At 38.2% G+C, this 288,358-nt stretch overlaps 1 protein-coding gene and 2 pseudogenes across 1 annotated transcript; 2 read left to right on the plus strand and 1 right to left on the minus strand.

Annotated features, from left to right (window-relative positions):
- Positions 1-8,666: 8,666 nt before the first annotated feature.
- On the minus strand, positions 8,667-154,363 carry GHR (growth hormone receptor; the record flags this gene model as incomplete). Its single annotated transcript, NM_001302931.1, is given in 10 exon segments — positions 8,667-8,679; positions 8,681-9,619; positions 9,998-10,067; positions 14,063-14,153; positions 16,184-16,349; positions 25,623-25,801; positions 30,332-30,504; positions 36,525-36,654; positions 86,990-87,055; positions 154,294-154,363. Coding segments are annotated over 10 exon segments (1,897 nt in total), but the record flags the coding sequence as incomplete, so codon positions are not given.
- Positions 154,364-236,013: 81,650 nt separating this feature from the next.
- LOC141580195 (uncharacterized) lies at positions 236,014-237,418 on the plus strand (annotated as a pseudogene).
- A 1,001-nt stretch (positions 237,419-238,419) lies between these two features.
- Positions 238,420-239,522, plus strand: LOC104651052 (SERPINE1 mRNA-binding protein 1 pseudogene; annotated as a pseudogene).
- The last annotated feature ends 48,836 nt before the right edge of the window (positions 239,523-288,358 follow it).

Consider the following 288,358-nt stretch of genomic DNA (forward strand, 5'->3'; position numbering starts at 1 on the left):
AGAATGCCCCAAGTAGTTTTCTACTTGGACATGGGGTGGCTAGGTTTTCCTTGCCATCATTCTTCCAAGCAAGCAATATATTCCATCATACACTCATCATTTCTTAACATTTTCCCATCTTTGACAAAGTTAGCTAAGCAAGCACAGCTTTATTTTGGTGAACTATTTCTTGGAGGATTTGGGATCCGCACCTGCAGACTACACACAGGGAAAGCAGATCAATAACATAATCACAACAGCAATCATAGATTCTCCAAGTGTTTTCACCCACATCACTGGATTGAGGGCTGCCAATCCATCATCAACTCCCTCAAGCATCTTGGATTCTGAATCAAAGTTAGATGTGCTTCGAGAAGGTTGAAAAACTTATTCTTTTAATTTTCTCATATCCAGTGACATGTTTCCAGCATGCTCTTCCTGGTGACGTTTTATTCTCTCTCAATTATGTTCAGTCTCATTACAGTTTTAGAGTTAATAAAATCAATCTGTAACTCTCACACCACCAAAAGATATGCTGGGGGGGGGGTGTTTAACACAGCTCTGAATCTAAAGAGCTTTTATTCCTCATAAACTCCAATGAATAAGAATTAGGGCTTGATGCTCTATTATATTTTCTTTCCCAGACTTATCGGTTTTAGGGCCATAGATATTTTCCAAAGTTCTTTTTATTCAGCTCTTATCATCGGCCATACCATTTTTGGTCGTGGTCCTATTAATCCTCCATTTACATCTACTGGGGGATCTAACCAAGTCATGGGCCACAACAAAGGAGGGAAAGAAATATATGCCCAACATGTGAAATTTCCTTTTACTTCTGCCCCCTTTCAGGAATTCTCACTGCAATGGCAATAACCGTCATCATACTCATAGTAATAGGCTGTCCTGCTTTCTTCAGGTTTTCCTCAGCCATCTGTAAAAGATCGAAATGTCTGGATGATACTCACATCAGTTGCTGATTTAGACCTGGAGAAACACGAACAAATCCTCTATCCCATATTACTACATTACCCTTTTCCAATTCCTTGTGAGTGGATCTTGCCCCCAGATTAATTGCCTTGCAGTTGCTTCCTTGGATTGTTCATTCAGGTGTTGTTTAGTCACTGTTAATTGTCCTCTTGGTAAACTCATAAAACTTAAGTTAATCTTGCTAAATTTAGTTGTATTTGTGGAGTTCTATATTCAATATCTCCTTCCACAACTAAAACAAGCTCCCGGAAAAAACGTGTCCCCTTTATTTTGAGTAAAGGAGCCTATGCACCAGTTTCTGTGAGCTATTCTATGGTAATATTAATTAGAGGTTGAATATTAGCATTTATATTAGCCTAATTGAATTAGCTAATTGAATTGAATTAGCTAATTTATTAGCTAATTGAATATTAGCCTCATCAATCCACCAGGACTTAAATTGAAAAAATTGAGAGAGAGATAAACAAGCTCAGGTTAAAGTATCTAAATCTCCAGGAATCAACTGAACCTGCCAGGCTTCTAAATCTCCCTTTTTTCTTGCTGGAATTCCCTGCCTGAATGGAACTGGTTATCACAGTTCTAGGAGTACACACAGCAATAGAAACAGCAAGTTTCACCTGCACGGTAGCTTCCAGTTTCTTTAATGGAGAAGTATCAGGAGCATCTGGCCATCCCTCAACAAGATACTGAGGTGGGGCTGATGGGTACACCTTTTCCTCATTTCATTTTTTCCTCATTTTCATCTTTTGCTCTGTAATTTTTCTGCATACTTCATCATACTCCCTTTCCTCTCCTGAATCTTCTTCCTCAATGTCTGTCTCTAAGGCAAAACATACTAAAGGCCAAACAAACCACACCAAATAAGCCTCGTGTTTGCTTGATCTCTGTCCCGTGTTACCATAATACTACCTACCGAGCTTTTCCAGCTCACTCTGGGAGATTTCTTTCAAGAGTTCTCAGGCTAATTCTGAGCTCCCCAACTTTCCCTGGGATATTTTTTCAAGAGTTCTCAGGCTACTTCTGGGCTCCCTCTAACTCACCTGGGAGAGTCTTTCAAAAATTCCTGGGCTCCTTCTGAGATCCCCCAAATTGCCCTGGGGATTTTTAAAAGAGTAGTCCGGATACCTTCAGCTTAGCATCTCCTTTCTCCATCACTCAGAGCCCCTATGTCTGGGTGCTACTTACCAAGACCAGGTTGGCCATAGAGACCCCCCACCCAGGCAGTGCTGAAGGCACTGAGAAGCAGACACCTAGATAGAAGAGCAAATTGAGTCTATCTGCAGAGCTAACAGCCCTCCGAGCTGACAGCCTCAGGGGCTGACAGCATTCTGGGCTGAAGGCCTGGAACAGACTCTGACCCACAGATTTTTCTCTCTAAACAGGTGATTATTATTAACAAACAGATGTTCTGTATTTTCTCGTAACACAAAAATATGCCAAGTAGGCAGCTGATGCCTGCTTACCACTGATTAGAGACAACCTAAAAAGTATTCTTCATGAGGGAGCCACGGGAGCAGGGTCAGATGTCTGTGCTTAAAAAATGGGATCTAATTAAACTCCAGAGCTTCTGCACAGCAAAAGAAACAGTGATTAGGGTGAACCTGCAACCAACAGAATGGGAAAAAATTTTTGCAATCTACCCATCTGACAAAGGACTTATATCCAAAATCTATAAAGAACTAAAACAGATTTACAAGAAAAAAGCAAACAAATCCATTCAAAAGTGGGCAAAGGATATGAACAGACACTTTTCAAAATAAGCCATTTACAAGGCCAACAAACATATAAAAAGATGCTCATCATCACTGGTCATTAGAGAAATACAAATCAAAACTACATTGATATACCATCTCAGGCCAGTTAGAATGGTGATCATTAAAAAATCTGGAGACAACAGATGCTGAAGAGGATGTGGAGAAATAGGAACACTTGTACACTGTTTGTGGGAGTATAAATTAGTTCAACCGTTGTGGAAGACAGTGTGGTAATTCTTCAAAGACCTAGAAATAGAAATTCCATTTGACCCAGCAATCCCATTACTGGATATATATCCAAAAAATTATACATCATTCTATTATAAGGACACATGCACATGTATGTTCATTGTGGCACTGTTTACAACAGGAAAGACTTGGAACCAACCCAAATGCCCATTGATGATAGACTGGACAGGGAAAATGTTGCACATATACACCGTAGAATACTATGCAGCCATAAAAAACGATGAGTTTGTGTCCTTTGTAGGGACATGGATAAGCCTGGAAACCATCATTCTCAGCAAACTGACACAGGAACAGAGAATCAAGTACTGCATGTTCTCACTCATAGGCAGGTGCTGAACAATGAGAACACATGGACATGGAGGGGAGCATCACACACTGTGGTCTGTGGTAGGGGGGACTAGAGGAGGGACAGAGGGGTAGGGAGTTGGGGAGGGATAGCATGGAGAGAAATGCCAGATATAGGTGATGGGGATGGAGGCAGCAAACCACATTGCCATGTATGTACCTATGCAACGATCCTGCATGTTATTTACATGTACCCCAGAACCTAAAATGCAATAAAAAATACATATATTAAAAATTGTTTTAATCAGTGTATGATATTTATATATTGTCCTGCTGCTTTAGAATGTCCCAAGTAGTTTCCTACTGGTGGGTGGTGGCTAAGTTTTCCTTACCATCGTTCTTCCTAGAAAACAATGTATTCCATCATACACTCAGCATTTCTCAGCAATTATACAGTCAGCACTTCTCAACATAGACCCTCCTCTCCAGAACTGGTTGTTAGACATTTACTACCTGGTTATGTTTATCAGAGAAGAATCTTTCATCTTTGGCAGGTGATTCTTTGAATTCTACCAAAGTGTTCAAAGAATTATTATTATCAAAGATTATTCAAGATTATTTTTGAATAATAGTTATTACAAAACAATTAACTTTCCCTTTTCTTCACACTGTGAATAGGATCCAAAGCTTTTCCCCCATCCAGTAATGTTATAAGTTGCATTGTTTGGGAACTCTGGACTAGTCAACTTGCGTTTTCATCCTGGCTTCATTACTCACTAGTTTATTAATTTTGGGAAATTCTCTTAGGTTTTATGAGCCTTGTTTTTTTCCCCAATAAGACTTAAGAATAATATCTGACAAGCCTACAAGACAGATAATTCTTAAGTTTAAATGAAATAAGACATTTGAAAGTTCTTTATAAAGTCAGAATCCTATGCAAGTTATTTTTATTATACAGTACCATTAAAGGAAAGGTAATAATAAAAATCTTTATAATTTGAATTTTTGACTACAGTACCATTGTCAAAGCCCAAGCGAGTACAGTTTCTTCACAAATTATTTTATGCTTGTTGAAAATGCTGCTAACATCTCTTAATGCCCACAGAACAATTCTGAAGAGATTCTTTTTTAAAAAGATATCAACAGGAAATTGATTTCTATGTATTTCTACAAAAACTGCTTCCTGGGACTATTGTGAAAAAAATCTAGTATATGTGAAGTTTTTTTTTTTTTTTTTTTTTTTTTTTTCTACCTTAAGCAGCATTAGGAGCAAGTTATTTTTGTTCAGATAATAACAGATAAGTATTATTCTGTAATTTCACAGCAACATATGCTCCTCCTATGAGAAGTGATATAAGCATTTCTTAGTGTTATAAGGTCAGATTTCATATAAAAATGGGTGTCCTAATTAAGATTCAAAATTTGTTAATATTGGTACAATCCATATGTCAGTCATTCTTTGGGCTGAAAAAAAGAAAAAGTTAATTTTTTTTTTTTTTTTTTTTTGAGATGGAGTCTTGCTCTGTAGCCAGGCTGGAGTGCAGTGGCCCAATCTCGGCTAACTGCAACTTCCGCCTCCTGGGTTCAAGCGATTCTTCTGCCTCAGCCTCCCAAGTAGCTGGGACCACAGTTGCTTGCCACCATGCCCAGCTAATTTTTGTATTTTTATTAGAGACGGGGTTTCACCAAGTTGGCCAGGATGGTCCTGACCTCTTGACCTAGTGATCTGCCCACCTTGGCCACCCAGAGTGCTGGGATTACAGGCGTTAGCCACCACACCAGGCCTAAAGTTAAATCTTATTTCAGCTAGCATATAAAAAGTCACTGTCATAGAGAAGATAATGAATGCTCTAAGACATCCATACTTTATAAAAAGTGTCATACCTGAGATGAATTGAAAATCATCTGTGGTTATTTTAATCATGCAGCTCCTTTGCATTTAACTTTTAGGAAGTTTTATTGTGACTAAAAATTTAATGACATCATATAAAAGGTTTTGTTCAAATTCATGTTCATCTGAAATTTAATATAACTTTATTTTGTGGCAACTGTGTTACTCTTCTTAGTTTTTCCCCAAGTGTTAATAATATAATACTGGGTATTCTTTCACTATTTCTCATTATTAATGAGAAAATAATATATTAAATTTAAATGGATTTCTTTAAACTGTAGAAGCTTTAAAATGTCACTATGACTCTCCCAAAAGGGAGTGTAGTATGAGGTGTTTTCTAAATTTACTCAACCACAAAATATTGATTCAAGGACATTTTAGAGAGAGGCATTCCCCAGAGTACATACTGGCAAATCTATTCTCGTCGTTTGCTAGGTGAGCTACCAAAGTAGTATGATAAACACCATTAAGCATGGTTCAGAAGCAATGATCACTGATTGGATGGTTTTCAATACTTCATTAATCTTCTGAAATAGAATTGTGTCATTTCAATCCATGGAAGTAGTCAGGCTTTCTTTTCCCTTTACTCCTCATACCTTAAAGCATCTCATATAAAGAAGCCCTGAGGCTTCACTCCATGGTTCTTGTAGGTAATGGCTGCTCACAGGGCAGAAGGCAGCAGGTGAAGACATTTTTTTTTTTTTAATGTCACCCTTGAGTATTATAAAAAGTGGTGGCACTTTGCATTTAACTTGCTGAAGCAATACATCATTGTTTAGTAGGTTTATCAATGTCATCACTCGATTCCTACAACTCAGAATCTAGTGCCTACTAAGAAGCCTAGGGTTCAGTAGCTACCTCACCTTCAGCTTGCTTCCTGCTGTAGGAATTTATGCTTCATGGTTCCCTCAAGCTCTTACACAACCTACCTAATCGGCCTTCCTCCCAAGCCTGACCTATTAGCTGATTCCCATGATAACAAGCAGCTAGTCCAATAAACTGACTTGGGCCAATGGGTGAATGGCAGAGGGAGAGCTGCTTTCCTTCTTTTCAGACAACATGCTCAAGCTGAAAATGTAAAGATAATGCTCACATATCTCTCTCCCTCATCCCACACCTGTGTCATTGATTTTCTATGATGCATCAGACACATGGCTCTATGAACCTTTGTACATGGGGAATCACAGCCTAAGGGGAGGGCCAAGCCAGCAGGATATTTCTGAGTTGGGCCTTGTCTCCTCAAAAAAAGAGGGGTAGGGAGGTACGTCTCCCTCTCTACATCCCAGCACATAAAAATCTCCATAACCAATGCTGATGTATTTGATCCAATGTTGCTAATTTCTCCTTACATTGAGAATTCACAATATACAGTTTGGTTTACATAATCTTTATGTTGGTATTTGATAACAGAAGCACATTATCAGGAATCCAAGAAAATACATTTATTAAACTTTGAAGGAAAAAATCCACAGACATAAAGAGAGTTAAATATAAACTGCCAGACAGAACTAGTCATACTAGTGAATAATGGCTTGTGTGGCCACCAAAGTAATGACATTCTGAGACTGATTGAGGTATTTAGCTATTTTTGGCTACAGAAATGTTGTCAGTCTGTTGTGAAATAGTAAGATAGTCTCCCAAACACACAACTTTGAATTGAATTAGGTTCTACACTGATGATACTTTATAGGAAACTAAATTATTCAGCTCTTGGAGAAAACCATAGCAGCAAAGTAGCAGAAAATCTATTAAACAACTATTACAAATAACATGTTGAAATTTAAACACTCAATTCTAGCTTTTCATAGTCCTTCCTGCAGGAAAGAGGGAATTTAAAATTATCAGCATTAAGCTTGCTTCCTAAAAAAAGGTCTGAGATAAATGGGAAATACTATTTAAGTTAAAGCTAATTTCAAAGTTTTTAAGCTTTTTTAAAAATGAGAAATATTCTTCATTGAGATGAGATTCTTCTTTTTCATAAACCTTTTCAGGAGCTATCCCAATGCTCTTAAGAATGATGTTAGGATATGAAGGGATTGCAAAATAATTTGTAAATTACTCAGGCCCCTTCTTTTTCTTCTGAATGCCTGCTTTGAGGCCAATCCACTCAAAGAGGAAGTAAAAAAAGATGAAACTTATTCTTTCGCTATTTTAAATACATGCTATAAAAAGTTTAGTGAGAAAGAGAGTTTCTTTTACTGGTTTAAATAATTTTGCGTTATCTGTGGGAACTGAAAACCTTGTTTCTTCTGTCTATGATCTGTTCATTACCATGAAAAATGAATATGTGTCTGGTTATAGGCCATGAAACAAAAACCTATTTCTTGAACTCTGTGTTTCATTACCCAAACTGATCTGCTTCAATTTACAAAATGATTCTTGTACCTTATTCCCTTCCTAGACAATTATGTAACAAAACCAAGTTGGGTGTGAACAAATTCTGCTGCAGAGGATATGGATCTTATCTCTCACCATCTGCACGCACTAAAAAACTCATTCTACATGCAACCACAGCACTTAGGCATCTTGTTAAGTATGAACCAATTATGGTTTCTACTTCTCTTCGGATGTATTTTTTTTGGCATGAACCAAGATTTGGTGAAGAAAGGTTTTCTTTTTTTGCTTTTACTTCTTTTGGTGCACAGTAAGTTGATCTGTGCAAACACTTTAAAGTTTTCCAAATTAACAAATATTTGTTTAAAAATTCAGACAAAACAATTATGTTCTAATAATGCAAAATTTTACAATCATTTTAGAATTAGTTAAGGAGTCTGGGGAGGTATAAAAGAGCTTTGTAAAAAACTAGTTTGTTTTTCTTTAGGTGCACTGGCCAAAACATTAAACCAGCTTTGGACTATAGTTGCTATACTCCTTAGAGGGGTCACACAAACTGCAGTTCACAGTGTGTAGTGTAATATAAAATAGCCATGCTTGAAGTTAAATTATTAAAAATACATTTATCAATTTTATGTTAAAATAAATGTTTTACATATCCAAACTATTTTTGCCTTCTTGCTTATAGTTTTAATTTCTCACTTATAGTTTTAATTTAATTTTTAAATAAAAAAGCGTTTTATTTAAAAAACAACAAAAAAATTAGCCTGTTCTATGGTTTGCATTCAATTTTCCTGAACTGCAAAAGCCACCTGATTTTTTTGCTTTTTCAAAAAGCGTGATTTACTATACATTAAAACCATAGCAATTCAATGCTTAGTATCACAAAATTAACACCCACAATAATAAGACAATCAATCACTGCTACTAAACAGTCTGACACAATTCTTTAAAATATTTACAGTGTACAATAGGAATATCTATCTGATTAAGCATTTTTCTTATTTTTTTTTATCATATTTCAACATTTTGGGAAAAGGCATTTAGAATCCACACCCCACGCTGTCACCCCCACAAAAAGGTTTAAACATTGTTTTGGTTTAAGTGTTCATGCCCCAGCCAATCCTTTGTCATTAAATATGTAGCTCTTGGGAAATCAAAGAAAGTCTTAAGGCATGATTTTGTTTAGTTGGTCTGTGCTCACATAGCCACACGATGAGAGAAACTCTTTGTCAGGCAAGGGCAAGGCAGTCGCATTGAGTATGAGGCCCTGTGGGGACTGTACTATATGAATGGAGGTATAATCTGGGACAGGCATCTCAGAACCTGGAACGTGTTCTGCTGTCCCAGGCCTCCTGGCAGTAGTGGTAAGGCTCTCTGTGGTGATATAAATGTCCTCTTGGTTAAAGCTTGGCTCTGTGTGTGATTCAACCTTGATGTGAGGAGTCACAGGGATGCACTTTTTGGCATCTGCCTCGCAGAAGTAGGCATTGTCCATAATGAAGTTTGCTTGGCAGAGTGAGACCACTTCTGGATGCATGTCCCACTGGGACATCCCTGCCTTATTCTTTTGGCCCGGTGAAAGGACCACACTCCCTGCTGGTGTAATGTCGCTCACCTGGGCATAAAAGTCAATGTTTGCCAGTGAACTTGGATTGCTTAGCTGAATATGGGCAGCTTGATGAGTTGACTCGGCCCCATCAGTAAGAAGTGGTTGCGGTTTGTTTTTCTCTGCTTGGATAACACTGGGCTGATGAATAGCAGGGCAAGCATCATGATAAGGTGAGTTATTTTGATTCTTCTGGTCAAGGCACAAGAGATCTGCTTCCCCTTTTAACCTCTGTGGCTGAACAACCTCTGAGGTACCATCATTTATGTCATTGGCATTGAAATCAGTCTCCAGCATGTCAGGTTCATAACAGCTGGTACGTCCAGAGTCGCCGTCCTTCACCCCTAGGTTACTACGTGATTTCTCATGGTCACTGCTTAGAAGTCTGTCTGTGTCTAATCCCTCAGTCTTTTCATCTGGGTCCTCAATATCTAGCTCAATAAATTCAACCCAAGAGTCATCACTGTGGAATTCAGGTTTATAGCTATCATGAATGGCTAAGATTGTGTTCACCTCCTCTAATTTTCCTTCCTAGAAAATAGAAAGAAAATGAAGATCTATGAAAAGAAACTCATAATAATTAAATGACTTAGCAAGTAATGTTCAGAGATATGGTTACAATAAAAACAACAGTAACAAAAACATATAAACAAAACAAATTATTATATATAAAATTTAAATACATATGACATTTTCTTATTTTTATGAGATATAATATTTAAAAAAATCTTCTCCAGATGAGATACAAGAAAATTGAATGTGATATATATATGTGATATGTATATATGTGATATATATATATATATATGATATGACATATATATATGATACAGAAAACCTTCAACATATAACAGCATTCTCCAGGTGTTAATTAGTACTATCTACAATTCAGATAAAATTATGAATTACCTTGAGGAGATCTGGATCAATTCCTTTAATCTTTGGAACTGGAACTGGGGGCAGAATCAGCATTTTAATCCTTGAAAACAAATAAAATTTTGGTTTTGACATCTTAAAGCTACATATTCTCACTTATAGCAAAAGATAGAAATAAAATATTGGCAATACTTTTAAGTATTCCAAGTATTCTTGTACTTTATATAATTGGAATATGAGAAACAGAAGGAAATATTAGACAGTAAATTAGGAAGAAAAATTATAGAAGGAAAGAAAATAGCAATAATTAAAAAACCCCAAAAGTCCTCATCTGACATCTATTAAAAGAAAATGTGGTTTTCCCACAATCTTTTTGTTCTTAATGCTTTCTATTGACAGTCAGATTTAGTATTTGAAAGTAAGAAATTTAATTTCATCTGAAGCTGATTTCCATGTCAGCTATAAGGAGGGCAATTCTAGTGTACATCTCATCAGTAATTTGTACAGAAAAAAAGAAAGAAAAAAGAGTCATGGAGCCAAGATTTTTGTACCCTTAAAAAAGGGTAGACTTGGGTAGGCCAGCCATATAGTTCATATTAATTGTGAAATTATCTAAGATGATCTTATTAACCAGGGTGTTACAGCAGAACTCATTTCAGGTTGGACAGACTAAATTTGAACTATCTTTAACTATTCAGTATGGGTTTATATATACTATCCTAGGATACATTTACATTTTTGGTTCCAAATCTTTACATTATTTTTTGGTCATGAAACTGAATAAATCATTTATCTATTTTGAACAATTAATAGTGTAACTGGAGTTTACTGTGTTTTTAATTGTTTTTTGACTTTTTGAAACAGGGTCTTACTTTATTGCCCAGGCTGGAGTCCAGTGATACAATAAAAATTCACTGCAGCTTCAAAGCTCTGGGCCAAGTGATCTTCCTGTGTCAGCCTCCTAGGTAGGTAGGACTGCAGGGTGTGCTAATTTTTATTGTTTTACTTTTTGTAATGGAGTCTTGCTCAAGTCATTGCCCAAGCTGTCTGGAACTCCTGGCCTCAGGGCAGTCCTCCCGCCCCATCCTCCCAACGTGCTAGATTTATATGCTATAAGCCACTGTATTTGGCCTGGAGTTTATTTTTTTTTTAAATCAAATTGTAGCACTGGAAAAAGGCTCAGAGATTATCTATTCCAAAGAATTCATTTAACTTTTTAAAAAACTCCTAAGTATTCATTCAGAGATGACACTGTTACAGAGAGATGATAACCTGATTTTGGATATCAGTTGCTATTCCACTCAGTGTGAGTGGTCAGTCTAGTCCATTCCATAAGGAATACATTCTCTGAATATTTCCACTTGCCATTTTATCTAATCCAAGGAATAAGCAAAATTCCGTTTTATAAATTGCATTAAGCAGTGGGGCAAGTGTTAAAGCAAATTGTTACCGATGAATTACAGATACAGAAATAAGCAGTACAAATTATTTATAATAACTACCATCATTTTTTAGTGCTCCTGATAAATCAGACACTGTGGGATATACTTTGCACTAAACTATGGGTCACTAAATTAAGGCCTGTGGGCCAATCTGGACTGTCACCTATCTGTGTAGATAAAGTTTTATGAGAACACAAGCATGTTCATTCATTTACATATTGTCTATGACCACTTTCACGCCACAGTGGCAGAGTTGAGTAGTTGTGACAGAGATTGTATGACTTGAAAACCCTAAAAATGTACTCTGACTCTAGAAAACAAGTTTGTGACCCCTGCACTAAACATTTCACTTAATCCTTATGACTCCCAGGGAGGCAGATGATATATCTGTGCAAAAACTTAGAAAATCAAGGAACATGTTCCAAGCATGCACTCATAGTCTGCATAGTTGGGGCTCAAACCCAGAGAACCTGACTCCAAAATCCAGGTTCTTTGCATTGTGCTGTTTTTTTTTTTTTTTAAATTCTCCATCTCTAAATCTATGTTTCAAATTCTCAAAAACATAAACAGATGGAACATAACTCTAATTACAGGAAGCAAAGCTTTCCAAATGGCTGATGTTGGACTTTGTGCTTCTCCTTTTTGAATAGGATGATGCATTCAGGCATGTGTTATTGCTTTTCTAGGGGCTGTAGTGAGCTTATGTCACAGTGGCAGACCATAAATCTAAGGGGCTCAAGCAGGTCATGCAGATAAATGAAGCAGGCCAGTTGCAAAGTCATCAGGAGTAATGAGGATGGTGGCAAATTGAAGAATGTGTGCCCATCCCAAATAGGACAGCTGGGTGTCCGCTGCAGTATATGCTGCCTTATCCAGTTTCACTACATCTTTCATTTTTTAAAAGATAATTCCCAAATCTGGATTTTTGTGTGAAATTCTCTATTTTACAAACACTTTGTAGGAAAATCTTCACTCTAAAATAAAAACTAATTAAAATAAAATAACAAAATATCAATCTGTAGGCCAAGTTTGGTTTTTGGCTTGGAAGTTCTGTTTTAGGCTGATTAAGTTATTTCTTTCCTCAACTGGTAGCAGCTCAAAGGCTGGGTGGGTTGTATGGTAGGAATCAGTATAATAATAACCTGTCTTGAAACTATGTTTGTGATTTTGTATCAAATACACATAAAATTATAATTTTTGCTAGAGTTAACTCTTAATTAACTGGATTAAACCGGGGTGAAGTGGCTTGGATAATGAATTGTGGACTCACAAGATTTCAACGGCAACCGGTAGGACCTGAAGCCACTTTCTAGCCCTAGAGTTCTAGACAAGATCTCTTCTTGGAAGTACCATTTTAACTGCTGGAACTACATGTTCTGTCCATACTTGCTGACAAATATTTGCTATTATTTCCTACTTTTAGTAGAACATGCAAATTTAGACAATGATAAGGGTTTTTATGGGCAAATGAAAGAAAAAAGTTAATTCTTTCCTACAGAGAATTCAATTTAGTGCAGGAAATTCGGGAGAATAAAGATTTCAAATCGATTGTAGAATTTGGTGATTTTGACTAAACATTATAGTTACAAATTTCATTATTTATAAAAATCACTCTATTAGAAGTAATATGTTTTCTTGGAAATCCTACTTTTTGAGATGATTTTTTTTCCCTAATATTGTTAGCTAATATAACTAAACAACATAACAAATTAACTTGGCCTTCACAATGGCTAGAAATTCACAGCTAATATTAAGAGCTAATTACTTTATGTACCTCGTGAGTTTATCTACTGAAGTTATATATAAATTATCCCACTAAATATACAGATTAATGAACTAAATTAATCAGCAGAATAATTTTGCTTTGTGGTTGGCATTACTTAAATATACAAATTACTTAAAATTCTAAAAATACATTTATTTATTTTCCTGAAACAATAGAAAATTGTGTTGTGATTTATGATAGCTGCTTTTTTGTAAAACAGAAATGTTGCCAGAAAGTTAGATGCAAAATGGAATTCTGCAGAATGAATTGTACTTTCCCATTAGTTTATATTATAAAATTGGACATGAAACTCTACTGAAAATAACCCTTTCTGCATTCAGTTAGACTTTTACACTCTAGCATCCCAAGAATTCTTCTTCTTAATAAAATTCTATTTTGAAGTTTACAAATGCTGTACTATGTCACAAAACAAATTAAAACCTTTTAAAATAAATTCACAACAGAGTGAGACTCCATCTCAAGGGGAAAAAAAATTGACTCTATATAAGGTCAGCATCAGACTCAGCCAAAGGCTCAGTGATATTCTGAAGTCCTGGAATGAATGGGTCAACTTGTTGAGGACTTGAGGGGAAGAGGTAGCTATTGGATAAAGAGGTACACATCACAAGGTATGCATAGTCAGTAGCCTAAGCATCTTAATGTTCTGTACAAGTCTCCAGATAGAATCTAAACTTCCAAGTTGTCTATGATAAATACAACAAATTGAGTTTCATATAAATGGTAAATATATAACTAGAGATAAAAGTTTACTAGGTTAATTAAAATTTCCACTCGTAATTTACAAAAGAAAATATCAAATAATAAAGAGAAACACACATGGAAATCTAAACAACTGGCAAAAACTACCAGAGAACACTACTTCATACCTACCTTTGCTGTTTAGAAAATAAAAATACAAATAGCATCACTGTTAGCCCAGATATTCCAAAGATAATAATTAAGAGCCATGGATAGTAGAAATCTGAAACACACAAGAATATTTCACTCTTAGAATTATGAATAGTTGAAGCACAGTTTACATTTCCCTTTCCCTTTTCACAAAAAATTCCTAATTTGTATTCCTAATAAAGTCAGTGATTTCTTTGGATAACCACTGAAACAGAATGCAAAAACTTAGTTTTATTCTGTTCTAAGACCATCTCTACTTTTCAAATCTCTTCATATTAAAAAAATACACTTCAAAAGAAAGAAACAGCATATAGTTCAAAATCAACACGTGTTTTATGAAAACAAACAATCTGCTTTAAGCATATTATGTGTCAAGGGAGTATCAAAAACGTTTCAGCTCCTGGTAAAAGGTGTTGTTTATTAACACACTACATAAATAATGTCCACTTGGTTTATATATTTTTTCTAAGTGTGGTGATTTTCTTAGCCTCCGGACTGAAGATTTATCAAAAAGATGAAGGCAGAGTTTTCATTTATAAATCATGACAGAAATTTCTTAGACACAAAGAACATATATTTTACAGCTATAAATATACATTTATATTAATAAATTAAATTATTAAAATATGATAAATATATCTCATGTATATTATATACATACAATTGATAGATCACTACTGAGGCTCCCATCTTCAGGTTTTGGTATACTTTATATCAGACTTGGGGGCCTGTTTGTAAAACTTCTATTTGATTACTTAAGAGTGAGTATCTCTCAGCTACTTTGCAGTTGCAGTACTCTTACCACAGAGGCAGAGGTTAACTACTTTTTCATAAAAATGAGAGATGGAATTTACTTTAATATTGCGTTTTAAAAAGTAGGCCTTTATGCTGAAATACCTTTTCTTATTTAATAAGTTATTAAAATCTCCTAGGGAGATGTTATAAGCATTTTAAAGAATTGGTGGAGGAGAAAATATCATTCTTTGTCTTGTAGTATCTATAATTTTCTGTCAGTGACATATTCATGAAAATAACATAAAGTTAGAGCTTTTTTTTGGTTAATAACAGAAGGAAAAGCTAGTTTAAAAAATATATGTTAAGTGAATTAAATGCCACTACACTTAGCTTAAGAGTGTATAGCAATTGTACTTTTAAGACCAGAATTTCATTAAATCAAATAGTTTGGAAACAAGAAGTTATTTAACTAGAGTTTAGAGAAAATGATGCTATAGAAATTTTCATCTTAGTGGTATTTAGTATCATGAGATTCTACTTGTATAGTAAATGCAGAAATATAAATTTATTTTCTATGTAACTTATGGTTGTTTGGTTAACAAACATACAGCCCTGTAATCTTTCTGTTTTCAATGAAGATGGAAGACAGCCAATTCCGATTTGAGAGTGATAATACTCTGTAATTTCTGCTCATTGTTAATCAGTTTTATTTATTTCTGTATCTAAAAGTTTTAATCCTTTTATTCTAAATTCATAAGTCCCATTTTAAAAAACGTTAATCATTGTTGTTGTTCTCCTTCACAGGGTTTTCAGATGTTCCATGTCTTCTTTGAGTATCACTAGCACACTACTTATTAGGCATTCCTCTAGGTAAAATCCACACTCCACTTTCTAAAACTGTATGCACCTGCTGTTGACTACCTATGCTGAGTCAATATTAGGTTTCCTCTTAGATGCCACATATCTATTTATTCATATAGATACACACTTTCTTCCCTAACCATTAGAACAGCTTTTTCCTGATTATAAATTCAAAACAAACTTACTATAGAAAATTTTAGAAATATAAAAACATATAAAGAAAAGAATAACTGAATTCTACTATCCAGAGATTGCCACCATATTCCTGTCTCTGAACTTCCACCTGTCCCAGGACTTTTCCTGAATGAAAAATTTGGAAACTAAATCTTCCTTCTGCTTTTGCAATGAACAATATCTGTTACAGATAGTGAGCTCAAGGTCTCTCACCCTGATACCTGATGCTAGTATATTTTGATTTAAACAACATGCTACCAGTGCAGGGATGAATCAACTGCTATATTGACAAAAGCCAAGTTAGTTGCTATTTTAGTCTTGTATTTCTTTTACCTTCTTCACATGTAAACTGGCTCATCTGAGGAAGTTTTACGTACAGCACCTCGCTGAACTCGCCATAATTTTCAGATTTTCGTTGTCTGGATCTCACACGCACTTCATATTCCTTATCCACTCTCAATGAGTACAGTGGAACTGATGTTGACAATATAGGGTCCATCTTTCAAGACAAAATATAAAGGCATATTGGCTAAAGAGTCAACAGCTCCATGCAATAAACACTACAGAATGGGTTTTTATAAAGTAGGTAATGTTTTAAAATGCACTGTGAGTGTTTGCTATTTAAAGATAGATTGAGGTAAATAATTATGTAAAGAATTATTTTTTAAAATGGATAATAGTTCACAAATTTAGTTTGGTATAAACCCAAAGATATGATAGACTTGCCTAAAGAAATGCAGCTATAACTGTGCATTAGTCTTCTAGATATTTAATAAGATTAAAGCATATTAGAATTATGCTGAACGGTAGAACTATAAAGAAAACTACAGATACATTGCTTACATATCTGGGATATGACACTTTTGTATGAAGGGTGATATAAAAACAGAAAAAACAAACATGTTTCCACACCAAAATAAATTGTAGCCATAGCAAGTTGTATATCAGTGTTCAGTGGAAATTCTGGGTGGTCACTCATATAATCACAGAATTGGAAAAGGTCCTAGACAAATCATAATTGCCTTTAGTGAACTTTCAAATAGTTTTATTAAAAACAACTACATACCTAATCTGCTTGTTCTGGAAGGCTTAAAGCCACCACAAAATACTTTGCTATTTAAAACCTGCAAAGAAAAGTCACTGGAGTCCTTTGCTAAGAAACATCTAGTTCTCACAACGCTTCAAGTCAGTATATTCCTTTACTTTCTCAGGGAAGGTTACAGTGAGACTGTTAGACTTTAATACATATTGCTATCAAAGAGGTAGACTCAACTAGTATTTTCCTCCAAGTCAAATACTCAAAGCAGATATTCAAGGTGTTTTCATACATCTTTTTTGGTAGAACACCTTGTTCCTGTTTATAGAAAACTTGAAACACTCATTTTTTCAACAGCATGGATTTTCACTTAAATAAAAGTCTCATAATTTGTTTTATTAAGTCAGCAGCTGGGCCTTCAGCTTCTAAAACAAGTTTTTCTTTTACCTCAATTAGCTTCTACTCACAAAGTACCTTTTTTGCCCCATGTCTATATGACAGGGTTTGTTTGTATTTTTTTATAGGAGCCTCTGAAAATACGGGATATTTGCATGCCTAAAATGCTTTCTTTAAAGTAGGATACTGAATACTGAGCTTATTTTATTATTTTGCATAAGGTATTTTTTAAAGCCTATATTTGCATCCTCAAAGCCCTTATTTCTCTGTTATTGTCACCAATACAATTTCTTAAATGATTTTACGAATAATAGAATAAAAAAAGGGCCCTCAGTGATGCAAGTGTGGTCCTCTCTCCATATTCCCTCAACCCTCCACAACAGCCAAACCAAACTCAGATTTCGAGTAGCTCCTACCCACTTGGCTCCTATCATACCTAAACCTGTCATCTCCCTGTGTGGAGCGCCTGTTTCTCATCCAAGTCTAAGTGTGAGTATTGAGCTGATATTCTGTCTTTGCTGGTACTTTTCCCCACTGTACTCTGCCAAATAATATACTTCTTCCATTATTAATTATATTTCACTGTGCAAATTTAGTTACACAAAGCTTTCTATGTTACATTGTAAATTTTCCAAGAGAACTCATTATTTTTCCTCCAAAGCCCAGCACAATATCCAGTATCCAGTGGGTGCTTAAGGTATGGCACAGATATCATGAATAATTCCGTGTCACTCATTAAGTCTTTTTAAAAAAATTGTAAGTTATTGGTTTACTAGATAAATAGTTGTAACAACTACATGGTCATGCAAAATGTATTTAATAAAAAGGGTGGCTGGGCGCAGTGGCTTACGCCTGTTATCCCAAAACTTTGGGAGGCCGAGGTTGGTGGATCAACTGAGGTCAGGAGTTCCAGACCAGCCTGGCCAACATGGTAAAACCCCATCTCTACTAAAAATACAAAAATTAGCTGTATTAGCTGGATGTGGTGGTGTGTGCCTGTAATTCCAGCTACTCAGGAGTCCTAGGCATATAATCGCTTGAACTCTGGAGGTGGAGGTTGCAGTAAGCTGAGATTGGGTCACTGCATGCCAGCCTGGGGACAGAGCAAGACCTGCCTCAACAAACAAACAAACAAACAAAAAAGGCCCAGTGCTAAAAGTTCATATTGCCAAATGGTAACATGAATTCCTGATACAAGCACTACACACCAGGTTCTCTCCCTTTACTTATAAACCTTTTTTCTGCTTATGATGCCTGTGCTTCATAACCAATTATATTGTTTGTTTCTTCAAGAGATAAATTAATTATTACAGATAAGTCCCTGGTCTTTGTCCAAGACCTTTGCAAACTACCAAACTTATAAGTATCATGAATAAAAGGTATAAAGAAAAAGTTCACTGACTTCTTTGGAGTACCTAATGAGATTTAGCAGCGGTGCCATGAAAAGGGCAATGAAGCCATGTTGGGATACAGCTCTGAACAGTTAACAAAGTTACATGCTCACAAGTACTTGGCACAGCGTGGGAGTTTCAAAGTGTTGCCTCAGTGAGATAACTATATGCCATGGGCTTTTAGAGGTGAAATGATGGTAACTGAATCGATGAATGTTAACATTTGGATTTATATCTGTTTTTTTTTTTTTGGTTGTTTCACTATTTTGTTTTAGGACTACTTTAAACTTAAAAATTAGAGAATCCTAAAGATTTTGGTTTAGTTGGGTTATACCTATCACTATTTACTATATTAGAAATTGAAATGAAAAAATTTTAAATCCTATTTTTTAAAATAAAAATAATGAATTGATTTTATGTTAAAATAAATGATACATTTTCATAAAAATTATTGTGGTTTCCCAAACAACAAAAATTAGAGTGAGAAAAGTGACACTGTTTTACATTTTTACAAATCTCTTTAATGTCCGACTTGAAGATGGCTGTATTTTTTTAACTACTTCTGAATTAAATCTATTACAGTGTGCTGTTTTGGTTGAAGTAAATGAATAAAACCTGGCCTCAGACAGATAAATAGTGGGGGAAAGGAGGAATATTTTAATAAACTTTTTACATAATTGTGAACATTTCTGTTTAACAATACACTAAAACTCAAATGATAGTTTCTTAAAGGTTAGTGGAAATATGAAATCTGAAACTCTACCAATGAACTTTTTGTACTTTGTTAAATTAAAATTAACCATTCCTCACAAATAGACCTATCTTGCAAGAGCTGCTAAAGGGAGTTCTTTAGCTGAAAGCAAAGTGGGCTAACTAGTAACATAAAAACATGTGAAAGTATAAAACTCACTGGTAAAAGTAAGTACATAGTCAAATTTGGAGTAGTCTAATATTTTCATGGTAATATGTAAATCACTTTTGATTTAGAATGAAGGTTAAAAGATACAATTATTAAAAATAATACTGGTACAATAATTTGTTAAGAAATGTGCAATATAAAAAGATATAAGTGTGACATTGAAAATTTAGAATCTGTGTGTTGGGGGTATGTGAGGTAAAAGTGTGGAGATTTTTTATGCAAGAAAGTTAAATTGTTATCAGGTTAAAACAGCCTATTATAGCCACATGTACACACAGAAACCTAGAAATACATTTAATAAAGGAGGTGAAATAGCTTTATAAGTAGAACTATAAAACACTGATGAAAGAAATGATAGGTAATGCAAATGGAAAAACATTCCATGCTTATGAATTAGAAGAATCAATATTGTTAAGATGACCTTAATGTCCAAAATAATCTACATATTCAATGTAATACTTATCAAATTATCAATGTAATTTTTCATAGAATTAGAAAAAAAATTGTAAAATTCATATGGAAGCAAAAAAGAGGCCAAATAGTCAAAGCAATCCTAGCTAAAAAGAATAAAGCCAGAGGCATCACATTACCTGACTTTAAATTATACTACAAAGCTACAGGAACCAAAACAATATGGTACTGGTTAAAAAAAAAAAGATACAAAGATCGATGGAACAGAATAGAAAACCCCAGAATAAAGCCTCATACCTACAACCAACTAATCTTTGACAAAGTTGACAAAAACAAGAAATGCGGAAAAGACTGTTTAATAAATAGTGCTGGATAACTGGCCAGTTATATGCAGAAGATTGAAACTGGACCCTTTCCTTTCAGCATGTACACAAATCAACTGAAGATAGATTAAACACTTAAATGCAAAACCTGACTTCCACCAAGACGGCTGAATAGGAACAGTTCCGGAGCACAGTTCCCACTGAGAGTGACACATAAGGAAAGTGATCTCTGCATTTCCAACTGTGGTACCAGGATCATCTCGATGGGACTGGTTGGAGAGTGGCTGTTGCCCAAGGAGGGCAAACTGAGGTAGGGTGGAGTGTTGCCTCACCCAGGAAGTGCAAGGGAACAGAGAACTCCCCCTCCTACCAAGGGAGGCCATCGGGGACTTTTCCAGACATTCTGGCACTCCAGCTCAGATACTGTGCTTTTTCCATAATCTTTACGGCCCACAGACCAAGAGGTTCCTGCCTGTGGCAACAACACCAGTGCTGTGGGTTTCTAGCACAAAAGTGTGTGGTCATTTGAGCCAGTGTCATGGGTTTCCAGCACAAAACTGGGGGGCCGTTTTAGCAGGCACTTGGAGCATCTGCAAGACAGAACCACCCATTCCCCCTGAAAAAAGGGAGGCTGAAGGCAGGGAGCCAAGTGATCTGGCTCAGTGGGTCCCACCCCCACAAAGACGCTTTATATTCCTTTGGGTATACATCCAAAAATGGGATTGCTGGGTCAAATGGCAGTTCTGTTTTAAGTTCGCTGAGAAGTTGCCAAACTACCTTCCACAGTGACTGAACTAATTTACATTATTATCAACAGTGTATAAGTGTTTCCTTTTCTCTGCAACCTCACCAGTATCTGTAATTTTTGGACTTTTTAGTAATAGCCATTCTGATTGCTGTGATGCAGTATCTCATTGTGGTTTTGATATGCCTTTCTCTAATTATCAGTAATGCTTGCTATTTTTTCATATGCTTGTTGGTCACATGTTTGTGTTCTTTTGAAAAGTGTCTCTTTATGTCTTTTGTCCACTTTTGAATGGGGTTTGTTTTTGGCTTGTTGATTTATTTAAGTTCCTTATAGATAATGGATATTAGACCTTTGTCAGATATATAGTTTGCAAATATTTTCAGCCATTCTATAGATTGTCTGTTTTTTCAGTTATTTCTTTTTCTGTGCAGAATCTCTTTAGTTTACTTAGATCTCGTATGTCAACTTTTGTTTTTGTTGTAATTGCTTTTGGTATCACCACAAAATGATGAAACACATCCAAAATTGGAAAGGAAGAAGGTAAATTTTCCTTGGTGGCAGATGACATGATTTTATATATAGAAAACCATAAAGACATCAACAAAAAACTGCTAGAACAGAGAAACAAATTCAGTAAAGCTGCAGGATACAAAGTCAACATACCAAAATCAGTGATGTTTGTATACACTAATGAGGAACAATCTGAGAAAGAAATTTTAAAAAAACCTTTCACAATAGCTATAAAAATAAAAATAAAATAAAATACCTAGAAATAAATTTAAACAAGTAGGTGAAATATCTGTACACTAAAAACTGTAAACCACGAAGACAACGTAAATAAATGAACAGAGAGCCATGTTCACGGATTAGAAGAATTAATATTGTTCAAATGTCCCTGCTACCTAAAGTGATCTGCAAATTCAATGCAATCCTTATCAAAAGTCCAATGTCATTTTTCACAGAAATAGAAAAAGCAATTGTAAAATTTGTATGCAATCACAATAGACTACGAATAGCCAAAGCAATCTTGAACAAACAGAACAGGGCTGGAATTATCACTCTACTGACCTCAAAACATACTACAAAGCTATAGTAATCAAAAGATCATGGTACTGGCATAGAAACCATTGTAAAAGAATAAAGGACTCAGAAATAAGTGCACACATTTACAGTAAATTGATTTATTACAAATGTGCTAAGAATACAAAATAATGGAAGGACTATGTCTTTAAATGCTGTTGGGAAAATTAGATATCTACATGCAGAAGAATGAAATTATACTCTTATTTTACACCATATACAAAAATAAAGTCAAAATTGATAAAGACTTAAATGTAAAACTTGAAGCTGTACAACTACTGGAAGAAAATATAGGAAAAAAGCTCTATGACATTGGTTTGGGAAATGATATTTTGGATATGACTCCACTGGGCACAGACAACAAAAGTGTAAATAGATAAACAGGATTGCATGAAAAGCATAGCCAAGGAAACAATCAACAGAGTAAACAGACGATCTATGGAATGGGAGACAATATTTACATACATCCAATAAGAGGTTAATATCTGAAATATATAAGGAACTAAATCAAACAATTCAATAGCCCATTTTTTAATTGGGTTATTTATTCAAGAAAATAAATAACCCAATTAAAAAATGGGCAACGGACTTGAATAGAAAAAAAGAAGATACAGAAATGACCAACAGGTATATGAAAAATGGTTGACATCTTTGATCATCAGTGAAATGTAAATTTAAACTACAATGAGATATCAGCTCACAGAAGGTATAGAGTGCACAAAATCGTTATAATGGTTAGTTCCAAAAAAGAGAACAGATAACAAGTGTTGGTGAGAATGTGGACAAAAGGGAACCCTTTCACACTATTAGTGGGAGTGTCCATTAATATACCCTTTATGGAAAATAATATGAAGCTTCCTCAAAAAATTAAAAATAGAACTACCATATTATCCATTATATTATTACTAAGTATATATCCAAGGAAAATGTAATCAATATGTTGAAGAAATATCTGGACTCCCATGTTCATTACTTGTAACAGCCAATATATAGAATCAACTTACATTCCATTAATGGGTAAGTGGATAAAGAAAATATAATATATATACACAATGGAATGCTATCAGCCTTTCAAAAACGAAAGATATCATGTAATTTGTGACAATATGGATGAAACTGGAGGATATGATATTAAGGAAAATGATTCAGACACAGAAAAAACAAATACCACATAATCTCACTTATACGCAGAATCTAAAAAAGTTGAACTCAAAAATATAGAGTTGAATGGTGGTTATCAGGGTGGTGGGTAGTAGGGTGGAAGGCTGAGAAGATATTGATGAGAGAATTACAATTTTCAGTTAGGAAGAATGCATTTAAGAGATCTACTGTATGAAATGGTTAATGCCTAGGTATAGTTAATGACTATGTATTGTATTTTGAAAATCTCTAAATGAATAGATTTTAAGTATTCTCAACACACAAAAAATGCTATGTGTGGTAATGTATATGTTACTTAGTGTGATAGAACCATTCTACAATGTATCCATATTTCAAAAAAAGTTGTACACAATAAACATACAAAATATTTTTTGATCATTAAAAAAATTCACCATTCTATCTAGTACTTTGAATGGATCATTTCCTCACACATGATTTGCTTATATCATATATTAGTCATTTGGGAAATATTGGTTAGCTGACTTGTAGCTTTTCTAAATGTTCATACATTTTATTATACAATATAATTTAAAAGTCACTTTCACTAATATCACCATCAATCTCTTCAAGAAAAGTCTTCAAATATTAAAACACTATTAAGCTCACGATTGCAGATACAAATTTTCCAAAAAGGCAAAATGAATTGCCTTGAAAAGTCAAAATTTTTCACGGAAAAAAATACTGTCAGTTGTTTCTTTTGAAGGGACAAGTTCGCTTCATTCTTTTTTGAGAAATGTTTGCCAATTCAAATATGAATAACGATCTGCCAGTTTATCAGTTGTTATTCCAAGTAAAAATGGTGCTCCAAGTAATAAAAGCAACTAGTTCAGCTAACAACTCAGTCATTTAAACGTTTTTCTTCAAGACCTCGGTATGTAGCAGACATGCTTAATGTGTAATTTCCACACCTCACACAGAATATTGATAAGCTATGTACTCAGAGATCGAGGTTTAGTAAAATTAACAATTTTTACAGCTTCATCAATAACTTCATATGTGAAACTGGCTTTTCCCTCCTTCTTTACTGTAAGTGCATGATGATGGAGAATACAATGACTATTAGTAAAATTTGATACTACTGCCCTGCTTCATGCGGCAGCAATGTTTCCCTATTGCTTTTGTGCCGTAAAGTTAAACTTCAACATAGTGAATAAAATAACATTTTAGCGTATTGTGAAAACAGTACTGAACTCCCCAAAAGGATCTCAGGGACCCTCAGGGGTCTGTGGTTCCCACTTTGAGAACTGTTACCTTAGGTATTTAGCACAGTGCCTTCTGCATAGTAGTTATTTCAGTACCTGTTGCTGAATAATGTTTGATTGTAACTTGGATTTAGACAGTCTTATTTGACTTAGCATCCAATCAGGCATTTTATTTGTACCAAGTTACATAACAGATATCTAAATTAAAATGATTCAGAAAATAGAGCCTCAAAACCCAGTATTGTAACTATTTAAAGTTCCTCCAAACTTAACTTTCTGCTAGACAGAATTGGCATCTTTTTCAGTGGTTCACTGAATGGACAGGGCTGGTGTCTCAAAATTCTGGGAGTGATCTGTGCCAGGCTGCTGGCCATCACCTGATGAGTGGCCAGAAACTGCTTGGCTTGGCTGTGGATGTGGCTGTGGTTAAGACCGCAGGTTTAGAATTAGTTGTATTGGGAGCAGCACAATACTCTGTTTTTCCTCTTGTTATGTGCCATGTGAAATCTGTCAAAGTGCTGAGTTCCATATGCTTGGTAAGAAGGCGTGGAGTTCAGAATTCAACCAGTACCATGCTCTCTAACTGCCTACATCAGAATCTCAGCTTGATTATTCTCCGAGGTATGTAACAAAACATCCTTCTGAAACCGCTAAAAAACAAATGCCCTCCCTCTGTTTTCCTGTAGACATATATGAATTTATTTTAATGGGAGTCTTCTGAGCAGCAGTAACTAAAATCATGGGAAACTATTTGGCCATAGTCTACTGTTGACTTTGATCACAAACTTTCCCATTTTTAGCCACATCCCCAAAGACAGCTAAGTGGTCAGTCTATAATTTTACTTTAAGTTAAAATGGCACAGCAAGAATGAGTGGAGAAATAGTTTTCTTTCCCTTCCACAGGCTTCCATGTATACATAAACATATCCTGTCTTACAGAATTTCAAGATAATATTTTACTGGTTAAATCATGTTTTCTCAAGTAAGAAATTATGAAGCATACAGCATGGGCTTGTGGTATTAGGTCAAAGGAAAGTCTAATGATAAATGAGATAGAGGGTGCTGAAATAGAAAAGTCAAAGTGTAAGGTGTAGTGACATCTTACCATTTTCCACTGAGTTTCATTTACTTCTTTGTATTGAAGTTCATACTCTAGAACCATCCATCCTTTCTGAATATCTGCATTGGATGGTGCTTCCCATCTCACTTGGATGTCTGCATGAACCCCAGTTAAACTGATGTTCAGTAAAGTCCAGTTGAGGGCAATGGGTGGATCTGGTTGCACTGTGCAATTCAACAGAGCATTAGTACACAGACAGACACAAGTCAGTATTCATGGAAGGCATTCTTCTCAAAAGAACAAATTACTTTCTACATTTTTAATCATTCATACTCTTATTTCTTCCAATATTTTTCTTATTATAACTCTCACTTTGTAAGAGAGTAACTTTTTTTACTCAAGAATGGCCTTTTAACTTTTAAATAAGCCCTTAAACAATTCCTTTTGGAGTCAAAAATCTAATCACCATTTTCAAGATCTGCCATATTTTATATTTCTTTTTGTTCTGATCTCATAAATGCATTGGGATTCTGGCAAAGGAATTAATTTTCACCTGAAACTGAAAAGACAGTTAGAAAGACCTACAGAATTTAGACATGGGGCTGCTTTGGAACTGGGGGTAGAGAAATCTTTTTTCTTTCAATCATGTATGGCCTGGAGGCAGAGACCTTGTTTTACTCATTTCTGTGTTGCCACTCATACAATCTTCCTGCACTCTCTGCTAATGCTCCCTAGCTTTGTGGTCTTCCTAGCCACATGTGATACTTTCCTCTGACGTAAGAAGGAAGAAGGCATTATGTTACTCTCTCTTTTTTTTTTTTATGTTACTCTCTTAAATGGTGATGAGTCAGTGTTTGCTGTCTTTTTTCTGAACTGTTACGTGTACAACTTAAAACATTGTTTTTCTCAGGTTCTATTGATATACTCTACATACTCAGGAAAATTTGCTGCATTCTGCTTATTACAACCTCAAAGACCACAATTTCGCAGAGGCCGATGAAGAAAAATGTAGATTCCAAAGCTAGAAACTATATTTAAATTTATATTCTAGATAGTTCCCAGTAAATTATTTCTAGTTGGATCTCATTACCGAGGGTTTTGAAAATTACTTGCAGATACAGAGAAAAATTTACTTTCTTTTTTTTGCCATATATAGAAGGTCACTTAGAGTGTTGCAAAGTGTGCATCACTAGGGTTGACTGGAGATAAGTCTACAGATATACACTGTGAGGAGCTCTTACTGGCTGTCACATCTGGTGGCCAAAGGGGGAAGCTCTTGTGTGCACCAACAGTGAAAACAGACCTTACGCCTTATGGTGGAGGAGTATGCTGTTACTCATCGTGGGGTCAACACCAATTTTTTAAAAACAGGGAGAGTCAAAATTTGATGAATCATGACTACATTTTGAAAATTAAATTGGAAGGATATGCAAAATGGTCAAACTACATATGGCAATATAATGGCAGTAATTCCTCACCCTTCTGGATTTGTTGGGGATTTAGGAATCCTGAAAACAAAAGCTTAACCCTTTAAAGTGACCAAACTATAGAAATGTTTTTAAAGGAAGATTTTCTATAACTTATTACTTATGCTGCATTTGAAAAATAGAGGATATACGACAAGTTCTGGTACCATCATTACAGGCATAATAATGGCCTCTCCTTTACCATTACACATACATCCACATGCTGTATTGACAACTCCTGTGAAATATTTTAAAAATATCTGAAACTTAATATATCCCCAAACAAACCCTTGCTCTTCCTCTCCAAAACCTGCTCTCCTTTCCTCTTTCCCATCGCTGTTAATGAGGACTCAATTCCTATAGTTGCTCAGGATAAAAACAATGAACTCGTCCTTGGCTCATCTTCTCCTCATTAATCCTTTTCCGTCAGCTGTACTTTCAAGATACAACAGAATCCAACCACGTCTCACCACCTGCACCTCTATAACCTGGTCCTAGCCATTCACTTTTTTCACTCTTCTCGCTGCATTTGTCTCTCCACTATTCTTTGGTCTTTGTTCCCTCCAGTCTGTTCTCCGGGTAATCCTCAAGCAAAGTGACACAGTGATTACTAACACCTACATTAGATCACATCACTCGTCACCTAAAACCCTGCGAAGGCTTCCTACCTCACTCCAAGAGAAAACCAAAGTCATTACAATGGTTGTGTGGATTTGACTGTCCTGTCTGTGGAATTTGATCTCATGCCAGTCTCCTCGCTCACTCTGTGCCCACTCCACCACCTGCCTGCTGTTCCTTGAGTGAGGAAAGGCATGCTCCTACTTTGGGATCTTTCCCCTGGCTGTGCCCCCTTGCTAAAATGCTGTTCCCTGAGACACACACTTAATTATTCTCTCCAACTCTTCTTTATTCAGATGCCACTGACTCAGGGATGCCAATGCTGAAAACCCCATTTAACACTGCAACCTCTCCAACACTCCTATCCTCCTTTCCTGCATTTCTTCATAGCATTGTTGCTTTCTATCCTCACTGAGGTTAAATCCCACCAGAGAAGAAAGTTCCTATCCCCATCATAGAGAACACTGATTGGCCTGAGGGAAGAACATAATAAATATTTGCTGAATGAATTGAATGAATGAAAAATGTCTAACATAGTACTTTAAGTCCAGAGAACAACTCTATGAGGTAGTACCATGTATATATAGTAGACGAGGAAGCTGAGGCTTATAATGATTGACATCTTTCTCAAGATCTGCTATGGATACCTTAGTTCTTTGTTCTCTTTCATTCTCAGCACCTGCCCCCAAAACAACTGTGCTAATTGTAACTGCCTGTCATCTTTTTCCTTGATCATCTCAATCTTTTAACCTCTTTTACCTCTAGTCCATCCCACGACAATCTATGTTCCACATTGCAACAAGATTATTTGCTCCGAGGCATTAATAATGCAACAAGTGGCACTGCATAGTCTCAAGAGTAAGAGCACGGGATGCTGGAGGTTCAAATCTCAGCTCTACCTACTAGCTGTTTGACTTGAACGAGTCCTTCAACTGCTCTGCACCTCGATTTTGTTATCTGTAAAGTACAGATTGCAAAAGATGTTTTTATACCTGACATGTGGTAAGACTTCTGTGACAATTAGCTATTACTATCCTCAAGTCATTTACCTGTTTAAACATCCTCAAAGGGACCTCGTGACAGTTAAGTCCAAATTCCTTTTTGGGGCACAAAAGACTACTGATGATTTCTCCAGCTGACTAGGAGGACTTCCTAACTGCTCCCGAGTCCTTGAACATGTGCTGTTTGTTACTGTTGGAACTCAGTAGTTACTGAAAAGCACAGTCCACTGTGGTACCTGACAACACTCACTCATGCTTTTGACCACTGTGGGTCACCACTTTTTTAAAAATAGGGAGAGTCCAATTCGTGTTCAGCGATAACTAAATGGTCACCATCTCTGTACAGTCCTTCCTCATCCTTCAGGTCTAGTCAATCATTCATGCATCTGGCTGCCACATTTGCAGCTCTGCATTCCACACATTTCCAGGCTAACACCTACTATTACACTAAACTCTAATTATTTGTGAACATGCCTGACTCTCCTCCTCGACTGTATCATACTTATTCCTTAACCACCACTACCAGAACAGTGCCTGACACATGACAGGTGCTCAGTGAAAGTCAGCCAGGTAAATGAGTAGGACAGGCTATTGGCAGAGAACAGGGCTAGAATAAGGGTTTTAAAAGAGTATTCTTGCCACTATCCCATTCTGCTATCTCATCTAGTTTCAGCTCCACAGCCATACCCACTGATGTAAGGACACATACTAAATTGCCTTTCCAAAGCAATCTGGTTACCTTTACAGCTTGATACAGTTTTCTTAATTTTCTCCCTTAAAGTCAGGTTATTAGATTTTATTTGTTTCTATCTGTAACTTATAGCCACATACTCTTGCATGTCTCTTCCAGTCTGCTGATGCCTAGAAAACCACATAAAAGAACAACACATTTGGGAGAAGCAACAAGGAATTCCTATAAGCAACAAATGAGCTTTTATGGATAGATTTTGAGGCACCAATTTCAGCTACACAAAGTCCTTCTTGAATTCTTTCGATTTTGCTATTGATACTATTACGGTATAAACATGAACATTCTAATTACAGTTGTTTGTTTTGCTTTGTTTTGTTTCCACCTTGTGTCCATATGGGGCAAAGGAGCCTCTCTTTGGATCTTTCACTTAGTTCACTGAGCTGATTGTCTCCAGTATTTGTTCTGAGATCTTATAAACATGTCTTTAAAGCGACTGTGGCTGCTTTGCAAATGTTAACACTCCAGAATGATTGTGCTTTGTGATAAAGCAAATCTAGACTTTGATTATAGCAATGGTAGAGGTCAAAGGCCAACATATTTCAGTGAATCTGAATATAATCATCCTATCAAATAATTAGGAAATAAGAAATCCTAAAAATACATTAAGTTCACCCTTTGCAGTACTAGATAAAAACACAACCCAGCTTCAAAGATATCCTAAAGGAAAACACTCCACAAGGTTCCTATTCTTTTCTCAACAACATTTACTGCCAGGCTGCTTTATGTTAAAGTCAACTTAAGCTCCCCTGCCCTTTACCTCTTGTTCACCAGCTGATCCCATCTCCTGTAAAATAGATCTCCATGTATCTATAGAACACGGTTACCACGTCTTCCTGTTTGATCATACTTGGACATTGCAGGCTTCCCCATCTGTTTAGTCTAAAACTATGGCAGATGAAACACAAACCTGTGATTTACCTATTTGGTCAACAGAGAAACACTTTTCATCCACTGTACCACCATTGCTAGTTAGCTTGATACAGTAAGGTATCCAGATGGAGGTAAACGATGAATTAAAATAACAGCTGTTTTCCCCAGCAGAAACATAATCAGGACATTCTTTCCATTCTTGAGTCCCTTCTTGAGTGTTCCTAAAAGGGAGAGTTAAAAAGATTAATTGTTCCAAAAATCATGCTTAAGTCAAAGTAAGTTGCTTGATAGTCTGATGCAATAAATTGGAACACAAGTATTTTGTGAAGAGGTATTTTAGCAACACCATTCACGAGACGTATCACATTGGTGGACAATATCATCAGTGTCTAAAGATGGTTATGAGGCCATTTGGTACTTTTGCCTATGGAGAAAGCTTTTGTTTATTGAATGCATATGCTATGCCTGCTCATAAATTGATTCCTATGGTAGGTACTTTATTATCCCTGTTCTATAGATGAAGGTTCTGAGACTTAGGGAGATTTAAAAAATGTTCATTAAAACAGTACAGAGAGTCACCCCACAAACTAGAGAATCCCAGAGAACACTGAAGGTTTAGACCTGGCCGTTTCCCCAATCTATGGTAGAAGAAACTGAGGAGATTAACTGATGTGTGCTCCAGGCAGAGTGATGCATTATATCCAGCATCAACACTGTGCAGATATAAAGATAAGTAAGATTTGGTTCCTTAATTTCAGGCTAAAAGAAGACTTAGAAATTCCCATCTGAGTAGTTTTTTGGGTCTCTCATATTCATTCCATTGATATTTAATGAGAATTGATTATGTTTAGAACATGATGCCAGACACTATGGGGGATTCATAGATGTTTAAGGAATTCCTCCTGCCTCAGAAGGAAGGAGTAAAAAATGGTTTTACAAAGTAATATGGGTAAGTGCTCATTAGTAGTGCTCTTTAGGTCCCTTAAAAGTTCAAAAGAGGGAATGATTGCTCTGGCTCTTCATGGAAGGCTTCAAGGTGGAGGTGTGTCTTAAGCATTCTTGAAGGATGGGTAAAAGTTTAATAGATGGCAATACGGCAAGGAAGGGAGGAAACAGAGAGGTTAAAGGGATTAAGGTAAGGAAGTATGGTCATGACTGTGCTCTGGGGAGCAAGAGGCAATGGAATAACAGGAAAATTTTCTTAAATTAGAATTGCTACTTGGGTGAGGTAATTCATTATTCCCCTATCATTCAGTAGCCTATTAGTTGAGAAGATAATTTATGAGTCAAGGGACATAAAACCATGGAATCTGTGGTTGTGGAAGATGAGGTAGGAATGGCCCTGTGCAGGCAGAGGCACCAGTGGCTCGCAGGCCAGACTGCGGAGGTTTGGGACCATCCCTCTGTGGGATGGGTGCTGGGCAGCCGTGGACAACGAGGACACAGCAGGATGTGGGGAAGGCAGGGCCTGGAAGGAAGGGATGCAAAGCTGGGAGAAGATGCATATTTCCTTCTTATAGCTATTTCTCAGGCTGGTCTGCTTGGTACTAGAAAAAAACTTGTGTAGTATAAGGGGGTCCTTGAGACAGCTGCTCCTCAGCTGTTGGAAGGAAACTGGGATTAAAATGGCAGTGACTCCAGGGTCTCAGGCAGTGAAATGCTGCTTTGGTTGAGATTCTTAAAAGTTGTATATGCTGGCTGGGCACAGTGGCTCACGTCTGTAATCCTAGAACTTTGGGAGGCTGAGGCAGGTGGATCATGAGGTTAGGAGTTTGAGACCAGTTTGGCCAACATGATGAAACCCCATCTCTACTAAAAACACAAAAATTAGCTGGGTGTGGTGGTGTGTGCCTGTAATTCCAGCTACCCAGTGAGCTGAGGCAGGAGAATTGCTTGAACCCAGGAGGCGGAGGTTGCAGTGAGCCAAGATCGCACCACTGCATTTCAGCCTGGGCAACAGAGCAAGACTCGGTCTAAAAAAAAAAAGTTACATATGCTTGAATGAGAGATAGATTCACCTGTGATGCAAAAAGTAAGTGAGCAAAGGGCAGAAGAAAAGATAAGGTATGTATGTGTGTGTATGTATGTGTGTCTACATTTAGAGTCAGAAGAAAAATATTTAAAAAATTAGGACTAGGTAGGTGGTTCATTGAATTATAGTATGCTTAATTTGATATTTAATTTCAAACTAAATAAGAGTGCATTAAAGAGAGTAGTTGTAAGAAGATTACCCAGAAACTGAGGCTTTCACACAATAGAGGGGATATCAAATGAATTTAGCATAAGTGATAGTAAAAAAGTTAGAAAACTAAAAGTATTAAAATATTCCACCACACTGCTATGTGTGTACCTATGCAACAATCTTCATGTTCTTCACATGTACCCCCAAACCTAAAATGCAATAATAATAAAAAAAAGTTATTCCAAAGATGTAGATAGTGCTTAGTAGGTTTGGATTTCTAAAAGGAGATTAGCTCTTTTATGTTTCACAAAATTTCTCAACAGTGGCATGTCGGTACCTTGGTACCCATTAGGACTGTGTAAAAAACTCTGTTTAGATTATCCCAAATCCATGAACTCCACAGGACAAACAAAGTGTTTATTATAAGCATGATGGATCAGGAACAGCTAGTTCAAAACACAACTTCCAACCTCTTTGTTCATGAACCAATATTGAATTTTGTTTTACAAAATATTTAAAACTTATATTTTAAACTCTTAAATGTAGACAAGAACCCAGATGAGCTCATAAAACAGATACTGTGTCTCCTGTCTTCACTGGGTTGAATGTCTCTACAGATGACCAAAATCAATTTATGGAAGCTACCCTCTGCTTACTTCCAAAAGTTAAGTGGTTTAGGTTTGCTCCCAGACCATCTTGTGAAATGGAAGGAGTAATAACCATAGAAAGAGACTATTATTAAAAATAAGATTAAAGAGCAGACTAAATTTCATTTAGTTTTTCATCTAAAGACAAACAATTGGAAAAGAAATAATAAAAATAAAACATCATTTATGTTTTAAGAGCAGCTGTTTTTATGACAGAAAGCTCATGTGTTTTTGGCTTTAAATTTAACTCTTTTGCTTAAGAAAAATAAAAGTAATAGTGCCCTTTATCCTTACTAATTTTCCACACAGTCTTGCATAGAAAATGAAATTTCTCTTAAGACCAGGGTGATTTTTGAAGGGGGTTGAATGGGTATGGAAGAGGTGGGGAATATAGCCTTAAGGACTGAGTGTTCACATGCCCACTTTCTTTAAAAACACAGCATTTACATGCAAGGAACTGAGAGCAGAGCAGCTCCAACATGCTTCCCAGAGCCTCCTTTTGCCATGCCTGTGATTTGCATTCATCCTGAGTGCCCTGCAAGCTCAGAGGCTGAATTTGGTACTGTTGCCATCACAGGATGGCAGACTATTTAGGGTCAGCTGCCCTAACATGTGGAGCCTGCCTCTTCTGCCAGCTACCTAGCAAGGGGCAGAGCCAGGAAAAACACCCATCTGCCTGTAGGGCTGTGCCTGAACTGTCCTGTTGACAGTCTGATGTGTTCACATTCCGTTGTGCTTTAGATACTCAGGCCAGTAAACTGAAACAACTGCACCGCCCTTCTCTGCTCCTTTCTGCCTTCACTGACTCTGGTTTTGGATAAAATCATCTCACAGTTTTATTTCTGTGTCAGGATGCGAGGCATATTTCTCTAGTTTCAGGAGTTGCCTAGCAACTGAGTTCTAAATAACAATGACAAGAGTCAGAAAGTGCATTTGTATTGTCCTCTTTGTGAAGTGGGCAATGAGAAGTCAAATTTATTTGTACACTCATTAGTCTATTCCAGTCCTGATCCTCCTAATCTCTCAGTTCTACCCTTCTCAGACAAACTGGGCTGTGGGCTTATGGTAGTTTGGCTAAGATATTCAAAATAGTTATATTTTATAGAAAAAAAACACAAAAATCTAATTTTGTAAGTTTCAGTTGGCACTTAATCACGAGGTAGTACTTATTCCCCTGGGACTCCAAACACTACCAGTGCAAAAACTAAGACATCCTTCTGAACATGTCTGACATTTTCCCTCTACCCAGTCACACCTTCAGCAGCTTCCTTGCTAGTATAGATCCTGGGTTTGAACCAGGGATGCTTAAATGACTGGGATGTACATAAGATGCTGATAGATAATTATATATCCCTGAATGATGAGGACAAGGGACATATGTTTATGAAATCTTCATTCCTTTGGATTTCTCTTTTTGCTGATTTCAAATTTGGTAAAAGAGGTAGGAAAAAATTATTTTCATAAAGTGGACCCAGTTTAAGAGGTTATTCTGCTACTTTTCTCTACAGGTTGGCTAATTGTGCTCATACAAATTGAGCTGGCTTTCTGAGATAAAGCATGAAAATTGCACCAAGTCTCCTTCTCTCTTTTTATTTACAAATAACAGAATGAATTCTACACATTTAAAAAGTGTTATCAAACATACTAGCTTCATGTCTGAATGTACTTATAGAGATCAACTTTGTTTCCTGGTCCCACTCTCTCTGTGGTGTCAGCCTTAAGGAAACATATAGTATACTTGGTGCCCAAACACTTCATCTTCACTTCACTTCATCTAAGAGACCTCTCTTACCCGGAAAGGTGAGGAAGGTCCTCAAAGTATTTTTTATCTCCAAATTAAGCTGCAGCTCTGTATTAAAATGGCAATATACCAATAATTATACTAATTATAATAATTTATAGGTATAAATGGTCTTATACCACTTATAGTCATCTTTATAGTCCAGGAACTGGAATTATACATCATAATTATTTAAAATTATCACTATAGTACCAATAATAAGAATACCAGCTACCATTTACTGAGTACTTATTATGTGTTAAGTACTGTGCTAAGTATTTTTCATGAGTTATCTAAGACAATCCTCACAAGAAGCCATGAGGCAAGTCCATTATCTCCTTTTTGCAATTAAGGAGGCTTAGTTGTTCACAAACTGGTTAATTTCTCAAATATTCCTTGGTGAGAAAGTGCAGAACTACACTGAAGGGCAGGTTTGTTGGCTCTGAGCTCATATCCCTGAGTGCTGGCTGCATCTTCCTTCCCTTTCCCAGCTCCGCTGTGGGATAGACATCATCCTCTGACTAACGAACAACTTGAGCCAAGGATAAAGGGTCCTCACTAACCCTGCATCTTGGCTTAGGTCTTCTCTGAGTTGGGTGGAAAAGAAGAGATAATGAAGAGTTTAAGCCTAAAATGTAAAAAAAGTAAAAATATACAGAATAAGAGTAAACAAAAATGAAAATAATACCAGGTGAAGGGGAAGAAATAAACAACTTGGGTGGTACCTATATTGAGAGGTCTTTGTTTCATCCTTCCTCTGCTATTTTAGAGGGCCATTGGTAAAAAAAAAAGGTACTATAGTCTTTTATTAAATATATTTAAGAGACATAGTGCATTATCTGCCTAGAAACCAAGTTGCATCTTTAAAACATACATCTTTTCAAAAAACACATATAGTTTTCCACCACAAATAAAGTAAAATTCAAAGCCTTGCCCTTGCCTATGAGCTTTGGCATAGTTTGTCCCTAAGTAACTCTCTGATTCTTTCCCATATCACGATCCTCACTTTCAATCTTGTGCCTTCAGTGCTAGCCTTTATCTTCCCTCAAATATGCCAAGACTGCCTCAGGGACTTTGTACACAATTTCCTCTGCCTGGATAGCCTTTCCCCCAGATATTCATGTGGCTGGTCCCATTTCATTTATGTCTCTGGTCTAGGGCACCACAAAAGAGAGGTCTCCTAGGACCACCCATTTCAGTATCACTCAAGCTTCTTACACACACTCTCATCCACATGCATATGCCCATGTGTATCCATACACACTCTCACCCACATACACACACTCCCACACACTGCTGATATGCTGCTTTCTGGCTTTATTTTTCTTAATAACCTATATTACTAGCTGACATTTTATTCAATTTTTATTGTCTGTCTCCCTGTGTTGGAAGGAAATCTCCCTGAGACTAGATTTTGTCTTTTTGTAATCACTCTTATATCTCCAGTGACTAAAATAGTACTTAGCATATAGGATGGTCTTGATTAATATTTTTTTCAATAAATGAGTGAATGATACTCATTAATTACATAAATCACAACAAATCACTTCCATTCCTACACTACATGTGACTCAATGTACTTTAGTAGGTACATCCATAGAGAGGAAAATCAGAAAGGCATGAAGGCAGCACCTCCTAGTATAGAACAGCTGTATGGGTCCTGGACTCTTTAAACCATGATGAACTGCGTCTGTCCAGCGGCATGAAAAAGTCTCTAGCTCAGGTGAACGGCACTTCGTGAATTTAGGCTCCTTAGAAGAATCTGCAGAATGAAAAGAAAAGGCAAGGCATGAAATCATGTGGGTTATATATGATCCTAATGAGACACATATTTAAAGTGTGTAAAGAAAACACTGGGATGAAGCCAGCATATTCTGTGTCTAGGAGGTGATGTTGATGTCTTCCAGAAAAGTTTTTTTCCTGGGTCATAGTTTTAGAGCCTGTTGCTTGCCAATGTCAGCCCTTGATCTTGGAGACAAACCATTTTGTCTTTTATTTCAAGCATTTCTTAGGGCCTGTTTAAGAAACCAGAGCTAGCAATAAGGATGTGGATACAGGTAGTTCATCTGGAAGATTTCTGGAACTAGGGATGAGGGAATGGGGAGAGTGGGAAGGAAAGGGAGAACAACTAATTTGTGTGTGTTACTGAGCTAGTTATCACAGTGGCTAATGGGGTCCGATCCCACTGAGGCTCCTCTGAGAAGCTGTGTAGAATATACACCACCATTGTTGTGCAGAAAGATGAGAGGTTAGGACATTTACCTGCCACTCCCAATACCCACTGGTTGAAGTGTGCCTCAGCGATGTTCACCCCCATGCAATTCTAGGCTGTACCTGCACACGAGCTGAGGGTCTTTGCTGAGGCAGGCACCTGAACACTCAGGTACACAGTGGCAAGATGCATAGTGGCAAATGGACACCATAGATGATTGTGCTGACATCAGGTAAACATGGGAGATGTAGTGTAGGAACCATAGCATTCACTACAGGGCCATTTTTCTTTTCATGATTTTTGATCCCTGTCTTCCCTCATTCACAGCCTTATGTATATCCTTCCTTTGAATTACTTGCTTTCAATCAAAAGAATATGGCAGCATGGAGAGATGTCAGTTCTATGATTAGGTTATAAAAGACTGAGACTTCTTTCTAACTAGCAGACTGACCCTCTTGCTGACTTTGATGAAATAAGCTGCTGTGTGGTGAGAATCATACAGTACAGAACTAAGGGTGGCCTCTGGCCAACACCCAGCAAGAAGCAGAGGCCCTTAGTATACAAACCCTTGAGGAACTGAATCTTGCCAACAGCCATGTAAATGAGCATGGGAGCCAATCCTTCCCTATCCAGCCTTCAGATGAGACCACAGCTCTAGCTGACACTTTGATTGCAGTCTTATGGGAGAGACTGAAGCACGGGACAGAGCTGGTGGCTTAACTTGGAAAAACGTTAGAAGTAATTAACTTTACTAAACATTTGAATGCTATTAACATAGAATCAATGAATCTGATATATCAGAACTTGAAAGCAGTGCCCAAGAATGACATAAGCCACTTTTCTTAGTAAATGGAATATATCACAGTGAGTGTGAGAAAGTGGGTAACACCTTTTTTGGAGACAAAAAGAACTATCTATTGTGGTTGGCTGCTTAGTTCCTCCTTAATTACCTCTTGTCTCATCTAGCACCATTGTGCCACTGTGGCTGAAGCATTCCTAAAGTCCAACTCCTTAGTGTCATCTTAAGGCTTTCTGAGAGGAACTGCCATAATCTTAAAATGAGCACCTTTTTCACTATGTCTAAAAATCCTATTAGAATCTTACATTTTTGTTTCACTACGAAGACAAAAAATGACTACCATAGACTCTCAGGTCTTCTCTGATAAGTCAGGAACAGAAAATCATTTCTGAACTAGTAATATTTCTTGCTTTCTTATGATTTTTAAAGGTTAAACCTAAAGACAGTGTAATTCAACATCCATTTATAGCACCTCTGAAAGAAATTTTGCAATTAAGGGAGCCTATCTTTGTCCCTAAAAGAATTATTACTAAGGGCAATGAGTTAAGTTGGAATACTCATTTCTGTTAGTGATAATGCTGATGAAATATTAGCATTAATGCTGCTTGGCACTCAAAAATCTAGGCAACAGATTTGGGATTCATATTCATTTCTTCTTTGGAGACTTAATTTTGAAAATAAGGATTTTGATTTGTAGTGGTATCTTTAGTTATTATTACTATGTCCTATCATGTTATGTACTACATCATGTTGAACACTTTGCACATATGATCTCATTTAATACTGACCACTTTAGAAGGTGGGTCTTATTTCAATGTAGATATAGGTGAAACTAGAAGGGAGACAAGTGAGTTTCCCACCTTTACAAAGGTAGCAAAGATGGGATTAAAACATAGGTCCATGTGATTTCAAGCTAAGCTCTTCGCACTAGCAAAAAATAGTAGCTATTTTGTTCCCCAATCTCTCTTTCTTCTCAAAAAATTCCCACAAGAGAAATGATGAGCTCACATGTTCCCTTAATTAACACTCAGAAATTAGTAGCCTGGCATGTCCCAAAGGCAAAAATTCCCAACTGTAACTGCACACTGGAATCAAGGGAGGAGCTTAAAAAGTACGGATGCCTTGGTCTGCTCCCAGAGATTTGAATCAACCTGGGATGCAGGCTGGGTACTGTGATTTTTTTAAAAGTTCCCCAGGTGCTTGCAAAGCATAGCCCATGTTGAGAACCACTACTGTAGGTAAATAAAGTTAGATGTAAGACTGAGGAGGCGGCTTTCCATATTATTTGATTCCATGATCAATTCCAGCAGAGATATGTATCAGGAGTGAACATGTGGTGTGAACTCCCAAGAGTCTAGTTCAGGAGGCTGTGGGGAGGATATGATGAATATTGTCACTTTAGAAGAGTACAATGATGTTTTATAGTGAATGCTTGAAGAGCTAAGATATTTTAACTATGTGTGCAAAGTAGTACATCCAACTGATACGTTTGCCTAAACTGATAGACTATAAACTGGCAATAAGAATTAATTAATTAAGAAGTTGTGGCCTGGATCATCATGGCAGATAGGAGGCAGGACTAGATTGCAGCTCTGGACAGAGCAGCATGTGGAGGCTTGCATTGTTAATTTAAGCTCTGAATTGACTGTAAGACCAAATCAACAATCCTGGGAGGACCCACAGACACTCTCAAGGAAGTGGACTGCTCCTGTAGGACCTGGGAGACACCCCAAATACTGTGAGTGCCCCAACTGTGGAAGTGGGAAAGAGACCCTCCTCTGCTGAACACATACCCCCACTGGAGAAACTGAAGGTGTGTTTGTGGGAGAAGTTTCTGATCTTACCTGAAGCAGAGTCAGTTTAGAGAGCTGAGCAAAATACAGAAGTAGAAGCAGCAGAAAGGCCCTAGGAGCTCGCTGGGTCCCCAAGAAGCCCACTCTGGTGTGGTACCATGGGGATCGATAGAGAAGGTGGCAAGAGAAGCAGGGTGTAAAACTCCACATGGAGAAGAAAATCTCTAGCTGAACTTTGTAACAATTTGAATGGGGCAGGAAGCCTCCTGGCTAGAACTTGGGGGAGGGCACAAAGCTAGTGTGCAGATTCCACAAGTAGGGGAAGAACCAAGCCCTTTCTTTTTCAGCTGGGAGGCAGGTAGCCTGGGGCAAGTTTCAAATCCATCTTGCCCACTACCTGGAAATAGACTTGGGGCTGTCATGTGGGGCATGGTGGGAGTGAGACTGGCCCTTTGGTTTGCTTGGGAGGTGGGTGAGGACTGTGACTTCTGGCTTTCTCCCACTTACCTGACAACCTTCATGACTCAGCAGAGGCAGATATAATCCTCCTAGGTATGTAGCTCCAGTGACCTGGGAATCCCACCCCCATTCCCTACAGCAGCCCCAGCAAGACCCGCCCAAGAAAAGTCTGAGCTCAACCACACCTAGCCCTGCCCACACCTGATGGTCCTTCTCTATCTACCTGGTAGATGAAGACAAAGAGTATATAATCTTGAGAGTTATAAAGCCCCACCCACCACCTGTTCCTCTCCATACTACCACAGCTGATGCTATCTGCAAAGTGCCACCTCTTGGCAGGAGGCCAACCAGCACAAAATGGAGCATTAAACCACCAAAGCTAAAGTCCTTTGCACTCCACCCCCCACCATCCCACTGGAACAGGCACTGGTATCCATGGCTGAGAGACCTGTAGGTGGTTCACATCACAGGACTCTGTGCAGACAAACTCCAGTACCAGCCAAGAGCTAGGTAGACTCACTGGGTGCCTAGACCCAGAAAAGAGACAACAATCACAGCAGTTCAGCTCAAAGGAAGCTATATCTATAGGAAAAGGGGAAGAGTACTACATCAAGGGAGCACCCTGTGGGAAAAGAATCTGAACAACAGCATTCAACCCTAGACCTTCCCTCTGACAGTGGCTACCCAAATGAGAAGCAACCAGGAAACCAACCCTGGTAATATGACAAAACAAGGCTCTTTAACATTCACCCCCAAATCACATTAATCCACTAGCAATAGACTCGAACAAACAAACAAAAAAATCCCTGATTTACCTGAAAAAAAATTCAGGAGGTTAGTTATTAAGCTAATCAGGGAGGCATCAGAGAAAGGTGAAACCCAATGCAAGGAAATCCAAAAAAATAATATAAGAAGTGAAAGGAGAGAGGCTGGGCGCGGTGGCTCAAGCCTGTAATCCCAGCACTTTGGGAGGCCGAGGCGGGTGGATCACGAGGTCGAGAGATCGAGACCATCCTGGTCAACACGGTGAAACTCCGTCTCTACTAAAAATACAAAAAATTAGGTGGGCATGGTGGCACGTGCCTGTAATCCCAGCTACTCAGGAGGCTGAGGAAGGAGAATTGCCTGAACCCAGGAGGCGGAGGTTGCGGTGAGCTGAGATCGCGCCATTGCACTCCAGCCTGAGTAACAAGAGTGAAACTCTGTCTCAAAAAAAAAAAAAAAAAAAAAAAAAAAGAAGTGAAAGGAGAAATATCCAAAAAAAAAAAAAAGATAGCTAAAAAAATCCCCACAAAAATTCAGAAAACTTTGTACACATTTAAAGAAATGTGAAATGCTCTGGAAAGTCTCAGTAATAGACTTGAACAAATAGAAGAATGAAATTCAGAGATTGAAGACAAGGTCTTCAAATTAATGCAATCCAACACAGACAAAGAACAAAGAATAAGAAAATATGAACAAAGACTCCAAAAAGGCTCGGACTGTTAAATGACCAAACATAAGAATAATTGGTGTTCCTAGGCCGGGCGCAGTGGCTCAAGCCTGTAATCCCAGCACTTTGGGAGGCCGAGGCGGGTGGATCACGAGGTCAAGAGATCGAGACCATCCTGGTCAACATGGTGAAACCCCGTCTCTACTAAAAATACAAAAAATTAGCTGGGCATAGTGGCGCGTGCCTGTAATCCCAGCTACTCAGGAGGCTGAGGCAGGAGAATTGCCTGAACCCAGGAGGCGGAGGTTGCAGTGAGCTGAGATCGTGCCATTGCACTCCAGTCTGGGTAACAAAAGTGAAACTCCATCTCGAAAAAAAAAAAAAAAAAATTCCTGAGGAAGAAGAGAATCCAAAAGCTTGGAAAACATATATTTGGGAAAATAATCGAGGAAAACTTCCCCGGCCTTGCTACAGACCTAGGCATCCAAATATAAGAAGTACAAGGAACACCTGAGCAATTCATTGCAAAAAGATCATTGCCTGGACACGTTGTTATCAGGCTACCAAAAGTTAAGATGAAGATAAGAATCCTAAGAGCTGTGAGATAGAACCATGAGATACCTTATAAAGAAAAACCTGTCAGATTAACAGCAGATTTTGGTTGGGTGCGGTGGCTCATGCCTGTAATCACAGCACTTTGGGAGGCTGAGATGCGTGGATCATGAGGTCAAGAGATTGAGACCATCCCAGTCAACGTGGTGAAACCCCATCTCTCCTAAAAATACAAAAATGAGGTGGATATGGTGGCAAGTGCCTGTAGTCCCAGCCATTTGGGAGGCTGAGGCAGAAGAACTGCTTGAACCAGGAAGCGGAGGTTGTAGTGAGCTGAGATCACACCATTGCACTCCAGCCTGGGCAGCAAGAGTGAAACTCCATCTCAAAAAAAAAAAAAAAAAAAAAAAAAAAAAATTAACAGCACAGTTCTCAGCAGAAACACTACAAGCTAGAAGGGACTGGGGCCCTATCTTCAGCCTCCTTAATCAAAACAAGTATCAGTCAAGAATTTTGTATCCAGTGAAACTAAGCATCATATATGAATTAAAGATACAGTTGTTTTCAGACAAACAAATGCTGAGAGAATTTGCCATTACCAAGCCATCATGAAAAGAAATGCTAAAAGGAGCCTAAATCTGGAATCAAATCCTGGAAACACATCAAAACAGAACCTCTTTAAAGCATAAATCACACAGGACCTATAAAACAAAAATACAAGTTAAAAACAAACAACAACAACAACAACAACAAAAAAAACAAAGTACACAGGCAGCAAAGAGCATGATGAATGCAACGGTACCTCACATTTCAATACTAACATTGAATGTAAATGGCCTAAATCCTCCACTTAAAAGATACAGAACAGCTGAATGGATTAAAAACTCACCAACTATCTGCTGTCTTCAGGAGACTCATCTAACACAAAAGAACTCACATAAACTTAAAGTAAAGGGGTGGAAAGGCATTTCATACAAATGGACACCAAAAGTAAGCAAGGGTATTCTTATATCAGACAAACTTTAAAGCAACAGCAGTTAAAAGAGAAAAAGAGGGACATTATATGATGGTAAAAGGTGTTGTCCAATAGGAAAATATCATAATTGTAAACATATATGCACCTAATGCTGGAGCACCCAAAGTTATAAAACAATTACTAATAGACTTAAGAAATGAGATAAATGGCAACGTAATAATAGTGGGAGACTTCAACACTTCGCTGTCAGCACTAGACAGGTCATCAAAACAGAAAGTCAACAACAACAAAAAATCAGTGCATTTAAACTATATCCTGGAACAAATGAACTTAACAGATATATACAAAACATTTCATCCAACAACCATAGAATATACTTTCTTTTCAATAGTGCATGAAACTCTCCAAGATAGACCATGTTATAGGCCATAAAACAAGCATCAACAAATTTAAGAAAATTGAAATTATATCAAGCACTCTCTCAGACCATAAAACTGGAAATCAACTCTAAAAGGGACCTTCAAAACCAGGCAAATACATGGAAATTAAATAACTTGCTCTTGAATAAGCATTGGTCAAAAAAAGGAACTCAAGATGGAATTTAAAAAATTCTTCAGACTGAATGACAATAATGACACAACCTACCAAAACCTCTGGGATACAGCAAAGGTGGTACTAAGAGGAAAATTCATAGCTGGAAATGCCTACATCAAAAAGACTGAAAGAGCACAAATTGACATCCTAAGGTCACACCTTAAGGAACTAAAGAAACAATCCAAACCCAAACCCAGCAGAAGAAAAGAAATAGCCAAGATCACAACAGAACTAAAGGAAATTGAAACAAAAAAATACAAAAGATAAATGAAACAAAAAGCTGATTCATTGAAAAGATGAATAAAATTGATAGACCATTAGTAAGATTAACCAAGAAAAGAAGAGATGAAATCCAAATAACCTCACTAAGAAATGAAACAGAAGATATTACAACTGACATACTGAAATACAAAGAATTATTCAAGGCCATTATGAATGCCTTTATGCACATAAACTAGAAAACCTAGAAGAGATGGATAAATTTTTGGAAAAATACAACCCTCCTACCTTAAATCACCATTTCTCTTTGACATAATACTGGTAGTCCTAGCCAGAGCAATCAGACAGGAGAAAGAAATAAAGGGCATTCAAATTTGTAAATAGGAAGTCAAACTGTCACTGTTTGCTGCTGATATGATCGTTTACCTTGAAAACCCTAAAGACTCCTCCAGAAAGCTCCTAGAACTGATAAAAAAAAAATTCAGCAAAGTTTCTGGATACAAGATTAATGTGCACAAATCAGTGGCTCTTCTATACACCTACAGTGGCTACACAGATAATCAAATCAAGAACTCAACCTCTTTTACAATTGCTGCAACAAATAAACAAACAAACAAAACTTAGGAATATACCTAACAAAAGAGTTGAAAGACCTTGACAAGGAAAACTACAAAACACTACTGATATAAATCATAGATGATACAAACAAATGGAAACACATCCCATGCTCATAGATGGGTAGAATCAATATTGTGAAAATGACCATACTGTCAAAAGCAATCTACAAATTCAATGCAACTCCATCAAAATACCACTGTCATTCTTTTCAGAATTAGGAAAAAAAAAAATCTAAAATTCATATGGAACCAAAAAGGGTCCACATAGTCAAAGCAAGACTAAGCAAAAAGAACAAATCTAGAGTAATCACACTACCTGATTTCAAACTATAGTATAAGGCCATACTCACCAAAACAGCATGGCACTGGTATAAAAATGGGCACATAGATGAGCAATGAAACAGAATAGAGAATCTGGAAATAAATTCAAATACATACAGCCAACTGATCTTCAACAAAGCAAACAAAAATATAAAGTGGCAAAAGGACACCCTTTTCAACAAATGGTGCTGGAATAATTAGCTAGTCACATGTAGGAGAATTAAACTGGATCCTCATCTCACCATATACAATAATCAACTCAAGATGGATTAAGAACTTAAACCTAAGACTTGAAACTATAAAAATTCTATAAGATAACGTTGAAAAACCCTTCTAGACATTTACCAAGAACCCAAATGCAAATGCAAGAAAAACAAAGATAAATAGCTGGGACCTAATTAAATAAAGAACTTTCTATGGCAAAAGGAACAGTCAGCAGAATAAACAAATAACCCACAGAGTGGGAGAAAATCTTCACAATCTATACATCTGACAAAAAACTAATATTTGGAATCTACAACAAAAACAAATCAGTGAAAAAACAAACAATTCCTTTAAAAAGTGGACTAAAGACATGACTAGACAAGTCTCAAAAGAAAATATACAAATGGCCAAAAAAAAAAAAAAAAAAAGAAAAAATGCCAACATCACTAATGATCAGTGAAATGCAAATCAAAACCACAATGCGACACCACCTTACTCCTGCAAGAATGGCCATAATCAAAAAATCAAAAAACAGTAGATCAACATCTGCATGGCGTGCGTACAGTGATCAGGGACTGCTTCTACATTGCTGGTGGGAATGTAAACTAGTATAGCCCCTATGGAAAACAGTGTGGAAATTCCTAAAAGAACTGCAAGTAGAACTACTATTTGATTCAGCAATCATACTATTAGGTATCTACCCAGAGGAAAAGAAGTTATTATTCAAAAAGATACTTGCACATGCATGTTTATAGCAGCACAATTCACAACTGCAAAACTGTAGAACCAACCCAAATGCCCATCAACTGAGTGGATAAAGAAACTGTGATATATTTATATGCACAATGCAATACTACTCAGCCATAAAAAGGAACGAATTAATGGCATTTGCAGTGACCTGGGTGAGATTGGAGACTATTATTCTAAATGAAGTAACTCAGGAATGGAAAAGCAAACATTGTATGTTCTCACTGATATGTGGGAGCTAAGCTATGAGGACACAAAGGCATAAGAATGATACAATAGATTTTGGGGACTTGAGGAGAAGGGTGGGAGGGCGGCAAGGGATAAAAGACTATAAATATAGTGCAGTGTATACTGCTTGGGTGATGGGTGCACCAAATTCTCACAAATCACTGCTAAAGAACTTATTCATGTAAACAAATACCACCTGTACCCCAATAACTTATGGAAAAAAAGTTGTTATGCTGGTACTGCTCCTGAAATTGTGGTTTAGAAAGCTTGAAAATAATTTTACTAAATTCAAGTTTTTAAAACTAAATGAAACTTGATTCTAAGTCTAAACCTACATTTGACAGTGTCAGAGGGAGCTTGGAGGCATTGCTGGCTGCCACATATCATCTTAACATGACTGTGACTGTTTTGCTCTTCAGATGGGCTAAGCAGGTTAATGTTGGCTTCCTCCTTCACCATCTAGTAGCTTTCCACTTGAAGGAAAATTATCTTCTCAGATAGTATATAGAGGTAGGATCTCAAGCAGCTCTTATATACAGAAATATTAATTTGCTTTATTCTCTGTTCTCTCACTGGAGACTCCTTTTTATGCACAACGCAGAACAAAGCAGAAATAACAACCAAATGCAAGCACATACAATTTCCCAAAGCTGGCTTGGGGTTTGGGACTAAGAAAGGAGGAAGAAGAGCAACTGAAGAGTGAGGGGAAATTTGGAAGGAGGGGAGTCTTTGAAGATAAAGGACAGTCTTCTTCAGAGAGCTCCAGGTAGGGGAGCGAAAGGCACTCAGAAGCTATCTGTCCTTAAATGGAGGACTGCCACTGCACCATGTCCTGTGGACCAGGCACTGTCCACAGTCTCTGACACTTTATCTTATTCTTGAACAGAGGGTAGGGGACTTAGCTATTTTTCATGGTATGGGGGCTTGAAGAGAAAACCATGCCCTCTGACCAAAGTGTAACTAAATATTACCAGTTGACAATTTCTTTTCAAGTAGGGGTGGCAGTAGACAAACATAGAAAAGGAAGAAACAAAACAAAACAATAGTTGTTAGTGTGATTAAGAAAATCCAGAGCTTTGAGAGGCCGAGTCATATCACTTGAGGCTGTGAGTTTGAGATCAGACTGGGCAAGAAAACAAGACCTCCATTTCTAGAAAAATTTTAAAAATTAGTGGGTGTAGTGGTATGCGCCTGTAGTCCTAGCTACTCAGGAGGCTGAGGCAGGAGAACTGCTTGAACCCAGGAGTTTGAAGTTAAAGTAAACTGTGATCACACCACTGCACTCCAGCCTGGGTGAAAGAGCAAGACTCCATCTCAAAAAACAAAAATGAATAAAAGAAAACTCACCAAATTAAACATGTGCAAAGAGATACTGAAGAAAATAATTTTTATAGAATAGGCAAATGATCTTCAAACATGACTTTAATCCTAAATGAAAAAAGAAATTATAAGACCAAACCAGAGTATGTGGTTATATGGACATTAAAAATGGGAAGGGAAATATTGTAATGTAAGAAAAGCCCACGGCATCAAGACTTTTGGCCCATTACGGTGGATTTGGGTTCTGCTAAGCAATCGGCATATGCAGTCAAACAAGGGTCAGTTTTAGAAGAGAATAGTTACCGCATGCTCACTCACCCTGATCTGGATAAAGAATGGCTATTATTAAACATAAGCCAAAGTGAGGAAATACTTATTGGCAACTGAAATCACTTTCATATGTTCTGAGGATTGCATAAGCGTGTTGGCCAGGCCAACTGTGGTGAAACTGCAATGTTCCTTTCATAAATAATAAACAAGAGATGGTGATTGCAGCAGAGCTAGTCTACTTCTGGGACTATGCCTGCACAGGCTTTGGGTAAAATTTTAAGGTGACTGGCCTAAATGTATCAGTTATTTAAAAACAGCTTTTGTATTTAGCTTTTATATATCGTTAAGACAATGTGACAGAATGAAACATGAATGATCTTCAAAGGTTTGATGAGCAAATAAGATGAGAATATGTAATTCTTTTATGAGTGAAATAAGTTACTGCATTCAACATCATTACTTTTCCAAGTCTCCTTCTTACACAGGAACAGAATAATATGACAGCAACTATAACTATTTCGGGGTCTCTGTCCTACACATTTTATATGTAATATAAAACATGTTTAAAAATGAAGTAGGTACTATTATTCTCACTACTGAATAGATGAGGACACTGAGGCACAGAGAAGTAACATAATTGGCCCAAAGTCACTTGGTTATTAAGTGGTTCAGTCTTGATTCCAGCATTCCAACTCAACAGCTGTGCTTCAGAATTCGTTTTTTGTTTTTTTTGAGACAGAGTCTCTCTGTCACCAGGCTGGAGTGCATGGCGCAATCTTGGCTCATTGCAACCTCTGCCTCCCAGGTTCAAGTGATTCTCTTGCCTCAGCCTTCTGAGTAGCAGGGACTACAGGCGTGTGCCACCACACCCAGCTAAATTTTGTATTTTTAGTGAGACAGGGGCTTTCACCATGTTGCCCAGGATGGTCTCGATCTCTTGACCTTGTGATCTGCCTGCCTTGACCTCCCAAAGTGCTAGGATTACAGGCGTGAGCCACTGCAGCCAGCCCAGAGTTTGTATTCTTAATGACTATATATATATTATATGGGGTATTAATATATTAAATATATTAAGTATATATATGTTTTAATATATACTATATGTTACATAGAATATAACATACTTATATATAGCATATAATATACTTATGTATAACGTATGATTATATACTTAATATATTACTAATTAATACATTGTTTATATATTATATTTATATATTGTTAATATAAATTAAAAACAATATATATTAACACATAGATTATATCATTAATATAAGTATATACTTACATATTTAAACTTTAAATATATATTTAAACATATTTTTAAATGTTTAAAAATGTTTTCACATATTTATTTATATGATGCATACACACATGTACATGTAAAATAAAATATCTCAAAATTACTAACTTACTGCCTGCATTGAATTCTGATTTCAATTTATAGCTTATGCTGCTTGTGACCCTATAAATTGATTTACTAATAGGTCACTACTTTTAGTTTGAGAAACATTGTCCATGAAGCTAATCTTGCCTTTATGAAAGTTGAAAATTAGTAAGATTGGTGGTCTATAATTCCCGCAAAGAAAGGCAAGAATGTTTCCTTTGTCTGGCAAAGATTATGAGATGCTCAACAGAACTGTATTTTCTAGCTAACTAAAAGTTACTCCTGAAATTATGTTTCCTAAAATAAATTTTAAGATTCTCTGAATGATTAATGAAATCTGTTAAACATTATTTAACCTTTTTTAAGGCTGCATGGGGATCAGGGATTATCCTGCTGAATTATGATTTACCTATGTGCAAGGCTGCCGAGAGAGGCTGGCATTTTATCTCTATACTAAGTAGATTCACCACTGTGATGGTGATATTCATACTCTCACTGCAGCTTAGTATGATTCACACATAATTCATTTCTGGGAATGACATCATTTATTAAAAACAATAATTCTTTATTTTGAGAGAGAGTTGCCATGACAATTGATAGAAGCTACCAGGGAGTTACTCTTGATAATATTGGGTAGAGGCTGATAGTGCTGACTTTGGTGCCAGACTTGTGAGTTCGAATCCTACCTCCATCACTTACAATCTGTAATCTTGGGCAAATTACTTAACTTCTTCAGTTTCCTTACCTGTAAAACTGGGATAATAATGGTATGTCACAGGGTTAGTGTAAAGATTAAGCGAGTAAATCTATGTAACGTTCTTAGAACAGTGCCTGGTATAGAGTAAGCATTATATAAATGCTCAATGCTGTTATTTACATCCTCACAATCAGTTGTGATTTGTTAACTGTTGTTACCTAAGAAGAGCAAATGATGAACATTGCTAATTTGGAATTTCATCCTGTAACTAGAAGTTCATTGGTAATAGTTGAAACAATAAGTATATTGGTTCTAGATGAAACATCCAAAGTATAGGCATCCAATCTTTTGGCTTTCCTGGGTCACACTGGAAGAAGAGAATTGTCTTGAGCAACACCTAAAATATACTAACACTAGCAATAGCTGATGAGCAAATGGCTAAAAAAAAAAAAAACTCATAATATTTTAAGAAAGTTTACAAGTTTGTCTTGGGCGGCATGGAAAGCTGTCCTGGCAGACCTGCAGCCTGCTGGTTGTGGGTTGAACAAGCTTGGTGTAGGTGTGATACTGTGGCAGCTATTTCCCTCGCTGTTGAGAGGTGATTTTCTGTGGTTGTATACTAAATAGTCATAGCTATCAAAGCCTGAGTTCTAGATAACTAGGAGAAGTTGCTATATTATTACATTTTAGAGTTAAAATTAACACTATTTGTTAGTTTTCTGCTTGGTGTACATGGTGATACTGTGAACAAGCTTGGGAGGTGGTGATACTGTGGCAGCTATTTCCCTCACTGTTCAGAGGTGATTTTTCTGTGATTGTATACTAGACAGTCATAGATATAGAAGCCTGAGTTCTAGATAACTAGGAGATGTTGCTATATTATTACATGTTAGAGTTAAAATTAACACTATTTGTTAGTTTTCTGTCTCAATGATATGTCTAATGCTGTTGAATTGAACCTAGTATTGTTGCAAAATATGCTATGCAATGCTAGGCATTGCTTAATATTCAGTGATACTGGGTTCAATTCAACAGCATTATTACATAGCGTATTATGCAATGATAATGGGTTCAATTCAACAGCTTTAGACATATCATTGAGGCCGAAAACTCATAAATAAATATGGGAATTTTTTTGTCCTTTTTAAAACTGTTGGTTTAAAACATCTTTTATCTGATGTAAGAATAGCTCTCCCTCTTCCTCTTTGTTTTCCATTTGCATGGTAAATCTTTCTCCAACCCTACTTTGAGCCTAACATGTGGAATGGGTCTCTTGAAGACAGAAGATGGGTAATTCTTTTTTTTTTTTTTTAATCCAATTTGCCATTCTGTGCCTCTTAAGTCAGACATTTAAACCATTTATTTTTGAGGTTGATACTAATATTAATATTGATACTAAGGTTTTGATCTTATCATGAAGTTGTTAGCTGGTTGCTTTGAGAAGCTTTTAGAAGGCTGGCACTTCTAATTTTTGTAATTATTTTCATGCAGGTAGAATGTTTTTTTCTTTCTTTCTCTATGTTATCAGTACTTTTAAAAACTTTTCCTTTTCATTTATCTTCCTCCCTAGGGAGTATTTCTTTACATGGCTACTTAATAGGGTCTGTGGACTATATAGTTAAGTGTGTTTTTTGTGGTAGTAGGTGTCCTTTTTTAATTTACATGTTTAGAATTCCCTTAAGGATCTCTTGTAAGGCTGGCTAATGGTAACAGATTCCCTTAGTGCTTACTTGTCTGAAAAGGATTTTATTTCTCCTTTGCTTATGAAGCTTAGTTTAGTGGGATATGAAATTCTTGGTAAGAATTTATTGTCTTTAAGAATGCTAAAAATAGGCCCCAATCTCTCTGGCCTGTAAGGTTTCTGCTGAGAAGTCTACTGTTAGCTTGATGGGATTCCCTTTGTATATGATCTGGCCGTTTTTTGTTTTTTTTTTTTCTCTCTAGCTGCTTCTAAGATTTTTTTTTTTTTTGTTAACATTGACCTTGGACAGTCTAGTCACTATATGCCTTGGTGATTTTGTTTTGTACAGCATCTTGCAGGTGTTCTCTGGATTTCTTATATCTGGATGACTACTTGTCTAACAAAATTGGGAAAATTTTCTTCAATTATTTCCTTATATATGTTTTCTAGGTTGTTTACTTTTTCTCCTTCTTTCTCAGGAATGCCGATAACTCATAGGTTTGATCACTTTACATAATTCCATATGTCTTGGAGATTGTTCATTTAAGTTTTTTCCCTTTATTTTTGTCTGACTGGGCTAGTTTGAAAGTCTGGTCTTCAAGTTTTGAAATTCTTTCTTCTGCTTGGCTCAGTTTATTAATAAAGTTTTCAATTGTATTTTGAAATTCCTTAAGTGTGTCTTTCATTTCCAGATGCTACGATTGATTTCTTCTTAGGATATTTATCTCTACTTTCATTTCCTGGATTTCTTTAGAAATTTCTTTATGTTGATTTTCAACCTTGTCTTGGATCTCATTTAGCTTCCTTGCAATCCATGCTTTGAATGTTTTACTGGTCATTTCTGAGTTTCCATTTTTGTTAGAGACCATTGCTGGAGAATGAGTGTGATACTTTGATGGTGTCATTAAGATTTTTCATGATGTCAGAATTCTTGTGTTGTTTCCTTCTCATCTGAAGAGGCTGGCACTTCTAATTTTCATAATTATTTTCATGCAGGTAGTTTTTTTTCTTTCTCTATATTATTGGTGCTTTTAAAAACTTTCTTTTTCCCTCCTCCTTAGGGAGTGAGTGTTTCTTTAGAGAATGCTGGGTATTTTCAGCATCCTTTACTTCTATTGCCCTAAGCACTTTTGGCTACAGGTTTTATATTGGGCTGTGCAGTTTGAACTACAATCTAGCAGATGATGCTTATGGGTAAGAGGCAGCTGCAGCCAATATAATCAATGATATTAGCTGGGTATATAACTGATCAGTTTTGACCAGTAAAAGATGTTTTACTCGTAGAAGCTCCTTGTTGCCTCAAATTCATGAAGTGCACAGTGGTCTGAGTTCCTTGCTCAGGCTAGTCAGGGAGGCAGGGGTCAAGATGGATGGAGTGGGACTGGGCAGGTCCACCTACAGATCCTCTGATGGCACACACAAGCACCATCTCTGAGGGAGTGTCCAGTATGCAGTCAACCAGAGGTGGGAAACCTCCTCAGCCTCAAGTTCTCTGCATTGGATGAAGGGCAGTGGGGTCTAAACTCCTAATCCAAGAGAGTGGGCATTCCAGATGCCTGCAGATCTACCTGGGTGTGGAGTGGAGAGGGCTCTTGGCATCAGGATCTCGGCACAGGAAGGGTTGGGAGGCTCAGGTTACTGCTTCAAGTGAGTGGGTGCTTTGAATGCCTGGAGAACTTTCTGCATATAGCGGAGCAGAAAGAGCCCTCTTGCACCAGGATGTCTGCAGGAAGAGTTGGGTGATTCTGGCTGTTGAACCAGGCAAGCAGGTGCTTTGAATGCCTGGAGATCTCCCTGGGCATGAAGTGAAAGGCCTCCCTGCAGCAGGATCTATGCAAAGGAAAGGTGCAGTGGCTCAGGTTGCTGATCCAGGTGAGGAGGTTCTGAATACCTGGTGATCTGCATGGTCATGAAATGAGATCATGGTGCCCACTCTCTTCTGACTTGTAGGGTTTCTGCAGAGAGATCCACTGTTATTCTGATGGGCTTCCCTTTGTGGGTAACCGGACTCTCCTCTCTGGCTGCCTTTAACATTTTTTCCTTCATTTCAACTTTGGTGAATCTGATGATTATGTGTCTTGGGGTTGCTCTTCTTGAGGAGTATCTTTGTGGTGTTTTCTGAATTTCCTGAATTTGAATGTTGGCCTGTCTTGCTAGGTTGAGGAAGTTCTCCTGGATAATATCCTTAAGAGTATTTTCCAACTTGGTTTCATTCTCCCTATCACTTTCAGGTAAACCAATCGTAGGTTTGGTCTTTTCGCATAGTCCCATGTTTCTTGGAGGCTTTGTTCTTCCTTTTCATTCTTTTTTCACTAATCTTCTCTTCACGGTTTGTCTCATTGAGTTGATCTTTAATCTGTGATATCCTTTCTTTCGTTTGATCGATTTGGCTATTGATACTTACGTATGCTTCACAAAGTTCTCATGTTGTGTTTTTCAGCTCCATCAGGTCATTTATGTTCTTCTCTAAACTGGTTATTTGATGTTGGTGACCTTTGGATGGGGTTTCTGAGTAGACCTCCTTTTTGTTGATATTGATGCTATTCCTTTCTATTTGTTACTTTTCCTTCTAACAGTCAGGCACCTCTGCTGCAGGTCTGCTGGAGTTTGCTGGAGGTCCACTCCAGACCCTCTTTGCCTGGGTATCACCAGCGGAGGCTGTACAACAGCAAAGATTGCTGATTATTCCTTCATCTGGAAGCTTTGTCCCAGAAGTGCACCTGCCAGTTGCCAGCTAGAGCTCTCCTCTATGATGTGTCTGTTGTCACCTGCTGGGAGGTGTGTCTCAGCCAGGACACACTTGAGGAGGCAGTATGACCCTTAGCAGAGCTTGGAGGCTGTGCTAGGAGATCTGTTTCTCTCTTCAGAGCCAGCTGGCAGGGACATTTAAGTTTGCTGAAGCAGTGCCCGCAGCTGCCCCTTCCCCCAGGTGTTCTGTCCCAGGGAGATGGGGGTTTTATCTACAAGCCCCTGATTGGGGCTGCTGCCTTTCTTTCAGAGATGCCCTGCCCAGAGAAGCAGAATCTAGAGAGACAGTCTGGCTACAGTGGCTTCACTGAGCTGCGAAGGCTCTACCCCTTGGAAATTCCCCTTTGTTTACACTATGAGGGGAAAGCCACCTACTCAAGCCTCAGCAATGGTGGATGTGCCTCTCCCCACCAAGCTCAAGCATCCCAGGTCAACTTCAGACTGCTGTGCTGGCGTAAGAATTTCAAGCCAGAGGATCTTAGCCAGAGGATCTGGGCTCTGTGGGGGTGGGATCCACTGAGCTAGACCACTTGACTCCATGTTCTTATTCCCCTTTCCAGGAGAATGAACAGTTCTGTCTCGCTGGCATTCCAGGCACCACTGGGATATGAAAAAACAACTCCTGTAGCTAGCTCCTTGACTGCCCAAATGGCTGCCCATTTTTTGTGCTTGATACCCAGGGCCCTGGTATCATAGGCACACGAGGGAGTCTCCTGGTCTGTGTTGTAAAGACCATGGGAAAAGCATAGTATCTGGGCTGGAGTGTATTGTTCCTCACGATGCAGTCCCTCAAGGCTTCCCTTGGCTATGGGAAGAAGTTCCCTGATCCCTTTCGCTTCCTGTGTGAGGTGACATCCTACTCTGCTTTGGCTTGCCCTCTGCAGGCTGCATTTGCTGTGTAATCAGTCTCACTCGTATGAGCTGGGTACCTCAGTTGGAAATGCAGAAATCACCCATCTTCTGCATTGATCTTGCTTGGAGCTGCAGACCGGAGTTGTTCCTATTCAGCCTTCTTGCCAGCCTTCCCGGTTAGGCCTATATTTTAATAGCGTTATTGGCTTTCTTCTTGTTTTTGAGTAGATTGATTTCCTTGCATTTTTGGAATATTAACCCCTTATCTAACATATGATTTGCAAATATTTTCTCTTAGTCTGTAGGTTGTCTCTTCACCCTATTAGTTGTTTCATCTGCTGTGCAGACTTTTTTAGTCTGATGCAATGCCATTTGTCTATTTTTGCTTTTGTTGTCTGTGCTTTTGGGGTCATATCCATGAAACTGCTACCCAGACTAATATCACGGAGCTTTTCCTCTATATTTTCTTCTGGTAGTTTTATAGTTTCAGGGCTTATGTTTAAGTCTTTAATCCATTTTGAGTTGATTCTTGTATAAGGGATGAGATAAGGGTCTAATTTCATTCTTCAGCATGTGGATATCCAGTTTTCTCAGCACCGTTTATCGAAGACACTGTCTTTCTCCATTGTGTGTTCTTGGTACCTTTGTTGAAAATCAATTGATCATAGAGGTGTGAGTTTATTTCTGGGCTCACTACTCTTTTTCAGTGGTTGATAGGTCTGTTTTTATGCCAGCAGTATGCTATTTTGAATATTGTAGCTTTGTAATATATTTTGAATTCTGATAATGTGATGCTTCCAGCATTGTTCTTTTTGGTCAAGATTGCTTTGGCTATTCAGTAACTTTTGTGGTCCCATATTAATTTTATGATTTTTCTTTTACTTCTATAAAAATGACATTGGAATTTTGATAGGATTGCACTGAATCTACAGATTGCTTTGGGTAATATAAATATCTTAACAATATTAATTCTTCCAATCCATGAACATTTATCTTTTCATTTATTTTTATCAACTTCAGTTTCTTTCACCAACATTTCATAGTTTCAGTAAACAGATATTTTCCTTCCTTGGTTAAATTTACTTCTAAGTATTTTATTTTTTTGATGCTTCAAAAAATGGGATTGTTTTCTAAATTTCTTTTTCAGATAGTTTGATGTTAGTTGGGCATTTGATTTTTAAAAGTTCCCCAGTGATTTTAATGTGTAGCATTTGATGGTTAATTTGGGAACCACTGACTTACATCATTTTTTCCCTTCAGAGCTTAGAAGACATCCTGCTTGCTACCAATAGAGCCCTGTGTCTGGTTCTCACATGTCAAGTTTTTAGCCAGGAATGGTAGGAAAAAGTAAATGTGGGGCATTCCAATCCAAGCCTGAAAGTATAGTGATGCTTTGCCAACATCAAATTTCTGTCACTAAAAAAATCTGAAGCCAATGAAATCTAAGGGGAGCCTTCTATTGCCAGAAGAAACCAACTGAGAAATGAAACTGTTTTCTATCTTGTGATTTTGTTGAGGCTGTTTATTCCCATTGATGATAATATAGTCTTGCATGTAATTTCATTTCTGAGGCTTGAAGTTTCAAATACAACAAAATAGGGTCTTTTGTGATGAGCACATTAAGGCTTTTTAGTTTTAGAGTTTAGAGATGCAGCTAACCTTCATTCATTCTTCAATTATTTCAACAAATAGTCATTGAACACCTACTGATGTGCGGGCTTCCGCTTAACAGCACCGCTTGCTAAAACAGTATATTCAGTCCAAGGATCATAGCACACAGAACAGAATATTTTATATAAAGGGGCTGGGCCAGTTTCCTGAGAATGAGAATCATTTCAGTCACTGTTTCTTAATAATTTTTGATGCATGTACATTCTCTGGCTTGGTGGAATTACTACCAACACATTTAAAATTCCTAAGTCTATGTTCAGATTTTAAAAATGTTTCATATACAAATAGTCCCTGACTCATCATAGTTTGACTCTGGATTTTTTGACTTTATGATGAGTTAATCAGGGTATCAAATGCATTTTTAAATTTTGATATTTATGATTTCTGATTTTTTAAAATTTACAACCAGCTTATTGGGATGTAACCTCATAAGCTGAGGAGCATTGGCATGCAATATACCTCTATTTTTATAAAGAGAATAACCAAGATGATAAATACAAGGATAAATATGGTCTACAAGCACAAAGCATCCAAAATGCAAGAACAGAGAACACTTTTCTGTTAATATTTATAAATATACATATTGCTCAGAACATAGCTTGTCATTCTCTTATGTATATGTTTTTAATTTTTATTTTTTTTCAGGTGTGTATTAGTGCAGTAAGACAGCTGTGTCACACTTCCACTTTTCTAAACTAAGGGTTCTCAACCACGCGTGAGTTTCCCAGCAGACATTTGGCAATGACTGGAGACATTTTTGGTTCTCAAAGGGTGAAAATGGCATCTAGTGGGTTGAGGACAGGGATGCAGTGAAACACATTACAATGCACAGGATGGCAGCCACAACAAAGAATGATCTAGTCCAAAATGCCAATAGTGCCCTATTCCAAACAAATAATTAAAATCACTAAATTACAGAACAATTCTTCAAAATTTAAATATGTACCCAGAGTAAAATAAACTAACACAAAAATTGAAAGCCCCAGTATCTCCTACCCTCTTGCCTGTCTAAACTTTCTTTTTCTGTCCAACAAAGAAAAACGTGTTGCATTTTTAAGTTCTTTAGATATTTTTTGAGATGATCACATCAGGTATTCCCTGTTTCAATTAATCAGCAAGTGGAATTTGTGTGTAAGGCACTCTTTAGGTGCAGTGAGAATTACAAAAATGACATGTCACGTGGATCTACCTCAAAGAGCTATAATCCAGTAGAGGAAATAACTCATTTACATAAGCATATAGAGAAGTAGGCAACAATAAAAGGCAGTTAAAGATAATAATTGCTTCAGAATATCAGAGAAAGTAGTGATTAATGAGAACCAGGAGTCCAAGGGAGAGACAAAGTCATCATGGAGGAGTAAGAATAGGGTCATCAACTCAACCCAGTTTGCTGGAAATAGAAAGACACTGAGGATGATCACCAACCACATACCACAAGGAAAAGATCTGTACACAAACGCTGGTTTATTTCCCCCACACCTACTGGCTCAGAATGTGCATTTTAATAAGTCCCAAGCTATCTGGTATGGACATTAAAGCTTGAAATGCATTTATTTGGGCACCTGACTGCTAGCTAAGGCCTCCTTCTAATTGGACCAGTGATTTTCAACTCTGGCTGTGCTGTACAGTATAATCACTTGGGGATCTTTAACAAAATACCTTCCACAGGTCTAATTTAATTTGAGTGGGGTGATGCCTGGGCATTGGTATTTTTCAAAATGCCCCAGGTGATTCTAATGTGCAGCCAACATTGAGGACCACTTAATTAGAACAATGAGCTTCTATGTTATATTAGTACAATGAATTCCTTAAACGAAAAACATTGAAAGGCCTATCAGCTACTGAGTTCTGTGAAAAACAAACCAAATAAGGATTAGCGAGGCAAAGCAACATGCATTGAATCCCCAGGGGCATCTGGGCCAACCTCCATATAAGAGGATGTTGAGTGTGTCTGTGTTAGCTCTCAGGAGATGACGATGAGGCAGAAAACAAACACCATTCTTGTGGGTGATCTTCCTGGGCCTACGAGGGAAGTTTGACCTTAAATTCCACTTCTGCATAGCAGAAACATGTTCACGGCTGTGTTACATTGGTAGTGGTGGGGTGTACAGCTGCCTTAATTGTGGTAGTCATGGAAGTCAGTGTTAGATTCTTTAACGTAGGTCCTAAGAGCAGAGCCAACTCCAAGCTCCAGAATGGCCCTGTGTCAGTTCAAACAGCACAACAGCCACGATTGCCTTTCTGGGAAACTTACGACTTTTCACCAGAGCACATCATTAATACCAACTCTGACACCATTCTCCTTGGGAAATTTCCTTATTCCTCACAGTTCTTGATTCATGTGCTTTTTCTGGGCTTTTTGTTCGAGAGATCTGTGATTTAGAGAGACACACTTTCATGTGAACAAGCATCATCTGGGGATCTTGTTAAAATGCAGACTCAGTAAGTGTGAACTGAAATATTGCACTTTTGATAAGTTCACAGATGTTGTTGATGCTGCTCTGGGGACCACATTCTGAGCAATAAAAGCTTAGATCTGTGCTGTCCAATATGGTACCCATGAATCTGTCATAGCTATTGAGCACTTGAAATGTGGCTAGTGTGACTGAGAACTTAATTTTAAATTTTATTCAATTTTAATTAATGTAAACTCAAATTTAAAAATAAAAGCAGTGAAAAATATTTTTTTCTAAATGCAAGATTAATAATTTTGATAGGGCTACATTTCACTTTAATTGCTGAAAATTTAGCAACCCAGTTGAGATATGCTGGAAAGTGAAAATGCACACCCAAATTCTGAAGATTTGTTAGGAGAAAATAATGTAAGAGACAGCTCATTAATAATGAATGCTTTTATTAGCTTCACTACATGTCAAAATGATAATAGTTTGGATATATTGGGTTAAATACATTAAAATTAATTCACCCTCTTTTTAAATGTGACTACTAAAATTTTTAAAATGGCATATGTAGCTTGCATTATATTTGAAAGTGACAGTTAAGATGGTAGAACTTATTTAAAAGGAAAACATTTATATAAAAATGAAGAATTCATAAAATGTATTGCATCAGGCTTCAAAATAGAAGATGAAACTGTTGCTGAATTGGCAAATTGTGTATCATGGTGATATGGTTTGGCTGTGTCCCCATACAAGTCTCATCTTGAATTGTACCTCCCATAATCCCCACATGTTGTGTGAGAGACCTGGTGGGAGGTAACTGAATCATGAGGGCAGGTTTTTCTCGTGCTGTTTTCATGATAGTGAATAAGTCTCATGAGATCTGACGGTTTTATAAAAGACAGTTCCCCTGCACATGCTTCCTTGTCTGCTGCCAGGTAAGACGTGTCTTTGCTTTGCTCTTCCTTTGCCTTCAACCATGATTGTGAGGAAACCCAGCCATGTGGAAATGTGAATCCATTAAACCTCTTTTTCTTTATAAGTTACGCAGTCTTGGGTTTGTCCTTATGGCAGAGTGAGAATGGAGTAATACACGTGGTATAGTGCTAACATGGTCTACCTTCCTGAGAAATTCAGACTTTTCATCTAGTTCATGGATACTCAAGGGCCCCTCAGGAGGAAATTCGACCTAACCTTCTTGAGCAGAGTTTCTAATATTCAAAAACCTTCCTAACCTATTTCCTTTGAAACATACCCATCCTGCTTTCTAATCTCAGAGCTTTAGTAGGCAGAGGTAGTATGCAGTAGTAGAAAGAGCACAGTCTTTGAAGCTAGCTGGATTTCAGTTTGAGTCCCAGCTATGCAACTTACTAGTAATGTTACAAAAGTTACCTAAGCTCCAGTTTTCCCCTGTGTAAAAAGAGAGCAAAATACCTGTCTTATACAGTTGCTGAAAAATAAACTAAATTATTATAGAATACTTAGAGTACTTGGCACTTGATTAGTCTTCAATAAAGAAGCAACACCATTATTATGCTACTCTAGTGGGTTAATAGATCCCCAAGCCTTCATTTGTTGACTTCCAAGAACATTTTGAAACTTAGAAAGGACTTACATATTGCAATGCCTTAGCCTAGAAATATGCCTCAAAATTCAAATCTAAAGCACCAGATTAGACAACTCTCTTCATAACCTACCAAAATGGAAGCTACTTTTTAATCCACTCTTAAATGTAAAACAAATTTAGGTCAGAAGTAATGGACTCCGTAAGCTTTATGGTAGGATTCCTCAACTTCTGTACTACTGGTATTTTGGATCAGATTGTTTGTTGTTGTGGAACGCTATCCCATGCATTAGCATATGCTTATCATCATTCCTGCTCTCTATCTGCTAGATACCAGTAGCACTCCTCTCTTTTCCATGTGACAAGTAAAATAAATGTCTCTAGGCATTGCCAAATGTCTCCTGGGGGGCAAAAATCATCCTTGATGAGAACCACTATAATATGAGAATTATCATTCACTTTATAAAGCTCAATTGCAGATACTTTTATTACATTTGTATTGGATAATTTTTACGGTATATAAGCAAAAATAAAAATGGATAAAAGTTCTTTTTAACCATGATTGATTGAGTTCCTACTTTGTGCTAAATTTTTGCCACTTTCTTTCTCATTCCATCTTCATAACTCTTCTGTATGGTATGTTGTATATAGTCTTATAATCCTCATTTTACAGAGAAGGAAACTTAACATCAGGAAAGATACTTTTAAGCCAAAACACAAAGGTAATAAGTAGCAAAGCTGGGATGTGAAGCCAGATTTTTCCCACTTCAAAGTTTTCTTCCCATAGGTAGCACTGCCCACTGCCTCTTTTAGTTTTATTAGATTTTCTCTTTATGATAAGGTTGCTTTTTTGGCAGTAGGCTCAGAGACTTATTGGCTTCTATGAGTTGTTAAATAGCTAGTATTGATTAGAGTCCTGAGTTGATTTGAGATGGTTTTGTACTTTCTCTTTTACCCTAATTTATATAAACAAACAGAAAAGCATCTTTATTATCAAAACTATATGAATTCCCTTAACAGCAATGCAAGATCCCCTCATAAAAATGAGAAACTAATGATAGTTTCTGACTGTGAAAAATTTCAGTCTGGTTGGGAATATAAGATTTATACATATGAAATAATCTGAAAATAAAACATTTTAGGACCAGCTACTCAGTAGACTGAGGTGGGAGGATCACTTGAGCTTAGGATTTTGAGGCCAGCCTGGCCAACGGGCAAGACCTCACTATAAAAGCAAGAAAAAGGAACATTTTAGCATATACTGGAGTAGCTATATAAAACTTCATAAGAAAAGGGAAAGACCAACATGTTACTGTAGGCTTAGGGTACTTCATAGAGAAGTTATAATAGGAAACAGAATAATAAAATATGGATAGAGTTTAGGAAGTTGATTATAACAGGTATTATATTTCTAAATTCCCATTATGAGTGAAGAGAAGAGGTTAGGTGCATATTGGCAAGTATCTACTTATCCACTAGTGGACAATATCCCATTGGACAACTCTCAAGAATAGAAGGAATAAAATCATGGTTCACATTTTCCTCTCTCTCTTTCCAGTCAGGATCTGTGCTTACTTCTAATCATCACCAAAGAATAGATAGCCACGTAGAAGAACTAGAGAAGCCATATTCATTTCTGGCATTAAAAAGGACTCTGAAAACATCACTTTGGCAGAGAAAATAATTTATATGTAGTCACAGACTCTTAGGGCTGCAAGAGACCTTAACAGTCATCTGGACCTACCATTTCATTTTAGAAATGACGAAAATGATGCCTCCGAAAGATGAATAAATTGCCTATGCTCACATTATTGGTAAGAATCCATGCTGTGTTTTGCTGCCCCCATGAAGTAAAAATCATGGTCTCTAAACTGAGATGATCTCGTAATGATTACTCTTATGCATTTACTTCATATCCACCAACTGCTATGCCCTTACCCAGCTTCCAAATGTAATGTTTATAGAAAATGAACCAAGGTTGATCCTGAGCACCAGATTCGATGATAAAATATTAACACCATGTTCAGGGTTACAGTGATAAGAAAGACAGGTCCCTGACTAGGCGTTTTGTAAACTTATAAGAAACCCAAAACCAGAATCATTTTGAGTACTGATATTCAACTACATGATAGACTCAAAATTCCATGTATAATCAATATATTTTATTACACTAGATGGCAGCAAATAGGTAGCTAGATATATAGTCAGTTAATCAGGAAATGGAAAACAAAATGAAACTACACACAGATTGGTTCTAAATTTGCCTGAATAAAGTAAGTGTCCACTTGCCTACTCCCAAACATTCTTGAAGTCATGATTGCATATATTTTTAAAATCAAGCTTCCTCCTCACACCTAGTAGGGTGCCAAATAAGGCTGTGAACTACTTCAATTTTGAATTGTATAACTGCTGACTCCTCGCCAGGTAGGGCAATACAATATGTATTTTCAAGATTTTTCTCTTGTCATCAGAGGCAGCATAATAATAGAAAATGGGGGATGGACAGGAGTGCAAAGATATGTTCTAGAGGAGATGTTGCAGGATATGACATCAGGATTCACAGGACAGAAAGGAACATTAACAAAAGCTGGCTGCAAATATTGGCAAACAGGTATTTGAAATTAAATAAAAATAGAGGCTACAGTTCACTGTCTTCAAAATGGACCATGCAAAACAATCCATTGGGTAATGAGAAGATACTAAAATGTTTATTTGTATGTGTTGTTTATCTAAAATAGAAAAGAAATGAAGGTTTTCGAGAATTGAACATGTTAAGAGTCACATAAAGCCTTCGCTCAGCCTATGTCTGAGTCACATGTTGCATTTGTCAGAGAGGAATTTTACAGGAGTGGGAGGGCTACAGTTCAGAGGGGTTGTTTGTAGTATCTTTAGTTACCTCTACATGTAACACGTTAGAGCATTTTTTTGCAGGTTCTGTATGACTTATTTTGGGGATAAATAGATTATACTGACTTACTATTGATTTAGCTAATAACTGTGTGACAAATAAGTGACTTAAAAAATTCATGTAAAGAAATTTCATAGTAGAAGTAAAACTAATTATGCAAGCCCAAATCAATAATAAGAAAATGGCTGAGCTAATACTTTTCTTAATCCTAGAATAAGCTTCCATGAACTCTAACCAAATCTGATAAGTTGTCTTCCAAAATAGGAAATTATCCCAAAGACTATTTGAAATAAAGATCTACTCCTACTGCTATTAAGAATAAACCTTTAACATGGTATATATTGCGCTTTTTTAAGAAATGAGACAGACAGCCACTAATGCCAATTTTATATTTTAAACCAAATGTATATATATATTTATGTTTTATAATGAAAAGAATATATTAGAATGTTGTACATATATGTAACACACATATGTAAACACATGTATCATGTGTGTTCAAAAATTACTAATAGGATGTGGAATACAAATTTTAGTGACTTTATGACTGAGCATAACCCTCTCATAGATGAATGAATAAAATAAGGCAAGAGGCTTAGAGACTGCCAATGTCACCACAGAGCATTGATATCCAAATTCTTATTATTCAAACACTTTTCGTTTCATTCTACTTCGCTTCCACATCTTCCTCAGGTTTATCTAATTAGGTAACATTTAGGTACACAAATTCAAGGCAGAGACCTGGGCTCCTTATTCTCTTATAACTCTCCAAGTTCGTTCATCCTTAAATAATTGCTCTTTAGAAGCACAAAGGTGTGAAAAATATTAAAGAAACAGCATCTACCCATCAAAGGAAATGCAACTGTATGGAAAGGAAGGGCCTAAATATTAGAGCAGAAAGATAATACAGGATAAGCTAAGCACTTATTCTTATGGAGAAATCTTTTTGGATCAACACCCATAAAGCAGGAGAATTTCTAAAGATGTATTCACTATTTTGGACTATATAGGAGAATGAGAAATGGCTTAAAAATGAGAGGTATGGAGAAGATAGTCTGGCATTCTGGAGAAGACAGAAGGGGATAAGGGAATGAGAGAAAACCCCTCTCAGATGATGAGTTTCATGGCCCTGATAATTTTCTTATATGTTGGCTCCCTTTTCCTTATAGAGCCTTGCCAAGAGACTGCAATCAATAGTCTGCACAAACTAGGCTGCAATCAATAGTCTGCACAAACTCTGCCAGAGTACATATGTGCTCTTCCTACAGGCCAGTGCTTGCAAAATGTGGTCTTGGGAGTCTGGTCCACCTGCAGCAGAAACACTGGGGTAGCTTGTTTAACATCAAGCCCCTGAGCTCAGTAGGGCACCTCAGGCCTACTGAGTCAAACTCTGGGAGGAGCTTAGGAATCTCCATTTTTGCCCCCTAGTTGATTTATATTTCTTTGGATCTCAACTCTCAGGCAGAATGTGCTGTCTGGCAAATGGAAAAGGAGAAAAGACAAGATCAGAGGCTCTCTTATTGGCCTAAGGTAATCAGAGGCTCACATTTGGAAGACAGTATTACATTCATGTTATAAGATTTGGTGAGATGTAAGGCAACTTCTGGCTTATAAAGGAAATTAAACAACAGAACTAGATAAATTTAAGGAGAGATTACAAATCTTCATCTTGAAAAGAAGGATAACTCATTTTGGGTCTTTTGGGACATGGATTTGCCTACCTGGGGGCACGGCATTAGTACAGAATCAGTTACTATATGAAACTATGTTCCAGAAACACAGACATTTAATGCTCGAGAAAACCACAGGAGACAGTTAATGTTAGTCCCATTTTATAGATGGGGTATGTAAGACTTTCTGCTCTAATATTTGGGCCCTTCGTTTCCACACAGTTGCATTTTCTTTGATGGGTAGATGCTGTTTCTTTAATATTTTTCCACACCTTTGTGCTTCTAATAGAGCAATTAGATAAGGAGGAAGGCACTTGGAGAGTTGTAAGAGGATAAAGAGCCCAGGTCTCTGCCTTGGATTTGTGTAAAACATCTTACCTACATTCATTCACTTAGTAAGAGACAATGATGGAATTTGAATCAGCATTCTGAAATTTACAACCTGTGCATTTTCACCTGCCTTGTCCTACTACCTGTCTGGTTCTAAAATTTAGGGTACCATATTGTTAAATGGACGAAGGAAAAAGTAAAAGAACAGAGGAGATAGGAAAAAAGAGTAAATAGCTAATGTATCTGGCAAAAAAGGAAATATGCAGGATTCACTTGGAGCATTTGATAGAACTATGATAACTCTTACAACAATGGGGAGAAAAGGAATCTTTTTAAACTTACGACTTCATACCCTTGAAGCTGTAGGCCAACAAACAGGAAATATTCACTTGATTTGGACTAGAACACAGAGTCCTCATCTTAGAAGAAATTTTATAGGATCATCAACAGCGACAAGCAGTCAGGTCAGCTGTTGAATTTCACATTTCCCATGGACAGAGAAGGCTTAATATCGCCCTAGAGCGATGGTTTACCACTGATTCAAGAAGCAATATCTTTCAATTAGGAGCCACAGATGCCACTTCCTATATCAACCAAGATTTTCTAAGTGGTCCCTTACCATTCTGTAATTATTAATGTGACTTTATTTGTGGGCTCAGACAGGTCTTAGTACAGGAGTTAAGTGTGGTTGTTATGCACTATGCCAATATAGCTGAATTACATTTGTTACCATGTCCATAATGCAATTTCACAAGCTCAATAAGAATTTATCTCCTTTGATTCATATTAGTGCTTTTTGATCAATGACTAGGGCCTGGATGAACAAACCTGGGGCTTAGAACAAGATAGGAATGGTAGAAAGATCTGAGGTTAACCTGGGAAGTGCAACTGACTGGAGGATCAGGGACTCCCCCCACCATCCAGCACTCTGGTTCAGATACTGTGCTTTTCCCATGCTCTCTGCAACCCATAGACCAGGAGATCCCCTCTGGGCTGAAAAGCGCTGGAAGTTACCAACACAGATCTGAGTGGTAGCTCTGGCAGATGCAGCAGGTTGTTGGCAAAGCTCTGGGCAAACGTTTTGACTAGCACCAAGAGCACCTGCAAGACAGAGCTACCCGCTCCCCAGAAAGAGGGGGAGCTGAAAGCAGGGAGACAAGTGATATGGCTGGGCAGGTCCCACCCCCACAAAGACCAGCAAACTGAAGCCCTCTTGCTTGAGAATTTCACAGTTAGCACATCAGTTCAAGCTCAACCTGGGATGATCGAGCTCAGTGGAGGGAAGAGCGTCTGCCATTGTTGAGGTGGGTTTAAATCTACCTGTGTAAACAAAAGCCAGAGGAAGCTTACACAGCAGCTGGACTGAGTCTGTGGCAGCCCGGCAGTGCCTCTGCAGGCAGAGAAGGGACAGACTGCCTCCTCCAGCAGCTCCCTGACCCTTGTATAACCAAAAAGATGCCTCATACAGGAAAGCTCTGGCTGTCACCTGGCAGGTACCCTTCTGGGAGAAGCTACTAGACGAAAGATCAGGCAGCAGTACTTGCTGATCTGCAATCCCCATGGGTGACTCCCAGGCAAACAAGGTCAAGAGTGGACCTTCAGCAGTCCTACAGCAGAGGGACCTGTTAGAAGGAAAACTAAAAAACAGAAATAGCTTCAACATCGACAGAAAGGATGTCCACTCAGAGACTCCATCCAAAATCACCAACTTCAAAGATCAAAGGTAGATAAATCCATGAAGATGGGAAGAAACCAGCACAAAAAGGATGAAGTCATCAAAGACTGGAATGCCTCTCCTCCTCCAAGGGATCACAACTTCTCACCAGCAAGGGAACAAAACAGGATGGTGAATGAGTTTGACAAATTGACAGAAGCAGGCTTCAGAAAGTGGGTAATAAACTTCTCTGAAATAAAGAAACATGTTCTTATCCAATGCAAAGAAACTAAAAACCTCGAAAAAAGGTTAGACACAATGCTAACTGGAATAACCAGTTTAGGGAAGAATATAAATGACTTGATGGAGTTGAAAAACAGCACAAGAACTTCACAAAGCACACAAGTTTCAATAGTTGAATCAATCAAGGAGAAGAAAGGATATCAGAGATTGAAGATCAACTCAATGAAATAAAATGAGAAGGCAAGATTAAAGAGAAAAGAGTGAAAAGGAATGAACAAAATCTTCAAAAAATGTGGGACTATGTGAAAAGACCTAATCTATGTTTGATAAGTGTACCTGAATGTGACAGGAAGAATGAATCCAAGCTGGAAAAAACTCTTCAGGATATTATCCAGGAGAATTTCCCCAACCTAGCAAGGGAGGGCAACATCCAAATCCAGGACATACAGAGAACACTACAAAGGTACTCCTCAAGAAGAGCAACCCCAAGGCACATCATCATCAAATTCACAAGGGTTGAAATGAAGGAGAAAATGCTAAGGGAAGCCAGAGAGAAAGGTCCGGTTACCCACAAAGGGAAGCCCATTAGACTTACAGCAGATCTCTTGGCAGAAACCCTAAAAGCTAGAAAAGAGTGGGGACAAATATTCAACATCCTTAAAGAAAAGAACTTTCATCCCAGAATTTCATATCTAGCCAAACTAAGCTTCCTAAGTGAAGGAGAAATAAAATCCTTTACGAACAAGAAATTGCTGGGAGATTTCATCACCATCAGGCCTGCCTTACAAGAGCTTCTGAAGGAAACACTAAACATAAAAAGGAACAACCAGAATTAGCCACTGCAAAAACTTACAAAATGGTAAAGACCAATGACACAATGAAGAAACTCATCAACTAACGGGCAAAGCAACCAACCAGTAACAAAATGGCAGGATGAAATTCACACATAACAATGTTAACGTTAAATATAAGTGGCCTATGCTCCAATCAAAAGATATAGACTGAAAACTGGATAAAAATTCAAGACCCATCAGTGTACTGTATTCAGCAGACTCACCTCACATGCAAAGACACACATAGACTCAAAATAAAGGGATGCAAGAAGATTTAGCAAGCTAATGGAGAGAAAAAAAAAAGCAGGGGTTGCAATCCTAGTCTCTGATAAAATGGACTTTAAACCAACAAAGATCAAGAGACAAAGAAGGGCATTATATAATGGTAACAGGATCAATGCAACAAGAAGAGCTAACTATCCTAAATATATATGCACCCAATACAAGAGCACCCAGACACATAACACAAGTTCTTAATGACCTAGAAAGAGACATAGACTCCCACACAATAATAGCGGGAGACTTTAATCCTCCACTGTCAATATTAGACAGATCAACGAGACAGAAAATCAACAAGGATATCCAGAACTTGAGCACAGATCTGGACCAAGCAGACCTAACAGACATTTACAGAACTCTCCACCCCAAATCCACAGAATATACATTCTTCTCAACACCCATTGCAGCTACTCTAAAATCGACCACATCATTGGAAGTAAATCACCCTCAGCAAATGCAAGGGAATAGAAATCGTAACAAACAGTCTCTTAGACCACAGTGCAATCAAATTAAAACTCAGGATTAAGAAACTCACCCCAAACTGCCCGACTACATAGAAACTGAACAACCTGCTCCTGAATGATGACTGGATAAACAATGAAATGAAGACAGAAATAAAGATGCTCTCGGAAACCAATGAGAATGAAGAAAAAATGTATCAGAATCTCTGGAACATATTTAAAGCAGTATCTAGAAGGAAACATAGCAATAAATGCCCACATAAGACACAAGGAAAGGTCTAAAATTGACACCCTGTCATCAAAATTGAAAGAGTTAGAGGCACAAGATCAGAAAACTTCAAAAGCTAGCAGAAGACAAGAAACTAAGATCTGAGCAGAACTGAAGGAGATAGAGACACAAAAACCCTTCAAAAAATCAAAGAATCCAGGAAGTGGTTTTTTGAAAAGATCAACAAAATATACAAACTGCTAGCCAGACTCATAAAAGAGAAAAGAGAGAAGAATCAAATAGATGCAATTAAAAATGATAAAGGGGATATCATTACCAATTCCACAGAAATACAAATTACCATCAGAGATTACTACAAACAACTGTATGCACACAAACCAGTAAACCTGGAAGAAATGGATAAATCCCTGGACACTTACACGCTCCCAAGACTAAACTAGGAAGACGTTGAATCCCTGAATAGACCAATAGCAAGGTATGAAGTTGAGGCAGCAATTAATAGCCTACCAACCAAAAAAAGCCCAGGTCCAGATGGGTTTACAGCCGAATTCTACCAGATGTAAAAAGAGGAGCTGGTACAATTCCTTTTGAAACTATTCCAAACAATACAAAAAGAGGGAATCCTTCCTAACTCATTTTATGAGACCAATATCATTGTGATACCAAAACCTGCAGAGACACAATTAAAAAACAAAACTTCAGGCCAATATCCATGGTGAACATAGATGCAAAAATCTTCAATAAAAAACTGGCAAACCAATGGCAATAGCACATCAAAAAGCTTATCCATCAAGTAGGCTTCATCCTGGGGATGCAAGGCTGGTTCAGCATACACAAGTCTATAAATGTAATCCACCACATAAAAAGAAACAGAGACAAAAACCCCACAATTTTCTCAATAGATGCAGAGAAGGCCTTTGACAAAATTCAACAGCACTTTATGCTAAAAACTCTCAATAAACTAGGTATCAATGGAACGTATCTCAAAATAATAAAAGCTACTTATGACAAACCCACAGCCAATATCATACTGAATGGGCAAAAACTGGAAGCATTCCCTTTGAAAACTGGCACTACACAAGGATGCCCTCTCTCACCATTCCTATTCAATACAGTATTGGAAGTTCTAGCCAGAGCAATCAGGCAAAAGAAACAAATAATGGGTATTCAATTAGGAAAGAAGGAAGTCAAATTGTCTCTATTTGCAGATAACTTGACTGTATATTTAGAAGACCCCATCATCTCAGCCCAAAATCTCCTGAAGATGATAAGCAACTTCAGCAAATCTCAGGATACAAAATCAATGTGCAGAACTCACAAGCATTCCTATACACCAATAACAGACAAACAGAGAGCCAAATCATGAGCGAACTCCCATTCCTAATTGCTACAAAGAGAATAAAATACCTAGTATACAACTAACAAAGGATGTGAAGGACCTCTTCAAAGAAAACTACAAACCACTGATCAAGTAAATAAGAGACTACACAAACAAACGGAAAAACATTCCATGCTCATGGTTAGGAAGTATCAATATCATGAAAATGGCCATACTGCCCAAAGTAATTTATAGATTCAATGCTATCACCATCAAGCTACCTATGACCCTCTTCACAGAACTGGAAAAACCCACCTTAAACTTCATATGGAACCGACAGAGAGCCCACATAGCCAAGTCAATTGTAAGCAAAAAGAACAAAGCTGGAGGCATCATGCCACCTGACTTCAAACTATACTACAAGGCTACAGTAATCAAAACAGGAAGGTACTGGTACCAAAACAGAGATATAGACCAATGGAACAGAACAGAGGCCTCAGAAGTAACACCACCATCTACAACCATCAAATCTTTGACAAATCTGATAAAAACAAGCAGTGGGGAAAGGATTCCACGTTTAATAAATGGTATTGGAAGAACCAGCTAGCCATGTGCAGAAAGCTGAAATTGGACCCCTTTCTGACACCTTACACTAAAATTAATTCCAGATGGATTAAAGATTTAAACATAAGACCTAACACCATGAAAACCCTAAAAGAATAGCTAGGCAAAACCATTCAGGACACAGGCATAGGGAAGGACTTCATGACTAAAACACCAAAAGCAATGGCAATAAAAGCCAAAATACACAAATGGGATCTAATTAAACTTAAGAATTTCTGCACAGCAAAAGAAACAATCATCCAAATGAACTGGCAACCAACAGAATGGGAAAAAGTTTTTGCAATCTATTCATCTGACGAAAGGCTAATATCCAGAATCCACAAAGAACTAAAGTTGATTTACAAGAAAAAAAATAAACAAACCCATTCAAAAGTAGGCAAAAGACATGAACAGACACTTTTCAGAAGAGGACATTTATGAGGCCAACAAACACATGAAAAATGCTCATCAGCATTGGTCATTAGAGAAATGCAAATCAAAACCACATTGAGATACCATCTCATGCCAGTTAGAATGGCAATCATTAAAAAATCTGGAGACAACAGATGCTGGAGAGGATGTGGAGAAATAGGAACGCTTTTATACTATTCGTGAGAGTGTAAATTAGTTCAACCATTGTGAAAGACCGTGTGGTGATTCCTCAATGATCTAGAAATAGAAATTCCATTTGACCCAGCAATCCCATTACTGGGTATATACCAAAAGGATTATAAATCTTTCTATTATTAAGACACATGCACATGTATGTTCATTGAGGCACTGTTTACAATAACAAAGACCCAGAACCAACCTAAATGCCCATCACTGATAGACTGGACAAAGAAAATGTGGCACATATACACCAAGGAATACTATGCAGCCATAAAAAAGGATGAGCTCATGTCCTTTGTAGGAACATGGATGAATCTGGAAACCATCATTCTCAGCAAACTGACACAAGAACAGAAAACCAATCACCACATGTTATCACTCATAAGCAGGTGTTGAACAATGAGAACACCTGGGCAAAGGGAGATGAACATCACACACTAGGGTTTGTTGGGGGACAGGGGGCTAGTGGAGGGACAGTGAAGCATGGGGAGGTTGGGGAGGGATAACATTTGGAGAAATGGCTGATGTAGGTGATGGGGGGATGGAGACAGTAAACCACCATGGCATGTGTGTACCTGTGCAACAATCCTGCAAGATCTGCCCATGTACTCTAGAACTTAAAGTACAATTAAAAAAAAAAAAAGAAGAAAGATCTGAGGTTTTGGGGTCAAGACACCCCGAGTTTGAATCCTTGCTTATTTGATTCTAGAAAACCAATATATTATCTTGTAGCCTGAGATTCCTCAAATTCAGTGAAATGGGGATGACAAGAGTAACCTTACCAAATTATTAAAAGATAATCTCCAAAATGTGCCTGCTTAACAAATGTTTAATATGTCTCATTCAGGAAATTTTGCTACTATTATCCACACACTAAAGTTGATTATAATGCATTTACGATGATAAAAAGAGGTAATGTTTATTGGGCACTGTGATCTGTCAGGCCCTGTTCTGACATCCTTTTGTATATGGTCTTGTTCAATTCTCCTAACAACAGTATGACATGGGGGCTGATAGTAATCCTTTTGCAAAGATGAGAAAACTTTGTCCCTGAGATGGATAGCACCACACCCAGGATGTCCCACCTGAAAGCTCACACTGCTGCCCATTATTCTAGAAGATTTCTACATCAGGAGGATGTAAAAAGGCACTGTAGCACAGTAGTACAGAGCAAGGATGCTTGAATCAGGATGTCTGGATTTGAATCAAGATCTACATTCAGCTGTGTGTGTTTTCAGCAAGTTATTTCTCTTCCTTGTGCCTGTCTCTTTATCTGTTAAAGAGGGTTAACAGTACCTCATTCAGAGGCTTGTTACAGCACTATTAAGGATTTAAAATTAAGTGCTTAGAAGTAAAGTGCTTAGTTTACTTGGTAAACACAATATAAAGACTATCATGACAATATTTTCATGTGGTAAATTTGATAATGGTGTCACAACACTGGAACTGCAAACAGTCTGTATTTTCTTGATCCTTTCAATGACAACAAAACTTCCTTACAATTTTGCATCGAATAGTAACTTTGCTAATGTTTCATGAACTAAATAAAACATCTTGGTTTCTTCTTAACACAGTAGCCAATTTTAGCTTCTGTGTGAATTGAACCGCACTAAAAGCCACTTTAGGTCAATGAAATCATAGGATAAGAAAAAGAGAAGAAATAAACACATGGTCTTTAAAATTAAGCATTCATTTGACTTCTAGCCATACTATCAGTAAGTGTCAACTCCACCACATGAAAATTGTAATTTTAAAAATCCACACTGTAGCAGTTTTATCAGTTTTATTTTTCAAGGCCCAAATCTTGAGTTTAGGATATAGAAGTTTGAAAGTTCAGAATTCCCTATAGTTGTCTAAACTATATGTGATACAAAATCTAGTACTTTCATTCTATCTATTTGGTATAAGGAGTAAGATGTATGCAATATATTATTTAATTCTTGCAGCAGATAATTTATCAGATTACACTTTTAAACATTCCTCTGGTACCACAAATCTTGGTTTATGATGTTGAATTTGAAATCTGTGGAGCAGCGTATCAATAAAACAGCATCTATACCTTTCCCCTTTTGCATGATCTTAAACTAAAAATAAATACAATTGAATTATGTTCCCAAGTATTTTAAGATATAGCTCATTTATAGAATTTAAAATAGCATTTTTTTTTTGTTTTGTATTTTTTTGGCTAATTTTTTTTAAAGCCAAGAGTTTAATTTGTGAGTGAGGTGAATATACTATTGGATTTAGAACATTATAAAAATACTCATATTGGGATATAACACTGAAAAAGATAGCATAAGTATCACCAAATAAAACCAGCTTTCCCTTTTAATAAAAAAACTACCATTCATCTTCTAGATTAATACTGCCAGTCTGGAAAACTGTTAAAGACACAGGTACTGAGCAGATGCAATAGGGGCAGTAGTGGAAATGGAGAAGCAGAGAAAGGAGAGAATGAAAACAGGTTAGTGTGTCTCTTTAAGAAGTATGTCCTCTCCCATTTCTCATTGTTTCAGTATACTATGGTCTGGGTGAGAGAAGCCTGTCTCTTGGCCCATATCTGCCTATTCATGTAGGGCCACTGGACTGCTCCTCTCAAACCCCACTAATAGAGGGCTACCATGCACCAAAGCTTGTTTCATTCTCAATGCTGCAAGGGCCATTCATTTATTTTTTAGCTCAGCTTTGGGAATCTAGAGGTTCCCTCAACCTTTTGGAATTTACAAGACACTGGAAAGGCAATAAATAAGGATTAGAGACATGGTTAGGTGGAGTCTGAAGGTAACTTAGGATCAAACAATTAAAAAATACATAGACGCTTTGCCTCTCAGATGAGAACAAAGTACATCTTGGAGGAACACATGTGCAATGTGGCTTCTTTGGCATCTAATCCTGAGTAGCTCCAGACTTGTCAACATTCCTGAAAGTCTCCCAGAATCATGAGTGGGGTCCTTAATGCCCAAGCAGAAATCTTTTTTTTTTCTAGGATGAAGACATCAGGCAAATCCCATTACTATTATCTCTTTCTCCTATTCAACAGCTCCACTATTTTTCTAGCAAAGTTCTCATGGATTCATATAATAAGCCCAGCTTATCCTAAAATGAAGACCTATAAATTTTCAGACTTTAAAATCACCTTGGAGTTGGTAGCTATAAGCTGACAATGCCTACTTAAATGCATGAATTACAACGCTTAAAAAAGTGCTCAAGACAAATGTTGTGTTACCTACTTATTTGGGCAGCAACAACTATAACAATCATGTGCTTCATAGACAAAGACTTTCATTTGCTATATGTTATCATTGCATTCACTCATCTAAAAGATTTTATTTCAACCATGAGTTTTACTTGATGTGATTACAAAGTAATAAAACTGATAATTTTAATTATTATGCTAGCAGTTTTACACATATATGTTACTGTAAAAGTAAGTACATTGGGAAGTTTTAAATAAATTCCAATGATGTTACTACTACTTAAATGATTTTTAAACCCTTTTTTTGGAATTATCTTTAGAGTTAAATTAATTAGTGACCACATAACAAAATGAGCCTTATTACTTTTTAGTTCCAGCCAACCTAATTTAATACAGTGAAAGTTTTGGAGAAATAAATTCATTATCCAGAACTGGTTGGTACTGGCATTTTCCTGTCCTTGCTTGCAAATCGCCCAGGCAACTGCAGATAATTGAAATAGTGAATACAATGCAACCATTTCAGTATCACTGCTGCTTTCTGTAATATTACTCAGTAAATTTATGTGCCCTCTTATGTGACTTTGAGTAACATCATGGTGTAAGAAAAATGGAGACAAGAGCCCTCAGTAGATTGTTAAGTACTTAAGATCCACAGCCATATCTTTTTTCTTTCTGATAAACCCCCTCACTCATAACCCTTCCCTGGGTCATTTAAGATAAATGTATTCTTATAAGTGCTCAATCAATATTCTCATTTCACTAGATGGTTGAAAGTTAAAACCTACTATTTTTTTCTTTCTACTGAAGTCTATATTTCTTTTTTTAAATTTTTTATTGTACTTTAGTTTCTGGGGTACATGTGCAGATCATGCAAGATTGTTGCATAGGTACATTCATGGCAAGGTGGTTTGCTGCCTCCATCCCCCATCACCTATACCTGACATTTCTCCCCATGTTATCCATTTCCACCCTCCCTCCTATTGTCCCTCCGCTAGCCCCCGCCAATGGACCCCAGTATGCGATGCTCCCCTCTCTGTGTCCACTTGTTCTCATTGTTCTGAAATCTACATTTCTTAAAGGAAAGAAAGAGCTCTTAAAGGAAAGAGCTCTGGTTTCTCATCTGGATGCCTGGCTCACCATGCAAGTAAACAAGATTTTAAGAAAATTTTCAGTATTCTCAACCTGTCACTAGTTTATAAGAACTAGTTATTTGTTATAGGTAGTGGTGATGACCAAGGCTGTTCAAATAGACGGAGGTGATTACGGGCTCAAAGTGGAGGAGAGAAATCAGCATTTGTGAAATTTGTCATACAGATTTTACTAGAAGGACATTCTCATTCTGCAGCCCGAGCAAGGCTGGACTTGCTTTCTTTTGGTAATTTGGGAAATCTTGGTCTTTTATGACTTCTTGTCCTTCTAATCGTCTTCCAATCCTTCTGAACTCAGTTTCCATCTTTCCATCAGCTGCCTGAAAAGGTTGCTTCTTTTATCCTCAGGTTCTGTTCATCTGAAAACATATGATTTCTTTTCCCAATTGTTTCTATTTAGCAGTCTGCCTCCTTGGGTATCTTTTTGAAGTACTTTTCCCTCTCAATCTTTTGGTTTTTCCAAGAGGAGCCAGAGATATCTCTTTGGTCCTGTCAATAACTAATCACTAATCAATTAGGCACCCACTCTTACAAAAACCTCAACAAGCAGAGGTTTGCAGGGCAGGAAAGAATTGCTGTCTGTATAGCCCTCTATTTTTCTGGTTTGTCAGCTTCTCACATTGAGGCTGACTATGTTCTACAAGGTTATTTACTCATGGATTAACCAAGATTATTCAGTTAAAAACTAAGTTTTTGGGAAGTCATCCAAGAGAAATTTTACTTAATCCAAAATATTTGCCCCAGCTGGTCTTTCACAGGAAAAGCAGAGTAGGTGGGGTAGAATGTAGAGAGAGATGGGGAGTAGGGGTAGTGAGGGCAGGATGAGCTCATGTAGGAAATACTCCCTTCCCTTCCTTAGGCATCATGGGGCTCCAGATCTAGTTCACCCAGCCAGCCACAGTTCACCAGCAGCATGAATCAAACAGGCTGCCCTGGGCTAGCCTGAACACCTAACCACTAATTAATGTATTATTTATTGCTGTGGTTAAAATTGATCATCAAAGCCTTCTTATTCCTTAACTTCTAAAGCAAAAATAAATTTTAAGTTAGACACTCTAGGGCTCGTACATATGTACAAGAACCCCTACCAATACAACAGTCTGTAATTATTGACAAATGACTCATCCAGGCAGTAAGTGTTCTAAAGTTTAGAGAAAATCGCTTTGGAATGAGTTTAGTGCAGTAAGGAGTGAAGGTGCCTTCTGAAAAAGTAGAAGTTTGTTTTAACGGCATAGCTTTTAGCTATGTATACCGTCTCTTCTTTTTTTCTACCTAAGGAGAGTCTATCAGGGGAAGGAGAAAGGATAGGAAACAACATTTTACCAAGTGCCAAGCAATGTGTACATTTTATCTAATCATGCCTAAGGGCAGCCCTGAGTGAAGACTCTGAAGCAATTAATTATACCACCTCTCTTTTGGGTGCCTGCCTTTCCTGTCTTGGTGCCATGGGACTGGCACTAGTAATTTGGAGTATGGTGAGCCTCTCAGCCCTCACTACTTCTCCACTAGTAAAGGGATAAGCTAAGCTATCTGTTGCCCAGACTAAGGTGCTGATAGCAGAATATAAAAGCAAGGATTCCCAAATGAGGGTTTTTCAGGCTAAAAAATTAAGTTTTGCATGTGCTCATTGAAGTTGGACTGGATAAAGAAAATGTGGTACATATACACCATGAAAAGCAATGCAGCCACAAAATAGAATAAAATTATATCCTTTGCAGCAACATGGATGCATGTGGAAGCCATCATTATAAATGAATTAACACAGGAATAGAAAACCAAATACCATATGTTTTTACTTATAAGCAGGAGCTAAACACTAGATAAACATGGACATAAAGATGGCAATAGTAGACACTGCAGATTGCTAGATTGAGGAAGGTGGGAGGGGGATATCAGCTGAAAAACATCAATTAAGATGCTCAATAACTAGGGTGATGGGATTATTCATACACCAAACCTCAGAGACATGCAATTTACCCACGTAACAAACCTGCATGTGTACCCCCTAAATCTAAAAAACAGTTGGAAAAAAAGAATTAATTGCTTTTCTGTTTAGAATTGTTTTGGCATACTTTTTTCTTAGAGAGCCAGAGAGTAAATATTTTAGGTTTGTGGACCTATGCTCTGTGTCTTAGCTACTCAACTCTGCTATTGTAGCCTCAAAGTAGCCACAATGTGAAACAAACAGGCATCGCTGTGGTCCAATAAAACTTTATTTACAAAAACAAGCTTCTGGTCTGAGGGCTAGTTTGCCAACCCTTGGTTTAAATATTTGTTGACCTAAAGAAAAAACCACAGAGGTAGCTTACTTTGTACCAGATACTGTGAATTATATGCAAATACATTTCCTATAAATCATATCATACTTTTAAAAGCCCTTTGAAAGTTATATAACATTTTTCCTAAGTAATAAATTCTTTCTTTAGCAAATAATCACTTCCTGTTATTTTTGGCTGAAATATGTATATCTGCATATTACATGTATTTGCCATGAGGCACACAATCACTTGAACTACTAATGGTAAACAACTTGAACTCTTTATTAAAGCCATAAATCTTTTTGTAAACATGATGTATGGTCTGCTTTCTCAGTGTGTAGGTTAAGTTGTATTCAAGTCTGGTTACACCTAAATAATACATTCAAGATATTTTTCCAGTTCATAAATGCATATATTTGAAAAACCTGTTCCCTACCAGGAGGAGCCAGTGTGAACATAGGGCCTTTCTGGACTTCAGGTTACTACTATTAAATAGTAGTTCAAGTCCTTTCCTGGTGAGAGGCACCTGTATGCAGAAGCTAGGCTCTCTTAGGAGCAGTGATTAGAGTTGGTTTTGAAGCTGTGGAAGTAAGCAGCAAATCAGCGGGCTGCAAGCTAGAAGAACTCAAAGGTCACAACCAACTGTTGGATGCTTTAACTTTCAAGAGTTACTAAAAAGTGTCCCCCACCCACTGGAGTCACTCATGGTGAAAGAATGTTTGTCTTGGATTTTCCCCTTAAAAAATGTGTGTTATGCTTTGGCAGAGAAACCGTGCTAGGAGTTAGTATATTGAGTATATACAAGCATAATGAAAATTTTTAAAAGATGCTTAATCATCCCTCTTAGGCTTTACAATTTTTTTTTACTCACTTCTAAGATTAAAGTTTTTACAGACCTATGCCCACAAACAGATTTCTAACTATTTTCTTATTGTTTGCATTCCAAAAAAAATAGAAGACCTTGATATATGTTTACAACCAGAAGGAACCTGTATTTCAAAGGTTTCATTAACAGTGCCTAAGCCTATGCACAGATAAGAACAGGTCTCTTGTAAACTAAGTGGTAAATATCTACTGACCACTTATCATTGCTCAGAAAATTGCTTAAAGCTGAAGGAGGAAAAAAAAGTTAAGACCCAATATTTATCTTACAAAAAATTCTTATTTCACAGCAATTTCATGTGAAAGCAAAGCAGTATATAATACAGCACTAACATGTATGAAACTAATGGCAGTCATTATCTGAGTGTTTCAGGCTGGAAAAAAGTCACTGCAAAGTCCATATTTTGAGATAAGTAAAGACAGCTGTTTGAATTATTAATATAGTTGTATGCTTTATTAATATTTTGCTTACCTAGGGACAGATACAACTCACTGCACCAGCAATATCTTCTTCCCTCTCTTGGGCTGTTAAGAGACTTAAGCTATTTTCTGTGTACCTCTATTTCATCTTGCCTAAAGTGCATAATTTTCCCTGCCTTCCTCTTATTTCAGAAAACAAGAAGGAGGGATAAATACTAACCCTATGATGCTTGGTATTATCTGGAGATTAGTGCTTATGTGAGTCAGGAAAGGCTGAACACTAGGTTGCGCACAAGACAGAGCCAACATAAATGCTGTTTCCTTAAAAGGGATTGCAAGAATCTATGTTTACTTAGTAAATTGTTTATTGAATAGTTTATAAACAAGTAGACAGTCAAGAATTTATAATGTCAGCTTCCATGTCAGAATCCAATGTCAATGCTGCTCTCTATTGCTTGTCCAAAGCTCAAGGTTTTTTGGTAACAAATAAAGGCTGTACATTCACTCTACGACACCATCCCTGCCAGGGCATATTTCCCTTATGTTGTGCTTATTGTAGCTGCATTATCAGCTAATGAGTTCTTGATGTTGAAAATATCTGATAAAAAAGAATGAAAGTAGAGAGAGAGGGCCTTGTACCTTCTATGGAGGCAGTGGTGGGCCACAGGGAGGAGTAGGACTATTTAGGATTCCCTTGGTAGTTGAACTAACAGTAGGATACCGTGGTGATACCATGGATATGTACTGCAACATTATCCAAGACCAACCCATGACACTAGGTTCCTGGCCTGAAGGAAAGGTTCTGTGGAAGGCTTTTGGGAAAGGTCTATTATTTATACTTAGCAATAGACAAAATAAAATTCTCCTCCTATATGTTTTTATTGCTCTCCTTTCATAAATGACTGCTGAACGGCATGGAGGAAACTCCATTGTAGCCAAAGAATACTTAAGATACTGGCAAGGGCCTGGCTTCTATTTGTTTTTCGCACTTTGTGTGTGTGTATGTGTGTGTGTGTAAAATTCAATAACCATCCATAAAATACTCAGCATTTATCAGGTATGTAGCAGGTACTGTAGGATACAATGATGTATAAGATATAGTTCCTATTTTTAGAGATAGTTCAATTTATTAAGGGGGATATGCAAAAAGCACTACATTTGGTTGACCCAAATGACATAATGGTTTTAGTGTCCAATATAGAGTCGACATGGGGAATTTCATATGATTCATTTTATTGTAATATACATTACAATAAAATAAGAGCTATGAGAGAATACAATAAATACCATGTAAGCTTACTATAGGGCCAGATACTATTCTAACTACTTTAAACATATCAACACTATAATTCTCACAACAATCTTATGAGGTACGTACAATTAGCATCTTTATTTTAGAGACTGAAAAAAAAAGACAGAGATCTTATCTAAATTTCATAATTTAGATAAGATCACATAGAAAATAAGCAGTAGACTGGGACTTAAACTAAAGCTTACTCCAGAGGCTGAGTACTTAAACGGCGGTGCTACACTCTCTCTCCTTGTGTGAGAGGAATAAAACTGCTACAGAGATTCTAAAGCAGAAGTATGCGTTCTCTTGGGGGAGCTAGGCAAAGCTTTGTGGATAAAGTTATATTTGAAATACGGTATATAGGACAAAGTCTATAAAGGACTGTTTCAGACTGAAAGGAAAGAAGAGGAAATTACTGGCGAAAGGATCAATGGAAATGGATATAATAAAGCGAGAATGCAGGGAATATAAACATGGGGGTATGCAGGAGACAAGGGAGATAAGGCTGGAAAAGTGCATAAGATCAATGCTGTAGAATTTTCTGAATGCCAGGGAGATAAATTTTTTCATCATTTAAAAAACAGTTTGGAGCTACTATAGATGGTTGGGCAGATGGTTCACTGAATCAGAGGTAGGCAGGAAGAATTAATCAAGGACAGAGTATGGTGGCTTGGGATAGGGAAAGTAGGAGGTAAGAAGAAAAATTAGGAAGCTAGGACAAGAGTCCAGCTAAGAATGTATAAGGACCCGGACAAGTAAGATGAAGTTTACTATATTAAATTTTTGTCCTGTAAAAGTTTTTTATTCAAGTTAATGTAACTCACAATTAGTTGAATGTTTGTGAACTTCTAGCATTCAAGCAATTCATTTGCTGTGCCCATCTAATATGATAATATTTTGGAATCCTTTCAAAACTTGCCTCTGACCGCAGCCATTAATATTCATGTTCAAATGCTTGTTTTCCTGAAAGCTTAGACTAATTTGTGCTTCAAAAGGCAGTCAATAAAACTTGCTTCAGTTGAATATTCATTTTATTTTGTAAATATGTATAGTAAAATGCTATCAATCACAAAATTAACACTTTTATAGGAATACATGACAAATTCAGTGAAAGGCAATGACTTTTTAAAATAGAGGAAAAATCTTCCTCAGAAAGATGTGCAATCATCTTTTTTTTTTTTAATCTATCTGTGTTTTGAAAAGTCTTATATATTTGGCCCAAATACTCATCAAGTCCTCTGCCAATAAACAATCATGACAGAGAAATACAATTCTTAAAAAAAACACAAAGAACGTGCAACCACAGCACCCCAGCTGAGGTGCCTGTCTTATTTGGGAGTCCTAAACATGTTTCGTTTTTCTCTAGGAAATTGAAACTCTTCTTATCCATCTCCCCAGAAACAAAAAGAAATTTTCTTTGTAGTAAAATTATAGCATTACTTCCTTAAAATATAAAAAGTTATCTGCATATCTCTTTAAACTGTAAACTCCCTCAACATTCTTCTTATCCTAAGTATGTGTTTTTCCTCAAATTTACCCTGGGCTGACCTTTGCATAAGTGGAATATGCTGCTACCCACGTATGTGAACTGAAAGGTCCTTCTGGGGTTACTAACCAAAAATAGGTCTTTTTTTCCCCCAGAAAATGTTTCTTAAGAATCTAATCTGTGAAAGGCATGTTAGCATGTGGTCACTTACACAAATATGTACAATTCACATGGATTAAGACCTTTTGTCAGCACAGCAAAGCTCTAAGGGCTTAGCAAACAGGACAGATAATTTTTGGTGAGCAAGAGAAGAAAGAGGTTACAGCAAGAGGTTATTCCTTAGCTGGTGCGTAGCATGGGTTAATTTTAGTTGGTCTGGTTTGACCATATGTGTCTCTTCAAAGCTACTGATGCTTGGCCAATGCTGTTTAACTAAAGATAAATGAGGTTCTGTAGTAATGGATCTATGAGTTGGCTCATAACAAAATGCATTGGCCTGTCAACATTGATTAATAATATAATTGGATTTATGATTTGCACCTAGTTTTGGTGGAATCTGAGGGCTGTGATGTCCGATGGTTAAGACTGGCCACATAGCAAGACTGTGTCTACATGACCAGCTCACTAAAGGAGACTTCACCATAGGTTGACTTTGGGCTTCCTGGTACTGAGGTGCTTGGGGAACACACAATAGTGGTTCCAGACCTGGAGACAAAGTGTGATCTGTAGGATCCAGTAATGCCAAGACAAAAAGCCCTGTGCTTAAAATATTGCGATCTGGGTGAACACATATCCCCCTTCTACTATTGCTATACTGTATCTTTTGCCTGCAATAAAGCTGTCTTGTTAGTATAAACCATTTGATCCCTATAAGTCTTTTCAGCAATGGAACATGCAAAGTAACAATGTGTATACACAGGTGAGGATATTTCAGCCTCTATAAATGGCTCCAGCTGACATGAGCCTCCATGGTAACAAAGAATGCTGCTGGGAACTGCTAAGTGTGAAGGATGAGTAACCAAGGAGCTATCATGGATACTTTTATTTTATTCATTTGTTTGTAATATCATTTATTACTTAACTACAGTCAAAGTACCATTTTAGGGTCAATGAATTATATACAACTATGAATAAAACACAGTTGTTCATATTTTAAATAGGGAGACAAGAGATATATGCAAATAACTGGACTCCAGAGCAGAATTTTATATATGCCTTAAGATGGGTGTTAGGACTGAACTATACCCTCCCTGAGATTCATATTGAAGACCTAACCCCCAGTACCTCAGAATGCGACTGTATTTAAAAAGAAAGTCTTTAAAAAAGTAACTAAGTAAAATGAGATTATTAGGGTGAATCTTAATCCAATATGACTAGTGTCCTTACAGGAAGAGAGGATTAGGATATAGACAAATACAGAGGGAAGACTGAGTGAAAACACAGGGAGAAGACAGCTAGCTACAAGGAGAGAGGCTCAGGAAAAACCAACATTGCCAACACCTTGGTCTCCGACTTCTAGCCTCCAGAACTCTCAGAAAATAAATTTATGTTGTTTCTGGACTACTTTGCTGTGGTAGTTCTTATAGACTAACACAAGTGATATGAAATATCATACCTTTCTCATAGACCACCATGGAGAAGGGAGTGACTGCTTCAGGCCATGAGTATCAGGTTTTGACTGAAACTTAAAGGTGGGCAGGACTGATTTATATTTTCAGAATGCAGGGTGGGTGGGAAGAAGATAGATTTGATGACATGAGCTGTTTATCAGAAGAGGGAAGATACAGTGTGCCCGAGGAATGGTAAGTAGCTTAAACTTACAAGCTGGGGTGGGTGTTCAGGGTCTTGGGAAAGGTTTGAAGTGTAATGCTTAGGTAGTAGGGAGAGCACTAAAGATATTTACTTAGAACATAAGAAAATTGTTGTTGGCTGGGGAAGATGTATGCAAGGAAGGAGAGATGGGGCAGGGGGTGGAAGGAGAGATGGGGCAGAGGGTGGAAGGAGAGATGGGGCAGGGGGTGGAAGGAGAGAGGAGGGAGACAGCTGCTAAGTGGTCACTGCAGTAGGCCAAGTATAATAAACTAAAGGTGGCCTGGAGAGGGCAGAGGCATTTTTTTTGTGTGTTTGGTCAGTTCTGGACAGGGTTTGTCCTGACAGGATTTTTATTTGATTTTTCTTATATGGGGTTTTGTTTTGAATCTGAGAACTTAGAAAAGTACACGTAGGAAATGTGTAAGTTATAATTGCGTATTCTCAGAACATTTCATGTTAAACACTAACTTTTCATGTGAAATTATCTTTTTAGGGAGAATGTGAGCTGCTTGATGTCTCCCTCAGAGAGTACACAGCAGACTGTTAAATATTTGTGAAATGGTAACAATGTACACAGTGACAGAGTAAGGTTATATGAGCACTTGGGTCTGTGACATCTGGATGTGATGTTTGTGATATGTTCAAGCATGTATACTATGACAGGTGTCCTCTGTTACAGACACATCCATTGATACAGGTTACTTTAGCCAATTATTCCTGGGACAGAGAGTAGGTGACTTTTGAAAAGTAACAGCTGGAAGGATAGGGGAAGTCAGTGTCTATGTGATTTACCACATATGAATGATAATTAGCTAGTCATCTTACTTATCACGAAGACAGGAAATCAACATGTGCCAAATGACTGGGTTGTTCAACACATCCTCCATACCTAGAGGTTCTATCTCAACAAGGCACAATGTTCACGCTTCTTTAGACCCTGTGACCTAATAAAGGAAGTGACTCAGAGAAATTCTATTTCCACTTTAGGGGACAGTGGAGGGCAAAGTATTATGTTTGTGTCTGGAGGAGGGTTTCAATGTGAAGCATGTACCATTGGTAACACATTTTTAACTGTTTCCTTCTCATTTCCTTACAGAATATAAAACAGAACACTCTTCTGTTGAATGAAGGAAGGCTTTGGAATATACTGGCTGAGATAATCCAAACACAACCAAACAGCCACTTCTTTTACAACCCTTGTGTTAATTAGAGAGCAGCTTAACATGACAGATGCTTCTTAAATAGGAGGGCTATAAAGGATTGTGGTCTGGCACAACTGACAATTGAATGGCAGTTGTTAAAAACAGTACCAACCCTTCTTCTTTTTGGTCATCTCCAAGGAAATAATGTTTAAATTTCACATTAGAAATTTATTCTGCAATTTAGTCATAAAATTCAAATTATGATTTCACGACACCAGAATTACCAACAAGAATAGTAGTATCTTAACTGAATTAGGTACACTGTCTTCCCTTCCCTTATTGCATAATCTGGACTCTAGTATATACTTCCACAGATGAAAAATAACCATCCCCAAAATATAACTAACCAAGTACCTACTCCTTGTTTAATTTTTTAAAGGATATGTAAGGGATTTAGAAGAAACATAAAATTTAGGCTTTGCCTTAAAGTTCAATAGAATTAATTCATTCATGAAGCCCATGCAATCTGGCGAGTTGTATATGCAGGGCTAACACACACACTAAAATGTCAGGAGGTAAATGCTGTCGTGTAGTAAAGCACAAAGTTCAACGGAAGCAGAGAAGGCAGAAAATTGTTCAGGCCTAGAGAATTTAGAGAAGCTTCCTCACAGAGTTGATGTTGGGGCTTGGTCTTGTGGTTCAGAAGATTGTCAAAAGACTGGGGGAAAAGTGTAAAGTCACTTTAAGGGAAGAGACACCTTACAGGAAGGCATAATTTTGAAGCTTAAGGCAATTTGGTTGGAGAGACGAGTTTAACTTTCTACCAGTGTAATCATTAGGTAAATACTTCAAGATAATAATGATAATAATTTTAAAAAGAATTTGTAAAAGAGGCAGTTTCCTAAATTCAATAAATAATTGTTGATCCATGATGTATCATTTCCTCTTTTTTCCTCCTTCATTAATTTGATCTTACTTAACCTCCAAGCATAATCAAAAATAGAAAAAAGCAGCCTTGCAGAGAAGTTGTATTAGTTTGTTTTCATCACTATAAAACATACCTGAGGCTGGGTATAAAGAAAAGTGATTTAAGCGGCTCATAGTTCTGCAGGCTGTATTAGCATCTGCTTCTGGTGAAGGCCTCAGGAAGCCTACAATCACCGTGAAGGGGTAGCAGGTGTCTCACAGGGTGAGACTGGGAGTAAGAGATTGAAGGGGGAGGTGCCGCACACGTTTAAACAACCAGATCTCATGAGAACTCACTCACTGTGGTGAGGACAGCCCAGAGAGGATGGTGCTAAACCATTCATGAGGAATCTGCTCACATAACCCAAATATCTCCTCCCAGGCTCTACCTTCAACACTGGGGAACACATGAGATTTGGAAGGGATGTACATCCAAACTGTATCAGAAGTTAAAAACCAAATCTTTAAAAAACGTTTTGTTTGCCTATAAAATTTCAATTCATTCACCATTCCAGTTACTAATAACCCAAATAAGATAGAGAAAAGGTAGTAGCTTAATTACACTAAAACATGGAAAATATCATTGAAGGAAGAAAAAGGACTGAAATTCTTACTTGTCTTTAGGCCTGGATTAACACTTAGCAGACTCTGGGATACTCTGCTAAGGACAGCTGCTGTGGCTGAAACAGAAAGAGAAGAAAACCATTAGTTATCCCTGTCAAAACAATCTGATGTGGCCCTGTGTAAACTAAAAATAAAATCCTAAGTTCCCTCCACCAACTGAATGGACCCTTCCTTGGCCAAGGAGGCCCCAGAGAAACTTGCAAATCTGGGTTCCTGGCCACAAAGAGAAGGGAGGTCAGATATGCCTCCCCTTTGGAGTTTAGGCACAAGTGACCAGCCTTAATGTTAAAACAGAGATCATAAGATTGACCAGATAGACTTTTTGGGCAGTAAGATACCAATTATAAACTAGACCTTAGGCTATGCAAGGCAAGGGTTAAGTCATACCTGTAGGCCGTAAAGCTTGCTAAACAGGTCATTTTGTGGCTGACTCTGATATAGCATCTTTATTTTAATTTAAATATTTCTTTATGCTAACTCTAAGCTTTTGTGCAAAGTTTTGTTCCTTTAACCAAATGCAGATTAAAGAATCTCTGAACCAAACTGACCTGCAAGTCCCCACTTGAAGACATCCTGCTTTTTCAGGCCAAACCAATGTATACTTTCCATGTACTGATTTATGTCTTTGCCTGTAACTCCTGCCTCCCTGAAACATACAAAACTAAACTGGAATCTGATCTAGAACAATTCCCACCACCATCAGAGATCCTTGCTACAAATCGGAGAGCACTTTAAAGGTTTCATTACTTCCTTCTGTAAGTTGAGCACTAAAATAAAACTTTCAATCAAGTTTCAATAAGTTTATATAAGTGACAACTATGTATTACTTGAGAAAGTTTTGATAGTTCAAAGGAAGAATAAAATTAAGTTAAAATAATAACAGAGAGTGAAAGTAAACTTCCGTAGGTGATAGGTTTATGGCATACATGCAGTAATAATTTCATGGATGTAAACATATCTCCAAATTCATGAAGCTGTACACATTAAATATTCACAGATTTTTGTATGCCAACCATGCCTCCATAAAGTGGTTTTAAAAATATGTTAATCATGGGATAGCACATAAACATATGTGTTATTCTGGTCAAAATTACATAGGAAGTTTGTCTCAATTTTCAACCTGAATCTGAGAAAACTAATGGATGACAGTTTCTAGGCCTAACATCAGCAGTAAAGTTGACAAATTTTTCCATGATGGCAGAACTGGAATGTGGAGGTCAGTTATGAGACCCTAAGGAGAATGCAGAGCCAAAGCTCAGGCCTGGAAACATGTGGGGAGCCCTGGCCAGCCTTGAATCTTCACAAACCAGCATTTAATTTTTCTAGTGAACAGACGTCTGGTAACTTCGCCTTTATTGTGCATTTGGTGACATTTTCACAAAGCAGAAAGTCTTAGCTAACACTCCTGACAATATGTAATGAATCAAGACATAAAAGGAACAAATTGTACCCTCATGGAAAGACCACAGATTTGTGCTAGTGCTGAGAGGGTGCTGGTTAAAAAGTAAATCACAATGAACAAAACTATGCTGGCTTAACAAATGGAAGTGTCATTCTCAGTCATCAATTCTAATTAGTGTCAGAGCCATGTACCTAATGTCTAGAGGTGCTAGCAGTAAGGGAAGACAGTAAGCAGAGAATCATATCCAACAGTAACAAAAAATAATGAAACCATCATGAACTGTGGTCTTGGTTATGATCTGCAAAGATTTCATTTATTAACTATTCCCAATAAATCAACAAATAGGTGCTTTTAAATGTTGGGTTACAAAATAAACTAGCTGCAGCCCCTGGTGTCAGTGAGCTCACATTTTTCTGGGCAGGGATCTGTAAAGAAGAAGTGGTCAAGCACTGGAGGAGCAATGGAATACCTACTAACAAATCTGGACAAACTTCCTGGGGAATGTGACTCCTTGAGACAGGTGCTAAATTGAGGATAAAGGGTAATGTAGAGGGAAAGAAAGGGCAGTTGGGGTCAAGGAAACAAAGGTGCAGAAGGTACAAAGGTGCAGAAGACACAGCCTGGGCATGTAAAGAGCTGTGATCTGTTGGGAGTGCATGGATGGAGCTGGGGATGTGCTGAATTAGGGAAGAAGCAGGAGCACATCAGGGAGAACCTTGACAAAGAACTTAATTTTGATTCTGAAAATACTGGGGAACTACTAATTTGCTATGCTTTGACGTGGAGTGCCTCATAGTGGCCTTACCAAGACTAGAACTAACTGCAGTTGAACTTTCCCTACTTACATCCAACCTTATACTCAACTTCCCAACAGAAGCACACAGCTGGGCCTTGGCTAATCTGTCTTTAAAAAGGGGATAGTAAGGAACTGGCAAGATGGCCAAATAGGAAAAGTTCCAGTCTGTCGCTCCCAGCGAGATCAACACAGAAGGCGGGTGATCTCTGTATTTCCATTTGAATCTGGGAAAAAAGAACAAAGCAGGAGGTATCACATTAGCTGACTTCAAACTATTCTACAAGGCTACAGTAACAAAAACAGGATGGTACTGGTACAAAAACAGATATATAGACCAATGGAACAGAACACAGTCCTCAGAAATAACACCACACTTCTACCACCACCTGATCTTTGACAAACCTGATGAAAACAAGCAATGGGGAAAGGATTCCCTACTTAATAAATAGTGTTGGGAAAACTGGCTAGCCGTACGCAGAAAACTGAAACAGAACCCCTTCCTTACACCTTATATAATAATTAACTCAAGACAGATTAAAGTCTTACACATAAGACCTAAAACCTTTAAAACCCTAGAAGTAAACCAGACAATGCATTCAGGACATAGGCATAGGCAAGAACTTCATGACTGAAACAACAAAAGCAATGGCAGCAAAAGCCAGAATTGACAAATGGGATCTAATTAAACTAAAGAGCTTCTGCATGTCAAAAGAACCTTTCATCAGAGTGAACAGGCAACCTACAGAATCGGAGAAAATCTTTGCAATCTATCCATCTGACAAAGGGCTAATATCAACACTCTACAAGGAACTTAAACAAATTTAAACAATCCCATCAAAAAGTGAGCAAAGGATATGAACAAACACTTCTCAAAAGAAGACATTTATGCAGCCAATAAATATATGAAAAATGCTCATCACTGGTCATTAGAGAAATACAAACTACAATACAAAACTACATTGAGATACCATCTCATGCCAGTTAGAATAATGATCATGAAAAACTCAGGAAACAACAGATGCTAGTGAGGTTGTGGAGAAATAGGAACACTTTTACACTGTTGATGGGAATGTAGATTAGTTCCACCATTGTGACGATTCCTCAAGGATCTAGAACCAGAAATTCCAATTGACTCATCAATCCTGTTACTGGATATATACCCAAAGAATTATTCATCATACTATTATAAAGACACACACGCATGCAGCACTATTCAAAATAGCAAAGACTTGGAACCAACCCAAATGCCCATCAATGATAGACTGGATAAAGAAAATGTGGCACATATACACCATGTAATACTATGCAGCCATAAAGAAGGATGAGTTCATGTTCATGTCCTTTCCAGAGACATAGATGAAGCTAGAAACCATCATTCTCAGCAAACTAACATAGGAAGAGAAAACCAAACATCGGATGTTCTCACTCATAAGTAGGAGTTGAACAGTGAGAATACATGTACACAGGGAAGGGAACATCACACACTGGGGCCTATTAGAGGGTGGGGTACTAGGGGAGGGATAGAATTAGATAAATCTAATGTAGATGATGGGTTGATGAGTGCAGCAAACCACCATGGCACATGCGTACCTCTGTAACAAATCTGCACGTTCTGCCCATGTATCCCAGAACTTGAAGTATATATTTTAAAAAAAAGCTTAAAAGAATAGGGACGGTAAAGTATCTATCTATCTATCTATCTATCTATCTATCTATCTATCTATCTACCTACCTACCTATCTATCTATCTATCATCTATCTATCTATCTATCTATCTATCTATCTATCTATCTATCTATAAGGTTTAAATCAGTTAGTACATTCAAATCATTAAGTTTACAATACAATTTGTGATTAGTAAATGTTATACGTGCTTTATCATTGTTACTGTTTTTGTCACTGTTATTATTGCTAGCCACCACCTTGAAAGCAGGGGCCTGCATTTTCCTATGGAGAACCTGACAATGTTTCAAGTTCTTTGTACACTTAGGGTTTTGCTGATATGAAAACGGGATGCTGTGATAAATCCAGCAAGACTATTCAGGCCATCCCTGTGCAGGCTGTATGTAGGTAGTGGGTTTTATTCTCTAAGGGTGTTTTGCAAAGTGGTATCAGTAGAGTAGGGGATGGAAATCTACTTATGTCAGTGATTCAGCCTGAGACTAAATGATGCCAATCCCAGTGTGTTATTAAGGGAGCAAGAGTAGGAAAATCAATGTTCTGGTAAGAATCACAATTCACCAGTTGTGTAGCAATGGCATTTAGAACCACCCCTGAACAGACAGTGCAAACACAAGTAAACATAATACCATATACAGCAACAATTCTATACAATTACAGGAGGTAATGCTTATAAAGGGCCTCACACAGCATCTGGCATGAAATAAGCGTTGGATAATGTTAGCAATTGTTATTACTGTTAGCTGTGGTTATGATAATGATAATGATCATGGTGATGTTGTAATGGTCATGGAATTTTAATTTAAAGACTTCCTCTGAGAGCTTTTTCTTTCTCCCTCAGGCAGCTCTAGTTGCCCTCCACCCAGCAGCCCTTGTTAAAATCACATATTTGCCTGTGACCAGTGGTACCCAATAATTTCCTTGGGAGGGTATTGCAGCTTTCTTCTTTGTAACCTCCATAATAAGCACATGGTATGGTACTTAGTAGAATAATAAAGTTTGCTAAATAAATAAGGCAAGCAAAAATGAATTACAAATCCTTTAAACTTTGGTTTTTGGGATAAAAGGGAATCAAATAAAAATAGTTGATTCTCTTACTGAAGTCTATTTATCCTTGACCATATTCCAGAAATTTTCTCTGCCCGGATCTCAACCTCTAAAGCTCTTTCCAGATCCACCTTTGCCTTTCTGTGCTTCCTTTCCGCCAAACTATGATTACTATTACCAAAGAGTATTCAGTTTAGAGTCCTTATCTCCCTCCAATCTGCCCTTGCAATAAGGATCAAGTTCAAGTTCATTGTTTGACCACACTGATGCCATGCTGTACACCATCTTGCTGCTTCTGGAGAGGCTAAGTACATTTTATGTAGTTTCTCATTTTACCTTCAGAACAACCTCCTGAAATGGATTATGTTTTGCGGATGAAGGATCTGAGGCTCAGAGAAGTTAAGTAACTTGTTTAAGGGTACCAAACAATCACATGGTAGAGCCCAAATGTGACCTGGAGCCAGATTCTGACCCCATCCCACCCCACTGTTTCCCAAACTTGCCTGATCTTCAAGATCTCTGAGGCATTTATTAAACATACCAAGTCCAGGGCTCTGGCCCAGAGTGATGAGTCTGAAACTGTAGGTCCCTGGTCACTCTACATTTTGGAAAGGCCCTGGGAATGTGTATGCTTACCTTGCCCTTCCACGCCCCTCCCTGCCAGGTGATTCTTATGACAAGACACAAAATATGTTTAGGAAATGTTTTGCTATACTTTGTTGCTCTGGTCAGAGTCACCATATTCTCTGCAGGGCTCTGCCTCTAGGGCTCCTCACTATGTGCCACAGTTGGTACTCATGGGGAGGTACTTGCTAAAGTACATACTGATTTGATTTATCTCAATGTCACAAGCATTCTGCAAATTTATATTGATGAAGCCAGGTTGCTGAGGTTTTGGGCAGTAATACCCTTCAGGGATCAATTCTCAAAGAACCACGTTAGCAACCAGGTCCTCTCCTTTTGCTCTGTGGTTGGATATCGCTAAGTGGGTCATCAGGCTGCAATCCTCTTTTTGGTCATGGCTATCCCTCAGCATACCAAGTCCACCAGGTCTGAGTTCAGTGACAGTTCTAAGCTGGAATTTCCTTTCTTTTGTGGCTCAGTGAATTAATTGAATTCCCATCCATAGTTTCTCCTGAACCAAAGTATATTATCTCATACATGTTGTGACTCTTGGCAGCTCTAAAGAAGCCTGTGTAATCTAAACAGGAAATCTCTGAGCCTTTCCAATAGACAGTATTACCTCCTCACATCTCCATGAGTGAGTGGATTTCTTTTATACTTGAACAGTAAATCATACAGCATATAACATGAGCTAGAGAATTTAAACAAATAAAACAGGAACTGTGAAATGGTGCTGGTTGTTTCAAACACTTTTTAATGCTTTACGGAAAACTAATGGATAACAAATTTGAAAGAGAAACCAGTGTCATTAAAAAAAGCACATGTTTAAATAAGTCATCAGCCACATTTTGCTATAAATGTATTTTGAGAGTAGCAGGGCTTCAAGGTAACAAGAATCAATGTGCAATGATAAAGACTTTCTTTTCTCACAGATCCTATCTGTGGCTTAGAGGGACGAATGTAGAGGTTTCCTAATAACTTCAAGCTTTACATATTTATTTCCTGCCTAGCAGTGCTCTGCTTGGTGAGTTTTTCATAAACATCCTCCTGACATAAGCTTATGCATATGCTGAGATGTCTGCTTCCAATTACAGACAGATACTAGAGTCCAGCTTTTCAAATGTATCTCCCAGCATGATAAGGCCAGTTAAAGGTGCAGTAGTGACGTGCAGGGAATACATTGGTGGTGGTGTTTATACACAGAGTACTGAGAGGAGCAGTTAATATGAATGCTGGCTCTCAGCTGCCTGTGTCTTCCTTCTGCAAAGCTTCCTAGTAATTCCTCCAACTTTTCTTTCCTACTGTTAAAAGAGCAGTGAAACGTCTTGCCCAGCTAGCCACCCCAAAAGCTACTTTTCATTACAGAGAACAGCAGAGGTGTCAACACCAGGCCATAATCACTAAGAGAGTCTTCTAATGCCATGTGATAACAGGGGCACAGATTAATCAGCAGTGCTAAAAGGAATAAACAGAATCACAGTTCGGCACTGGGCCAAGATTAATCTTGGTAGGCCAGCCAGGAGCATATGGCTGTGATTGAAAGGATATTCAAAGAGACTATTAGAAGATTAGATGGAGATATAAGGGAGAATGACAGAAGTGTCTATCTCTTCCCTTACAATGTTATCATAGATACTTTTAAGATCTGTGAATTCACTCATTCAAAACAATAGTAAGGATGATTTAATTAAGTCTGGAGCTCAGATGGTGACTCATAGGTGGTGTGCTGGAGCCACCTTCTATTCCCAATTCTATGTTCAGTTGCATCACGTTATCAACTTGAAATCAGCCACAGTGGGAATATTTACACGACAAAAATTGGCAAGTCCTACAAATAAAGACTTCCAACCTTCTAATCCTGTGCAAAACCACCCACCTTTCAAGGTCAATCTGAGTGTCTTCTTTATGTAGCACTTTTTCTTTCTCCCAGTTGGAATCAATCTCTGAATTCTTTGTGCTTCTACAACACTGATTTCATTTTTAATATCTGGACAGTGGCACTTAATATTCCATGTCTGATATGTTAGTTATCTAACTGTACAATGAATAATAAGCTTGAAGTCTGAGGATAAGGATCATGGTTCACGCTCCTTTTGATCCATCACAGCATTAGCATAGTTCCTTAAATATAGAGAGCACTCAATACATATTTGTAAAATTACTAAATATTTTACTTTCAAAAAATGTTGTAAGAGATTATGATTTTACTTATATTATTACTTTGAATTTACCATATATTTTGTGGTCTCCGAAGTCTCAATTTGCACAAAAGAATATTCTAAAGTACATCATCAGATCCTATAACAAGTGTTCTTCTAGAACCATGAATACTCAAATTTGAGGCAAAGTCAACATATTTTAACTAGGTTTATAATATCTAGTCTCTTGCTAGTGTTTGATAAAGGAAAAATAGTAAAAATAAGATTAATTTCTTCCACTCCCTGTCACCGGCATGAATCGTTTGTCTGGTTTTGCATGCAGTAGCATGTTTGTCTTTTGATACTGACACATGGTACTCATTGCTTGGTACCTGTTTACTAGGCTGATACTGGTAGTAGCGGTGCTTAAGTCCTAGGAATTCGTTGCTTTGGCAAATTCACAGATCTTCTTGTTCAGACCAAGTAGCATTCAGCATGTTGGAGGTGTCCTAAGAAAGCATATACTTTGGTAGAGATTTTAAGGTATATTTTTCCATCTATGGGCAAAGGCATCTTTCATAAACAGGTTGGTCTGGGCTCCTGCCTCTCTGCCTCTCGTTTCCAAGCTCACGCTTCAATTTCCATCCAACATTTCTTGAATACATTTCATTCTCTTGGAATTAGGTATTTGAGAGCTAAAAAAAGTTATCCTGAATTAGGGTTGCTGTATGTGAGTACTTACAATGTGCCAGGCACTGTCCTAATTGCTGCGGATTCAATGGTGAAAAGAGCAGATGAAATTCTGCATTCCTAGACTTGGGGATTCAATGGTGAAAAGAACAGATGGAATTCCCTTCCTGGTTCCAGTGTGTATGGGGACAAACACATAAGCAAACAAACATGTATTATAATGTTTTAATGAATGTTTGTATTAAACACAGCTGGGAAGATGTGGGGAGGGTGGCTCTTATAGATCAGAAAGTATGGTAATGAGCTGCACAGATGTTTTGTGGAAGAACATTCCAGGCAAAATGAAGCAAGAATATAGGTCTTGAAATGGGTGTGAGAAGTATAAAGGAGGTGTATGTGGCAGGAAGAGAGAGAGTGAGGGAAGAAGAGAAGGATTTGAGGTTGTAGAGGTGCAAGAGGTCAGGAGTTGCAGGGTCTTGCAGCCAGGAATGAGCTTACAAACTGCTCACCATGTCAGATTCCACGAAATAGACCCCAGTGAGCTGGAATTGCTATTGCTTTTCTCCTAATGATGTATCTTTCCCACTTCAATCCTTTATTGTCATAGTCAGGAATTGGGAGGTCTTGGGGATGGGTCCTGAGGCTATGTGGTATATGGCTTTAATTCACTAATTACTTTTATTCCATGGTACTTGGTCTGAGTTACAGGTACAGACCAGAGGACATATGTTTTTTCAAGACATATTATTGAGCACCTATTATGTGCAAGGTACTTTACTAGGCACTGGGATATGGTGGTGAACAGATCCAGGGTTCATTTCTCTCTATTCTCCTAAATGGATCCTTTGCCCCAGACCAATGTGTCTGCTCACCATCTGGCCCATTCCTGATATTACGTCTTTGTCTACCTTATACCATTCTCCTTGCTTTCTCCAGAATGGGGAGAAGATCAGAGGCAATTCCCATCTATAAAGCAGAAATAGTATTTCAAAAGATGAAATAATATATGTGAAGTACCGAGCAGAATGCCTGGCATGCAGTAAGGTAAGTGCTTCTCATAATGATTGCCTGTGAATTAATGATATTTATTATATATGTCACTCATTGGATAGTTAATTATGTCTTATGCTGTATCTTGCATTGATTGCTTTGCATATGTTTAGTAGTTGCTCCCTTAATTAGATTGTAAATCTGTTGAAAGTAGCAACCTCATTTTATCTCTTCCAACTCTCAGCAGACTCTCAATAAATATCTGTAATATGTTGACTATCTGACCTTTTATTCTAACAAACTCTTTTTAAATTAATAACAAGAAGTCTTAGCAGAAACATGCATATATTTTACTGATTTATCTGTCGCATTTGTATGTAGTAAAATAGAGAACTGTGATGCAGCTCCCCTCACATACATGACTCAAACATTTTAGATTCACTTTCTAAAGGCCAATATTGGAAAGGAATTGTTGACATTATCTTTTGGCCAACATGGAAGTGGTTCCAGAAACTATTTTTCAGTAGAAAATAGAAGCTCTACTAGAAAGTGAATGATGGTGGATAAGGTGACAGTCTATCTAGACATGTCCTTGGGCAGTAGGGTACCTATCTGATGCTTAGTTTTCTGAACTTTGCCCTTTTTTGTTATGCCTCCTGTAGTTCTTGGCTCTATTGAGAATTATTCTTTATGGGTATTAAACTTTAAATCTAAATGTAACTTTAGTTAGAATTTAAAAAATGGACAGTTAAATGAGAGTCAAAACTGTAATCAAATCACACGACATTATTTAAAGTGGAAAATTATACCAGGTATGAAAAAAAATAGTTTTATGACATTTTTCTGGCAGGAATATGTTTAAACTGAAAAGTAGCCATATATATAATATAATATAATATAATATAATATTATATATATATATGTTTTTTCATGGCTATAGGGCAGGCAAATCCTTAAAGCCTAGAATATAAATTTTGTTTCCATGTTTGAATTCTAGTTACTGTGATGACAATATCACATAAAGAAAAAAGTCAAAAGCCTTATTGATAATCCATACATGGCCGCTCCACTGGGCACAGATGCCTTGCACAGTGTGTCTCTGTGTCAGCCTGAAGGGGTACCCTGCCCCATAGGCTTTTTGGCAAAGAGAGACACTGTATGGCTTTAAGTATTCCCTGATCGAATGTGGGAAAAGAAGCAGTTAGCCAAGTTCTGAACACAGTATTTATTGTGCTGACGCCAGGAGTCGGGGGGAAATGGGGAGGAACAGAACTACCACACAATTTCCGCTTTGCTCCTCTACTTTCTGGTGGATGTAAATTAAGAAGGTTGACAAAGATACCTTTGGGTAGATAAGGCAAGGAAGATCCAGGGCTTCAAGTACATAATTCGAGTTTATAATTTATGTTGTGTGTGTGCGTGTGTGCGTGTGTGTGTGTGTGTGTGTGTGTGTGTGTATAAAATGAACTTTCTAGCAGCAGCTGTTGCCACTGAAGAGCAACCAAAATAGTGTGTGACCATCAGCATTACAAATGAGTTTGGTTTGCTATTACCCGTAAATTAGAAAATCTAGTCCTTTTTTTTTTTTAAGGCAATGAGCATGTACAAAAAGGGGATCTATAGAAGCCAGAAATGGTTGGGCCACCAACACCATTTCAAGCAATAATCCCAACAAGACATTTCTCTTTCTAAAGAACACCACCAAAAAAAGAATTAAAAACTTACTTGGAAAGCATACTCTATTTTTGGCTTCTTAGGGGTTGTGTGCCCAGAAATTTCCTTTCTATTCCTGGAAATTTTAAGTTCCTGTCTGAACGGCTGTCTCTACTTCCTAATTTCTGAATCTACTTTGGTTTTACTTCTAATTCTTCCGTTCCACTAAACCTGTTCTTGTCAAATTCAATAGTCCCTTCTCATTTTTTATATTACTTAACTTCTCAGATGCATTTGACCCAGCACATTACTGTCTTTTAAAAATACGCTCTTTGGTTTAGCTTCCAGGATGCCTGATCCACTCGGTGTCCCTTCTAGGTCACTGACTGTTCTTTCTTGGTCTCCTTTATTAGCTTCTCTTCCTCTGCCTGACCCATAAATATTGTCCTGTCACAATTTTCCAACTTTTTTTTTTCCTGCAAAAGGAATCTCATCAAGTCTCATGGCTTTAAATATCACCTATATGTTGATGCATCCAAATGTCTATCTTCAGTCTGAGAAGCCTCTCTATTGAACTTCAGACTCTACTCAGCCTCTTCGGCATCTTCACTTGGTCTCCAATAGGTGTCTCAATTCTAACACAGAACTCTTGAGTGATGTCAGAAAAAATCTGTTCTTTCTAAATTCTTCTCTGTTTCTGAAAATTGTTTCACCATCTACTCAGATACTTAAGCCAAAAACTTTTAAGTCATCTGTGTCACTTCACTTTCTCTAACTCCTACCAACTCATTTAACCATCCACGAGTTCTTTCAGTTCCATCTCAGTCCATTCACTTCTCTCCATCTCCTTTGCTGTTATTACAGTCCACGAACCCAGCACCGTTTTCCTGAGCAATCAAATAGTTTCCTAACTGGTCTTCCTACTTCCACCTTTGCCTTCCTTCAATTAACTAAAAAATTAACCTTTTTAAGGCATAAATAAGATCATGCTACTTCACTAGCTAAAATTCTCTAGTGGCTTCCCATGTAATCAGAGTAAAGTCCAAATGTCCAAATTCCTTATCATGGCCACCAAGATCCCCATGTGGTAAATATGATCACAGATCATTTGTATGATCTTTCCTAACAGGAAAATGTGACCCAAGCACATGTGATGCAAGCAAGCAGCATAACAGTGTGAGAGGATACTATGACTTCTGAAAAATTCTAGAAGTCACATTAAAATGTGGACTATTTGTAATACTTATTTCCAATCATTAGAATCTATCTAAACCTTCTCAGAATTTACATTGTTTTTCCTCTGTGAACATTTTCTTACAATAGATTGGCATATGTGGGTATATTTTAGAAATATTAAAATGTATAGGCATATAATTTTCTTTATAACTCAACTAATTATATATATATATATATATTTTTTTTTTTTTTCCAAATTTCTACTGCTTGGATGCAGGCTTAGAAAGAAACCTCCCTTTTCTCTTGAGCTTAACCATATTATGTGCTGACTATTCATAACCAGACACATATATAAAGGTAAGGGTATGATATATCCATACTGCTTGAAAATATCTCCTTTAAATCTATTTCTTGATGATGAAAAATATTGTGATGAAGAGCTGATTATACACAATCATTTGTCAAATACATTTATAGTGAGCATTTCCTAAATGCTTAGCTCTTTACGTACTAGGTTAGGACTAAGGAAAAATAGTTTAATACATGATTCCTGAGCTTAGAAGTTACAATCTAGTCAGGAAACAAAACTAACAACAGAACAGATTTCACCAGAGGCTCCTAAGAGCTAAAATGTTTAGAACTAGCTGATGCCCAAGAGTGATACATTTCAGCTCAAAGTTTCAGTAATTAATAACATGAAGAAATGAAAGTATAGCTCATTTTGTAAAACCAGGAAAAAAAAATCCTTATTTTTTCTTTAGCAGTTTTTTTTTTCTTTGCTGTAGAGTTTATAAAACTTCAAGGGTATATCTGTCAGGCCTCCATGTGCAAGCCTTGACCCAGAAAGTCTGAAGTCCCGCCTGCCTTAGCTGATCGCCCCCCCCCCCCCACACCCCGCCTGTGTTCACCATTATCCCTGATAACCCAGCAGAGCTTCCCCTGGACATTAAGCTTCTCTCCCCACTCTGCCATCTTAACTGTTATAATGATAATGTGAATACTACTCATCCCACCCTGCCATCTTAACTGTTCTTGTTCCGTGAATATCCCTCCGCCCCACCCTACCATCTTAACCACTCTTATGCCTTACCCCACCTGCCATTGTAACTGAACTTACGGTAATGTACACTTCTTGCCCCTATCCCCACCACTGTAACTGATCTTACTCTGTAACTTTCCACTGCCCACCCCAAACCTATAAAACCAACTCCTATCTCATCACCCTTCCGTGATACCCTTTTTGGCCTCAGGTCACCTGCACCCAGGTGCATAAACAGCCATGTTGTTCACACAAAGCCTGTTTGGAATATCTCTTCATTAATTTCGTTTAATATTTGGTACTATTGGATGTGAATAACAATATCCTTGTTAATTGCTCATGTTTAAATTTAGTGGGAGGCAGGTATGTATTTTTTGCATATCACCAAGGTGCAAAAAATGCCACATTATTGTACTTCTCTAAAATGATTTAAGTCTGACTGTGAGCCTGTCCAACTTTTACCAGGTTAGTGGGATATTCAATTTCAGCCATCACTAAGGCTCTATTTCCTACTACTGGGTCAAGGAGGGTCCTTGGAGATCTTACATAGAGGGAAAACATTAAAAAAAGCCTTTATAGTCTTTCTCTTTCTTCTCCTTGGGTCTTAATTCTCCTTAACAACAAAGACGCTTTTTTTTTTTTTTGAAGCTAATTTTTGTATTTTTAGTAGAGACAGGTTTTCACCATGTTGGACAGGATGGTCTCGATCTCTTGACCTCATGATCCACCCGCCTCAGCCACCCAAAGGGCCGGGAACAGGCGTGAGCCACCGTTACAGGTGGCCAATGGGTGGCCAATGCTCAATACTTTTCCACAATTTGTAAACAAACCTAGGAAGAAAAATCCCGTCCTACACTTTCAAACTCCCTAGAGCCAACAGTGTAAAAAGATTTGGCAGGAACAAAATGCAAACTAGTACATCAACAAATACTCCAGGCACATTTGAAATGTTAAATTGCTAATGTTAACCTTCCATTCTTACTAAATTACTCAGAAGTGTTGAAGCAGCAGTAATTTTCTTTAGTCATTATTTTCTTGGAATTGTAACCTAGAGTAGAGCAGTAATCTGTGCTCCATGAAAAAAAAAAAAAGTCCCCTATGGTCTATAAAGCTTCCTACTCAAAGTAGTGTGGTCTGTGGGCCAGGGGCATCAGCATCCCCTGGAAGCTGGTTAGAAATGCAGGATGGCAGGCCCCACCTCTGACCTTCAGAATCTGAATCTGCAAGGTCCCCAGGTGATTCATGTGTGCCTTAAAGTTTGAGAAGCACTTCCCTAGGTGGTTTTTCTCCTTTTTCCTTTTCTACTTCTCAAACACAAGGCATAATCTTAGCATTTCTCATGGACCGGGAGAAACAACTAGATGAATAATAAAAGTTAAAAATTTTAAAAAGACTTCTTTCTATTCTCTAACATTTGGGTGAAAACAGTGTCACAACATCTGGAATTAAGAAATAAATAGACTTCCAATGGGAAGAAACTTCACATTTTATTTCTGGAGGGAACAAAGCATAGTTATGCTCTGGTTCTAAATTTATGCTTCTAATTTTACTAAATTGTGGATGGAGGGACTTCTGAGCTGGGATTACTAAGCTGTAATTTGAGAAATGAAAGTCAACATTTGGTTAAGGTCCCAAACACAGTTTACAGAATGCTTACTATAGACAGCAAGAAAATGTTCTTTGAGCCAGGGTTCAATTAGTTTTTAACAGTCAATAGACTTGTGAAAATTCTATTTGGCCAATAAAATCTGCATTTGACTCAGTCATTTAGATAGTAATGCCAGTTTATTTTCCAACTGGATGATCCTTTCTCCTAATGTCCCCTTAGTAGGACAAGAATCAGGAATGTTTGCCTGTTACAAATACCCCAGTTCTTCCCTATTCCCCATTCCTAATGGAGATTAATCAGAGAAAAAAAAAGGATTAGCTTAACATTTTGTATTATTTTCACATTTCATGACATTTAGGAATGTCATTCACACATTCATTTATTTGTTCCCACTTTGTCTATTTGCTAATAACTTTTTAAGTCTCCTTTATGTCTTTAACATAATGTCAAAGTCAAATCCCTGAAATAATTTACATGTGAATTTTCCTGTGTTTGAAATAATGCTCTCAAACTATGCAGCTTTCCACAGCGATGCTTGGTATAGAGGATTGCCAGGGGCAAGACTTAATTTGTCCCTTTCTTAAGAACATTTGTCAAGTAGCCATTACGTTTACAATTAGTCATCAAACATACATTAACCAATTTAAGAAGCAAGGGTTGTAAGAAGTAGAGTATAAGATAAAGCACAGTGTTTAAGTAAATTACAGCTTAACTGGAGAGCTCAGATAGAAACACACACAGAAACAACAGCAGCAAGGATAACTTGGAATTAACCAAGTATTACTAGAGGACCCAACACATTGTCTGGTGAGTCATTACAAATTAGGTCAGTGATGTGGCTGGGATTGCTGAAAGTTGGAACAGCTTAGGAAGGCTATATGGATAAAAAAGACCTTGAAGTGGTCCCTGGAGGATGGCTAGGTAGGTATTAGAGGAAGAGAAATACCAAGAGAGTCCAGTCAGAAATAATACTATGCATTTATGTAGACACTGAAATGTCTCTATTTGAAATAATTATAAAAACAAACTCTCCTCTGGAAGAGCAATTTGGAACAATTCCTGGCATTTTATGAGTAAGTGAGGTTTGATGTGCGGGAGTTCTACATCCCAAATTTCTGCAGATAGAAGGGGAGATTCAGGGGCTATGCTGCATGCTTGGTAGGCTGAAGGTTTCTAACCAGAGGCCATTAGGGTTAAGGCCTTGGTGTCAGATTGAAATTTCTCCTGGAAGACACAGTTCTCATTCTGAGAGCAAGTGCAATTCTAAAATGGAAAAGGTGAATTTTAGACAAAAGTGTTTCTCCAAATAAACACTGAAGTGAAAATTTGAGATGGCAGCCTATCAAAAATATACCATGTCCTTTCTCTTTGTTTATACTCTTTGTTTCTGAGAATACAGATACTAAAGGAAAGAAATGACAAATAATTATACAAACTATAAAAATCAGTATCTATATTATTACTGATGATCTATGAGTCAAGGGGCTACCCATTTGTGATTTGAGATTGTGTCTCAACCCATATCCTAGTTTGATCTATTAAAAAAAAACCAGTTGAATTCTAGAAGCCAGTGGTAACTAACTACTGAACTGTTTCAAAACAGTAACTGATTTACTATTCAGCCAGGTTTTCTTCCTAAAACTTAATTATGTATATAAAAATGGATTTTCAAATAAATGGTAAACTTATAAAATCATATCCCAAAGTTATCTACAGCTAATTTCTGCATCAGAATACTTTCATCTGCCATAGATTTGCTTTAGGTTGAAGTTCAGAACTCTGTATTATGTGAATAGTAATTCTAAACTGTCATGTAAAGCCTCCATCTCCTTCTATAACTCAGACGAATGTCAGAAAGGCCAAACTTGCATAGAGTGGAATACTGTTTATTCATTCAACAGGTATTTGTTGGATGTGCCCACATACTCTTATCCTAAGTACCGTGTATCAGATACTTAGGATACAGGTATCACATATCAGATACAGGGATAAATATTATGCTGGATACAGACATAGCTCTCACCTTCCAAAATCATATAGTCTGATAGGAGACAAAGACATACACCACACATGGATCTAACATTTCACAATCTTATAGTCTGATTGGAGACAAACACATGTAGTATATAGTATGACCTTTAACACTTTCTGTGACATACAAGATGTAGATAGCACAGGACTAAAAATGGTTGAGAGTCCAATGATGAGTTGGGAAAGACTTTGTGATGATCATGGCAATATCTTGAAGATGATGGAATTGGTACCTGCAGCAATGACCTTATGTAACTACATTCCCTTTATCATTTAGGTTCCAGCTGAAATGCCGTTTCTTTCCTGACAGCTTTATCTAAAATAAAACCTTCGTCTAATTCTCTGTCAGGGAATCCCTTCATTTACTTTTGACACTGTCATATGATTTGTAAGCATGTACTTGTCTATTGATTGAACAGACTATACACAAACTCTAAGAATACAGAAACAATGTGTGTTTTGTTCTCTAACATAGAGTTCTCAGCACAGGACTTGGCCCATGGGAAGGAGACAATAAATACATGTTGAATTAATCTTAGTTGAAGCAAACAGTATGAACAAAGAGATAGTGGGGGGAAGCAAGAGTAATTTAGAAAAGAGCAAATATTTCAAATGAATTGAAATACAGGGTAAAGTGCAATGGTAATTAAGGTTTGAAAAAGTGGTTAGGACTAGACTGTGGAAGTCTCTGAACTCCAGGCTAAGGAAATTTGGACTTAAAATTTAGATCTAATAACCATATTTTTCCAACCATACATTTAGACACATTACACTCATGGGCCAGTGGAGCTATCCATAAAAGGACCGTCTCAGCAAACCTGGGATGTAAGATCACATATCTAAAGGCAAGGAAAAACTGTTGAAATTTCCTTGATAGGGGAATTTATATAATAGTTGGGACACAGAAAAATAAATCTAATAGTGAAGGGCCTTCATCAATGCATTTCTTCATCTGGAAGATAAGACAGTATTTTCAAATTCTTCCAGCACAACCCATCACTCCCAGAAGGTTTCAGTGGCAAATGTGGCAGCAAAGAAAATACATCTCTCAAGCCTCCGATGGCAGAGTATAACTAGTCTATGCTCTCAGCTGCTATGTTCTGAAATCCAGCCAGCCAGTGACTTTGCATGACAAGGACACCAAGGCAGGCCCATTCCATGGGGGATGACGGCAGATTCCTCTTTCAAGTAACTTTGGTTTGAAGATTCCCTATCAGCCTTGCTAAAACTTTCTTGGTACTGCACTGATGTTTAAGACTTTCCCTCTTGCCCTACCTCTTTCCTTTCTTCCCTCCTTCTCTCTTTCCTTTTTCGCATTCCTTCTTTCCCTTTTTTCCTCCATCACTGGGATTAGACTTGTACTGTAGTCTAACATCTCCCAGCCTCCTCCAGCTCCCCCTCCATTTTCCTTCATAGGCATTTCCCTAAATAATCTCACACATCTAATTTCCCAGTGAATCTCTTGCAGGGATGCATCTCAGAAAATCTAGGCTAACATGGCAGCCAAACCATGTATTCTCCAAATCACAACATCTTGAGAAAAATAAATAATGTTACCTAGTCAGCCACTAGCTGGCTGCTGGACGGACCCAAAAGCATTGTCTGTGAGCTTAGCAATCACTTAGCTTTGTTTCTTCTCAGAGTGAAGTACATGTACTGGGTAAAGAGGCTGGCAAGCTTTGCAATAAAAAGAGAGTCTCAAGGACTTAGAGGGGTTCACACCAAATTAGTTCATTGCCAGTGGTATGTTTGCCAAGGAGGAGCCAACAGCTACAAGAAGACAGCTAGTCTTGGCACCCAGGACATTTTCTCTTACTTTTCATGTTGCCCTTGAACATGCTATCCTTACATTCCTCTATACTCTTGTAATATCTGGCTGATCTTATTCCTTGAGAAATTTCCTTTCCCTTCTAGGACACATGAATAAAAAGAAGAGTAACTCCTATCACACACTTATAAAATTGTGCTTCATGTCTTTCTAGAACTTTCCTGAGAGTCTTAGCTGTCAAGAGCCTTTCACGCCTCCTGATTTACTACTTAAAACCATGTTTACATTTTAGTGACAGTCACTAAGTTCGATTCATCCTCTAAGGTTTTTCATAGTCACTGGACCATTATTTTACCCTCTTGAATATTGTACCATATGACAGGACACAGATGGTAAGGTTGTTTTTAAATTATAGAAAAGGATTTTGAGATTTCAAAGGATATCTTTTTTCAAGATTAATATTGAGAAAGCAAAAATTGACCCAGTTCACAATAAAACAGAAATGAGTCTGACTAATTCTGTGCTTCTTTCCTACTTTGCTAATTTATTACCCTCTTTGAACCTGTGATCTAGAACTGGTTGTGTCTATGAAATCAATGAGGACCCTTCATCCTTTATCTTTGGCCCTTCTAAGAAGTTCCTGCAGGCAGACACCACTGGTTGGCTATTCAACAGCTAGGAACAAAAGTATCCTACCACGGGCTAGATCCGGGTTACTCTAGGCCAGTTAGGGTAGCTCATTCACCTTTCCATATGCTTACCCACCTTTCCATATGCTCACCCTTCCAACATTCTTTGCAACTGGAGGTAGCATGTGACAGAGTTCTAGCTAAAGATAGTTAAGTGAGAGTTATCTGAGGCCTTCTGGAAAACCTTTAGATGCCTTACAAGATTGGAAAGTAGAAAGGAAGAGCTAGCTCATGAACACCACTTTCTCTCCCATATTCCTACCTTGATTGTATATGCACTGTCTGAAGTTTCAGCTGCCATGAGGCCATCATGCAGTGATAATCATGAAGCCAAACAGCTGACTGGGGTTGGATCATAAATCTAAGGGGTTTGAGATCTTGTTGATATCCTTAAGCTGCCTAATCAAACCTGAGATCACTTACTTCTAAATTAATTTTTAGGTAAATATTAAATGTCCATATAGCTTGAGTTACTGTTAATAGGATATTTTACTATTTGCACTAAAAAGAATTTCTAACTGATAAAGACCTTTATCCCTATCCCTGCATTTTGAATCCTTTTCCTTCCTAGGCTTTCCTTGGAATACATCTGGCTTTTTTTGTGTGTGTGACTATTTACTTCTCAGTTTTATCCTGTACTATGTAAATTCCTCTTCCCTTTTTTAAACAAATGCTTGTTCGGTTCTCATCATTGGTAGGTCAGTCCTAGATTCACAATCATCTCTTAGAAACTTAACTATCTAATTTATTAAGATTTCTGGAAAACAATATCTTGGTGGGAAATATGACTAAAAGTTAATGCCAAGTGGGTCCTCATTGTACATAAACTCAAGACTAAGTCTCCAATAATTTGATTTTTATTTTACCATTTTAGTCACTTGTTTCAGGATCTGCCAATATGCGGCATCAAAAATAACAGAAAGCTTTCAGTGGGCCATTCTTGTTCAAAGACATTGACTAGGATACTTTATGAATAGCTATGGTTAAGATAATTCCTCATTTCAGATCTAGGCATACTTAGGAACGTAAAGATATCAATGTTTGCCAGGGACAGCTCCAAGCAAATAAACCAAATCCATGAAACATTACCCCCAAGGGTCATAGATGTCTCAATAAAAATGCAGTATTTTACTTCTTTGAGGAGGGTTACTCTTTTTTTTTTTTTTTTTTTTTTTTTTTTTTTGAGACAGAGTCTCGCTCTGTTGCCAGGCACCAGGCTGGAGTGCAGTGGTGCAATCTCGGCTCATAGCAACCCCCGCCTCCAGGGTTTAAGCAATTCTGCCTCAGCCTCCTGAGTAGCTGGGACTACAGGCACGCACCTGCACGCCCAGCTAATTTTTGCATTTTTTAGTAGAGACAGGGTTTCACCATGTTAGCAGGATGGTCTCGATCTCTTGACCTCATCATCTTCCCACCTCGGCCTCCCAAAGTGCTGGGATTATAGGTGTGAGCCACCGTGCCCGGCTGAGAGGGTTACCCTTTCTAAGGGTATCTAGATTCTTGACAACTACTGGTGTCCCTTCTTCCTGCAAAAAGGCAGAATTTTCAAAACTTGGAAACCATTTTTATTCCACAATGTATATTTTTAGAAGTATGTTGAATGAAGGGAGGTATGATGGACCTTGTGAGGCTTTGCCCCAACCTCCTTCAAGGAAGAAAGTGTTTGCTGCCTGAAAATCTTAGCCCTTTCAAGGATTGCCTCTTTAAGCCAAGGTCACATTCCTTAGCTTATATCTGAATGATGATGATGTGGAATACAAAGGCCTGGTGACATCAGCCAAGGTGAGAGTGGGAGGTTAGTTGGCAACTTGAAGGAACATTCTAGATCCAGAGCTCCTTGTGGGCTCAGCTGGGGCTCTTCTCCACAGGTGTTGATCCTTAATAAACATCCTGCCCCTAAACTCCATCTCAGAGTTTACTTCCTGTCAACGTCAAACTGCAAAAGCAGGTATATTGTGATCACATAAATGCAGATTAAAAAATAATCTCTAAGTATAGCTATTTCCTTAACTCAGTATTTGCTAAATCATTTGACAAGTTATACAACAAATTCACTAAGGTTTTCTCTCCCCTTTCTCTTCTTTCAGCACAGTACAGGATATTCTGTAGACTGCATGAGGTAAAAGACAGCACTTCTACAGTTAGAAAACGGTGAAAGGAAAGTGAATTTGATTTGAAGAGATATATGCCACCATCTGACATGGAAAATGGTCATTTATAGAACAGGTTTCTGGTTACTCCCTATTTGTTGCCCCAAACTCATTTTCCACTCTCCTCTTCCCTGCTCTGTGCCCCAGGAAGCTGGCCATTACAGACCACATCACCCAGAGCCCTTTTGTCTTCATTGGGTTCAGCCACTGGCACCTATCCCTTCCATGCTTCTCCCTGTTTCCTGAAAAGACTGTGGTTTCCCATCATGGCACCAGTCATATTGCTTCTCTCCCACTGCTCAGTGTCACATCTGGGACCTAAGACACTGTGCCTTTTCAGGCCTGGGAGCTAGTACCCTTTTCCTAGCTCTGGGTTCTTCACCATCTTTGGTTGGTTTCCTTAACTATACAACCCTCTTGTATGTAGACATTATTGCGCTCTTCCTGGTTATGTCCTTTCTGCATATGCCATCCTTTTCTTACCTGAACCCAGAGGAAAAGTTTATTTTTTAATTATATAATACTGATTGATAGTTAAAATAAATAACTCAAGATCTGCCAGAAAAAATAGAGTACAGTGAATTTCTAGGCATGTATATTTTGATGGAAACACAAAATCAAACCCTTTGCTTTCTATACTTGAGCAGTAGAAGTAAAGACAGAATTTGGGTTTCAGCAAGAGACATAAGAAAAAAATGAAGACTATGTGGTAGCATGCCTCATTTAATAAAAATCTCACTTTCTTTACATAATATAACTTTTCTCTGAAATTTATTTTTTGGTTAGTTTGATTTGAGGGTTCAAAATATAAAGACTGAGCATTTTATATTTGAAATACTATATTATTAACCAGTGGCTTTCAATCTTCTTTGACAGCAATCCACAAAAAGAAATATATTTTACATTTTGACCAGTATGCATGTCACTTATGCCTTTGTGTGTCACTAAATGACACTTATCTTTATGATGGATGATATAATCTACTGCCCTAAAAAGTACAATATACACTATACTTTCATTCCTTGCTATTACATTTAAAAAATAACTAGTTAGGGGTCACTAAATAAATTCCATGGCAATATGATGGTTACTACTTGAAATGTAGAAAACACTGCTGAACAATTAACTTTTTACTAGGAAAAAAAAAATCTAAATCCATGACACAAAAATGGATTCCCCATCTTTTTTTATTTTTAAATTACTTACGTACGTGTGGTCTAGTGTAGATGACAACAAAAGTATCAACTAAAATTTGTGGTGTTTGATTGTTAAAGAAGAATTTTCACATTTACTCATATAATTTAATAGCATAATAACCTGGTCAGATAGATAAGGCTCTACTTTTCATTCCTGGATGAGAAAACTGGGGCTGAGAGAGATGAAGTGATTTGCTCCTCCTCACACTGCTAGACAATGCAGACTTTGGTCTTTTGAATGAATTCCTGGCTCTTTTGACTGTTCTAGGTTGCTGAGTAAGTAGTTAGAATCAGCCAAATCATAACTGACAAAGCAGATAACTTCAGTTGTATAAACTGACAAAGCAGATAACTTCAGTTGTATGGTAATACGTAAAGGTACTTGCCTCTTCACTTTGCCAGGAAATCTTGAAGGTAGATTGAGGTGTTGAATGTTTTCAAACTCAGAATTCTCAGGCAAAAGTTATTAGTAAGTTCTGACCAACATCAAACTTCTGATATTCTCATTTTAATACCTGTACTGTGACTCTATCTGTTATTAGTTTGATACTGGAATGACCCTCTTCTTTCTTTTTGTCTTCCCAAATCCCAGCCCCTTCTTTTGCTCTTCTTTTTTTTGAGACAGAGTCTCACTCTTGCTGCCGAGGCTGGAGTGCAATGACACAATTTTGGCTCACTGCAACCTTGGCCTCCCAGGTTCAAGTGATTCTCCTGCCTCAGCCTCCTGAGTAGCTGCGATTACAGGCATGCACCACCACACCTGGCCAATTTTTGTATTTTTAGTAGAGACAGGGTTTCTCCATGTTGGTTAAGTTAGTCTCGAACTCTTGACCTCAGGTGATCTGCCAGCCTCAGCCTCCCAAAGTGCTGGGATAATAGGTGTGAGCCACTGCACCCAGCCCCCAGCCCCTTCTTCTATACCCATATCAAGTTCCTTCTCCTCCAGGGAGCCTTCTTGACCACTCTTGTCTACCCTGCCCCCTTTCAATTTTCTAAATTTTACCATTGTTTATATACCACCATAACATTTAGCAACTGATTATGTTGCCGTGTTATTTGCTATTATTTTGTGTTAGTTTTTTACTCCTAATTACACAATAAGCTCTGTCAGAATAAGGGTAGCAAAGCCGTTTCCCTATCCCTTAGCACCGTTTGGAATACCTAGCTAATGTTTAAGAAATTGGTTAATTCACACCAAAAATCCCACCCTGGGCACATCACTTTATAATCAGGAAGGAAACCCAACTCCTAACTTTACCTTCTTAGAAGTTAAAGGGTTAGGACCACACATATGGCACCTCGACTTTTATAGCTCCCTGAGGGACTTGTTTCTTATATTATTATGTTTTCACACTGCTACAAAGAAACTACCTCAGACTGGGTAACTTATAAAGGAAAGAGGTTTAATTGACTCACTGTTCCACATGGCTGGGGAGGCCCAAGGAAACTTACAATCATGGTTGAAGGGGAAGAGGAAGCAAGGCACATCTTACATGGTAGCAGGAGAGAGGGAAAGTGAGTGAAGGGGGAACTGCTAACACTTTTAAAACCATCAGCTCTGTTCATAACTCACTCACTAAACCATACCCATGATCCAATCATCTCCCACCAAGTCCCTCCTTCAACATGTAGGGATTACAATTCGAGATGAGATTTGAGTGGGGACACAGCCAGACCACAGCACCCCCAATTCACCTAGCTCTTGGAGGAGATAGAGCTCAGCATTCGAAAGTATCTCTGGACCACAGAGAACAAGGTGGCAATTTTAAACAGGTGTACGAGCACTTCCTACTCCAATTCCCTCAGGCTCAGTACAGAGTGAACAGGCAATATTGGCCAGCTCCTAGTTTCTCTCTGGTAGGGGTTTTACTGCAAACTTTCCCTGCTGCTGACCAAGGATTAAAGCTCTATCTAGTCTAAAACTGGGAGCCTGGTTTTGATGTGGTTTGTTTGGCCCCACCAAGCCTCATGTTGAAATTTCATCCTCAGTGTGGGAAGTGGACCTTTTGGGAGGTGTCTGGGTTATAAGGAGGATCCCTCATTTAAGGCTTGGTGCCCTTGTCTGGCAGTGGGTGAGTTCTAAGTCTTAGTTTCTATAAGAGAACTGATTGTTGAAAAGAGCCTGGCACCTTCTCCTCTTTCTTTCTTGCCTTCTCTCTCGCCATGTGAACTCTACATGCCAGCTCCACTTAACCTTCCAGCATTAGTGGAAGCAGCCTGAAACCCTCACTGGAAGCAGATGCTAGCACCATGCTTCCTGTGTAGTCTGCAGAACCATGAACCAAATAAACTTTTCTTCTTTATAAATTAGCCAGCAACAGATATTTCTTACAGCATTACGAAGTGGACTAAGAGCCAGTGGGGCAGGTAATTAGTAAGACCTCTGGGAGCCTGAAAGGATATGTGGGCACTAGTGTATGGGCACTTCCTGTGCCTTCTCCCCCAGCTCAATCCAATGATAAAATCAGGCATCTAATCTCTCCTGTACCTAGAAGTAGTTTGTCCATACATTGAGCACCCCAACTTAAACAGCTCCCACCTGAAAGATTGGCCTTAAATCACCTAGCTCTGGGAGCTAAAGGGGTCTGGCATTTATGAGTCCCCAAGACCACAAGGAATGAAGAAGTGGTTTTAAATAGGCTCAACTGCACTACCAGCAGCTAGTTTCCCAAACTCAGTACAGAGTGAGCAAGCAAAAAAATCCAGCTCTCAGTTTCTCCCTGGATGGAGTTAGACTACATATATAATATTCTGACTTCATCAGCTGCTGCCCATGGATGAAGCTATAAATTAGCCTGCATCAGGGAGCTAGAGCAGGCAATCAGTAGACCTCTGGGAGTCTAAACAGGCATGAGGGCATTTCCTCCAGCTCTTCACTCCAGAAACATAACCAAGTTTCCAGCTAATTCACATATCCAGGACAGCTAATGAGACATGCCATTTGTTAGGCCTCTAGGGGTGAGAGAGCAAAGTAAAGGTTTAAAGAGTGCATTGTCTTACTTAAGTAGAGCCTACGCATTTGCCACAGATCCTCTCCCCGGCTTACTGCAGAGTGAGTGAGGTATAAAGTCCAGCTCCCAGCTTATCCCTGCTGAGAGAGGAAGATGGACCACTCATCTAGAGCCCCAACATTTCTAGCTCCTTCTTGAGGGGCAAGTTTCTGTCTTGGGCACTAACTTGAGACTTGGGACACCCTAATCTACTGAGGGCCACTAAGAACAAAACTGGTCGTTTGAATAAGTGCAAAAGTTTAAGCGGCACTTCAAATCTGTGATCAAGTTGATAGGTGAGGTACCTCTGCTACACAAAGCCAATCTGACAAGACTGGGACAGATGGCTATTTTATATAATTTAAAGAAAACACTAGATAATCAAGGAAAATAAAGAAATAGGAAAATATGTTTCAAACGAAAGAATAAGATAAATCCCTATAAATTGATCCTAAGGAAATGGTGGTAAGTGATTTGACCAATGGAGAATTAAAAATAAGAGCCATAAAAAGGCTCACTGAGTTTATAAGAGCAATGCACGAACAGAGTGAGATTTCAACAAAAAGATAGAAAATATTACAAAGTACCAAACAGAAATCATAGAAACAAATAACACAATAAATAGACTAAAAAACAATAGAGGGGTGTGATATTATTTTGTCCACAGTTCCTGGCTCATAACTCCCTTAGCTCTTATTACGGTTTTTTTTTTTATTATAATGCTGGAGTGCTTTAGACATTAGAAGCAGGCCTCAGAAAACAGAATCTCTCTCTCTGACCTTCTCTTACCCTCTATTCACCTGTTACTTTTTTTCCATAAGGCAGGCAATAGAAACTAAAAATACACTTAAGTCTTTCCCTGCCTCTGGCCATAAAGAAATTCTCTGACCTACTTTGTCTGATTGTAGGTCATAATATTCTCATTTCAAAAAAGGTCCTGCCGTATTCCCTGGAGGAAAGAATGCTGCAGAGAGAGACTAAGAAGAATCTGAGCAGACAGGTCTTTCTGGGTTTTCCATTCAGTCTGGTAGCACTAGCTAATATCCTTTTTGTCCAATTACTTTTCCACATGATTGTTAATGATGTCTATCCAATGACAGTCTCCATAAAAGGCCAAAGAGTATGGGGTTTAGAGAGCTTCTAGGTAGGTATACATGTGAAAGCTTACAGGAAGATGAAGAAGAACTGATCTACATGTCGGAAGAATTGTGCACCCCAACTCCACAAGAACAGAAGCTCCTGTACACATCATGACCCTTCCTGACCTTACCCTAGGCATCTCTTCTTCTGGCTGTTTATTTGTATCTCTTAAAATATACTTTGTAATAAACTCGTATTTTCAGGTTCCATGAGCCACTCTAGCAAATTAATTGAACCTGAGAAGAGGGTTGTGAGAATGCCACTTTATAGCCAGTGAGTAAGAAGTACAGGCAAAATAACCTGCGGTTTGCGATTGGCATTGGAAATTGGTTGGGGAAGACAGTCTTGGGGACTGAGCCCCCAGTCTGCAGGATGTCTCAGTAGAAGTGATGGAATTGAATTAGATGACACCAGACTGGTGTCTACTGCAGAACTGACTGCTTACTTGTTGTGTGGAGGAAACCAACTTTTCCCCAAACACACATTTTGTCACAGAAGGCTTTGTTATTGATTATTGTTGAAGTGTGAGAGCAGAGAAAAACTGTTTGCTTGTTTTTACTCAGAGGGATTCAAGAGAAGACTGAATCAAGCAGAAGAAAAGATGAGCTAACTCAAAAACAGATTATTGAAGGTTATCTAGTCAGAAAAGCAAAAAGAAAAAAGAATGAAAAGAAGTAAAGCCAGCTTAAGGAAATTGTGGAATACCATCAAGTGAACCAATATACATATTATGGAATATACAAAAGAAGAGAGAGAGAAAATCATTCAAAAAATAAAGTCTGCAGGAGGCTGAGGCAGGAGAATTGCCTGAACCCAGGAGGCGGAGGTTGCAGTGAGCCGAGATCGCGCCATTGCACTCCAGCCTGGGTAACAAGAGCGAAACTCCGTCTCAAAAAAATAATAATAATAATAATAAATGAAAAATAAAAAATAAAAAAATAAAGCCTGAAAATTTCCAGTCCTTGGAAGAAAATAAACATCCAGATCCAGGAAGCCCAAAGGACACCAAACAAGATGAATCCAAAGAGACCCACACCGGAACACATAATTGTTAAAAGTTAAAGACAAAGAGAATTTTGAAAGCAGCAAGAGAAAGTGACTTGCTATTTGCAATGAAATCTCTGTAGTATGATCAGACATTGCTTCTGCAGAAACTTTGCAGGCCTGAAGGGAGATGGATGATATATTCCAAGTGCTGAAAAAAGAAAAAACCCACCAAACTCAACAACCAAGACAGCTATATCCAGCAATCCTGTCCTTCAAAAATAAAGACTAAAGAATCTCTCAGACAAACAAAAGCTGAGAGAGTTTATCACCTCTAGATGTGCTTATAAGAAATGCCAAAGATAGCTCTTCAAATTGAAACAAAACATCAGAGTAGGGAACGCACTTGTAAAAAATAACATAGAATACTATGTTACTATAATAGTGGTAGGTAAATATGTTCATTCTACTATAAAAATTAATAGACACAAGTATTAAAATAAGCATAACTCATTTATGTTAATAGATACATAATATAAACAGATGTAAATAGGGATGTTAATAGCATATAATGAGGAAGAAGAGGTTAAAGCAGAGAGTTCATATATACATACACATACATATATATGTGTATATATATATGTGTGTATATATATATGTGTGTGTGTGTGTGTGTGTGTTTGTGTGTGTGTGTGTGTGTGTATTATTGCACTTTAGGTTCTGGGGTACCTGTGCAAAACGTGCAGGACTATTGCATAGGTAGATACATGGTAATGTGGTTTGCTGCCTCCATCACCCGTCACCTCTATCTTGCATTTCTCCCCCTGCTATCCCTCCCCAACCTCCCTACCACCACTCCCTGCTGTGCTTCCCCTATTCCCCCCCAACAGACCCCATTGTGTGGTACTCCCCTCCCTGTGTCCATGTGTTCTCATTGTTTGACATCTGCCTATGAGTGAGAACATGTGGTGTTTGATTTTCTGTTCTTGTGTCAGTTTGCTGAGAATGATGGTTTCCAGATTCATCCATGTCACTACAAAGGACACGAACTCATTGTTTTTTATGGCTGCACGGTATTCCATGGTGTATATGTGCCATATTTTCCCTGTCCAGTCTTTCAGTGATGGGCATTTGGGTTGGTTCCAGGTCTTTGCTATTGTAAACAGTGCTATAATGAGCATATGTGTGCATATGTCTTTATAACAGAATGATTTATAATCCTTTGGATATATACCCAGTAATGGGATTGCCGGGTCAAATGAAATTTCTATTTCTAGGTCCTTGAAGAATCGCCACACTGTCTTCCACAATGGTTGAACTAATTTACACTCCCACCAACAGTGTAAAAGTGTTCCTATTTCTCTACATCCTCTTCAGCATCTGTTGTCTCCAGATTATTAATGATCGCCATTCTAACTGGCATGAGATGGTATCTCAATGTGGTTTTGATTTGCATTTCTCTAATGACCAGTGATGATGAGCACTTTATCATCTGTTTGTTGGCCTCATAAATGTCTTCTTTGAAAAGTGTCTGTTCATGTTCTTTGCCCACTTTTGAAGGGTTTGTTTGTTTTTTTTCTTGTAAATCTGTTTTAGTTCTTTGTAGATTCTGGATATTAGCTCTGTGTCAGATGGGTAGATTGCAAATTTTTTTTCCCATTCTGTTGGTTGCTGGTTTACTCTAATGATTGTTTCTTTTACTGTACAGAAGCTCTGGAGTTTAATTAGATCCCATTTGTCTATCTGGGCTTTTGTTGCCAATGCTTTTGGTGTTTTAGTCATGAAGTCCTTGCCTATGCCTATGTCCTGAATGGTTTTGCCTAGGTTTTCTTCTAGGATTTTTATGGTGTCAGGTCTTGTGTTTAAGTCTTTAATCCATCTGGAGTTAATTTTAGTGTAAGGCATCAGGAAGGGGTCCAGTTTCTGCTTTCTGCACATGGCTAGCCAGTTTTCCCAACTACATTTATTAAACATGGAATCCTTTCCTCATTGCTTGTTTTTGTCCGGTTTGTCAAAGATCAGATGGTTGTAGATTTGTGGTGTTGCTTCCCAGGCCTCTGTTCTGCTCCATTGGTCTATATCTCTGTTTTGGTACCAGTACCATGCTATTTTGATTACTGTATCCTTGCAGTATAGCTTGAAGTCAGGTAGCATGATGCCTCCAGCTTTGTTCTTTTTACTTAGGATTGTCTTGGCTATGCAGGCTCTCTTTTGGTTCCATATGAAGTTTAAGGAAGTTTTTTCCAGTTCTGTTAAGAGGGTCATAGGTAGCTTGCTTGGGATAGCATTGAATCTATATATTACTTTGGGCAGTATGGCCATTTTCCCAATATTAATTCTTCCTAACCAACAGCATGGAATGTTTTCCACCTGTTTGTGTCCTCTCTGATTTCCTTGAACAGTGGTTTGTAGTTCTCCTTGAAGAGGTCCTTCACATCCTTTGTTAGTCGTATTCCTAGGGATTTTATTCTCTTTGTAGCAATTGTGAATGGCAGTTCATTCTTGATTTGGCTCTCTGTTTGTCTGTTATTGGTGTATAGGAATGCTTGTGATTTCTGCACATTGATTTTGTATCCTAAGACTTTGCTGAAGTTGCTTATCTGTTTCAGGAGATTTTGGGCTGAGACGATAGGCTCTCCTAAATATACAATCATGTTGTCTGCAAATAGAGACAATTTGACTTCCTCCTTTCCTAATCAAATACCCTTTATTTCTTTTCTTTTCTTTTCTTTTCTTTTTTTTTTTTTCTTTTTTTTGCCTGATTGCTCTGGCTAGAACTTCCAATACTATATTGAATAGGTGTGGTGAGAGAGGGCATCCTTGTCTAGTGCCAGATTTCAAAGGGAATGCTTCCAGTTTTTGCCCATTCAGTAAGATATTGGCTGTGGGTTTTTCATAATAGCTTTTATTATTTTGAGATATGTTCCATTGATACCTAGTTTATTGAGAGTTTTTAGCATAAAGTGCTGTTGAATTTTGTCAAAGGCCTTCTCTGAATCTATTGAGAAAATCGTGTGGTTTTTGTCTTTGTTTCTGTTTATGTGGTGGATTATGTTTATAGACTTGTGTATGCTGAACCAGCCTTGCATCCCCAGGATGAAGCCTACTTGATGGATAAGCTTTTTGATGTGCTGTTGCCATTGGTTTGCCAGTTTTTTATTTAAGATTTTTTGCATCTATGTTCATCATGGATATTGGCCTGAAGTTTTCTTTTTTTGTTGAGTCTCTGCCAGGTTTTGGTATCAGGATGATGTTGGTCTCATAAAATGATTTTGGAAGGATTCTCTCTTTTTGGACCATTTGGAATAGGTTCAGAAGGAGTGGTACCAACTCCTCTTTGTATGTCTGGTAGAATTCGGCTGTGACCCTATCTGGACCTGGGCTTTTTTTGGTTGGTAGGCTATTAATTGCTGCCTCAACTTCAGCCCTTGTTAATGATCTATTCAGAGTTTTGACTTTTTCCTGGTTTAGGGAGGGTGCAAGTGTCCAGGAATGTATCCATTTCTTCCAGGTTTACTGGTTTGTGTGCATAGAGTTGTTTGTAGTAATCTCTGATGGTAGTTTGTATTTCTGTGGAATCGATGGTGATATCCCCTTTATTGAAGCAGAGAGTTCTTATAAGCAAAGGAAGCTCACTATCAGCATGAATTGGACAGTTACAACTCTAAAATATTTTATGTAAGCCCCTTGGTGACAACAAAGAAAAAAATATATAGAAGTTACTTGGCCGGGCTCACGCCTGTAATCCCAGCATTTTGGGTGGCCGAGGCAGGCAGATCACGAGGTTAGGAGATACAGAAAATTAGCTGGGTGTGGTGGCATGTCCCAGCTACTTAAGAGACTGAGGCAGGAGAATTACTGGAACCTGGGAGGCAGAGGTTGCAGTGAGCTGAGATCGCATCACTGTACTCCAGCCTGGGCCACAGAGAGAGACTCTGTCTCAAAAAAAAAAAAAAAAAAGTTATACAAAAGAAGAAATAAAAACTTATCAATATAAAAAAAAACCCAGAAAACACCAAAGAAGAGAGCAAGAGAAAAAAGGAATTAAAAACAAATAGAAAACAGTTGACAAAATGGCATTAATAAATCTGTCCCTTTTGATAATTACTTAAATTGTAAAAGGACTCAACTCCTCAATAGAAGGATACAGAATGGCTGGATGGATAAGGAACAAAGATCCAACTGTATGTTTTCCACGAGAAACACACTTTAGATCTGAGTACGCACATAAACTAAAAGGAAAGTAATGGAAAAAGATATTCCATGCAAATGGTAGCAACCTCCACCACCCATTTTCATGGGAGATGTGGAAATGTAGTTTAAATGGTACAAAGTAGCAGTTATGAAGGATGAATAAGTCCGGGGATCTAATGTACAACATGAAGACTATCATTAATAATATTGTATTGTATACCGGAAAGTTGTTAATAGAGTAGATTTCTGGAGCTCTTGCCACACACATAAATACGAAAGATAACTATGTAGGAGATGGATTTGTTAATTTGTTTAACTCTAGTAATTACAAAAAACATTATGTTGTATACCTTATATATATGCAGGAAAAAATAAAACAATAATTTAAAAAGTACAGTTTCTTAAAGTATTTTGTTTTTGTTTTTGTTTTTGTTTTTTTGAGACAAGAGTCTCACTCTGTCACCAGGCACTAGGCTGGAGTGCAGTGGCACAATCTCGGCTCACTGCAACCTCTGCCTCCTGGGTTCAAGCAATTCTCTTGCCTCAGCCTCCCAAGTAGCTGGGACTACAGGCGCACGCCGCCACGCCCAGCTAATTTTTAGTATTTTTAGTAGAGACGGGATTTCACCATGTTGGCCAGGATGGTCTCGATCTCTTGACCTTGTGATCCGCCCGCCTCGGCCTCCCAAAGTGCTGGGATTACAGGCTTGAGCCACCGCGCCCGGCTATTAAAGTATTAAGAGAAAAAAGAAATTGGTTAATTGTTAATAAATGCCAGATTTATTTTTATATTATCAGTTGGTTTCCCTCCCTCCTTCTTTTTATGTTTCTAAAGTTCTCAGACCAGAGAAAGTTTTTGAATTACAAATCCCATTATAAACAACCCTTGATACAAAGTAAGTTTTCATTAAATGTTTATGAGATGAATTGAAAAGTTCAATGAAAGATAAGGAAGATAAAAACCAGCACAACTGAAATAGCAGGTCCTTTAGTAATTGACATCAAAGGACAATCATATTCTATATCTTTAATATAACATAAAATTATAATAAATCATATTATAGCTTAGCAATTAATGTTAATCCTGTCAAGGATAAGAGAAAGCAGATAACTAGTGGCAAAATTCCATTTGCATAAATGCTTTAATAAGAATTTGGAAAATAACAAACTTACGATGTGCTTTGAACTGCATTTTCTTACTTCGGACCATTGCTTCAGAACCACTTTAAAAATATAACTATTTTGGGTCAGGGTCTCTAAAATCCTTTTGGAAACACTATCCTTAAAATAATGGAGTGAGATTCTTTTAAATACCTGGGTAACAGTCCTCATGAACAGATTAAAATGAAATAAATAAAGGCAAAAAAGTTATACTAGTAATTATGTAAATCACAGTTTAAGACATCTGATTATTCATTGTGTGTTAAGCACAATAGACTTATAGATTTGGGAAACAGAAAGGAGAAGACAACAAAAGAGACAGTATTTTAGTCCTCAAAAAAGCATTCTTTTCTGAGGTTACAATAAAATGTAAGAATAGATTTCGCCCGTAATCCCAGCAATTTGGGAGGCCAAGGTGGGCGGATCATCTGAGGTCAGGATTTCAAAACCAGTCTGACCAATACGATGAAACTCCGGCTCTACTAAAAATACAAAAATTAGCTGGGTGTGGTGTTATGCGCCTCTAAACCCAGCTACTCAGGAGGCTGAGGCAGGAGAATCACTTGAGCCTGGGAGGCAGAGGTTGTAGTGAGCCAAGATCGCACCATTGCACTCCAGACAGGTCAACAAGAGCAAAACTCCATCTCAAAAAGAAAGAAAGAAAGAAAAAAGAATAGATTTCAATTTCTAGACACAGAATGGTAAAAGTTTGACAATCTAAAACTATGTGAATATAAAAACAATTTCTTCAGCGACTGAGTTACAAGTCAGCAAATATTGGGCTAGAGCATAGCATGGCATTAAACTCCACTCTTTAGGTTAGGACTTCCTTAATTCTGAATCATTTCAGAGACTTTATTCACAGCCTGGGGTAAGCTATAGGCCAGGCGTCACACCCTAGGGGCTAAAGGCAGAGTTGATATTCATCTGTTGTCACCGGTACAGCTGCTGATTGTGATCACTCTGGTGTCCTGCGTAGATCCTGTTCAATGAAGGATTTCTTGTTGCAGATGCTGCAGGTGCTCCAGGCCAACAGCTTTCATTTCTCATGCCTTTGATGGATTGCCTCAGTGGCAGAGGATTGCCTTGCTCAAGAGCAAGACTCTTCCCACATTCAATGAGTGATGCATGTCAGAGAAGAATGGCCTGGCCATCTCGATCCAATAGGAAACAATTATAAAGGAGCATTCCAGCTCCGGAGCTCTTCATGGAGCCATTTGAGGCTGATACCGGCCTGTTTTGCAGCTCAGCTTCTCTCTCTGCCCATTTTTGCTTCCGTTCTCTCTCTTCTACAAATATTGATCCTAGTGGCACCCCTTAATAAATGTCCTACATGTGAATCTCCATCTCCAGGGTCTACTTTCCTAGAAGTTCCCACTGTGCCATAGGTTTTTAAACACTAAAAATACTTCCATGCTAGCTGGTAAAAAGCTAATGACCCATGCCTCTAGGTGCCTCACTTACCAAAATCCCTCCCCAACTCCTTCCCTGGGACTTTCTGCACCTTTCCATGATCCCATAACTAAAAGAGTGATGTCTAGCCTAACAGAGATATGCTCCTGTTATGGTGCACAAGTCTGGTTCCTTCTAACTGTTTGGCGCCCATGCAATAACCGTTATTTAATGTTTTAAACATGACCTTGGTATACTGAAGCAAAGTGAGTAGCAAAAATGGCTGAAGTACCCTGGAAAGGGACTGTGAAAAAGTAGAGAATGTTTGCCCCACCCAAAAGGGGCAGCAGCTACTTAAGTCTAGCCAACTGCTCAAAGAGTGCAGGCCAGGATTGTTCCAATAGCTAAAAAAAAGCAGGACACAAAAGTTTGTTGTTGTTAAACTCTCCAAATTAAAAAAAATAACCAATTGAACTTTATAAAAATGTGGTGTGGGCCAAACCACATACCTATGAGCTAGATTTGGCTCACAGGAATCAGTTCCTGACCTCTGTGATAAGATCTCTCTGGTCTACATGGCCCTAGGAGGCCAATTCCAGAAGGAAATTTGGAAGCTTGCTGTCTTAAAGTTTCTGCCTAATCTGACATCTGTGGAAATGTGGAACCACCTGCAATTTATGCACCCAATCAGAAGACCAGGCTAGGGTCAAGAAGTTGAACTTAAAACTAATCTCAAATAGTCACTTCTTCCAATAAGGTATTAATCAAACTTACACTAAAGCTATTGATCTAGAAAATAGCTTCATCCATGGCTCCTAGCAAAATGGTCATGTAAAGAGCTCAATATTTCAACTTTATAATTTTTTTCTAACTACAAAATGGATAACCCAAAGCTTTGAAATGGTGCCAGATAATATGACCTTAAATGAAGTAGAGCTCCCCTGAGAAGCTCCAGCCTGTAGATGCTTTTCATATTTTATATTCATATTTGCATCCTCCATTGACATCTATTTAACTTTTTCCTTTAAAAATGTTTTCAAGCAACTTGTCCTTTTCAAAAAGAATGGTTTTAAAAGCCTTTGGCTGTGTGTATTACAAATTTGCAACCCAATTCAAAGAAATACATTTCTTAAAGAAAATAAGACAAAGAAAATTCCAGAACTATAAGCAGAAGAAGGGTCTGGTAAATTTAAGATGCAAACATAAAGAGAATTCCAGGGGCTCATAGCCATTTATGCACACTAAATTAACTTTAAAACTGAAAAGCAGTGGGCAGTAGCTTAGGTGATAAAAGATTAATTCTCTTGGCTGAAGGTATGTTGCTTTTCAATTTACCTTTAGGAATGGAACAGAATAAATATGAAGACTACTGTTTTGGCAGTGAGAAAACATTCCTTTTAAGAACATGTTAAGGACAAGCCCTGAAGGACCGCAGTGTTGAAATAGGAGACAAGGGGAAAACCTCAAGTCCTACCCAGCAGCCTGTGCACTAACATGGGAAATTTTACCCATTATTCCCAGGAAATGGAGTAGTGCCCAGAGGTGTTTTCTTAATTCTTTCAAAAACACAAATCCCTGCTCATTTTAAGTTCTTGCTATTACTGAAAGGAAAAATTGGAAACTCCTTAGCATGGCATAAAATGCCCTCAACAACCTGGTCTTGAATCTCGTCTTTCTCCATTCTTATTTCTAATTCCTATCTGCCTACTACCTAGGTACCCAAGAAGTCACCTGAACAATACTTACACACATTAGGCTCTTCCACATTCCTACACTTTGTCTGCCTGCTTCCTTTACCAGGAAGGTCCCCTCTCTCATTTTTCCCCTCCCACCTCACTGCTACCTGATCAGTCTTCTCTTGGCATCATTAAAGACCCAACTTCTTATTTGGTCATCATTAAAGACCTGATTCAAGTCATCTTTCTTTCTTCCTTTCTTCAGTATTCTCTGACTCATTTCTGATCTATAAAAATTTCTCCTTCATTTCTGCATATTAACTATTTTATGCTTGAATCCCTCCAAGAAAAATGTTACCCAGATCATCTTGAAATACTCAGTATACCCTTCCCAACACCCAGCAGTGGTGGAGTTCTCAGTGACTCTGTCACTGAATTTCTTACTTAGTAGTGAATATGGCAGAAGAGAGCTGGAAGTCATTTCAATGTCTCTTGACACTACCACTCTGCTCTCAGTACCTCCCAGCCTCCTGGATGCATGAAGTTGTACCATCCAGTACTGACAAATGAGGCCGACTGTCAGTCATAGATACTAGGATCTGATTATAAGCAAGCCATTTAGCACAACTCACTGTTTCTTCAGGCTAATAGTTTTCCTGGCTACTGAAAGAGACTTGGAAGCAATACTGTAGGACTTAGTAAGTCTTTCCTGGACACTGGCACTGGAACCATGGATGCCAGTCTTGGCACCTTTCAGAACAAAAGCCGAGAAGTATTTCTAGGCTGTTCTTATCTAGTAGTGTACTAGATCTAGCGCTTGCCAACTTAATGGGTTTTTGAATTTTCAGAAATTCCATAAGCCAATTATTAACATGGCCTTTATTAAACATAAAATTATGTCAACTTAAAATTAAATTATATTAAAAACAAATGTGATAAAACACTCAAAATCTATCACTTCATAACTATTTTATTATTTCATAATTATCTATGTTCTTGAGGTTATTTATGTCTCTTATCATGTATCTGCATGGTTAAAATACTACATACCAGTGGGCTACTATGCCTCTCTTCCAAACTCCATTTTCAATACATTAGTAACTTAAAGTTGGTCATGCTGGGAGCATTTACACCAGGGAAACTAGCAAAATACTACAAGTCAGAGCCTCCCTTCAACCCAGCACTGTTAAACATTTATAAGCACACCACTGAAAACAGTACTTCTCAATCAGCCTAGAGTAAATACAATCTGCACCCTGGTCACCACCCAGCCATTCCTAACCATCCTCCAGTATGTCCTGTAGTGATATCACTGGCCTGCCCTATGGGTCTTACAGGTTGAAGTAGAACAGATTACTAGCAGAGTAGGCTGTGATGCTTACAGGATACCCTCTCAACGAGGCTTCCGAGCCGAGCGTGAAGGACTATTTTGCTCAAGACTGATCTTTTCTTGGAAGCTGGCATCCAAGAAAAAGGAACTGGCTTCCTGACAAGTGCTCTGGAAGAGTTCTAACCCAATCCTTAAGACAATCAATTCCATTCAACCTGAAGGCTTGGACCCAGTCTCTCAATCATACCAGGAGAGCTGATAATACCTGCAGCCACAAACACTGAACTGGCAAGATGAGGCTGGCATCAAAGTTCCAACATAACATATTTTTATTGTATCCTGGCTCGCAGTGCCACCAGGGGAGGGGCCAATGCTGCACCAACTAGGTAACTTACAAATCCCACAGTCGAAGGGCTCTGGTGCTCCAGGACTGTTCATGTGCTGCACTAGAATGTATAAAGGCAGAGCAGTTGCACATCTGCTTCTGCCGCTGTTTTCACGGGTTTCCTCAATGACTGCTAATCCAGCAGTCATTTGGCTACTGTCCTTTTTTGTAAAACATTTTCAAAGCAATTTATACATATTTCATTTTATTTACTTGCCTTTGTTTTTTTCTTTCTCCTTCCCATTTCATCCATTCAACACATTATGAAGCACCTACTCTGTGCTGTATACTGTGGTATGTTCTGCACACAGTGATGAAAAAGGCAGACCTGGTGAGCTGTGGCCAATAAGTTGTTGTTACAGAGAATTAATTTTAATTGGAACAGATACAAAAAATAACTGCCATTCACAGATTCTTCTTCATACCTTCACCTGCATATGCCAAAAGGCATATTTCTATATATACCTCTAGAACTTTCTCCTAATTGGTCTCTCAGACTTTATATTTTTTCGCTTTTGATTTATTTTAGAAACTGAAGTGAGAGTCCTTCCTTAATTGGAAATGGTTACTCCACTTTTCAAGAACAATTATCCCTCAGTTGCTGCTTCAATCAAATGAAAACATATTAAGGCAATGAGGTGCAGTACCACGTCAGGCGGATCTCCTTACTGTGCTCAGGACATCACTCACTCACTCCACAGCTGCATCTTTATTACAGCCGATCTCTCACATAAAACACCCGCCTCTCCAGCAATCCACTTCCTTTCCCTCCTAATCTCCACTTAAGAGCCATTTCATTAATGAAATCTGATACAGTGACCCTGCTTGGTCTGCACCACTCCAGGTACTCAAGTAGTCCCTCTCCACTGGATCAAGTGTCTTCTTTTCTCACTTACTCATTCATCCCCACTGGCAATTGGATACACGACAAACCATATTAACAAATGCACAATGAAATATATTAAGAAAAATAAATCAGAACAAAGGAAAAACAAGACTTGAGAAATAAGATAATGGCAGGGAAAACCTTACATAGAAATAACAACATCAGGCCTTGAAGAATTTATAATAATTTGGATTGTTAGTTCCTGTCTTCCTGGTGGCCAAGGCAGACCAGAAAGCATAGTTGTAAAATGTATAGTGGCCATAAGATACAAACACACCTAATTCTGAGGAGAAATATAGTTTTTACTGTAGCATTGAGTATTTCTCCCACAGATTTTACCCAAGGATTATTATAAAATGAAACAGTGTATTCTACATCATTGTTAAACTTATAATAAAACATTTCATAGGGCTACTTCTTATAAAGTGCAAATCAGCAGAGACAATTCTCTAAGGTGAGTAATAAAAGACTAAGCAAAACCAAGTGGTTAATAAACACACACCAGCCTTTGTCTAAATTCATATATTTTTAATATTATTGTAGGAGGCACTGTTAAGCTAGAATTTAGCATCATCTGTTAGTATTTATGTTGGGCCTTAGAGCGTAAGTTTTCGGATGTTAGGTACTGTGTTATGAATATGTATTATACTGGTGAGTTCACAAAGTCAAACTATTATTATGATAATATTAAAGTCTCTTTCACACTCATTCTTTGTCTCTCACTCATTATTTGTCTCTTTCACACTCATTCTTCATGGGCATACCTTGGAGTTTTCCAGAGCATATAAGACGTGATGACGCTCTGACAGCTAATGTGTTGTTTTAAAATTTTCTTAGTTTTAATTTCTAAGACAGTGAGTATCAATAACAAAACCCCACATAAACAAAAGCTCTTGGGTGTCTTTAATAATTTGTAAGAATATTTAAGGGACCCACAAGACAAAACCAAAGTCTCAGAACTGCTGTTCTCTGTAGGTTACCACGTAGGTATAGAAAAGTGTTTTACATGTTATAACGCTTGTGTTCTAAGGACTTGTTTTTACTGAAGTGTGCATTCTAAAGAGAGTCCACAGTTGGCACTGCTATATCAATGGCTAGGAAGAAAAAGTCAGCTTTAAACATAGCACTAGTAATGACATTATTTTAATAATATATCCAATATTGTAATCTTCACATTTTAAGAAAGATGTAAGGAAAGCATGAAGAAAAAATGTCCAAAAAAGTGATAGGAAGGGTTGGGATTATTTAAATCAAAACTGTTTTCCAAACTAAGGACTGCATCCACCTGTGTTGAAGTGAGAGTGGCGATGAAGGGTAGGGTTATTTAGATCTAAGAATCCATGTCACCTACAAGTATGTGTTGTCTAGTATCTCAATAAATAAAAGCATAAATGAAAGTATTACATGTGAGGGCTTTTGTACTTTCATCAACAGAAGTTGATAAAAGGGGTCACATTTGAAAAGTTTGGGAACTGCTGGTCTAGAAGTCAAGGAGGCTAAAGTGATAGAATACACATAGATATGACATATTTTCATGAGCACATTGCTGATAAACTATTGACAAAATTCATGAAGAGTCACTTAGGTAAGATATATAGAAAAATTCTCCAATGGCAAGGATTTTCAAATAGAAACAAGTCATGTGGGCAGTGCAATGGATTTATTTTCATATTCTAAGGATGGCTGAGGGACAATCTTGGGTGGCAGTGAGGTGGGAGGGGGTTGGACTAGATAAATGACTCTTCATTCTAAGGTTCTGTTTATTGTTCCGTTCCCTTTCATCTTTCAACTTTAAAACTCTGTTTCAGAAATCAGCATCTGAATTCCCAACCAGAAAGATTCATCACCATTTCAGAGCCTCAAGAACAGTTATTAGCATACTGAATTCAAATGAGGAAGTTAGGTTTAGATCAAGTATCTGAAATCACTATCTATTTCTAGTTAAGGACATTCCCTAACAAGTGAAAAATGTGTATGATCTCTCAGGGCCTCACTCTAAATTCCAGTCCTAGGCTATACATTTCAGTGCACTGCCTTCATATGAATCCTCAACAGCACAGGTGGCATCCTCAGGAGGCAGCTCTACCAACATAAGGTCTAGGACCCAATCAGGGAAGAAAGATAGCACTAACAGTGCCTCATACTTCTTCAGATGCCCAGTGATCAACACAGGGCCCTCGAATATAGGCAGGGCTCTATAAATGCTCACCAAATTAGGTAAATATGTTTATTTGTACAAAAATAGTGACTTTGACATCAACATTTACATATAAGAACTTTTAAGAGACAGTTCCCATTGGCTTAATGCCCCACATCCTAAGGAAAACATAGCAAAATAAAATAAAAAACCATATCTACTAATTAAATAATCATTTATTAATTGCTTACTTTATAGAAAGCACTTTGTTAAATGCAATGTAGATTTATAAGATACAGTACCTGACACAAGGCTTTTGCATCCAAGAAAATGATAAGGAATCACACAGCTGAAAATTTTAGTCATATATTGATTATTATAAGGCTTTTAAAAAAATCTATTATTGGAAGGCGGGTACAGTGGCTCAAGCTTGCAATCCCAGCACTTTGGGAGGGCAAGGTGATAAATCACTTGAGGTCAGGAGTTCAAGACTGGCCTGGCTAATATGGTGAAACCTCATCTCTACTAAAAATACAAAAAAATAGCCAGGTGTGGTGGCATGCACACCTGTAATCCCAGCTACTCAGGAGACTGAGGCAGAAGAATTGCTTGAACCTGGGAGGTGGAGGTTGCAGTGAGCTGAGATAGCACTATTGCGCTCTACCTGGGCAACAAGAGTAAAACTCCAGCTCAAAAAAAAAAATCTATTATTGGAAACAACAACTAATACTTGCATAATTAACTAGCATTTTCATAGGAATGAAGTCTCTGAAAAGACACTTCTCAAAAGAAGTCATACACATGGACAATAAGCATATGAAAAAAATACTCAAGATCACTATTCACTAGAGAAATGCAAATCAAAACCACGATGAATACCATCTCACACCAGTCAGAATGGCTATTATTAAAAAGTCAAAAAATAATAGACGCTGGCAAGGTTGCAGAGAAAAGAGAATGTTTATCCTGCCGGTAGGAATGTAAACTAGTGAAGCCACTGTGGAAAGCAGGATGAAAATTTCTCAAATAAAACAGCACTGCTATTTTACCCAACAATCCCATTATTGGGTATATATCTGGAGAATATAAATTGCTCTACCATAAAGACACAAAACACATGACACACATATATTCGATCTGGACTATTCACAATAACAAAGACATGGGATAAACCTAAATGCCTATCAACAGTAGACTGGATAAAGAAAATGTGATACATACAACGCATGGAATACTATGCAGCCATAAACAAATGAGATCATGTCCTTTGCAGCCACATGGATGGTGCTGGAAGCCATTATCCTAAGCAAACTAACATAGGAACAGAAAAACCAAACACTGTACGTTCTCACTTATAAGTGGAAGCTAAACACTGAGTACACATGGACACGAATAGGGAATAACAGACACTGGCACCCACTTGGGGGTGGAGGATGGGAGCAAGGTGAGGTTATAAAAACTAACCTATTGTAAACCATGTTTATTACCTGGGTGATGAAATAATTTATGCCCCAAACTCTCATAATATCCAATTTATCTATATAACAAACCTGCAGATGTACCTCTGAAACTAAAATAAAAGTTAAATTTAAAAAAACGTGGGAGGAGTTAGGTTTAAGATGGCAGATAGAGGCAGAACTAGCTTGCAGCACCCACTTGGCACACAGAGCAGCATGTGAAGACTCATATCATGAACTTTTGCTCCAAGTACCACCACAGCAACATACTAGGAAAGCTAAGAGAATCCAGAGACCCTTTGAAGGAACTGGATTGCTGCTGCAGGCTCCCTGAAACACTGAAAAACTGTGAGTCTGCTTGCTTTCTCAGTGGGGAGGCCGGTGGTCTGCGGCAAGTTCTCAGCCCTGGTCACCGGCTGCCTGGAGATAGACTTGCTGCTGTTAGGGAGGCACAGTGGGAGACCAGCCTTTGGACTGCTGGTCCTCTATTAAAACGCACATATCCCTGAAAGAGTTAGCACATTCATAATACTTAATTAGTCATACCTCAGCACAAACTAGTTTATCTGTTTCTTTCCATGGCCATCAGCATAAGACACAAACAGATGCTGAGGTGGAAGGGAAAGGTCAAAGTCTGGAGCTCTTTTGGGAGGGGCAGGTGGGTGAGGGAGCTGCAGAGGGATTCCCTGGTAGCAAGGATAGTAGGCAAGTGCTGAGTCTGAGGGGCATGGGAAGGGTCTGGAGGCATGGGAGGCAGAACCTCACAGAGAGAGTTGTGGAGGCCTTTTAGATGCTGAAAACCTTGGCCACTGCATGATACTCCCTAGATAGCACATCCGCTGATTAATGGAACAGTTGTTGATAGATTTCCTCACCCCTGCAGGATAGTGGGAAATAGCAGCTTTCCTTCCTCACCTCCTGTCCCTTCCAATGGCAGCTATAAGAACTAGCTTACTTTTAATAACAGTCTAACAGTTTAAAAACCAAAGATCCTACCTGCTTGTTCTGGAAGAGAAAATCAGACTGGAGAATGACAGAACAAGATCCATGAAAGCCAGTTGTCTCAGACAGGGTCAAAAGTTCACTTCTTGAACCTAGCGGCTGCCACCCCTTTGATGACCAAATGCGGAAAGCGTCTGCCCCATTTCTGGGCATTATCAGTGCTGTCAGCAGCCTGCATAGCTCCTACAGACAACCCTTGACTATGTCACAGCTGTTTCCTCGCCTGCCAAAACCGCTTAAACTTGCAGGGTTCCCTGCATTCTTTTTAATCAGGGCTGGAAGCTAAAGCTCACGGTAAATGATTCAGCTCAAGTGTTTTTAATTTTGATTGCAGAAGCATACATTTGCCTAATGTGGAATGGTTCTACACAGAGTTCCCTTTTAAAGATTGCGAAGTGGGTGGCCGACAGGGAGTTCTCTCCTGCTCAGATTTTACTGTGCTGAACTGAGAAACAAGTTGCAAGGTTTACTTCAGGAAAATCAACTGCAGTCCCTACAACAAATGCACAGCTGGATAAAGAAATCCAAAAGAGAAAACAAGCAGTTTACTTCTGCGCACCTTGTTCCAGCCTCACCAGTTCTAGGCACACAACCATGTTTCTGAGCCTGAAGATCCATTCAAAGTCACCTGTTAGAATGTCAATAAGCATGTATTTATTGTTATGAGCAACACTGCTTGTTAATATCAAGATGATCTCTTTTTAAGGCTGCTTTACAGTCACATTTCTCACAGGACAGTTTAAGTGGCAAAAACCAGATAATTGGTTGTAATAGAACACTTTTTAACATCCTCCAGTTAGTGTGCAATCTGAGTATGTGGCAAAACTGAATGATCTGTGTTGCTTTTGATGACCAAATGCCACCAAATTTAAGTGGCTTTTGAATATTCGATGCTGTTTCCATTTTCTTGAGTCACATCTCTCTTATGCTGCCAACACAGCAGTCTTCCTCACAATAAAGGCCAATATGCAATGGAAGAAAGAAAATTGAAAAAAATCACACTGAGTAGCTGAGTAGAAAACACTAGTTTTAAAACCTTTCCCTGGCAGAGACATTTCTCCTTCCCTTCTGACTTTAATCCTTAAATCTCTAAATGGTTATAGGTAAACTGTCCTGAAATCTTTTTTTTTTAAATTATTAGTATTTTGAAACACTACATTCGAAAGTAGAAGTTGTCTACTGCTTACTACTTTGACCAACTGCTTAGTGTGTGTTCATGACACAAAGGCATATTGATATATGTACTCGCCCAGCTATAATTGAAAGAAAAGAGCAATTACTTCTCACTTATTCTCACCTTCTCATTTTATATGTCCCTCATCCTTTCCAGTGAAGCTAGGATGATGCCAGGCACACAACATGTTCCCAATAAGCATTTATGAAGGAGTAAATGAAATAACTACTTAACATTGCCTCTCTCCTCTCCAGCTTCCCAATGACTTACTGCAGATCCCTGGGGTCCCGGAGACATTCTCCAGCGTTTTCACCTCCATATGGCCCTCTTTGGCTGTGAATTTCTCACCACCATCCCTGTCTACTTGAACTGAATGGTCTTTATTTCACTGGGTCTTTCCACGTAATGGTAATCCATCTGATGATTTGCTACATCAAGATTGTAATTTTAAGATGTGTTACTTAACCCAAGCATAATAACTTGACTCAAAGAAATCACCTCCACATTAAACATCACACATGGAAGCCTCGTCGTCCTCTTATATGTTGCACAAATGGCCTTTTAATTATTCACAATACGCTAAAAGGAAAAGGCCAAGTTGCTGGGCATGGTGGTTCAAGCCTGTAATCCCAGCACTTTGGGAGGCCGAGGTGGGTGGATCATGAGGTCAGGAGATTGAGACCATCCTGACTAACACAGTGAAACCCTGTCTCTACTTAAAATACAAAAAATTAGCTGGGCATGGTGGTGGGCGCCTGTAATCCCAGCTACTCGGGAGGTTGAGGCAGAGAATAGATTGAACCTGGGAGGCAGAGGTTGCAGTGAGCCGAGATCGTGCCACTGCAGTGCAGCTTGGGCAACAGAGTGTGACTCCGTCTAATAAAAAAAATTAAAAAAAGAAAGAAAAGAAAATGGTCAAGTTAACACTGAAAAAAAAAAAAATACAACTACCTACACGTATATTCCATAGACTTTTTTTCAAGGTGACACAGTAATCAATCGTTCAGAGTTTTTCCATTTACAAGATAAAGCTATAAGCTGAGGTAAATTTTGTCTCATCTCAAAAAACTCTAAAGTATTATAAAAAAACAAAAAAGATTATTTCATTCAGAGAAGAAAGGAAGGCAAAAGGAAACTCTTACAGAATTTTCTTCTTCTCGGGCAAGGACAATAACAAGACTGGAGACTATTGAGGGAATGTATTAAAACTGAAGTATAAAGCCAATAGGACAATGGGCCATATTTTTAAAGTTAGCAATAAGTTCAAATGTTCAATATCAAATAAGTTATGTCTTGGATACTGAAAGCATAAATGGAACAATAAATGATAATTTCTTTGGATTTTTGGAGGACAGAAGACAGGAGATACCGAATGTTTAACAAGTTAAAGATGGTGAATTTTTAAAACTATACTTTTGACCTGAGTCCCCGTCAATAATTTAGAATGAATTATTGCATTATTTCTGTGGGCCCAGAAAGGAAACAACAGGTCACTTGCAGCCAGCATGGTTCTTCACTAAGAACAAATCATGACAGGAAATGTACTTCCTTTCTTTTCATGAAAGGATTATTAAAATGTGGTTTAGGGAAGCGTTGTTCATCTAATGTTTCTCAATTTCAGTGAAGCAGCTGATGTAGTTTCTTATAATATGTTGTAAGTAAACTATATTACTGTGGCCCGAATAAAGGTAAGTGAATTCACCAATGGCTAAACAAATGACTCAAGAAATTAATTCCGGAATCCTGAACAGCTTGGGGCATAATTTTCAAGTGTAGTTGGCAAAGCAATGAATTTGGTTTTATTATAAAGGCTTTGGTAGAAAACAAACAAACAAAAGATAGGCTCATGGATTTACCAAACCCATAGGTGAAAGATAACTGGTAATTCAGTCATGGAATTTCCAGTCAGAAAGATCTCATTAGATTCAACCAATGGACTAAAATGAACAAAATACAATTTACTTTGGAGAAAATAGAGAGTCTTGAGTTTGAATTCAAAATTCTACTGCAAAAATATAGGTTACTTCTTACCACCATCCACCACTGCCTGACCTATAGCTGGAAATGCAATTACAGAAGCCTCCTAACACCTGCAGAATCTGCATCAGTATGATCTGACTTAAGGCATAACCTTATTTTGAAAATGAGACTCAATGCAGAAAGCAAATTATCACAATTTTAAACAATAAACAATATACAATTTCACACTGAAAATCTTAGTCTCCCTGACTCAGCCCTGTCTAGCAAAGACAGATATCTGGCAAGGAGAAAAGACAAGTTCATTCACTTATCAGAAACTTGGCCCTCCATCAGTGGGTCACACTTTCTGGGCAATTATGACTTACAGAAAGGGGTAGGCATGTGACCCAGAATATGGAAGAGACAGGAGAGGGGTAGTAGTGTGGCAAGATGAGGGGATGGTGGACAGGGAGCGTGGTTCAACTCCACCAGAAGGCATATGGTCCCATTCGTCTAAGCTTCTCATCTTGTTATTCACTTAGTTTGTGGTCTCCCTGTGCCAGGGAAAGAGTTTGTTGGAGGAATAAGTCAAGTCTCTGTTTCTTAAAAAAATCAAATCTTTCTCCAAATTCATATTCCCATGTGAAAGAGAAGGGAACAAAACCTATGCCACTAAACAGAAAGATCAGGCAGTTGTGTTTGTGCAACGTTCCCAGGGAAGAAGGAGGCGGAGTTTAGACCAGTGATGCATTCATAGCTTCCACCCTTGGAGTTGCTTTCCCTGACCCTCTGGTCTTGGGAGTTCTGGACCAAAATTTATCCTTTCTGGCTTTAACGAGGGAAGAGCAAATCAAAACCAAGAAGAGAAAGGGAAAAAGAAAACCTCCCAAGTTACCAATCTTCTGTTTACTTTATTCCTTGTCTTTTAGCCCATCTATCCCTCTGAGATGGGTGCTTTGTTTGGAGGAAAAGAAAACTATTTCAATAAGATCCCTAAATATTTCAGTTTCTGCAGCATCCCCGCCTTATACTATCCTCAGAAAAGCATCATGCCTTCCTGGGGCTTCTTTATTGCTTTTGTTTTGCTTTTGTTCGTTTGTTTGTCCTGACTGTAGACACATGTTTTTCAATTTATTTCATATAAAAGAGATCCTGTTTAAAAATGCTTACTGCCAAACTTACAAATGTCTTGATAAGAAAAAATAAGCCCAGCTGGAGTTAATTTTATTCAGGGAGCTCGTGTGTGTGTGTGTGTGTGTGTGTGTGTGTGCGTGTGTATTACTTTTGGGTTTAGTGTTAAAAATGGTGAGACTGACCTCAAATATTGAACAACTCTCAACAACTCAATATTTTGACCCTCTATCCCTTTCCCCTTTTCATGTTATTTATAAACCATTTCTCCAACAAACTTATCTGCTATACCCCGTGCCACATGCTCAGGCTTTTTTTAGTCCTAAATTCTGCACCTTCATTTGGCTTTGGCTGTAGTCCCAGCCCTCTGGCTCAGATGTACTTCATGGCCTGGCAAGAAGGGCCCCTTGAGGTCAGTGGGGCCCTGGTGAGGGCGGGGGCAGAGCAGAGGTCTGGAAAGACACCCCAAAGCACTGAAGGCCTGATGCTTCACTCTTTTGGAATTTGCCATACAAGTCACCTGTACAAAATTGAGCAGCTAAGACCAACAATTGATTAAATAAGGCAAGTAGGTGTTGCAGATTAAACTTCTCTCCTAAAAGCGAACATGTTACTCCCTTAATCTAGATCCCTGAGTACAACTGTCCTATCATCGAGCCAATTTCCATCTTCAGAGGAATTATCCATACAAAAAGAATGATCCATTAAAAAGCTAAAATCCATTTCTTGAGAAATAAGCTTTTTCTTGCTATAAAGCCCATTACTGTTGAATACAGTCATGTTAGCTGAAAAGTGTACTTTACCCAAAAGCTTGGCACCCTCTGAAGTATGCATCTCTTATTTTCTTCTAAATACTTTTACTGACAATTCTTAAGCTGGAGGAAGAGAAATAGGAGGGAGGGATAGATTGAGAGGCAAGCATATTAAGATTAGAGAAGTCAGAAGAGGAACAGGAAAGTAAAACATATATCTGAATCCCATCAAACTGAATGCTTCTGGGTTCTCTTTCTTTAGTTTTGTAACAATAATAGCTTACATTTATTAAGCATTCGTGTGTCACATAGTTTTGGACATTCTTTGTATCAACATAATCTTCACAATCATTCTTCACTATAATTATCTCCTTTTACATATGAAGAAACTGAGGCACAGAGAAGGAAAGCAATGTCTCTGAGGTCACAAAACTAATCCTGGTGGACCCAGGATGTAAATCCAGTCTAGTCTCTTAACTGTGTTAGGCTTTATGCCTCCACCACCGATAACAGTTGCCAGGTTAGTAATGTTAGCTTAGATATTCTTCCCCTTTTCAATCACTGGCTCCCTTTTTTTCAAGTTTGTTGTAAGCATTTCCTTTGTACATTTACTGAGTATTTTATGCATTAAAAAATAAAAATATTCCTTGGAATCCTGAAACTTCGGGGAGAGAGGGGGTAAGATTTGGGAGATTATGTTTTCTTTAAAAAAATTTTGATTCAAAACAAGTAATCTATGACAATAATAAACTTTTAAAATGTGCATAAAAAAAGTGTGTGGCTGTACTTCTGAAATCCTGCTCATCAGTGCTTGGCTGCAAAAAGAAAACACAGGAGGTTTTTTTGAAACATTCCAGGTGTGGAGATTGAGTAGCAGCTAGCTGCTTGGAGCTCAGCCTTTAGCTATCTAGTCAGACATGCCCTACACCCTAAAACTCACAAACATAAAATAAGATGTCATTATTTACATAGGACTATTTGCTTTATAAAAGGCTCAATCGAGGGTTCTTTTACCGATAACACTTTAGCGTTTGTTTATAGACTATTTACGAATCAGAAAAACTACAAGAAAGAAAATCCAATTGAAGGAATCCTCTGAGCTGAGTACCTATCACAAAGGAAGGCAAAGCATCATTTATGCAAGCCAGTGGAAAACCGATCCAACTGATGGCTATTTAATTTTAATTAACATGTTTTTTTATTTTACTACTCAGGGGCTTCAACTATTGCACAAATCAAGGTTTGGCTCATACAGCTGAAAGGATTCCTTAAGGTTGAGGGATCCTTTCAGCTGTATGAACCTGTTCAATTGAGGTACAACTGAAGTTCATAAAACTGTATTTACGAGCTGGGCGCAGTGGCTCACGCCTGTAATCCCAGCACTTTGGGAGACCAAGGCAGGTGGCCTCGATCTCTCGACCACATCACGAGGTCAAGAGATCGAGACCATCCTGGTCAACATGGTGAAACCCTGTCTCTACTAAAAATACAAAAAATTAGCTGGGCATGGTGGCACATGCTTGTAATCCCAGCTACTCAGGAAGCTGAGGCAGGAGAATTGCCTGAACCACCCAGGAGGCGGAGGCTGCGGTGAGCTGAGATAGCGCCATTGCACTCTAGCCTGGGTTACAAGAGTGAAACTCCATCTCAAAAAAAAAAAAAAGTGTATTTACTTGGCCAAGGTAAAAATGTTTTTAAATGGTTAGAGGACAGGGAACTGGTATCCAGATCCCAAGTATTATTCTTTCCACTCTTTACCAGTTATGTGGAGAATAAAGGGTATGTCTGAGACTCAAATCAAATTCTCTTACTATACAGTGGTATATTTTCTCCCATCAAAGAAAAAGAAGGCAGTTCTGTGCATGAATGTGTGTGTGTGTGTGTGTATGTGTTTGTACATTCTAGTTAAGAAGCTGAATAATCTGTATGAATATTCTAATGAAAATAATGATACAGAATACTAAGAAAAAATCAGTCAAATGAAATTTTACATTGTTTATGATAGTTAAGGAAAAATATATTCATAACAAATCACTTACTATAATATTAACAATCAAGAATAGAACTATGAAAACCCACTACACCAGAAGTGTTAATAATTGTGCAGACTCCTATGGGGGAAGGACACAAACACACACACACACACACACACACACATACACACATAGTTTACATCAGTGTTTGGAGTATGAGTTCTGCACTGCTGGTTAACATAGATAAATATTTAGTTTCTTCAAAGCTTGAGGGATCTAGTCAACTTTGCTTCAGTGGTGTGGCTTTTGCTGTCTTTTCCTCCTACCCAAACTTACCCCCATTCCTACCATGTTCTTCTGCTAAAAGGAATAATTGCAGATTATGTAGTGACACCTGATTATAAAACATTTATTTTTAAAAAGCTGAATGATTTTTGCTATATAGTACCATGAGCCTTAATAACATTTACCATAGAAGTTATTATCTATTACCTCATAGAAGACTATATCATCACTAAACACCAAACAAGCACATTTAAAAAATATATAAGAGTTTTCCATCAGCCAGACCTGAGTTCTACTGCTAGCTTTTCCACTTGTTTTGTGACATACTACAATCTTAAACTCTCAACTTCAGTGCCTCCTGGAAAAAAGAAGGCTACTAACGGACCTCAAAGAGACTTGGAGGAATGCTAGGAGAATACAGTGTCCTTTACATTGTCAATGTTCAGTTCATGTGAATTCTGTGGCGACTGGAAGCTTCTAAACTGTAAGAATTAAAACATACATAGCTTTATTTTTTGCATGATTTGGAAAATCCAAAGATTTGGGGGAGGCAGGAAAGAACCACCTTCTTTTGCAAGAAGTAGAATTTGGGTAAATGACAAAAGAAGAAAATGAGGAACAAAGAAACAAAAATATCCCAAGAGTAATCTTTTCCAGGTAGATTTTTGAAACATTTAAAAAGTCCCTAATAAATGTCAGGGTCTTTACAAAGTTTTGCTGTAAATGTAACTTGTGTGCAAATAGCATCCAAACAGCTTGAGGCCATCCTAATGATTTCCGGTACAGTTGTGGTCAGTCATACTGGGGGCCTTGCTCTGACAAGTGTGAACTAACCTGCTCAAAGTGGTTACTTTCCTACTGTTCATGGTTACATGTTTTACTGCATGTCAGCACTTCCACCAGAGGGCAGCAGGTAGAAAGGAGAGGATGTCAAAATAGATTAATGTAAATGCTTGGCAATAGCAATTGTCAAGGTGGAGTGCAAAGTAATGGGGTAGCACGGGCCTGGTTGACTGAATGGGAAAGGTAAGATCTTGAGTAATTGGCAGGTTTCCATTTCTAAGTGAAGACAGAAATGGGAGAGGAGAGTAGAAAGCTGAAGCAAGTCTTCCCAAACTGCCTAATCTTCAGACTCATGTTTGGAGTTTTCATCAAACAAACGAGCAAGCCTAACACACAAAAAAACTCCAGAGGATCATTCTGTTGCAGGATTCTTTGGGTGTCACTTTTCCAACCAGAAACCTTGTGTTTCCTTTCTGTGGCCAGTGGCACCTTTGTCCAAGGTTTGTTCGGGTCCACTGGGCTTGTTCTGCCAACCTGGCCTGGCAGGCTATACTTGGCTCATGCTACTGGCCTGCACCCCACACCTGCCAAGGGCAAGCCAGTTGTGGAGCAATGAGGGATGCGTGAGTGGGTAAGCATGGGGTCCAGCCACTCTGCACAGCCAGGTACATCAGCTGCCACGGTGGGGCGAGCAGCTCCAGGCACTAGCACAGGCACGAGCTTCGTGCAAACCTGAGGCTGGATCTGAGGTACCACAAGTAGCTTCCATTGTGGAGAATTGCATCTGGATGAGGGGAATGTGGCGATGACTGGGAGTTTGGAAAAACCGGAAACCTCAGAGCCCCAAAGAGGTGTCATACAGGTCTGGGCTCCCCAAAGGGCTGCAGCTCTTCTCTCCTTGTCACCCATAATGACAGGGAAGGCATGTCTCAGCCCTGTTTTCATTACAGCTTTTTCAGTCCTGCTATTAGGTGGGTCCTGATGTCCCATGTCCAGAAAGAATGAGGTATGCAGACAACTGGAAGGTGAGCAAGGCAAAGTACTTTATTGAGCAACTCTGGCTAAGTCCAGGGTTTTTATAAGATCAGAAAGGAGAAAGTGTGTGCTTATTGGTCCATGGGTGGCTATGTGCAGGCCTGGAAAAAGCACCGTAAGTTCTCACTCCAGGCCAAACACTCCACCCAGAACTGATAGCTCGGCCACCAGGCTTCTCGCCATCCCTGGCTTGAAGGTGAAGCTTCACAGGGAACCAGCCCTTTTCCACCCAGGAGTCTGTCTGCCTCCTGCTGCCATCTACATGTCATTCACAGCACCCAGCCTGTTCATGCTGAGGGGTGCCAGCAGGCCTGTGCCAAACCACCCACAGTCTCCCTCAGTCTCCCTCCCATGCTGGTTGGTGTTCAAAGTCCACAGAGAGTGCCAAGGTGGCAGGAGGCTGGTGTATCAGCACTGTCCAAGTGCATGCACACCTGACCACGTCATGACAGCATCCAGGCTCAGCCACAACTTTGCTTTGCTGCGAAGCTGGGGCTGGGTGTGGGTGGAGAAAGAGGCCAGGGAGTGAGCCCAGGCACTTCTGAGCCTGCAGGAGCAGGGGGTGCTTCCTGGGCCTCCAAGAGCATAAGGATGCCCAGGTCTGGAGCTGCAGCCGGGTGGCTGCTACTGTGCCTAAAGAGCACTGGGCTCCACCCCTGCCAACTCAGAAGGGGACAGGCTTTCCGCCTGTTCCTGGCTCCTGCCAGCTCTGTGGAGGGCACAGTCCCAGTTGTACTACCCCCACTACAGCCAACGTCTTTGCAGCAGTGGCTCCAGATGGGCTACTACTGCCATCAATTCCAGATCTTCCACATCAGAATCTCTAGGTATGAGGTTTTAGAATTGGTATTTTTCAGAAAACTCTAATCTTATTTTAAGAAATAGCCACAGTTGTTCTAATACAGGACCTCTGAGGTCCCTTCCAACTTTCAGAAGACCAACTTCACTAGCGTAATATATGCTTAAGGCAACCTTCAAAATAATGGTAAACTTGTCTGTTCTGCTAGCAACCTGTCTTTAGAGAAAGAAAGGGCAGAGATAACTACAATTACTATAATGTGGACTGCAACTTACAGTTTTCACAAATCCATAGCAGATACAATCTCTCTTAACCTTTTAATCCTCACAACAAGCTTGCAAGTAGGAAGATTCTAAAACCCCACTGACAGTTGGGAAACCAAGTTCCAGCGAGGCTGCCTTAGGGTGGTGAGTCCAGAAGCCATGATTTTTGACTGGAGTTTATTCCTCTCCATCATAATGTGCAGCGTCTTTTCAATTCTGTTCTTACTCTGGACTTCCAAACAATCTTTTAATCAAGTAATTTAGTGGAGCTCCTAAGAATAATGGCCAAGTCCAAGTAATGTGCAGAATAAGAATGGAGGCAAGAATTAGAAAGAGATTTGTGATGGCAATCAAGAGACCCATCTTTCATTTTTTCTGCTGGTGCTTTGGAAAGCAGAAGAAAAATCATGGTAGTTTGTAAGGAATATAAAAGATGAATGAGGATGGGTGAGGAGTCAGTGGGCATACATCTGCCACTGGAGAGAGGACAGTGATTTCATAAGGGTCTTGTCTGAACCTAATTCATAAACTTCAAAATCTTCTTTCTGCTGATGAGTGCTCTGCAGTGAAGGAATAAGCAGGCATTTTGTTATGTTTCAAACAGATTTTCAAATAAATTCTATCGACTAAACCACTTGCTGTTAAATGCTAACCTATTGAGAAAAGCACACCAGAGAAGGAGGTTGTGTGTCTTGGTCCTACCTCTGCCAGTAACTGCTTGAAATCTTGGCTACATCATTTAATTCTCTGGGCCTCAGCTTCCTCATCAGTAAACAGTGAGGGCTGGTCCTGAGGCTTCCAGCCAGAGAGACCACAAAGATATTTAGTTTAGCTTCAAATTATTTTTAATTGGTTTCTAACATTTAGAACCTAGGAGATTTGTATAAAATATTCAAGATCAACTTTTGGGTATACTCAGATGAGGAACAAATAGGCAGTATTCTATAGCACTTTCCATCTTATAAAACACTAATTTATTATTTTTAGAGCCTATTGTCTGCCTTACATACATGTCCTCCAGCCCAGAAACACACACATATCTCACTAAAGAAAGCAGCATTACTGTAGGGGTTTTTATCTTTTATTCATTAAGGTATTCCAAGCACCTAGAATAGCACCCTGTAGATAATAGGTCCTCAATAAATATTTGCTGCATTAATTAATTTTGACTTCTTATAGTTTTTTAAGTATAGTTTTTTCAAGTGAGGAAAGCTGAAGGCAACCAGATCAACCTAGAGATAAGACATAAATATGTCCTCTGAATCATAATAGGGATTTCACAGTGAACTGCCAAATAAAGGCTACTGACACATACTTCTGCCTATAAATGATGTATTTGTTTCTCATAATCAAGTTGCAATTACAAATAAAGTAGGGGAAATTCTCACATGAGAAACTTGAATATACCAATAGATCCACCTGTCAGCTGTTTGTTTCACTTGTAATGATTTTTAAAAAACAGTATGGCATGGTTATTTTAAAGGCATGTGACAGTTCAGTATGCAGAATGCTCCACATTAATGTAACCTTAAATACTGCAGATTGATTTCTCTGGTGGTAAAAAGCAGGTTTTAAGACTGATGAAATTTAATCTCATGCCAATTATATTAATATCAACAGCTGGCTTTGCAGTTATCATACTCTCCTATGCTTTCTTTAATAAATGTTCCATGGATGTCTCCCAGTTTGCTCCACCAGACTTTAATTCTCAGGGTTGTCAAGGGAGAAATGAAAGGAAGCATTTGTTAGAAGCACTCAAATGTGACCATGCATTCATGGGGGTTTGTTAACTGATGTTTAAGTTGTTGCCTTTCCCATAAACAAGCATGAGTGACAGGTTTTAAGGGTGATCTTCCAAAACAAATGTGACTCATAACCATTAGTGCAGCACACGCTAAAGCTAACAACTCATGTCCTGCTCAACCTCTGAGTACTCCCTGGAACACGGAATTGGTCAAATTGCAGAGGAGGTTTAAAGAAGAAAATGCTGCAACCTTTCATGTAAATATGGCTCCATCAAGTATGCCAGCTTTTATGTGAAATTTTCTTGTTAATGAATATTTAATATAGAATACCCTAGAACAATTCTATCTATCTATCTATCTATCGATCGATCGATCGATCGATCGATCTATCTAAACACAGTGTCAGATTTAGAGTTAAAACAGGTGTTCTTGATAGTCTGAATGTTTCTTTTAGAATCAACAGAACTAAAACAGACCTAATTCTTCCACTTGAAGAGCATATGGAGGACTGAATTTCTACTTTGACATATTATTATTCCCTAATGTCTCTGATATTTATTGCTGTACTTAGGGAAATCTGAGATAAAATTTTGCTTTCGTTTTAATTTTATTTTTTTGTTTGATTGTTTGCTATCATTGGAGCCAGTATGAAAAAGACAGGGGAATTAATAGCTGTCTGTGACAACTTCAATTCTTGCTCATTCAGATTTGATACCACTTCAGTAGTCTCCCTGAGAAATGAAAAGCATGAACCTCAACTGCTTCTAGATTTCAAAACTACATGGACATATGACATTGTATAAAAGGGTATTAGTTACAATTAGTTAATTGGTAATTCCTATTATAGAGCTTCAACTATATGGTTTTCTATGATTTCATTCAGAGGTATCCTTTCCTTTCTTGGGGTTCCCATAACAAAAACTTACAGATGCACATTTATTAAGGCACATCTGACATCATCTCTTTTCTTCTTCTAACCTCTTTGTTTACCTGGCAAAACTTTGAGTCTCTTAAGGTTCATTTATTTATGGGTCTCTGTCATCTGGCTCAAAAAAATCTTAGATGAGTAACGAATGAAAAGAAGAGGTGTAATGTAACTATACGTATTTGTTTCACTTTTTAAAAAACTTAAAAGTTTTACCTCATATGATCCCCACAACAATCCTGGGACTGTCAATTCAATATGTAACTACCCGATCTAGACTTGTGGTCCTCAAACAGGAACCATTTTGGCCCCTAGAGGACACTTAGCAATGTCTGTTGTTTTGGTTGTTGCAACTGAGAAGGGGGGCTATTGGTATCCAGCGTGCATGAGGTCACAAATGCTGATAAACATGTACCTCCCACCATAGAAAAATAATCTAACCTAAAATCTCAATAGTGCCAAGGTTGAGCAATCCTCATTTAGCACATTGCTTTCTGAAAACTATTGTAATCATATGTTCTGTGAGCTCTAGTCCAAAAATATTTTTCTGATTAAGTATATTCTATAGGAAGATTACTTAATGTACCATGTAAAACTACTTCTTGCATTGAATCATCTTCCTCAAAAATATACAAACAAGCTAACCACAAACAGAGGAACAGCAAGTTCATGGTTTGATTCCTAACTGTTGGACCCAGGATGAATGCTGGGTTTGCCAAACCTTTTTTTCTTTAGAAAAGGCTCTTGGGTATAGCTAGCACCTGGGTAATTCCATGTATTTCAAGAAGAATGAATTCATTGAGCTCTTTTACAAAATGTATAAGTTCAGCTGTTTCTTAATATTAAAGTGCCTAGGAGAATAGCTGAAGAGGACTAGGTGGATTTAAATATCAGTTGTTTAAAACAAGCCTCAGAGTCAAAACTAGCAAGTGAATTCAGTCATTTTCCTTTGAGAAAATGATACGTGGTTGTGGGGAAGTAAGCATGAAAATGATGGCTATGTAGTCATGCAAACAATATAAAGGGGTAGCCAGAAATACCTTTTGTTTCTCACAACTGAACGTCTTTCTATAAGTTATTTTTAAAAAAGATTTCCTAAGTATATATAGTGTAGCAACCCATTTGAATCTTTTTATAACTCAATCTCCAGTAGTAACTATGTGTTCCAGTGAATATCAATTCAAAGAACACACTAGGGCATAGACCAGGAAGAAAGGAACCTTAGGAATCATCGTGTCCACTGGTTTTCTGCCTTTTTCATATTTGCTGAATTAGTCATTTAAATATAATCTTATGTGGAAACTGTGTATGATCAAAACAATTATGTGAAGTGTATTTTGGGCATACATTTCCATGTACTTCCAAACAGAGTGCCCTGGCAGGTCAGCTCTGCATACCCACACTTTAGTCTTGCCTAACCTAGAAATTCATTCTACTTTCAGATAATTGTAATTGGCATAAAGTATTTTCTCAGAAAAGTAACCTAATTTTCCTTGTTCTTCCTCTCTTGATGAGATGATAAATAAAGAGGAAATTGGCCTTTACTGAAAACCTCTTACCAGTAACTATACCAGGTATTGTACATGCTATCTCATTTAATTCTCATGGAAGGCTTTCTGAGTAAGAATGAAGAAAATCACTCCCAGCATCAGAATCAACTCACCAAAGATCTACTTGCTGTATTAATCTGATTTAATTTTATTAGAAACCTAGAACTGGAGTAATACAATTTCATCAAACCCATCACTGCTTCTTACAACTATAAATATAGAACAGTATCCCATTTTATAAAGGCTTATGCTATCATGTCTTAAACATTAGAAACTTCTTCGAGATAGTTTTCTGTAGTCATTATTAAAATTATCGGTAGCTTCCAAAACCTCCTTGTGGAAATGAACCGCTTCTTTTAGGCATATATTGTTATAAATCAAATTCTACATGTCAGTTTAGTTTGCATGTTTATTTAGGCCTCAGGGTTTGCAATAACTCAACTTGAGGACAATAACAGTGGTTACTAAATACAATTAGCCAATTGGTAATTCCAATTATAGGAATTATATATAATAATTATATAGAGCTTCCTGTAATTATGGAAATTATGCATAATTCCTACAATAAGAATTAGCAATTGACTAATTGTATTTGGTAACTGTTTTCCTGGGTAGTAATGTCAATAGGTGCTTTACTTGCGTTACCTCATTGAAGCCTTTTTGAGCAAGTCATCTTCCTCCAACTTAACAAGTAAGAAAACTAAGGCTCACATAATGTAAGAAACTACCAAAGTCACTGTAGCAGATGCTGTCAGTGCTTTGCTGATGTTAAGCAAAGCATGGCTCTTCTTGCTACAATCAAGAATGTAGTGGGTCAGTGACATGCAGAGGAGAAGGAATTCTATGTCCTAAATGTTAGCCAAACACAAAATGGTCCTCTCCTGAAAAATGACTTCTCATTTTTGGGAGCCAAGGCTCTGCAAAATACAATGTGACAAACATCATCAATTCAGTGTCCACTGAGGCGAATTTGTTAATATTTACACATAGCACATGGTTATCCAGTAGCCAATACTATTTCGCTTTCCACAAATTTGCAGGGTTTTGCCAAAAAATTAAAAGATACACAAAGTATCATTTTTTTCATATTCGGAGATCAAGAAATTAAAGATTTTATTAATATAAATTGACTTTTAACCTCGAGAGTTTCATAGTTCAAGATGTTCTCTCACTGGAAAATTAGAAAGACTTGATCTTTAAGGAACGGGGCTAAGAAAATTGACCCAGCTATCCACAGGATCCCTAGTCAGGGTCTTTTGTAATCTAAAGTTCAATGTTCAAAGGGGCAAAGAAAATTTGGATTTGGGATCTTCAGGCATCATTATGTCTGTCAATATTTGAGTAGATTTAATCAGGTAGGTGGGGGTAGAGATAAAGGTGATATCAGGCAGATGGTGCTGGGTGACTGGTTCACTTAATGCAGAATGTTGGCCAGTGATGGGTGCATGGGGTTCAGAGTTCAGTCACCTGGAGAGAGGCTACCAAGGCTTAGGAAGGACATCAAGTTTCCACACATTAATGTTTAGGGCAGAATTCTGATCTTGTTGGTATCTGGAGTATAAAACAGAAAAATAAAATCGTTCCATCCCCAGGGAAAGCCCACAAAGCCTAGCTTCTAAAGTGGCACAGATATTTCTAGACCCCTTCCACTATAACGGAATACTAATTCAACCCCTGTCTTGCTCAGGGCTGGAGATAAGAGCATCAGTGACACTTGCAGGACAGAACTGAGGAAATCCAAGGATTTAGATGCTGATTCAGTTATTCATTCAACAAAGAAATGAAGACCCTCATCAGAATGCTGAAGGCTGGGCATCAGGAATGAGAAAAATATACTTTTTTAACATCTAGTGAGTTTTAATTCCATAACATTTTATTACACAGGGCATGCAATGGTCATTTTGTTCAGTTATTTGAAACCAATTAAATTATATTTATTTCAAGCTCAATCCAAACTTTCCACACTCTTGAAACACAGGTGGTATTATCACTTCATTTAGAAGAGGGACACACAACAAATGCCACCTTCTACCTGCCTCCCTCCCCCCAGCCCCCAGATCCATCTAAGTATGGCACCTCGTGTACTTTCTATATTCTATCCCATCCCCTGTGTCCCACCTGTTATTGAAAACTTCCATAAAAACATCCTGAAACATTTCCTCTGTGGTTGAGACATGATCCACCATCTTCTAATACCTACAATCCTTCCATGGAAATGTAATGCGTACACTGTGAAGGTTGAGGCTTAAGGCCAGTTAACTTGTTATATAAACAGAAACAGAGATTCTTGATAGATGTACCTGATGAAACACTATGGCTACATTCTGGGAACAAGGGACCAGAAAAAAATAGATTTGCAGCTGAAGCTGAAGAAGTCTCTAAGCCCTAAGGCCTTCTGGTCTGTGCAGAAGTTGCCAGACAGGGCACTAAGGAATACTCTCTTCATAGGGTTAATTGCATCAGATTTCAAATGAGGAAGCTTTGCTTCAGGTTTGAAGATGACACTGTTGACACCATTATTTAACAATCCATGAGAGTATTGCCAGAAAAGTCAAAATGGAGCCATAATGCCTGCTGCTTGGGAAAGATGAGGGTAGACCCTTGTGTTGTGGCTGCTGCTGACTCTGCCTGATGACAAGCTAGGTGCATAGCAGTGTGGATAAGCAGGCAGTTTCAAGCCAAGTAGAGGCCCCAAAAGATGTCTTTATTGATGACTCTGAACTGCCTACAGTTCTTCATCACATACAGTGTAACATTAAGATTTAAATGGAACTAGCTCTTGGTAAGTAATCCATTGAGTTCAATGCACAATGAAGAGAAAATCACCAATGTCAAGTTCTTCATGAGATGGTTTTCCTAGGGAAAAAGGACTGGGGTGACTGAGGAAACCCGGGCCCCTTGCTGTAGGGAATGATTTCAGGCAGAGCCTGGCTGGTCCAGTAAAGGCCAACATGGACTTTAGCAGAGTTGAACCTAGGTTGGTCCCTAGCCAGAGGTGGCAACCAGGTGTGTCTATGAACAGGTGCTCTTTGCCATCACCAAACACCAAATACATTATGTCAACCTCATTCCTGTCTACCCCACAACAAGAGCCCCAGTTTAGGCTAAGGAACCAAAGTGGTGTGAAAACATTCTATTATACAACCAAGACTGGCTCTGGTCCTGTAAGAGCTGGCATCTAATGTGGACGACCAGAAATATACTCTATCACTGGCATGTGTGAACTTAACTAACATTCAGGGTTCTGGTTATTCTTAGGTGGTCCCACTCCTTCAATTTACTAATTAGCTGAGTCACAAATCTAATCACTCACACTGCCAGCATTTTTGTAGGGGTGAGTCACTCAGTTCTGTGAAGCCTAACCAACCTCCCAGATTCTGCCCAGCACAGGGCTTTGCTGCTCTCAATTCATCCTGCATATATTTTATCATATGCCATGAGGTAAGTACATACTCTAGCAATGATAAAATATTTGGGAGCTTGTCAAGGTCTTGGGATAGAGTCACAAATGTCCAGAGACTACAATGAGGAGGGAGTTCAGGTCTTTGTCCGTGCTGTAGACCCTCACTGCATAGTAGCTTGAGCCATACCACAGCCATACTGCAGAGCTGAGCAGACAGCTGTGGGACCTAGAGTAGACACAGGCAGGAGTTTGGGGAAATGGTACAAAAGAAGCATAGCTTAGACAGTCTGCTGTCATCCAGCCTCAGCATGTTTCCTCCCCTACAGAGCTGTTCTGTGCAAGTACCACTTTAATGCTAATAGGCTGAGCTGTGCACCAGGACTTCACTGCATTAAATGTGAGTCATTGCTGATGATCACATTAATTAAAAATGCAGAAACTTAGAAATGGATGGAAAAGAAAGCACTGATAGTTCCCCAAGTCAAAAATCCACAGATTAATTGGACTCTGAGTACTGGCGATTCTCCCTTCTTAACATTCTTGCATTTGTGATCCATCTATTTTTTTAAACTATATATATTTTATTGTGTTTTAGGTTTTGGGGTACATGTGAAGAATATGCAAGATTGTTGCATAGGTACACACATGGCAATGTGGTTTGCTGTCTTCCTCCCCATCACCTATATCTGGCATTTCTCCCCATGTTATCCCTCCCCATCTATTTTTTTTTTATCACTCCTGTCACACTTAGACTCTTTCCTGACCTATTGTCATCCCCTTCCTTCTCTACATTCGTCCCTTTCAGATTCACTTTTATTCTATTACTAGAGTTATTGCCAAAGAAAAAATCTAACAGTATTGTTACCTAGATTAAAGTCCTTTAAAAACCTAAAAGGATCACAATTAAATTATGTTTATTTCTCTGTTTTCTTTTCTAGAGATTGTGAACTCCTTAAAGGCAAGAATATAAATTCAAAAATCTTCCTTGGGCTGGTCACAGTGGCTCATACCTATAGTAACAGCTACTCTGCAGGCTGCAGAAGGATTATTTGAAGCTAGGTGAACTGTTTGGGGCCTGCACAACACAGCAAGTGCCCATCTCTAAAAGAAAAAAAAAATGAATAAATGCATGTATGCATTCATGAATAAATAAATAAATAAAATTCCTCCTTGAATCTTTAAAATGACTTAATAAAACCTTCTTGAAACACTTTTTTTGTGTCATTATCTACATTGGCACCATCTAGATTAACCCAGTTTGTTGTGACCTGCTGAACTCCAACATCAAATAAAGTCCGCAATATCCAGAGAACAAGCGGATATAGGATTGCTGATGTACATGGACTCAGGCCGTGGCACTAGAACACACCATAAGATTTCTTCTTACCTCTGAATGATGGTCAAGACAGCAGCAATCAAAAGCTCTGTGGCTTTTCCCCCACTTCCACTGTGAATGAAAAGCCTTGAATTGTTCATTCTTAAACACATTTAACAGGCACATTCATTACTGTTTACAAACTGCAACCACGACTCTAATACTTTTGTGAAATATAGCCAACATATCTTGACATCCTCTCAGGGCTCTGTGTAACTTCAACTGTAGTGGGATAGAGTTTATTTTAAAAAATAAATGGTTCTGTATGCTGTGCCACCATTTCCTATCTGATAGCAATGAGAACAGAGTGTCTTTTCTTTCAAATAAGCGTTTTGTCAGTGTGCATAGGTTTATGAAAAATGTTCAAAATATACAGAAAACATTATTTTAGAGCTCTTGGTTCCCTTAGGATGTGATATCTCATAGCTAATGCAAGTTTCTTACCTTGAATGGTATAGAATGATATAACACCTATTGCAGAATTAGAATGATGTCAATTATGTGCTTTGCCTGCAAGTCATACCCAACTGGCATGCATATATATACACTACATACATGCAGCATACATATATATATACACACTATATACATATAGTGTACATATACACACATAGGTATATATGTACACAAATACAATTATAAATGTGTTTATGTAAATATTATACGTCAATATTCTATGTAAACATATATGTTACATGTGAATATCACACATAGGCACATACACACACACACAGACACACACACACCACACACACACACACTGTTCCATCGTGCAGGTAGCACTTTTTTTTTTTTTGAGATAGAGTTTTGTTCTGTTGCCAGGCTGGAGTGCAATGGCACAATCTGGGCTCACTGCTACCTCCGCCTCCAAGGTTCAAGCAATTCTCCTGCCTCAGCCTCCTGAGTAGCTGGGACTACAGGTGCGTGCCACCACACCCGACCAATTTTTGTATTTTTAGTAGAGACGGGGTTTCACCGTATTGGTAAGTATGGTCACAATCTCCTGACCTCGTGATCCACCTGCCTTGGCTTCCCAAAGTGCTGAGATTACAGGTATGAGCCATCGTGCCCAGCTGCAGGTAGCACTTTTGTCTGGGCTCCAACACTGAGGACTACTACTTGCTGGATATGGCATACACTTCCTCTTTCTTTTCTTCCTCTCCAAATGCTAGCCATTCTTCAAGAGCTCAGCCTTTGCCATAATGCCTTTGCTATCTCTAGGCCTTCTATAATTTATCTCAAACCTACTGACCTAAGTTTGCCCCCAAAGTGAATAATTATAAATATAGCACCTACATACCACACACCCTGGCCAAATTAATGCTATGCCTTCCACGAAGTAAGTGCTCAAGAAATATTTGTTGAATGTTAAATGCGTAAAATAGAACCATCCATTGCCTAGCACAGAGCCGTGTGTGTGTGTGTGTGTGTGTGTGTGTGTGTGTATTGTAAACAGTAAGTGAATGAATTGTTCTCCATGGATATCTCATATCTATACCTGTACAATTCTGTTTATGTTGTTGCTTTATCACATAAATTATTCCTGTAATAGCCTTCTGTTCTTCTCAGCCTTTTAAAATCTTAAACGCAACATTCTAGTCCCTACTGAAACAATGCCAACTTCCTTCATGAAGCTGTAATTTACCACAGCTGAGATATCCCTCCTGTCATCACCACTTCTATAAAGTGTGATTGAAGCCATTTTGAGAGTTAATATACAATGCCTAATATTGTAATTGGTGTATATGCCTAATCGATTAACCCATGACAAATTCCTTGAGGGAAGAATCAATGTATTCCTCATAGCCATAGGCATAGGCTTTGAAAATGGGAAGCTCTTAGGAATTAACAGTACATTGAATTTGTTGAATTAACTATCCTAGTTCACCTTGATCTGTTCTTTTTCAGGGTTTCTTGACCATTTTTCTTCATCACACAATCCAGACCTTAAAGCTATATAATTTCTCATTAGTTTCTAGACATTCCTCACGTCCCAGTTAGACTGAACTACAAGACAGGGGATTGCCTACTTCGACCTTAGGTTACTGAGGTCAAAGGATATATTCAAGGATGGATTGATTGAAATAGTACAAGTACAGATATGTAATGTAATTTATAACAGGCACTCCCTGGAAGAATACTTATATCCATCAGATCTTTAAGCATATTTCTCATTAGCAACATCACTCCAGCAGCAGCAATTTTGATACAATCAGTTGATAGGTCAACCATGTGAAGCCCTTTGAAAACAAGGCATTGTGGATCACTCCTGATTTTGGAATAAGAAATTCTCCTCAAGACTACGTAACTGGCTTTGAGGAGCAGATATAGAGCTTCATATCAAGGATGAGAGACAGAAAGAAAACATTTATTACAACACTTTAGGTAACACAATAATGGCACTGTTCAAATTTAGTTCTCATTAAATTTCCCACAGGGCAATTAGATTTAATAAAAAAAAAATCCTCTCAGGGCCAGTATATTTCTAATTGCTCATCTGCCCAAGCAAGAAAATCCTGCTCAAGTGCACCCTTTCCTATGCATACAGATCTGTCATCTTCTACCAGCTCCTGGGTGACTTTTCTCCAGGCGATGCTTCCAAGATTGCTTACCCATCAGTGCCACATCTTTCACTGACCAAACTGAACTCAACAGTATTATCTTTTCTTTTAAAAAAATTTTACCTATATTTTTAGTCTGCCTTATACAATAGGAGAACCAATAAAAACAAAGTGATTTGGCTACGATCCAGACCTGGCAGAAAAACAAACACATGGCCCATAAAAGTCATCTGAGATTGACACGTGTCATGTTATGCATTAACTTTGGCTGAACCCATGACCTCATTAGATAAGTGGCCAGAACTAGATTACACACACACACACACACACACACACACACACACACACACACAGAGGCGAACATGTACACACATGCTCGAACGTGCTTATATATGCCTTTTTATATAAACATCATACCGCAACCTTAATCCTCAGACAATATTAAGAAAGGATTCTGGAATATGCACATATTCCAAAGGAAAAAGAAATACTGGTTAGCTCAACAAGACAAAAAAAAGGAGACAAAAAATGTTCTTCTCTGTTAAATTATTTCCTATGTGTAAGTACTGGTAGGATACGTGATTTGTGTTTAGTACAAACCATTGCATTTGCTTATATTCTACTCCCCCTAAACAAATAAATGAATCAACCAAAATTATTAAAAAGAAAAATGAAAAGCAAATATTAATAGCAACTAACGATGTTTTCTCTTCACTCTATTTAGGAAGTCAAAGGTTTACTGAAATGTTGAAGCAGCTGAAACAGATGCTCCTTTGCTCCTTGCAAACTTTCTAGTACGAAAATGTAATTTAAGCTCTAATCTCTCAGCTGAAGATGCATTTTTAATTTTCTTTAAAGATTTCCTGTGCCATACTTTTCATTTCACAAGTTTTTAAAAATTCCACAAATCTTGCCCAGCGGAGTGAAAGTCACCTTAATGAAGAAACAAGAGATTAAGCCACCACGACTTTGGAACAGCAGAGGATCTCAGCTGCAATTCTTTGGCTCAGAACCAGGGTCTAAAACCAGCCATGGGAAAAGCTGTTGAAATGGAGCCTGCAATTCTCTCCATGTTTGACTTGCATAATGTTGACATTGTAACACCAGAGAGACCAAAAAATATTTTAAACAATTATGACTCTTTTCTATAAATATTTTTAAATTGCTTTAAGAGATAAAATAACATATTTTACTCTTCTCGTTTTCTAAGTGACTCTGGTCACTCTCAGCAGCTCACTACTACGGATTTATTTTTGGCTAAAAGGTCAGGGAGGACATCTTAAAGCCCTAAGTCTGCTGTTAAACTGTGTTTTCCAAAATGAGCTGAATGGTGAGAAAGGGAGTCAGACACTCTTAAAACAACAACTAAATTCAGTGCCATAGCATGGGAGAAATACATTGTTTCTTTCTTCCATAGATGCCCAAGCAAGGAAAAATATTAAATACTCATTTAAAAAAAAAGTCTCCCACCCTTTAGAGAGCAGAGTTTTCTTTCTCACAGAAAAATTCTTCTTCCCTTTCCCTTTCATTACTCTTCCTTTAGGTCTTCTATGAAACATAGTTTAAACATACTGAGACTTCTCTAGCAGGAGAGGGGTATAAAAGAGGGAGAATGATAGAGATGGGGAAGGAAGTTCATTATTTCTGGTATATCATTTAATTATTTCAGGTGTCTTTTTCCTCAACTTAGTCAAATGGTAATCACCCAGAGTGAGAGGTGAAATTCACTGGAAACCTACAATTTCCTCTCTCACTGAATATAATTAACAAGCCTGAATTCTGAGCTCTGGGAATAGACCACGATATCCTTAGTCACAGATGAGCTGAGTGAACAATAAGCTAACAACCCTTCAGTGTAATTTCAATATCTCTCCCAGAGACTGAGACAAGAGACCTGGCTTGTCTTCAACATAAATGTCCTCAGCATGATTTGTAGCATTAATTTTTGATATGAAAACATCAGATGCCAAAGCTGACTGACTACTGCATTCCTCCTAAACATCCACAGAAAAGTCCTACTAGTTTCTGATTTTAAAGCTAAGTCAAGTTATTTGCTGCTACGTAAAACTTGCAACTTTTAATTAAATTATCCAAAAACCTCGGATGTAACAAATACAGTTCAGTGTTATTTCAAAACACTGAAGGTGGAAATGGAAAAAGAGAACTTACTTTCACGTCCAGAAAAAGCATCACTTGATCCTGCCAGTGCCAAGGTCAACAGCAGCTGCCAGAGATCCATACCTGTAGGACCTGCAATCACAAAAAGTGTAAGGTAAAGCCCAGCAATTAAAAGCAGAACATTATCATAAAATACAGTTTAAAGAATGGCTAAGTCATGAAAGAGTTGATGAGTCAGTTCCAGAAGGAATTCTAGTAAGTCTTTCATTGCTCCTGAGTCTCATCATACTGTCCTACTTTTCGTGAACTCAAACAGCAGGTTGTAATAAATTCTACTTCCTGTGAGTGCTTGTCTCAGGAAATAACATGAACACTAGAAATGTTCACATTCTGGCTCAAAGCCATAGAAACACCTCACAGCAAGTGACCACCATGGACCGATAACAGGGCCAGTGAGGTTGACTTCCATTTTATCTGGAAATAGAAAACCTTATTAGTAGCATCACCATGCATGGGGCCTTGAGCTGGACAGGCCATAAAAGGGAAAACAAAACAATCACGGTAATAGTAACATTTCATAAATCTGTTTCCCAGTGAACAAAAGAGCTTAATTAATACTCAAAAGAAGGTGCCAATGAGCCATCCTCATAAGGTTTAACTAGAAGGGAAGCAGAAAGAAGGCGAGAAGCAAAAGAAAACAAAAAAGCTCCCTAGTAAAACTAAAAACCCACAAGTACACAGTGTGTCGTAGAGACATTTTATTTTCTTTTTCTTTTTCTTTTTTTCTTTTTTTTTTTTTTTGAGACGGAGTTTCGCTCTTGTCACCCAGGCTGAAGCGCAATGGCGCGATTCTGGCTCACCGCAACCTCCGCCTCCTGGGTTCAGGCAATTCTCCTGCCTCAGCCTCCTGAGTAGCTGGGATTACAGGCACGCGCCACCATACCCAGCTAATTTTTTGTATTTTTAGTAGAGACGGGGTTTCACCATGTTGACCAGGATGGTCTCGATCTCTTGAGCTCGTGATCCACCCTCCTCGGCCTCCCAAAGTGCTGGGATTACAGGCGTGAGCCACCGCACCCAGCCGAGAGTTTTTATTTTCATAAGGAATACGGATCTAAAAGATCCACGAATGTGAACACCTCAGACACTAAGAGAGATACGTTTGTAGCTTTGCTAGCCATTTAGAAGCCCAGGGTGGCCACACCTGGAGCCCCAGAGTCTAACGGAGAGAGTTGATCAATACATCTGTCAGCACACACCTCAGTGACCATACGAAGGAAATAAGCTTTTCTAGAAAAAATATACCAGAGTGTCCACATCCCAGATCTTCTGAGGCAAGTTTGGGCTGGTTGAAAATGAACTCAGCACATTCATTGCCTTTTGTAGAGCTGTTGCTGTGTCTGACAACTAATGCCAAGTACTTTAGAGCTAACTGCAAGATTTCCCTAAAACTGCACTATTTACACTTTTTATTATTAACTGCACTATTTACAGTTTTTACTACACCATTTACACTATTTATTCAGGCACCTATCATTATACCAGGAGCTCCACCAGGACCTCTACTGGCTTCATTTTTGTTACCTTGCAATCCTGACCTAACGGAGTAGCCCTTCATGGTATCCCTAATCAGGCTGAAATAATGAGCAAAGATGTTTGTTTTCATGGGCCTACAGATGTGGTCCTCTGGCAATGGCTGTGTAATTCTACATAAGGATAAAATTCTTGATGTTCTATACTTTAATTTCTAGACAGCAGAGGGCCTATCTTTTTGTTTGTTCCATATAATTTTATCTTCTTAAAAAATTCTTTACAAAAACATATCTCTATATAAACTGAATATCTTCCTGCATCTGAATCCCCATGTGTACACTCACATGCATGAGGAATCCTCCTCCATACACTGCCTCATGGAGTCATTCATAGGATTTAGTGTAAACATGCAGATGAACATACTTTTGTCAACGGTGAGATTTCAAATAAATGTGAGTTGTGGTTTTTACAACATCCATGTTTTTAATTTCTAACCTGGAAAGCCTTGAGCTGATGGTCTTGCATCATCCTTGTCTGCTTTGCAAATGAGAACCACTGAGCATCTCACCCTCCCAATGTCCTTTGCTCCTAGGTAAACAGGTTATGTAATCAAAGTTGGAAACCTCCAGCAGAAGTATGTTAAAAGGCTAAAAAAAGTTATAGGCTAAAAATGCCATCCTGTTGGTGACTAAATATTTGCTTTAAATTTGATTCTTTTTTTTTTTTTTTTGTCTCACTCTGTTGCCCAGCCTGGAGGGCAGTGGCATAATCCTGGCTTACTTCAACTTCTGCCTCCTAGGTTTAAGCAATTCTCCTGCCTCAGCCTCCCAAGTAGCTGGGACTATATGTGTGCACCACCATGCCTAGCTAATTTTTGTATTTTGTAATTAAAGAACTGTAATTATCACAATTCCTTTATAGGCTGAACATATGTCTGTAGAATGTGCTCTATCTTACAAAACAAAACAAAAAACAAACAAGAATCCTCAACGCAAAATTAACCAGAAATCTGCACACTCCTACAGCAGAAAAGAGTATTTAAAATTGTGACGCTCCCAAATAGGGGGTGAGTGCAGTTCACTGCTGCTTGGAACACTGCATAGGAACCTGACTCTAATGAGGTCCAGGGGCCAGGATGAGGATAAAGAAATGTGGATGGATTCAGCAGAAGCTAAATGCTTTATTAGAATCTAATGCTTTCCTTTCTCTTCCACTAATGTTGGCTCAGTGAGAATGACTCAAAAAGTAGCACCCTCTTCAGTCCTCTGGAGAACTCTCTCTAGTGCCTTCACATGAGCCAGGCCATGAGACGTGACATTCAATTGGATTCTAAGCTGCCCACATTATCTTTGCAGAGCCCCACATGGCAGCTTCTAGATGACAGAATCCTTCTTTATTAGGTTCTAGCTGAGATAAAATGTCCCTAGGAAGGTCAGAGTGCTGACACACACGATTACATTGGAACTTTAATGTAATCTACCATTACAAGATAATGATATGCCAGATGTGAGACAAAGAAAGTCCCTCTATTCCCCTCTGCCAAGCCCTTTTTTGCCCAGATACCTAAACTTATTACATGTACCTGTTAACCCAGAGGTGCAGGAGTTCACTCAAAACATCATCATAAGAGATTTTACATATAATCTAAGTAGAGGACAGCATTGTTCAGAGGAATCCACTAAATTGGACCTTGGCCCACTGGGTTTTTTAGGCTTGCAATATTTTCCTAGGGAAAATCCCTCTCTAAATTTCTTTTGATATTTACACATTCTTTGGCTATAGCCTCATGGCAAGATTTTCAGCAGGAGGGAAAAAATGGGCTTCTATTCTTGCATAATGGAACTCACACCATTTCCACCCTCAAAGCCTGAGGGATTTTGCCCGCTCCCCTTCTTTCTCAAGAAAAAGCCAGTTCAAAACCATTGTAATGCAGCTGGCATGGATTTTAAATCTGTAGACTGCCCAGCAGAGGAGGCCTCCAAATTATGTAATTAGGCCCATGATATACTAACTTATTCTTTGGCTATAAAACAGTTCATAAACACAGGAGCAAAGATGAAGGTTAGAGATAATACTTTTTCCAACATGCTATAACCAACTCCAGGCAAAGAAAACAGTATGTTTAATTCTCTTTAATTTATAATTAGCAAGTATTTGTGGAACTACTAGTTCCTGCTAGCACTGAGCAAAGCACTATGGAGATTAATGCAAAAGCAATCCAAATCACGGTTCTTCAAGAATTAGGCAGTACAAACACATGAAACTGTGTAAAGAAGGGGAAAAATCAGATATTGAAGTGAGGGGCTTAAAATTAGAACTAAATGACAGATAAGACTGTGGTGGGTATGGAAGGGAGAGAAACCATGGTGAATTTGTATGGTAAAAGTTCAGAGCAAATGTTCTGGATATGAGTATGAATTCTGAGTATGTTTAGGGCAATGTTCTGAGAAAGCTGGTGAATAAAAGGACATAAATTAGATTGGCAAGGTAGGGCCAGATTAAAACAGAATTTTCAACTCATATTGATCAGAAAGTCACTAGAGGTTTGGTGCAAAAGTGGGTTTTCCTTAGGATACAGCTGCCCTCCATGCCTTCTTAGGAACACTAAGTATTGACAAGATTTGATGATGACTGGATATGAGAGATGATAGAGACATGTCTATCACAAATAACTGAGCATGTGTGGATAAGAGATAGTGCTCATGAAAGAAATCAGGATGTTGGGATCTGAGTTGGTTAGGGGGAGGAGAATATCATAGGACTGCTTTGGATACTTGGTGTTTTAAGGCAATTACAAGATTTTTAAGCGTTAGAAATGGCTAGTGGGAAGTTGAAGGTAAGAGGCCAAAGACTGAGAGAGAAGGGAGATCACTACTGGATATGGGAGATAGCTACATAGAGATGAGGAGTATCCCATGAATTTAATGTGAAGACTAGACTATCTGGTGACAAGTTCCCATAACACCTTTATCAAAAATAATGTTAAAAATTTATTGGCCGTACACAGTGGCTCACGCCTGTAATCCCAGCACTTTGGGAGGCCAAGGTGGGCGGATCATGAGATCAAGAGACTGAGACCAACCTGGCCTGCATGGTGAAACCCCGTCTCTACTAAAAATGCAAAAAATTAGCTGGGTGTGGTGGCACATGCCTGTAATCTCAGCTACTCTGGAAGCTGAGGCAGCAGAATCACTTGAACCCAGGAAGCGGAGTTTGCAGTGAGCCAAGATCGTGCTACTATGCTCCAGCCTGCTGACAGAGAGACACTCCATCTCCAAAAAAAAAAAAAAAAAAAAAAGTTTATTAAGCCACACAGGGAAAAATATGCTTATATCTGGTTTGTAATTTTGCAGAAACCAAAGAAACCACGACCTAAAATCACTTACACCCTCTAATTTATATCAAGTATTTTTTCAAAAAGAGTGATTAAATCATCCTTAGAAGCATTCTTAAAAGTGTGATGTTAATATATTAATATATAGGAAGAGTAAATGCCAGGGCTGATTACCGACAAATATTGTGAAATTGAATCGAGTTGATCTCCTTGGTGAAGCTTTTCTAAGAACTCAGCACAGAAAAAGAAAGAGCCTAACCAAAAAGGGCATTTAAAATTGCTGGTTCTCATTAGCACCAGGCATGCATTGAAACAGCTTGCTTCAGAGTTCATCTCATTACCAACTTTTTACGGTGATGATAATTTGGAAAATGGTCAGATCGAAAATGCCTTAGGTGAATTTATTTCCTTCCTATGAGTGAGAAAGGAAAAGCTCACAGACAGCTTTGATATAACTCCCTTTGCTGAGATTTCTCTCCTCTTAGAGATCCAGCAGGGAATACATCTAAATTCAGATGTGCTGTAAGTATAAAATATACACGGAATTGAAGGCTTGGTACAAGAAAAAAGGATGTAAAATATCTTGATAATGTTTACAGTGACTAAATGTTGAAATCATATTTTTGACTGCTGAGTTAAATAAAATCTATTATTAAAACAAATATCCTCCGTTTCTTATTTTTTTAAATGTGATTACAGTAATGCATCACTTACTGACAGGGATACATTCTGAAGAATGCATCATTAGGCAATTCCATGGTTCTGCAAACACCACAGAGTATATTTACACAAACTTAGAAGGTATATCCTACTACACACCTAGGGCATATGAGATAGCCTATTGCTTCTGGGCTATAGACCTGTACTCTGCTGAATACCATAAGCAATTGTAACACAAGATTAAGTATTTATGCATCTAAACATATTTAAACATAGAAAAGATATCATAAAAATATGATATTATAATTTTTTGGAACCAGTCAATCACGGACAGAAAAGTTGTTATGTAGTGCATGACTGTAGTAGAAAATTTTAAATTACATATGCAGCTTGGGCTGTATTTCTACTTGAAGCATTTGTATATATATTTTATTGTTTATATGTCTGCACTTTCATTAAAAAACCTTAAATGATTACTGTGGGCATATTTGCTTTTGTAACAAAAATGAACAAATAAAATAATTTTTAAAAAATTCAAATGACAAATAAACTCATTATGGTTATGTTGTAAAAAGGTCCTCCAAAATGCAGAATGATGGGGACAAAGAATTCACTGAAGACTTAGGTGACTTATGTATGATTGTATCTGTGGAAGTTTGCTTTTTTAAAAAAGGTATCCAGTGTGCATTTGTTTACCTTCAAAAGTATAATTATTCACATTATGTCTCTATTTGGGTCATAGACCGTGGTGTACTTGGAAATGTTTAACACCTGTTTCTCTGGAATTAAAAAAAAAAAAAAGGGTCATGATTTGTATCATTTGCCAATTTCTGTGGTGTAAATACCTCTCCCAAGGCTGATTTTAAACTACCAACATTAATTCTCTAACTGGATTCCTAAACCAGAAGCTGGATCCAGCACACGCTGGCTGGGGAAGGGACTGATGCTATCTAGGCTTCATGTGAGGTCACAGGTACAAAGATTAGCAATCTACTAACATTGAAACAAAATGTAAGAGACAGTACTGTTGAGTAAACCCTGGACACTCGATTTCATCTGATGACATTTGATTCACTGGCAGTGGATCACATTTAGTTAATAATCATTGACAGATACTTTCCCAGGTCAAGGGACATTAGCTTCTACCACAGATGCTATCATTAATCTTCATTTACAGAGAAAGTGAGCTTGGGGTTAAATGAATGTGTTTTGGAGTTACAGAGGGCTATGTTCAAATTCTAGCTTTACCAAGCCTCAGTTTACTCATCTCTAATATTGATGTCATAATATTTTTCCTGTTTCATAAAAAAATCAGGATTAAATGAGATAATTTATTCAAAGCATTTGGCATTCCCTCTGAATGTATCCAAAAGGGTTAGTTATTACACTTATTAAAGTCTCCTTGGTAGTAGTAACAAATAGACTGTTTATGTTTTATAATGTTCCTATGGGGTATATTGAGAGTAGAGACCCTCATTTATATATCATGAAGTGGACATCTAGGCAGGTGGTAGAGCAATCAGCAAATGTGCTCTTGGCCAGCTGCAACATGTAAGACCTATTCCTAAATCAAGCACTTACATCACATGAAGGTCCAAGGAAAGGAAAGGACAATCATAATATAAAGTGTGTATCCCCTAGGATAAGGCAAGAATGCAGCCCATTTGTGCTTGGGTGTACAAGCAATTGCATATCTTCTAAACGGAGTTCCAATTGTGTAAGAAATATTTTAGGGGCTAATTCTTCCCTCATCTACTGTAAAAAAATTTTATGTGGTTGTTATTAGGTTAGGACAATTTGTTTTGTGAAATCATGGATTTCTAGAACTGAAAATTGTGTACATAAATCCCAGTGGTAAGAAGCTTGGCTTGAAGATAAAACTTTCCTTGGGAGAACTCCAAAAAGACAGCTGAGTTACAAGAACCCGAGTCTCTGTCTCTTCTTTTATGGAGGAGTGAAAGAAGAAGTGGCATGTCAGTAGCCAAATGCTTGGCCATACTCTGATCTTGGTATGCATAGTTATTCTATTGAGAGTGGAACTTTCTCAAAGAATGAAGCATTCTGTTTCACTAGGACCCATATTGCACTGCAATGCCTCCCCACAACTATCCCTGTGGATGTTTGTCAACCCAGTAAGCTTGATTCACTTGGTGCATTCATGGATTCACAATTTAGATGTGACTGTTACATGGAAGAGAAAATCAATTGCATGGCCACTTATTTGAAGGAATATAAGTATATTCCTTCTTATATCTTACTTTACACCATTGCCCCTACCAAGTAATTTTTCTAAAACAGAATTTGAAAAATGAAGCCTCTTATTGACTTTCTATTTTTTTCTCTCTTCTACAAGTGGTTCATTCTAAAACTGGATTTTTTTAATTACTATGATAGATCTATTGAATATTTCTTAAACAAATTTAAATCTGTTGGAATTTTCTTCAGACTCAAATTTGGAAATTTTGTATCACTTAATCTGAAAGGAGATAAAAAGCTACAGGAGACAAGTTCTCATACAGTAGAGTCTTCAAACAAAAACATTCATTATCTTGGTGAGATACAATCTAACAATGATTACTATAATAATTTATAGTATACTAAATGCTTTTTATATCTTAAAGAAGTGCACATGTTCCTGCCTTCTTTGGAGTTAACATAATAGAAGTGTAAGTTTTCAAAGAGAATTACTTACTAACATGCCCTAATAACATATGGAGCAAAAATTGGGAGAACGCATTCTTTCCTTTTATCAAGTCCAACATGGTAAAGTTATTCTTTTAAGATAAAGAAGTTGGGAAACCAAAAGTGAGGCAATGTGATCTCCTGGGAAAAGTATTACTAGAGGAGGAGTCAGCAATCCCATAACCTGGCACCAGCCCAACGTTTCCTGAGTTGGTCACTCATAAGGTCATTTAATCACTGTAAGTCTCAATTCCTTCACCTGAACACCCTACCAAAATTTTGTTATAAACCAAATCCTGCACTGTGCAGTGTAATATAATAGCTGCCATTCACTGAGGGTTACTTATGTCCTGATGTTACCAGGCTCCTTGTCTTTCTCTTCTTTTAGTTGGAGGCAGTAGCTGTGTCTCACTCATGATTACATCCTAACAATTAGACATAGGCTTGCCACAGAGCAGACGTTCACCACAACATCTACCCAACAAATAAGTGTGCCAGGTACCTTCTTATTTCATTCAACCTTCACACAGACCTTGCAAGAGAAGGGCTTGTTTCACAAATGAAAAAATGAAAGTTTAGAGGAGCTCAGAGAGGTTAAGTAAATCTCCTTCCAAGCGCACAGACAGAATATTCCTGGGTAGGGTTTGGAACTGTGTTTGATGTCTCCAAGGCCTGCTTTGTTTTCCCATGCTTCTTAAATTGTGAACCAGGCAGACTAAACACACAATCAGGGTATCAGTGAATCAGAACAAACTACAGAGAGCAAGAAAAAGACAGAGTAGTATTTAGATTTGAATTATAAAGAGAGGTAGACACCATAATATTTTCAGTGCACAGGGCCTGTCAAAGACAGTGGTAATTCATAGGTGGTGACATTGCAGTTTCTTCAAGGGCTGTATTACATTGCTCAAGAGATGCAATATTTATCACTATGCCTTAGAACCTCCAATAGCACCTGGTCTACTTTTGGGTACATTACTCAGGAGTTACGCAGTGTGCTCTCTCCATGACATGGGGCATTATCCTGCCTCCTTTAAGCTTCTATGTAAAAATAGAAGTCTATTTGGCCAGCCTGACTGGCTGCCAGATAGATGGCAAATATAGGGCAGATCGATATCATGTCTCATCTCCAGGAAGTTTATAATGTACCCCTTCACTCGTCAAGATCAAAGGAGGTATAATAGCTTGAACTTGGACCATTCATTGTTAATAGCTTTAATAAAAAATACTCCCTAGAAAAGTGCTGTCTAACAGAAATATGTGAGCCACAAATGCCAGCCACATATGTTGTTGTACATTTTCTAGTAACTACATTTAAAAAGCTAAAAATTGATAATGTTTTATAATGTACATATTTAACTCAATATATTTAAAATATTATTTCATCATGTAATCAATGTAAAAAGTATTAATTAAATATTTTGCACTCATTTTTTCATACTGAATTTTTGATTCTAGTATGCATTTTACACTCACATATATCTCAATTGAAATAGTCCCATAAGTATTCAATAGCTACATGTGGCTACTGGCTACTGCATTGTACCATGCAGCTCTGAAACACAGAGAGGTAGTAGACGTACATGCGGCCAGCTCCCTAGCTAGTGTAGAATACATCTGTGTTTACTATTACTCACAAGGCAGGCCAAGCTTCTGAGAAGAGACTTTCACAGATATTTTGCAAGGTCTGATAATTTTTTAAACTGGTAGAAAGAGTCTTTTTATTAAAGCAAGAAGTGGGGTGTTCCAGATCTTCTCAACATGCACTTTGTGTGTAATTACTGAACACTGGACTCTACATGCAATAAAACCATCAACTTTTTTTTAGTAGGACAGAACTTCAGTCTGTCACTAGTTATGGAACTTTATGTGACTCAGTTCTCATCTTCAGCCTCAACTTCTTTATTTCCAAAATAGAATGTCTGGAGCATATAAGTAGTTCTTAGCATTGGCTGCATATTAGCATCACCTGGGGAACTTAAAAATCAATGCTCTGGCTTTATAACAGATAAATTGGATCTGTAGAGTGGGGACTGAGTGTTGATACTTGAAGATTTTTCTTGTATAATTCTAAAGCATGGCCAGGATTGAGAATCGCTGATTCAGTGCAAACCAAATGTGCTATAACTTTTGTGACAACAGAACTCATCTGCCCCCTAAAGTTGTCCTCATCTGTGCAGAGGAAAAGAAATATCAGTCTTCCCTTTCAACCAACCAATTAATGTCCTTTTTTGCAGCAGATGATGATTTATGGCTCTGAATCAAGTAAATTTAAATACCAAAATATGGAATTAAGATGAGAAAATATTGTCCTATAAAATGCCCAATAAAAAGAATACACATGTATAGATGAAATCAGCCAGCCACAGAAATGATCACACAAATAATGACAATATTTCAAAGTTTTGCTGATGAGACTGGGTAGACAGAATGCTAAAAGATACCCCCAGGATTACCATCTCTTCTTATTCAAACACTAATCTAGGTACTGCTGTGAGGAACTTTGCAGATGTAATTAAGATGGCTAACCAACTGGCTTTAAAGTAGGAAGATAATCTTGGATTATCTATGTGAACTGATGTAATTACCTGAGCCTGTAAAACAAGAACAAGATATGGTAGAAGGGGGAAGTCAGAGAGATTAGACACTTGAAAAGGAGTTGATCTTCTTTTGTTGGGAGGGGGCATACAGAAACCATGAGATACAATGCAGTCAGCTTCTAGGAGCAAAAACTGGCTCCCAGCTAACAGCCAGCAAGGAAATGGAGAACACCGTCCAACAATGGCAAGGAACTCAGTTTGTGAAAACAACCGGAATAAGCTTGGAAGCAAATTTTTCCCCAGAGGCCCTAACGACACTGATTTCTGCCTTGCAAACTCTAAGCAAAAGCCTAGTTGGGCCACGGTGTGCCCAGACTTCTCACATGTAGAACTGAGACAATAAATGGGTATTGTTTAAGCCATTTAGTTTGTGGTAATTTGTTATGGAAGCAATAGAAAACGACTATAGCCTCTAAGAGTCCATTATAGAGCTTGAGATTGATCATAAACATTAATCAGGAAGATAATAACCCAGTCACCACTGAAACATGCCCAAATCGAGAGGGTCATTTTTGCAGTGCCTAGCAATTTTACTCAGAAGGGACTTTAGAGACAATGTAGATCAATCAGTTAATAATTGATAAGGAAGTGTTGAAAAAATAGTAAATAATTTATGGATTGTCTCTTCCAGCTACCTGGGACCAAAAAGAAATGTCCCAACACAGAGACAGGTACAGTAATTTCTCAAAGCTTGATGATGCTCTCCCCTAAGGTCATTCAGTTCCCTCTATTCCAACTCCACAGTTGTCAAATGACCTTCTGATTCTTGTTTTCTGGGTTCACTATCTTTCTGGAAAATGAACACAATAATCAGATGAAATGAAACTGCTTGACAATGCAACAGAGAACAAACAAATATACTGGCATACTGGTGTATGTGCCCATCTCTTAAGTTTGGCTAAGATAAGGTTTAGCCCCTGGAGCCGAATCACCTCTGGATCAAGTGATGCAATTTATTTATTTATTTTTATTTTTTGAACATGTAAACCAGCATAAGACGATCCCAGGAAGAGTGAGAAAGGCTGAACGATCCTATCTCTGTCAGTGTGCTAGCCTTGTTTTCCATCTTAACCTCAGGTCAAACCAGGAAACCTAATAGGCAATGTGTTAATAGGAAAGTAACAGCCAAGGTCAAAATCTACAACAGACTAGGGTAGGAGAAAAATAAAGAAAAGGAGCATGTATTTATGGAGGAAAAGACGATGTGGAAGTGGGAAGCCCAGTCTATCTTTGTAACATGCCTTTGCAAATCTTGGCTCAGAAGGGCTTGTCTTTAGTCCTCCTGAATTAAGAGTTCAGTCCCCAGGAGGCTTATGTTTACTCTCCTATGGGACCACCAAAGAATAACTCAGAAAATTATAATTCAATGACCTGGCCATGTTTCTCCTAAATCAGTTGGCTGGCTGAAGAGGTTTGAAATCAGAAGGCTGAGCCACTATTGATTCACAGAAACTGTCCACCTACCAGGAAGTCAAAACGACAAACACATTTTTGTTACAGTCTGCTTAAGTGAAATCAGTTTTCACATCTTGTAAAACACTACCAAATCGTTCATGCTCCCCTCATTGAAAAGTTATATGAATAACATTTTAACTTTCCAACTACTTGTGATCATGTTGCTAGTTAAAACTTTACTCTCAAATGAGGAAGAAAACTAGGGCAGTTTACTTGTAGCATCATCATCAAAATGCTACAAGTACCAAAGGACATGTGCTTCAGACATACAGGAATAATACACTTGGATGCCCACAGGTACCTAAAATAACCTCTGTCCAAATTAAAGTCAGCATTTCCTTCCTGCCTGTGATCCCTACATAATGAACATGCAGTTTCATTTCTTCTATTTCTTATCTTGCTTAATGAGATCAGGGTTCACCAGTTGGTTTCTCCATCCCTTCTCACATTTAACTTGTCACCATGAGGGGGGATTCTACCTCTCCATTCTCTCTGGAATGTAGTACCTTCTTCTCGAATCTTAGTCTCCTACCTTTTCTCCTCTCCAGACTTTCAACAGCCTTCTTCATGGTTAAGCTTCCTTTACTTTCAAGGCTACTGTTAGACAAATCAGAAATTTACTTACCCTTCAAAGTCATGTTCAAATATCACTATTCCATAAGCCTTCCGTACTCCCCACCAAGACTTAGCTGTTAACTCCTCTGTGCCTACAATTGTTTTTTTTTTAACTTTAACTATAAAATATTCCACAATACCCAGGTCACGAGATGATGAACCCCTGTGGGTGGAACAGTTCTTGGTGCCTGTGTTGCTGTTTGTTAAAGTTCCTCAGGGCAAGACACAGACCTACTGCATCAACTTATAATCCCCACTCTGCCCTCAATCACCAAAGCACTGGGCTGTATTTGATAAGTAAGCAGAAACGTGTTACATGTATGCATGCGGGGGAGGGGGGGGCCTGTCAGTAGATATGATGTCAGCCAGAGGCACTAGAAGTTCTCTTTCCACCTCAGAAACATCCAGACTACCATCTAGCTGTCATTTCTGGATCTTTAGAAGTGAGTTCCGGTAAAAGAGAAAAGAGAGCGTTAGAAGTTGAGCCTTGTGCTAAACTTTGGGCAGCAGAACATAACCTGAGGGTGCTGAGTGTTGGGGCAAGAGAATTTCAGGAAGGTATGTAAGGTGACAGTAACACCAAAATTCTGCCTAGACTCCACCTGAACAGCTGCTATGTCAAATAAAGGCTGAACACATGCCCCTTTGTCAGCTGGCAGAACTCAGCTTCCCACAGTTAGCCTCGCCTGTTGATGCCTACCCTCAGCCTCCTCAGCATCCTCATCCAAACTCCTCTCTACTTTTGCAGGAGAACAGACAGAAAAATTCAAGAGGATAAAAAGGGAAAAAAACAGAGGAACTGAGATGTGTGAAGTGGTTCCTGCTTCTCTTTTGTCATCAGCTCAGGAGAGAACACCAATCACAATTGTTTTTCCTTAGAAAATTATTTTATGTGTTCACCAGATTAGACTCTTTAAGACATAACTGTACTTCTGGCTGACATTAACTGAAGATAAATGGCTTTCCTATTTCTCTATGAATCAGAATGTCTAGAAGTCTAGAGTTAGTGGTGATGGGGCCCAGGGGAACATTTGGGGAGGCACAATCACAATGATGGAAGCTGCAGGTGGTCACGGCCCCAAGGGCAGTGTTAGTCTAAAGGTTTCATTTTATAAATGAGGTAAGTTAAGCCCAGAGAGGTGAAGTAATGTGTCTAAGGCCCCACGGCTGGTGCTTGCCAAGCTGGGAGCAGCATCAGGTCTCCTGTCCCTAGTCCAGTGGGCATTTTCAGTATTTCATGTTGTCTTCAGCCTGCATTTTCAAGTAGCAAGAAGACACACTTACCATGGGCTCAAATGTGCTGTCATAGTTAATATCATTGATTATCAGGCAGACAGTACCAACAAATCATAACAAGTGCGGGCACAGGGTGACCCAGCTCTTTAGCCTTCCCCAGCTGGCTGCTTGCTCGCCCAGCCTCCCTGAATAAGGCTGACTTCCCCTTTCTATTTTCTTTGAAGCAATCCAAGAGCCCTGGAATAATTAAAGAAAGGAATTTATTCAAAACTAGCCCTGATATCTGGACTAACCTGAGCCTAAATTTCTGAAAATAATTCTAGTTAGAATCTTGCAAAAATCTATTCTTCACGCTGATATCACAGTGATTTTCTTAAGTTGCCAACTTATAGCCTCTGCTTCAAATTACCCAGCACAAATTGTAAACTTTTAGAGAGGTACATCCAGCCATGTGTGATCTGATCTGGCCTCTGCCTACATTTCCATTCTCATCTTCCACCATTTCCACAAACCTCCCCTTTCTTCTGTCCACAAAGGAATCTTATTAGAAGGTTCAAGACTGTTCACACCTCTGGCCCTGCTCCCTCTTATCCTCTTCTCACTTAATCCATTTTTGCTACTTATTCCCCTAAACCTCTGTCAAGGACACTTCAACTTAGAAGCACCTTAGCAACAACCCTACTCCCAGGTGAAGTCAGGTGCCTCTCCTCTCTCCTTCTATTACAGCCTTGACAAACCTCCATTACAGCACCAAAAGGAATCAGTGATATTCTCATCTCTCTTCAGTGGGTCATCTTTATATTCCACACTACTTAGCACAACCAGTTTTAAACAAATTGTTGAAGAAATGAAGAGAGGTCCATCAACACGATTTTAAAAGTGGTGTTTAGAAGAGGTGAGAGCATGTCCTTCTGTTGAAAGTTCATCTGAATGGTTTCCATTGAGATAGAATACGTGGTGTTTCTCATCACATCAGGCATGTTGAGATGGTTTTAATTAGGCATGCAGGAAGAAAACCAAAGCATCAGAATTAATCTGCAAAGAGGTATAGCAAGAAGCAAAAGGAGGCAAATCCTTCTCTTTCCTTCAAAGTACTGACCATCTCTCAGACTAAAGATGCAAAACAAACGTGCAGTTGTGGTATCACTTCTTCTTTATAATACTTTTCTTAATGTAAACTGTTGAAATTTAACACATGGAACAGAATTAAAACCCTTAAGTATTTCCTGAGTGCAAATTACCACCTCTGTTGACTTTCTCAAAATTTACCTGCTCTCTAAATGCTCAGAAAACTAGTCCTTCCTTCAGAGAACAAACTTTAAAAACCCAAATTATATCTCAGTGGTGACCAGACAAGGAGGAAGGCAGTCAAAGGCTTTCTTTGCCTAGTAAGAATACTTTATAAACTCCAGCACACACAAAAAGAAGTTTTGCTTACAGTAGAAAGGAAAAGGGCAGAAGTAGGGGAAGAGAGAACAATGAGAAATTAACCCAGAAGAGGGGAGAACAAAGTGGGAGGAGAAAGAAAAACATCTGGCCTAAGACATGTTGAGGATTTATATCTAAAAAATGCAAAAGTAAATAGAAAAAATTCTGATTATCAGTCTTTTAATCAAACAATAAATAACAGTAAGGGAATACTAACCAACAGTCCGGCAGATATTGCTGAAATAGAGGCTGGGTTTTCGTATTGTTTCCTCCAGGCTTTATATCAAGAACCTTTTAAATTTCCTTTTCCATTCACTCACGTATGCAAGCAGATCACATCACACTGATTTGGTTAAAATCTGGCAGAGAGGGAGGGGTTGGAAGTTTCTTGGTCACCACTTGGCATGTATTAATCGCTAACTTCTTGGTCTTTCTGCTTTGATATATAAACCTTCACAAAATCCCTCCAAAATCAGTCATTCTCAATCTTTCTCTCTCATTCGTGCACACACATATATCTGGTACCAGAAGAGTAAATTAAATTACACCAGACCATTGCCTCATGTAACAAATTCCCTGACCTTTGCCCAGGACATCTCTGTGCTCTGCCTACTGAAGTGAAGGCCAGGCCTGGGCTGGAGTCTCATAAGGCCAATTACAATGGAAGCAGCCAAATCAGCTGAGAAGAGGGCCAAGCACTGGTACTCAGCAAAAGCTCTGATCAGGATGGATTGAAAGCAGTGATAGATTATCTGAATCTGGTCCTTTCCCTTCTCTAAGGAGTGCAAGAACAAAGGCAGAAGTGGCCATCTGTTGTGCTTACTGCTACCTCACTAAAGTATCCCAAGTGCCCAGAAGACAGCACATTGTACATTTTATAAATGAAGAAATCAATGAATAAATGAATTCTAAAATATCAGTGCTCATCAGAAATCCTTGCATACTTAATTTCATTGTAAATGTTTAACCATTTGTCAGCAGTAGAAAGTAGTTGACTAGAAAACCCCTAGAAAACTGGAATTCCTGAATATTAATTTAGACCCCTCATCCTAGCCCTTCAAAGTCCTAATCAACTGAGTAAATTTTAATCAATTGGGCAGAAGAACACAGCACTTAGAAAATGTAATTTAGGGTTTTCTTTTTTATTACCTTCTAATAGAGGGAAATAGGCCTCTTTTAGAAAGCGCTCACAAGTCAACTAAAAGGTACAAAATACTAAACATTTAGTGAATTACATACTTGAATGACATAAAAAAACAAACCCAAAAGAACTGCTTTCTAGCTCTGGAACTTTGCCATAGTTCTCGTAGCTGCTCACACAGTTAGAACAATCATGACAATTCCCATCATTGAGTGTGGAGTGAGTTGCTCTACACACAAGACTGTGTGACTCATTTTCCTGTGTGTGAGCAACAGTCCTGTCCACACTGTCAACACAAGAAGACTGTTGATGATTTATGACTGCTTCCAGAATTAGCTGGGCCTTTAGCTGGTTACTGGACTCCTGCCTGGCTTGCTTTCCCATGTTTATGTATAATAAACCATTCTGTGACATGTGATACATACAAACCCTTTAAGATGAGAAACACTCAGAGGGGAAAATTCATTTCAATGGTTCAGTTAACAATGACTAGGTTTGAGAATTTCACTGATGGTGAATTTGTGGCTAATATGTTTTGAAATCTTATTCTGAATGTGTAGAAACCACCTCTCTGACAAATACCTCTAAAGCACATTTCTAAAACTAAGCTTAGTGGTCTGTAAACACCTGATCTCCAGAATTTGCAGTATAAATCAGAAACCTAGGAGTTATCTGGATGTCTTTTCTTCCTCATTTGCCCCTGTTTCATCTTTTGATGTTATTTCTTCCGTATATTTTGAGTCCATTCCATCCCCTTTATCCTCACTATTGTTACTAGCCCCCATTTCTCACTTGGATTTGAGAATGGCCTCCTAACACCCAGACAAGTTCTCTCCAAACCATTTATCTCTCTCTCTCTTTCAGTCTCTCTCTCTCACACACACAAATATGCTTTGAAACATAATTACCATCATGGTATCCCTCTGCATAAAACATTTAAATGACTTTCCTTGCTCATGGAATTAATATCACAATCCATGAGTTGGACTAGTATTTAATTATCCACAGTTTTCACTCTTCCCACTTTCAATTAATAATAGAACCCAGTTAAAGGCATTTCTCAGCCAACCTTGCAGCTAAATGTGGTCACATGACTAGGTTCTGGCGAGCAGGACTTGAATGGAAGTGGCATATGCATTCTTCAAGGCAATGAGCATCCCCTCTGCTTCTCCTCCTTCACCCTGCTGGCTTGGATGCTGATGGGCTGGATCACTGAACACATTGATGAGGGTTACCTAGACTTGTGGACATGTCTGAGACTCACTATGATGCTGGATTCCAGACAATGAAGAGTCATAAAAATACAAAGGGCCAGCTGGTCAGTGGTTTTGTAACCAGCCAACCCAGATCTTTCTAATTTATCCTTGAACGATAGTTTTTTACCTCATTTGTCAGGATCAATCGAAAGAGTAATGGCAAAGAGTAATCGCACAGCCTTGTGTAAAAACATAAGCTGAGATTTTTTTTCTTGATACCCACAAAGAAAAGAAAATGTACCTGAACACATGGCATTGTGATATGGCTTTTTAATGAACTTTAGAAGGTACTGCTTCCTCATCTCAGACAGCTATAAATCCTATTAGTGTGCTAAAACCCGAAGTATTTGGAACAGTCAGAACCCGTGAATAGTTTTATTTGGGGGTAATTATTAAGGTCCACATGAATGCACATCTTTGTCACATGGAGGTTGTCTTTTGGGTTTAATAAAAAATAGGTGATATGCTAAGCCATGTTACCTCAAATCAAATTCCCAAACCCCAAGTTAGTAGGGGCCTTATCAGATTTTACAAAATAATGGTCATACTAAGGAAAGTGAAGGACCTTGGGAAAAGGAGCCTGAACTATATCTTTGCAGGTTTGTACTCAAACCACAAACAAGTTTTACACAAAGCCATGTACTCTGAGATGGTATTTGTTAAGACAAACATGAAGATTTCGGCTTCAAATGGAATCTTAATCACAGACACTTCTTATTTACATCAAGAAGATGAGCTAAATCAAGAATAGGGGTACATGATATCTGCTTGCAAGATGATCATTTTCCACAGAGCTAATTTTGATATTTTTTCTGATTATAAATGCATAATACTTGCTTGTGTAGAAATCTGTTAAGGACTAATATAGTATACAATAAATTCTGTATTCCTTTTTTGTCTCTAATAAAATATCTAAAGAAAATGGAAAACAAACTCCACATAAAAAGTTGTCTCTTATTATTTTTTATTTTTTTTTACATTTAACATTAGAGACTCTCAAGTACTTGCCAATTATATTGTCACATTTTCTAGGAAATGCAGCTTTTTAGCAATTCTTTGTTCATTCAAATTAACTCAATTTAGCTCAGCTAATATAAATTGAGTAGATTGACAATGAAGTCCTAATACCAAAGGCTGACCTTTGGTGTTAGGTAAAGAAAATAGAAAATGCTTGAAATCAGACATTGAGTGATACAGGCAGATTCTATAAGCTTGGACATATTGCAAGAGAGTGGACAGGGAGCTTGAGGACATCACAAAAGAATCTACAAAGGACCCGTGATGTATTGAGAGAGAGATATATGAGAATGGCTGGGCATAGTAGAATAGATCTGATATCATTACAGTAAATCCCCATTATATGGAAACATTATCTTTCTTGCTGGCTGAAGAAACATAGTATCCCTCCAATTACCCCCAAACAAAAATAAAATAAAAAATTGTGAATATGAAATTTAATTCATATGCCATCATATGCCTTTTACAGGCCATTCAGATTGGTACTTTTCAAACTGTGAGCCATAAACTATTCTTAGGTTGTAGGATCAATTCAGTGGGTCAAAGCCAGCTTTGTTTATTGGCTTGTTCAAATGAATGGAATGGAATGAACAGTTTCCTTACATGGAACTTTTGGATGCATGGGTGTGTCTGTTGGGTTACTTTGTAGACCCAATATTTTCTTAAGAGTGAGTAACAGTGGAAACAAGGGTGGGTCACAGATATAGATTGCTTCTAGTTTTTCAGTATTATCAGTAATGTTACAATAAACATCTCTTGGGAGGTAGGGGGAAATTTGGTTTGTTATTTCCATTTATTGCCCAATGGTTGATTCACAGAAGCAATACTGCTACATGGAAAGGTAGGATGTTTATGCGATTTTTCATAGATATCACCCAATTGCTTTCAAACTGCCCTAATTTCGACTCAAACTAGACAAGCAGAGAATTTCAATTGCACTGTTACAATTGTCAGCAAAATGCTATTTTCCTTCTATTGTCACTAATTTAATGGATAAAAATGATCTGCCATTTTTTGACATTTATTTGGGAATTAGTGAGGCTGAATATTCTTTGGAACATTCACTGTGAATTATCTAAGTCTGTCCTCCTACATTTGCTGGATTCCCTTTTTTCTTTCTGCTATTTTATACATATCTTTTTAAGAAAAGCTTCCTCACTATTCCTTAGGGATGAAGACATAGCAGGAAAAGAAAAAGGGAAAGAGCATTTTTTAATGCTCTTTTAATGCTGGTTTTTAATCAGCTTGATTTTTGCCAAGGTGCCTTTAGGCTTTTATACTTCCCTAGGTTTTGAGACCTGCTGCCCGATAAGGTATATTAACTTTAAAAATAACTTTAAAGAATAACCAATGCCAGAACAGCTGGTCAACGTGGCACTGCAAAGTTGTACTTTGAACTTCTTCTTCTGTGCCAAACACTGCAATATTTTTTTTTTCAATTAAGACAGAAGTACTGAAAAATTTAAAAGAGCAGGTATAGCCCTGGAGGACAGATTCAGAAGCTCTAACACACATATGATGGGAATTCCAGAAAGAGAGGAGTTAATTTACCTGCAAAGAATCAGTTTTAGAAAAGGTTATTACTGATAATTTTATAAAATCCAATAATTGAGTTTGCAGATTAAAAGCCCACAGTAATCCCTGAAGTAAAGTATAATAAAAAGTAGATCTATCATATGGCATGGAGATACAGAAAAATATCTAAAAGTACTTAAAATAAAAGGCAGATTACCTGCTAATGAATGCAAATGGACTGGTGGAAGATTTTTCTTTAGTAACAATAGATGCCAGAACACAAATAAACTTTGAAAGTATCAGAGAAAGAACCATCAATTCAGAATTTAGTATCCAACTAACCTGTCACTAAAGACTTTGTGTATATGTGTGTCAGCACACATGAAAAATAAGATAGTTTACCACCAAAAGACTCTAGCTAAATAATACCTAAAAAAGGGAAATGCAAATTAAAACCATAATGCCAAATTATCCTAGCCAGAATGGCCATTACAAAAAGACAGACAAACAAACAAAAACAATAAACAAACAATAAATGTTGGCCTAGTTGTGGTAAAAAGGGATTGCTTATACACTGCTGGTAGTGACCTAAATTAGTAAAACTTCTATGGAAAACAATACAGAAATTGCTCAAATAACTAAAAGTAGATCTACCATTCAATCCAGCAATCCCACTACTGGGTATCTACCTAAAGGAAAATAAGTCATTATATCAAAAAGATACCTGCTCATGTATGTTTATCACAGCACAATTCACAATTGCAAAGATATAGAAACAATTTAATTGCCCATCAACCAATGAGTGGATAAATAAAATGTGGTATATATACACCACAGAATACTACTCAGCCATAAAAAAGGAGGAAATAATATATTTTGCAGCAACTTGGATGGAACTGGAGGTCATTATTCTAAAAGTAGTCACTCAGGAATGGAAAATCAAATACGATTAAGTTCTTGTTCATAAGTGGGAGCTAAGCTATGGGTATGCAAAGGCATACAGAGTGATATAATGGACTCTGGAGACTGAGGAGGGGGTAGGGGCCTGGGGGATAAAAAAGTGTATATTGGGTACAATGTACACTACTTGGGTGATGGATTAAATAAAATCTCAGACTTCATCACCACCACACAACTCAAACATGTAACTAAAAATCACTTGTACCCCAAAAACGATTGAAATAGAAATACACATACATAAAATTTTAAAAAATACCTAAAGGAGCTATTTTTGCAAGAAGACAAGAATCACCTTCAATGTGTGCTAAAATTCTCTCCTTTTAAAAAAAGAGGAGGAAACTTTTTCTCCTATTTCAGTTACTGCCCATGAAGTTACTGACCCATTTCTCTGCTCTCCTCTAAATCAAAACTTCTTGAAGAAATTGTCTTATATTCCTGTCTTTAATTCCTCTTTGCCCAATTTCTTAAACTTACTCAAATCAGGCTTTAATCTCCACTACACCAATGGAATAGTTTTTGCTCTAGTCACCAATGACTTCCACATTGCGGCAAATTCCTAATTATCTTATGTAACCTATTACTAACACTTGCCACAATGGATCACTCCCCCTTCTTTGACACACTATCTTAATTTTGTATCTGGAACACCATTCTCCATTGATTCTTCCACCTCAGTAAGTACTTCATCTTGTTCAACTTCACTGTGTTCTCTTCATTTTCCAAACCACTTAGCAATGAAATATCATCAGAAATTATCTTCCTCTCCTCTTTTCTCTATGATTTTTTCCCTAGATTATCTCATTTGGCATCATGACACTAATGCCATATATATGATGATGTTGTCCAAATTATAACTTTAATTCAGACCTCTTTCTTGAACTACAGGCTCATATGTCCAGTTGACTATTTAGCAATTTCTTTGAATGTTTTTTGCAATGTTCTTTGATAGGCATCTCAAACTTATAAATCCCATGACCAGACTTTCAATTTTATCTCCTAATCTACTCATTCAAGAGTGTAGGCCATTTCAGTAAATATCACCTTCACCTTTTCAGATTCTCAGGCCTTTTCTCTATTCTTTAAATGATACTCTATAGCTAATACTCCATCAACTAATTCTCTCAGACATACCTTCAAATTACATCCAGAATGTGGTGACTTCTTACAAACTCCATCTTTATCTCCCTCAACCAAGCCACCAACATTTATATGGATTATTATAACAGTTTCTTAATGGCCGACCTGCTTTTGCTTTTGAATCTCCTTATTCCCAACACCCAAATTGGTCTCACTAAAATAAGAACATGTTACTATTTTTTTTTCAGGATCCTGTCATGGCATCCTGCATCACTTAGAGTAAATAACAAATTATTTACAGTGATCTGAAAGTCCCATATGATTTTTTTCCCAACCACACTCTCACTCACTCTCTCTGCCTCCATTTACTGCTATGTTCTTGCTCATTCTGCTCCAACAAAACTGGCCTCTTTGATTTTCCTTGAAGACCTTAAACAGTATATGCTATTCCCTCTTCTTGGGATACTTTTCTCCCAGAATTCCTTCAAGTATGCATTCAAATGTCACCCATCTGTGAGCTCTTGCCTGACAACCTAGAGAAATAACAATCCTTATACTACTTAATTTTTCTCCATGACACTTATTTTTGATATATATTTACTTGTTTACTTGTTTATCATCTCTATTCTCTAACTAGATTGTCAACCATATGAGTTCAGAGACGATTTTGTTGACTCCAGGCATGCACAACTTATAGCAGGCCAATAGAAGGCATGCAATAAGAACTTATTAGATGGACAAACTAATGGTGAGAAAAAAGTAAAATGTGGTGGATAATTCAACTAGATATTGTTTGTAAAAAACAACATGGAACGGATTTCCCGTAGATCCAAAGATGAAAATAAATTCTAGACAACAAAAACAAGGAAAATAGTAGCGACTGTCTCAAAGGATAATTGAAATATGCTAGATCTGCTTTATTTTAGAGAAAAATAGATAATGCATAAAAAGTGGGAACACTGATATTGGTTGTTGTGGGAGTGGGTGGTCTGACTTGGGGGGGATGCAGGAGGACATGGGCATGGGTTGAGCATGGGCAATGTAGCTTGTGGTTGTTGTAGCCTTCTGCTGCATTAAGAAACAACTGCAGGGCAGCAGGGAGCAGGGGCAGTGGTGGTGGGGGAGGGAGGGAAGGAGCAGGACTCATGCTAGGGAGGGCTGGGGAGGGCAAGTTCTACCAGAGAGCCCAGGAAGTGAAGCTCAGCCTGATCATAACTTTTAGAAAAGTGGCAGGCCTCCCATAGGTTAGAAACAAAAGAAAGAAATGTTTTAAGCTTATGTTCTGTGAATGTTTTCATTCTCAACAGGTAGAAAATGGACAATTCTTATTCCTAGATGATTACTATATTTGAAACAAGTAGATTTATGTTCTGTGAATGGTTTCATTCTCAACAGGTAGAAAATGAACAATCCTTATTCCTAGATAATTACTATATTTGAAACAAGATGAAATAAAAACCTTTGCATTTTTAACTTCTCAAAAAATTTTCTGAAAATCAATACCTATAAAAGGCAAATTTACTAGATGTTCCAGAAGAGAGATAAGGAGAGGAAAAAAGACATGGAGAAAGAGAGAGAGGGAGAGAAAAAGAGAAAGAGAAAGAGAGAACACAGTAACACATCCCATTCATGTAAGATTTAGATTAAGAATGTAAGGACAGGCAGACCTATCAATATAATCTACTACATTAATAATTTAAAAGTAGGAACAAAATGATTATTCTAATGTGCAGAAAAACTATTACTTATAGGCTAATATTTGTGATAAATTATCTTAATAAACTAGAAATAGAAAGCAGTTTTCTTAATCTCACAAAAATAAGTCAGCCAAAAGCCTATACAAACCTAATAGCATACTTAAAGCGAAATTTTGAAGCATTCTCACTGTTATTCAGTATAAAGTAAAAATGTTTGGTATAAACATATACTTATACAATATGATGTCTTGTTGGGATAGAAAATTTTAAATAAAGAGAACAAAAAGACATTCTAGCAAAGACCAAAGCATTTATGGGATCTTAATTTCAACAGAAGAGGCATTACAGAACAATAAAAAAAAGAATGTGTTACTCAGTAAATGTTGTTAGGATTATCATATTTAAAAATAGATCTAGACTGCAAGAATGAACCAGGAAGTCCAAGAGGACCCACAGACCCTCTGAAAGAAGTGGGCTGCTCCTGCAGGACACAGGAAACACACCAAATACTGCAATGGTATCCATGGCTGAGAGACCCATAGAGACAGTTCACATCACAGGACTCTGTGCAGATAACTCCCAGTATCAGCTCAGAACCAAGTAGACTTGTTGGGTGGCTAGACCCAGAAGAAAGATATCAATGGCTTCAGCTCAGCTCAAAGGAAACCACATCCACAGGAAAACAGGGAAAGTACTACATCAAGGGAATACCCCGTGGGACAAAAGAAATCTGAACAACAGCCTTCAGCCCTGGACCTTCCCTCTGACCGAGCCTACCCAAATGAGAAGGAGCCAGAAAATCAACTCTGGTAATATGACAAAACAAGGAAATTTAACATCTCCTAAAAATCACACTAGTCAACCAGCAGTGAATCCAAACCAAGAAAAGAATCCTGATTTACCTGAAAAAGAATTCAGGAAGTTAGTTATTAAGCTAGTCAGGGAGGCACAGGAGAAAGACAAAGCCCAATGCAATGAAATCCAAAAAATGATATAAGAAGTGAAAGGAGAAATATTCAAGGAAATAGATAACATAAAGAAAAAACAATCAAAACTTCAGGAAACATTGGACAAACTTACAGAAATACAAAATGCTCTAACAGTCTTAGCAAGAGAACTGAACAAGTATACACAGAGTCAAAGACAAAATCCTTGAATTAACCCAATCCAACAAAGACAAAAAAATAAGAAAATATAAACAAAACTTCCAAGAAATCTTGGATTATGTTAAATGACCAAACTTAAGAATAATTAGTGTTCCTGAGGAATAAGAGAAATTTAAAAGTTTGGAAAACGTATTTGAGGGAATAATTGAGGAAAACTTCCCCAGCCTTGCCAGAGACCTAGACATCTAAATACAAAAAATTCAAAGAACACATGGAAAATTCATCACAAAAAGATCATCACCCAGGAACATTGTCGTCACGTTATCTAAAATTAAGACAAAAGAAAGAATCTTAAGAGCTGTGAGACAAAAGTACTGGGTAACCTATAAAGGAAACCTATCAGATTAACAGCAGATTTCTCAGCAAAACCCTACAAGATAGAAAAGATTGAGCCCCTATCATCAGCCTCCTCAAACAAAACAATTATTAGCCAAAACTTTTGTATTCAGCAAAACTAAGCATCATATATGAAGAAAAGATACAGTCGTTTTCAGACAAATGCTGAGATAATTTGCCACTATCAAGCCAGCTCTACAAGAGCTGCTAAAGGGAGCTCTAAATCTTGAAACAAATCCTGGAATCACATCAGAACAGAACCTCTTTAAAGCATAAATCACACAGGACCTATAAAACAAAAATACAAGTTAAAAAGCAAAAACAAAAAACAAAAAAACAAAAGTACACTGGCAGCTAATAGCACCATAAATGCAGCAGTACCACACATCTCATACTGACATTGAATGCTAATGACCTAAATGTTCCACTTAAAAGATACAGCACAGCAAAAGGGATAAAAACTCACCAACCAACTATCTGCTGCCTTCAGGAGACTCATCTAACACATAAAGACTCACATAAACTTAAAGTAAAGGAGTGGACACCAAAAGCCAGCAGGAGTAGCTTTTCTTATGTCAGACAAAACAAACTTTAAAGCAACAGCAGTTAAAAGAGAAAAAGAGCAACATTATATAATGGTAAAAAGCCTTGTCCAACAGGAACGTATCATAATCCTAAACATATATGCACCTAACACTGGAGCTCCCAAATTTATAAAACAATTACTAATAGACCTAAGAAATGAGATAGACAGCAACGCAATAATAATGGGGACTTTAATATTCCACTGACAGCACTAGGCAGGCTGTTCAGACAGAAAGTCAACAAAGAAACAGTGAAAATGGACTTAATAGATATATACAGAACATTTTGTCCAACAACCATGGAATACACATTTTATATAACAGCACATGTAACTTTCTCCAAGATAGGCCATATGATAGGTCATAAAAAAAGCCTCAAAACATTTAAGAAAATTGAAATTATTTCACACACTCTCTCAGGCCACAATGGAATAAACCTGGAAATCAACTCCAAAAGGAACCTTCAAAACCACGCAAATATACGGAAACTAAATAAGCTATTCCTGAACAAGTATTGGGTAAAAAATGAAATCAAGATAGTAATTAAAAAATTCTTTGAACAGAACAACAATGACACAACCTATCAAAACCTCTGAGATACAACAATGGTGATGCTAAGAGAAAAGTTCATAGCCCTAAATGCCTACATCAAAAAGACTGAAAGAGTACAAACTGACATTCTAAGGTCACACCTCAAGGAACTAGGGTAACAAGGACAAACCAAACTCAAATCCAGGAGAAGAAAGGAAATAACCCAGAACAGAGAAGAACTATATAAAATTAAAAGAAAAGAAAATACAAAAGATAAATAAAACAAAAGCTGATTATTTTAAAAGATAAATAAAATTGGTAAACCATTAGCAAGATTAACCAAGAATAGAAGAGAGAAAATCCAAATAACCTCATTAAGAAACAAAATGGGAGATATTACAACTGACATCACTGAAATACAAAATATCATTCAAGAGTACGATGGACACCTTTATGCATATAAACTAGAAAATCTAGAAGAGATGGATAAATTCTTGGAAAAACCCAATCCTTCTAGCTTAAATCAGGAAGAGTTAGATACCCTGAGCAGACCAACAATAAGCAGCTAGACTGAAATGGTAATTAAAGAATTACCAACAAAAAAAGTCCAGAACCAGAAGGATTCACAAAAGAATTCTACCAGAAATTCAAAGAAGAATTGGTACCAATCCTTTTAATGCTATTCCATAGAATAAAGAGGGAACCCTCCCTAATTCATTCTACGAAGCCAGCACCATCATCCTAATACCAAAACCAGGAAGGACATAACCAAAAAAGAAAACTACAGAACAATAACCTTGATGAACATAGATGCTAAAATCCTCAACAAAATACTAGTTAAGCAAATCCAACAACATATCAAAAAGATAATCCACCAGATCAAGAGGTGGTTTAACATGTGCAAATTAATAAACGTGATACATCACATAAACAGAATTAAAAAGAAAAATCACATGATCATCTCAGTAGATGCAGAAAAAGCATTTGACAAAATCCAGCATCCCTGTATGATTAAAACTCTCAGTGAAATTGGCATACAAGGTACATACCTCAGTGTAATAAAAGCCGTTTATGACAAACCTACAACCAACATAATACCAAATGGGTAAAAGTTGAAAGCATTCCCTCTGAAAACTGGAACAAGACAAGGTTGCCCACTCTCACCACTCCTCTTCAATATTGTACTGGAAGTCCTAGCCAGAGCAATCAAACAAGAGAAAGAAATAAAGGGCATCCAAATTGTTAAAAAGGTAGTCAAACTGTGTCTGCTGATGATATGATTGTTTAACTTGAAAACCCTAAAGACTCCTCCAGAAAGCTCCTAGAATTGATAAAAGAACTGAGCAAATTTCTGGATACAAGATTAATGTACACAAATCAGTATCTCTTCTATACAGCAACGGCAACCAAGCAGAGAATCAAATAAAAAACTCAGTCCCTTTTACAACTGCTGCAAAAAATAAATAAATAAATAAAATAGGAATATACTTAACAAAAGAGTCAAAATGAAAACACATCCCATGCCCATGGATAAGTAGAATCAATATTGTGAAAATGACCATACTGCCAAAAGCAATCTACAAGTTCAATGCAATCCCCATCAAAATACTCCTATCATTCTTCACAGAATTAGAAAAAAAATTCTAAAATTCTTATGGAATCAAAAAATAGCCTGCATAGCCAAAGCAAGACTAAGCAAAAAGAACAAATCTAGAGGCATCACACTACCTGATTTTGAACTATACTATAAGGCCACAGTCACCAAAACAGCATGATACTCATATGAAAATAGGAACATAGACCAATGGAACATAATAGAGAAGCCAGAAATAAACCCAAATATTAGAGCCAACCGATTTTAGACAAAGCAAACAAAAACATAAAGTGGGGAAAGGACAACTTTTCAACAAATGGTGCTGGGATAATTGGCAAGCCACATGTAGGAGAATAAAACTGGATCCTCATCTCTCACCTTATGCAAAAATCTACTCAAAATGGATTAAGGACTTTATCTAAGACCTGAAAATATAAAAATACTAGAAGATACCATTGGAAAAACCCTTCTAGACATTGGCTTAGGCAAGGATTTCATGACCAAGAATACAAAAGCAAATGAAATAAAAACAAAGATAAATAGTTGTGAGTTAATTAAACTAAAGAACTTTTGCACAGAAAAAGGAGTAGTCAGCAGAGTAAACAGACAACCCACAGAGTGGGAGAAAATCTTTACAATCTGTACATCTGACAAAGGACTAATATCCAGAATCAACAAGAAACTCAAACAAATCAGTAAGAAAAAAAACAACCTCATCAAAAAGTGGGCTAAGGACATGAATAGGCAATTCTCAAAAGAAGATATACAAATGACCAACAAATATATTTTAAAATGCTCAACATCACTAATGATCAGGAAATGCAAATGAAAACCACAATGTGATACTACCTTGCTCCTGTAAGTATGGCCATAATAAAAAAAAATTAAAAAACAGTAGATGTTGGCATGGATGCAGTGATCAGGGAACACTTCTACACTGCCGGCGGGAATGTAAACTAGTACAGCCACTATGGAAATGAGTGTGGAGATTCTTTAAAGAACTAAAAGTAATACTACTATTTGATCCAGTAATCCCACTACTGGGTAACCCAGAGGAAAAGAAGTCATTATGAAAAAAAGATACTTGCACATGCATGTTTATAGCAGCACAATTCACAATTGCAAAATCATGGTACCAATCCAAATGCCCATCAATCAACAAGTGGATAAAGAAACTGTGGTATATATATATATATATATATATGAATATGAATACTACTCAATCATAGAAAGAAAGGAATGAATTAATGACATTGGCAATGACTTGGATGAGATTGGAGACTATTATTCTAAGTGAAGTAACTCAGGAATGGAAAACCAAACATGGTATGTTCTCAATGATCTGTGGGAGCTAAGCTATGAGGATGCAAAGGCATAAGAATGATACAATGGAATTTGGGAATTTGGGGGGAAGGATGGGAGGGCAGAGACGGATAAAAAGCTACAACTAGCATGCAGTGTATACTGCTCAGGTGATGGGTGCACCAAAATCTCACAAATTACCACTAAAAAACTTACTTATGTAACCAAATATCAGCTGTACCCCATAACTTATGGAAAATTAAAAATAGAGTCAAATAAAATATAATAAAACCATTCTCAAAAGTAAAAAGAAATGATTTATGCCTTATCCCATACATAGAAAAAAACTCCAGGTGAAACAAAGTTTGACATATTTAACATAAAACTATCATAAGTAAATTTTAAAAAATTTAGAGCACATGACCATGCAAAAGAAAGTAATTTCTTAAGCAATTCTCAAAATGTAGAGTAATTAAAAATATCAACTATATAAAATTTAAATATCACGTGTGTTAAAAGATGTCATGAACAAAATTAAAATGTCATCAGCAGATGGGAAGCAAACATTTCAACCTACATATAACAGACCAATATTTCAACATATATATATATATATGAAATATGAACACAGATATTATGATGTATATTAGGATCACACATGCACACATTTCTATAAATTGATAAAGAGAAAAAAGATAATAGAAGAATCAACAAAGAGGAGAAATTAGGATACGAGGAAATTTAAATGGCCCTATAAAAAGTATGCCCAATTTTATAAATAAAGTAATGAATATTAAAACAATGATAGAGCAATTCACATCCATTGACTGGCAAATAATTAAATCTGATAACAAGCAAGTGCTGGCAACAACCTGGGAAACAAAGTTCTCATTCATTGCTGGTAGGAGTGGAAACTGGTGTAAGTACTTTGTAGAGCAATTTGGAGGTAACTAATAGACATGCAATTGTACATATCCTAAGACACAGAAAGTACACTGATATATATATCAGAAAAACTCTATCACATGCACCCTAATAGAAATGTATAAGAACATTTATTTCAGCATCATTAATTTTAGTTAAAAAATTGTATCATTTCAAATTCTGACTAGTATGGGAATAAACTGTGGTATTTTCATAAGATGGAGTAATATATAGAAATTTTTAAAAAGATGAACTTGGATTATATATTGACAAGGGTAAATTCTGAAAACAAAATTTTTGGTAGTAAAAGTAGCAAATTCCAGAATACATTCCACACTTATAATAAAACATGTATATTTTATGTTCATGTATGTAACAGGCATGCTCCATATATGTAGTAAAAATGGCAAAGTATAAAACAGAATATATAAATATCTATGCAAGACAGCTGTTTTCTCTGGGGTGGCAGAGAATAGAATGAGACTGGAGAAGGTAAAATGGGGGACTTCAATTTTTTTCTGTATAATTTGTTTCTTTACAAATAACAGCTAAGAAGCATATTTGAGAAAAATGTTTACATTTATTTGATGAATTCATTTGGGTGACAGGTACATGAGTATATATTGCAGCCTCTTTTGTACTCTAAAATATATTTATATATATGTATGTATATATATGTAATTAAATAAATCAAAGACCTCCAAATCTATACCCTTACCTAGAGTCAAACGTAACAAGTCCGTAAATATTACACGGAAAAAGAAATGGAAGTTCTGATGACTTTCTATATGTAGGGCACATAACCCTGTGACAATCCTAAGAGGGGTAGCTGAGCTAGAATGGTTAGTCAGGTGAGTTCCAATCACTAAATTCATGACTCTCAACCCCACGTTCCTTCAATCTGCCCCCATGGCTTGAGTTGACCCTCACAAGACTTATTGTTATATGACCAGGAAGAGCTTTCTCAATTCCAGTCTCTAGGCTGGGGAGCATTTTCTTCACAGATTCCAGAGAAAAGCCACAGTGTGTCCCTTCCAAGAAGAAAAGCAAATCATATGTTTGATTGTACAGGCTGGATCTTGTCACAAGGTTTCCCAGAGGTCTGGGTCAGCAGAGTTTGATTAATGCCAAAAAAAAAAAAAAAAAAAAAAAAAAAAAAAAAAGCTGTTTTTCTCACTAGCCTACGAGAAATATACTAATTCAACTGTCCAAGTACTCCAGTGAAAAACTCTAATTTAGGGATGCAGTGATTAACAGATAGTTCTCAATCTCTCTCCCCCAGAAGTCACACATAAACCAAGACTTTAGTGAGCTGTACCATGGGGTCATGTTTAGTCACTATGAATTGCAACAAATAGCAATGAATGGATTGGTTCCTTTTACTTACGTGGGACATTGTGAAACCTGCTAGCAAATATCCATTTAAACAAGAGCCAAACATATTTCATATACTACAATATGATTCAGCTGGTCAAGAAACATCAAAATAATAATACATTAACCATAAAAGGCAGCAAAAAGTGGAACCTCTGTATAGAACACCACAATCCAGGGTGAACTTCAAAATTCTGTGGATCGCTTGAACCCAGGTCAAGGTTGCAGGGAGCTATGATCATACCACTGCACTCCAGCTTGGGTGACAGAGTGAGACCGAGACCCCATCTCAACAACAACAAAAAATCTATGGTCATCTGAGTTCCTAACTGCAAACATGCCAGAAAGCCCCATTCGCTGTCTCAAGAGAAAATCCATAGTTTTCTTTTTCTGCTACTAAGTGCTAGCCATCAAGAATTAGCTCAGAAGCCCCAGCTGAGAATTCCTTACAAACAGAATCCATGACTTTAAAAACTTATTTTACTTTTAAGAAATAATATATTTTTCTAAAATAGGCATCCATTATATCTCAATGCATGCAGGAGCATTTCCTTTGTATATTTACTCTGCATGTTAATATAGTAATACCCCTCACAAGCGTATTCCAAAGAGATGAGTAGAGCAGTTTCAACTGCTTGTCTAGTAATAGTCTATTTAGCTGTTTTGATTGAAAGAGGTGAAAAACCAAGTGAATAGTGCCTTAGTTTGTAACAACAATCTATCTCTGAATATGACACGGCTTATGCAAAACTGGCACACCTTGAATGTTAATAAGAGGTTCAATGCTAGTAGCAATTTCCACAGCCCCAAATGAGTTGCATCAGTATTAAAAAACAAATTTAAACTTGCCACTTGTATTTCCCCTGGAAGGATAACGGTCTTTTATTCTCTGAATTCTAACCTCGTCTCCACGTTAGAGCAAAAAGGCAAACTAAGTAGTAGATTAGCTAAGGACACCATAGTTGCCATTCTGAGTTACAACCATGGCTCATCTTGCTACTTTAACTGAATTGGTAACTTGAATTATTGTGTAAGACAGTGTTAGCATTTTCTTCTATAACAGCAGTTTCAGAGGTAAGGGCTCCCATTCATTCATGAAAATTTGACTGAGTATTCCTCATAAACCTTGGATTTTGTCAGTTAATGCTTCTAAAATTAAACAGCTGCATGACAATTTTTCTTCTTTCTCAGAATTTTTTTTTTTTTCTTATTGAGATGGAGCCTTACTCTGTTGCCAGGCTAGAGTGCAGTGGCATGATCTTGGCTCACTGCAACCTCTGCCTTCTGGGTTCAAGCAATTCCCCTGCCTCAGCCTCCTGAGTAGCTAGGACTACAGGCGCATGCCACCATGCCCAGTTAATTTTTGTATTGTTAGTAGAGATGGGGTTTCACCATGTTGGCCAGGATGGTCTTGATCTCTTGACTGCATGACCGCCACCGCCTTGGCCTACCAAAGTGCTGGCATTAGAGGCATGAGCCGCTGTGCCCAGCCTCTTTCTATTGTGTTGTAGCTAGTGTTCAAAAATGGTTAAATTCCCTTATTGGCACACACACACACAAATGGTAACTGTGTGGTGAAGAATGTGTTAATTAACTCAATTGCGATGATCATTACAAAATATACACATATAGGCTGGGCGTGGCGGCTCAAACCTGTAATCCCAGCACTTTGGGAGGCCGAGGAGGGTGGATCACGAGGTCAAGAGATCAAGATCATCCTGGTCAACATGGTGAAACCCCGTCTCTACTAAAAATACAAAAAAATTAGCTGGGCATGGTGGCACGTGCCTGTAATCCCAGCTACTCAGTAGGCTGAGGCAGGAGAATTGCCTGAACCCAGGAGGCGGAGGTTGCAGTGAGCCGAGATCGCGCCATTGCACTCCAGGCTGGGTAACAAAAGTGAAACTCCGTCTCAAAAAAAAAAAAAAAAGAAAGAAAGAAAGAAAGAAAAAGAGAAAAAAAAATATACACATATATCAAATCATCATGTCATACACCTTGAATATATACATTTTTTATTTGACAATCATACCTAAACAAAGCTGGAAAAATATAATTTGCCAAGTAAAAAATAAGTGATTCACTTCTGAACTACTCTTTCATTTCCTATTCCCATTCTGGAAGAAGTTCATTCTATTTCTCTTTAGTGCTAATTCTACATTTAACTTATTATAGGGCCAGTGTAATAAATTCAGGGAAGAACGACTGAAGAGCATGCCCTAGGTAATAATGGAATGCTAAAAATTATATATCCTCTATTTTCAAGTTGGAAAGAATGACAAGAGTAAATTTGCTTTATAAACTTGCCTTAGACATAATCGAATATTTCTATAGATGTGAAAAGTACTAAAACTTCAACCAAGAAGACTAAGTGACCCACCCAATAATTAAGATGTGTCTCTGATAGGGGCTTCAGTTATGCAAGGTGTGTAACATCTACTTTTTACATAGGCTGTTAAACTCGGAATTAGATAGATTCACTTTCAGGACTCAGACATCTGTGTAGTGGTAGAACAACGGAATATGGTCAAAGCAACCCTGCAAATTCTAATGAGTCAGATAATAATGAAGTAACAATGATTTTAACAAGTAAAGAAAAATGTATGCCAAAATACAAACTTGAATGCAGACATACCTTGGAGATACTGCAGTTCAGTTCCAGACCACTGCAATGAAGCAAATATTGCAATAAAGCAAGCCGCATATTTTTTTGGTTTCCTACTATACATAAAAGTTATGTTTATAATATGTTATAGTCTAGTAAGTGTTCAAGAGCATTATATCTAAAAAACACAATGTATGTATCTTAATATAAAAACACTTTATTGCTAAAAGTTCTGATGATCATCTGAGCCTTTAGTGAGTCATAATCTTTTTGCTGGTGGAGAGTCTTGTCTCAATGTTGACGCCTACTGACTGATCATGGTGGTGGTTGTTGAAGTCTGCGGTGGCTGTGGCAATTTCTTAAAATGAGGCAACAGTAAAGTTTGCCACATTGATTGTTTCTTCCTTTCATAAAACATTTCTCTGTATCATGTGATATGGCCAGGGTGGCTGTAAACTAGATGCTACTTCACCCCTGTGTCCGACTCCCAACTGAGGCACCAGCCAACTGACCCTTTTCCCACACTTTGCCCCTAGTCAGCAGGAAGTAGCCAGAAAGAAGTGGTGTCCTATATCATCAAAAGGGTCGGAATGTAAGGCCGGTTGCCTCTCTGGGAGGTTGGACATACCCACCTCTGCACCCAGCACCAGGCTCTGCACTCGGCACCTAGCTCTGCTGCATGGCTCCCCTGAAGTCTCCAGCTGATGCAAGGCTCCTGGCTGGTTCTCCCACTGGAAAACCCGCCCCATCTCAATCCTGGGGTGGGTTTTAAAATTGGAACCAATTCAAATGCCCATCAATGATAGACTGGATAAAGAAAATGCGGCACATATACACCATGGAATACTATGCAGCCATAAAAATAATGAGTTCATATCCTTTGCAGGGACATGGATGAAGCTGGAAACCATCATTCTCAGCAAACTAACGCAAGAACAGAAAACCAAACACCACATGTTCTCACTCATAAGTGGGAGCTGAACAATGAGAACATATGGTCACAGGGAGGGGAACATCACACACTAGGGCCTATTGTGGGTGGTTAGGGGGTTAGGGGAGGGATAGCATTAGGAGAAATACCTAATGTAGATGACAGGTTAATGGGTACAGCAAACCACCATGGCACATGTATACCTATGTAACAAACCAGCTCATTCTGCATATGTATTCCAGAACTTGAAGTATAATTTTAAAAAAATGAAATAACATGAAAAAAATTGGAATCAATCTTCTCAAATCCAGCTGCTGCTTTTTTAACTAAGTTTATGTAACATTCTAAATCTTTTGTCATTTCAACAGTGTTCATGGCATCTTCACCAGGAGTAGATTCCATCTCAAGAAACCATTTTCTTTGCTCACCCACAAGAAGCAACTCCTCATCTGTTCCAGTTTTATCATGAGATTCTAGTAATTTCAGTCACATCTTCAGGCGCCACTTCGAATTCAAGCTTTATTGCTATTTCTACTACACATGCAGCTGAAGTCTTGAATCAATTCAAAGTAATCTATGAGAATTGGAATCAACTTCTTCTAAATGGCTGTTAAGATTGACATTTTGATCTCCTCCCGTGAATCATAAATGTTCTTAATGGTATCTAGGATGGTAAATCCTTTCCATAAGCTTTTAATGTATTTTTCTTAGATTCATCAGAATAATCACTATCTATGGCAGCTATAGCCTTACAAAATGTATTTTTTAAACAATAAGACTTAAAGGCCAAAATTACTCCTCGATCCATAAGCTACAGAATGGACATCATCTTAATAGGTATGAAAACAACATTAACCTCCTTGTAAATCTCCATCAGATCCCTTTGGTGACTGGGTGCATTGTCAATGAGGAGTAATATTTTGAAAAAAAAAAATCTTTTTTTCTGGCAGGAGGTCTCAACTGTGGACTTAAAATATTCACCAAACCATACTGTAAACAGGTGTACTATTAAACATATATTATGTTCCATTTATAGAGAATAGACAGAGTAGATTTAACATACTTAAGGGCCCTAGGATTTTTGAAACTGTATGATTTCAGTTCTTTTGCATTTGTTGAGGATTGTCTTATTTCCAAGTATGTCAGTCTTGGGAGTATGTGCCATGTGGTGATGAGAAGAATGTATATTCTGTTATTTTTGGGTGGAGAGCTCTGTAAAGGTCTATCAGATCTATTTAGTCCAATGTTGAGTTTAGGACCTAAATATCTGTTAATTTTCTGCCTCCATGATCTGTGTGATACTGTCATTGGAGTGTTGAAGTCTCCCACTATTATTGTGTGGGAGTCTATGTCTCTTTGCAGGTATCTAAGACATTGCCTTATGATTATGGTGCTCTTGTGTTGGGCACATACATATTTAGGGTAGTTAGGTCTTCTTGTTGAATTGAAACCTTTACCATTATGTAATGCTCTTTTTTGTCTTTTTTTTTATCTTTGTTGGCTTAAAGTCTGTTTGTCTGAAATTAGGATTTCAACCCCTGCTTTTTCCTGTTTTCTGTTTGCCTGATGGATTTTCCTCCACCCCTTTATTTGGAGGCTATGTGAGATGGGTCTCTTGAAGACATCATACCATTGGTTCTTGCTTTTTTAATCCAGCTTGCCACTCTGTGCCTTTTGGAGCATTTAGCCCATTTACATTCAGGGTTAATATTGTTATGCGTGAACTTGATCCTGTCACTGTGTTGTTAGCTGTTTATTATGCTGGCATGCTTTTGTGGTTGCTTTATAGTGTCACTGGTGTGTATATTTAAGAGTGTGTTTTAGTATTACCTAGTAGTTGTTTTTCCTTTTGATATTTAGTGCTCCTTTCAAGATCTCTAGTAAGGCAGGTCTGGTGGTAACAAATTCCCTCAACATTTGCTTCTCTGAATCTTCTTTCTCCTTCACATAGGAAGCTTAGTTTGGTCAGATATGAAATTCTTGGTTGAAGATTTGTTTCTTTAAGAATGTTGAATATAGGCCCCCAATCTCTTCTAGTTTGTAGGGTTTTACGTGAGAGGTCTGCTGTTAGCCCAATGGGGTTCCTTTTGTAGGTGACCTGCCCTTGCTCTCTAGCTGCCTTTAACATCCTTTCTTTCATTTTGACCTTGGAAGATTTGAGGATTATATGTCTGGGTATGATCCTCTTGTGTAAAATCTTGCAGGGGTTCTCTGCATTTCCTGAATTTGACTTTTGGCCTCTCTAGTAAGGCTGGGGAGAACTGGCTTCAACTTAAATCCACCAACTGCATTAACCCATAAAAAAAGGGTCAGCTTTCCCTTTGAAGTTTTGAAGCCAAGCATTGGCTTTTCCTTTATAACTATGAAAGTCTTAGAGCTTCTATTGACATCTTCTTCCAATAGAAGGCTATTTTGTCTATACTGAAAATCTGTTGTTTACTAACCTTCACCACTGATCTTAGCTAAATATTCTGGTTAACTTTCTGCAGCCTCTATATTAGCACTTGCTGCTTCACCTTGCACTTTTATGTTATTACACAGATGGTTTCTTAAACTTCCAACCTCTGGTAGCTTCCAACATTTCCTCTGTAGCTTCCTTACCTCTCTCAGCTTACATAAAATTGAAGAGAGTTAGGTCCTTACTCTGGATTAGGCTTTGGCTTAAAGAAATGTGGCTGGTTTGATTTTCTAACCAGACCACTCAAACCTTTCTCCATATCAGCACTAAGGCTGTTTCACTTTTTTTTCTTTTTTTATCGTTTGTGTATTCACTGGAATAGCACTTTTAATTTTCTTCAAGAACTTTTCCTTGCACTCATAACTTGGGTAACTCTTTGATGCAGGAAGCCTAGCTTTTGGTCTATACTGGCTTTCAACATGCCTTCCTCACCAAAATAAATGGATTTAAACTGAGAGGCATGTGACTCTTACTTTCATTTTGACACTGTATTAGTTTGTTTTGATGCTGCTGAAAAAGACATACCCAAAACAGGGAATGAAAAGAGGTTTAATTGGACTTACAGTTCTACATGGCTGGGGAGGCCTCAGAATCACAGCAGGAGGCAAAAGGCACTTTTTACATGGTGGTGGCAAGAAAAATTAGGAAGAAGAAAAAGTAGAAATCCCTGATAAACCCATCAGATCTCATGAGACTTATACTATCACATGAACAGCATGGGAATGACCAGCCCCTATGATTCAATTACCTCCCCCTGAGTCCCTCCCACAACGTGGGAATTCTGGGAGATACAATTTAAGTTGAGATTTGGGTGGGGACACAGTCAAACCATATCATTAAGTCCCTGGCCCCTCCAAATCTCTTGTCTTCATATTTCAAAACCAATAATGCCTTCCCAGTAGTCCCCCAAAGTCTTAACTCATTTCAGCATTAACCCAAAAGTCCACAGTCCAAAGTCTCCCCATAGACAAGGCAAATACCTTCCATCAAAAAGCCTGTAAAATCAAAAGCAAGCTAGTTACTTCCTCGATACAATGGGGGTACAGGTATTGTGTAAATACAGCTGTTCCAAATGGAATAAATTGGCCAGAACAAAGGGGTTACAGGGCCCATGCAAGTCTAAAATCAAGCAGGTCAGTCAAATTTTGAAGCTCAAAAGTGATTTTCTTTGACTCCAGGTCTCATATCCAGGTCATGCTGATGCAAGAGGTGGGTTCCCATGGTCTTGGGCAGCTCTGCCAGGTGGCTTTACAGAGTACAGCCTCCCTCCTGGCTGCTTTCATGGGCTGGCATGCTCTGCAGCTTTTCCAGGAGCACAGTGCAAGCTGTTGATGGATCTGCCATTCTGGGAACTGGAGGACAGTGGCCCTCTTCTGATAGCTCCACTAGGCAGTGCCCTAGCAGAGACTATGTCTGGGAGCTCTGGCCCCATTTCCCTTATGCACTGCCCTAGCACAGGTTCTCCATGAGGGCCCTGTCCCTGCAGCAAGCTTTTGCCTTGGCATCTAGGTATTTCCATACATATTCTGAAATCTAGGTGGAGGTTTCCAAACCTCATTTCTTGACTTTTGTGCACCCTCAGGCTCAATACCACATGGAAGCTGCCAAGGCTTGGGGCTTCCACCCTCTGAAACCACAGCCCAAGCTCTACATTGGCATTTTTCAGCCATGGCTGCAGCAGCTGGGACACAGGGCACCAAGTCCCTAGGCTGTACACAGCGTGGAGACCCTGAGCCTGGTCCAGAAAACCAGGACCTGGTTTTTTCCTTTTTCTTCCTGGGCCTCTGGGCCTGTGATGGGAGGGGCTGCCATGAAGTTCCCTGACATATCCTGGAGACATTCTCCCCATGGTCTTGGGGATTAACATTAGGCTCCTTGCTACTCATGCAAATTTCTGCGGCCAGCTTGAATTTCTCCTCAAAAAAATGGGTTTTCCTTTTCTACTGCATCAACATGCTGAAACTCCTCTGAACTTTTGTGCTTTGCTTTCCTTTTAAAATGGCTCTTAATGGCACCTAAGTCACCTTTTGAATGCTTTGTTATTTAGAATTTTCTTCTTGCAGATACCCTAAGTTATCTCTCAAGTTCAAAGTACTGCAAATCTCTAGGGCAGGGGAAAAATGCTGCCAGTCTCCTTGCTAAAACATAACAAGAGTTACCTTTGCTCCAGTTCCCAACAAGTTCCTTATCTTCATCTGAAACCACCTCAGCCTGGACTTTATTGTCCATATCATTTCAGGCTTTGGGGTCAAAGCCATTCCAACAAGTCCCTGGAAAGTTCCAAACTTTCCCACATTTCCTGTCTTCTTCTAAACCCGCCAAACTATTCCATCTTCTGCCTGTTACCCAGTTCCAAAGTCACTTCCACATTTTTGGGTATCTTTTCAGCAATGCCCCACTCTACTGGTGCCAACTTACTGTATTACTTTGTTTTCATGCTGCTGCTAAAGACATACCCAAAACTGGGATCAAAAAGAGGTTTCATTAGACTTATAGTTCCACATGCCTGGGGAAGCCTTAGAATCATCGCTGGAGGCAAAAGGCCCTTGTTACATGGTGGTATCTAGAGAAAAGTGAGGAAGAAGCAAAAGCAGAAACCCCTGATAAACCCATTTGATCTTGTTAGATAAACCCATCAGATCTTGTGAGACTTCTTCACTTTCATGAGAATAGCATGGGAAAGATGTTGATGATTCAATTACTTCCCTCTGGGTCTCTCCCACAACACATGGAAAGTCTGGGAGATACAATTCAAGTTAAGATTTGGGTTGGGCACAACCAAACCGTATTAGACATGCAGAGGTCATTGCAGCATTATTAACTGGCCTAATTTCAATATTGCTGTGTTTCAGGGAATAGAGAAGCCAGAGGAGAGGGGGAGAGATAGGGGAAGAGTGAGTCAGTGGCACAGTCAGCACACACACAGTATTTAGTGATTAAGTTCCCCAGCTTATATGGGTGCAATTCATGGTGTGCCAAAACAATATAATAATAGCATCAAAGGTCATTCATAACAGATCACCATAACAGATATAATAATAATGAAAAAGTCTGACACATTGCAAGAATTACCAATATGTAACACAGAGACACAAAATGAGCACAAACCATTGGAAAAATGAAGCCAGAAGACTTGCTCATCACAGGATTGCCACAATCCTTCAATTTGTAAAAAGCAAGATTATCTACAATAAAGCAAACCACAATAAAATGAGGTATATCTGTATATGGTTTAGTGGTATTTATCAGTTGACTATTACCAGCAACATCCCTAGAGATTGTTTCTAATTTCACAGTTGAACCATGTAGAATGAATCCGATTGCAGTGAAGCTCAATTGAATCATTCCATTTAATTGCTTTCTAAATGAAAACCACTGTTTTGAAAGACACCAATATGTGATTGGTTGTAATCATATGCAAGAGTAAATTTATCTCTTTGCTCATTTTAGGAATTATTGCCACACAGTCCTCATTGGGTTTCCTGTTTTTCATCTGAAAATCTTTCTCATTCCTCAACCCCCAAAGGGAAATAGATCTAAGACTTCCGAAGCACGACATCATTTTTGTCTTCTCTATTAATATCTTGCATAATGCCTAGAAAATCATAGGCCCTGATGCTTTTTTTCCTTTCAGTTGATGAGGCCTTGGTTGAACAGAGGCATACACAACCACCTCACCACAAGGTAAGTAATCTCTAGATTTTAAGACTCTTTCTTAAAACCAGAAAAATAATCTTGGAATTCAGATTCTTTTTTAAAACCAGAAAAATAATCTTGGAAGTAAGAAAAGTTGCTCAAACAATAACCCCAAGGGAAACAAATCTTGGAAGCAGAGAACAGTGATGAGTAGATAGCAGTCTCCTTTTCAGGATGAGCTGGGAGTTTGGTGTGGGCTTTTTAAGTTGTCATATTAAGATCAGAGGTATAAGATTTGCCTCTGTATTTAAACAAAAAGCTTATGATTTGAAGATAAACAGAATATGTCAGTTTTACTGTTAAACATATGTTTATATACAGCTATATATTGAGGGAATACATATATGTGTGTATATATATGTATTGAGGGAATATATATGTATTGAGGGAACACATATGTATTGAGGGAATATACACACACACACACATACATACACACACACACACACACACACACACACATATATATATATATATTCCCTCAATATATATGGCTACATATATATGGCTAATATTGGAATATATATATTAATATTGGAATATATATCTCTCATATATATATGGCTATATTGAGGAAAGAAAGTGGTAAAAATTACAGGAAGATGAATATATTAAAACTGAATTAATCTGTATTTGTACAGTCATTTTAACCTTCAAATAGAAAATGCCTTTAATCAAGATATTTCAACAGACTGCTAAAATCCTCCTGCTTTCAACTCTCACCTGGTTCTTTATTACAGTTTTCCTTATATAATAGGTACTTTAGGATTTGTCTTGCCACTGTTAACCTGTATGTGACTTCCTGTGGAGACTGGTCTTACTAATTGATCTCTCCTCAGTACCTAACACAGGGCCAGGCACATCACAGATGCTCAGTAAAGGATAAATTCTCTGGGATTGGCTTTGGCTGTATTGGACTAATATTCCAACTACAGGCACAGTAATTATACTCAAATAATATAAATGTTTTGTTGTATATTAATAGAAATCCCCCAAAACTTCTGTGTTACCCATCAAAGCAAAGAAATATTCACAACATTTCTACCAATACCTGGCATAAAGTAGAGACTCATTGAATACATGCATGTAGGTGTTAGTGAACAAATCAATGAACAAATCACAGTAAAAATAATTGTACTTATGGTCAATTAATTCATTCAACAATTAGTTTTTACTACATGTGTGATACTCTGCTGAGCACTGAAAAGTCACTGGTGAGGGAGACAGACCTAGGCCCTGGTGTAAAGGAGTTTTCAGTTCAGTAGGTCAGCAGATATGACTGAGGTCATCACACATGAACGAGGCCTAAAAGAAATAGTCAAATTTATTTAAAATGTAGACAAGGGGTCAATGCCAGCATATAACCATGACATCTTTTGAGAAATCAGATCCACGAACATAGAGCAAGTGGTTAAAAAAGGTAACAACTGATGGTAGCTAAAATTGCCTCTTGGTAACTTGGGACAGGTTACTGAGAGAATTTGCAGAATCTTTTCTTTGGCCATCTATAAAACTAGACCAGAGCTTTTTATGTGTGTCCTGATTGTGTGGGGTCATGTTTAAAGTTAGAAAGATATACTGAGAGACTCACATTTGTCTTCTTCCAGTATTCTTTATCATATCAAGATTCTTTTACTAGTTCTAAACACTTTAAATGTAGCAGCTCAGCTATTTTTCTGAGGTATAATTGGAAAAATTAGAATTTATGACCTGAAAAACAATGTATTGCCCGTATTCTCCCATAATTCAGGGAAAGCAGCTAAGTGAAATTTTGGTCAAACTTTCCAGACAGTTTTGGGCTGAAGACAAGTATGGAAAAATTCAAGCCCGAAGGAGATATTTCCAGAAATTTAGAAGCAAGTGAAAACAGGGGGTTATAACAGTTCAGTATTTGCTGCCAGGAACAAAGTATATACGATATTATTTATTGCTAAAATCTTTTCAGAGAGACAGCATCTGGTTTCAGTGAGGACTTGCTTTCATCCCATCCAGCAGCTGGACTAAACACTCCAGCTCAAGGAGATCAACCAATTTGCCAAGGTGACACAGCGATTAGTGACTCTTTCCAGATTAGACCACAAGAGCCTCCTGACTCCTTGAATGCCAAGAAAAAGTCACATGACCAATGGAGAGTTTTACACTTTTTTTTCTACTTCAAGTGAATTCTTCAGCTTGAATTTTTATTTGTGTTTATATTTTCAGAGTCCCAAAGAGTGAGTCTTTCTCACTTTGCCACATTTCTCCAGTGGGAGGATCAGATATCAACTTGGTTGCTTGTGAATGCCAAAATGCCCCGCCTCCTTCAAGGAGGATTTATTCATCTAGGCCAAGCGTACTCATGGCAGATGTCAGAAATGGTCATGCAATATTCCACTCATACTGAGGCAGAGAGAGACAGTGATCTAAACGCTAGCTAACTCTGAACAGAGAGGTTGGGCACTCTACTTTGGCCATTCCAAAACTGCCTCTCTGAGGCAGGGGAAACGCTGATGAAGATGAAGTTAACTCTGCCAGGAGAAAGCATCGCAAACTTTTACTTCTCTTAGAGCTTTTTCTCTACCAGTACCATTTTTACAGAGCCCTGACTAGAGACAATGAGCTCCTTCATTCTTTTTGCATATGTCCTCCATACCAAAAGGAGAAAAGCAGGCAGTTTCCTTAGCCTATGTTTTCCTTACACCTCAAGATCATGTTATTCAAGTTGCAAAGAGAACCAACAAGCCACAACACACACACTCTTTTAATAAGAGGTTATGAAATTGATGTAATTTCCACCAATCAATCTCTTTGTTTTCCTCTGTATGACTATCTGTCCGCACATACAATTATTAATACTATTATTAATCATGATTATGAATATATGCTATATTATATCATAATATATCATATTAATTATTAGAATAATAAATTCAAAAGGCCAAGAAAGGGAAGAGGAGGAGTGAACAAAGAAGAGTATAACCATTCTTTTTCATTTCTAAACTTCAAGTTCATGCATGACAATCTAATATGAGAAGACCAGGGAATTGAGAGAACTGAGTCAATTGGTTGTGTGAATGGACCTGGCGTATTCTAAACTGGCCAAAAGGATATCAGGAGGGGGACAAGACCTCATTTGGTCCTTAGACCCCTCAATGGCAACAGACAGTGTACAGCATCAAGAGAAAACAAGTAAGCTTTTGTAATAGAAGACAACATCCAGAAGACATGCTGTTTCAATAATGCAAAATAAATGTCCACTATGAGTGACAACAACCTAACTTCACTTTAAGTCTGAATGGATAATACTACTTAAGAAACTCATACAATTTTAATAGCATTTAGAAATTTATTTTAAACTTACTGCAGATGTCAAAATACATAAATAAAAAAAATTGCACTTAATGTTTCTTTTACATTACAATTTTCTTCTTTAATTGGAGCAGAAAAAAACAGGCCTTGACCATAAAAAATGTGATTTCATTTCAAGCATGTGGCTGGTGTTTTAGTTACAAATGCATGCTACTCTTTTTTGATTTTTTTTTTTTCCCAAGGGACAGCCATGCTAATTTTAATACGGTACTCATTCATTCAGCATGTGCTGAATGCCTACTATGGGCTAGGTACTGATTTAGGCCCAAAGGCTATAATCATAAACAACACAGACATATCTCTGCCTTCCTGGAGCTTTCAACTCAGCACTCTTGTTTCACTTCAAAGTTCACTTTCTGTTTTGATAAAGCTCAGCTCAGGTTTTAAAAAGAAAACCTCCATCCAAGGAAAATTCTGAAGTTATTGTTGTCTTTCCAAAATTTATTTTCTCAACCCTCCAATTAGTCCATTGGTATAAAACTCAGAGTAAATGTCATTCTCAGAGAAAAGAGCTTCAACATGATGGTTAATTTTTGCTTTGAGAAGATGAGTTTTAAAATAATAAATGCTTAATGATTTAACCAGTAGTTTCTGCTGTTACATGCCAAACTAAGTGCTATAACAAGCACCAGGGTAGGCATACCGAAAAAGACACCTCCAAATTTTAAATGTAGTTCTATCTCCCCCTAAAATCTACACTGACATCCTTAAGTGAACACTGGTAAATAATTACACATTCTGGCACTCAAGTGCAAACAATGAGGTTTCGAAGTTTGCCCCGATCAGCTATTCATAAACGATCCTTTGACAGTGCCAATAGAGATCAATCTGACCACAAAGGACATGAGGCAACTGGCCAGGACATAAGTCACACAGGTCTACACTTCTGCTTCAATGCAATTTCCAATCCTCTTGCTGATGGGTTCCAAGGTTCTCCAAAGCCACATGAACACATCTATAAATCTCTTCTCAGGAAAAACGGAAAATTAATTTTCTATTTGAGGTTCTTCTACTTTTCTTCTTGAACTTTCTCTGCATCTCCCACTTCCTTGTCCTCTTTCCTCTTTCCTCCATTGTCTGTCCCCTACTTTCTCTCCAGAGTCAGATACTGCTTTCAGTTCTTTTCATGTATTTTCTTATTGGAGCCACATATAACCCTATGAAGAAGCTCTGCAATCAGGTCTTGTTGCAAAAGGGAACCCTGAACTCCAGGGTCACACAGCTGGGAAGTAACCAAGCCAGGATTTCAACCAGCCCACCTTACTCCGGAGTCCACAATCACTGTACCATATTGCCTCTAATGTGATTTTTTGGGCCTAAGTATTTATGATAAAGATGAACTGGTTTAAGTAGGCAAGTAGCAGTGACACCTAAGAAATTAATCTTAATCTCTGCTATGCTTGAGAAAAATTTAACAAACTCTCACTTCACTAAATTGCTTTAAAGGTGAAAATCAAGTGGCTAATTAATGGGCAATTTATTAAAGTTTTTTGTACACCACCTTTGAGAATTTTGTCTCTCCCATGTGGAAGCACACTGAGAAAAGTCAGGAACAAATATCAATTAGAGATTATAATGACTACAAAGAACAAAGAAAAAGAAGACAACAAAAATCTAACCTATTATGTTACTGCATTCTCTGCGTCCCCTCCAAAAACAAACCAAATGAAGTCTTTGTTTCTATTAACATCTATTATTGTTATTCATTTTATTAATTAGGAATAGTTTTCAGTGGGCTTATTCTTAGAATTAAACTAAACAATTTGATGGAGCAAATGTTAAAATACAAGCTCATATAAGATTAACATACCTAGTGAACTAATTTATAGGCTATGATAAAACTGAAGAAATGGAAAGGATGCTACTGCCCTCCTACCACCAAGGCCTTTACCCTTCTATTCTATTCTTCCTGGTTATGAAGGTTGGACCACACACTAAAGTTTCTCCAGCTAAATAAACAGCTACAGCTGAAAAAAGTGCAAACTTCTTGGCTTACTGCTTTTATATCCACCCAGTGTTAATTGAAGAATGATTTTCAGCAGTTTATAGACTAAATCCAACAGAATAAAACTGGGATCTTAATTAAGGATTATCACTAAATGCATGAAATCATTAGGTTAGCCCTCAGCCTGCCTGTGTCCACCATTACTCTTCTTTCCTCTGAAGTAACACCTTGGTGCCTAGAAGCCAACACTATTTAGATCACATAGAACATAATGGCATTAATCCCATTCACGGAAAAATAAAATGCAGCAACTTTATCTTTATAAAGATAAAGCAGATTCCATTGGTAAATTGACGGCATTTAACAACAGGAAGACAGTATACTGGGAGATGAAAAAGGAAAAACATGTTAACAATTGCAAATAGTAGCTGTCTGCATGAAAGAGACACTAGCCTATGCCAAAATAAACTGCAAGGAAAAGAAAATCCTGCTGTTACCAACCAGCAAGGCAAAGCTGCCTTCTGGATTTGCAATCACTTTTCTTTAGAATGATTCTTTGGTTTTTTGGAAGGGACCAGGTTTCTGTGGCACTCTGATGAGCTCTGGGGAAAAGCAGCAATTAAGGTATATTTAGCAAACATATACTAAGAGTCTACTATGCTCAAGACACTGCATTTTGGTTAAGCCTGCAACATGCTTTATAGCCTTGTAGCCTAAGTATTCTTTGCAATTTCAGTCTGTGCTCTTGATAAAAGGTGACTGCCCTCTCCTGGCCACCTTTCATGACACTGCTTGCTTTCAGATTTTATTAATAGTCGCCATCACCTGTCCCCCATCACTCTTCCTCATCTGAGATACCAAAAACTGCCAGGGAAATGCAGTATATGATCAGTTCTTAAAGGTCCAATCATGTGTGAGGCTAAACACAGGAAAACTTGCATACATAGTTCTCTTAACAATGAAATGGGGGACTTCCCACTGACCTTCACACAATCTTTTCTTTCTATCCTCCTCTCCCACCCTGCAATGACTACAGACCTCCACTAATGTCCCCACTGTGGCAGAATTCCAGGGACAGGCCTGGGCATTACATTACCAGAGCTCCCAATCTAGTCACTGTCTTTGCCTCCAATCTTTCTTGGGCCCTGCCCCAATTGTCCACCTCTATTTCTCAAACCCAGCACCTGGTTCTGCTGAATTACCGTTTTATATTGGTTATAAGGTATCCCAATATCTCTGAATATTTTCTTATTTTTTTTGTATCTAGGACCATTTATGTATATGGTGGTAGATAGCTGGGAGTTTGAATAAACCCAGATATAACTTACTTTTCGAAGGTCATAAATTCCAAAAAGTCAGAAGAGACCTGATTATCAGAGGAGCAAGGCTGAAGATCTTAACAAGGGGGGAAGTATGAATTTATCTTCCCAACGTGGACTCCTTGGGTCTGCCAATCCAAAGAGGTGACCTTGGTCATGGGAGATTTGTAGAATAAATCTTGCCTGTGAACTTGCACTCAGAAGGCACTTGTAGGCAGTCAATACAGACTCCAAAAATTACTTGTAAGATGTGCCCAGTGAATTCAGCAAATGTTTTATTTTAGACATTTGTCTTGAAGTTCAGTTCTGGTTAAAGAAGTTGCTCATTTTTACTAGAAGAAAAAAAATAAATACTGGGTGAAGTAAGTTTTATTTTATTTTTCTTTTCCAGTAAGTAATAAAATAATTTTTTTCAAAGACTTTCAGGATAGAAAAGATTTTTTTATATTTACTCCATTAAAGTTTGCAGTCAACTAATCCCTAGAAATAGGAAACAAAGAAGAGAAGAGAGGAAGGTTTTAGGCGTCCCCAAACTACGGCCCCTGGGCCCATGCGGCCCCCTGAGGCCTTTTATCCAGCCCCCTGCCGCACTTCAGGAAGGGGCACCTCTTTCATTGGTGGTCAGTGAGAGGAGCACAGTATGTGGTGGCCCTCCAACGGTATGAGGGACAGTGAACTGGCCCCCTGTGTAAAAAGTTTGGGGACGCCTGGTTAACATACATGAGCTAAAATCACAGCTAATCCTCAAACCTCTTAATCGAGTTTTAACCTCACCCTGTTAAGCCTGTTTTGTTTGTTTGTTTGTCTGTTTGAGATGGAATTTTGCTCCTGTTGTCCAGGCTGGAGTGCAAAGGTGCAACCTCAGCTCACCACAACCTCCGCCTCCTGGATTCAAGAGATTCTCCTGCCTCAGCCTTCGGAGTAGCTGGGATTACAGGCATGTGCCACCACCAGCTAATTTTGTATTTTTAGTAGAGATGGGGTTTCTCCATGTTGGTCAGGCTGGTCTTGAACTCCCGACCTCAGTTGATTCGCCCACCTCGGCCTCCCAAAGTGCTGGGATTACAGGTGTGGTGGCCCCTGCTAAGCCTTTTATCAGAACTGCTAAGAAATAACAATATGATATATTTAAGCTTCGTCTCATCTATTCCCTCTCCATGTCCCGATTTAGGCTGTTAATGAGCTGTGAAGTGGCCAAAGATAACCGGCCTCTACATAGGAGAGAGCATAGACCTGGATAATCCACAATGTCATTTGGATTCTTAGCAAAAGCTGGATATTTCCTATTACAGCTCTAGGAGATGATTTAAGAAGCGGAAAGGGCACTTTTCTTCCAAATAACTGCTCCTACACAATTGAAATTTTACCAAAGAGGTAGATTTCTTTGTGTTAAAGTATCACGTCTCTGGTAGCCTTTGATTATCTAAATTTTGCTCGATCAACTGAGATTGAGAAATGTAAAGTAACTTGCCAATGATATACAACCTGTATAGGCAGAGCTGGGACTCAGATCATAGGAGTTATTGTTTTAATCATAAAACTCTAAGACTCTCTCTAATTCTACCTTATTTCTCTGATCCCTTTAAAAAAATATCTCCCAGAGCTGTAAGTTCAGGACATCAAAGTAATAACCCCAGGGTGTACAAAAATGTTGCCGGAGTTGAGGGTGATACAGCCAAAAGTTGCACCGTGAATCAGACCTGCCAGAAGGGAAAGGAGACCAGAGAAAGAAAATGGGTCAAAGTTTTTAATTCTAATACAAAAAAAAGTTACTGAATGGTTACTCATGTCATTATGGTAATCAATGAACAGTTTGTAAAGTTAGTTTTCAATGGGCCACCTGATATTCAAGCGCAGGGCCCTCAAGGATTTGAAGACAGTGTAAGTATTGCTGTAAAGAAAATGCAGAAATGAATATTGATAGTTTGTTTAGACACATAAACAAGTAGGTTTTCTATATATATGTGTCAGGCAGTTATCTGAGTACTAGGGATGGGGCACGCTCTCTGGTCACACAGCCATTTAGCTGACAGTTTGGAAAAGCCAGGGAGGGATCAGATGAGAGAGGTAAGGAGTGAGTAAATGAATCTGATTGTATCACCAAAAACCTTTGCTAGCTGTATAGTTGATTAATTCCAAAATCTTCATGGCATGTGCACCTAGCGCTCTCTCTTCTGCCTGATCTATACCCCCACAGCCAGCCCCATGCCTAATGAGTCACCATTCCCTGAACACATCAGAAATCTGTACTTCTTTGTGGTTTTGAATATGTGGATTCCTGGATTTCCCCACCTTCCTTGAGAACCCCTGAGTCCATTTTCTCACACTGCTTTCATCACCACCCTTGTGAAGCCTTGTCTAGCACCAGAGGGTGTTTATCACCATCTCCCTGCTCCTTTATAACATCAGCACAAGCCAGCACTGTGGCTATCACTTTGGAGTACAAGAATGACCTAATTTTTGACCATACACAGAGATTGGTAGGGGGTAAAGAAGCAATTAATTCAAATTTCATCAAATATTGATTTTCCAACAACCCACTAGCAGCTCAAGCATAGGATCTATCTGCAGTCTGCGGACTTAATTTTTAATTGTTAGCATAAGAGCTCGGATTTCTAGAATAGGAGCAGGGAGTGGTTATGATGACAGAGGGTGCAAAAAGATAAATTCAACCCACATCAAAATGTTTTTCCAGGCTAGAACTTATGGTGAAGGGAGATCATTAATATTGCTGAAATATTAAGACTTTAAATGTCTGAATATCCCCAAGGATAGTGTGTGGCAGGTATAAAACAGAATGCAACTCTGATGTGTACTAAGGAAGAGATAAAACCAGGTTTGAAAAAATTCGTTCTCCCCTTTGTCTCTGTCTCTGTCTCTGTCTCTGTCTCTGTCTCTCTCTCTCTCTCTCTCTCTCTCTCACACACACACACACACACGCAAACACATAAACAAAATCAGTAAATAAAGGAAGACAAATTATTTCCTAACAAAAACCCAGATGACAGATAATTTAAAAAAGCAAAAAATAAAAAAATAAACAAACTCCCAAAAGCCCCCAAAACCCAGATGGTTGTTTGTAATGGAGTTTGAGCTTCATTCATTCAACATTTAGTAAACGCTTCATATGTGCTGGGGCTTTTTCCAGACACTGAAGATATAATAGTGAAAAACAAAGAAAGAAAACAAGTTTAAAAACCCACAAGTCTTGCATTCACGGCTCTTAATACTTTCGGCCAATACATGAGTAATATAATACATCAGATGTTGATAAATACTATGGGGAAAAATAAACTATGATTTAGAGAATGTTGGTGAAAGGGTGTTGTTCTTTTAAATTAGCTGGGTAGAGAGGATGAAACTATGAAAAATATTTTTAAATAAAGATCTGAAATAGATGAAGAAATCTATGAGGATTTCTGGAGGGAGAGCCTTCCAGAGAGGGAAAGACCAGTAGCAAAAGTCACAAGGTGGGTGCTCACCTGACACATGGGAAATAGCAAAGATGACAGTAAGGAGTACAGTCTGTTCTATTACAGCATGTGTTTCTGTAACAGCAAGCAGCTCATACGCTATTGGTAAACAGTGGGATAATATTGGTATAACAAGGAAACAAGATTTTTCTTAGGTAAGAGGAGCTAGAATAGCAGAACAGAATTATAACCTTAGCAGGAAAAGAAAAATCCCTGAAGTTGGCTGCTGCACAGTCTGCAGTGATTTCAGGTGTCTTAAGAGAATTAAAGATGAGCACCTGCCCCCAGAGGTGTCTCCCCAGAAATATGCCTTCTCCTACCAGGCAAAGCTATCTACTCAGGGCTGGTTGAACTTCCTCCTATGACCGCCTTAGTGGTAGGCCTTTTGGCTCAGAGTTCTATTCTTCTGCCTCATCTCAGCTCCCCAGCCAGCATCTCCACGCTACTGTTTTTGTGCATTATTAATATTTCTTGAGTTGCCTCCAGTCAATCTGAGCTGTCTGCCTGCCTGTTATCTCCCAAGGTATCTATTATTGCTTCGGTTATTCCTATAGTTTTTTATGTTGTATAAGATAAGAGCATTCTGCTCCAATCGTAATTTTACCATAAGCCCTGTTATTTTTCAAAGTACATCTTGCAGAGCAAAAAGGTTTACAGAACACATAAATAGTGTTATAGCAGAAACATCTGCCCAAATGAAATCAAGGATTTCAGGGAACCAGATCACAAAGGACATTACAGGCCATCATAAAATGGGAAGGCACTGGAAGGCTTTGAGTAGAGGCATAAGATGATATAATGTGCTGAAAACAAAATAGGAGTGGAGGGAGAAAAAATGAGCAAATATAAAAGCAGATAGAATAGGTAAGGGTCTTTGCAATAATGCAAGTGAATGAGGATGGTGGCTTGGACCAGTACAGTAGCAGTGAAAATGTGAGAAACGGTTAGTATTTGCCAATGAACTGGCTTTGGGGAATGAGGGAAAGAAAGAAGTCAAGGGGAACTCCAACATTTTTTAACTGAAGCAACCAAAGAATGAAATGTCATCAACTGCAATGGGATAACTGAAGGATGAGGCAGCAAGGGGGGGTGATGGATTCAGTACAGATGTCTTTAAGGCATGCAAGTGGAAATGCCAACTAGGAGGTGAACAGAAATGTTTAGAATTCACAGGAGATAAATTCTCAAGTTTTTATTGTACAGACATTGTTTAAAGCTACAAGAGCAAATATATTCAAATACTCATCAAATACTGATTTTCCAAAAACCCACTAGGAGCTAGAGCACAGATGAATACTTACAAAGCTTGTGGTTTAATCTGTAACTGTTAGCATTAAAACCTGGATTCCTAAAACAGGAGCAGGGGGTGCTAATAGTGGAAAAAGTGTACAAGAAAACCAGGTTTGAGGCCTGTGCTTCCTAAGTCATTCTAACAGAAGTTGGGGTGATGAGCAAAAAGAGCAGAGGGAGCCGACAAGAAGGACCTATGAGGTGTGAGGAAAATCAGGAGTGTAGTGTTACGGAGACACAGGGCTTATGGTAAATAACAGGGCTTATGGTAAAATTAAGATTGGGGCAGAACACTCATATCTTATACAACATAAAAAACTATAGGACTAACCAAAGCAATAATAAATACCTTGGGAGATAACAGTAAAGAAGGGTGGGTGATCAAATGGGTCAACGAAAATGAGAATTGAGGATCTGCTACTAGATTTAGCAACCAGGATAGAATGAGCCACTGCCACAGCAGCTAAGCAGTTTCCATCTGCTGTCCCATCACAATCAATGGAGTATAGAAAACTCTCCCAACACATCTTGCTAAAAATGGGGACAGAAGAATGGGGTAGTAGCTAAAGGAAGACACAGGATTAACAAGTGTATACTAATTTTTAAAATAAGATTAGGGATATTTCAGTGTGTTCATATGTCAATTGCAATGATCTGGTGGAGGGAGAAAATAAATAATATAAGACAGGAGAAAATTGATGAGCTAATGTCCATGGATAAAATGCAAGAGGGAAAGAAAATGTCAGTGAAGAGGTTCATCTTTGATAATAGCTCCCTGTTAACAGAAGGAAGGTAAACCATATGGTCACTGAGGCTGAGAGATGAGTAGATGTGGTGGGAGCTTGTAAATTAACCTGTGATTACTTCTGGGCTTTCTGCAGTGAAATAGGAAAAAAGGTTATCTGCACAGAGGTAGGGTGTGGGAAGTAAGTGTTGGAGGCTTGAAAAGAGAGGAGCTGTAACATCGGTGTCCAGGAGACTAGGAAAGTGAGTGGATTAGAGAAATATGGAAGAGTTGCCAGTCATTACTAATAAATGGCCCAGTGAGGTTAGGGCTCATGGATTTAAAGCGAAACTAGTTACCATAGTGTTCATTTTCCACAGTAACATTGAGCTCTCAGGTATAGGCAGGGTATAGGTAGAAAGCAGGATTAAATCTGGGTTGGAATTTTGTCAGGCAATAGTATGATGAACAAGAGAAGTACAAAATAATACTGAAAATGGACCAGGGAGTAAAGCGTATAAGGTGTGAGGTAAGGATGTTTATTTCTTGTCAGCTGCTAAAGGAAAGTTAATCAGTACAGGATTTAATTATTTACCATGCAGCAAATGACCACTATAGATACAAATTTCATCACACAGTGATATATTTTTTCTTTTCTTTTAAAAATACTCATTTCCTTTTAAATTGGTGAAACAACAGTGATATCAAACACAAACTTTCTGCTAGGAGATAGGTGCGATGTGTGATATCTCCATTAATACTGACAGTAATCATCTCTTAGGGCTCACTATAATAAACAATATACCAATCCTGCTTTCAGATGAAGCCTCTAGAAGATTGTAGAGGCTGGCAAGAGTGTGGGTCAGAACATTATCACATAGTTTTGAAAACATCACAAGTCATTTTTATGCGCCTATCCCCTTCAGGCTTCCTTACTACTATTATTCCATGGCTACTTACTGTTCTTTCTGGACAAATTCTCAATGACTTTTCTCTTTATTTTATTTTCCTTGGGAAAGTCCCCCTTTGGTGAGCTATCAGACCAGCCCTCTCAGCTCCATAACCACCTATGTACCTCAGTGATGAAGCTGAGACAGGCTGAACTGACCAGCAATTCCTCTGGCTGCTGTCAGATGCTTACAAGGGTATTTGGAAGAAAGTATCAGAAAATGGATGCAAATCCAAGATCAAATGAGGTCAGAGCCCTGAATTCCTTGAATATGCCATTCTTTTTTGGCAGTGTATGAGGTCTAAAATAGCATTTCCCATCTGGACTAGTTACTCTCTGTTTGGCCCTCCTCCTATAGCATATCCATTCCAGGTCTTCCTCTGCTCTGCACTCAGGAGGCTGACTGCTGTGGGCTGACTCTCCAGGCTCAATACTGGCTGACTTCCTACTGGGTTTGAACAATGGAAATTAGAAGGTTGACAGAGAGGTCAGCGATGTCTTCCCCACATTCCTATGCTCTGGCTGAGCCTATGTCTCTCCAGAACTCTAGCTTCTATCACAAGAACCCTCCTCCTCCATGGTTCCTGCTCTCTCAGGACTAGAGTAACAAAGTTTCCTTCTTCTGCAGCTCAGGCCCAGGGGAGATAATAGCTTTTCATGGCAGCTAGGGTCCGAGTTCCTCAGCATTCCTTGCTGGCAACTTTAATCTTACCCACACTTCTGTACATTTCCCTTAAAGGCTCTTGAAACGTCTGAAATAGATTGTGCATCTTGCCAGGACCTGACTGATGTACACCATTTTAAATTCCACCATGTGTAACATTATAATCGCACTTCAGTACTGAAGCTGCTTGTCCAGTGAAACAACGGAGGAAGGAAATCAAATCCCAAGCATACGTAATGTGCTCATTCATTCATTCTTTTAGTCCAGGTGAATATGCTAACATTCATATCTTGTTAAAAGTAGAGATAGGATTCTTAATTTTAAAAACTTCAGAAAGGCCCACAGGGAACCAGCTCTGTAAATAGTTTTTTTCAATAAAAGTTTCACCTATTGAATCAAAGGATACTTACAAAGACTAACGGTAACCTTCATTGAAATACTGTTCTATTAACTATGACCCTGAAACTGCAATCATTTTGACAAAAAAGCTGATTTGATATTATAGACAATTATTCAACTAGTCATTAGATTATTTGGGAGGTTCTCTCAGCCTAATAAAAGGCTCTAAGATTCTGTATCAGAGAAAGAAGCATACAGGAAATGAGAAGAGTTTTAATGTACTTTCATAAGTTTCCAACAGTAACAACTGGCCCATTTGATAGCTAATTTGTGCTAAATGTCAATAGATTAATAATATAATCTTATATTTACCCAAGATTAGCAGTTTAGCTATAAAGAGTGAGGTCAAAGAATACTGCTGTTAATTTTCAATGAATTTGCTTAATAATCAACTGTTTATGACCACATCCTTGTTTTCGTTTAATGACCCAGACTTTCAGGATTTTGAAAGTCTGAAATCTGCTATTACCCATGTGTACTAAGGTCAAGATAAGATTTCTACAGGGGATATATGATTCTTTTTTTTTTTTTTTGAGATGGAGTTTCACTCTTGTTACCCAGGCTGGAGTGCAATGGCGCAATCTCGGCTCACTGCAACCTCTGCCTCCTGGGTTCAGGCAATTCTCCTGCCTCAGCCTCCTGAGTAGCTGGGATTACAGGCACGCGCCACCATGCCCAGCTAATTTTTTGTATTTTTAGTAGAGACGGGGTTTCACCATGTTGACCAGGATGGTCTCGATCTCTCGACCTCGTGATCCACCCGCCTCGGCCTCCCAAAGTGCTGGGATTACAGGCTTGAGCCACCGCGCCCGGCCGGATATATGATTCTAATAGGCTCTTATCTAAAAGGATATGCTTGACCAGTGTCACCAGTGATGTCAACATGAAATAAACACCAACATTAAATTGAGGCTACTTCTATTTTCACGTACTAAGTACATAGTCTATAAAGTCTGGCTAGAGGGACTAAAAATGTATTCCTGCTAAAAGTTAATAAATGGTGAACCTATCATTCATTCTAGTGATAGATCAAATATATTTTGCTATTAAAAAATGGAAAGAACTAATGATCATATATGTTAGAGACTTTTAAATTTTTTTCTCCAAGAAGAGTGGTAGGACAAGCATTGTTAAATAAAACAAGTCTCAATTTAAGTCCTGAATTTGCTTTTGTTAGTTCATTAATCTTGGTCATGTAAATTAACCACTCTATGCCTCAACTTTACCATCAGAAATAGAGGAAAATATTTATTTCCCTTGCTTCAAAGACATACTCAATTATAAGAGGTCCATCTCACTTAGAAAGGGCTATTAGGAAAAATTTCCCCATTAAATATATTTATAAACTATATAATGCATTCTGATTTCAGAAATATTAAACTGTATAAAATATGGCCTAGGATCTAGAACACAAGACAAGGTTATCTGTCTCACTGAGTATGCAGCATGGAGTAAATAACATAATGTCAAGAACACAGCATGGCTCATGGTTCCAGAGCAAGTCCTAAATAACTACTGGTATTTCATTGTTATTGTTAATATTACTAATAAGAAGGGAAAGCATGCATTGAAGCCTTAGTCAATACGTTTTTGTTCAAAATACTATGGAATTTTGGAGACAAATTGTAGAAAATGTGTTCCCTTCACTTTACAGGTAATATACATGAATGGTGTAATAAAGTTAAGTGACTTATTGAAGCTAAATAATTGTAGAATCAAGATTATAACCCACACCTTCTAATTATTTGTCCAACAAATAATAATATAAGTGCTTACTATGAGCATGCATTATACTGGTTGCTTTGCATATAAATATTATCAAGTCATCACAGCAATTCAATGTGACAGTGTAATAGGTACTGTTAACCCATTTTACAGAAGAGGAAGCTGAGGCCCACAAAGGATAAGCAAAATCTCACAAAAACACACTCTTGGTCAGAGTCTGAGCTCTGACTTAAACCCAGGTCCAGCTAATTCCAAAGCCTGGCCTCTTTCCACTGAGCTAATGTCTCCTACCTGACTTTGTACTTGCTCCTTTTGGATTGCTTTACTGATTGAAGTTTTATCTTTTTAACAAATGTATTAATTCCACAAGCACGGATATAGTGTTACCTATTTTTTTAACATGCATGACACAGGGCTGGGCATTGTGTACATGCTCAAAAAATGTTTGCTCAGTGTATGATAGCATTTAAAAAATATTACTTGTAAAAGCAAAAAAAAAAAAAAAAAAAACCCAAAAAAAAAACAAAAACATAAACACTTAAGGAAAATGTGCACCAAATTGCTCAAGTAATGACTTGTAACTAGATGCCATCCCTTTTTAGGAGGCACTTCCTTGCTTCTTGATGTAGCAGTCCAAGGACTGGGCTCGAACAGAAATTCTCCTCAGTTTAAGAAATAGAATTCAAGCATATTCACTGCTGATCCTAAGCCAGTCCCGCTTTCTCTAACAGTCAACAGCTCCCAACATACATGTTTAACAACTTCGAAAGCAGGGCAAGCCTAAGAGGCGCATAGTTAAAATCTAACTGTCCTTGAAAACAGGGGAGCCACTTTCCACTGGTACATGTGACTATGTTTAAGGTTAAGTATTGGAAAATCTGGAGCAATTCTTAGACCTTGGCTAATAGGGCTAACAGACACCTTTCTTTCACATTTAAAGAGAAAGAAGCCCTCTTGAGATAAGGAAGAGATCCAGAATATAAGGTAAGTCTCTTTTGGAAAGGTGCTATAATTGAGGTCTTCAGCATTCTTAGAATTGCCTTAGCTTGGAAAAGACTTAATATCTTTAGGTCAACATACTGCTTATACTGAAGACTAGGTTAGAAGATCATATGAGGGATGTGGAAGCAACACAGAGCCAGGAAGGATGGAATTTACGTACACTCAACTCTTCTGCATTTCCTCTTTGACACTGTCCCCATTTCTTCCTACCTGGCCCAGCAAGCTCCCTTCTTATTAAAAATTGGGCATAAAATTTGATGAACTGGACTAGAGCCTAGAGTAATCAAAATGTGGTCATATCACTTTCCAACCCAAATTAATAACATTCAATCTGGGCAAAGCATGTGAACTATTGCTTTCTGAGTTAGATATTCTTTGCAGGATAACTCCAAAAGAATACCATGTTCATTACAACTATGCTAAAACAAAAGATCATGTTGCTTATTACTAGGGCTATGGGTCTGATACTTTAAAAAAGTAAGAAATTTTCAGACACATAATCCAATATTATGGTTTATCAAATCAGTGCTGTGGCCACAGTTTAATTCTTTCCCAAAGCTCCTCTCTTTTCTTTTATCCCAATCCCTTTCATTCTAAGCATATATAAGCCTGCTAACAGTCCTAATCAGTTTCCTATTATAACTTGTAAAACAGTCTCTGACATCTTCCCCCAAATATCCATAAGCCTCACCCTTTTATTTCCTTCAGTTCTATTTTTTTTAAAAGTCACCTAATTAGAGAGGCGTTCCCTGACAATCTTAGATAAAATATGAACTTCTTGGTCTGATCCTGCTCCACCTAGCCCCCTCACCCTATTTTGTTTTTCCCCATGGCACTTATCTCTACATGGCATAACATATATTTGTTTAGAGGTGGTCTCCCTTCACAAAATGTAAGAAAGGACTCTGTTTTGTTCATTGTGAAATCTCTACCACCTATAATGGTGATACTCACAGTAGGCTCTTGATAAATATTTGTTAAATGCACCAACGGTCTTTAACCCCATTCTTTATTCACATCATTGCTAAAAAGTGACAGTATAGTCAACCATGTTTTAGGAAAAATATCACATTTCTTTCAACCACTTCTCACCTTAAAATGTAGGATGAACTGCAGTCTCATGCCTCTTACCCATCCCAAACAAGTTTTGTTTTGTCTTGTTTTTGCTTTCTTTAAATGAATTGTGCTTATTTTACTAGCACATTCCATATTTTGACACTATACCCATTTCTGAATGAGATAATTCTCAAAGCCCAAAACAAGGTCAAAGGCATTTCCTGAAGTATTTCAAAAACCTTCATACCATGCCACAGTACGAAGCTGTCCTTGTACTGCTCAAAAAGTTGAACATAGGAAGAGATTTGGAACATGCCAAGAGCAAAATGAGCTCTATACCTGATCCTGGAGAGTTGTCTCAAAGACCCTGGTAATCACAGACTAAAGTTAGCTGAGGCACCATACCAGGCAGCAAGAGTACACCTTGTAATCACAACATGTACATACCAGTAGAACATGCTGTACTTTCTTTTGGTTATGTCCTCATCTCCCAGTTAAACACTGTCTGAACCTGATAATCTTCCAGCCTTGCTCTTTTTCCTTTAGATCAACAACTAACCACATGGAGAAAACATAAATTTTATACATGCATATATAAATTAATAAAATAATTATTATTTTAAGAAATATAATTATAATTTTAATTAAATAATTTAAATAATTTAGAAACATAATTATAATATAATCTCACAATTATAATTTAATAAAAAATAATTATAATTAAATTAATAAAATATATTTTAAATACATATATATTTAAAGATATCTTGAGTTTATGTACTACGTTGCACTTGCGGCATTTCATTTTAAAATCTTCTCTCTCCCATTCTCAAAAGAAGGTTCAGTCATGGTGCCTCAGCTAAGCACCATAAATGAACTAAGTTTCAGCCTCTGCTTCAGAGCAACAGAAAACATGTCCAGCCTTCCCAAGCTTGATTCCCTAAGTGACTCAAGCAAGGCAGATTCAGTTTTCTTTTGCAGGCTGGAATTCTTGCTTTTTTTTTTTTTTTTTTTTTGAGACAGAGTTTCGCTCTTGTTACCCAGGCTGGAGTGCAATGGCGCGATCTCGGCTCACCGCAACCTCCGCCTCCTGGGCTCAGGCAATTCTCCTGCCTCAGCCTCCTGAGTAGCTGGGATTACAGGCACGTGCCACCATGCCCAGCTAATTTTTTTGTATTTTTAGTAGAGACGGGGTTTCACCATGTTGACCAGGATGGTCTCGATCTCTCGACCTTGTGATCCACCCGCCTCGGCCCCCCAAAGTGCTGGGATTACAGGCTTGAGCCACCGCGCCCGGCCAGGAATTCTTGCTTTTTAGGGCAGACACACTGTTCTGTTGTGGCTGTATGCCTGGAGCAAAAAATAAAAAACAAAATCAATAGTTTTGCCATGGGTAGCCAGGTATGGGCAAAGACGGGGTATCTAATAGCTGTTCCCCTTCCAGCATTTCCTTATCAACGTGAAAACTGTATACATGAGTGTTCAGGTTTTGGAGACATCACTGTTCTCTTTTCCTTATACCACAACAGGGACCACTCAGGCCTGGAGCTTGTGGACAATCAACCAAGAGCCACAGGGAATGGTGACTGGAAGATAAAAGTTAGTGCTGACTGAACAGTAGTCAACTTGCGGTTCAACTTGTGGGTGCCAGTCAATTACCTACCCAGCTAAAGCTCCAGTATATGCTACATTTTTCTCTGCCAAGCTGATGCAATCCAATAGTCCTGAGTGCCCGCTTCATGCCCTCACCAAAGGGATTGCTGCCCTGATCTACAGAGACACCTGCTGCCAAGACATAGCTGGGAGACTTAAAGCATCAACACTCTTCCCCACATTTCGCTAAGTATTTGTGCCAGTTGCCACTCTTCACTGGCAGATGCTTTGGTTTGCTACGGAAGCCAGAAGGAAATCATTCCATCTGTGATCTCTCTGTCTCATACCCAGGAGATTAGAGAATAACAATAACCTTTATTCTATCAAGTTTATCTTAAATGAAGTCAAGAGAGACCTATAAGAGTTTAGACCAGAAATTGTCAATCTTCCCAGGTACCAGAATGACCTCTTGAAACAGAGACTTTAAGTTGCCTATTAATAATGATTTTTGTCCTGCTTCTGTACCTATAGAGCACATTTTTATGGAGGTGGAAAGGTGCCCAGCTTAACACAAACAAATTTCTACATTTTCCAGGTTTCCTTGCAGAAAGAGATGATCCTATGATGCAGACTATTGAGATACAAGCTGAAGTTACAAGTAAAACATCTTGCAAAGAGAACAAACTTGGCTGGCTTTTCCATTTACCTTTTGCCTTTTACTCTGTACCTTCTCATCTAGAAACATGATGCTTGGATCTCCTCTAACCATTTTGTGAGCACTGAGGAAAAATCTAGAAGAAGCTCATGACATTTGCTATGAGACTATAATGCTTACAGAATGGGGACTTTGCAATTTACTTAATTTCTCTGAGTCTCAGTTTTCCAAAGCATATTACTACCCTTGCAGGGTTTTAACAGGGATTTAAATGAGATAATGTGGGTAGAATTGCCTCATAATTACTAATATAAAGTAGTCAATCCAGTCAACAAATAAAATCATCCCTTTCTCCCCTTTATCCTTCCAATCAGATCTCCAGACTCAAAGGGAAATTAAGCCAGACTTACTTGCTACTAGCTAGCACTTTCAAAGCAGGCTTCTGTCTAAAGTGCTTTTTGATTTGGTGTCAACTGGCACAGACCTGAATTGAATAAACAAGGCTCTAGGCATATGAAAGAGATTCCCTTTAAGCTGAACAGCAGGAACCCAAGGTAAGTAGCACATTGGGCCATGCCAGGCTGAGGCACAGAGAAGGTGTGACCTTCACTACAGAGAACCTAAGAATATCTGAGATAAAGTAACTATCAGGAAGTATCCAAATGCTCTTCTAGCTCAAAATATTTACCCACTTTCAATGCACCCCCTTGGCCAAATTATGGCAAAATGGAAAAGTGAAGAGGAAAAGCAATCCATTGATTGCATGACTTCAGGGCCTGAAGATACTGAGACAGAGAGAAGGTCTACCATTCCTTCCTTAACCTACAAGCACGTACATTATTTTGATACATACAGAAATGTAAATCACCTATAAACAGGTGACTCTTTTCCAGTGTTTTCCACTCTTTAAGAAAATTGTAGAATTCTACAATATGTCTTTCATAGTCAGCAGTTCTTTGGTACTATGAATCTGATGACTTCCTCTTTTCAAAGCAGAAATCAGCACTTTTTCTGTAAAGAGTCAGATAGTAAATATTCTAGGTTATGAGGTGGAGGTATATAAAGTCTATGTTTTAACTACTATACTCTTTCTTGTAGTGGGAAAGGAGCCATAGATAATATATAAATGAATGGGTATGGCAGCATTCCAATTAAATGGCATCTCCAAAAACAGGTGGCCTGTAGTTTGGCAATCCTTGCTTTAAAAGACATTGAAACTATGCAAAACTGAACAAGAAACACTTGTTAATAGATAATACTCTCACCAATAATCATTGCCATGAAACAACCAGAGGGCTTAAAATCAAAACCGACAGAGAGAAAGGGATGAAATGAGAAAGTGAGGCATTCCTGTAACGTTAGAAACCATTAGAAACAGTACTATCATGTACCGTTGAAGACTCAAATGTTCCAACATTATTGTAAACTGTGATAAGTAAGGAAAGTCAAAGAATGCAACCTTATTTCATAAAAAGCTTGAGATAAATAAGTTTAAGTAAATAACACACTTTATGGGCCACAGCATGATGGCTCCACATGAAGGCCAAAGCAAATTAGGAATGAATGGAAAACACCGATAAGAATTTCAATCTTTGACTCTTGAAGTAGAAAAATAGGACATGAGGCAGATATGTGGTAAGGACTTGGGGCTATAGCAGAACATAAGGCACAAATAGATTTTCTGCAAATGCGGAAGGCCCCTCACTCCTGGCCTCAAGAGCACTGAGTATTGGTGTAATTGCTTTACTTTCTCTTCTTTACATGCAAAGTGTTCCTCTGCTGCAAATAACTTGCATGTGACCCAACAGAGTGTCTAGTTCCAGCCTGGTCAAAGATTTATTTTGAAATTTTACCATTCAGCCCTGGGTTTCTGCAAGACAAACAAAGGAGGTAAAATTAGTTAAGATACGAAGAAACCACACTGACTAAAATGGAGTGTGAAAAGTAAATGCCCTGCACTGGGATCATCTTTCAACTAACGGGATAAATTACAGACCAGAGTAAATGGATTTCCTGCAGAATATACCCTCCTCTGGCATGGGTACCAGTTGTCCTGAGGACAATCTGTCCTTTAACAGCTGTAACAAGTATTCTGTGGAACAAGACATATCTGACATTTACAAATTCCGTAGGCCAAACAATGATGCCCCAACTTTCAGAATTCAGGTTCCCACCACACAGTGGCCTGGATTTCCATCCAGCATCCCAAGGTTAAGCACACCTCTCTAAGGATCTACATCTTTTTTTTTTTTTGAGACTTGTTGCCCAAGCTGGAGTGCAATGGCATGATCTCAGCTCACTGCAACCTCCACCTCCCAGGTTCAAGAGATTCTCCTGCCTCAGCCTCCCAAGTAGCTGGGATTACAGGCATGTGCCACAACACCCAGCTAATTTTTTGTATTTTTTAGTAGAAACAGGGTTTCACCATGTTAGCCAAGCTGGCCTCGAACTCCTGACCTCAGGTGATCTGCCCAGCTTGGCCTCCTAAAGTGATGGAATTACAGGCATAAGCCACTATACCAGGTCATGGATCTGCATATAGATGCACATGCTATATCCAGCCTTAAACTTTCTCAGGCTTTATCACTAACACTGCACCAAGATTTTTTTTTTTGAAAATAATTGCTTGAATTTGCTATGTTACCTTCTAAGAGAGAACAAGTCATGGGAAATGATGAAGAAACCTGGTACACTGAATTAGTTGACAATACTTCTGACCTTAATTTGCAGTGATTGTTCACCAATCAAGAAGAACCAATTGTCTCTGCTTTGAAAGCCTAAGTCCTATAGTGCTTATACTGTTCCTTTCAACATAAAGTGTCTCTTCACAAACTAGAGAGATTTCCAATTGCATTGCCTCAACTGGTCTTGACAGGAGAAGAGATGAATCACAGGAGCAGTCTGGCACCATCTCAATTTGTAATACTCTTTACCAAGGGCTAAATCACAACCAGGCAGATACCAGGAGTGTTTAATTTGCTTCTTCTCCTTCTTCTTCTTGTTAACAAAAGGAGAGGTGTTCATAAAAGCTCAGTCCTACTTGACAGAATTAGTAGACAGAGTAGCTGTCAAGGGCGGATCTATGTATCCAAAGAAGTCAGGCATAGATAAGTCTGACTTAATCTTGAGGAAAGTTTTTCATGATGGCCCAAAACTAATCTGTAGCAAAAGATGAAATATTCAACATAATCTGTATAATGGAGACTTGTAGAGCTAAGTGCATCTGAGATTCCCGAGTTCACCTGCATTAGACCCCCACCACTCTACATGCTAGGGCTATCATGCTTCCTTTACTGCAAATGTTTCTTGAAATTGAAAAATGTGTATATAAATTTCAAACAACTCTCTACCCAATCCAAATGAACCTACCATACCATATGCCTATGCTGGCCTAGTTCTGACACCGGTGCCTCCTTTTTTCTGATCACATGGTAATATGGTAGCCATGAGAGGCAAAACAAAGAAAAAAGGGTGGTGACTAGGGGTGGTGGTGAACTAATACAGGATAAATAACATACATTAGGAACACGTGTAAATAAGTAGGGTAACCACTATTAATAACCCACTATGCTGGCAAGCAAAGGTAAAATGATTGTAATCCTGGTGGAAAAAATAATTCATCCATCACTGAGGGGATGGTGACAAAAATTTATATTCACTCTTCAGACCTACAATGTCACTCTTATAGGAGTCTATTGCTATGTCCTTTTTCTGCGTGCACATCTCCCAGTACATAGTTGGTTCCTGAAACACTCTATAAGTGCTTTCTAGACAGACTAAGTGGCCTGAATGTGGTGTGGGCACATCTTCCTTCTAGCTATTATTTGCTGCTCTCTTTCTTGCTTACCTATAAGAAAGAACAACTACCTTTAAGCAATATCTATGCCTTATAAATATAATCTACCTCCAAAGAAAACAAGAGTGGGGAAGGATTGACAGATGTGTCACTTAGTTCTACACCTGTGAAATAATACAACATGGAGACTAGCATGTTGCCTCAGTGAGAAAGCAGATACTCAGAAACAGAAACACCAAGATATGGGAGCTTCCATCACCCTTCTAAAGGGTATGCTAAATTGGAAATTTAGTTCCAACTACCTACATATTTGGCTCTGATAGTCAAGGAGCTCACCAAAAAGAACTAAGGCATTTTCATAGTAGCAGTGAATGTCTTCATTGCATTTCACTAATCTATAAAGAGCAATAAACAGAAATAAAAATTCAACATTTCAAGAAGTGTCTTTTAAATTCTGGGTAAGCATGTCATCAACCTGGCTAAGGATCAGTTTGCTCTACAGAATTATTCAGGAAGTACGCTTTCTCTCTCATCCTCCCATACATGCTAAGTTGGGCTTGAAGGTACACAGAGATGCCCATGGCTGACTCATAGCAAATTCCCAGAAGCGAGAGTGCTAAGTGAATGCTTAGGATTATACCACACTTTATTTCTAGTGTTAGTTACATAGATGGTGTGTCTTTTGGATACTGCCACTATCATATATCCATCCACACTTGATGGTACTGGAAAAGTTCTAAACAAAAGAGGACGCAAGGAGACATTTTTTCCTCAACATGTTCAAATAATGAGAGTTGGTTTCTGAATATCAAGAATTTGAATAGGACTTCACTACTTCTTAAGGTAGGTTACTAGAACCCAAGAAGAAGGAAAATAGGGAGGGAAAAACTTATGACCTCTTTCCTCTGAAAATCACCATTCCTCCACTTCCAATCAGCCAGGGTATGGTTACCAATAGTTCCAAAAGGAAGGGAAGTGTTATACTAGCAAGAAAGCCTAAAAATCCAATCTTGGAGCTGGTGTCCCCTTTATTTCTTCTTATTCCTTTTGAGCTCCTAAATTATTTCAGCTATAGAATGTATGGAGAGGTTTCCATGATAGGTAGATTTAAGTATATGCTAAGCTATGGGACTTATACTCTCTCAAGCATTTATGGATCATCCATTAGAGCACATAAACTGCTGCAGAGAGGGATATTCCCAAGAAACTTACAAGATTCATTTTCTTCCCTCCAAGAGCTCAATGCCAGTCTCTGAAATGACTTCCCTATATTAATTACACAAAACTATATTAGTTGGCCTCTAGACTGCTAGATCTACCTCAGCCAAAAAACTTTAATGGAGAGTCTGCAGCATGTCTATAGCATAGGCAAAAGAAGGGAAACGTATCTGCCCTGGTTGTATAACGTAATTACATTGTATCTTGACAAATAAAAGGTGAATCAAACATTTCAAGCCTACAACATGTAAAAATGCCTGTAAAACTTGTAATTGGGTATATGTATATAAAAGCTGAACTTTCAGAAATACTTCTTTTGCTCTAAATTTGTAGACATTAAAGAATCCTAAAATTAACTTTTTTTCTATCACTCTATACAGTTCCCATTAACAAGATATAGATAATGTATGACCCTTCTCATTATGTTAGCTCAACGCATAAAATCATTTATTATTGGATACCATAGACCTCCTAGAAACAGGAGGTCATAGACACAGGTCTCAAACTATATAGCTTATCTATCTGTTTAAATACTTAAAATAATTTTTAGGTATAAGTTTCCTTTAAAAAAAATCAGAGCCTGAAATTGTCCAACTACTTAGGCAGTAGTTTTAAATAAATATTTGATAATCAAACTTCTAAAAATCTGCTCTTCAAAGAACACTTATTTTTGATAATATGCTAATATCAAATTCCTTCTCCATTCTACAGAAATGCCAGCTTTATGCTAAGCAATAGATTTCATTTAACTTATCTCTCCACCTCTGTTGACATACTTGGCAGTAAAAATTGTTTTCTGCCTGCAGAATCACTGAAACCAGGAAACGCCCCAATCACTCATCCACTGGGAGGCCTAACCCTTTGAAAACACAATTTTCATTTTATCTTAAATGTACCAAGTAATAGCTAGTTTCTACACAATAATATGAATTTTTCCTGACAGCATAGATTTTGACTTCCCATTACACAGTTCTGCTAGTGATCCAAATAATTTCTTACATTCTTTGATGCCTCCACCCTTTAAATACTTGCAGGCTTATCTGCATTTTAAGTCAATTTTTGCCTATTGTTTTCCAAATTCCCACTTAGCTCTCAAAGCCTTTACCCTGGCAACGGAGCTTTGAGTCTTATCTTGAATTTGAATGCATATGAAATGTGTCTTTTCAAGTTGCCCCATTTGTAAAGCTTTCTTTTAAGAGTACCTTTAAGCTGTGATATTAAAATGTGCTCCTTAAAGTGATGTTTAACCATTCCTAATGTATTTCTCCAAAGATTTTTTCTAAACCAGTAGTAAAAATAAAATTTGTTTTATAATCAGTCTTTGCTAGTGTTAGTTCATAATTACCACTAGTTATTACTTTTAAAAATTACTATTTCCTTCACATACAATAACCTTACACTAAATAGAACCACAGCCTTATTCAACATCATCTCCCTAGGTTTAACTCAACCACTTCTGCCTAAAGCAGAGAACCTCCAGTTGCCTATAGAAAAACAGCCTTCAGTATCTTCATGAACATTCATTCACATAAAGAATTGACAATGAAAAAAGCCCCAGTCCATTTTTAACAACATATCTCAGATACATTGCTCTATTAATCAAAATTTCTCTATCCCTTCCCTATATTTTCACTTTAATTTTTATTTATACCACCCGTATTTTATTTATCTCTTTCCTAATTTTCTCATTCTCCAGTATTAGCCACTAATATTTTCCACTATTATTCATTATATGCATTTGCTGCTTTTATAAATTCAATCAGCCTTTTGCTAGATCATTACAGGGTCACAATCCAGCAGTTTGAAAAGCAAAACTACAGGCTTCATGGTGGCGATGCAAATGCAGACATAAAAAGTAATACCGTTATGCACTCTGCCTTCTTAAAATTGCTACATAAACAGTAAAAGGAAAAGCCAGAACTGTCTGTCCATGATGTGGGAAAGAGAGGTGAAAGAGAAAAGAGGCCTTGAGATTTATCTTTTACTCCAGTTAGTAGTCATTCTTCCATTCATTCCTCAGTCGGCTTGCTATTCAAGGTCCCATATCTAGGCTGATCTAAAACTTTCTAATCTTTTGCCTTTAAAATGCCACTTGCATTCCTGTCTTAATTCCTTGGCCAGACCTACACCTGCTTTTGGAATGCCCTCTCCCTCGGCCTGCTTGGTGAGGGCCCACCCACATATCTTAACTTAGCTCCAGCCCACCCCTTGGACAGCAGACTTCCTCATCCATGATGCCTTTCTTCTTGAGGGGAATTCTCTGATTGTACCTTTCATTTAGCACTTTCCATATTCTGCTTTATAGAATATATACAATAAGGTATGCCTGTTGTAGAAAAATAGCTACCTTGTTGTAGTGGTCTGAATATCTGTAAATATTTCTAATTCTCAATAGAACTCTGCTGCATAGTTAGTATCTACCCTTTATAGAAAACAAAACTGCGACTCAGAAAATTTAAGTGATGGGCCCAAGGCCATACTTAGGAGAAGCAGAATTTGAATTCTGGTCCACTTGCCTCTGAAACTCATCTCTGTTCCATTATGCTACATTGCCTCTGTAGCGAAAGTAAACTCCTTACATCAGGCTTGTGTTTTACACCCACCACTGTTTCTTCAGCTTATACTCTATGAGTACTTAATAAATATTAATAGAAAATTTTATATTCAAATGAGATGACATTTTCTGAGTATACCTCTAGAGAGGAAGAGGGCCAAGAGGCAGAAGAATGCAAGTTCAGGATTCAATTTTCTGCAGATAATCCACAAAGTGAATAATCCTCAAGCATGATAATCCAGTATTCACTAGATATCCAACTCTGCAGAAGTCTCCTGCTTGATTTCATAATATCACAGCATAAGCACCGCACCAGTGTTTACTTCTATGGCTATTTCTGCTCATCCAGTGAATTTGCTGGGCCTGGAATTAATCCTCAGTGGATATTAGAAATATTATGACAACAGCTGGCACTGTCATTTGCAGCATCCAAAACGGAACTTCCTTTTTTTTCCGAGTAAAATATATATGTTTCTCTTCAAGTGCTAGGCTTACTTAAATATTAAAACCTTCACTTTCCCTTCAGTAGTTAAATTTTATAACGTAAAACATAGAAAAATGGCTTTATAACATCAAACTACCCTCCATATTATAGGCTATGATATCTGTATTTTATAGGTCACAGTTATACTTCAGCAAATGTACTTGTGACTTATTTTTGAATCTGTGCAATTATAAAATGGATACCACCATATCACTTTTGGTAGGAAATATAAGGCAATCTTTATTTCTTTTAAAAAAGGACAAATCTGCAAAATTACTTTTTTAAAGCAACATATGTGTCATAGGAATTTCAGTCCAGAAAGATAAAGCAGGATATTGGGGGCCATATTAAAGCTGAGACACTGTTTACTTGGGTAGCTATATCTATGTATGGATCATGGACCCCTAATCATATCATGCTGATCTTTCATGTTGCATTCAAAGCCCTGAGCACAGCAAAGAGGCATATGCCAATGAAAGCCAGCCCAACTGTCACAAATGGAGATATAATCAGGTGGATTCGATTGTGCAGCATGGCATTGCCAACATAGCTCACATTTCTACATCAGGGCTATAATCACAGTTACAATTTTGAGATATTAGTGCAGTCTTTCTATGCACAAGATTGTGAACCAGAATGTGGTGATCCTGTTACTAAGAGTCAGTGTGGTCTCTGGCAGCATGCAACATAATCCCTCTGGAAGAAATAAGGTAGAAACCACAGGGATATGAACCATTCCAGTGTTTCAATAAGGAAATTCTAGAGCGCTGTGAACATCTCAGTAAAGAAAACCTATCCACACCATTCCATAAGCTAAGAAGTTCATTTCATGTTTTCTCTTCCAAGTGCTACTGGTTAGGTGCAAATACTTGCCCAATTTTTATAGCTTTCTATGTGAGATTCTCTTACCAAAATCTTCTTGCTATATTTTCTTTTAGAATCTACTGTAATTGCTTTTTTTTCCTCATCTTCTTTAGAGAAAAAAAGGAGTATATTTAAATGAGGTTTAGAGTTCAAAGTTAAATAGAAAGGACAGTTTATTCAGCTGGCTATATCCAACACTGCTTTGAAATATTTATTTTATGACTTTGCCTTTTTAAAAAAGTCTTATTTGTAAAGATGAATTGCCATAACTTCTAGATTTGTAGCAAAATGAATTTATCAAGATGTCTAAGACCAGACATCCAGACTAATAAAACTTCAATGATAACTCATATCAATACACAATGATCTCTAAAGCAACTCACTACATGATAGAACAAAGGAAAGAATACAAAGTGATGAACCTACTAATGTCTCTGTATGATAACTGAAAAATTCTTTTGTAGTTTGTCCATTTCCAAAAATATGCTGCTCAATAAATGGCAACCAAAGCATAAAACAAGTTTGTGTGTGTGTGGATGTGTTTTAAATAAAAAGAAAAGAAATAAGTGCTTTATTTAACTACTTAGAAATTATGGAGACCAAGATGTTATAGTCACTCCTTATGTATATTTCTAATAGAAAAAGTAAAGAGATTCACTTCAATTTCATATTCTACTTCTGTTTTCACCCAGCACATTATCATTTTATTATGGTTAGAAGTTGGCGAACCTATTATCAAGCTTGAAGTTACTTTTTAAAAAGAAATATATAAGAGGTAAAAAAGCAAAAAAGAGAAGAAAAGGGGACTAGGAAAATGAGATAAGAGGAGTGGGGAGGCAGGATAGGACAGAACAAGAACAAGATTGAGAAACAGAGGATAAGGCAGAGAAGATCGAAGACTGACCAGGTACGGATAGGGCACACAATGAGAAGTAGAGAAACAAGATAAGAAGACAAAGAGGACTGAGAGTGAAGAATGGAAGGAACAGGAAATAAGTGAAATTCTAGATTCCACTGAGTAGTGTGGGGTAGTTAACTGTGTGAACAGACTTGTAGATAGATTGATGTTGGGTAGACTTGAACCTATCATGCAAAACTTGATGAACTTGGGCTAGTTTTTTTAACCTTGGGGATAGCAACATAATCTACATTATAGGTTATTGTGAAGAGTAAATAAAATGATCCATGCACATGTTTGGTGCATGGTGAGCACTACCCATATGTTAGCTGTAGTGATAAAGATGGTGATGACTTCTCTGGGTCAAGTATATACGTGCTTGGCTCAATGTGGAGTCCCTAATTGAGCAATTTATACTTTCTGCCCTCTACATACTTACATTATCAAGAAAGATAAAATAGGTAGAGAAAATAATCCCATTTCACACAATATTTGGTAGGTCTTCCATATTAATACATATGTTAAAGAGTTCAAAACACCAATACATCAAAACCCTGCCAAGAGAAAAAAAAAATTGAGATGTCACAATACAGACCAGATGAAATGAGAATTAGGTGCTGTATTTTAGAGAGCAAGTAGGAATATAGTAATTGTGTGCATAGCAGTTAAAAGAGTAGGCTTTAGAAATGCAGGTGTTTTATTTTAGAGAGCAAATAGGAATACAGTAGTTGTGCACATAGCAGTTAAAAGGGTGGGTTTTAGAATTGCAGGAACCTGGGTTCTAATCCCAGCTAAGCCATTTATTTACGAGTTAACCTTGAAAATGTTATTTTTATCCTGGACCACAGATTTCCCATTTATGAAAGGGGAATGAAAATTCCTACCTTACAGAATTGTCATGTGTACTAAATTAAAAAATGAGCTCAGCACAGTGTTTTCATAGATGAAGTTCTGATTATTATAAGTTTAGTACTGTAGTCAAAGTTCATAAAAGTTTTAATAATGATACTTTTGAATTAGGAAACCAAATGAAACCAGGCTAACTAAGCTGGAAGTAAAGGAGACAGGAGCCAGAGCATGCACACAGCAAGTAGACTATGTGTGTGCAGCTGGTATTGGGCAGTAGGAGGCAAGAGAAAAAGCATGTTAAGAGCTGTTCTATCAAACAAAGATGGGCAGCTGTCCTCAGTTCACACGGTGGCCAAGATAAGCCTGAAAGAGTTTAAGGTTAAATTTTGAGGGAGAGTTTCACGACATGCAAGTGTTCAAAGCCACTGACAAATATCAACAGTAGAAGGCTTAGATGGAGAGTTGGAGCATTTTTAGAGATATAGACAATAACCTTTACTAGCATTTTAAATACAATTCCACCTACAGGGTGATGGATGAAATATATAAATATAATCTCTCAGTAGGATCTTCCTATATCAGAAGCAAATGGTATTTTCCCTCTTGGTTACAATGTAGTCTTGGCAGGCATCGCGGAAAAAGAAAGAATGAAGAAGAAATATGGGCCACTGACTAGAGTGCATCTAGAAATCCAACACGATTAGAAATCTGGCAGATTACTTGTGTTGATTTGTAGTGATTTCTCAATCTGGTCCTTATACTTATCTTTCTTCATTGTCTTAGTTCATGATCTCTATTCATTTTAATCCTACTACTGATGAAATGTGGAGTGACAGCTAAGTTCTTTATTAGCAAATTTGGAAACTGAGGCACAGGGAAATTAAATGTAGAGATTTTCTCTATATATAAATTAAGTAAACCTTTTTGCAAAAGCTTATGTAAAAAATAACATAGTCAATTGCCAATGTGTTATCAGACATAGAAAATACTATTAAGAATTTAAGTAGGAATGAGTCAAAGAATAACTGGGTAAGATTCATTACAAGTAATCGGGATTAATAAAGTGACATGAACACAGATGAAAAGTGTTAAGTGATTATCAGAAGGACAAAGCATCCTTACATAGCAAAGTCCTTAAGTAGGGAGAACATCATCAGAATGCAAAGTAGTTCATTGTGAAATGTTTCAAAGTACACCTTTCTCCCTACTCCCCTCCACTGGTTAACTACACAAGACTGGAGTGCCTTTGCCTGAGATACCAATGATACTGCAATGCCTCACCAGGAAACAAACTCAGGTCAGTAAACTAGATGTGCTATGTTAATTCCTGGAGAAACTATCTCATATTAGACAACAGAAACATAAAAAGAAAGTTAACTCTTTTGTGGTATCTCATTAATCTCTTTCACCCACAGCCATTAAAAAAAGTTAAACTTGGCTTCTTAATTTTGCTATCTACAAGCCAATTCGCAAATTACAGAAACTTAGTTCCTAGCCAAATGAGTTAAATCTGAAATTGTCAAACATTCTTATAGAAAATAATTTTGCTTACAATTATTAGATGTATCTTAAATAGTACAATTAAGAATCAGTTTTTTGTTTGTTTGTTTTTTGGTTTTTTGATATGGAGTTTTGCTTTTGTTTCCCAGGCTGGAGTGCAGTGGCACGATCTTGAAACACTGCAACCTCCGCCTCCTGGGTTCAAGTGATTCTCCTTCCTCAGCCTTCCGCATTGCTGGGATTACAGGCACCTTCCACCATGTCCAGCTAGCTTTTGTATTTTTAGTAGAGACGGAGTTTCACCATGTTGGCCAGGATGGTCTCAAACTCCTGACCTCAGGTGATCTGCCTGTCTTGGCCTCCCAAAGTGCTGGGATTACAGGCATGCGCCACCGTGCCTGGCCAAAAGGAGCAGTTTTATTAGTAAAGCAGGAGAGAATAAAAAGCAATAGAGAGGGTGATATAAAAGATGCAAAGAGAGACGAGTTGAAGCAAGGTCCTGAAATAGATGAAGTGAGATGGGATAAAAGCTCCTGGTGAGAGGGTTCAGCCTTAGAATAGACCGAATTCTCACTCACAGAAGGATAGTAAGGATAAATATCCAGAGAAGACGTATTGGAGAAGACATCCTATCACAGAGGATAACCTAAATCAGAGGTTCTCAAAGCATAGTCCTCAGACCAGCTGTGTTGCCATCACCTGGGAGCTTGTTAGAAAAGGGCATTCACCAGCCCCACCCTGACCCACTGAATCAGAATTCCTGAGAAAAGGCCCAGGAAACTATGTTAGAAAGAGCTCTGCAAGTGATTTTTATACATATTAAAGTTTGAGAATTATTGATGTAAATCTTCTCAGAGCAGGTAAACAAATTATTGGCTGAGAGCAAGCAGGTAGGGTTGGTAGAACAGATTTAAAGCGGGTAGGGTTCAGTAGAACAGATTTAAAACAAATGCCAGGAGGAATACAGAATGTAAGTGCAAAAATCAGTGAAAAGTTAGCACTCAAGTTAAGTTGGTTACATATCTTTCCAAATTAAGTCTTCTTGTGAGCTGGCTTCTAATCTCCGTGCACAGTAATAACAAATCTATGTAAGACTGCATTCTCATTTACATATGGCTGATTATGATCATGGAATGACAGTCTAATTATAATTTAGAAACTTCACATGTGTGGAATAAGTCATCCTAAGGAAAAAAAGAAAAGAAGAAAAGGTTTTTCTTAAGAAGACTAGAGAAGAAAACACACTAGAATGAAAGTCACTGTACTCAGAATGAAGTCTATAACTCCTGTAACAGTGTAGCCTTGGGCAAGTTATTAAACTTCAGAGCTCATTTTTCTCATCTGTAATGTTGGATCTGGCATGCATTTAATCAAAGAACAAAGAAGGGGGGAAAACAAATAAGTACATCAATAACTACAGCACAAAGCATATTATGATGAAGGCCATTATGGAGGTATTAATGCTTAGAGAGCAGTGAGGAATTAGCTATTAATTCTAAAAAAGGAAAACAAGGAAGTCTTCATAACTGAAGATGAAATAGAGCTAGACCAGGAAGGGTGAGAGAAAATTTACCAGATGAAATACTATAAAGGTAAAGGGTAGGAGAGGACAGAGCAAATTTAGGGAATGGAAATAGCCATTTGGCAGAAGGATTGTCTCTTTGAAAAATATTGCTGCTCCGAGGCCAGAATTTAAATTGATTCCATAGGAAATTGTATATGAAAGGAAGAATATACTACAATGAACTTCTGATTAACCTTTTAAAAGTGGGTGAACTTTTTATTCTCCAAGTAAGATTCATATATTGAATCCCTAGCAAAGAGCCCCTCCTAGGCATCTTTTTCCCATCTTGGGGCATGCCTCAGTGGACCTGAGTGAACAGAAAGTAGTTGTCCTTTTGAATTGAAAAACAGTTCTTGGCTCTCATCAGGGCAGCATGGTTACACTTAAGACAAAAGAGCAGCAGGCTGCATATTTCTGGAAGAGAATGCATGGAAAGCATTTTTTTTTTTCATTTTGATCCGATTTCACATTTCCAGGACTAAGCAACAGGCTGATCAATCACAATTTCATACCTCCCTCTTGTGGAAAACGCTTATTTCTGATGCATTTACTATTTACAATGTCTGAAAATCTTCCAAACTACCAGATCTAAAGAAAAAAAAAGAATATCCTAATGGTAGACATGTGGATACCTGCGGTCCTACTAAAGTATGAATAATATTTTTAGTTAATGAATTATACACCACACACATGAGTCTTGAAAGTTTAGTCCAAAGAACAGCATTTCATTGGATTCTAAGTTCACGTGTAAGGAGTCACATGTCAATCCATAAAGACACATTTTCTGGGCTTTTAAAGGATATCCACAGTATGAAAACTCTAAAAAGGAAAGAATTGCCTCAAGGCAAAGTGCTTATGATGTACACTTAGAAACATGATCCGTCTGTGTGCTGGCCAGCAAGCATTATTAAATACCTACTTTGTGATCTCTCTGCACAGAGACAACAGAAGGCTGGTTCTAAGCATAAGACAAAAATCTGAGTCAAATCCTAGTCCTGGAACATAGCCCAGTATGTTACAACTGTGTTTCAAATCTTGTGAAGGTTTTTTTCTCTGAAATCACCCTTACAGAATGAGAGTGCTTGATTTTTGAGAGTTCAGATCTAGGTAAACTGATCATACGATTACCCTTTCCCTTGGCAAACTGTCTTTATGTTAATGACAATGTTATGGACAAGGGATAAGAGGTCCCTCTATAAGTTTTTCTCAACTCTTGCTATAGCACATGGCTTCATTAAATGGGCATCATTCTTAGATTTGATTCTTTCCCCTGTTAACTAGGTATCATTTAGGAAATGGTTGATACCATGGATGATTTCCCTATTCCTCAATAATAACTGTTAGCATCAATGAAATATTTATTTTGGATGTTGTGAAGAAACACACATTTTTTTTTTAAGATGTCCAAATAAAATATATCTTTAAAGTCTCGTAGAATCATAAACCCACAGATGGGGCTGAAATGAACTTGTATTCACCAGGCTCAGGCTCCTTGGGAAGATTTCTCATTTGCAAACTGTATGCTGATAATTCAAAAGAGAGTAAGTGCCTAGCCATGGAGGCTCATGTCTGTAAACCCAGCTCTTTGGGAGGACAAGGTGGGCAGATTGCTTGATCCCACGTGTTGGAGACCAGCCTTGGCAACATGACAAAACCCCGGCTCTACAAAAAATACAAAAATTAGCCAGGGGTGGTGGTACACACCTGAAGTTCTAACTATTTGAATCCCTTAAGCCCCAGAGGTGGAGGCTGCAGTGAGTTGAGATTGTGCCACTGCACTCCAGCCTGGATGACAAAGTGAGACCCTGTTTCAAAAAGTAAATAAATAGAGAGTAAGTGTGAATTGTCATAGCAGTTCGCCCAATCTTAAGGCATACACTGACTTTTAACATTATTTAGAATAACCAACCTAAGGTAGGTGACATCCAAGTCATAAAATCACAGAGTAACAGAATCTCGGAACACAAGGAACCTCTGAGGTGACCTGGTTGTACCTCCTATCCAGCAGGAGTCCAAACTCCAGAGCTCAGGAGCTTGTTCAGCTGGCCCCACCTAAACACATCCACACACAAGGAGCTCTTTCCCTTAGAGGCCAGGCTGTTTCTTTGGGGATTGATTCTAATATTTAGAAACTCTTCCTTATATTCGCTCTCTTACAGGTGTTAGTCACTCACCCATTCACTCCTCCTCAGCTGGAAGCAGCCAATAATAACATCTTATTCTACCAATGACAATCCTTCAAACTCTTATGGGCTATAAACCAAGATCCAAGTAGGCATCTAATTCTCTTTCTACTATTTGGCATAATTTCTTGCCCTGTCACTATTCTGGCAAATGCTTCTAAATGTTCTCTAATTTGCCAATATCCTTCTTAAAACATTTCATCTAGACTTGAAGCCATTAATCAAGATGTGGACTACTATGACTATTTGTGTGTGTGTGTGTGTGTGTGTGTGTGTGTGTGTGTGTGTGTGTATTTCTTCTTTGTGCAATAGCATTTATACAATCCACAAATGAGTTAACTTCTGGGGGCAACTGTGCCAAATGCTTGGCTCAAATTAAGCTCATGACCAATTACATACAAAACCAGAACATAAGAACATAAGCCAGATTCTCTAAGTAGAAGTAAAGCATACATCTCCAGAAGTAAAGCATCTTAAAATAATCATCTTCCTGTAGATCTTTAAGGGATGGAATTTTATGATAATCCCCTGCATTGACCCACTGCAGAATCTGTCAACTCAACATCAGCAAGCTTAACATCAACAAGCTCATCAGTTTTGCAAAAGACTTCTTGTTTACTCCAGCCTAAGTGAATGTTCTTTCACATTTTAGTCACTTTCTGCACAATGTTGGTATAATGTCAAGGCCCAGAGTAGGCATTAAATAGTTACTTGCTGACTAAGGACTAAGCCATTAGGTAAATGAATAACTACTTCCCACTCTCTCCCATTCTGTCTTTAATAATGTTTTTTTGTTGTTGTTGTTGTTAATATATTTCCCCCCACATCACTCTTAAGAGCTATAGCTCTCCATTAGGGTTCTGGGTAATGTTAACATTGTTGTTTCTGCCATTAAATGATTCTGTCACTTCAGAAAAACTCCTAAGCTGCTAAAGACCTCTGTTTCTCCACCTGAACAATCCAAACATTTTATTTATTATTTAAACAAAGACTTATAGTACTTGTTACAGACAAGCTACAGTTCTAGGCACTTAACAAATATAAATTCATTTAATCCCCAGGAAAACCAGACTGAGGCACAGAAAAGTTAACTAATTTACTAAAGATTATATAGCTAGCAAGTGATGAAGCTGGGATTCAAACTAGGCAGTTTGGGCTTTTCTGTGTATGTTAACCACTAGGCCATGCTACCTATCCACACGCTCTGACAGCGTAATGTTTAGGTAAGTGGGAAGGTCAATGATCACACTCCTTTCATCATGTGAGTATCTTAGTATATCAAAAACTGCTTGATTTTCCATTAATTCCTCAAATAGTAGCTCCTCTTTCCAGTACTCATATTTTTGAAAGTTACTAACCAAAGGACAAAATCACTCAAAATATGGCATCTTGAACATAGAGTGGATGCCTTGAGTTGACTTGGATTTCTTCCAGTCACAACTGTTGGAAGTATTTACCTGAAATGTTAAGGACCACGAGAGCCAGTTGACCTGTTGCCAGAACAAGAGCATATCAAAAAAGTACTATACCAGGCACCAGGAATCTGAGGGAAAAGGAAAAACGTACTTCCTCAGAAAAACATCGATGTACAGGCTATTCCAGCTTAGGGCTGGCCCAGCTGAAGGCAGGGGCAGAAAGCTACTCAGATGTTTGCATGCAGTTTACCATAGTGTAAATAGTGACTTGTACCCTCACAAGAAAATTTGGAGGAGTTAATCCAAAAGGACCAGTATAATGAAATTTTTTTCAAAATCATTGCAATCAGATCATAAAAGCTATAAACGAATAAATTCCTCAATGATTACAGTAATAAGGAAAGATGGAAAAGAGGTTGGAAGGCAGTGCAGTCAGAGAAGCAGCTCTTCTGAGTGGCATTTTTTTACTCCAAATTAAGATTCAAACTAAATTCATTAATCCTTCAGCTGAGTAAGAAACACCTGAGCACTGCATAGAGCCAGAGCCCTAAGGGAAACATTTCTGTTTAATAAGAGACCCTATGAAAAGCAAGATCCTTTCAGTGTAGGGCTAGGGGCTACAGCAAGCTAATCTATAAGTTTAGAATTTTTGTTCTGGAAAATTTATTATTGGAAGGAGTGTGTGGTGATTAGTGCTAATCAACAAGAAGGCAGTGATTGCTTTTTGAATGGCCAAAAGTCAAATTTCTTATGAATGAAGCAAGCATTGGACACAACAATAGAACATCTGCATTCAACTGTTACTGATGAAATGATACCCCAAGATTCTAGGGGAGATCTATTGGTAATAAAAATATGAATTTGGATTCTCACCTTTGGCTCACTGAAATATTCTGGTGTATTAGATGAGGGGAAGGAAGAAAAAGCAGTTAATAATTGTGAGGCATGATTCTAAACAAACAATGCAGGATGTGTGTGTGTGTCCCCCATATATTTAATATGTCTGAAAGACAAAATGAATAACTGTCACTCAGTAAGTGTCCCGAGGAGCTTCACAGAAAGAAACCCATATGCTTCTAAAAATCAGTAAACATCCAGAAAATAAAGCAACAACCCAGGTAAAGTCCAAGCCTGAGAAACACAGCTTATGCTTCTGTTCTGGCACCAGCACCTGGTTTCAATTTCCCAGTTGTCTGGGTGATACAGATGGCACAGGAAGCAAGGCCAAGAGTGTCCTGGGCCTCTGAGTGTGAGGAGTCTGCCCTCCTCTTCGCACTACCCAGGGTCTGTGATTGAGTGGTCCCACTGTCAGGGAAATGAAGGTTCTGAGAAGATGCCTGAATCCTGGTCAGTGGAAGAGGCCTTGTGAGGCACTAAGACAAGGGGCTCAGACATGACTGGCAGGGAAAAAGTGTAGGAGCAGAGCAAGGAGAAAGCAGGTCTTCTCCCACTGCCAGGACATCTCCGGGATAGGCTGAGGCAGATAGTAGACTGTTCTGCCAAAGTGGAATATTCGAGAAGTGAAAATGTGAAGCCTGAATCTCACTATCTATAAGTGGGAATAATTACAGTGTCCCTTTTATCCCAATGTGTATGTATGATCCACCCCACCACTACACTTCGTCCTTTATCAAGTGTTTGTACACATACAAATATATGAAATAATTCCTTTTCTCACTTCCCATTAGGCTTTCATAAGTTCCCTGGACGCACCTTCTCAAGTGAAGAGTGAGAGAATGCAGTTTGTTAGCAGTAAGTAATAAAATAGACAATAAGGGTCTTATCTCAAGTTTCTAAACTATCTCCCTTTCCCAGAACAAGAGAAGCTTCTTTCTAAAATAATATTATCTAGAATTATCTTTTAATTTGTCACGAAGTCATAATTAAACATAACTCGATTTTAAAGACTTTAGAAATTCATTTTGAAATTTACCTGGCCTGACATTTACAGACAGATTTTTAAAAATCTTGTCTTTCAATCTTGTGGGAAGAGCTGAAGCAGGCACTCTTGGCTCGGTGCAGCTTGCTGCAATCCATGGAGGAACCTGCCACGAGCCACCATCGTGCCTGGGCACTTACAGGAAGGCTTCGGCTGCGTGGTCACACACCAATTCGACCAGTTATTTGACGACGAAGCGGACTTCTTATGCTGAAGGCAGCGGAAAACAAGAAAAAAGCCAGCGGGGGCAGCGTTGGGGGCCCTGGGGCCAATTGAGCAGCTCAGGCCTGGCCCAGACCAACTCCAAAGTGGCAGGCGAACAACTGCGAAAGGAGTGCCAGAAAGACCCCCAAAACCCGCTGCCCCTCCCCGCCCCAGCGTTGGAATGGGTGACAAGAAGAGAAGAGACAGCCGCCTCGTGGCGCTTAATAAAGGAGTAAGGGACGTTGTTTCCGTGCCAGTAGGAGCTGAGGTCTCCGTCCGCCAGCTTCAGAGCCAGTGAACTCAGGTCGGGCCTCTCAGCTGCCAGGTAAGGCAATACTCATCTTGGCCGTGGGAAGAAATTCAAGAAGAAGCTTTTGAAACATAAAACTTAGTTGGGGTTTGAGCTCTGCTGGGCAGCTCCCAGTTACTAGAGTTTACCTGCTGAGCAGAGAAGATGATTGCAGAATTGAGAGAAGCCGTGGCCCTAGCTCCAGTGAAGGTGAAAAAGGAGGAGGAAAAAAACTTCCCAGGTCAGGCATCCAGCCAACAAGTGCACTCTGAGAACATCAAAGTCTAGGTTCCGGGAGGGTCTTCAGACAGGCCTTGATGGATCAGAAGAGGAAGAAAAGGTGCTGGCTGAAATCAGGAACCTACAGTTACTGGTTCCAAAAATGGAGATATGTGTGGAAGCTGAAGAACCCCTCACCATAGCAGGAAGAATCCAGAAAGCTGATCCTCAAGGACCTGAGTCAGAAGAAACTTGTGATAAAGGAAATGTGTTAAAGAGGCAGAAAATAAAGAGAGAAAAGAAAGATTTCAGACAAGTGATAGTGAATGACTGTCACTTACCTGAAAGCATCAAGGAAGAGGAAGACCAGAAATGTAAGAAATCTCAGGGAAAATACAGCCTTAGTTCTGGCATTGTTAAAAATTATAAAACCCTGCCTGGACAAAAGCCTTTTACATGAAGTGTGTGTGGGAAAGGATTTTCAGTCAGAGTGCAAACCTCATTGTGCATCAGCAAATCCACACTGGGGAGAAACCCTTTGAATGTCAGGAACCCTTTGAAGGCCTTCTCAGAGTGCAAGCCTTGTTGTGCATCAGAGAATCCACACTGGACAGAAACCTTATGTTTGTTCAAAATGTAGGAAAGCCTTCACTCAGAGTTCAAATCTGATTGTACATCAAAAAATCCACTCCTTAGGAAAAAACCTTTAAGTTCAGGGAATGTGAGAAAGCCTTGGTTATAGTTCACAACTTGATCGGCACCAGAAATTTCACATTACAGAAAAATGCTATGAATGTAATGAGTGTGGGAAAACGTTTACTCGGAGCTCAAACCTCATTGTCCATCAGAGGATCCACAGTGGGGAGAAGCCCATTGCCTATAATGAGTGTGGCAAAGCCTTTACCCAGAGTGCAAATCTTATTGTATATCAGCGAAGCTATACTGGTGAGAAGCTGTATGAGTATAAAGAGTGTGGGAAAGACTTCAGTTGTTTTCACACCTTATTATACACCAGAGAACTTCATGCTGCAGTGAATCTGGGAAAGTCTTCAGTCAGCTCTCTTGCCTTATTGTCCACTATGGAATTCACAGTGGAGATCTTTATGTGTGTAATGAATGTGGGGAGGCCTTCACATGCAGCTCATACCTACTTATTCATCAGAGAATCCATAACAGAGAAAAACCTTACACATGTAATGAGTGTGGGAAGGCCTTCAGACAGAGGCTGGGCCTCACCGTGCACCGGAGAACCCACACTGGGGAGAGGGCTTATTAATGCAAGAAGTGTGGTGTAGCTTTCATTTCCCACTCATACCTTATGTGACACCACATCTTGTTGAATAACAAGTAAGGAAGAGAAAGACTTCTAGCATTGGTCATAACCTTCTGCCTCCCAAATGAGACATTTCTTTGCTGTTTTCTTCCTCCTTTATAAAGATTAGGCCTATGACTTTAAAAGTTAACAGTTTTCAGGAATGCAGCACAAAACATAAGATAAGCATTTCAGAGACTAATTTAAAGAAAACAAAAACTAAGTACCTAAAGGCAAGGACTTTGTTTTAACTGTACCTTAAGTGTTCATGTTTTCTGAAATGGAATGTGGCTTTCTTAGGAATGGGTCATACCAAGCTAAATAGTAATGATGCTATTTGGGGAAAGGTCTTTTATGCTTAATTTTGCTTTTTAAAACTCTGACTGCTTGAGCCACAGGCAGGTTATCTGCCTGGTTGAATTCTGGTTGAACTGTGTATTCTGGTATTTCTGGTTAAGTGGTGGTGGTGACTAGGTAATAAGGAAACCACTTGGGGTAGCAATTCAACAATTAACGAATGTTTGTAAGCTTCCCATTTCCTAGGAAATTTAAAAAATTTTTAAATTTGCAAGGTAAAACAAAAAAACCTTAACTGTCTACTGCACCTAAAATGGACAGAAATAGGAAATGGCCTTTTTCCTTACTGTCTGTACCTCCTGAACCTTGGTATTGTAAAGCTCTGGGGATCTCTGATGAGTCTGTTCTGACCATTCCCTAGTCCGTATGGCCAAGCTCTCAAGAACTGATGGACACCATACATCAGCTATATTCATCTGCTAAGATTGACAACTCCTTCTCCAAACAACTCAAGCCCCCAATTCCCATTATATTCCATTTGGGTGAGATGCAACTAACAGCCCCCTTCTTAGATAGAGGAGTCAAAGAATAAAGCTTCCCTGAAGGTTAAAAAAAAAAAAGGAATAAGGTGAGCTGGAAGAAGACCTGATCAACAACTTCAGGGTAAAAGAAAATAACTGACAGAAGACCAGAAAGGCGACCACCTCGTGAACTAAAATTTGAAAAGTTGCTTGAAGAAAAGGATGAAGGAGGCAATCTTTCAGTTGATAGAGCGATTATTGACCGACCTGTTCAAGGTCATGGTGATCTTGGAAGAGGTCGAGGGGGCTGTGGACATTGTATGGTCTGAGGAGATGAATTTGATTCTCGTGGCAAACGTGAATTTGATATGCATAGTGGAAAAGATAGATCTTCTTTTTCACATTACAGTGGACTGAAGCATCAAGGACAAACAGGGAGGTAGCAGATCTCACAACTCGGGAACTGTCAAAGATGAATTAACAGAGTCTCCAAAATACACTCAGAAACAAATCTTTTTTTTTTTTTTTTCTGGAGAGGATTCTCACTCTGTCACCCATGTTGGAGTGCAGTGGTGCAATCTCGACTCACTGCAACCTCTGCTTCCTGAATTCAAGTAATTCTCCTGCCTCAGCCTCCCGAGCTGGGATTACAGGTGTTGGCCATTATGCCCAACTAATTTTTTGTATTTATAATGGAGACGGGGTTTCACCATGTTGGTCAGGCTGGTCTCAAACTCCTGAACTCATGATTCACCCACCTCAGCCTCCCAAAGTGTTGAGATTACAGGTGTGAGCCACCACACCAGGCCTCAGAAACAAATCTTATAACTGCAGTGACTTGGATCAATCAAATGCGACTGAGGAAACATCTGAAGGTGAAGAACATTATCAATAGCAGATACTGAAAATAAGGAGAATGAGGTTGAAGAGGTAAAAGAGGAGGGTCCAAAAGAGATGACTTTGGATGAGTGGAGGCTATTTAAAATAAGGACTGGGCAAAAGTAGAATCTAATATCCAAAAACCAAATGAAGGTATCTATGGGAAGGGGAAGAAGGGATTTGTTTTTCATAAATCAGAGTGAAGAGGCTCATGCTTAAGATTTGGTTATGGACCATCATTTCCAGAAGCCAGCAAATAGAGATATAACGTCTCACCTGGAGATCAGTTTTGGAGACCTTGCCACCCAGGGTGTGGTGGCAGGGGAGGACAAGGTGGACGTGGGTGTGGTGGATGCCCAAACTGTGGCAGCAGGACCAACAAGTCAAGTGCTTCTGCTTCTGCTCCTGATATGGATGACCCAGAAGCATTCCCAGCTCTGGCTTAACTGGATGCCATAAGACAACTCTGGTTCCTTTGTGAACCCTTCTATTAAAATCTTTTGCATGCTTAAGAATTCCAAATGACTACGAAATTAAAAAAAAAAAAAAAGGCTGTCATCCATACCATTCACACCCAAAGACTGAATTTTATCCGTTTTAAAAATGAACTTCTCTTGCCACATAGAAGTAACAAATATGGTAGTCAGTTTTGTATTTAGAAATGTATTGGTAGCAAGGATGTTTTCATAATTTTTAGAGATTATCTATTTTTCATGAATACTTCTGTATTGCTGCTTGCAAATATGCCTTTCCAAACTTGAAATATAGGTGTGAACAGTGTGTAAACAGTTTAAAGCTTTCACTTCATTTGTGTTTTTTAATTAAGGACTTAGAAGTTCCTCCAATTACAAACTGGTTTTAAATACTGGACATATTGGTTTGAATACCTGCTTTGCATTTTCACACATGGTCAACTGGGACATGTTAAACTTTGATTTGTCAAATTTTATGCTGTGTGGAATACTATCTATATATATTTTAACTTATTTTTAATATTTTCATTTTTGGAGAAAAATCTTTTTTCACTTCTCATGATAGCTGTTCTATATATATGCTAAATCCTTATATAGAGAAATATCAGCACTTGAACAAATTCAAAGCATATTGGTTCATTAACCTCGTTCCTTTCATAGTTTATTAGGTTCAAATTATAATGATATACATCTTCAACTATATTTACTTTTTAAATGCATGACTTTCCCATTTTAAAATCTAAACTAGACATCTTATTGGTGAAAGTCATTTAAGCTATTTATTGTGGGTATACACATCCTGTCAAGTACAGTAGTTTAATAGGCATGGGTCCCCCTGTAACCATGGTGGGTGGAATAAGTTGATTTGGCCAATGCATAATATTTAAATTGCCCTGTAAAATAAGTGACTGGTCATTTGGTATGATTTCTGTGTGTGAGAGGTCCCAAAATCTATATGGTACATCCATAATCAGCAACCATTTAACCCTTCCTTTTTTTAAAAAAACAAACAAACAAACAAAGCACTGGTTGGTAGGATAAGGTGGGGGAGTATTTTAATTTTTGGAATTTGGGAAGCAGACAGCTTTACTTTATAAGGTTGGAACAGCAGCACCATCCATGAAATGTAAACCAAAAATCTTTACTGTTTCTAAATTTCCAAGATTGCTATTATTTGTTCCTAAGCTGAGTATTTGTTCCACAGAAAGTAGTAATTATCTCTACCCTCTTCCTCCATTAGAAAATTAGGTTAATAATGGATTCCTTTAATGGGAGCATCGCCACTTATTAAAAGATATGTGGAGCGAATGATGAATAAAAACAGCTTTCTAGGATTGCCTTTTATTCTGCCACATTTATTGATAAACAGGGAAGGAATTTTAAAAAATGTTTTAAGAATCATTCATCACTTCATTTTTAGATATTCTACCTGTATATGGTAATGTCCAGTTTTAAAAATATTGGACATATTCAATCTTAAACATTTCTATTTAGCTGATTGGGTCTCACATATACTTCTAAAAGAGAAATTGTACATTACAAGAGTTACTCATTTGGATTAGATTTATTAATCTCAGTTACCTACTATTCTGACATTTTAGGAAGGAGGTAATTGTTTTCAATGACGGATAAACATGCTGGTGTTTTGGATCTTGTGATGCTAAGCATGTTCTGCACTGGTGCTAATGTCTAATATAATTTTATATTTACAAACGTATCTGCTACTCAGAGTTTAATTTAGTCCATATGGATTATTGACCCCTCTTGAGACTATAACATACACACTCCTAAATCAGTGTGTTTAGACTTTTCAAGTATCTAACTCATTCCCGAAAATGTACCATGTTTATAAACTTTGATTTTCAGCAACATACTATAGAAAACACCTGCTATTAAAAACACTTCACAACTTCTACTCAACGTGAGACAACACAGCAATATCTTGTATGTTGCAAGCTTTCAAGACAGCCTGAACTTAAAACGTTGGTCCATTAGCTGTATCTGACAGATATAAATTTGCCTCTTAGTTCACTTTGTGTCAAAAGCTAAAACTATGAACCTAAGTTTCTCTTACTGGTGGGTAATAACTGAAAATAAGATTTATATTCACACATAAAAAAAAATCTGTTCTTCAAGATCATCACATTCAGTACAAGAAAATTGAACTCTTTCTGTTCAAGTACTGGCTTTGTCAACTAGACAGCAGCCTCTGGGCCCAGCTATTCTACATGTCAACTCTTGACTCGGATACTTGTTCCTAACCAGGGGACCCCTTTGCTTTTCATTAAATGTAACTTAGACAGCAAGGAACCAGTCTTAGTCACATAGTGCCAGAAATCCCAGCACTTTACAGAATAATCATTCTGTATCTTTAGAATGTTCACGGAGTTGCTCAATTGGCAATACAAAACCAACTTTTTCTCAAAGGAGAATCTCTTCCTTTTTCATTTCTTTATGATTTGCCCCAAAATAAATATATTCCAGTGCACTATTTCAAACAGTGTAATTCATTCATTTGTGTTACTATGTCCTAGTTATTTCTAATCTGGAAAATAGGGTCACATTCCCTTCCTTTCCTTCTAGTGGAGAAGACAGAAGACACTCATAATGATAGATTTAGTAAGCGTATCCTGTGTGTGTGCACACACAGCCATTCACAATTTAGAGTATTAGTTCTGCCAAGGACCCTAAGGATGACCTAGGGTTGGGGATGGCCTAGTTAAACCATCTTCAATCCCTTTATATCCTTAACAAAACTAAGGTAACACAGCAGAGACTTCCCTGGTCATTTTCCTTCTTCCAGTTCCTCAGCACACACCTGCAGAATGAATTCAGGACCCTCCTACTTTTCCTCTGCTCCACACTTGCCTGTTTCTTCTCTCTTTCCTTTTGACTTTGTCCGCTGTCTTTCTGAGCCGCCTTCCTTTCCATAAACTACCACCTTCTAGAGAGCTCATTCACCCAGTGCATCTGAGCGTTGCATGTATGTGTTTCTGATGACATGAGCCCACTGCCAATTCTCTAAAACTTCAAAAGGAAACTAAACAAACTTACAACTTTCTGCTTCAGATAAAGCAAAAGGACACTTTCAATTGGAACCCAGAGAGAAAACGAATTTTTCAGTTAGAAAGTAAGCTCTCATTCACCATTACATCCTTCGCATTGAGAGCAGTACATTTACGTCATAAATGCTCAATAAACACATCCACTTGCAGATAACTGAGGAGCTCTGAGTCAGCAGCAGGCAGTAGATAATGAAAGCAAACTAAATTAGAAATCAAAAGACTGAGCATCTAGTACCAGCTCTGACTGAATCAAGTTATGTGACTCTGAAGACTTTGGTATTTGTGGTAATATCAACAGGGTAATGTAAGGCCGGTTGCCTCGCCGGGAGCTCAGACACACCCATCCCTCTCCACACCTGACATTATGTCACCAGAATCTGCACTCAGCATCTAGCTTTGCCATGCTCACCTCTGCACTCAATACTACACTCTGCACCCGGCACCTAGCCCGCCGTTGGAAATCCCCTCCACACTCAGCACCAGGATCTGCACTTGACACTAAACTCTGCACTCGGCACCTAGCCAGCCATTGGAAAACCCCACCAGAATTTAAAAGAAGCCCTACCAAAACTTGCCCAATAGCGTATGGCCTCATCCAGCCCGCTCATCAGAAATCCTGCCTACCTACCTATAGTGGCTTGCCATGTCCACGTCCTGTTTCTCCACAGCCAGAGTGCCTTCCCTCCCTATATAACCCTAGGCCTGAGAGGAGTCAGGTGTGACTTTCCTGGCCTCTTTCCCGGGACCACAGAACCTTGCCTGGGAGCTGAATAAATTGGCATTTGATCTTTTTATGCAGGCCTCAGTTTCCTCATTTTAAACTCGGCAATATACCTCACAGAGAATGAACCTTACAGATAACACTAAATTATTTCTAAGGTATTTTCTGTTTTGAAGATTCAATGATGACAAAACATACAAATTACAGTTAAAGATTAAAAGGTCTCCAAAGAGGTTTATAGTCCAACCGCTACCACTCCCCTTTATTTCATATTTTCAGAAAGATGACTATCTGTCCCATTTGAAAATTTTCCAGAAAAACCTTTGATTTTCCTATTGTCATCTATGTGCAAATTTTAGTACAAAAAAATAGTTCTCAGATTTAACCCAAAATCCATTTCTATGTTTATACTGCTGCTAATCAATTTAGGATTTAAATGCCTAATTATAAAATTTCACAACCCTCATAATCTTGGGATGTAATTTTATTTTCAATGCAAGTATTAAAAGATATGGCCAACAAGGCAAAAAACATTTTCCCTGCAGTCGTATCATTGACCATGGAGCTTGTCTATTCAGCTTCTTCCTGAATCTACATTTATAGCAGGACATGATTAATTTTCACCTAAAGAAATCCCTGCTTATTAAATTATATTTTATTCACCAGGACTCCTTATTTATCTCAGTAGTTTTTAATGGAAAAGTAAATACAACATTATTACATAAATGCTTAGAGAGATGACAGTAATCTTATTCTAAATTAAATAAAGAAAAGGTTATGTAAATATTACAGTCTTTTAGTATGAGCCTTAAAATAATAAATCTACTTCCTTATTTTGTATAGCTTATTCTTGAAATACTTATCAGTGTAATATTTAAACCAAGTTATCATTAATTATTTTCTGGAATTTTTTTATTTTTCAAAAGTTTAAGTTAGATTGTATGCTAGCTCCCATTCCAATATTAATATAATTACTAATTCATTCATGTTTAACACATACTGATTTTCCATTTCAGTACTGCATTTTAATGCATAACTACATATCCCCATTATAAAACTACACAATAAGAAGTGCTGACATTACAATCTTGAATTACAATTTTTGGATTTGAGGATCTTCCTAGATATGCATATCCACACATATACAAACATGCACACACATGTACATGCACACATACATTTTGTTATCAAATATCTAAAACAAAAAGGCTCACTCTCAAACCATAATAAACCAGAAACAAAAAAAGAAAATTGCTTTCAATAATGAGTAACCTTATGTTTATATAAGGTAATTATTTAAATAATCTCATCTATTTGAGATTATGTAAATCTCACATATGAGATTTCAAATAATCTCAAATTTGAGATTACATAAATAGACCTGTGGGGAAAAAAGTAATCATTTGTTTACATATTATGACAAAATAGTTTAAACCTATATTTGAATTAAGGCAATTACTCAAATCTAAAGTTTTTGTTTTCCCCTTACAACTCTTTTTGTGTAGAAAAGTAAAAATGGAATCCTAAACAAGTACTGTTAAATTTTGCTTAGCTTCATGTTAATGAGGTGTGACTCCATCATTCCTATGGCCATGCTGAAAAAATAAGTTTATCTGACTCACAGAGAGTCTGAGTTGAGACACATGAAAATCAATCTAGTGACAGAAAACCAAACTATGGCCTGTATCAGATGGACAAGTGAAAAACCAACATTTCAAATAAATCCTCAACAGAGTAACTTCTGCTTCCATTGTTAAATTCAGTGTCCATATGCGTGTTGGAAATGTATCTGCGTGAACATTGGATTTAATACTCATTTTTTAAGACCCCACTTCTGACACCTGTCCTGGAGCAGTTTCATGATAACTTGCTTAATGCAGCAGCTTTGACCTCTGGGTACCATGTTTCTGACAGGACAGGAGACTCCATACCAGAGGGAGAACATCCACAATCTCTTAGGGATCTGTTACTTGGAGGGGGTCTTCCAGAGGCAAAATCTTGAAGAAAGTGATGCTCATTCCCTGCTTTTTTCTATTCTCCTCACCGAGTACCTACCAGTCTGTCCTGCTAGCAGCTGGCTTCCCTAAAGCTGGATATTCAGGCCTCAGTTTCACTGGATAAATCTTCCTGCATTGGACTTTTTCTTTCTTCATGTCCCCTTCCATAAATACTAAGAAATATCCTGTGCAGAGGTAGAATCAGGAGCAAAACACAAGTGGCTCCAAAAGTGCTGACAGACAATTGGGAGGAAGACAAACATTTATGAAACAGTCAAAAAGATAAACAGAATTAACCTGCTGGTGATGGCCACCAAGGAGACATTCACGGTGCTATGAAAGCACATAATATGGGAATATGAACCAGTCTCAGGGTTCAGGGAAGGCCTCCCCAAGGAAATGACAGCTGGGCTGACAGTCATGACGTAAGGAGCTCACAATGGAAAGCAATGCTGAGTTTGGAGACCTGGAAGATGATCAGCGTGGCTACTGCCAAAAAGGAGGATTCTGATGTGAAGTTGGAAGATGGAAGACAGGTGTCAGACCTTGTGGCTTTTTGGAAAAATGATAAAGTTTTATTCTAAGAGCCCCGAAGAACACTGATAAATTTTACTTGGATAATGAATGAAATAATGAGGTCAGAGTTCAGAAGAAAGGTCCACTGTAATAAACAGATGGGGTTTGGAGTTAAGATGGGCAAAATACAGCCAGCCTGCCTTCTTCCCTCCCTCTACGATTACAAGGGGCAGCTGTGTCCTCCTTTGCTAGGAACCACCCTTCACTTACTAGAACTACTCTTATAAATCACATCTGTCCTTTTTTCTTCCTTATTGGTAAAGAAGGAAAATGTTCATCCTAGGAATGAAAGCATATCCCAGATATTCAGAGACAAGGAGACTTCAATTCTGCATCTGCAAAGCATGATTAATGGTGGTATGTTGGGCTGCTGAGGGTCCTAAGACACATTTGGGAACATGGGATCCTCTCTGAGCCTCTCAAATGATACTAAGTGCCTACTATGGGTCAGCAGTATGATAAGCAAAGTACTTCAGCAATTTCACCTAAAACTCACAACAAAACATGTTGCAAGTTGAAGAAAATGTAATGTGTTAGTTAGTAAAAGTGATGATTAGTATAGTTAGAACCAGGATTTGAAATTTTAAGTAACTTACATATTTAGTAAATTTAAGTAACCTGCTTACATGGTATATTAGTTAGCTTGGTCTGCCATAATAAAATACTATAATTTGGATGATTTAAACAACAAAATTTATTTCTCACAGTTCTGGAGGCTGGGAAGTCCAGGATCAATGTGCCACACACTTCAGTTCCTGGTGAGGGCTCTCTTTTGAGCTTGCAGATGGCCACTTCTCACCATGTCCTCATATAGCAAAGACAGAGAACTCTGATGTCTCTTTTTCTTATAAGAGGCACCAACTCTATAGGATTGGGGACCTATCCTTAAGACTTCATTTAACTTTTACCACTACCTGACAGGCCCTGATCTCAAATACAGTCACATTGAAGGTTAGGGCTTCAACCTATGAATCTGGGGAGCTGAAAGACACAAACATTCAGTCTACAACACATGGCTAGAAATTGATAAGATTTGAACCCTGGTGTCTAAAGCCCCAGGCTGGGTCCAGTTCTCATGCAGTCTCTCTCAAAGTGGAGGAGCAGTAGTCTGAATTTCAAAGGCTAGAAAATCATCACTAGTGGATTAGGACCATGGGGCTTATTTATCAACTTTCAAGCCCTACTAGCAAACACACAAAAAATAGCCCTGCATCATAATATTGTCCTAGCATCACACTCATTAATAGTTTTTTTTTCTTTTAACTTTTATTTTAAGTTCAGGGATACTGTGCAGGTTTGTTATACAGGTAAATGTCATATCAGAGGGGTTTGGTGTACTGATTATTTTGCCACTCAGGTAATAAGCCTAGTATCTGATAGGTAGTTTTTAAATCCTCATCCTCTTCCCTCCCTCTGCCCTCAAGTAGGCCCCAGTGTCTGTTGTTCTCTTCTTTGTGTCCATATGTACTCACTGTTTAACTTCCACTTATAAATTAGAACATGTGGTGTTTGGTTTTCTGTTCCATGTCAGTCCACTTAGGTTAACGGCCTCCAGCTTCATCCATGTTGCTGCAAAGGACATGATCTCATTTCTTTTTATGGATGCATGGGTATTCCATGGTATGTATGTACCACATTTTCTTAATCCCATCTACTCTTGATGGATATTTAGATTCCATGTCTTTGTTATTGTGTCTTTGTTATAGTGCCACAATGAAAATACATACTGCATGTGTCTTTATGGTAAAATGATTTCTATTCCTTTGGGTTTATATCCAAAAATGGGATTGTTGGGTCTAATGGTAATTCATTTTGAGTTCTTTGACAAATTACCAAACTGCTTACCACAATTGCTGAACTAATTTACATTCCCACCAGCAGTGTATAAGCATTCCCTTTTCTCTACAACCTCATAAGCATCTGTTTTTCATTTACTTTTTGATAACAACATTCTGACTTGTGAGATGGTAGCTCATTGTGGTTTCAATTTTCATTTCTGTAATGATTAGTGATATTGAACATTTTTTCATATGCTTGTTGGCCATATGTATGTCTTCTTTTGAAAAATGTCTATTGATACCCTTTGTCCACTTTTTAACTGGATTGCTTGTTTTTTGCTTGTTGATTTGTTCAAGTTTGTTATAGATTCTGAATACTAGACTTTTGTCAGATGTATAGCTTGCAAATATTTTCTCCCATTCTGTAGGCTGTTTACTATGTTGATAGTTTCTTTTGCTGTTTAGAAGCTTTTTAGTTTCATTAGGTTCCATTTCTCAATTTTTGTTTTTGTTGCAATTGCTTTTGCCATCTCTGTCATTAAATTTTTGCCAGGTCCTATGTCTAGAATGACATTTCCTAGGTTATCTTCTAGTGTTTTTTATAGTTTTAGGTTTTACATTTAAGTTTTTAATCTACCTCAAGTTGATTTTTTATATGGTGTAAGGAAGGGTCCAGCTTCAATCTTCCACATATAGTTAGCTAGCTTCCCAGCCCCATTTATTGAATAGAGAATCCTTTTCCCATTGATTGTTTTTGTCAACTTTATCAAAGATTCTGATTGTTGCATGGGTGTGGCATTATTTCTGGACTCTCCAATCTGTTCCATTTGTCTATGTGTCCATTTTTGTACCAGTGCCATGCTCTTTTGGTTACTGTAGCCTTGTAGTATGATTTGAAGTCAGATAACACGATGCCTCCGGCTTCGTTCTTTTTGCTTTGGATTGCCTTAGCTATTTGAGCCTTTTTTTTTTCCAATATGAATTTTTACAAAGATTTTTCTGCCTCTGTGGAAAATGTCATTGGTAGTTTGATAGGAATAACATTGAATCTGTAAATTGTGTTGGGTAGTATGGCTATTTTCACAATTCTTCCTATCCATGAGTATGGAATGTTTTTCTATTTTTGTGTGTGTGTGTCATCTCTGAGTTCTCTGAGCAATGTTTTATAATTATTGTTGTAGAGGTCTTTCCCCTCCTTGGTTAGCTGTATGCCTAGGTATTTTATTCTTTCTGCAGCCATTGTGAATGGGATTGGATTCTTGAATGGGCTCTCAGCTTGGATGTTATCATTCAGTTTCTTCAGTTCATCATCTCTACCTTGCTTATAGGCTCTTACTATACGAAACAAATTGAATTTTTTCATAATTACACTGCAAATTCCCATTCTGTGTTTTATACCAGGGAGCAAAGTTTCGTAAAAATTTGTGACTGAAACACAGGTTAACAACTGGCATTTAGCCTTTAAAATGGAAGAAGTATCTACAATGCTAAGGTAGATGTATTCAAAAAAACTAATTTATTAGTGCCAGAAATCAGGCATTTGGTGGTGTAATATGTATAGCTTCTTGAGTTGAACAACATTTTCTTTCAAGTTAATCCTGAAGAAGTTGAAAGTAAAACCTCATTTAAGCAGAAATTTTCAATAATTCAGTTTGAACAAATAAAAGTTGAAACTTGTATTAATAAGTAAACTTTAAAAGACTTAAAATTATCTCAAAGCCAAAATAAAGTTCCAAAATAAATTTTTAAAACATTAAAATTTAATAATGCATTTATACATTTATAAAAAACTACCATAACTACAGAAAATACTAATTATAAAAACAAAAACTCTTATTTTTTATAAATCTTTAAAATAGTAGAAATTATAGATCTCAGAGCATTTATTCTTTACTATCTTCATAAGGTTACTCCAAGGATTAAAAAATATTGCTCTGAGTTTTAAAATATTTGTTTTATACATGCAACACAAAATGATCTGAGTGGCTCATGCCTGTAATCCCAGCTACTCTGGAGGCAGAGGCAGTAGGATTGTTTGATCTCAGAAGTTTGAGGCCAGCTTGGGCAACACAGCCAGGTCCTGTCTCCAAAAATATGGAAAAAAAATTAGCCAGACATAGTGGCCTGCATCTGTAGTCCCAGCTACTCAGGAGGCTGAGGCAGGAGGATCACTTGAGCTCAGGAGTTCCAGGCTGCAGTGAGTAATGATCATGCTACTACACTTTAGCCTGGGCAACAGAGCAAGACCTTGTCTCTAAAAAAAATTCTTTTTAAAGATCTGTCAAAGCTACTTTAAAATAAAGCTTTATTTTATCCCGCAATATGAAAGACAAATAAGTTTCTTGGGCATCTGAAGTATTCAGTGGAGAAGATGACATTCCCTGGCCTTTTTGTTACTGTTGTCCTTGTTGAATTTTCCCCATGAATCATATATAGCATTGTTACACTAGGTATGCACATACACCACATGTAAATAAATTTATATTTACATATACATGTATATAGATATGTATATGCACATACCCACTCACCCAGGGATTAACACCTGAGAAGAATGTGGATGCCTATTTTCAGTTTTTTTTCTTTTTAAAAGGCAGCTGCTATTTTTCACATAAACATCAACAGTTAGTTACTAATAACAAGCATGTAACCACACATATAGCAATGAATGAAAGGCTCAACTCATAATTTAGATTGCTTAGCAGGCAAAAGCTATTGTCCCCCGACTCCCTTCCTGCACCCAACAAGTCTCTTACTGACAAGTTAGTATGAACTATACCAGGGGAGATTCACTGACTGTGCCAGCTTATTCAAGAAGCTGAGCACATAGATAAGCAACCTTTTAGCAATGAAGAGTAGAAATGACTTCAGCAAGAGAAATTAATCCATCATGTTGTCCATCTGTACTAAAAAGAGCCTGGCAGCAGTTAGCTGGTGATAGCATGGAAGGAACCTTTGCTGGGAACAAGTGAGAGAATGAAATCAACTTTCAGCCTCAGTTCTGAGAGACAAAACATTCTCATTGTCTAATCAATCTAAAAGCCTTTAATGGGATTACATCTCTAAAATGGAAAAATCTCTATGGATAGTTGTTCCTAAGCAAAAGAATAAACATTTTATGTTCTACATCACAATGAATACATCAGTACCTGAGATATACATGGGTGTCTTCTAGGAAAAATAAAAAATATTTTTATTCGATATGACACCTGATTCTAGAAATATCCCTATGAGCTGAGTTAGGTATTGTCCATTTTCCCAACAAGGAAACTGAGGTAGAGAGGCTAGTAAGTTCATGTGGCTAGTCAGTAGTTTGGTCGCCTTACTAATGTTATTTTGAACTTTTTACTTTGCAGGGGGTAAGAATAGGCAATAATCTTAGATAAAGTCAAGATTTTATTATATTCATGAAAATTCTGTAATCCACCTATATAAACTACATCAAAAGACAGTAACAATATAGCCAGTAAGCACCTTGAAGGACTAGAAAAAAATAATATTTACTGTAATAATACTGTGCTTTGTCTTTGGAAAATTAGTGCACATTGGAATTTACCAGAAACAGTTAACAGAGGTCTGGTTATACAGGTTAATGTATGTCACTTCCCCTAATTTTGAAAGAAGAAAAATCAAATAACTGCTTTGAGCCTTTGTGTTTCTCACCTATAAACTAGGAAATGATAACATTTAGTTCATAGGATAATTGTGCGGAACAAATTTGATATTTATGCAAATCACTTGGAACACTGCTGGCACATAAAGTGCATAGTAAGTGTTATTTTTATTATTGCCATCTTATATACCATATGTCATAATGTTGATAGTGTGACTTTTTAAAAGTTAACAAGGCACAAAGGATTATTCAATTTGGGTAAGAAGTCCTGCAAAATTCCAGTGCATATTTTAAATTTGTAAAATTCTAATAATTCAAATATAACCAATTAAATTTAATGTCAGGCAGTTGCCAATAAACCACACACTCAGCCTTCTTCACCCAGGTACTTGCTCTCAGAGAGACACAGCAAGAAGCCATAAAGATGAAAGCCACAGAGAAGGGAAGGGAAGAACCTGGGAGGCTTCCCACAGCAAATCACAGGAAGAAGTGAGCAAAACCTCGTTAATCGCCTTTTTACTCCCTGGGGAAAGCCAGTCAGATTCCAGCTAATGATCCAGCTCCCAAACAAGAAATAATGAAAGAGGAGAAAACTTCATTAAAAATCCCCGGAAAATGAATTAAGTCCTCTCCCGTCTCCTTCCCTCTTAACCCCAGGTGGGTGTCTTTTCCATAGCAGTGTGTGGAGTTCTGCTATTAATGAGATGGAGTTCCCCTTCCACTGGACCCTGGGATTTTTCCATATTCAAAGATTAATTTCCCTTTGATTTTACAAACTAACTAGCTTATAGATAAAGGTATAGTTTGTTTACCATCTCTTTGCCAGCTGTGAAAATAAGCAATTCAAATAATTGGAGACTTTAAAGACTATCCAGTTTAGTTTTCACAAATGACAATGACTTCAAGAGCCAAGAAGGTAACAGGAGCAAATAAAGTGGAAACTGGTTTACTTTGTTTAATTTTTACCACTCAGAAACATAAGCCCAACTGCTGCCTAATATTTCCATTTTTCAAGAGAAGCTGGAAATCTTTTTTTTTCCCACGTTGGTAACAACTTTAAAAGACATTTAAGCACTATACCCACATCCTGAGAAAACTAACCTATAGATTTCTAATTAGAACCTCTGATATAGCCCCATGAGTTTTAGTCCTTAAAACAGAATTGTATCACCTGAGAGCTTCAGAAATATCTCTGCCTTCCTCCTCGCCCAGTGACACTTCTAATTTTTTTTTTTTAATGGAGTCTCGCTCTGTTGCTAGGCTGGAGTGCAGTGGTGCGATCTCACTCACTGCAACCACTGCCTCCCTGTTGCAAGCGATTCTCCTGCCTCAGCCTCCCAAGTAGCTGGGATTACAGGAACAAGCCACCATACCTGGCTAATTTTTGTATTTTTAGTAGCAATGGGATTTCTCCACATTGGTTAGGCTGCTGTCAAACTCCTGATCTTGTGACCCAACTTCCTCAGCCTCTTAAAGTATTAGGATTAGAGGTGTGAGCCACTGCACCCAGCCCGAAATTTCTAATTTAATTTTTCAAGAGTAAAATGATTCTTACAGCCAAAGTTGAAGATCATTAATCTGGTCAAACCTATTCTATAAATGAGGAAACTGCAGCCCAGAAATTAAAGCTAGCAGGAGAAAAAGAACACAGATCAACGTCTTCTGACTTCTTATTCCAACATTTTGATATCAAAATTCTAGTATCAGTGCTACTCTTTTACTAATAAACTGGAGTTTGGGCTTCAGAATATATAGTTTGTAAAATATTTCTCCAGCAGAAGTGTCAGTGTTTCATGCTGGAGTCCTTTATTCCTAAATCTAGTGACTATCATGCAACATTTACAATAGAATATCATCTCCATGAAGGCAAAGGGCTTGCCAGTCCCTCCTGCACCAGTGTACACTTTTAGCACCTCAGTAAATACTTGGTTAATGAATCACTTTATAAGCTTTTCATATAAATTGGGAATTATTTCCATATAAATTGGGAATAAGTTTCCATGAAACTTCAAAAATCTACTTGATAGAAAGGAATGTTAGTGAATAGAACTAAGAAGAAACAAAACATGGTACCTCAGCTATCTAAAGAAAAGAATTGGGATGGAACAAAGAAGGCAGATAGGAGGCAGGGCAAACATGCATCTCCCACTTGGATGGATAGAACAGTGTGTGGAGACTCACACTGTGAACCTTTTTTCCAGAAACCACCACAGGATCATATCAAGAAACCTGAAAGAATTCACAGATCCTTTGAAAGAAGTGACATACTCTTGCAAACTCTGTGAGACAGGCAAAAAGCAATGAGTTCCCAAAGTGTGAGCAGGGGCAATCCTGCCTACGAACACACATCCTCACTGGGGAATCTGAAAATCTAGATCATGAAAGAAGGATTTAACCTTGCCTAGAGCTGATTTAGAGAGCCGTGTGGAATACAAAAGTAGAAGCAGCATCAGGAAGAGCCTTGCAGGGACTCCCAGTCTCCAGCTCAAGCCCAGGGAAGCCATCCCTAACTATATCTTACAAAGGACCCTCAGGTAAGGGAGCCAGCAGAATTAGGGAGGGGGCACAAAGTGAAAGAAGTTACTAACTGAATTTTGTGATAATTTTGAGTGGGTATAAACCCGCTTGAACAGAATCCAGTGGGTGAATGGGAACTGCAGCAGATAGGAGCACAGGCACCAGTCACCTGCCATTGTGGGCAGATTCTCAGTGGGGAAGTGTATGGCCTGGAGCAAGACTGAGTTCCACATGCAGGTTGCCTGGATCTAAACTCGGTGCTGTTAACACAGCACTGCAGGAGTGTGACTGGCCTCATCAACTTTGTGGGAGCTGGGTAAGGCCTTTTACTACTGGCTATTCCTCACGTCCCTGGTGAACCAGTTTGCACAGCAGAGGCAGCCATAATCAGCTCTGGAACATAACCCCATTGACCTGAAAACCATTCCCCACCCCAATCACACAGTGGCTGTGGCAAGCCTAGCCCAACAAGAGTCTCAGCTCAGACCCACCTAATCCTGTCCCCACTTGATGATATTTCTCTACCTGCCTTGGTAGCCAGACACAAAAGATATAAACCCTTGGATGCTTTATGGCCCTGTCCATCACCTGAGAAACCAGAATACTTCCCTGTGCCAACTTAGGGCAAGCTCAAATCCCACTGCTAATATGCAGCTGGTGCTCTCTTGAGAGTACCACCTCCTGGCTGGAGGTCAATCACTTCAGGCCATACTCATGAAAATAATATTGCTTCCAGGAAGGAGAAAACAACAGATACCACTGCCTGCAACATCCTGGCTAACCAGAGATCCTGAGTCTGTCCACCTGACAATTTCACCTCACTACTAGCATAACCAGCATTCAAGAAAGACAGCACACTAAACCTATCTACAACCAGGGGTTCTCACAGAGTCTACATCCCTCCCCTGCCACCTCCACCAGAGCAGGTACTGGTATCCATGGCTAGGAAACCTGAAGACTGATCACATCACAGGTTCCTTTGCAGACATTTGCCAGCATGAGCCCAGAGCCTGGTAACTCCACTGGGTGGCTAGAAGAACAATAACGATCACTGCAGTCTGGCTTTCAGGAAGCCCCATCCCTAGAGGAAAGGGGGAAGCACCACAGCAAGGAATCACTATGTGAAACAAAATAATCTGAATAGTAGGAGTTTCAGAACTTTCTGTTAGTGGGTAGTTTCTCACAGCAGAGAGACACAATTGCAGTGCTGGGTGCAGTAGGGAAAGTCTGCATCTATACCCCAACAGGCAGGCAGTCTCTGTGATCATGATGGGCCTTGGAAAAGGAGTCCTCCGTGGCATTCCACCACAGCCAGGGCTTCCCCCACAGGAATGCAGCATGGAGACACCTGTAGACAGCCTTTCTGGAACTCCAGGGTAAATGAAGCCCCACAAGAGAAGCACACCCCAGATTCAGGTCTGCATGAGATGCAGAGTCACAATTCTTCCCTACTTGAAACAACAACATTTATAGGAATGCTGAATGATGAAAAGAGTTTGCCTGCCTAATCTGAATAGCTCAAACACTAGGATAGGAATGAGGCTATGAGGTGAACAACTTTCTTGCTGACCTGGCAGGGGAGCTGAGGAGCTCCTACTCTTCATTCTAATAAAACTTCAGCACACCTGAGAGCTCCTCCAGCCACCCTCATCAAGGTTGTGACCTTGGCTCACCATTGGGTATCACATCTACCTACCTCTCTTAGCCACAACTTGTGCCTGCCCAGGGATACCACCACAATTGGCCTGAAACCTGAACCATCAACTCAGTAAATAAAAGACCAAAATATAAATAATAAACTGCATAATATGAGAGAAGGACATAAGCTTCAAGGTCCTGCCATTCCATCTTCACAGGAGACAGTGAACTCACCCACACACCCAGAATGTAACTACTAAAACCAGCACTAGGGAAAATCAATGCACGAAGATTCTACAACTAAGGATCTCATACAGAGTCTTCACCACTACACGCACCAAGGCTCAAATTAGGCTAAAATAAACATTAAAGTCTGATCCTTAAGAAAGAAAAAAACAACAACAAAAAAAGAACAATCAAAAATAAATTCAAGAACAATTTTAAGTAATAGTCTACCCAAATGAGAAGGAGCCAGAAAAGTAATTCTGGTAATATGACAAGACAGGGATCTATAACACACCCAAAGATCACTGTATTTCCACCACAATGGATCCAAACCAAGAAGAAATCTTGAAATTTTCAGACAAAGAATTCAGAAGGTAAATTATTAACCTATTCAAGGTGTTACCAGAAAAAGGCAAAAAACAACTTAAAGAAATTTAAAAACCAATACAGAATATGAATGAAACTTTTTCCAGAGAAATAGATATCATGAAGAAAAATATTCACAAGTTCTAGTAATGAAGGACACATTTAGGGACATACAAAACACAGTGGAAAGTTTCAGCAACAAACTAGAACAACAAGAAGAAAAAACTTCAGAGCTCAAAGATAAGACTTTTGAATTGACCCAATCAGACAAAGGCAAAGCAAAAAGAATTTTAAAAAATGAACAAAGCTTTCACAAAATTTGGGATTATATTAAACATCCAAACCTAAGAAAAAATGGTGTTCCTGAGGAAGAAGAGAAATCTAAAAGTTAGGAAAACTTATTTAAGGGAATAATTAAGGAAAATTTCCCTGGCCTTGATGGAGAGTTAGACATCCAAATACAGGAAGCTCACAGAACTCCTGGGAAATTCATTGCAAAGATAATCAGCCTAGGCACGCAGTCACTAGGTTATCTAAAGTCAAAACAAAGGGAAAAAATCAAGAGCTGTGAGATATAAGCATCAGGTAACCTATAAAGGAAAATCTATCAGATTAACAACAGATTTCTCAAGAGAAACCATGCCAGCCAGAAGGGTTTGGGGTCCTATCTTTAGCCTCCTTAAACAAAGTAATTGTCAGTCAAAAATTTTGTATCCAGCAAAACTAAACTTCAGAAATAAAAGAGAGATAAAGTCTTTTTCAGACTAAAAAATGTCGAGGGAATTTGCCCCTTCCAAATCAGCACTACAAGCACTGCTTAAAGGAGTTCTAAATTTTGAAACAAAACCTTGAAATACACCAAAACAGAACCTGCTTTAAGAAGGGTGCCTATAAAGCAATAACATAACTAAAAAATGTATTTAGGCAACAACTAACATGAGGGATAGAACAGTACCTTACATGTCAATACTAACATTGGATACAAATGGCCTAAATCCTCCACTTAAAAAGACACAGAATGTCAGAATAGACAGAAATCCTCCAACCAAGTATCTGCTGTATCCAGGGGACCCACCTAACACATAAGGACTCACATAAACATAAGGTAAAGAGGTGGAAAAAGATATTGCACACAAATGGAAACTAAAAGTAAGCAGAAGTAGGTATTCTTACATCAGACAAAACAAATTGTAAAGCAACAACGGGGAAAATAAAAAGACAAAGAGTGACATACATAATGATAAATGGATTAGTCCAACAGGAAAATATCACAATCATAAATATATATGCATCTAACACTGGAGCTCCCAAATTAAAACAATTAACTACTACACCTAAGAAACAAGGTAGACAGTAACATAGTGATAGTGTGGGACTTCAGTACTCCACTGACAGCACTAGGCATGTCATCAAGAGAGAAAGTAAACGGAGAAGCAATGGACTTATACTATACCGTGAAACAAATGTACTTAACAGCTACTTACAGAACATTCTACCTAAAAATGTAGAATATACATTCTCTTCACCAGCACATGGAACATTCTCCAAGACAGACCATCTGATAGTCCACAAAATGAATCTCAGTAAATTTAAGAAACTCAAAATCATATTAAGTTTCCTCTCAGACAACTGTGGAATAAAAATGAAAATTAATTCCAAAAGAAACCTTCAAAACTATACAAATACATGGATATCAAATAAACTGCTCTTGAATGATCTTTGAGTCAACATTGAAATCAAGATGGAAATTAAAGTTTCTTTCAACTGAATGAAAATAGTGACACAACTTATCAAAACCTATGAGATACAGCAAAAGTGATGCTAAGAGGAAAGTTCATAGTTTTAAATGCCTACATCAAAAAGTCTGAAAGAACACATACAGACAATCTAAGGTCACACCTCAAGGAACTAGGGAAACAAGAAAAAAACAAACCCAAAGCCAGCAGAAGAAAAGGATTAACCAAATAAGAGAAGAACTAAATGAAATTGAAACAACAACAACAAAAATAGATAAGTGAAACGAGAAGCTGGTTCTTTGAAAAGATAAACAAAATTGACTGAAACACCATTAGTGAAATTAACCAAGAAAAGAGAAGATCCAAATAAGCTCAGTTAGAAATGAAATGAGAGATATTGCAACCAATATCACAGAAATACAAAAGACCACTTAAGGCTATTTGAATATCTATATGCACACAGACTAGAAAATCTAGAGGAGATGGACAAATTCTTGCAAATATACAACCCTCCGACATTAAATCATGAAGGAACAGGAACTCTGAACAGACCAATAACAAGTAGTGAGACTGAAACAGTAATAAAAAAGAAAAGGGCCAACAAAAAATGTCCAAGTCCAGATGGATTCACAGCTGAATGCTATCCAACATTTAAAGAAGAATTGGATACTGAAACTATGCCAAAAGATAGAAAATGAGGGAATTCTCAGGAAATCATTCTATGAAGCCGGTATCACCATAATACTTAAACCAGGTAAGGACATAACAAAAAACTAAAAGTACAGAGTAATATCCCTAATGAACATACATGCAAAAATCCCCAACAAAGTAGTAGCTAACTGAATCCAGCAACACTATAAAAAAAAAAAAAAAAACATCATGATCAAGTGGGTTTCATACCAGGAATTCAGTAATAGTTTACCATACCCACGTCAATAAATGTGATACACCACATAAACAGAATTAAAAACAAAAATCATATGATCATCTCACTAGACGGAGAAAAAATATTTGACAAAATCCAGCATACTTTTATGATAAAAACCTTCATCAAAAACGGCATAGAAGGGACATATCTCAAAGTAGTAAGAGCCATCTATGACAACCCCAGAGCCAACATTATACTGAATCGGGAAAAGTTGAAAGCATTCTGCCTGAGAACTGGAACAAGACAAGGATGTCCACTTTCAGCACTTCTATTCAACATAGTTCTGGGAAGTCCTAGCCAGAGCAATCAGACAAGAGAAAGAAATAAAGGCATCCAAATCAGAAAAGAGGAAGTCAAACTGTCACTGTTCACCAATGATAAGATTGCATACCTAGAAAATCCTAAAGACTCCTCCAAAAAACTCCTAGATCTGATAAATGAATTCAGTAAAGTTTCAGGATCCAAAATCAATGCACACAAATCAGTAGCACTATTATACACCAACAATGACCAAGCTGAGAGTCAATCAAGAACTCAATTCTTTTTACAACAACTACAAAAATAAAAATAAAACACTTAAGAATATACTTAACCAAGGAGTTGAAAGATTTCTACAAGAAAAACTACAAAATACTGCTGAAAGAAATCATAGATGACACAAACAAATGAAAACACATCTTACACTCATGGATGGGCAGAATCAATATAATGAAAATGACCATACTGCCGAAAGCAATCTACAAATTCAATGCAATTCCCATCAAAATACCATCCACAGAACTAGAAAAAAAAATCATAAAATATATATAGAACCAAAAAAGAGCCCATATAGCCAAAGCAAGACTAAGCAAAAAGAACAAATCTGGAAGCATCACACTACTTGATTTCAAACTATACTATAAGGCCATATTCACTAAAACAGCATGATACTGGTATAAAAATAGGCACATAGATCAATGAAACAGAAAAGAGAATCCAGAAATAAAGGTAACTACTTACAGCCACTGATCTTTGACAAAGCAAACAAAAACATGAAGTGGGGAAAGGACACCCTAATCAACAAATGGTGGTGGGATAAATGGCAAGCCCCATGTAGAAGAATAACTGGATCCTCATCCCTCACTTTATATAAAAATCAACTCAAGATGGATCAAAGATGTAAATCTAAAACTTGAAATCATTAAAATTCTAGAAGATAACAACAGTAAAACCCTTCTCAACACTGGCTCTGGCAAAGAATTCATAAGCAAAAACCCAAAAGCAAATGCAAAAATAAATAAATAAATAAATAAAAATAAATAAATTAGACCTAATTAAACTAAAAAGCTTCTTCACAGCAAATAATAATACTAATAATCAGAGTAAACAGATAACCCACAGATTGGGAGAAAATCTTCATAAACTATGCATCTAACAAAGGACTAATAACCAGGATCTACGAGATATCCAGAATCTACAAGGAAACCAAATAAATCAACAAGAAAAAACAAACAATTCCATCAAAAAGTGGGAAAAGGACATGAATAGACAATTCTCAAAAGAAGATATTCAAATGGTCAACAAACATGAAAAAATGCTCGACATCACTAATTATCAGGAAAATGCAAATTAAAGCCACAATGAGATATCACCTTTCTCGTGCAAGGCTGGCCATAATTAAAAAATCAAAAAATAATAGATGTTGGCATGAAGGTGGTGAAAAAGGAACCCTTTTACACTGCTGGTGGGAATGTAAACTAGTACAGCTGCTATGGAAAACATTATGGAGGTTCTTTAAAGAACTAAAAGCAGAACTACCATTTGATCTAGCAATCCCACTACTGCATATCTACCCAAAGAAAAAGAAGTCATTATATGAAAAAGACACTTGGGTCAGGCATGGTGGTTCATGCCTGTAATCTCAACACTTTAGGAGACTGAGGTGGATGGATCAGTTGAGGTAAGGAGTTAGAAACCAGCTTGTCCAACATGGTGAAATCCCATCTCTACTAAAAGTAGAAAAATTAGCTGGGCATAGTCAAAATCACCTGTAATCACAGCTACTTGGGAGGCTGAGGCAGGAGAATTGCTCAAACCCAGGAGGCAGAGGTTGGAAGTTGCATTGAGCTGAGATCATGCCACTGCACTCCAGCCTGGGTGACAGGGCAAGACAAGAAAGAAGAGAGAGAGAAAGAGAAAGAAATAAAGAAAAAGAGAAAGAGAAAGAAAGAAAGAAAGAAAGAAAGAAAGAAAGAAAGAAAGAAAGGAAGAAAAGAAAGAAAGAAAGAAGAAAGAAAGCAAGAAAGGAAGGAAGGAAGGAAGGACAGAAGGAAAGAAGGAAAAGAAAAAGGAAGGGAGGGAGGGAGGGAGGAAGGAAGGAAGGAAGGAGAAAGAAAAGGAAAGAAAAGAAAAAGGCAGTTGCACAATTTTCACATACATTTGTATAGCAGCACAATTTGCAATTGCAAAAATATGGAACAAGCCTAAATGCCTATCAACCAATGAGTGGATAAATAAAATGTGGTATATATAAACCATGGAATACTATGCAGCCATAAAAAGGAATAAAATAATGGCATTTGCAGCAACCTGGATGAAGTGGAAAACCATTATTGTACCAAGTAAAGTAACTCAGGAATGGAAAAATCAAATATTCTATGTTCTCACTTGTAAGTGGGAACTAAGCTATGAGGATGCAAAGACATGAATAATATAATGAGCTTTGGTGACTCAGGGAGAAGGGTGGGAGGGAGTGAGGGATAAAAGACTACACATTGGGTACAGTGTACACTCTTTGGCTGATAGGTGCACCAAAATCTTAGAAATCACCACTTAAGAACTTATCCATGTAACCAAAAATCACCTCTTCCCCCAAAACTACTGAAACAAAATAAAATTTAAAATAAAGTGAAGGATCACTTAGATCACTGTTGACAAAGCCATAAAAAGTAAGTGAAGAAATAGCAAATTTTATGTTCACAAGAACCCATTTCATTATGTTTAAAGCTTCATTTCCCTTGCAACAGCACAAAAAGGAAAATACAACTCTACTCATGTCTATATCATCACCACCACTAACTCAGTGTATTTATTTTCCCTGGAGCTGAACCCTTGCCAATACTAATAACCATAGCTTAAATATCTTGTCTGGTTTCTTGACTGCATGAGACAAAGAACTGCTGTGTTCACTTGTCTGCCTGCATTTTATGTATTCCTCTTCACACACTATAAGGGTGACTGTTCTCAAAAACAGAATACAGTGTTGTGTTATATTTATGTCTTAAAAGATTTGGTGGTAAACACTAGGTTTCTTTTCATCCAACAAAGATGTTGGTAAGAGCTTACTAATTATGTGCAAGTAAGATGTGTTATTACTCATTTGGTTTATTAATAAAGAATATACCTCCACACTACCTTTCAATCACTGCACTCCAACACCTCTCTATATTTTATAGTGCAAGTTGTCTTTCCAAAATAACAAATCTGATCAGGTCACTTACTGGCATAAGAAATTCTGATAGCAGCTACTTGCTGGTCCTCAGACAAAGTCCAAGATCACTGATATAAATACAAGAACCTTGTCTACTTTTCCCTTCACCTGTCCTCAAACATTCTCTGGTCTAGCCACTTCAAAGTACTTACCATTTTCCTAACACATCATCCTCTGGTATATCTCTTTGCTTATGGGTTATTCCTTTTAATAGCATTCTTTCTTTGTTTCTCTGCCTGATGGCCTCTTACAGAACTTTTAAGAATCAGCTTAGATGCCATTATCTTCTGGGAAGTCTCCATAACTCCTCCCAGTGTACTGAGTCTTTGCTGCTTCCATTTCTCCTGCTTCCCGTTTGCTTACCTTTTGAGTGTAGCTTTATGTCTATACTGTGTGCTCCTAAAGCCCACATCTGGTCTTCATCACATCCCTGGTACCTGACTTATGCAGGCCTTCAATACGGAATACGGGTTTGCTGTGTTCAAATAACTGCTGCTTTTGCCCCAACTTGTGTAGACAAAAGGACAAAGATGGGTTTCCTGGACAGTACTGCCTCCCCAACAACTATAGCTTCTCTCTACAGTAAGCCTGTTAATATTTATAGCTGTTTTGCTTAATGCTTTGGCTTCAACTGCCATATTATGAGTCTCTCCTGTCCAGCTACTGGAACAATGATTCCCTAGCACTTCAATATGCAAAGATCTATTGCCAAGAGATAAGCATCTTAAAATGCATTCAAAGAACCCAACAAAAAATTTTGCTCTTATCCAAGCATACTGAGCTTAACAAGTCAGAAGTTCCTTATTCAGCAGAGTGCATAAACAAATATTGACTCAAGTATGTTTTTTAAATCAGAAGACAGTACTGTAGCCAGTCTCTCTTGATATTTATGAGTTGTGATTTACATCAGGAAAAGTCAGGAATATTTTGAGAAAACTCATTACCAGAGATTGGAGACCACGGAGAAGCACAGTCATGCCAAGTTTATAAACTTTAAAAAAGGGAAAACAATAATTATTAGACCACCGAGCCCTTTTCCTAGCAGAAGAACATACTCAGACTGTTCTTTTAGAGTATGAAGCTGGCTACAGACGATCTCAGAGTGGGATATTTTCTGCTAACATCACCACTAATACTTTAGAACTTGACAGTAGCAGAGTTCCATCAATAAATCTGACTTATGATTGATTCATTTTTCTATTTGTTGGACTTTAAAATATACCATACTTCCCTCATAATGTGCGTTAGCAATAACGCTCTTTTGAAACTTGTGTTATCAAACCAATTCTCCAGAAAATTTCGTTAAATACAGAATAAATCCAACAATTACTAATTACCAAATGTCCACTATGGGTCCACTGTCTAGCCCTATAGCTAATGTGCAAAAAAAAAAAAAAAAAATCAATGTATAGCTCTTTGATGAAATTTAATAATCACAATGAGGATTTGTATGTTAGGTTCTTTTTGATATGAAAAATGTGTTTTGACTTTTTCAACAAGTGCTTACAGTGGACTTGCTACCTGCAGGGTACTGGAGTGGGGCTAAAGGGGAGGCTGTAGACATAGATCCTGAATTCAGGCCACATACAGTAAGACAATGCACAATAGACTTAGATGAGAGAAATTGTGAGTCTTAATAAATGTGCCAAAGAAGTGCTTAAGGAAAGAGAAACACCTGTAGCTGGAAAAAGGAAGAATTAGAGCAGATACTGTGGTGATTGACCTTGAGGCATTTGAGCTCCGCCTCAAAAGATAAGAAGAAGAAGGGAATGAAAAATGAAAGAAAAGTAATTTTAGAGAGATTAATATAAACAAAAGTTTAAAAAATAGAATATGTTGAGAGCAAAGAAATAGTTCAGTTTGAAGCTCAACAGAAAATATGGATGGGACGACAGGTTGAGGGGTTGAGGGAATATCACAGAACTCTGAATACGAGGCTCAGGAATCTAAAAATCAGTCCACAGGCAATAAGATGATTTTGAGGGCATCGTCAAAATAATAATTATTTCAGATTAATTTGACAATGGTGAGATGGAATTAAAAGGAGATAAATAAAGGCTGCAGAGGCTACTGCTTCTGCCCCAACCCAGGTATGTGAGTTGAAAACTCACATAGAGTAATGAGCCTTCTGGTTAATGTTTATAGCTGCCACCAAATGGAAATTTATTAACTGTTTACGGCTTCTTGCTGCACAAAGCTTTGGCTTCAAACACAGCATTATGAAGTCTCATGTCACTGGAATTAGGCATTCTGTGTGCCTTTTATGTGTACAGAACTATTATCAGTGTTACAAGAGAATGCCTCTTTTTATATTTTTTAAATAAAATACTCACCATCCCCAAAGAAAACCAAGCTTGTAGTATAATTTCCATATTCTATACAGACCCTCAACAAGTCATGAATTGGACTATTTTTGTTGTTGTTGTTGTTGAATTCAGAGAAGATAGTACTGTATCTTCCTTTGTGTGACAGTTAATTATATAGCGTGCGTGTGTGTGTGTGTGTGTGTATGTGTGTGTCCTTGGCTGGGCCATGTTGCTCAGATATGTTGCCAAACATTATTCTAAATGTTTCTATGAGAGTGTTCTTGGATGACATTAAAATAATGTACTCTGAGTAAAGTAGACTACCCTCCAATCAGTTGAATGCCTTAATAGAGCCAAAGATTGACCTCCCAAGCAAAGGGAAATTCTGCAGTGGCCATGGACTTGATCTCTGGGTCTCCAACCTGCTAGCCCACCCTGCACATTTTGAACTTGCCAGTCTCCATAATTGTGTGATCCAACGTCTTAAAATACATCTACACACACACACATACACACACACACACACACACACACACACACACCCTACTGGTTGTTTCTCTGGAAACTGACTAATACATTGGTGAAAAATGCCAGTGTTTTTCAACAACCTGCTCCATGTCCACCTGAATCATCTTGTGATCATCTCTAAAAATGCTCTTGACATTAAATTTATGGAATGACAGACAAGGGCAGCAAAAGGGATGTCTAGCTTTACTGGGCTTTATTTAGCAATAATTATGCCTATAAGCCCTATACATTTCATAAACACTCCACTTCGCTGGAAATGAACTATATAATGGCCTTCTGCTTAATTGGAAGAAATGGAGGTAAGTATTCCTAACTTGAAAATCTGGCAGTGATGATCCTTCTTACTGAATTCCAGGTAATATATTAATGAATCTTCGTATGTAATTTCAACAAATTTCACCTGGGTTCAAGACCATTCCAAGACAGTGTTAGCCATGATATAACCACCAAGTCCAAGGATTCTGGCTAATAGAAGGCAATCAGTCCCCTTTTAGAAACTCAAGCCCCACATTCAAATCTTTGTGCCCAGACTGACACTAAGTCATGCCAAATAAGCCAAGAGTGTTGCCCTCCAAAAAGACTGTCGTGAACAAATTCACCATGCATCTAAGGTGTTTTCATCAGTCAAATCCCAAAGCATCTGATCCCTAGATAATTGGTGCTTAATTGAACCATCTTCCCATAAAGACTTCATTTATTCCCTTTGGACTTCTAACATCAGGGAGAATGAACCAGGGAACAAGGCCCATGAATTTGACTTTGATTTGTGAAAAAGAAAATGTGTAGTTTCAGTGTTGTTTTTTTTTTTTTTTTTTTTTGTCTAACTTCTTTCTCTGTGTTTTTGTCTTGATTTCCCATTGCTAATAACTTTTTTCACAATAGTCTTAATAACAATTATACCAATATTCTCCCTTAAGAAAAGCACTGGAATCTCCTGAGAAGCTGAAATGGGCCCTACATCCAGAGAAATAGATTTAATTGATCTGGGGTGCAGCATCTTATGCCAATCACTTACTTCTATACTTCTGTCTTGTTTAATCAACTATTCTGATTACAAATTTCCTGCAACCTTCATAAAGATCTCTATACTCTCCTTCTCCTGTCTATTTGTCCCTCCCTAGCAGGCTTAGATTGCTGGTTTATCACTCCAGCAGCTCCCTTGCCCAGGCCAATATCCTAAATTCCTTTGCCATCTTTTCTTCATACCTCTCTGACAACATCTTAAGCCTAGATTACCCTGCTTTTCTGTGTCTAGTAAACTGCTGAGCACCTCCAAAAAGCATCATATATTTTATAATACTTCTACAATGGTACCACCATGAATTCATGATCATCAGCCTCAGCTGAACCTTCAAGCAATGCCTAACAATCCTAGTAAGTGTTACTCATTTATTCCCTTTCACATTCAGACTTTCTCTGTCCTCCTCAAATATCTGAAATGATTCCCCTTTTTTCTCAGTAAGCCAGCTCCTTTCTCTTCCTCTCAGAAGGCAGTTAAGTTGGTGACTTAACTGCCTTCTGGAGCAAATATAAGGTATCAAACAAAAACTCCTTTGACTTGCCTCTACCACATCAAATACACCTTTGCATCTGTACACATCACCTTTGGCTTCCTTCTAGAACAGAGGGTAGAGATCATCTCTCCTCTCCAGGGCCAACTAATTCCCCTTGCTGTGCTCTGGATCCAACCCCGTCTAACTTCTCAGGAATCCTACATGATTATTTAGCCACCCTTTGCCTATCTTCAGGCAACCCCTGATCCTCCCCACTGGTCTTCCCCATTAGTGTTTAAATGTGCTCAAGACTCCCATCTTTCAGAAGAAACCCTCCTTCAACTCTATTTCCTCCTTTAATTAAAGCCTTATCCTTTTTGTTTCCCTTGACCACATAACTTGAGTTATCTATATTCATTGTCTCTCTTTCAACACACCCACTCCCCATGGCACTTCATTCTGGCTTCTACCCCCATCACTACAACAAACTTACTCTCCTTAAAGTCCTTCAAAACATCAATTTTATTAATCCAAGGGGACATTTACAGGACCTTCTTACTTCATCCCCCCACCCCACATCAGCACCTTAAATAATTCTCTTTTCTTGGCCTCTGAGATGCCACTCCAGCATCTACCCCAGTCACATTTCCCACTCTAGTCAACTTTTCCACTTGGCCTTTAAATGTTGAAGTTCTCATGGCTCAGACTTAAGCTTTTTTCTCTCACTTCATTTTCACTCTGTACCTGATCTCACTTACTTTGGTGGCTTCAATACTGTGAGTAAACCACTGTCTTACAAATTTGTGTATTCAGGTACCTCCTCTGATCCAGGACTCAAGACTACTGTGTCTCCATGAGGATGTCTTAAAATCAAAATATTCCCAAATCCCTCCATGAGGATGCCTCCAAATCAAAATATTCCCAAACTGAACTACTATTCCTCACTTTCCCTCAACCTTTACCTGGTCTCCCTCTAGTGGTTCCCATTCAGTTGAAGAAGCTAATACCTTTGAGTTTTCCATGACATCCCTCACCAGCATTATATAAGTCGGCACTAAGTCTAGTCCACTTCACTTTACAAATATATTATAAATATATTAACTCCTCTCAATCTTCAGCACCATCACTCTGGTCTAAGCTACCAATACCTCTTGCCTACAACAGACTCATAATCCATCTCCCTGAATATCTCTTTCCACCATCCTCCATTCATGCTTCATAATAGATCAGGTGACTTCCTTAAAATGAAGACCTGATTATGTCACTCACCCTGCTTCAAACTCTTCAACGGTTTTCTATTGCTCTTAAGATAAATAAAAGCCAAAATACAGCCTACATCATCGTGTAAAAAGTAGTCCCTGCTTACTTTAATGGTTTTCTATTGCTCTTAAGATAAATAAAAGCCAAAATACAGCCTACGTCATCGTGTAAAATGTAGTCCCTGCTTACTTTTCTGGTCTCTTCTTAGATCATGTTCTTTCTCCCTCTTTGAATTCTGACTACACTGACTTGACAGTTTTTAGTTCTCAGAAGTACTAGAACTTTCTGGATCCTATTTATCTCTACCCGTTACGCTCTTTCTTCTCCATCTTATTTAAATTTCAAATATCCCTTCTTTGAAAGCTTTCCCTGACCATCAAATCCCAACCTGGGTCAGGTTCCCTTATAGTTTATTTCACATTACTTAAAACAATTTTAAATTATACTTGGTTAATGCCTTTTTCCATCCTAGACTATGAAATCCTGCAGGGCAGAGGATATTTATGTGTTACCTATTATATTATGCTAGCACCTAGTCCAGTGTTCTGCTGGGCAAAGTGTAAATGTTCAATAAATATCCTTTGAATCAATTAGTGTGTTTATGAGTTCATGAACAAATGAATTAATGAATAATGAGGGTAATGATAAATTTTCACACTCAGGCTATCAGTATTCATCTTTATATTCCCTTGCAGCACAATCCCATGAATGAGGGTCAGGCATATATCCAGTACAGTTCAATATGACAAATGTTTTGAGAACTAGGGTATAAGCTACATGGAGAAAAAACATTTAAGGAAAGGAGTAGGAGGGCTTGATCTGTGATCTACAATCTGGGCAAGGAAAATCAGCATTTCTATTTTACAGTTATTCTGAATACTAAACAAGAACTAGTAATATCCACTTTATGAATTAACTCTTTAAATCACTTAAATTATTTTGTAAGTATATTAAAAATCATTTTCATATATTTTTTAAAAAGACAAATCAACAAGTATCTTCTGTAAGCACTTTTGATGATCCAAATTCAGTACCTAGACAGGTACCCAAATCGACCTACTATACCCTCTTCCACCTTCCAGTGTCCATCTTTAGATAAATTTACAGTACTATATCCCAAAGTCTAATACAAATTCTTGGGCTTAAGCACTAAAGATATTAATCAAAGTCCAAGTCATTTATTAAACTGCAAGTGGCTATAAAGCAGAGTTAATGCAATTTGTCAGGCAGAGCAAACCAAGAAATGACTTGACCTCTGAGCTTTTAGGAGCCTTTTGAAAAGCTGAGTAAAATCACTAGGGAAGAGGTTAAAATTCAACTTCGCTTTATATTGCTCTTTAAATCATGGAAAGTGCAAACATACTCCTAACAATTTAAGATTATGAGTGATAACTTACCAGACAGAATATTTCCTGAGTTTTCCCATGAGGATTTCTTAAAAGTTCAAAATGTTATCTATGTTCAGTAATGCAATTATTATTAATATCCTTCCTTTTAAAATTATGGATTTTTTAAACAGTTGATCTTTGACTTACAAAATTTTCAATCCTAGAGAAGTCATTATAACTATTATGTTTCTTGGGTAGTAAGAGATAGTAAAGGGGTAGTAAAAGTGGTAAGAGGTAGTAAAAGTGGTAACTATTATGTTTCTTAAGTAGTAAGTATTTTACTACTTAAATTTTGCAACTTTTTTTTTCTGGAAAGTTTCTCTGCTGTCTCAATGTTTTAAAATGTGTGATTTAGTAAAATTAAAGCAATTTATTTTTTTAAAAAAATGACCAGGTTAGTGTTGACTGCATTACTTATCAAATTTGGTTAACAAATTAAACAAATGCTTGGCAGTTCAAACAACAAATATTTATTTTCTAGGGGTAGGGGTCTAGAAGCAGCTCAGCTGAGTGATTCTGGTTGATCATCTTTCATGAAGTTGCAATCAAGCTGTTGGTTGAAGCACGCAGTCGTCTCGAGGCTCCACTTGGTGTCAAGACTCCATCTTGAAGCTTACTCTTATGGAGGCTGTGGTTCACTGCGGGGGCACGGGGGTCAAGATTCCATTACTCTCACAGAGGCTGTGGTCAAGAGGCTTCAGTTTCACACTTGCTATTGGTCTGAGGGCCTCAGGTCCTCATTTGAAACTGCCTGTTGGATCCACAGTAGCTTTTCATGTTAGCTTCTCCATAGAGCAGCTCAAAACACGGCAGCTGGTTTTCCCAGATTAAATGTGCAATACGTATAAGAGACAGAACAACCAAGGCAGAAGCCACAGTGCCTTTCAAAGACCTAGTCTTCTTTTGGCCAATCCCAGCTTATTCCTTCTACGAAGAAAAGCACGTTTTTACATGATTGCCCCTTTGTATCTTCTTAGAAATTAGATATCATTCTGAGCCAATAATTTGTGTTTTACATAGATTGTGTTACTAGATACTAACTCTAGGCTTTCAACGACTTGTAATCAAAGCAAAAATAAACAAAAAAACCTTAAAGCCCATTCTTTTCTGAATTTAGAATTAGAGGTTAGAGAAATTTCAGCTCTGGTTAACCTAGTTATTCATGTTGTTTATCTTCCCAGAGCCAAAGCTCAAATAATTTGCAAGAATTTCTACTTTTGAACATCAAGCCCAGAGTCCCAAGGCAACCAAGGGTAATTTTCAGCTGGGGCACTCAAAACATAAAGATTAGTAAAATGTTTCATTGAATATTTCACATCCTTCATGTAATACTTAAAAACTATGTAAAGACAGAAATGGAGGTCAACTATCCAAAACTAAGGCATATTATACAATAATAAAATACTTTAATTACACAATATCAGTGTCCTGCCCTTTGGAAATGCCTACTTCTGTGCCTATTATTAGCCGTGTATCAAAATTTCATTTATTATTACATTATAGGTGACTTTCTGAAGAGCTTTGTGGTCAATTTATGTCGATATCTACATATTAAAAAATAACATGTTTTACAGATGTTAGGTAGGTTTTGAAAATAATCCACAAATTCAAGGCTGACACTTAATCCAGTTCACAAAGAAGTATATACCATGTATCCAGATCCACTTCAGTTTAATAATATAGTTTTCAAATTCTGTATACTTAGCAAAAGGACACCAAGAATATGGGTTAAGCAAGTGGAAAAATGTGGGAATAATTGAATACAGCATTAGCAGTGGAAGCTCTGAAGCCAGAAAAACATGTTTTAATCTCAGCTTTGTTACTTGTTAGCTGTGAATCCCTGGGCAAGTAACTTAACTTCCCTTGGTCTCATTTCCTCAGATAAGTTACTCAAGGCTATTTGCCTTACAGTTATCAGGAGTAAGTGTGATATGCATATACAATACTAGACACATTGTAAAGATTCAGTTCATGTATGATTTAGGTGGTTCTGCTTCACATCAATTTTCAGAGCACATGTTCAAAATCAGATTTCTTCCAAGTCATCCTACTGAGTACCTCGTAGCTTACCAAAGAAGACTCAGCTACACATATGTACACTGAATAAAATTTTGTCCTTCTTGTTGCTGTGCTAAATTTAATTAGTTTTAAGAACATACTTTGTGTCCAGCATGATGTTAAAATCAACATCATATTTTCCCTTTTAGGACTTGCTATCTGGTTAGAAAGGCCAGTTAGTTTAACACATTAGAGGTCCCAAATAAAAAAAAGCATATGTACAGTATTTACAAATCATAAAATCAAAATCAGTGCACTCTTCTGGATTGAATCCTGGAACAGAAAAAACATGAGTGGAAACACTGGGGAAATTAGAACGAAGTCTGGATTTTAGTTAATAATATTGTACTAATGTTAGTTTCCTAATTTTGACAAATATATCAGATTACGGATGTTAACATGGGAAACTAGGTGAGGAATACACAGGACCTCTACAATTTTTGCAATTTTTCTGCAAACCTGAAATAAGTCCCAAATTAAAAGCTTACTAAATAAATTATATTGTATTATCCATTAACTTGCCAAAAGTATCACCTCATCAAAGGAGGCTCTCCCATTGCTAAGGTAGAAATCTCTCTGAAAAATATCTCTACCCAGGAATGGCTTTTAGTATTGACTTTAAAATCTAAGTTTCGTAACCTGCTAGTAACCATCTAGATATATCTTCCATTTTTACTACATGACAATAATGCAGGCATATTACAGAGAAGTCAAAAGAAACTGATCTCTAGCCAGGACTCTTCTGAAGGAGGGAAATCTCAACAGTTCAAACAAAAGAAACAATTCAGGGACTCATTAAAGACCTAGTTTCGTTGTTTGAGGAAAGAAGGAGAAAAAAAAAAAAGCAACTGGTATCAAGAGGGTCTCAAGTGAAGGTTTCAAGTCTTTATTCTCAGGGCCTCTCAAAAAGATACTGTAGGGAATTCTCTATCTCTTCAGTGCCCAATATGTACCAGACACTGTTTTCACTCATTTCTTGTGAAATAAGAATCATCATTTCTTTTGCAGATAGAGCTCAGAGAGTTTAACTGGCTCAGAGTCACAAAGATTGTAAAGATAAGAAGAGTTAGATTCAAATCCAGTCAGACAAGCAGATTTGGGTGAATCCAAAGCCTACTCCATACCCTTTCCAGAATTTCAATCTATCTGTAAGCTTTGGTAGTGGCTGACATCTCAACAGGCATCTGCCAACCCTAATTTACAGGTGAATCTGTGTGTGTTACCAGTGGAAAGAACTGCTGGTCAAGTATCAGTTGTCTTAATTCACATTCCACCCATTCGGATAGTTAACACAGCTATCATCCTTCCATAAAAATGACAGATAAACAACATGCTATTCCATAGTTATAGTCCATGTTAATAGGAGGAACTGTGGTACTGAAACAAGAACTGAGTTATAAATCTGTCACTGCCACTGTGAAGTTTAATCCTAGAAGAAAGTTTTGTCACTTCTCAGGGCCTCCCCTTTCCTTACCCATAAATAAACTGAGGATATCAGACTCAAATGTCTCAGTAGGGATCTACTGGCATTGAAGAGGCATAATTCTTTCTTATATAGGACTTCCCCTGGCATCACAGAAATTTAGCATTTATGACTTCAGGTACCAAAAGCCTATAACTCTTTCCAGTTCTTATAATAACTGTTATTTCCCAATGTCCCTATGCACTACCTAACAGAAAGCCAGTGCCTTACTTGAGAGCTCCCGGTAGGCAATCTCAAGATCTATGAGGCCTTATGGCTCTATTGGGCCAGGACTGTCAGTATCAGCATATGGCTTGAGAGCAGGAGTAGAGGAAATAATCTCAGGTCAACTCTGCCATTGTAAAGCCCATTCAAGATCATGTTCTTGAATGGAAGTCATATTGTTGGCATCTTTAATAGGTCTCTTGGAATATTGTTTAAGAAAGAAGTTTTAATATTGCATTTACATAACGTTCAGAAAAGAGAAATATGCTGAAATACCACACAGCAGCTACAACTATTCAATAAGCAATAGACTCAAGGTGGTCACTCCAGTAGCCCTACCCAAGGCATGAGCCTATATGCAGTGACCATAATAAGCAATGGGAAGAGTTTCCGAAGGATAACAAATCCACAGCCTGGTACTCTCTGTCTGCACACTCTTACTGGTAACCAATATGAGCTCAAGATGTGCCTCCTTGTCCTCAGTTCCTAACCCCTTGCATGAGACCTCTCCAACTCTTCTACCAATCAAAAAAAAAAAGAAAAAAAAAAAAAGATTGAATCTTAGTCCTGGCTTAGGAGCCATGTTGCACATGAAGGTCTCTCCTCAAATCCTTCAGTCCAAACAGGTTTCCCTTCTCTCTAAATAAATATAGCATTTATAGTCTGCAATGAACTTTTTATTAAGTTGTACAGTCATCAACTGTTCTATAATCACACCAGGAATGAACATTAATAGTGTTGCCTTCTAGCTTGAATGCTTGGTCCTAAAGTCAAGAGTCATGTTTTCTACTACTTTTGTATTCCCTAGTGTCTAGCACATTCCTGGGAACACACTAATAGATTGATAAATACATGTTCTGCTTTTGATTTTTCATAATGATACCAAAAATACCACTAGCCTGGCCAGACTTACATCCTGTAGGCTAATTTAAAAACAAAACTTATTTATTCAACATCTTTTCCCAAGTAATTTTCAAAGTACTTTTCAGATTATATAAATAATTCTCTCCCTATATTCACTGAGAAAAATAGAACACTAAACGTTATAGGACAAAAGAAAAGATAATTAAAATGTCATGCTCCATACATATACTAAGATCTGGCAAAGTGGATATGTCTCCCAAGTCCTACTGAGTCCTAGATAAAATGTGAAACATATATCCATCTTGATCCAGTACTAAAAAATTCTGTATGTTTCCAAGGCTGTGAATAGCATATACTTTGGAAATCAGGTCATGAAGTTTGGGTGCCATCATTAATCTAAGGAGAATAATGGCAAATTTGCATTATGAACCTGATCCCATCCACATCTCTTTGCCCTCAAATTATACACATACTTCTTGACAATGCTTCCATAATTCTCTGTTTTACTACATATTAAGGCCACCTACAAAATATTTACTGACCAATGTCTCTAAGGGAAATAAGGTGTTACACTCAAAGAATGTACTATAAAAGTAGTCATTCTTCTTCATTCTTGCTTCTCTTTCCTTAATTTTTTTTTTTTTTTTTTTTTTTTGAGACAGAGCTTCGCCCTTGTTACCCAGGCTGGAGTACAATGGCGCGATCTCAGCTCACTGCAACCTCCGCCTCCTGGGTTCAGGCAATTCTCCTGCCTCAGCATCCCGAGTAGCTGGGACTACAGGCACGCACCACCATGCCCAGCTAATTTTCTGTATTTTTAGTAGAGACGGGGTTTCACCATGTTGACCAGGATGGTCTTGATCCCTTGACCTCGTGATCCACCTGCCTCAGCCTCCCGAAGTGCTGGGATGACAGGCATGAGCCACTGCGCCTGGCCCTCTTTCCTTAATTTTTCTGATTTGCTGGGTATAAAAATGATGCCTTTCCTTTATCTATGATCATCTTACCCAGGGATTCTGGTATCTTCTTCTACCCCTAGGGAAAAACCCACTGAAGAGGCTCTATCTTTAGGGTTCTTTTCACAATCTATCATTCACATATGCTTTGTCAGACTAATCTTTACTAGCTTGGCCAACTTGAGGCTTTCTAAGATAACAATCATATGGCTTGAAAGTGTGCAGAAAAGCAGCGGATAGGATGAATTAGGATTATGTGCCATCATACTGACAAAGAAGAAAGGTTGCCTTTCTGAGCAATGGCAATCAAAATTGAATGACTAAGGTTTCTCACCAGCCGTCATCAAATTCAAGATGAGCATTTATAGCATCAATTACACATCTTTTGTTTCAGTAAGCATGGGGAAAGAACTATGTGACTCTATTTTGTAACGATCACATTCTACTTTTGTTGATATGGCAACTCAAATTTTAAAAGATAGATATAATGATTAACACAACAAAGTACATTTTTAAAAGCAAAAAAAGAATAAGGATTTCTTTGGACCAAGGACTTTATCATATCTTTAATATACTGTATTCTAAAAAAGGAGATGCCTCTTTTAAGAGTTTCAATAGGCTACTTCAAATGTTTCATTTTATAAACAACTGAGGAAAAAAATCAAGGAGTTACTACAGCAAATGTCTAGCACAGTAGGTTGTCAACCATGGATAAGTACATAAAAGTACCTGTTCAATTTGCAAAATCTTGATGTGTTCCAGTTCGCTATCAGGGAATTCTCTACACCCGTGCTGAATCACTGTGAACTATGCTTTTTCACTAGGACACAGGTTGTCCACCATGGATAAGTACTTAAAAGTCCCTTTTCAATTTGCAAATTCTTGATGTGTTCCAATCCTCTATCAGGAAATTCTCTAGACCTGTACTGAATCCCTGTGAAGTGTACTTCTTCCCTAGGATACACTTTTTACTTAGAAGTCAGCCAGCTGCAGATAGATTTATCTTTAAACAAACTCACAACCTAAGTAATATAATTCATTGGGAATATAATATTAGTCTAAAGAAAACTGGCTGAAGTCTCATCAACAAAAAAAGAAGCTCTAATCAAAGCAGTAAAAACATCTGGAGGTTTTAAGGACTCTGTAGAAGAAATTATCTGCTGATTTTTGAAATAGAGTATTTGAAATTAAGTTCAGATGCTAATTAAAAGCATGGAGCCCAGCAATTTCTGACAAAATCACTACCTTCTTATGAATTATTACTAAGTAAAATTAGTGTTTGACCTAAGGCATTATTTGCCTATATTAAAATGTAGGAAGAAGCACTGAAGAAAGAAGTTGAGACTAAACAACAATGACTTTTCCATCCTTCTTTTAAGAGTCTGGTACTCATTACCAAATTTTCTTTAGCACAAATAAAAACAAAAACAAAAGAAAAAAACGCTATTTCAGAAAGACTTTCTGCATCAGATGGTGATGAGTTGCATTGTTTTACAATGAAAGCAGGTTGTGATAAAATTTTTTATCAATTTTATTTAATTGATTACAAAGTTAATGATGAGAGAATAAAATAGGCAAACACTTTCTTGATGCTTACATTTAAAGAAGACAGAAATTTGATAATTAAATGGATTCAAACCATAGCCCTGAAGAGGATTCTAAGGGGTAATTTTGTTTACTCCTCCTTTTTGCTTGTTTATTTTTAACAATAGGAAATATGAAGCCCAGGAAGGTTAAACAGTTTGCAAAAAATACGAAGCCCATTAAAGGCAGAGTTTGGGGAGGACTTAGGTTTCTTGACATCTAATTTGCTATTATTTCATATTATATCACCCTAACTTAGACGTTTCTTACATCAAAGTAAACCTTTAGTTTGAAAATTGCATGTCCAAGTACTTACCAATGGGTCTGCTGTAATAATTGTTGTAGGGGGTGGGGAGGGCGGTGAGGACCAGAAGGTAGGGAATAGTGAAATAAATTTTTTAAATTTAAAAAAAGGAACTGAATCATTGATTATTTCTTCCCTTTATATCATAATAAAACAAAAACAAATGTATATGAATTGAGACCATAATGCTGAGGATAAAGTGAGCAATTACACACACACACACACACACACACACACACACACACACACACAAGGGAATAGCATGGACAATTTTATCTAGGTGCACAAGACTGTCATTATCCCCTTGTCTTGACCAAAGGTGTCTCAAAGGGCTTTTGGTAGGCTCAGAGGTCAGTTTATGTCACAGATTGGTTTTGTCTCTCCCATCCTCCCACCTCACTAAAGCAAGAAAAGTCGTCATGTGCCGGGCGCGGTGGCTCAATCCTGTAATCCCAGCACTTTGGGAGGCCGAGGCAGGTGGATCACGCGGTCAAGAGATCGAGACCATCCAGGTCAACATGGTGAAACCCCGTCTCTACTAAAAATACAAAAAATTAGCTGGGCATGGTGGCGCGTACCTGTAATCCCAGCTACTCAGGAGGCTGAGGCAGGAGAATTGCCTGAACCCAGGAGGCGGAGGTTGCGCTGAGCCAAGATCGCGCCATTGCACTCCAGCCTGGGTAACAAGAGCGAAACTCCGTCTCAAAAAAAAAAAAAAAAAAAAAAAGTAGTCATGTGTTTCACATTCAGATTTGCTGAAAAAGTGACATTGTCTTCACTATCCACCATAAATATTTGCGTGCACGTGTGTGTGTGTGTGTGTGTGTGTGTGTGTGTATGTGCAGGAAGACACTGCTATGGCAGAGTGTCAGCTGGGTGCAAAGGGAATTCACAATTTAGTTGGAAGCCCAAGACAGACACATAAAGAGAAATCAACTATACCAGATAGGCGCCCAATGCACAGTTCAGTCCTCTCCTCTGGATAAACCAGATTTGCTGTCTTCCTCCAAGGCAGCTAAGACTTGGTAAGCTAGGAATAACAGGGCCTTTGTCCAGACACATCACAGGATATGGGGCCTCAATACACCTGCTTACGAAATGTGAACACATTAGACTTCCCTGTGGCATTGGCAGCCACACCTCCTGAGAAAATAGTAGATGGTTGACTTAGTCATGTCCTGCATGTACATCTTAAATCCCAGTTGCCCAAGGAAGTATTTCTATTTGATGTATTTTCACTTCATTTAGGGCCAGATGGCATATTCTCTGGAACTTCAGCAGAACAAGCCTTTAATAAATGCTTGATGGCTAGTACTGACTCATGCTCGTGGAAACAGACAAAATGAGGCCTATAAAAAAAATATATCATAGTCCCTACCTCTCTACAAGATGTAGCTTCAACTTGTTTATCTTTGGAACATTCTACTTCCAGTATTTTTGGGTTGATATTCCTTGATAGGGAGAAATTAAGGCACTATTTGCACTGCATATAGAATTTTATTTACCTGCACTGTATTATACTTTCCATAAATTTATAGTATATTCAGGCATGACAAACTGTTTAGAAGATATTATCAAAATGCTTTGACTATGGATAATTAATAATCCGGAAAGAACAAGTTGTTATCTTGTTTATAGGTATGAAATTAGTCAACAGTGTAATAAAATGGCTAAAGAATTTTATTAATATTAAACAGTCTAAATAGATATAGAATGTCCAGAACCATGAATTCCAAATCTTTGGTTTAGAAAACACACATTAGAGGGATGGTCAGTAACATGGTTTGGCCGTATCCCCACCCAAATCTCATCTTGAATTGTAGCTACCGTAATCCCTACGTGTCATGGGAGGAACCCGATGGGAGGTAATTGAATCATGAGGGTGAGTTTTTCCCATGCTGTTCTTGTGATAGTGATTAAGTCTCATGAGATCTGATGGTTTTATAAAAGGTAGTTCCTTTGCACATGCTTTCTTGTCTGCTGCCATGTAAGAGTGTCTTTATTCCTCCTTCACCTCCTACCATGACTGGGAGGCCTCCCCAGCCATGTAAAACTGTGAGTCCAGTAAACCTAATTTTCTTTATAAATTACCCAGTCCTGGGTATGTCTTTATTAGCAGCATGAGAATGGACTAATACAGTGAATTGGTAATGGTAGAGTTGGGTGCTGCTTTAAAGATACCCCAAAATGTGGAAGCAACTTTAGAACTGGGAAACAGTCAGAGGTTTGAACACTTTGGAGTATTCAAAAGAAGATAGAAAAATGTGGGAAAGTTTAGAACTTTCTAGAGACTTGCAGGGCTAGGAAACAGGAACATGTGGGAAAGTTTGGAACTTCCTAGAGACTTGCTAAATGGCTTTGACCAAAATGCTGATAGTGATATGGATGATAAAGTCCAGGCAATGTGGTCTCAGATGGAGATAAGGAACTTGTTGGATACCGGAGCAAAGGTGACTGTTATGCTTTATCAAAGAGACTGGTGGCATTTTGCCCCTGCCCTACAGATCTGTGGAACTTTAAACTTGAGAGATGATTTAGGGTATGTGGCAGAAGAAATTTCTAAGCAGCAAAGCATTCAAGAGGTGAAAAGAGCATAAAAGTTTGGAAAATTTGCAGCCTCGTGATGCCATAAAAAAGAAGAAAACTCATTTTCTGGAGAGAAATTCAAGACTGCTGCAGAAATTTGCATAAGTAATGAGAAGCCAAATGTTAGTCACCAAGAGAATGGGGAAAATGTCTCCAGAACATGTCAGAGGTCTTCATGAAAGCCCCTCCTATCACAGGCCCGAAGGGCTAGGAGGGATAAATGGTTTCCTGGGCCTGCTACGTGCAGTCTAGAGGCTTGGTCCCCTGTGTCCCAGCCCCTCCAGCCATGTCTGTCTAAAAGGGGCCAACATATAGCTCAGGCTGTGGCTTCAGAAGGTGCAACACCCAAGTCTTGGCAGCTTCCATGTGATGTTGGTCCTGTTGGTGCACAGAAGACAAGAATTAAGGTGTGAGAATGTCCACCTAGATTCAGAGGATGTATGGAAATGCCTGGATGTCCAGGCAGAGGTGTGCTGCAGGGGCAGAGCCCTCATAAAGAACACCCACTGGGGCAGTGTGGAAAAGAAATGTGGGGTTGGATCTGCCACGCAGAGTCCCCACTGGGTCACTGCCTAGTTGAGCTGTGAGAAGAGGACCACCATCCCCCAGCCCACAGAATGGTAGATCCACTGACAGCTAGAACCATGTGCCTGGAAAAGCCACAGTTAACGCCAGCCATATAAACAGCCAGGAGGGGGGCCGTACCCTGCAAAGCCACAGGGTGGAGCTGCACAAGGTCATGGGAGCCCACCTTTTGCATCAGTGTGAACTGGATGTGAGACATGAAGTCAAAGATCATTCTGGAACTTTAAGGTTTAATGACTGTTCTAATGGACTTCAGACTTGCACCTATATCCCCTTTGTTTTGGCCAATTTCTCCCATTAGGAATGGGCATATTTGCATAATGCCTGTACCTCCATTGTATCTAGAAAGTAACTAACTTGCTTTTGATTTTACAGGCTCATAGGCAGAAGAGACTTGCCTTGTCTCAGGTGAGACTTTGGACTGTGGACTTTTGAGTTAGTGCTGAAATGAGTTAAGACTTTGGGAGACTGTTGGGAATGCATGAGTGGTTTTGAAATGTGAGGACATGAGATTTGGGAGGGGCTAGTGGGGAAATGATATGGTTTGGCTCTGTCTCCACCCAAATGGCATCTTCAATTGTAGCTCCCATAATCCCCACATGTGGTGGGAGAGACCCAGTAGGAGTTAATTGAATCAGGGGGGTGAGTTTTTCCCATATTGTTCTCATGATAGTGATTAAGTCTCAGGAGATCTGATGGTTCTATAAAGGACAGTTCCCCTGCACACGCTTTCTTGCTTGCTGCCACTTTAAGACATGCCTTTGCTCCTCCTTCACTTTCCACCATGATTGTGAGGCCTCCTCTGCCATGTGGAACTGTGAGGCCATTAAACCTCTTTTTCTTTACAAATTACACAGTCTCTCGTATGTCTTTATTAGCAGCATGAGACCAGACTAATACAATGAGAATGTAGAATCAAGGGCATATGGGTCAAGGCAGAGGAGGGTGGAACCCTACAGTGGGTGAGAAACTGCTGCAAGAGTATGCAAAAGAGGATTCAGCAAGGAGCACAATGTTTGTTTTCAAGTATGGTAAAAAAAAGGGAAGAGAGATTAGATTCACTGTGGTCAGCTCCTGAAGGATAGGCAAGTGGATGGAAGAAAGTGTTGATTCAGTATAAGGCAGAACTTTCTACAAATGAATCTCTCCTAGAATGGACTGGCTAATGAAAATGGGAGATTTCCAGCTGATTATTTCCAAGAAGAGATGGACTAGCCCATTTTCACAGATGGAGGTTCATGTGCCAGATAATTACCTCTAAAGAGATTACCATCCTAAGTAATTATTTTATGGGACATATTATTTACATTATCTGTTCCAGGTTGAAAAAAACAACTTGCCAGAAAGACATTCTGTACTGTCTTGTTTATGCAATTGGCTGAGGGATGACTCCAGTCTTACCAAACTTCGATTCATATCAATTGAAGATTAAAAAGGTGATTAGGTGATTTGAATGCTCATAATATTTAAATCATTACTACAGAAATTATAGGGTTTTTTTTTAAAGAAGAAAAAGTATTGGCTTATATGGACACATGTAAACACATTAAGAAATATGTTATTTTCATTATTGGTGTTTTTTAAAAAATTGTTCTTTAAAAGCAAACCGGGTTCCCATAGTTGTACAATTTACCAATGGTATGACCTAAGAAGTATGATTTTCAGGTTAGCAGATTTAAAAAACATAACCCATGCTTTTTTTTTTACTAAAGCTAAACAGTTTACTGTCCCACTTTCTCACCGCATCACTCACATTTATCTTTACATTAACAATGCTTACTAGTAGCCAAAAAAGGCTAGCCAAGTTGAACCAACTGCAAGATTGGTTTCCACGCTGCAAGATTTGCTTCATGCACTTGGAAGAAGCAGGCCACAACGGTGGTTCCATTTATTATATGATGCTATAAACATTATGTCCTGAGCTAACAAGATACTCAACATGACAATCCCATAGGTTACCAAGCACTGTAAACATCTGTTTAAGCAGGCGCCAGAGATAGCATAGAGGAAGCTTCTAGTATCCATTTTAAGTGGTTTATCATGTGAAGTCTGCTTTTTAAAAACTAATAATAGAAAACAGGCCCAAACCCTGGCTAGAACAAATATTTGTGAACACAGTTATACTCAGTTTGAAAAAAGAATGTACTCTTGTCATCACTTTGTCATTGCATCTATAGACTTTCATTTTATACCTTTGCCCGTTAAGTAAGTGTTGGCTTTCCATGGCCTTCAGGAGACCATAACTATAATTTCACTGTGATATATTTACTCCAATAAAAATAAAGCTAAATGTTGACTCACCAACTTTCCTTAAATTAATGCAAAATAAAGTTTATAAGGGTGGAAGAAGATAATGAGAGATGAGACGACCCTTTAAGCTACACATGATACCTTTCAAAGGTCTCTAAGCCAAAACACATCCTTCCAGCTCCATCCAAAGGCCCTCTGAAGGGAAACTGTAAATAACTGGAGACCCTTTGAAATCTAGTCTGGGAACAATGAGCTTTGCTTTTCTCAAAAGAAAAAAGAGCTCCCAATCACTGAGTAAATGGAACCAATAATACTGTCTGCTGCAGCAGTTTTGTTTCTATCCAGCATTTTAATTTCTGGAAATGTTTCAACATTTATCACCAGAAAAAGGGACTTCCAGGGTGATGCAGGTGGAACCTAGCCTGGAACACCAATTGCTCAGGAAACAGAGCCTGGGCTGCCACAATATCCCATGTCTGCAAGAAAAACCGAGTGTCTCCTCCAGGCACACACACCTGGGGGCCTGAATACCTCTGAAACTAGCCAGTCCCTGGACTGTGGACAGCAGCACCCTGAAAAAAATATCAGACTCATAGCTCCAGCCTGTCTCTGTCTCCGAAGTTCTCTACTCACACATATTGCACATCTCTTAGACACCCTCCCCTCCAACCCTCCCCCTACCTCCCCCCCCCACTCCCGAAAACTCTCCCAGGCAGTTCTCCTGAGAACTTTCCAAACCCTCACTTCCAGCCCTCCGCCCAATCCATTTAGTTATTTTAAAGCACTTAGTACTTAATCCTATGCAGAAACTACTCTGACTTCCCAACCCTTTGGCCTCCCGTTACCTTTCTCCGTCCCTTCCAAGGTCTACTGGCGGCACAAACAGGCAGGCGGCACCTCTGTGGCCTCTTCCACCCTGCACACCCTACTGGCTCAAGCGCCAACACGCCTCCCCGGGCGCACACTCGCGAGCGCACACACAGCGAACACGTACACTCATTCAAGACACACAGTCCGCACCAGACCGCGAACCCCCGCAGCTTGGTCCCAGCAGGTATTTCCCCGGGCTATATATAAAGCGCTCACCCCAAATAGACTTCCCCAAGCACTCGCAAGTGAGTGACGCTGCCCTGCGCCCTCTGCGCCGCCAGCGCCCTCTCTCTAGACACGCGGCCACCCCACTGACCCGCAGCCTCTGGCAGTTCTGTCAAAACTTTGAACCTGGTTGATTTTACAACCACGAGTGTGTCAGAGGCTGGAGGAGGTCGGCTCGCCACAATTTCCACTTACCTCAATTCATGCGGACTGGTGGCCGTGACTCTACTGACCCCAGCTCCAACCTTGCCAATGCGCGGCTGCAGCCCGCATAAACGCGCAAAAGGCGGCGCGCTCTGGGCGCTGTGTCCACGCTCACAGCCCGACCTCCCGAGTCTCTCCAGTCGCGCTGCCCGGGATCCTTCCCCGCGCAGCAGCAGCAGCCTCGGCAGTTCCTGCCTCAGCCAGGCTGATGATGGCAAACAGAAACACGCTCGCAAAACTTTTATGACTTTAACAAAACTGTCTCCGGAGGAAACCCCTCCGAGCACCCTACTCGCGGGCCGGAGCAGGCGCCAGAGTGGGATGGTTTGTCTGTCGCCCTCAACTCCCTGCCGCCTCCACCAACTTCCACACACAAACACACGATTGGGTTACCACAACCCACCAACAGAAAACAGCTTCTTCGCAAAGAGGAGGGGAGCACAGTCAACCCCGAAGTCATCCGGAATAAAAAATTATCCGTGTAAATATATCAGACAGAGTCTCCCATTTTCATAAACAGCTAGAGTCTCAGGGTTCACTCTCAGGGCCTCTGACACAACAGGAGGAAAATAAAAGCCCGACTCCCGCAGCCCCACTCCAGTACCTCCGAGCTTTGCCTCTGGAGAGAGAGCGCGGGTTCGCGTCTGCGCTGGGGCCGCTGGGGCCGATGGTGCCGGGGCCTCCGGCCCGCGTGGCCCCTGCCCCGGGTCCCCGCCGCCGCCCGGGCTCAGCAGCAGCCGCCGCCGCCGCCGCCACCGTAGCAGCCGCCGCTGCTGCTGCCGCCGCCGCCGCCGCCGCTCCCTAGACCTCCTCCTCTTCCCATGGCTGCGCCCTGCTTGGCAGCTTGCGGGCTGTCAGGCTTGGGGAGGAGAGAGGGGGCGGGGTGAAACGGGAAGGGAGGATGGGAGTGCAGGGGTGGAAAAAGGCGGCCACCGTTCACCAGGGGTCACGCCGGGCCTGGCCCGCCGCCCCCCAGATCCAGGCTGCAGAAGCGAGGGGAAGCGGACGTTCGGGGAGGCCAGTTCGCGAACCACTGCGGAAAGGGCGAGTGCTGCCGGGGCCAAGCATTCCAAGGAGCTGGGATGAAGTCTTCCCGGAGAGGAGCTGGAGTTGGTGCGTGTCACTCTCATCTGGGCTGCGCGGCTCCTCCTAGAGGAAAATATTGGTAGTTGCAATACACTTCCTTCCTCTCCGCCTGCCCCGATTCCCGAATGAAGGCAGGACCTACAGGAGCGTTAAGCGCAGTCCATAGACTCAAAGAAACACTTAGATACTAACACTTAAAAAGGTTAGTATCTCCAGGAATGGGAGGCAGATCAGCATGATAGCTTGGAAAGCGTGTTTGGCCATCCAAATATTGCCTCTCCATCAGCAATCAAGTTCCAAGCTTCCTCTCTCTGGGGCACAGTGAAAAGATAGTTAAAACTACGACGGGCTTTATTGCGGAGGTTAGAAGACAGATTAAGTAATTTACCAAGGACACTCAGCATGTTAGCAGAGAGGTGTCTGCCAGAGGACAGGGATGAAGGAAGAGCAGACACAGACCCCAGCCTGAAGTTCCTGAGCCAGGGAAAGGATTTTAACTCTGCCGCAGCCTGGACATAGTGCTTCTGTCAAATGCAAGCCCTACCTACTTCATCCCACTCTTGGGAAAATAAAGCAAGACAAGAAGTTGTAAAAGTGCTGCAGAAAGTTAAAGTTGCGCATAAGCATGTCATTTTTGTACAGCATCAAACCCCAAGTCACTACATGCTTTTCTGAACAGAGAGTGCAAAAGTCCAGCTCAGGATTGTCTCAGATCTGAAAGAGTAGCTAGTCATGCGATCTTTCCACAATTTACTGTCAATTGTAATGTCATTTACCTATATGCTTCTAACAGCTTTGGTTTACTAAAGCTTTTCTTTTTTCTTTTCTTTTTTCTTTTTTCTTTTTTTTAACAGAGCTCCCAGACACAAAGCCAAGTTTATACCCAGAGAGAAATGTTTAAACAACAATTTAAAGGAACCAAGTTTCTTTAGAATAACATATCTATAGGGCACTGAAGCAGTACACGGGAGCCAAGACTTGGGAAGGAACAGAGGACCAAAGACTCTGGGATAGCAGATATCACATGAGACACCCCTGTTTTCAAAGGAATCAAATAAGTGAAAAACTGTTCCTTAGAATGCTTTCAGAAGCTCAGCTGTGGCTCAAAAACCCCAGCTGTTCCAAACAGACACCTAGAATGAACAAAGAAGAAAAGATTCTGGAAGGGTCATGTTTTATCATGGGATGAGATGGTTATTAATCTTGAAGTGGTCTTGTTCTATCCCATTTAAGAATAAGGAGGCTTTTTTTCCCCCAAGACTCTGCCCTAACACATTGATTTCTGGGGTTTCATACTTTGCTGAAGCAGTAGTGATGCTTGGCTGTGTCTGGAGCTTTTTAAAAGGGGAGTTATCCACATAGAGAAACTTGGGAAAGTAAAAGATTAAGGCACAGTCAAGAAAAACTCCTACATGCCAAGCTGGCTGACAGGGCAGTCCTGGCAGGAGTAAAGCCCAGGCAGGCCTCAAATGCTGACTCCACTTCTGTCTGAAATGACCTTCCAAGTTGGACCTTCTTCAGAGCCTGGCACTACCAACCTCTCTGTTTTTATCCTCTCTGTGCCTTCTCATCCTTTGTCCTTCCCTGAGCTAGAGAACCTTCATCTAGTTTAGGAAGTGCCAGATGGACTCAGAAAAGATATTCAAAGTTCTATTGTTTATACTCTGAGATGAGCTCTGGGCCATACTTAAAAAAAAAAAAAAAAAGAACTGACATCTTTTTTTTTTTTTTTTTTTTAATTTGGGTTCAGGTATAGCCTCCACTCTGTGTGCCATGAAACTAGACTGCTCTGCCTGCTACTCTGCCTTTGACTTTTAAAACATCGTCATGCACAGAAAACATAGGAAAAGACACCTTGGTTAATATTATGGAACTAGATATAAACCCACAACTGACATGAAGGTCAGCCTTTATTCTTAAGCCCCATGAATAAAGGTCCCTCAATCTCATATATGACCAGGTATAGGTCTATAGTAGTATGTGGCTCATTTTTTTTTTTTTTTTTTTTTTTTCCGAGACAAAGTTTCGTTGTTGTTACCCAGGCTGGAGTGCAATGGCGCGATCTCGGCTCACCACAACCTCCACCTCCTGGGTTCAGGCAATTCTCCTGCCTCAGCCTCCTGAGTAGCTGGGACTACAGGCACGCACCACTATGCCCAGCTAATTTTTTGTGTTTTTATTAGAGACAGGGTTTCACCACGTTGACCAGGATGGTCTCTATCTCTTGACCTCGTGATCCACCCACCTCAGCCTCCCAAAGTGCTGGGATTACAGGTGTGAGCCACTGCGCCCGGCGTATGTGGCTCTTTACATATTCCTAATTGTTTGGGAAAATGTAGCAGGTATTGAGTCGATTAATTTGTTATAAGTTAAGGTATCCCAGAGCACATTTACTTTCTGAAGAGTGAAACTGCATTTATCATGGTTTCCATTCCGCTTGGAAGATCCTACTGTGTCCACCCAGAGAAATCCTTCTTAACCTTAAAGTTCCAATCAATTGTTTACTTTCTCTCTGAAGCTCTTCCTGACTATTCCCCAGGGTGGGATTTATAAGTTAATTCTCCCTTTATCAGCACCTTTATAGGCCTTTATATCTTCTGGTATTAAATATTGCACTTTTTGTTGATATGTCTACTTTCCTACTAATCATGAAATTTCTGAGGGAGAAACTATATATTCTTAATATCTATACCTGCAATGTCTAGGTTAGTACCTAGAATTTATAGAGTTTGCAGATTGTCCAATAAATAATCAAATTGAATGAAAATTTATATGTCCTTGATTTATATCTCAAACCCAGAGCTCTGGACAGAGCTCCACACTAATAACTGGCTATCTCCATTTGAATGTCTAACAGACCTCTGAAACTTGACATGTCCACATTTGAACTCTGGTTCTTTCTCCCTAAAACTACTCCAATCACAGTGGGTGACATTTCTGTCTCAGTAGATGGCAACTACTTTGTGCCAGTTACTCAGGCCACAAACCTTTGAAATCATCCTTACTTCTCTGCCCACCACATTCCATATTCAGAACTCTGTCCACTTCTTGGAGAGGTCCAGACACCTGGTCTTAACCAACAGAATTTCTCAGTTAGATTGCTGCAGTAGTCTCTCAACTCAGCTGGTCTCCTTGCTTCAACAAACCCCTCCCCTAACGCCCAACCAACACCAACAACAACCCAAAGTGTAAATTCAGTTCCCATAGTTATTCCTTTTAAAACTAATCTCATGCCATTCCTTGGCTGAAAACCCTCCAATTGTTCCCCATTTAAATCACAATAAAATTTAAAATGGCCCACGAGACTCTACATGAGCTATGTACCTTTGCTCCCACCTCATCTCCCATGAATTTCCCCATCACTGGGTCACCCTTCTGCTCCTGGCACACTGGCCTCCCTATTGTTTCCTAAGCAGGCCAGGCAGTCTCCTAACTTGGAGACTTTGTACTGGCTCTTCTCTCTGATTTAAACACTCTTCCCCAAACATTCATTTGCTAACTCCTATACTTCCTTGAAGTCTTTAATCAGATATTGGCCAACTTATCTTAACCAATCCTGTTTACCTTATTATGGCCCACTCTACACCACTCTTTTATACATCCCCAGTAAGGCTTAGCAAAAAATACAAACTGCATTATGAAGACAATAAAAACAATTAGAAAATAATTCAGATTATGTCTATTCAAGTGCAGATAACTAGGTCAGATTGCCATCTCTGCAAACCATAAAACATCACAGTATAAGCTCCCTAAATCTACAGTTATCTGAGGTTAGAGCATTGCTTTGCTCATTCTGTTGTACTATAAAGTGCCAAAGCTTTTTATCAAAACAAAACAAAAGGGTCAAAACACTTAAAGTAGCATTTTATAGCTAATTCATTTTATAGCATTTGTAGTTAAAAAACATAGGATTGTTAATCAGGAGCCTTGGGGTCCTGTGTGAGCT

The sequence above is a fragment of the Saimiri boliviensis genome, chromosome 1 (assembly GCF_048565385.1).
Source record: "Saimiri boliviensis isolate mSaiBol1 chromosome 1, mSaiBol1.pri, whole genome shotgun sequence".
In the NCBI taxonomy this organism is placed as follows: Eukaryota; Metazoa; Chordata; class Mammalia; order Primates; family Cebidae; genus Saimiri; species Saimiri boliviensis.